This window comes from Mya arenaria, chromosome 12, assembly GCF_026914265.1.
Source record: "Mya arenaria isolate MELC-2E11 chromosome 12, ASM2691426v1".
Classification (NCBI taxonomy): domain Eukaryota; kingdom Metazoa; phylum Mollusca; class Bivalvia; order Myida; family Myidae; genus Mya; species Mya arenaria.
Genome location: NC_069133.1, coordinates 32,565,793 through 32,786,748, shown reverse-complemented (window position 1 = coordinate 32,786,748; position 220,956 = coordinate 32,565,793). Strand labels below are relative to the sequence as shown.

At 35.7% G+C, this 220,956-nt stretch overlaps 5 protein-coding genes across 12 annotated transcripts; 2 read left to right on the top strand and 3 right to left on the bottom strand.

The window, feature by feature from the left end:
* Nucleotides 1–2,331: 2,331 nt before the first annotated feature.
* On the bottom strand, nt 2,332–45,024 carry LOC128211356 (scavenger receptor cysteine-rich type 1 protein M130-like). Of its 4 annotated transcripts, XM_052916051.1 has the most exons (39): nt 44,968–45,024; nt 44,617–44,704; nt 41,729–41,797; nt 31,225–31,266; nt 30,903–31,062; nt 30,597–30,757; nt 30,186–30,359; nt 29,898–30,036; nt 29,429–29,571; nt 28,400–28,556; nt 27,816–28,018; nt 25,711–25,854; nt 25,114–25,260; nt 23,567–23,713; nt 22,320–22,460; nt 21,721–21,874; nt 21,286–21,440; nt 19,534–19,696; nt 18,332–18,495; nt 17,788–17,940; nt 17,537–17,693; nt 17,088–17,254; nt 15,764–15,931; nt 15,409–15,565; nt 14,889–15,052; nt 14,225–14,392; nt 13,920–14,087; nt 13,217–13,387; nt 12,914–13,081; nt 8,349–8,510; nt 7,896–8,066; nt 7,531–7,707; nt 7,246–7,368; nt 6,773–6,894; nt 5,381–5,707; nt 4,781–5,039; nt 3,644–3,945; nt 3,078–3,291; nt 2,332–2,568 (listed from the first exon to the last, which is right to left on the bottom strand). In XM_052916051.1, exons 3-39 carry the CDS (start codon nt 41,772–41,774, stop codon nt 2,465–2,467), a joined length of 6,042 nt encoding a protein of 2,013 aa, XP_052772011.1. In that variant the 5' UTR covers nt 41,775–41,797; nt 44,617–44,704; nt 44,968–45,024; the 3' UTR covers nt 2,332–2,464. The 4 variants fall into 4 exon arrangements, with proteins under 4 accessions (XP_052772011.1, XP_052772010.1, XP_052772012.1 ...); XM_052916050.1 differs by lacking the exons at nt 44,617–44,704; nt 44,968–45,024 and adding an exon at nt 43,502–43,639; XM_052916052.1 differs by lacking the exons at nt 2,332–2,568; nt 3,078–3,291; nt 3,644–3,945; ... (2 more) ...; nt 44,617–44,704; nt 44,968–45,024 and adding an exon at nt 43,502–43,639 and having other exon boundaries at nt 5,554–5,707.
* Nucleotides 45,025–61,300: 16,276 nt separating this feature from the next.
* Nucleotides 61,301–62,996, top strand: LOC128210613 (putative mediator of RNA polymerase II transcription subunit 26). Its single transcript, XM_052914964.1, has 2 exons — nt 61,301–61,357; nt 61,917–62,996. Exons 1-2 carry the CDS (start codon nt 61,301–61,303, stop codon nt 62,994–62,996), a joined length of 1,137 nt encoding a protein of 378 aa, XP_052770924.1.
* Nucleotides 62,997–63,028: 32 nt separating this feature from the next.
* On the top strand, nt 63,029–74,709 carry LOC128210612 (neuronal acetylcholine receptor subunit alpha-5-like). Its single transcript, XM_052914963.1, has 5 exons — nt 63,029–63,760; nt 69,626–69,749; nt 72,708–72,832; nt 73,478–73,606; nt 73,909–74,709. The coding sequence occupies exons 1-5, from the start codon at nt 63,029–63,031 to the stop codon at nt 74,707–74,709; spliced, it is 1,911 nt and encodes a 636-aa protein (XP_052770923.1).
* Nucleotides 74,710–77,273: 2,564 nt separating this feature from the next.
* On the bottom strand, nt 77,274–130,138 carry LOC128212019 (cGMP-specific 3',5'-cyclic phosphodiesterase-like). Its single transcript, XM_052917236.1, has 20 exons — nt 129,382–130,138; nt 128,611–128,769; nt 122,327–122,416; nt 120,024–120,164; nt 109,697–109,762; nt 109,105–109,169; nt 108,572–108,686; nt 106,800–106,943; nt 93,873–94,016; nt 93,573–93,719; nt 85,682–85,789; nt 84,962–85,071; nt 84,534–84,621; nt 84,126–84,226; nt 83,766–83,843; nt 83,204–83,342; nt 82,436–82,519; nt 79,500–79,596; nt 78,592–78,698; nt 77,274–77,598 (listed from the first exon to the last, which is right to left on the bottom strand). Exons 1-20 carry the CDS (start codon nt 129,955–129,957, stop codon nt 77,524–77,526), a joined length of 2,634 nt encoding a protein of 877 aa, XP_052773196.1. The 5' UTR covers nt 129,958–130,138; the 3' UTR covers nt 77,274–77,523.
* Nucleotides 130,139–144,312: 14,174 nt separating this feature from the next.
* Nucleotides 144,313–184,218, bottom strand: LOC128212304 (cGMP-specific 3',5'-cyclic phosphodiesterase-like). Of its 5 annotated transcripts, none has more exons than XM_052917693.1 (21): nt 183,853–184,215; nt 182,102–182,766; nt 181,444–181,602; nt 177,770–177,859; nt 169,929–170,069; nt 165,785–165,850; nt 165,273–165,337; nt 164,681–164,795; nt 162,005–162,148; nt 158,847–158,990; nt 158,240–158,386; nt 157,549–157,656; nt 157,159–157,268; nt 156,951–157,038; nt 155,582–155,682; nt 154,952–155,029; nt 154,602–154,740; nt 153,339–153,422; nt 146,913–147,009; nt 145,704–145,810; nt 144,313–144,846 (listed from the first exon to the last, which is right to left on the bottom strand). In XM_052917693.1, the coding sequence occupies exons 2-21, from the start codon at nt 182,675–182,677 to the stop codon at nt 144,772–144,774; spliced, it is 2,634 nt and encodes an 877-aa protein (XP_052773653.1). In that variant the 5' UTR covers nt 182,678–182,766; nt 183,853–184,215; the 3' UTR covers nt 144,313–144,771. The 5 variants fall into 5 exon arrangements, 2 of the variants coding, with proteins under 2 accessions (XP_052773653.1, XP_052773654.1); XR_008257424.1 differs by having other exon boundaries at nt 144,807–144,846; nt 145,704–145,832; nt 183,853–184,216; XR_008257423.1 differs by having other exon boundaries at nt 144,828–144,846; nt 146,903–147,009; nt 183,853–184,216.
* Between the last annotated feature and the right edge of the window lie 36,738 nt (nt 184,219–220,956).

Genomic DNA, 220,956 nt, shown 5'->3' with positions numbered 1-220,956 from the left:
GAATATACATTCAAATATTTCGCATTTGTAATATTTACCATCATATCCAGTATGGCATGTACATTCGTTGTTTCGTAAATTTATATTTCGGGTTTCAGATCGAATGACCGCAGTACAATTACCATGTCCGCTGCAACCTGTACAAAGTAGGACAGAAATAACGTACTCTATCGATGTTCGACCGCCCTGGTTCACGGCTTGGTATCTGTATAATTAGATTGCAATGGATATAGCAGTAGTTGATGTTGCTACTTATTATTAGACACATAAATAAATCAAAACTCCTAATGAGAAATATATAACAATAAGAAAAATAAAGTACTATTAAGAAAATATTACACTGTGTTTAAACTTATTGCATCATCCTATATGATATTTAGAACAATTTTATTGCATTGCAAGACGTAAATGTTGTTACTATATTGTTTATTTTAAACGATTGTTATTATAGGAAGTTAAAGAAAATATTGAGCTGTGTTTAAACATTTTGGATTGCCTTATGTGATATAAGGAAATATTGAATTTCTAAAGATAAAAAATGTTGTTTTTATGTGGCACATTTTAAACGAGTGTATTATTATAAAATATTGCACTAAAAAGAGTTTAAATCATATTGCACTGTCATTGTGTAAGGAATTATTGCAAGGCTTCTAAATCAATCAATCAACATGATTATATGGCTGTAATCCTTAAACATTACGGTCATTGGTCGTCGCAGGGACGGTTCTTTGCTATAGTTCTTTTTCATAAATTGTTCTTCATTATCAGTACCGGAAAGGTAATCATGCATAACATATTTTAATAGTACAATATGAAGATATTAACAAAAATGATAGAAGATCAAGCTCAAACAGTTACGTACGCGATCAATGTCCGGTTAAAAACATAAAAAATCGCGCGATACAGCTCATTATTACCTTAAAGCAGATGTCATATTCCCAGACTGTGTGTATGTAATGGTAGACCGATTTCTGTCAAATGCTGCATCGAAAGTCTCATTCCCTAAGAACTTAATATCAAGGTCTTCATCCAATGTTAATTCACAGGAAACAGTTTGCCCTACGGTTGTGTTGACAACTCCACATCCCTCAACAATAGGCATGACTTCCTCTGTTAAAAGGAATTACGCCAATTATCATAGAATGAAGTTATTTGATTTAAAGAATTGCATTTCAAAAGTTTGTTTGTACCTATTTCCTTTTGGTCTTGGTCGACCACGTTCTTTTTATTTCCTGTGTCTAGCGCCAACTCGGGATTTAAGGTCGCCGCAAAGTCGAAAATGCACTCTGGACTGGATGTTTCTCCACAAGCCTCAATCGCCAAGGACATTGTTATGTTGTTGATTTCGAATAGAAACCGGGGAACATAGGATGCATTGTTAAAGTCAGAATGGCCTTTTCCGTCTTCATAGAAAAACTCCGTTGAATCTTCAGTTAAGGCCCCTGCAGCAGACAATATTTTTATAACGAAAGGCTGTTATATTGACAGCATGCCAGAATGATAAATAACACGGTAAAAAAATATCAATAACAATATACGCCTTACAATTTTGGCCATAGTTGAAGATTTCCCTTTCGTTCGAAGACGGGTTAAGTATTGTCCCGTTTGGAAACATTAAATCGTTGAAAGGGTCTCCGTCAAAATTTCCCAAAAGACCCCGTGTATTGTTAGCAAATCTAGAAGGCACAATCGTACTCAACGATAACATTTGTACACCCAAACCTATGTCTAACAAAATTCCTGAAAAGAAGAGAATAGTTAATCATTAAGGGATATAGTAATTTTGCACCTTAAGACAGAAAAAAATGTCATCTTTATTTGTATCCGTATTATGAATAAGTATGTACTCGAGAACGGGAAAATTATTCGTACCCCACTACAATTCTTTATAACACTAAACATGGCGATATTCTTAACATGCTATTAAACCTTTGTTTATTTTTATATGTCCATTTAAAACAATGTGAAGCGATAACTTCTGTTTCATTTTTATTATTATTATTTAACCTTTGAATAATTCAAGTTGGAATCACCCAAAATGTAAGTAGTATATACTCGTACCGCTTTCTTTAAAGGTTACTCTAAGGGAATTATTGTTTTCAGAAATACTCAGTGTAGATGAATCGAATTCAAAGTTGTCTTGTGCAGCCGTGTACTGTGTCGTAAGATCGATCTGATTTCCGAATATTACGAAACCTGAAAGTTTTTTTTCAAACAATTCACATTTGTATAACTTCAATCGATTTCATAATTAAAAGTCAAACATTTTGACGCACATTCTTATACACGTTTAAGTTACTCTCATCTGTTAGTAAATTTGAATACCGTTTTTTTCTGAATTAAGTTCAACGTGCATGGAGGCATTAACACGGTCTGTTGCGGCAAATGCGCTAAAAAAGGTAGCGTCCGACAGATTTCCATCAAATTTCACTGCTCGTTGCGTTCTTGCTTGGAGAGTAAACCATTAGTCGTCGGTTTCAATCAAAAGCAAGGTATATTCTCCGAGGCCATTAAAAGTGAAATTAAATCTATCCAGAGTGCTGATGTGAGGATCTCCCCAGAAATTTCCTACAATGACAAAATGTATGTAGGTACAATCTTCTACAATGATATTATAGGATACAGTACATAAATACACATAACAACTTTGTAAACATGCCATCCCGCAATTTGCTCCAGACTCGTCATTAGATTTAATTCAAAATCATGTTATTACAAATTACAGGTTTTCATAATAAAGCATTTTATTGGAACTCAATTAATTTGAAGGCAATATACAAAACAGTTGAACCTAGCTAAACATGTCAAGTAATGTAAGCTTTAACCAAGATCCTATTTAAATGCACAGCGATCAAGGTAAAGAAAGCACAAAACAAGAGACACAGTGCTACCAGACAACATTTGTTACATGCATATAAGAATATCTTCATTGGTATTGGAAAGGGTACCGCCTGAGCACCGTTAGTCTAAACTAAGTCAGAACTCCCTTGGGTGTTTAACAAACTTTTCATCCAAACTATAAAAACCCACATGAAGCGGAATTGAATGTTCAATATTTAGCAATGTCCCAGGAGTACCTTGTCTGTATGGCGACCGTGAATAGCACGTTCCTACCGGATGCAGTTGATAATACAGGTCACAGAACTCCGATTTTGTGCAACATTTGTCTTTCATTAATGTGTCGTACAAATAGTGATTTTGTGGTGAAAAGGCAGGATGATTATGGTAAAACCCTCCAGAGTCCGGTCGTATTTGAACAAACTGCCATGTGCTGCGTTTGTAACAACATGACTGCAACGAACAGGTTTAAACAAAATATGTTTTTATTAATATTCAACGGTATCTTAACGCTGATTTCACGCTGACGTAAATTTTAAGTATGATAAGGAATCATTAATCCCCAGTGGTTTGTAAATTCGTGCGGTAAAACGTTGAGCTACGAATAGTATATAAAGAAAATAAATTTTAGTCCGTCAACTATATGGGGGAGTGACATCAGAACTCTTAATAACAATACATGTACGGACCGTAAATGGTCTATCGTCTAATTGTGAACAAACAACATGTCAATGTGATAGGCCTATATTCTCGTACATCTACTATTCTGGTTACCATAATTAACTTTGAACCGTGTAGTGCATACCTTGCCATAAGGGTCAAAATACGGTCTATGCCACATATCAACACAAATTATGTCATTATCATCTACGTCGGTATTGCTCTGCCACCATGGCCATCTGAGACTTCGTCGTATCCTCCAGAACCATGGATCAAATCGGGCTAGAGTCAAGTCACACGGACATGGAGGCATAGCGCTTGCCATTATATGATGATAGTTGTCTTTGTTCTCTACGTGTTGGTTGTACCAAAGAATACAGTCGAGAGCGTCGTGAGTTTGCCAGTCTCCAGGAATAGTTAGCGGTTTCATAAGCATTCCGTCTACCGCTGAAATTTATGAAGCACGTGTAAACTAATGTACAAGGTAGTTCACCCCTTCGAACCATTTTAAAACCTGCACAATAAAGTATTTTATAAATTGGTATTGTATTCTCTATTTGATAAACATGTTGCCAAGAAACATGCTTATTTATTTTCTTACGGAAACGATCCTTACAATAGCAAATGGGCGTGTGAATGGCAGAGATATTGGCGCTTTTACTTTTGTTGGTTTAAATTGGTCAAGTGTAATAGATTACTGCTTTCTAACATTGAATATACATGGAACAAAGAATTGTACAGACAAAAGCTTAATTGAATTTAAAGTAGAACTGCCATCGAATGATTAGTAACAGAGCGTAAAATAACCGCAATAAACCTGTTCAAAGAGACAATTCAGATTTTGACATTGTTTATTTAATTTTATCAAAGGTATCGATAATCTATACTATCTGCGTTTCACTATTTTCTCGTAAACCTTACTCTTATTATGTATATCGGTCTACTTCTAGTGGTTTGGTGTTTTGTTCGATGATGTGTGTACACACGAACATAAGTCATTCCACACTACTTTGAAAATATACATTTAATATAATTCTAAAGAAAATGATACAATGATTCTAGCGAAAAGTGTTTATAAAAGAATCGATAGAAAATAATCGGGCAAACAAAATTAAGCAAATGTTAAAAGGATGATTGGTTTTAGCAAAATATCCAATCGATGTTTTAATTGATGTAATTATTTTAATACAGATGTATTGTGTTCTTGTTATTGTATATTTACGTGTTTAAAATGGACATATTCAAGTGAAAATTCCAAATGAGTATCGTATTACCAAATTACCCAAATATCCATTGTTTTGTATAAATATGATTGATTTTGATTTTATATCCATCCGAAGGGCGTCTTTCTTGTATGACTTTGATTGTGGACTGACACGGCCCTCATCCGAGTAGCCTATCCAAACTGCGACAGGTTGGTTGGTATCGCCATACGATCTATTTATAGGTACAGTTTGCCACTGCATGAGATCTTTAGGGTAGATATTTATGAAATATGTAGATAAACCATCGGAAACGAGCACGAGTTGAAAGGATGAAATCTGAATATAAAAATTATAATTTTTACGTGTAAAAATTAGTATACACTAGGTAACATCATAGCTGTTGGTTTGTTTACAACTGAACCAAATCATTAGATAATTTAAGGTTATTATTAACATAATAATCGACAATAAACATGAAGATTATCCGAATTTATTATCGGGAATTATGCTCACGTTACATCTAGCGAACTGCGAGTAATAATTACCATCGTGATGCCGTCGAGTTATATTTTGACACGTAAGGCATTGAAGATAAATAATTATGTTAGAGGTAAACAATGATTATGAAGACATTGTTTCATTGTTTACATATACTTAGGTATTAAAAGTAGACACACCGACGTATCAATGAATGTTTTCTGCTTTGGAACCATTCGTTTCCAATAAGTAACGAGCAAAAACTTTGGCTCAAAAGTTGCAATTCCCTCAAATGTCCTTATTATATCTTTCGCCCTTTCAATGTCACTTAACTGAAGTTCGCTATAAGGAAAATCGTTGAGAACGTCTGTTTTTCTAAATGTGACTGATTCCGATTTGTTAAAATCCATTTCAGCAAAATAAGGGGCAATAACTGAAAAATCAGCAAGTTCATCTGTTTTCTTTTTCTTCGGTGGAACAGGATTGTTATAAGCTTTATCAAAACTAATGAGTCCACTGGAACAAACCTAAAATTAATAATATGATCACGTTATAGTAACAATACATTGTATTGTATATATGTTATTTGATACACTAACATTTTATGCAAAAATCAAGCAATACGGACTTCTTTTCTCTGCGGTAAGGATGGAATTGCGTGGTTTATGTCATTATCGGGGTATGAACGCAGCATACCAGCCCATATCCCTGATGTTGACATCAATCACGCAATTCATTACTTATATTTGCACCAATAGTTCATTATTTATTTCCAAATTTTGTTAAAAAAATATGAATTTTTATAGAAGAATATCCTTCAATAATTCTTTCACACCCATTCTGTTAAAAGAACAACCCGACTGTAACCTGAAATTGAGGATGACTTTCATTGTGTTATAAAATGTAATTGTTTCGATGACCTACGTTCAATTTTTATTAAAAAGTATTTTTTATGTAAAACCCAGCATGTTTAAATTTACTTAACTAGTTAGTAGTAATAACAAAACAACTATTGTAAATTTACGTAAATTTTTGGTACAGGCAAATAATAGAAGAAACCTAATCAATGATATTGTTTAAGTCGTAACCGTACAATCACTGTTGTAACCACTAATCATCTGCATTTCCATAATGTATCTAAATAACTAGATAAACAGCTCCTTATATCTATTATTATCAATATTGTTATACGTGAACATTCTCCATATTTCTTGAGCTATTCTTGAAATGTTATTGATATTGGCTACCCTGTAACGATGATCACACGCATGAATATTTTGTTTAATTGTTTATATTTGTATGACGAGATGCTTTGTTGCATAAGTCGAAATAATCTTTTGTTCTGTTCTGTTCCTGAAACAGTTTGTCATATGATGTCATTACTACTCGTTCATCGGATGATGATTGCCCAACGGTCGTTCATTTAAGGAATGGTAGTTGAGGTGTGAATATAAGTAAATGGACTTATGAAAAAAAAAAATATTGTCGTTATGTGTCTGTGTTCCCGAGTTTTAACTCCCATATGTAAAGACTCATTTTAGAACTGCTATAATATTGTATGAGAATAATGACATAACAATGACTATTCTTACGAATAAGCTGTGTCGCATCCTTTTAAAGACGGGAATTCCTGGAGAAAATGTAATGGCAGAACTGCACGTGGTTGAAACCAAAACGTTTTCCGGTTCATTAGAATCAAATGGGAACATTGGCACTGTTTCGTAAAGATACGACAAATTACGATTCTTACATTTCATGATAATCAGTGCAAAATATATATACTGAGTGTGATATTTTAGTTTTAAATGTTGCCGAATTATGCATAAACACGAAAGAAAGAAAAGAAACGTAATTCCTCATTGAGTGGAACATAGTCTTGTATACTTTGTACAGAAGTACCTGACAGAACACCAACATTTTGAAATTAGAAATGAATTAGTTAAATATTTTTTTTTTTTATAAATTTCAAGAAACATTACTAAGTATTATCACTCATTGAAGGCGAAAATGTCTGAAAATAAGTTACTTTAATATTTGGATATTTTAAAAATGTAAAACTACGAACTTCTATCGCATGCATCAATTCGTTCATCATATATGCCCGTTTGGCATGAGCATGCACCATCTACACAATATGCGTTTGGTGTAAGGCAATATTTGACGTCTTCACACGGGCCGCCAATTGGAGCTAAAAGAACATGTTAACATAAGTAACTTATTTGCACATCCATGTAGAGATATTACGTACTGCAATCTCTGTTGAGATTTTCACCGTCAATAAATCACATTCCTACGAGAAGAATAAGAAAGAATAATATAACAATAAAGTTTGCAAAACATAAATCATTACATTTAGGTACACATTCAGGTGGATCTGCATTCCAACTTCCGCTTATTCTACAAACGATGAAAGATTCGCCGGAAAGAATGAATCCATCGTTGCACTGGAAACTCAAAGTTGCACCATATGTAAATGCCACTGGGACAATCAAAGCACCATTTGTTGGATGGTCGATCTCGCCACAATCTTAAATCAATCAAACTAGATCAACAGTTTTAAACACATTATTAACATTGCACAAAATACGCTCATGTGTTGTGAAGTGACTATGCTAACCAGTCAAACCCAGCTAAATTAATCTTGGGATTCTTTGAAATATATTGATCACCTCATTTGCTTTAAAATGTGTGACATAAACAGTTTAAACAATTTACCTATGATCGTGCAATTTGGATAATCGCTCCAATTCCTGCCATCCAAACATGTTACGCGCGCGTCACCGTTAAGTTCGTAGCCCGTGCTACAACTGATCTCTGCGCTGTCACCAAAAAGGGTACCCTCATTTAAATCCACAATTCCATCTTCAACAGTAAGCATTCCGCAATCTGTTTAAATGGTTAATAGTGACATTTGTATTCATTTTATTATCTAACACTGGTCCAGAAATAGAAGGAAGTAACGGGAAAAACGAAAAACAACAACAATTATATTCCAAAATATCATTTACAGAACGCTATATGATAATACAATTATAAACGAGTTATACCTAGGAAGCTAAAAAGTGTAACTTTGATCTTAACGTTTGATTCATAGTCTTGTTAAGTAAAGCTCTGTCAGCTACGGTTAATGTTCTTCTTCATAGATTCCAACAATTACATGTCACGTACCCTGTCTTATGCATCTGACTGATTCATTCCAACCTTGGACATCGCAGACAACGACACTTGGTCCTAGTAGGTCGTGACCTTCGTCACACATAACTGTAGCGCTACTTCCAGTAGTTGTGTTCCCCATATATTGACCATTTGCTTTAACTGGTGGACCGCAATCTGCAGTTACACATTTGTGTTTGAAAAACAAAGCAGAAATCGTTGTTAATATGATCTATGCAGATACATTAAAGCATACCTAAATTTGATATGATTTGAATGCAATGCGCAATAACGTTTGGTTCTCTAAATCAATTTTGTCAAATGGATTATAAAAATTGAAGTAAAAGAGTGAAATTCGGAGTATTTGTATTCACGTATTTCAAACAATCTTATTTTAATGACCTAAGGATTGTTATATTCTGAATCTCTATGTTTGGAAACATTCGCTTAATGTGCATTTATTTATTTCATGGTGGATATATATCGTTAACATGACTTAATAAATATGTGCAGTATTAAAGTGACACTCTTATTCAAAATCAATACATACACATGTAAACAAACATATCCTTTGAGTGATACACTCTCAACTACTTACTAAATAATGCATTTGTGGAAAATATCAATTACTATTTACAATATTATAAATGTGTATTTAATAGCTGAAAACACAAAAGTATTAAACGATTTACTATGGCCTCATAAGGTAGAAAACCCGTGTTTTCTGCAGATTTCTCGTCAATTAAACTCAGTATCCTTCATAAAAAACATATTTTCGACATTTGTTCAACCATTGGGTTATATCAAAACTTTTGTATTAAATGTGTTACATCTTATTTTGAAGTAATAGTGCATCTTTAAATCATTCCGTAAAAAAAGTTATTCCACGTAAAAAGTAACATGAGAATAATACATATGTTGATTCAAGTAAAACACAAGATTATGGGCATAGTTACGACGATGGTATGAAATGTAGTATAAACATTATCAGCTAAAGTAATGGATGCGAAAATGCATATTGCACATAACGTAAACTTAGCTTGAATTACAACAATTTATTACATACAGTCTTGATAACTGGATGAAATTGTTACAAAACAAACGGTCGAATTTTTCTTAGCTAAGTCTGACACGAATTATTGACCAGATGTCATTTTAAATCACTATAACAACTTTCACATATTGCAGTTGTAAAACAACCAAGCAGATGCAACATATTCGCTTTTGTCACAGAAATCGTTTTACAAATTAAACATACGGAATGCAATAAAGATGGCTTATCTAGCCACAAGTAAGCAATAAAGTGCAAAAGCTTTATGTCTGAGCAATTTGTTTATTAAGTGTTTGGAACAAGCGAAAATTCCTATCGTTTGATACATTATCGCTTTTGATTCTAGAGCCATAAAATAAATTCTGTCTGTATAACGGTTTTTTGGACAGTGCATTTCCAGTTCGACATCGAACGTGTTAGAATAAGCAAGAAGAAATCGTTTAGGCCATCTTGTTACCGGTATTTTCTTTTTACCAAAGCGCATATATCAGATATAAAGCAATGCATTGCCTTTCTTCTTTGACGATTAGGACTTTTTTTATATCTATAAATTATGAATACCTGTCGCGTCAAATTATCGGACGACAGCATCATTATCGTTTGAGAAAAGATAAATTGCAGATCACGACTAGGCTTATGTTCCATTGACGATGTCTAGATCCGATGCATTTAGGCTATTCTAAAATTCGCTTCCATACAAAATAGTTGAAATAATTTTTTTTTAGAAATAAGCTTACAGAAGTTAGCTGACTAAGACCTTCGTCATGTGATCCTTAACCTATCGAAACCTTGAATGAGTTTTTGCCTTATCGGAACCGTTCTCCAAGCGTATAGGAGCCCCGCATCTCATAACCTTGAATGAGTTTTTGCCTTACCGGCACCGTTCTCCCAAGCGTATGGGAGCCCCGCATCTCATAACCTTGAATGAGGTTTTGCCTTATCGGAACCGTTCTCCAAGCGTATGGGAGCCCCACATCTCATAACCTTGAATGAGGTTTTGCCTTATCGGAACCGTTCTCCAAGCGTATGGGAGCCCCACATCTCATAACCTTGAATGAGGTTTTGCCTTATCGGAACCGTTCTCCAAGCGTATGGGAGCCCCGCATCTCATAACCTTGAATGAGTTTTTGCCTTACCGGCACCGTTCTCCCAAGCGTATGGGAGCCCCACATCTCATAACCTTGAATGAGTTTTTGCCTCTCATCTCATCTTATGTTTAGAGATGACTAATAATCTGAATTTTCCCACCAAATGTTACTAATAAAAATTGTGACATGCGCACAAGCAACAATACTTTGCGTTATCTTGAACGATACCACGCTTATGTTGAAGACTAGAGGGCGGCATAGCATCAAGTGTAATAACGTCTGCAAGGAAGAATTCCCTGCAGCTATTGTACCACTTTTTGTGCCAACCCAGATGTTTCTAATTAAGTTGATTAATCGATTAAGTAGGTCGCTAAGTTGCACTAAATTAAAGATACCTAACAATATGCCCCCTTCACGGACAGATCTACGTACATGCATGGAACCGGGGGTTGACCGAGATCACCAATCATAATTATATTGTATGTTTTTGTGACCAATTAGTAGCCCTTTATATAGCTTCCCTTTAATTCCAAGATAGTCTTATTTCAAACATATGAGGAGCCGTGCCACACAACTTCAAAGGCGCCGTTCATATCTTATTTATCGACAAAGACTTTACTTCCACTGTCGAGATAATGCGTTATGACTTCTTGTCGTTCTAAGGCTGCACTTATACAATTCCTTTGTAAATGTTTGTTGTTGTTTGTTTGGAATTACATTTCATCAAATCATTGAAAAAAGAAAGAAAATCGGCCTGTAACTACAAGGACTTAGCCGTTGTTTGTCATTGCCTTTGTAATAAGAATGATGTCACGAAATTTCCATGGAGTGGGATACTGTTCATAGCATACAATATTATTACACAGGACCTGAAGGGCCATACAATATTATTACACAGGACCTGAAGGGCCATACAATATTATTACACAGAACCTGAAGGGCCATACAATATTATTACACAGGACCTGAAGGGCCATACAATATTATTACACAGGACCTGAAGGGCCATACAATATTATTACACAGGACCTGAAGGGCCATACAATATTATTACACAGGACCTGAAGGGCCATACAATATTATTACACAGAACCTGAAGGGCCATACAAATTGGTCGGACACCGTATAAAATGTGTTTATTTAACACAAAGTCTGGACTGGGCGCATTCGACGTTTTAATATATTTTATATATTAACTTACACTTATTTCATGTTCTTAGTTTTCTTAAAATATAACATCTGATACATATTCACGATTATTAAGATTAATATTTAAAATAATTTTCATTTACTCCTCGCTCAAACTCTCAGAGCGGTTCATTATAGCCACCTATAAATACCGACCTGTAAAAACTAGCGAAACCATCCTCAATTGCCTCACCCTTGTACATGTACACCGTAAACCTTGAAGTTAAAGGGAGCTTTTGTTTTCCAACTTTCTTAGAAGGTGTTGGAATAGCTTGCCATCGGTTTCAGCCTCAGTATCGATTTTATCAACAACGTTATTAACATACGTTTTCGGAGAACCTACGCTGGGTAGCTCTGAAAATGGATTTCGCTTCATTGTTTGGGTTGCGTGGACGCCCATTTCGCATCCATTGTAATCATTTGCGTTTAGCAGTTAAATATAATTGTTTTCAACTTGCCATTAAGTCTTTGGTTTAAACGTTGGTTTGTATTTTTGGTATATATTTGTCGCACGTTGATACTGTTACATGGCCTCATTTAATGCGCCAACGTCTTGAATTTGAAATAACTTTTATGTTCTAAACATCCCCGTAGGTTACCGACGAGTCAATATTTCCCAAACATTGCTGGACAATGAACTCGGTTGCATCGTTATTTAGTTGAGACTGCGATCGTTGCTATTTGTATGCATTAAGTTTAAGGTTTCTGTACAAATAAGATTGCCCTTTTATTGTGACATAGGCAGTAATGTTGATTTTTGATACCTGATGCCGACATATAATGTTGGTATTATATAGAAGGGCATTGCTTTTTGATTACAAATATCTGTATTATGATGAAAATTATAGTTTACATAAAGTTATTGCAGTTTGTGTTTTTGTTCTGAATTTTAATTTGAATTTCACGTAAAACGACGCTTTTTACAATCTAACAAGGCCAAGAGAGCTATCTGTATTCTTATGTTTCGAATGATACGCAAATGATACATTCACATTGTACAGGAGTGATTGAAAAATGGTAGACACGGTTGATAAGAAACTCAATAGAGTTAATAATAAGCATAGGTTAATATTACCCATCAATGTTAAAGAAATATAATTAAAACTAAACAGTATGCTTTAACAACATACACCAACATGTTACGGATACAACACAGATATAAAAACCATCTACATCCGACTGACCACGTTTTAAATTACATCTGAAGTAGTGACTTGTTATACCTGCGATGACAAAGTTAGAATTATAATGACCTGAAGTATCACAGAGGGGTCTGTCACTCCAAGTTCCATTCGCCCGACAAACAATGACTGCATTCCCGGTAACATTCAGACCGTCATCACAGGTTATCAACACTTCAGTACCATAGGAAGTTTTAGTGTCGTTTCTATGCCCTCGGTAAGGTGTAGGGTCACTACAGTCTGCGAAGAAAATCATGGTTAATAACCAACACGATTAAAAGCTGGATCGGATTGAAAATGGACATTAACGAGCAAGTCACTTATATGAAGTGTATAGTGAACTTATTTCGAGTTGTTTTTAAACACGATGTTTACTTCGTATTTCACAAAATGGTGTTTCGCTCCAGGCGCCCGATGCAAGGCACTCGACTGGCGTTGCACCCAATGGCAAGTATCCGTCAAAGCAACTAACGAGAGATATTTTCCCAAAAGTTGTGCTGTTGGAATTATCTACATCTGCATTTTCGACATACAGTTCACCACAATCTACAACAAAGGCAATAATAGTATATCATTTTACACACTCACACAAACATATCTACATATACACGAATCCGTATACATAATTTGTAGACTTGTATAGGCGTAAGAAAAATAGATACCATGTCGCAAAATACTGAGCGAACATCTGGATATCATTAACTGTTTGGAATATAGCTTATTTCGCTTTCAAATGTCAGCGCGTACACAGCTTAAACATAATACCAATGACGTCATTCTCGGAACGTCTGCTTGTACGCAAGAATTTAGCACGGTTAAAATCAAACACCAATTATCGTTGTTGTAATGAGTTTTAGCATACACAGTTTGTTGCAGCAGAATATCCTATGTATGCCATCTCTTGAACACCGATTGTTTACATTTTAACTCGTATCGGCGCAACTAGAGAACATATTTATTCTCTCTATGTTTACAAAATTATCTCCAATTTCATTTGCGTTAAATTAGTGTATCAAAGGGTTTAAACATACATAGTCCTTTATATATTGTTTATATGACTAATGTACGCTAAACTTACCGACAATATTGCATGTTGTATTGTCAGACCAACTGCGATTTTCTTGGCATGATATTATCGAATCTCCAGAAATATTGTATCCTTCGTCACATATTACTTCAAAAACGGTACCCAGAGTAAAATCTGTACCATTGATGTAACCATCCGCCGGCAATGGGTTACCACAATCTTGATGAATAACGAGACAAAAAAGGGTTAGAACGGTTTTTCATATTAAAACTAATTAGAATTTCGACACATATCCATCATCATCTACATGCAACATGTTTAAATATTTGGTAACCTTATATTTATTTTTGCCCTACCAATAAGTCGGCACTCCGGTCTTGCGCTCCAAGTTGCATCACTTTGGCAGGTAATGAATCGTTCTCCCTGTAGAAAATATCCATACTCGCAAACGACCTCTACAACAGATTCGAATTTGAAAACTGTGCCATTTATCGAATCGTTCATCGGTCTTGGGTCATCACATTCTGAAAAAAGTATGATAAATAGGATATGTTAAGAGTCGTCGTACACTACAATTTTTTATTCAGCGGGTTCAGGAATTTTCTGAATAAGCGTGCCGTTAATGAGCCTCACGTATCTTGGATTATGCCGGCTAACATTGATTTCACCAGGTTGCTTCAATTAACACATTTATGATCCATCAATTTTATCAATGGATACTGACATATATTTTTAGATACAAGCTAGTAAGTTACGTGGGATTATTTTTGATATAAATAGCTATTGGCTCGATTATAAAATGTCTACTATATAGGCTGCTATGAGTCAAGTTCAACTCCGTTTCAAAGGTTGAAACCTAAGCGTGTGCCCTTTCTGAGAGGCCCAATAAAACATTGAATATCTTCTGACAATGAATTTATTTGTATTTGTTTGTTTTCTTTTTCATATTAGAAATGTCCAGTATATAAATGAACGAATAGTTAGTTACATTACATAGTACGCTGTTTAACTACATATTACCTGTACATTTCACTGCCACATCATGCAGGTGAGTACAATCATCATAGGTCACGTAAGTACAGTTGTTAATATGAGTGTCAGATTGACCACATGAAAGATCGTCGACAAAGATAGGTCCAGTCCCCTGTCCATAAGTATCAACTCCATAAACCGCCTGGGCAGGACTATATAAGATGTTTATAACAATATGAATCTAATCTTGAAAACTTGGCCTCAAAACAGCATGAAAAAACATCTTTAAAGTATACACATTGCCATCTTTGTTTGACAAAGTATATTCATCGACAGTTATGGTAAGTGAAAATATGGCAACACCATTGAGCGAATTATATTTTTATGCATGACCGAGTGATAATCTATGTTTCCGACAATATCAAATATATATTTTATACAATATCTTATTCAAAATTATATTATCAGTTACATCCGCCTATAGTAGATTTAACTGTGGTCTTGCCTCGTCAATGCCGCTTTCATCGTATCTCGTTTGGAAATAAAAGTATGACTAGAAGGTACTCACGGAAAGCCAATCATGTGACATATAACGTTTGCTTCAGCCAAGCCAAATCCATTTTCGCAAATCGTACCCCAAGTGTCAAAGACCTTAAGTTCCACTCTGCCATCTCGTTCTGACTGTCCGTTTGACAAACGCATATCTTGTATCTCAAGAGGCGAACCTTTGAAAACATGTTTTAGCGATGCACATGTACTTCATTGCTGAATTATTTTAACATTCTCAGATCTTAATATTACTATTGTTATCAAACCTCGGTCAGTAATTGAACAAGGAATACACATAATTACATATACAATTCATAAGCTAAGCGGCTTTTCTGTGTATTTAGCTATAGCCAAATAACGACAGCAAAACGTACTATACTGTTGACATTCTCCTTCTGTTATCCACGTCTTTGTTTTCTGATCACAGGTCATTTTTAAAGTACCTAAGTATGTTTTATAATACGAACAGTCAGCATTCAACGATGAGTCATTGTAGGTAAAGTAGTCGTACCCCCAGTGTGAAATAGAAGGCTGTCCGCATTCTACAACATAATCAAAAGTATATATAGGACAGGTAGGTGTTCTCTGATTAAAATCGAATAAAATTTAATTTATTGCCTTAGAAATAAATTTATTTATGATACTTTCAGGGGACATAACGCATTACGTAGTAAATTATTAGTACCGAGTTTACAATTTTGATAGTATTATTTAACCATCTCATCTTGCGGATAACACAACGCAATAATTTCACAGATAACTTATGCCAACCTGAATTACGCAGTATTTTCATAAGCTTTTTTATCGTCCATGATTGACCACATTGGCACTCTCTTATAGCGCTTGAGTTGAGGTTGGGGTTTCTAATGGCGTTTTATTTACCTCCAACTTTGTTTCGGCCATGTATATTGTTCGTTTGTAACGATATACGTCATTTAATGTGAATAAATGACATTTTTCAATTTCCATCCTGGTTTGTCAATTACTCGAAACAAATGAACTCAACTCATACTTTTAAGAGAGTACTCATAAAATTTAATTTATTGCCTTAGAAATAAATTTATTTATGATACTTTCAGGGGACATAACGCATTACGTAGTAAATTATTAGTACCGAGTTTACAATTTTGATAGTATTATTTAACCATCTCATCTTGCGGATAACACAACGCAATAATTTCACAGATAACTTATGCCAACCTGAATTACGCAGTATTTTCATAAGCTTTTTTATCCCACCCTACCTCACCCAATCTATAGGCCAGTGCGTTTTACTTAATATACCTAATAAGGTCCTTTCCATTTTCGCTTAAACGCCATGCCTGTTTGTGTTGATATTCTTTTTCTATTATCTTTTTACTTTCTGCTATAATGTTATCTTACATTTGCTATACTGTTATCTAACCATTTGTCTTACATAATGCATTCTGTATTATTTGATATGTTTTATTGGAAACTTTGTTTCGGCCATGTATATTGTTCGTTTGTAACGATATACGTCATTTAATGTGAATAAATGACATTTTTCAATTTCCATCCTGGTTTGTCAATTACTCGAAACAAATGAACTCAACTCATACTTTTAAGAGAGTACTCATAAAGAACATTTATATACCAAATGCAAGCAAGTCATTCAAACGTAAGACTGTAAAACCTCTGTCTAAAATTGAGATAGTTAAAAAAAACGGCATATCTTACCACTACACACGATTCCAACATCTCTTGAATGGTCACAAACTCCCAGCGAATGATATTGACAATGTTCAAGCAAATAAGAAGCGGAGTCACAAAACAATCTTTGAATATATATTGGACCAGCACCTTCACCATATTTTGCTCCAGTAAAAACATATATAGGTCCCCAGCTGTATTAATCAGTAGGAAGAATAACATTTCTATTACCGAAATATGCAAAATGTGTCAGAAATAAGTGTATATAGATAAAAGTATATTAACGATATACCCCCGTTAAAAGTTTTGATATTTTATGACCAAAAAGTAAATAACAATATAGTGCGATGGATGACTTCTCAAAGTAATATATTTGGACAGGATTAACTTGTGTAAGTCATATCAATGAGATAGCTAACCGCTTTCTAGTTTTAAGTTGTACTACAGTTGTAATGTATAATGTAAACATACAGTACCTGGAATTTATTGTTCGGCAAATAGTTTCTGCATCATTAAGATCAAACAAACTGTCACAAATAGTACCGTATGTTCCATTAACTTCAATCTCAACTCGACCTTCATATTCATTGACTCCATCAACAAGACGGACCGACGTTATGTTAAGCGGGGGCCCTTAAATGTGACAACATATCACATAGTTGTACAATAAACATGATTGCAATATTAACTTAATGATTGACTTAAATTAAGGTTGGACATTACTTACCATGAAAGTCACACATGCCCAATTTCGACCAACTTCCATTTATGCACTCAACAACAGGATCTTTCGTATAGTAGTCGTAAGAGCACGTTATCGTTGCCAGCGTGCCGTTCTCAGAATAAGAGGCGGTTCCATGTTCGTTGACTGGTCCGCATTCTTTGAAATTTAGTCAATTATCTAGACTACTTGTATAGAGAACTACAGAGGCATGCAAAATAACCCAAATCTTAAAACAAATACACACATCTACGTACAGGGCTTTATCCCAATTACTTGAAACAAAATCGAACCCCTTGTTTATGATATGGAATCATTGCTGTACATTATATATATACTATATATTTCTAGGTACAGAGATAGATAACCGTTAGTTGAAACAAAATCTAACCCCTTGTTTATGACTTCAAATCAGTGCTGTACAGTATGAGTACAACATGTTCATATATTTAGGTACCGGGGTGTATTCCAATTACTTTAAACTACTTGTTAATTATATCAAATATGTGCTGTGCATTATATCGTTATATCAAATATCAGTAACAGTTACCTGAACAAAGCAACGAAACGGTGTCAGTAGAATAGCAATACTTAAGCGGTGTGTAATAACTGCAGTCCTTGATGTGATTATGATAAGAGCTGCAACCCATGTGATCAAACATCACAGGACCATTGCCTGGACCATGTTTCGATCCCGTAAAATATTTCAGCAGACTAAAAGTTTTGGAAAACTGTGACTTTCTTATTCGACATCGCATTACATGTAAAAAATGAGTAAAACTAAAAAATGTACAATAAGCAGTCACAAGACCCTAAATTAGACCTATAATTATATATCCCATAATTACACAAATATCCGTTTAATAAAATCCCAGTGTATAAATTTAGGTGTATTTAACAGTCTTGATATAGCGTTGACCATATTTATTAACGAAATATTTATGTCGGCACTCAAAGCTGAGACGAAACAAACCAAATGAAATATATTTCATCTACACAAATGTCTTGCTGAAGAAACGCCTTGTTTTAGAGTAAATGACCTAAAATAAACGCATACGTCAAATAGTTGATAAGATCTACTCGAAGATAAAAAAAAATATATTTTCAAGTGAAGTAACCTTCTCCACAACCACCGTTTACATGTTGGTAAACACGGCATAGCAAATCCAATCGTTCGTATTTTGATAAAAACTCTACTCAATCAAGTAAAAAAAACTTTAAACAAAAGTGTCACTGTTGGGATGTACTCAAAGCGATAACTGTTTTTTTTTTAACTTGTTCGTACGTCAAGATATATGACGCCATACTATTAATAAAGCGGATGCATAGCTAAATAAATTTAGCTGAGATTGACAATGACTTTTGTCTGCAATTTTGGAGTCTGTATATTTAGAAAATAAACCGACTGTCAATATTGATAAAAAATATTTTATCACGAATCTGCTAAACTTGATTTGGAGTGATTATAAGAGAAATATCGAATGTTAGGATTAATGTTATGCAAGGTAAGTGTTGAATAAACATCAAGTTTATCATGCCCGGCCTGAAAATAAAAAAAAGCATTTGTCAAGGACCGTGCTTTTTATTTTCTAAGACGGGTGTGATGAACTTGATGTGTATTGAACACTTACCTAGTATTCTCTTTTTATCAACTTTTTGGTACAGTTTACAAAATCTTTGGAAGAAAATGACAGATTTTAACGTTGACGGAATGCCTGTACCAGGGTTCCTAATAGTATACGCTATACTTACGACATGTTCATCATACGGCATAATGTGTTCCCATCATTAAAGTCAAAATAGTGATGGCAAACTGATCCCCAAACACCGTTTTCCTCCAGTTCTACCCGACCATCATATTGGCTGGTGCCATCGGCGAGCCGCACTCCAGTTATATTCAGAGGGCGTCTGTATTCTACAATATAAGATTCGTTAAGTTTACTACTATTTTAACTTTATGGATATCATAGTTTTGTTCGATTGTGTGGCGAACAAGATTCTTTAACCTTTAGATCTACGACAGAAATATGTAATGTCATCATGGCTGGTAGAGAATGGACTTGCAGAAATCGTCAAGATATTGAAATTATTTTATGAAGTTGTGCATGTAATAAACATATGATACTGAAACAAATGAAAATCATATTCGTCATAAATTTAACTTCCATCGCATACTGAATGGTTGTACACTATTTCTTCGTACATTACTTTTATTTCTAATGCAAATCAAACCGTCCACATACATATCGTGTTGCACATACTACCAAGGATGTGATCATCCAAAACTAGGATGCCTTACCTGGATATTCTATTAAATATAAGTGTCGTAAACATGTTATAATTTGGTAACCGTTGTGGTTTTCCCCTTATTTTTAGAAGGCGTCTGTTCTAACGTCAGTGGCAATTATTGGTTGATATACTTTAAAATAACAAAACGGTGGACACTACAGAGACGAGTCCAACAGCTGAAAACTTAACCATGAGCTTGACGAGATAAACAGCGCTACAATACAACATATTATGCAGATTACTTAAAGCACCGACAACAAATTAGCCTAGCCCGTAAGAAATAAATAAATTTTAAATGTTAAATTATTTAATTATTATATATTATACACTTGTGCCGACGATCGATTATAATCGACAGTTGATAGGAAAGGCCTACGTCGGCGACAATCACTGTATCTGTTTGCCTTATATACATATGATGAGCAAAGATAATTTAATCGATTAATAATCGATCATTAATCAGTTTCATAAACCGAGTATCGATAGTAATTTTTCTGTCCGATTATTCCCAACACTATTATACACAGAGGAGCATATAATTCATTCAATACTGCTTTATTTGTACATTGTTATGATTTGGGCGACTGTAATTATTAGCATCATTTCGCTTACAATGCAAATCATACATACTGTAGAATTTGATGATATTTGCTTGTTTCAGTGTAAGATCGCAATATATTTCACCGAATGAGCACCAAGACCAATATCACGAGTGGCGTTTTTGTGAGTTTAAATATGTTGCGTTATAACAAATAAACTAGCAATTTATTATGCCTATAACTGTAAAACATAACAGTTTTAAGAAGTTTTTCGGAAAAGTACGCCAAATTATACGCGAATTTGACGTTATTTCTTCGAAAATGACGTCGTTATAATTTTGTCCCAGGACTGAACGCGCTGACGTTTGATTTTGACAAGAAAGCTGGCTAAATTTTTAAAACGATAAATATTAAAATGATATTTTCAATGTTTGAAATCATGTTTACTTCACTGATAAATCTCCATTAAACACCGGAACGCATTTAATGAATATTACATGATTCATATTTCCGATGTAAATACTAAAGGAAAGAGCAGCTGCTTGAAACATTTTTTGATACTTTAATTAAGCTCACGCTCACGTTCAAAAAATTATATCTATTCATATGAACATTCGTATATAAAAACCTGAAACATGACACATTTTTTCAACTGTATCCTATTAGTAACGCTTACTGGAACAAATCACACCGGCGTCCAATGAATGTGAACATGTGTGCTCCACATCTACAGTGCACTGGGACAAATCTGTTTCACTTCCCTGACAGTAGAGATTTTCAAAATGAATTGGACCTGATCCAGCACCAAATCGGGTCGTTTCCTCTTGCCGACTGCGAATGCACATTTAGCGAATATATGCGAATATCAGTTTAAACAACTGCATTGCCATGCACATTTTGAATTAAACAATTATTTCTTTGTTTAATAGTTTGATAAAGGCCCTTTAAGCTGAAACGTTCATAAATGTTAAACATTTTTGAAAGTTATGATTTTAAACGATGTAAACATACTTAATTTTGGCATTTTGTTCAATATAGATTTGAATCAATTTAGAATACCTTGTTCTAGTTTTACATATTCCAAATCATACTGAGCAGAAAGAGACCTTACCTGGCACCTAGCATTCTGCAGATCACAACAGAATTTTGATATCGGTAGTTGTTTCTACAAATAGTGCCCCAAGTACCGTTGTACAATACTTCGATTCGTCCGTCGTAGAGGCCTACTCCGTCAACTAGGCGAACGTCTTGTAGTACATTAGGACCTTCAGATGAGTTTGATACTTTATATTTTACGCACGTTCGACTCATCCTTTTATCAAGGAGTTCAATAATAAATTCAATAATATTCCAGAATGGTTTAATTATCTAATTACAAATTGTCCATTTTATATTGCGATCATGCCTTTCTTGACTTTCACGGGTTTCCTCATAATTGTCTTTTTTAAATGTGATTTTATTTGTAATGACGGATGTGAATACATTTTCTACCGTAGTCGTGGGCAATCTCAGCATTTATAAATAAATATATGTTTATGCATTTTTAGACTGTTGCTTTGGTTTATGATGTTAAATGTCTGTTAAGACAAAACCTTAAGTCTCTTAACAGGGTAGTTGTTTAATTGTTCGCTTCTGCGCTTGTATTATTCATTGCATTATTGTATTTTACATTCTAAAACAAAATCCACACATGTCAAACTATCTACTAACAGTTTTCATCAGACGTCCAAGATCCATTGCTAAGACACGTGTTTTCCATGTAAATGCCTGCATAACACCAAAGTGTGGCAGTCATTGTTGTGGTGTTGAACGAATGTATATTGCCGTTTGGACTCTTAAGGTCAGGACAACCTGAATAATTAAGATCATTTACTATATGATAGGTTGCGTTGATTACTTACTACGTTTCAAGGGTGAATCCGATGAAAAACATTTGATACAATGAAATTTAAAAATTTCACGCACAAGCGGGTTTGTCTTGCCTATAGTGCGGCAAAATAACAGACGGATTCATTAAATTAATAATCGAACTATTTGTGTGGAACGTCAGTGGCTATAATCTCAAAATGTAGCCTACATTATGCTCAAGATAGTAACACATAGGGTATATAAGGATACGGTACTACAGGCAAAATGCAGTAAAATTGCGTGATATATCAATATATATATAGTCATTATAATTTATCATAACGTATAACAAATGAGCCGCATCGAGCGATTGCGAGCCTTCGGACATTCATTGTCTTTTATCAAATGTTTAGATATTTGAATTAAATGGCATTTCAGGAAGCAATACTGAAAATATCGTGATGATATTACTTATATTGTCAAAGATACGTATTTACAAGTAAGACCATGTATTCCGCATTTAGAAAGTTACATTTGACGTCAATACATAACTTCCTTACGAAAGCACATAATTGGAATGACGTGCAAAATTTAAGTACCAATATTACAATTAGCTTATGATCTTAGGTGTTTTCCTGAGACGGACTCTTTATGAAACATAGATAAAGAAACATTTTGTTTTTAATCCATTGGGCCGTTTTAAGCATGGATTCTGAATGCAGTCAAAATAAATAGGGACAAAATACGTGGTTTCTTTGGAAACAAGAGTACATTTATGGTCATAAATCGTCAAAATTTGATGCGCCAATGGCCATCATTTAAAAGAAAGAAGTTCAGAAGAAATGAATATACATAGAAATATCATTATTATTTGCATTTTTTTATGATTATATTTTTTTGTAATAATTATGTCCGAACGCCCATATTCGCGCGATGCTGCTCAAATAGTCTTTATCATAAAATTGAGCTTCTTTGTCAATTTGTCTTTGCTAATCACATACACAAACGATGAGATAAAATATGTATATATTGCATTTCTCAATGTGCAATAAATTTTCAAGAATATTTACTGTTTTGAACTACTATGATCATTATGAAATTCAGCTTACATATTTCGTCTGACGTCCATGTTCCATTTTGATGGCATGTATATTCTATATTATAGCCTGGGTCACAAAGCACTGTTGATCTGAATGTGGTTGAGTTAAAGGAAATGTGGCGTCCATTACTGACTCTGTTGTTCAAACTGCTACAGCCTAGATTAAAAAAACACAATCGCTGTAATTGCACAATGACTGTACATAACAATACATACAGACGCTTACAAAAGCTTAAGGTATGTAATTTATATCCAACACATTCTATAGTGCCATTAAACGTCTAGGATGTACTTGAATTTGTTAATTAAATGTACATGATGTACGGCACTGCGTTATCTAAAATTTCTTTAATAGCAAACAGGTCAATCTTTAATATTCATAATTTATCTAAATCATGTTTCGACCACCTTGGCCATCACCAGGTAAAATAAATATTAAGGAAATTATGCTATGGAAAGAAGGGGAGTAACGTCATACAATATCAACGGCTATATCTCAAACTATAGCCTACATTATGCGCAAGATTTTGTCATAAATTATATATAAGGGAATAATAATACAGCAAATATGCAGTTCAAATGCAAGTAAGTCCTTGATTATTACATAAGCAAACACATATGGTGCGGTAAAAAGATTGCAGCAATTCTACAGTACCAGTTATTATTAGGAATTATTAATCAACTATTACGTATTTGGCGAGATACAGAGACAATTGCGGTACCAATACCAGACAATTGAAGACAATATATGCCAGAACTCGGCCAATATCAACAAAACTCGTCTAATATGAGTTTCCTCCGTTTTGATTGGCTTAAAAACTCGCCTAATAGAGGATTTGAGAAATGGGCCATTTTCATTGCTGTCGAAACTCGCCTAATATGAGAAATATGCCGGAAATTATTTTTAAAGGTAGCCATTTTGTTTTTAGTTTTCTGACTGTTTTGAAAAGTTTGTGCTTCTTATAAACCTATTTGGAATACTTGAACCTATTGAATGATTGAACCACCTTGTACGGTTTGATATTACAGTTGTATTTAACCCGTTTGTGGATTTTACGACTATTACGATTTTGTACACCGACAAAATGGACGACGAAGGTGAAACACGTTTGGCAAATGATTTACGAATTTAAGACGAAAAGACATGCTTCCTTACAATGTACAGTGCTTTTTTCATAAGTATGTGCAATGTTTCTCTAAGGATGCATGTCAAAATCAGCAAAGTCAAGTCTAGAAAAGCAGACACCGTGAATGAATAAGGGATAAATACGGCTTCACTGTGAACTTAAAGGTAAGTTATAAGAATGTTTTTAACCAAAATGGTAATAGTTAATTAATAAAATACTTATTAAGTAGGTGATTTCATATTGGCCCAGTTATTTGTCCTCGGTCAGCTGTATTTGCCTTCGCCCTTTTGGGCTCAGGCAAATACAGCTAACCTCGGACAAATAACTAGGCCAATATGAAATCACCTAATTAATAACATTATATTATTTCTGTTGTGTCCACAATATATATATAGATTTTAATATTTTACAGTTATCAAATTGAGCCTACATATTTTCTCTGACGTCCATGTTCCATTTTGGTGGCATGTATATTCTATATTATAGCCTGGGTCACAAAGCACTGTTGATCTCAATGTGGCTGAGTTGAAGGAAATTTGGTGTCCATTGCCAACTCTTGATATCAGACTCTTGCAGCCTAAAATAAAGGACAAAAACTCTATATTTTCACAATAACAGTAAATAACAAATACACACAGACGCTTTCAGAAACAAATTTGATAGTACTTGTACTTTGTTTAATTTATGTTCAAACGAGGTTTTAGTTGATTAATAACATAGTGTTTAGTGGACACATTGCACTGCTTAGCTTACAATGAGTTTTAAACAACTGTAACGGTCCGCTGTAGGCGGCGGATGTGCGTTCATAGAATAACATTCCGTTAAATACGGAAGTACGTTCATAGTATGTTAACTTGGTTGGTAATATGCAAATTAGCAAAGCCCGGGTTCTGTGTTGATTGAGATTTTACTGTATATAAAGACCAGCGGACCCCTTCAGAGTCGAGCATGCTTTTCTCTGAAGGGATTTGTTTGGCTTGTTTGACGTTACACAACCATGAAGTAAAACATATGTTGAAAGACTTACATATCACTGTATTTGGTACCCATGATCCGTTTGAAAGGCACGTGTAACTGACTGTGTATCCGGGATTGCACAGCACAGTTAATTCCATAGCTGTGTTGTCGAAGCTTTTGATTTGCCCATCTGTTGTACTTATCAAGCCACAATCTGTAAGAAACATGGAATGACAAAACTGTTTTCTAGGATGGATTCATAAAATGATCAACGTTGGCAAAACTCCAGCACAGTTTACCAAAACGGATTTTCACATATCTTTTTTCACCTGAACATGCAAAATAACTTTATTAATACATGTATTAAGCTAACTGTGCTGGAAGGTATGGACTGTAAATGACATTCATTTGTTAAAGATGCATGACGAACAAAATTTAAACGGACGAAGATTCTTTCAAATGATGGAATTAGGAACCAAAATGAGATAAATGGATCATTATCGAGTAATAAAAAATACATTTTTTGAAAAAGAATTGATATAACATTCATTTCTTAATTAATCCTTGAGGAGAAAGAATTTAGTAACAGCACTACGTTTTTCGAATCAAAATATTGCTTATCGCCGTCAAATCCACTTTGCTCTATAGGTCATCAAACATATATGACGATCATTTAATTTTCGAACGCCCTTGTTAACCGGTCTTTATTAAATGCTTTCTGGTGGTTTACTGTATAGAGATTTATCAGTGAAAATTAAAATGTTTTTTTCACTGTTTCAACTTGAGGTGAAATATGTTGCGATCTTCGTTGGTATAATATTGAATAATAACACAACTGTTAAAAATCAGAATATTGTATTGTCGACATATTTACAAATGTAGTTATGCATTTATACTGGAATATGAAAATAGATCTCGTATTTTTGAGACGTTTTGGCAAGGCCATTGATATTAAAGCACCAATTTCGTAACGATATCCCGAACAGTGACCTGTACTTAAAATAGTGCATGGTAATGTACCTTGAAGCGTTTTCTATTTGCGAGTTTACCTGTACATATGAGTTGCACGGTATTGATTTGGCGGCGTGCAACGTAACTGTACCAGATGATAAAATTGCAAGAGAAAAAGAAAATTGTCAAAAACTTATATATAATTGACGTCGTTGTGCGCAACGCGTATATTACTACATGTAACTGATGTTTCTCATCGCTTACGAATCATTTGTCTTTTGCAATTTCTGTAAATGTTTCCAATTCAAGATTTATTGGCGTATGTCTACACAGAAAGAAAAAGAAACGTCGGTATACTTATCGACACTCATCGCGTGACTTTCACATGCTATATTTACACACAACATGGCTTCCTAAAAGGACGGACATTGTATGGAAGCGAAGCGCGTGTGTTTACTACGTGAAAAATAACGTCAGCCGGCACCTTTTTGCTTCGAATGATGACTCAAAACTAAGAAAACTTTTCTTTTCCTTCATCATTTTAAATGAACCAAAGGGCAGTCTATGCCACTTAAAAAATCGCCTTCGTTTTATTACCGGGGTTCGATTAGGTAATTAGTTTCCTCAAACAATCCGACAAACCTGTAACCAAAATAATGTTTTGACAGTTCTACTTCAGGCGGTGGTTTTGTGAAAAGAGTTTTCGAAGTGTTTTAAGAAAATAAACTCACAATCAAACCCAGGTAAAAGACCGAAAAGGGGTTTTGTAAGCGTCGTAGACTGCGCTATGTTTCATTTGAAATAGTGAATAAATAGTAATGTTATCTTTGTTTAAAGCCTTCATTCGAAGAAAAGTATTGCCTTCCAACGGAGCTTTATGACGTAACTTATCACGTGGTATACACTGAAACGGTTAAGAAACAACGTAGACACGCAACCCGAGATATTAACACCGCTGATAGAAACTGTAAATGTGTGAGTGAATTATAAGGTGCTCGGAATAACCAATCCGCGCTTTTTTAAAACGGGGAAACTCAGCTGAGACAGCGTGTGAGACGACATGATTGTTGCGTATAGTCTTAAATCATGTGAAATTATGTGTAATCGGCCACATGCTAGATCGTATTGATCGTATATATATATAATACGGTGCCCGAAAGCTATCGGCGGTAAGCAATTTTACTTTCGATGTTGGACTTTTTATCTAGAAAATGTTGTGTATACCTGTACATATGAGTGACACGGAATCGCTTTGATAGCAGTCATGTGTGTACGTATAGTAGGACCAATAGTAACCACGATAATAATACGGTGCCCCGTAACTACATTCGTTGGTAGTATTCTCCGTTCCCCGACAACCCAAATAATTAAGCAAAGCTGGTCCTGATCCGTTTCCATAAAAGTTCCCAAGGAGATAAGCGGTTGTTCTATAAATAATATTAAAATGGCAAAAGCGTTAAATACCACAATCATTACAGATATTTTAATATGATAATGACGTATACACTAATTCGTATTTATAGAGTTTGATACATTTTTTTAATAAATCTCACTTTAGATTAATCCCAGCTCTGTCTGCGCAAATGTGTGTTTATATCACATTTAATGGGTACAATGGGGAAGTGCTAAATTGACAGCATATGGAAACCAAACCTGCATTGCTCGCTCATGATAATTTCACTAAAATACTAAATCTGTCTGTTTTTGGGAATCTGTTTTTAAACTTGCCCGCGTGTGGGGATTGAGAAAATAGACAAAAAGTACCCGTTTTTGAAATCACAACTGTTAGTGTGTATGTATGTAGCTACCTTGCTCCTAACATAGAGCACAGAACCTTTGCATCGTTGATGTCGAATGAATTCTCACACACTTTGCCCCAGTGCCCATCTACGAAGAGCTCAACTTTGCCTGCGTTTTCTCCTGGCCCGTCAGCAAGGCGTATGTTTGTGATATTCAGTGGGCGCACTGAAACAGTCCTTTCGTATTTAAAGACAATTATAAAGAAAACAATTCTGGTTGGTTTTTTTGCATAAATTCCATGAGCAACTGAATTTCATTTTGAAGGAGATATTGATAAAAAATATAAGTTTAATACAATTCAGCAATGTTATTAGGAAATACCATAATTATAATTTAGGAAAATTCATAAACAGTATGTATGTTTGGTATTTTGCAACAAGCATCATTTTTAATAGTGTTTATCTTCCTTAGTTGAAAGTACCAATCACGTGCCCTGCACGTGTATAAGTTTATCATATATGTTTCAAAGTATGTTAAACTAAAAATAATCTATTTGTTTTAAAAAGGTACGGTTTTAATCTTTTGAAACATTTCAGACTGTTGCTTTGTTCATTTTGGAGTATAAAAGGTCTGCCTACGCCCATTGACTGCATTATGGCTTGAGCTCTTCCCCATGAGGTGTTGAAGAGTAATTTGTAATCCTAAAGGCGACAATGCGCTCTAATCAGGGGGTGATGTTTACAGACGAATATACATTTTAGATCCGAAATAGTGGTTATGTCACAACATTGAATGACATAGAAAACGTTACAACACCGAAAAGAGAGAAGAAATAAAGAGGAGCCAGCCCTCGTAACATGGAGGCCAGCCGGACTCATGCATGTCACCCTGCTTCTGTGATAATCCCCAAGGATCAGACCTTTTTGGGAGAAGATATGATTTCGGATTGTATTCCATTTATTCAAATGTATAATACTCTTTAGCAATGATATGATTATATGCAATCAAAACTATTAGTTGATAAACTGTTCTGCGGAGCTCAATGTACTAGCGTTTATTACAACCCCGATAGCGATACTGACAAACGTTTACCGTACCTTCGCAAGCAACGTAGTTCTTGTAAGTACATGAAGCAAATGTATTGTAACTGCAGTTGTTTATTCCGCTGTCAAATCTCTCGCAAATCAATCCATCGAGAAATGGCGGTGTGGTTGAATATTTCGGACCGTAGCTTCGAACGCTAACCAACAAAATTTATATTGTGAAATAAATGCGAAACAAATTTCCAATAATACATGTATTTAAGAAGCAACAGGGAAAAGCCCATCGGCATAACTGTTGTTAAAACAATATACACATAATGTATCATAGAAAGACGGCCATTATTCCATCAAAGTTAGAATATCATCTTATTATAAATCTACTTAACTCCTAAATAAATTTAAATACGACGAGTTTCCATTCATTTTGTCAGGCCTCTTAGGGATGTATTATTTGTTTTTTTTAAAATAATTATACAATAATATGACATATATCAGTGTTGATATTAAATCTTGAATTACTTACGTAGCCCCTATTGCATTGCAAACCACTCTAGCTAAAGTGTATTCGTTGTCGCATGTGGATCCCCATGTATCTCCTACGAGCACTTCCACAATACCATCGTATAAACCTAATCCATCCGTAAACCGAATGTCGGTAATATCTGTTTAAAGATATTTCTTATCAATTGACCGGCATACACATTTGCCCTTTGTTAAAGAATGTGGACAGAATCTTAACGATAACTAGTCCTTTAAAGAACAATTCATAATGACAAAATGAATTAATGATGAAGCAAATGTTTTCGCATACCTAAATGTCGGCACGAATTGTTGCGGGGATACCAGACACCGTCTGTAGCACATATATACGCAAACTCGTACTCGGACGTTCCGTTGCCACACAGTCCGTGATACACTTGCACGTTGTTGACCACCGAGATATTTTGGAATTCCCCAAAATAAAAATCTTCACTACTTGGACAGGCTTTTCGAAACAGAATAAGAACTAACACTTATTATATTTGACGGTTATATCGGTATTCTGTCGACATAAGTTATGGAATTGAATCGTCACTTTAATCATTTTCGTTACTTAAAAACGTTATTGTAATGCATTAATGCTTTTGCAGAATGTAAATTGTACAAGTCAGGCATGTAAAAGCGGCACGCGAAAGCTTTCATTCAGCTCTATCTGAAGCACAAAAGACTCAACAACTATTACCAGAACAAACAATGGCCACGTCCTGGTTATGCAAACATTGTTCACCCGTTATGCTGTAGCAGTCGTCTATGGACAACTCCGTTCCAGAACAACGAAGCCGATCGTAGAATATTGGACCCTGTCCTTGCCCGTACCGTCCGTCCTTTATCACCTGTAGTGCTCTGCAAAAAAAAAATGCTTTCGTGTGCATAACGAGATATGTTATTCGATTTAAAAATAGTTTCAAATGCACTCCATTAAAAACGTAATGCTTAGCATAAAACGCTCTACTTCTTATATATTACACATAACTTTGAATATACGTACGTCAAATTACTCGACAACATACGGCAGATGACTTGGGCGTCTTTAATGTCAAAGTTACTGTTACAAACTGTACCCCACACGCCATTTATTTGTCGTTCCACTCGACCATCAAGGACACCGTTGCCGTCCGCTAGACGGATGTCTAGATCCCCGAAATCCCCTGAAATGGGAGAATAAGACATTTATGTGTTCGTTACAAATAGTTTATCAAAATTAGCTCTAATATTCTCCCTTCGTACGGCAAATCAGTTTAAATACATACAAAGACTTAAAACATTGCTTCAATTATTATCAGAGTAGACACATGCATCTGAACACTTACATTGGGGTTGGCTCTTGGCTGACGAAATCGAAAGAAATATCCCTGCAAAGATACACAATTGAAACCAATGTCAAACAAATAAGCAACAGAAAACTAACGTTAGGATACACGACATAATATTCAAGATAAATTAGTTATAATCATTGACTAGTGAGTCATTGAATGATGACACTGCCCAGTGTTCGAAACCATTTATTGAAACAAACCGTCAACAATATATATATATTGTTTCCTGTTTGAATTCGCGATTAAATGAAGTTTGCTGATAAAAACTAGGAACCAATCCGGAAACAATCGAATTGATGAACGTTAATGGGATTCATTATTATAAGCAATAAATTTGAAATTTGAAATGTATTATGCTTATCCCATCGCAGTCAGGGACATTGGATACTATCCATGATCATCTATGTACAGGTCATATAATAAATTTCTTGGCGAGATTTTAAGGACAAACACAATATATGAGGGTGTCCTCACCCTTTTAGTTCGCAGGTTTCTGGTTCATTTTGGCGGTAGTCCGGATGTTAAGGTTAAATACGCCGGCTTCTTTAAATAGGCTAAACTTGATTTTGATTCCATAATGATACAGGCAGTAGTAGTAGTAGTAGTAGTAGTAGTAGTAGTAGTAGTAGGTAGTAGTAGGTAGTAGTAGTAGTAGTAGTAGTAGTAGTAGTAGTAGTAGTAGTAGTAGTAGTAGGTAGTAGTAGTAGTAGTAGTAGTAGTAGTAGTAGTAGTAGTAGTAGTAGTAGTAGAAGTAGTAGTAACAGTAGTAGGATTATAAGTAGCAGCAGCAGCAGCAGCAGCAGCAGCAGCAGCGGTTGCATCAGTAACAGTGGTAGTAGTAGGGGTAGTGGTAGCAGTAGTAGTAGCAGTAGCAGTAGTAGTACCAGTAGTAGTGGTAGTGGAAGTGGTAGTGGTAGCAGCAGTAGTAGTAGTAGTGGTGGTGGTGGTAGTAGTAGTAGTAGTAGTAGTAGTAGTAGTAGTAGTAGTAGTAGTAGTAGTAGTAGTAGTAGTAGTAGTAGTAGTAGTAGTAGTAGTAGTAGTAGTAGTAGTAGTAGCAGCAGCAGCAGCAGTAGCAGTAGCACTAGCAGAAGCAGTAGCAGTAGCAGTGGTAGTAGTAGTACCACTAGCACTAGCACTAGCACTTGCTGTAGCAGTGGTAGTGGTAGCAGTAGTGGTAGTGGTAGCAGTAGTAGTAGCAGTAGCAGTAGCAGTAGCAGTGGCACTGGCAGTGGTAGTGGTAGTGGTAGTAGTAGTGGTAGTGGTAGTTGTAGCAGTAGTAGTAGCAGTAGCAGTAGCAGTGGTAGTGGTAGTGGTTGTGGTAGCAGTAGCAGAAGTAGTAGCAGTAGCAGTAGTAGTAGTAGCAGTAGCAGTAGCAGTAGCAGAAGCAATAGCAGTAGCAGTAGCAGTAACAGTGGTAGTGGTAGAAGTAGTGGTAGTTGTATTAGCAGTAGTAATACTAGTGGTCAAAATCATTGAACCTTGGTTCAAGAACTTGAATGCTTCTTGAACGTAAATTGCTAGCACACAAAACCGGTTTACGATGGGTGGGGCAGAGGTCGAATGGAAACAAGTTAGGAAGGACAAGCGAAGAAGAGCGAACACAGGTAGTGTGGACGATACTACCGATTCGGAGGCGTTCAACAAGCTGTCCACTGACGCAAAATTAACGGCTATTTTCCAGAAAATACTGAAAATGGAGTCAATGCAGGGGACGTTGAGACACTCAAGTTTAAGGTCACGGATAACACCAACCGAATCAGTGACAACGAATCAAAGACCTCAGATAATAAAGACAACATAAACCAGGTAACTTACAGAGTATTGCAAATTGACTGGAAATCTAGGCAACGAAACATTATTATTTTCAATCTTGACGAAAAAGACAATGAAAACCCCTATGAATCAGTGGAAATTTTTCTAGAGTCCACATTGTCACAAGAGCCTAATAACTTCACCATCACAAATGCAGAAAGATTAGGCAGCAAGGACCCACCTAAACACTTGGTTAACCGTCGTCCCCAGAACAGACCCAGAAATAGGCCACTCAAAATTACAGTTTCATCTGTATATGAAGCGGACGAACTGATGGGGCGTGGCTTCCTCCTAAAGGGTACAGGAATAGCTATGGACCGCGATTACCCACCGGAAATCTCGTAGAAACGTAGGGAAATTTGGCCCATATATAAGGACATTCGAAAGCGTTATGGTAAGGAAGTCCAATTTAAATTTCCAGCAATGATCGTCCACAACGGCGAGGTCACAGTAAACGGCTTCCCAGGTTGGTCAGACAGCTTTAAACAACTCCCGACGAAACCCACATATTTTTCTAAATATATCACCATGCGTCAATCGAGTCTGGCACCAACTTGGCCAGGGCAGGCAACCTCCAACCCTAATCATGGCCCCACGTCTCCCCAAACTTATGCACAAGCACTTACCAGTACTTCGCCGAGGGGACACCAGGAGTCGTCGCCGGAAACAAGACCACAGCACAGTGCACCAAATTCACCCTCAATCATCAGCGGCACCGTTCCGTTTAGAGAACCACTACCAGTTGCATCAAGTGCAAGTCATCAAAACCAATATGTGTCATTACCAGTGTCAAACCGTGTCCAAGTCACTCCAAGTATGCCACAAAATATTAATAAATCCAAAATCCAAAGTGTAAAATCACAAAGCGTCCAACAAAAAGCTCCTGTCAACAGTGCTCAGAGTAAACAACCAGCACGTGGTCGTCCGAGAAGCAGGTCAACTGTGCCTACTTAACCCCGTGGAAGAAGCTCGACAGCCTCGTTATCTCGTGCTACAGCTAAAAATAGCTCCCAAAAAAACCCATCTACCTAATGATGACGCTATAAATAGTCAAATAGGGCAGCGATTATAGGACAGGTGTGGAAAAGAGAGTGTGAATAGTTGTGATTTTATAAATATTGGCTATCTTAATGTATGTGGAGTGAAAAGAAAATCAGAATACCCAGAATTTATCGAATTAGTTAATAATTATGACATTCTTTGTTTAGGTGAAACCAAATTGGATCAAAATGATACTATATTTGTTAATAAGTAATAACTATACTTTTATATCGTTTGCAAGAAAGCAAAAAGTAAGACGCAAAAGTGGTTGTATTGCGATTTTGATTAAAGATTCTATAGCACAATATGTAACAATCATTGAATCAGAATCTGAATACATATTTTGGTTTAATATTGATAAATCTGTACTAGGTTCTCGATTTGAGGAACATGTATTTGTGGGAGCTATGTACATTCCACCTGAAAGCTCGCCTTATTTTTCACATGAAATTTTCGACCTTATGGAAAATCAAATTAGTAACTTTTCATTGAATAAGAAATACATCTTACTCATTGGAGATACTAATGGTAGGACAGCGTGCCTAGACGATTATTTAATGGTTGATGATTTTCTAGCAAACTATTTTCATTTTGATTACGAGACATTGAGTTTTTTCAACGCATTTTCTCAATATAAACATAAAAGTTTAACACAAAAAAGAAAATCAAAAGATACGAGAACGAACAATATAGGACATAGACTATTAAACATATGTAAAAACAATAATATAATCATACTAAACGGAAGGTTCTCATCAGATAAAAACGTTGGTGAATACACCTTTAAAAGTCTGTCTGTGATTGACTACTGTATTTCAAGCATTTTGTTGCTAGAAAATTTTTCTAACTTTGAAATTAAAGACCCTGACAACTTATTGTCAGATGGCCACTCACTTTTAAGTGTCTCTTTGGCAGTAAGCTCACGTCTAAAAACTAATAGTACGATACACGAACCTGAGTCAGAGCACAGCCTTAAAACATGCCCTAAATGGCAAACTGATAAAAAGGAGATGTTTTGTAACCAAATTAATCAAGAGCACTTAGCTGTTCTTATACAAATGGTTGAATCAATGAACTTTCAAACAGGAAAAAATGAATTAAATGTAGTAGTTGACGAAATCAGTAGCTCATTCATTAATAGTTTTAAAAAGGTGTTTACAAAATGCAAAACCCACTATAACGTCAATAATAATAATAATAATAAACCTTGGTTTGGTCCAGAATGTCATAAAACAAGATGTACATATAATTTGGCTAAATCGAAATATAAAGGAAGCCGGTCTTTGCGCAATAAACTTTCCTTAAGAAATGCTAGTCACGCTTATAAAAGTACGATGAATAAATTTATAAGTAAGCATAAAGAAATAACAGCGCGTAAACTTCGTAATTTAAAAACTCACAAACCCAAAGAGTACTGGTCGTACCTTAACAGAGTGAATAAAAAACTCGCAGTGCTCTACCCCCCTTATCAGATATGTATAACCATTTCAAAAATCTGAATGATAGTAGCAATCAAGAAGTTTTCGAGTTGCCTCCCTTAGACCGCACAAGAAATAATGACATACTAAATCGGCCGTTCTCCCGTTGTGAAATTGAAAAATGTATTAACAATTTGAATAACGGAAAATGCCCGTCTCAATTTGATTGCATCCTTAACGAACACATTAAAGCTACGTGCTCATCACTTATGCCAATTTATGTAAAATTATTTAATATTATCTTGGAGACCGGTCATATACCCGAAGTTTGGACAGCGGGTATTATTCGGCCCATTTATAAAAATAAAGGAAGCCCGCAAGATTGTAAATATTACAGACCAATAACAATTCTAAGTCATCTTGGAAAATTAATCACATCGCTGTTAAATAATAGATTAAATAAATATTTGGAAGAAAATTATATACTAGAAGAAAATCAAGCCGGTTTTAGAGCAAAATATGCAACGACTGATCATATTTTTGTTTTGTATAAACTTATAGATCTACTACGTGCTAGAAAGAAAAAAATATACTGCTGTTATGTCGATTTTTCCTCTGCATTTGACAATATTAACAGAGTTTATTTGTGGAGAAAACTACTCCAGTATGGCATATCAGGCAAATTCATTCGTATGATATACAACTTGTACAGCGATATCAAATCCTGTGTTTCCGGTGATAATAACATACTATCACCATTCTTTGAAAGTAAAAAGGGGGTCCGACAAGGTGAAAATTTGTCACCGGTTATGTCCGCAATTTTTCTGAATGATTTAGCATCCTACCTTCTTAATCTGGACAATACAGGAGTCGAAATAAGTGTACGCAACGAACAAAATTTGGTTACCTATTTAAAAATACTCGCCCTACTTTACGCTGACGATACAGCGCTACTTAGCGAAACTGAAACAGATTTGCAAAAAATGATTGATGATTTTGATAATTATTGCAGTACTTTTGATTTAAAGGTCAATATCGATAAAACAAAGGTAGTTGTTTTTGGCACTAATAGGCCGACTCGCTATAATTTCAAAATAGGAGAAAATATAATAGAAACGGTTACTAAATATAAATACCTAGGAGTATTCTTCTCAAGCTCGGGAAGTTTTCTTAACGCAAAAAAACATTTAGTTGAACAGGCCAAAAAGGCAATGCACTTACTATATAAACGTATTTACAATCTAGATATACCGACAGACTTACAATTACAATTATTTGACCATACAATATTGCCAATACTAGTATACTCTGCTGAGGTATGGGGCTATGAAAACCTAAAAATTATTGAGCAAGTTCATCTTAGTTTTCTCAGAAAAATAACAAAAACTAAAATGAGCACGTCTGCTTATATGCTGTATGGTGAAACTGGACGATACCCATTAGAAATTACCATAAAATGTAAAATTATAAAATTCTGGATATCCATTCTTCGAGGTAAACAAACTAAATTATCACATATTTGCTATAAGTCTATGCAAAATGATAATTCCAGATCTTTTAAATGGACAGATCACATCAAATCAATTTTAGATAATACTGGGTTTTCCAATGTATGGTTAGAACAATCTACAAATATAAACCCTAATTTACATAAATGTGTTAAACAAGTCCTTATCGACCAGTTTAAACAAGATTGGCACTCTGTAATGAATAATTCTTCTAAAGGCAAAAACTACTCACTGTTCAAGGAAACCCTCGAATTAGAAAAATACTTTTTAAATCTTGCTCCTAATTTGAAACTCTTTATGAGTAAATTCCGTATGGCGAACCACAAATTCCCGATAGAAATAGGAAGGTATAATAATGTTGACTACGCAGAAAGATACTGTCATATTTGTAGGTCAGACCTTGGTGATGAATACCACTTCTTACTAGTTTGCCCATCCTTTTCGAATGTCAGAAGAAAATACCTACCAACCTATTATTTCAATAGGCCAAATACAATCAAATACAAGGAACTGTTAACTTGCACAAATGTTAAACTATTGACAAGAGTAGCCTTATTTGTGAAACATTTAATACGCAACGCATGTCAGCCAGTGTAATTTCTCTAGGTTTTTGTTAAATTAAATTAATTATACTGAGTTCCCCAATAACGTTTGTAATTTATTTATACGATATGCTTGTCCAAGGCACAGACTTTGAAATCTGGCACTATATTGAATATCCCTTTTATCCCTCATATTTTGTAAATATATTTAAAATAACTGTCTCCCTCTTTTCCATGATAAGATATAAATTCGATACATGTATGACCATGAAAAAAACACAAAACCATTTTATTCCCGCCACTCGAGACAAAGCCTCTCTTCTTCGTATTAGTATAATTAAGCTTCTATTGACACTGCTGACTAAACTTATTTGTCCTCATGTTGTCATGTATGTATGACCCGAGTGTAATAAAGATATTTGTTGCTAAAAATCGGCGTAAAGAATTTCAATTTTAAGAATTTTGAATGCTACTACTTTTTGTTCTTAAATAGGTCATTTAATGTTATTGCACTGTTCTTGAACTGTTTTTAAAACTTCGGCAGGTGTATCGTGCCGTGCTTACCAATCTATTTTTGTGTCGCGAGGTTGGTGGCATAACTGATTTAATGTAAACAATAACCAAACAAACCCTGATTAAATATGATCTATGGTCGTACGAAATTCAAGCAGTATTAAGGTTTTTTGTCATTTTATACTTAATGGTATTCCGGATTCTAGGTCAAGATTAAGTGGTAGTCTAATTCCGGTCCAAAATTAAACAGTAGTCCCGTGCATAGAAAGTGTACAACTATAGTGCAGAAAAAGTATGGCAGTAAATTCAATCAATACAAAATGTTGCTTATAAGAACAAACAATCGTATAAAACATTTTTCATCTTTTAACCGTCACATTACCTGGTCTCAGACAGTCAATGGCATGGAAATCGACGAACAAATCACAATGGAATTCTCAAATTAGTCAATTATTCGAATGCATTTAAGTGAATACAATTTTTTTATGACCGCAAGTGAAATAGAATACGATCTCGCATTGTAATTATCTATTTTTAAATGTATGCGTTTCCGGCGCTTTATTTATTTCTCTTCCCGCTTGAGACACTCTTGGTAGTTAAATCAAATATTTTCAATTTTAAACAAATACTTGACACAGTTAATAGCTTAATAGTACAGTTGACATTGTACACACACATTGTTTCAAGTTTCAACGACAGCAATCAGTTTTGATTCTGCTAATCGTATTTCTGAAACTTGTTTTTGATAACAGAGGATTATAAAGGCGGTGGAGTTATGCATGACTGAACTTGTTCATAACTATACTTTATTACAAGCAAAGTTACTTACCTTGTCATGAAATAACTCATGACTGATCCTAGATATCCATAATACACATGCTACTTTTATAAAGAAACATTTTACTAAAGAAATTCGTTCCCGCAAAATGGATTATAGTTTCCACCAGTCGGATTATCACGGCACTTCAGGGCGATTATGGCAAAATTGCCGGACGACGACGAGAACGTGCCCTATTACGTCATCTTTACGATATAACTATGGCCAACGGATACCTAGTAGCCAAATAAATTACGCAAACAAAGCTTATAAAGGGATTTAAACGGCACTAACGGTGCAGAGGAAGTGAATAACACCTTCCGTGTTTCCGTAACGAGTACTGCCGGAAACCATAGCGGATGTTTACATTCGGTGAAGGTCTAAAAGCAGTGAGACAAGGAAATGTTTGTTGAAACGTTTTGTTTTACCTTTTCTGCTTAGAAATGCTAATTATTCCAGCGAAATGGCGAGGGCCATTCAAGCCCAGAGTCTTATGAAACTGACCCGTTATAGGCTTGATGGACCCTATGTGTTCACATATTTGAATGAACGTCAAAATCAGCCGAAGTAAAAACAAGAAATACTTGAAGAATGGAAATGTCGCCGTCTTATTCCAAAAACACGTGAAAAAGGTTTGCAACTAAATTTCAAATTACTCGTTATTTCTAATAGCTTGGGCTAAAGCCCTCAGGTAATTATTCTTCCCACTGGGGCAATTATCAGCCCAACGGCATGGTTTACCATGTATAATTCTATAATTAATAAGTGATTTCAAGGTAATATTCAAAAAATAACAAATAAGGTTTAGTATTATAAGTTTTTTCAAACATCTTTGCATGGTCACTTTCGTGAATCAATATATTTAAAATGAAAATAAGCTCCAATAAGGTAAGGTAGATATTAGAATGTTTTTAATCAAAATGTCTTAATCATTCAACCATACTATATTTGTTTTTGCTGCACAAACAAAATGACCCAAAGATGTATATTTACTGCAAGTACTGACGTAGTTCTTCTCAAGCCATAATGAAAATGATCAAATGTTATCATTTCCATTTCAGCCAGAGAGAAATGGTCGAGTTATCTATCATTCACCAAAACGTTCAACTCTTTCGCCATATGCACGAAATAAAACATTGCATAATACTTGGTATCTTCTAACGCAATTAACTTTGGACAGTATGCACTTAATTTAGCTCTTATTATAGAAATCTAATAAAACTCTATCTATTCATCTTTTTAACTATATGGGATGGATATCATTACAAAGCCCATATAAATAGCACAATGGCTTGATATATGAAGCTTTCATACATTTCGAAACTTTTCATTTTGAATAATCTACCTCCCATGTAAGAAAATCCCCAATAAAACGGAGACGCTGAACACTTTTTCATATACCGGTAAAGCAGATTGGAATTGTACATAGTACACACAAGACATGCTTCTTTCTTGAATATATTTAATTATTTGTTCAAACATCTTGTACATTTTCAAACATTGGTAATTTAATTGTTTTGAATACTTTAAAGGGGCAATATCGGTTTTCATATGCAATTAATAGAAATAAAGACATTAGTCAGTTTGTAAACCGGAAGTTTAGGCTTGGCTGAATCCCCTAAAATAGTGTTCGAATGGGCTGTTCCTTAATGCGAGATTTTACTGTGAGTAGTTAATCTGAATGACTGATGGAGTAGGATCGAGTCAGTTTGTTGTGTGTAGATGGCTATTGGTAATCTGATGGTCAACATGGTTAGGGATCTTCTATCAATCAAGGGACTAGATACCAGAAAATGCGAACCAACGTAGACACAGAGCTCGAAAGATCAACTTCAATGATGAAATTGATCGATTGAAACATTCGAAGGGTTAACTCTTCTGAAAATGACAGCGTTGTTAAAATGCTTATTGACAATTTAGTCTGTGAAACGGTCAAATGACTTGCAAGGTGCTCAGAAAAAAAACATTCCGCACTTCTGTTAAACTTGGAAACCATTATGAGCTAATTTTAAATGGGAGAACTGAGCTGAGACAATGACATTGACGTTGCGTTTATTCTTCAAACTAGCTCACACTGACAATTTTAGCCTTGCTTAAGGAACTGTAATTGCCATGTGTGGGAGTATCTGGTGTGTAGTCATTTCAAGGCGTGTAACAAAATACCATTGTCAGATTGCCACAATCATTGCAACAATTGTACAAAAGGCGTTGGTATAGACTATATGACCGGGTCGCATGTGACTGTCGTTTTACTGTTTGGTGCAATAATGATGATGGTCTTTAGAAAAGTGAGTTTTAAATGCAGCAATTTATAATATAAGAGTAGAAAGGTGAAATAGACTTAGTTAAGTTGGGCATATATTTTTGCAAGTTTGTGAACTTGTAGTTTAAATCTGTTGACCAGAGGAAGTGTAGAAAAGACTCGCCGTGTTAGTTTGAACGTTTTAGAAAACTCGGGAGATGTTAAATAAGCTTATTTATAGTTGATCAGTTAGGTGATTCAGATTTGAAAGAACACACATATTTGGAAATGATTTAAACTCTTTCCATTAGTAAGATATACAAGTATTGTTAGAAAAAAATCATTCGTAATTACGTTTATAATTTTATGAGTTAATAATTGTTTTCAAATACAATAATTTGATTAATCATTTTATAAATTTTAGTCAAGGAAGTGCAGAAAAAAATGTAAATATGTTAGCAGTTTGTTTTATGAAATACCGCTCGGTTTGTGGTGGTTTTGGTGGTGGTGGTAGTAGAAGTAGTAGTAGTAGTAGTATATTTTTAAGGGGGAGAGGCGGTAAAACACTCTGATACAGTTAGAAAGGAAGTACGAAGTCTACTCACAAAACACTGCTCGTGCAATGGCGACCCAAACTGGCTTCGGTTTCATCTTCTCAAATCATAATCAAGGATCTGTAAAGTTAAACATCACTATCATATTCATTTCTTGAACGTTTAACTAGAATATATATACTGATGTCGAAGTATCTCCAATAGGGCTACAGTATGATAGGCATTCTCCGTTCTTAGGCAAAAAGCTCGTGTTTCCAGTAACCTGACCGACCCTAGTTTTTCGCCAAGAAAAAGGTCCCGGGAGTGCGTCTCCTTTGCGGTACGGAGAATAAACACTCATTCCTGATCTGTATTACCAATACGCTTGGTCAACAAATTGGCGGCGTCCATACTCTAAGTGGACTTGAAAAAATGCCTTCATTACGCAGGCATGAATGCCTTATATAATTAAAAAAACAACAGAACTAAACGCAGTATGGAGAACATTCAACCCTGTCCCTGCTCCGATAATAAACAAAGGAAGTAACATGTCATGTATGTATAGTGTTTCCGAACGAAATGTTATGGTTTCAGACATTCAATTCAACGTTGTGTTTCGGACTTTTTTGTCAATAATGAAAAGCTTGAATATGAGACAATTGAGCCGATACAACAGAATTTTTCATTTTACTGTCATATGAAAATGAAACTGTGTTTACTACTGCGTAGAAAAGTATTATGCGCGTGTTGGTTAAAAACTGAAAAATAAATCCCGCCTACCGACTCTATTTTATCATCAGGTAATCGCAAACACAGTTATTTATTATTGGCCTTATTGGTATGTACTACAGTCGAAGCTCGTTATGTCGAGTTCTGTTATCTCGATGTTCTGGTTTTGTCGTTATCTCCATGAGTTGCCCGTGGTCCCAATGACTTCGGCATAAGAGTTTTGACGGTATTTGTTATCACATTGTTCAATTGTAAGTATTGCGTAAGAAATAATGAATATAATTTATGCTTTCAAACACGTTATTTTCTTAAATTGATATCGTAGAATTATAATACGATTCCATTGCACGTTAATATCGTGACTCGTCTTCGATATGCACATAGCATTATTCTTTTATATTTAACTCATATACTCTTTGATATTCAATTTAAGCAGATTCACAAAATATTTATCCTGCCCTTTTTACATAACGAGTTCTCCTTAACAAATTATAATACGCTTTTTTTTATCGAATACCCCTTCTACTAGTTATCAAACGTATTCGTTGTCAGTAGGAATACACTTCAGCCAAAGACAGACAATTTTGCGTTTAAAAATAATATGTTTGTTCCCGGTTTTATGCCCCCCCCCCCCCCAATTTAAAAATAAATTAAAATAGGATATACTTTTACTGGGCAAATTCTTTCTTGAGATTTTCCTGTTACCAAAAGCTATAAATTATATGCTTAAGAACAAATATGTGTTCGGTATTAGCATCACTGGTATTGTTAAAAGCCAAAAACATTCCATTTTAACTGTTTAGAAGCAAAAAAAGACACAAGCAAATGATACAAAATATTTCTCAAGGCAATAGAATGATTTACGGTCGGGGCAAAAAAATAAAGTATGTCGAGAAACCGGGTTCAAACATTTTCGAATCGATAATGCTATTTACTCTTTTATTATATTATTGCAAATGCATGAACGGAATTAATTGCGATTGATTATAAAAAACACTCCAGAATCCGGAACACAAAACAGCTATGATTAATTAAGACCGTGTCGTAAAACTATTTAGTTTTAAGTTTCGAATATAAACACACAACAAAAAGCGTATCCTTTCAAATACAAATTACCAAATAATTCCAGTATTGTCTCCCGAGTTCTATACATTTAGTGTGATTGTTTGCTAGTTACGAATAACTAAACTATTTATGTTTCACTTATAAATGCACTTATGCGTCTGTCAAAACAGTTTTCCTTTCTCAATGGAGAACTATCCTATTTCATAAAATTATATAGTGTACAGTTTTATGGCACGTCAAATTTATATTATGTTAAGACTAATAAGAGTGATATATCATTTTGAAGGTGTTCAGTTCATTTAAAACTTATAACTTGATGAAGTTTGCGCGATGTTACGCGAGGTGTTTCGCATAGACAAACCAAAACATATATACCCTAGACCATCATATACCCTAGACCATCATATACCCTAGACCATCATATACCCTAGACCATCATATACCCTAGACCACCATATACCCTAGACCACCATATACCCTAGACCATCATATACCCTAGACCATCATATACCCTAGACCACCATATACCCTAGACCATCATATACCCTAGACCATCATATACCCTAGACCATCATATACCCTAGACCACCATATACCCTAGACCATCATATACCCTAGACCATCATATACCCTAGACCATCATATACCCTAGACCATCATATACCCTAGACCATCATATACCCTAGACCATCATATACCCTAGACCATCATATACCCTAGACCATCATATACCCTAGACCACCATATACCCTAGACCACCATATACCCTAGACCATCATATACCCTAGACCATCATATACCCTAGACCATCATATACCCTAGACCACCATATACCCTAGACCATCATATACCCTAGACCATCATATACCCTAGACCATCATATACCCTAGACCACCATATACCCTAGACCATCATATACCCTAGACCACCATATACCCTAGACCACCATATACCCTAGACCATCATATACCCTAGACCATCATATACCCTAGACCATCATAAACCCTAGACCATCATTCCTTAGTTACTCTGGGTTAACATTGCAAACATATTTTTTATCGAATATTTAAGTTTCAGTAGCTCACCTGTATCGCCTTAATGAATAAACATGTGTATAAAAAAGTCATTTGATATCGTTAATTCCTCTCTAAACATTATCTACTTACCTATTCAATTACGAGTTCTTTATACATGACGTAGACGTATAATGGTTGTTCTTTTCCCCAACACTAGTATAGTAACTGGAACCTGAAGCTAAGAATTATTTTGTTAATACCTGAAATGGTGACATTTGCCAAGGTATTCATTAATTTGCGAAACACAAAATCCCCTACTGTCAGAACATCCAATCAGAACGTTCGGCAGTATTTTGTGTAATACAATCACTTCCTAGTAGCAAATTTATCCTCGTTTTACTACTTACGTTTTGCATAACCATTAATCTTCTTTGCATGCAAAACCCTGAAATTTATACAAATTGAATACGTATATATAGTTGTAATGACATAAATACTCACGTCTGAATTTCAGTATCATATGTTCGGCAGGCCTTTTAAATAGGCTCTCACTTTCGAGGTTTCGAAGTTAATTATACTTGCAGTCCCGATGTCCCGATTTCCAACGATAAAGCGTGCGGGCGTTTATCTTGATAAATCGTAAGAATACGTCCCAAATGTTATCCTTTTAAACGAGCCTTGACGATAAACATGCGGTGACAATATTGGTAGTTGTACAACGACGGAAGTTCGAATATAAACTATTTGTGTATGACAAAGGCAGATTCCTTACGATTGATCAACTATAATAGGTTACAATCCTCAATAGTTCAGTGTAGTCGATCGTGACTCTTATTGTATGACGATTCAGTACAAAGGTACAGGGGGCGGTATCTCGAAAACCTAAGGTTTCGTAAGTTAAAGTAACATTAACGATGGCATAATGAGAAAGGTACGAGATGTATAAAGTGGTATCTGAAAACCAACCTTACTGCGCTCGCAAGGAATCGTAATTAACGATCGTAACTTCTATTATCTGGGGTTTTCACTTCGTGCAGTGACGTCATTTTCCCGCCTCGTAGACTGATCTTCGCTTTACAAAAAGGTTGTTACTTGCACGAAGTGTTAATATTAAACGGATTTAGGATGGATAAAGGGATCAAAAGTGCCAGAAGACCGATTTTTTCTTACTTAGTCGTGCGCACGACTAATCAGTCCAACGCATATGTACCAGATTTCCACTTTTCCCCAAAATTTCTTATGCAGTGGCCAGTGATGGGCATTTAATTATAATAACAAGGCTTGTCATGAGCTGCTGATAGTATCATCCCGGAATGTTTTATGATCCTATCAAGTTTCAAGATTACAGACATTAGAAGAAAATGAATATTGCTAGAAATAACGAAGACTGAGATTTTCAATTTGGTTTAAGGAGATATTTTTTTACCTCAACACATTATAACAATTTTGTAACAAAGGTTACAATAATTTTGATTGAATAAGTAATTGGTTGATATCACTTATGACTCATAATGAAAATATAAACACAATTATGTACACTTATGCTGAAATATGTGTTTTTTTTTCAAAGACCTTGAAGAAGTATCTGAAAATAAATGTCCAGGTGCGTAGTAGGGGTTTGACATTAACGGAAGAAAGATAAATAGATAAATACCCTTGTCACGGGATTCCTTAAAAATAAGAAATAATTGTTTAGCCCACGCTTTTAATTAACAACTACAACAAGCCAGTCAAGTTGTAATACTTTGTGCAATTGGACTGTCTGAGAACAGTTCATTTAGTGTTCAATGAATTTCAGGAAACTGCATTGTGAATTTTCAAGAGGTAATGACCAATGCAAACTTTAATATATCTAAAAAATCATCCATTACACATGATCTTAATAAATAAATACATTATTAAAACATTTCCGAATTATTATTATTATTCATTCCATGAATTCAAAAACGTGTCATATTGGCAATATAATATTGTATATTTCTTCACAAAAATGATTGTTTCAGCCAGAATTTGTAATTTTAAAGGGCAGGGTGCTAGGACAGAAAGGGCACTTCTGATACGCGTTGAATGATCCTTATGGACACTTGCATCGGCCAATGTTCAATGATACCTTTCAATACTAATAGATTGTTATGAATACCAAAGGTGTTATCTTTCATTTAGTGTCAAAATTATGTTTAATTATTAATTTATACTTTCTGAAAATTTTCTCTGTGAAGCAACAGGGTACAACAGGTGTAGTAAAAAGACAGTAGGGTGTTGAAAAAGGGCAGTAGGATGCCTGCTATTTTAGGCTTAGCTGGAGCACTTATCTGATCAACATGTTTCACAGTTTGTAACATCGTCAAAAAATGCATCCTTCCTATCAACATTCTTCCATAATTGTAAAACTTAAGAGTGACATTGACCTTTGAGCAAAATATACGATGCTTGAGCACGACAAGTCTTTGAGCATCTTATTTAAACCGCCTCCCCCCTTTCCGTGCATAAGAAACAGACTGGAAAGAAAAAGAAGACAAAGGGCTCTTCTTCTTTCTAGTTAAGAAATGTATTTACTTTTAAAAAATAAATTGTATATTATGAAAAACTGCATCTAAAGAAATTAACTTGACCCTTCAGAAATCCACTTCACAGCCCAAGATAAGATCAAAGAGGGCAATTAGTGATGGCTAGGCTTTCAGCTGAAGTTAATGGGAGATTAACAGTTATAAGTGATTTACTAGTTGATAAGCCCTTGCTGAATCTCAGTCGCACTCTGGTACATATGCGTAGGACTGTAATTTTGTCATGGGTACGAGTTCCTAAATCGTGCGCACGAGTTATTATGTCGTGCGCATGAGTTACTAAATCGGACGCACGAGATACTTAGTCGTGCACACGACATAATTAGGCAATCAGAATTAGCGTATCGTGGGCGTGTTGAAAGAAGTGAATTGATTGACTGATTATGTCGTGCGCACGACTTAGTTACTTGTGCGCACGACTTAGTTATCTTGTGTGCACGACTATGTATCTCATGCGTACGACTTACTATCTCGTGCGCATGGCTAAGTGTGTCGTGCGCACGCGATAAATATAAAAAACATCGCATGTCACCTCTGTTCCACCCTACTTTGCCGCCGTACTTATTCCTTATATATTTGCAAAGTTATTTTCCCCGATTACTGTTAATATTAGACGTGACGTCATTCGCGAAGAATAAAAATAATAAACTTGAACTCGGGCAGCCCTGTTTCAGGCCAGTGCCAGATTCGAACCAGACTGATCTTGACTGTTTGTATCTAACACAACATTTGACCGCAGAAAACATCGCCTTAAGTGAAAGTACTATTTTAGAGCTTACATTTTCTTGTATGAGCTTTGTCCAAAGCTTAATTCTATCGATTTTGTCATATGCCTTTTCATAATCAACAAAAATGCAATACAGTTTTTTACCACCATTAAGGGTTTTAGCAATGATAGAGAATAGCACGAATATACAATCAATAGTCGATTTTCCTTTCTGAAAACCAAATTGTGAATCGCTTATTTTTCATTGTTAATTGCCCATTTAGTCAGCCTATTTAATAATATCTGAGAATACACCTTACTTAATATATTACTTAACGTAATGCCTCTATATTTTTTAGATTCACTAGCGTTACCACCTTTAAATATTGGTGTTATTATACCTTCTCCCCATGACTGCGGGTATTCTGCGCTATTAAACATTCTGTTATACAATTTGAGCAAATATGGGGAAGTAATTTCAAATGAATTCTTAAAAATTTCCGCAATTAACATATCGTTGCCGGGACTTTTCCCGCTTTTTTGAGAAAATATAGCATTCTTGAGTTCCGATTCCGATAAACATATAAAGAAGATAAATGGTTTTTAAAAGAATACTGTTTCATTGGAGTTCGCAGTAGCTACGTGTTTCTCAATTCTTTCATACCGTTATTTACTTTCAATTGATCAGAGACTTTATTTTACATGCAGACCGTAGTTAAAAGGTTATCCCACTTTGCTAAACAGTCTATTCCAGCATGGATAGGCCATAGGACACTTTATGTTTTTGTACATTCTTTCACATGGTATCATGGAAGTTGTTGTGGCAGAATTACGCGGCTTACGCATTAAGGGAATGTAAATAATTACTAACCTTCTGAAACGCGTAAACATGTGCCAGCCACCAGCCATGACCATTATGCATTGAGGTAATAATGGGAATGGCATTGGGAGGATACATATTTCTGACTCTATAATTATACGATGCTAGTAGATACTATTGGCAACATCCTACCTGGAACCAGAAATGTGTACTCGCAAGTTTAGCCAAGATTTACATAGCGCCATTCCCAAAAATCACATTGCTATGTACAATGCCAAACGGCGCATGCACAGCTTCTGCAAAAGTTACATTTCAAAGATAGGGGGTGCATTTTGGCCCATAATATTTTCACTTACCATCTATCTGCAGATGGCGTCCATTTAACAGTCGATGGCAATTTGATGAGTGATTCAACCAGAATTTGGCAACTTGTATCAGGAACACGCTTGGTTAAACTCACTTTGCCTGAAATATATCCATATCCGAACTGCTTAGTGGACTAATGCTTATCATATTGAAAGTTACAATCTCGTATCAAGGAGGCGGGGCTCCACTTGTTTTGCCGCTCTTTGGGGAGTTCAGTTCAGATTATCTTCAGCAGAACTTTTTTTTAACAAAATCTTAGGCAAATTTATTATTGCTCACTTCATTTGCTTAAGAATGAAAACTTTATATCGATATTTGATGCTGATTTGAATACTTGCTAACCTGAACTAAATTGTACTAAATTACTGCAATAAGTGATTGCAGTGCAATAATTGCTTGGTTATTTTGTATTTATTTTTTTATATATTTTGCTTATTAACCCTGAGGCGTTGGGGTAGGTCAAGGTGAAAGTTCCGCAGGTGACCAGTTGGCCATTTATCGGGTCAGCATTTTCGGACCATTTTTGCAAAAATTATTTTGGGTCAAGTGGGCTCAAAATTGATATTTTGTGTTGTGGGTCCAAAAACGTTGTGATGTGGCCATTTGGGCCCAGAAATGTATATACGTGAAAGGGAGTCTCGTCTTATAGTTTAAACCATTTTAATGTTATAAACAAAAATAAATATAATGAAATGGACAGTTAAAATTATTTTCTTTGTTTAATGTGTCAGCGTTTTTCAAAACAACATCTGAAACCCAGCGTCAAGTCAGGTCTAAGAAACCATCGCGATCTGGACTCAATGTGTAACATGAGGTATAAAGTAAAGAAAGCGTTGCCTAATGTCAAGATTAAATTAGTTTTGGTCAACTTTGTTGATAATCACATATTAATTGGTTATTTGCTGTTCCAGGATTTCCCAATGTCATCGGACTAGTGGATGGGTCACATTATCTAAATCAATGCCCCTCATGAGTATGAGGAAGCTTTTGTCAATCGTAAGGGTATCACTGCAACAGCGTGCAGGTGAGAACTCATTTATAAATACAAACAAAACTGTAAGAACTGTCATTCATTCCATTTTAAACACAATGAATGAAACAAACATTTGAGAGAAAAAAATCCAATCAAAACATTGTATTTATGAGCTGATTTTATCGCAACATAATAATTAATATAATTACGTCACATTTTTGTTCTACCATCATGATGATTATTTTTCGATAAAAGAGTGCTGATGTGTTTTGCGATGTGTGGTGGTATATATTGTCCGAGAACATGTATGAAGTAAAACTGTTTGTAAACATGTGTATAATCAAAGCACTGAAAGTGCTGATGGACGGTGACATTGTTCGGTCTGCTGCAAGTATAGAACTAAGTCCTTTCTCTTATAAACACAGAAAATCATCGAGACCTAATCTTGAATATAGGAGCATAATATGAACACTCTTAGGTGAGGACAATTAGACAATGCTTCAAACCAAATATCTAAGCTTGATATTTATTTTCCAAACATATTCATTTAATTTCATTTTAATGCTGTAGCTTTGAAAAGTTGATGAAAAGGTCACCCGGCAATATTATCGTTACTGTTTGTTTGCAGAACTACATCCTGGTAAACAATTTCATTCCAGTTGCATAACAAATACTCCAAAAGGACACAAACAAGATAACCGAACATAAACAGATGTTTTCAAAACAGTACACATGGTCCAAAGTTCAATGTTGTACTCAAAAATAAAAAGTAGGCGTTAGTTAAAGCAACTGTGCACAAGATGATCAATTTGCAAGAAAAAGAATTGTCGAAAACTGACATAAACTTGGTATGATTGTGTACAATGCATTGAATCTTACTAACTGAAGTACCACATAGTTTACAATTTATTTTAGCTAAGCAATTATTTCGTATTTTTTCATTAAAAACATTACTGGGTATGTCTAGGTATATAGCTTAAATATACCACCCATTTTGAGTAAGCCTTCGTAGCACAGTGGATACAACACTGGACAGCTATTTTTTATTTATTTTTACATTTTGGTCCCTTCTCTATAATTATGAATCAAAGCTTAACACATTCTATTAAATAATTGTCCTGAGTTTCGTTACAGGAAAAAAAACGGTGCCAAACTGGTGTACAGTCCCTTTAAAGTAATCCGAGAACAACAATGATGAATTGTTTTCCAAACATAGCAACAGTTTATTGCAGTGGCCACAAACATAAAAAAGTAAGTGAAAATGTCACAATCATGGTTAGCCAAACACAACATTTATAATTATTTTTAAAGCAGTACATTTTTACCAATCTGTAAACATATGAAAGAGGGTCAAAAGGTCACAGTAAAGGAGATCTGAGGACAACATTGATAATTGTTTTGCAAAACTTACTGAACTTTCGTTGCAGTACCTTAGAATAAAAAATATGGTTAAACGGTAATTATCAAGGTTATCCAAGTACTATATTGATATATGTTTTAGAAGTTATACACATGGTCTAAAAATCTTTGCTGTTGCTTCAAAAATAGAATGTATATAAAAAAAATCATATTCTATGTCATCAAAGCACAACATTGCTTTTTGTTTTGAAAACTGTACTAAAAAACTTTCATTGTAGTAGCTTAAAAATAGGAAAGTATGTCGAAAGGACAACGTTATGCAAGCACGATTTTGATTTTCGAATAAATGGTCTTAATTTCATGGCTGAAGCTTCAAATTTAAATGTGTCTCAAAAGGTCACAGTCTACGTCATCAAAACACAATATTAAATTTTGTTTTCAAAACTGTCTAAAATGCTATAGATCAATAGATAATATAGATAATTAGGTCAAAAAGGTCCACGTCAGCGTCATCCGAGAACGACATATATAAATATATGTTTGTTTTCATAACAGTACAGATGTCAAATTTTCATTGGTTTAGCTTTAAAAAACATATTCAACAACTTCAGGAAATGTGTAAATAAGTTAGCCTTTGTCGAGCTTACTAACATATTTCCTTGACGAGTTGTGTAATACAGTCTTTTATGTGATGACGAGTCTTAGTATCTTTTTATCAAAATATTCTTTAAGTAAAGACAGCAAAAACAAACAACCTGTTTTACTTCTCTAGTAAAAAACAGGATACCATAAAAGCGATGCTTTTCTCTGCACTACATGCATGCATTGCAAAAATGTTGTATTAGGAAATATTTCAAACCAAAGAATCATGCGATCATTCTCATACTGTTTGTAAGAAAAATACATATAAATGTGATATCAAGTACAGCAGAAGGAATAACAACAAAAAAATGAACTCTTTCTTTTTAATTGTGACATCATAATGGTCACCGGTAAGATGAAGTCATAGATTACTATGTGTTCATGACGTCATTTCCTATTTAAACCAATATAGTACCCCATTCAGTACCCAACGTGATTGAAAGTTTTTATCATGAGATAAGATAAATATCACATTTTCCTCTTAAGAATTGGTTGGAAATTAAATTTTACCTTCTTTTTCACAATGAATACAAAATGACAAATTGTCATTTAAAAAAAATATTCTTGCCAATGAATTTGTTTAAAAACATGTGGAAGGATGCTATAAGTTCCATGGTCAGTAGGTAACCCGATATGGGATATTCAATGTAAAGGAAACCATATTGCGGTGGAGTGAAGCTCGAACCTAAATATGGATTCTTGCCCTCACATATATCCAATACTATGTCACCTACTAATCATGTAATGTAAGTATAACGTTGACAACCTAATATAAATTTGGAAAATGGAAAAATGTGGTGTCACCGCGTGACCTGTCCTTGACTAACAGCGGTGTTTCATAAATATTGTAGTCGTGATTTTTTTTTTTACCAATAGAAATAGACCAATGTTATATTGATATCCCAATGTGTATTTAGGAGAGAACAAATATGTGATGGCTGTATTTAACTGGATATAAAGTATACAAGTAAATAAAAAAAATCTTTATGACAAAACATTATTAAGAATGGGTGGAGTGATTGCTGATAACGAGCCCTTCTTAATCATTAAGGTAGTTACTTTAGGTCATTTAACTGACTTAGAATACAACCTCATTGTCTAATTCATTGTCGACGTCAAATCTTATGCAAGGATTGTGCATCAGATGAGTGACAGTAGGCTGAGGAAAAACCAAACGTGAAGAATGAAATTGTTAATGATTAAGGATAGCACTTCATTTATGCCTATCTGAAATTTCATTTGCTTAATTGTCGGTTTATTCTATTTTTGTTGTTAAAGCTGCACTCTCACAGATTGAAAGTATTGACAACTTCTTTATTTTTTGTCTTGGAACGAGCCATTTCTTTTGCGAAATTCCATGGAAACCAGTAATATAAGACTGCTGACAAAAATCAGATCATAGATTCTTATACTTAAGTTCAAAAATTGATGTTTAATGCATTTTTTCTTTAACAGTTAGTATCAGTTTAAGCCATTAAACATCAAATTTTGAACGTACATATAAAAATCTAAGATCTGATATTTTGTCAGATATCTTATAGCATTGGTTTGCACATATTTACTCAATAATTCGCTCTTTCCTAAACAAAAAATAAAAGAAGCAGTTAAGATAGTCAATCTGTGAGAGTGCAGCTTTAAGGGCTCATTATTTCTTAGTCTTAACAAATTGATGTTCAAATTTAGATTCTTCTTATCCGTAAACATCTATTAAAACAAGTTTTTTAAAAATAGGGTGTTTTGAAAATATCAAAAATGAATTAAGGAAAAGAATTTCATATTTGTCAGGTTTGAACTGCCATTTCCAAATGCTTTATCCTTTGGAACAGCCACAAGTCCAAGATATACGCATTACCACAAAATTAACCAAGCACAATTTTCATCACAATTCACACACTGCACAAGCATGTCAAAACATGGCCATGTTAAAATCGCAAAATTTCCTTCTGATTGAAAAAAATATCACAGGCTGTAAGACTGAATTACTGAAACTCCTTTTCTATAATTGTTCATGCTGTCTTCAGAAACAAATTGAAATAACGAATAAGGGTAATGTAACATTCTCCCAAAAGGGGAAGTGCATTCATAGTATGCGGATGTCCTGGATTAAATATGCAAATTAACATACCAGGTCTCTGTTTGGAGGGAGATCATATATATATAAAAGGGTTATGTATGATTTTCTCTGAAGGGATCTGTTGGCCTTGAACATTTCAGTAATATGGCTTGTTTTTATTGATCTTTTTTAGACATACATGTCTGATGCTTGATAGGCATACCAATGAGAATAATTTGCCACAATTGCAACAGAACAATGTTTACTTAATTAATTGCCAAAAAATGTCAAAATCCTGTCTACATTCTAATTTTTTGATTTTTTTTTCATTGAATAAGACCTTTTTGGGCTATTTAAACACTGTAAATATACGTAAAGCTATATACATGTATACAATATTGATATCCCCAGCATGCACAATTAAGTTATGTATTATCTTTTACCATTGTTAATTTTAACATACAAGAAAATACTGTAATTTACACTTACCTGAAAAATGTGTAGTCAATGATAGAGAATAATAAGTGGCAGACTTCAAATCAAGGCATTTAAGGCTCACCAGGGGCTTAGCACCGTCTTGATAATACAGCCGGGCTAGCTCCGTGTCCTAATGCCTCATTTATAGAAACTTTATCTTGTTGAAAAGTTTAATATTTGGCTAGTCCAAATAAACAGCAACTTCAGAGTCTTTGACAAGTTTTGTTTTGGAGATTCATCATGTCCACATCCAACTTTTTCTCCTAGCCAAGAATGACATTTCAAGCACTAAGTTTATTTAGTTCAAATAATTGTACATTGAATGATTTTTTACCATTTTTGATATGGCACGTCACGTAGTGAACACGTCTATAATTTTCGACTTGATGTATATTGAGCTTCAAGATGACGCGCATCAGCTAGATAGTTCCAAAATGGCAATGCTATGTTGACAGAAGATGATCGGAATAAGTGTTAAATGAAACATTTGTGTAATTATTCACACTTGTGTGATTAAACAATGATATTGGCTCAAGATAAATGATGTGAAACTTTTGTTTTTCTATTTTGCAATGCAGTGTTTAATATTGAAGTGTTACAGTTGAAGAAAATATTTTACTATGGTATGAATCAGAACAACATGGCATAAAGGGAACAGAATTATGCACTGGTCAGTCAATTGTAACTACGCCCCCCCCCCCCCCAGAGCTGGGAAATAGCGGGGACTTTGACTTTCAGTACAGCCAACACCGGCTAAATTCCATGCCATGCGGGGACGAACAGTTGGTAAAATCCCCGCCAAGGTCCCTGCACCCCGGGGACCCTAGTTAAGGCCAATTACCCGCTATATTTTAAGCAGACAAAACCACCGCATTCACCCCGCAAAGCGGGGCACCTGGGGTGGCCGTGGTTACAATTGACTGGTGCATTATTATCACAATTTTAAAGAAATACCCTACTGTACTGTAATATATGTGTAGCGATCTGCTGTAGGCGGCGGATGTGCGTTCATAGTGTAACGGTCCGCTGTAGGCGGCGGATGTGCGTTCATAATAACATTCCATTATAAACGGAAGTTCGTTCATACCGTATGTAAACTTGGTAGTATATATGCGGCAATTTAGCAAAGCCCGGGCTATGTGAGAATAGAGGAAATAGTGTATATAAAGACCAGTGAATCCCTCCAGGGTCGAGCATGCTTTTCCCTGAAGGGATCCGTTGGTGTTTGTTTGACGTTGCACGTTACATAAAATTATGTTTAATGCAGAAAGATGACAACTGTGACGCAGAATGCAAGTTGTTTCGAGTTATTATCATTATTTTTCACATCAATATTTGCAATAATTATTAACATCTACCAATGGCACGAAGCAAAACGACGTTATTGTTTTGGATTTTCACTAAGTTCGTATTTCCGTGTTTTACAGCAACTTACTTTTAGTAGTGGGTGACCTTTCACCAGATGTATTTCAGTCATTAATTGTATTGCGTTAAATTCAGCCAATATGACCACAAGGTGGTGATGTTATTCAATTAATTATTTTTAATTCTCCTTTTTAGCACTAACAATCCATTGTAAAACTCTAGTTTGATGCCTTAAAAATCTCATTTGACATCGGAAATTCCACGGACATGTGTTGATTCGTTCGCCATCTTGGATAAACCGGGTCATTTTGGGTCATGTCATTAACATTATATTTTGATGATTCTACTTAAAGAATATACAGTATGATATATATTTTAAAATATTTCGATAGTTCAAAGTATTGAATTAATTCTGTTTAGCAACAATGTACTTCAGTATTCAGTTCGATACATTTACGGATTTATTTTTCATGTCAGCTGATCATTCGGAGCTCCTCGGCCAATTTTTCGATAAAATGGCCGAGGACTTCCGAATGCAGTTTGGTATTAAGGTGGAACTATTTCCATGTAGAGGTCGATATTGGCGAAATGATTTATCAATATAAATATTTGATTTCAGTACCAATTGTCAATAAATTATACATGACCTACTTTTCTCACTATTCGCCCAGATATTTTAGAAAAAACTATGTAACAGCCAATTTAAATCAGCTGTATATTCAAAACAATGATACGAACTATTTACTGACATTGGTACGAGCTGATTAGGGCGTGCTTTGGCTGGTAGTTGGATCGGCCGATGTGCCTACTTCGATTGATTGTTTTACTGTTTTGATTTTTTATTGTGTCATATATGGTTTTGATTGTGTCTAGCAATATTCTGTTAATATGCTGCGGGATGCCCGTTAAGGAATTTTCAAAGATGAACTTTTACTCCCAACTAAGATTGAATAGATATCGAATACTGCTGAAAAAATGGTATTTTTATCTATAGTAGATCACAGTAAATATTTTAGTACTCACCAATCATTTAAATCAATAATAATAATAATAATAATAATAATAATAATAATAATAATAATAATAATAATAATAATAAACACCTTCTATGAACTATACCATTCTGCGGAGATAAAAAGGAAAATGTCATTTACGTTAATTACTACTACATCAATGTTCAATGATGTCTTTTTGTACCGCTGATAAGTGTCATTAAAAATATTTGGTGAGAACACATTATAGGCCTAATGCTTCAGTTATAATTCGTTTTAGTATAGCATGTATATAATTGAATAATGTAAAATACTGCAATCTGATGATTGATATAACTGTTAAATACAAAATGTTTGAAGTAAACTAAGGCTGTAATTTTAGACTCCCAGTTAATGCCATGCATATATGATAATGCAAGTCATTACAGCTTGATAAATTACTTAAAATACTTTGAATTAGACGGAAGTATAACACCCTGGATTTGTTTTATTCCCTTTAACGCTAAATTGGCTTAAAATATATTTGCTGTTTTCCATCCTTTGAATGTATTGTTTTTCAATTGCTATGATTTCTAATCGAGATTTGGAATGCTTTGGGAATATTTTGTAGTGTAATGCAGTGTAATGCTTCCATCATAGAAATATTAATAAGCGACATAAGCAAGTTGTTATGAATTAACCGATAATTATACGAAAGTATTAATTTTGAAAAACATATTTGTGTAACGGGATTTACCTGTCATCTCAGTGTTGTGAAAATTATTTGATATGAATTATTGCTTACCTAAATAAAACCACACAATGTAAGAAAACGACCCACTCTGAGAAATGTATTGACAGCTGTTTGGCACTTTCGATGATTATTAACTTAATTGTGTTTATTAAATAATTACTGCAGGGGTAAAGCGATGATTTGACAAACTTAAAAAGTAAACACACATTTGAGCAAATATTTCGTAAGAATCCGTCATTTAAATTAATATTAGTTAAGTAGCATAACACCTTTTACTCCGTGTGCCTCTTTGACAGCGTGTTTACAATAGTCCATGCAACACGTCGAAACAAAAGAAAACCCTTGAACACTAATACTGTGTTGTCAATGGATGTGGCATAATCTCAGTCAATTAAACTATGCGTTTTTGGTCAAAAATATTTCATTTAATCATTGAGAAATCTATAAAACTTAATTTGATTTATTACTAAATATGGTAGATCCTAGAGGCAAGACCATGATTGTTTTGTAGATCCTAGTGGTAGAACCATGATTGTTCTGTAGATCCTAGAGGCCAGACCATGATTGTTCGGTAGATCCTAGAGGCCAGACCATGATTGTTTTGTAGATCCTAGTGGCAGAACCATGACTGTTCTTTAGATCCTAGAGGCCAGACCATGACTGTTTTGTAGATCCTAGAGGCCAGACCATGATTGTTCTGTAGATCCTAGAGGCCAGACCATGATTGTTCTGTAGATCCTAGAGGCCAGACCATGATTGTTCTTTAGATCCTAGAGGCCAGTCAATGATTGTTTTGTAGATCCTAGAGGCCAGACTATGATTGTTCTGTAGATCCTAGGGGCCAGTCCATGATTGTTCTGTAGATCCTAGAGGCCAGTCAATGATTGTTCTGTAGATCCTAGGGGCCAGTCCATGATTGTTCTGTAGATCCTAGAGGCCAGTCAATGATTGTTCTGTAGATCCTAGAGGCCAGACTATGATTGTTTTGTAGATCCTAAAGGCCAGACAATGATTGTTTTGTAGATCCTAGGGACCAGTCCATGATTGTTCTGTAGATCCTAGAGGCCAGTCAATGATTGTTTTGTAGATCCTAGGGGCCAGTCCATGATTGTTCTGTAGATCCTAGAGGCCAGTCAATGATTGTTCTGTAGATCCTAGAGGCCAGACTATGATTGTTTTGTAGATCCTAGAGGCAAGTCCATGATTGTTCTGTAGATCCTAGAGGCCAGACCCTTATTGTTTTGTAGATCCTGGAGGCCAGACTATGATTGTTTTGAAGATCTTAGAGGCCGGACCATTATTGATTTGTAGATCCTAGAGGCCAGAACATTATTGTTTTGTAGATCATGTAGGCCAGTCCATGATTGTTCTGTAGATCCTAGAGGCCAGACCATTATTGTTTTGTAGATCATGGAGGCCCGTCCATGATTGTTCTGTAGATCATGGAGGCCAGTCCATGATTGTTCTGTAGATCCTAGAGGCCAGACCATTATTGTTTTGTAGATCCTAGAGGCCAGAACATTATTGTTTTGTAGATCATGTAGGCCAGTCCATGATTGTTCTGTAGATCCTAGAGGCCAGACCATTATTGTTTTGTAGATCATGGAGGCCCGTCCATGATCGTTCTGTAGATCATGGAGGCCAGTCCATGATTGTTCTGTAGATCCTAGAGGCCAGACCATGATTGTTTTGTAGATCCTAGAGGCCAGTCCATGATTGTTCTGTAGATCCTAGAGGCCAGACTATGATTGTTTTGTAGATCCTAGAGGCAAGTCAATGATTGTTCTGTAGATCCTAGAGGCCAGACCCTTATTGTTTTGTAGATCCTTGAGGCCAGACTATGATTGTTTTGAAGATCCTAGAGGCCAGACTATGATTGTTCTGTAGATCCTAGAGGCCAGACCATTATTGATTTGTAGATCCTAGAGGCCAGAACATTATTGTTTTGTAGATCATGTAGGCCAGTCCATGATTGTTATGTAGATCCTAGAGGCCAGACCATTATTGTTTTGTAGATCATGGAGGCCCGTCCATGATTGTTCTGTAGATCCTAGAGGCCAGAACATTATTGTTTTGTAGATCATGGAGGCCAGTCCATGATTGTTCTGTAGATCCTAGAGGCCAGACCATTATTGTTTTGTAGATCATGGAGGCCCGTCCATGATTGTTCTGTAGATCCTAGAGGCCAGTCCATGATTGTTCTGTAGATCCTAGAGGCCAGACCATTATTGTTTTGTAGATCCTAGAGGCCAGTCCATGATTGTTCTGTAGATCCTAGAGGCCAGTCCATGATTGTTCTGTAGATCCTAGGGGCCAGTCCATGATTGTTCTGTAGATCCTAGAGGCCAGACTATGATTGTTTTGTAGATCCTAGAGGCCAGTCCATGATTGTTCCGTAGATCCTAGAGGTCGGACCATGATTGTTCTATAGATCCTAGAGGCCGAACCATAATTGTTTTGTCGATCTTAGTGGCCGGACCAAGATTGTTTTGTAGATCCTAGTGGCCGAACCATGATTGTTCTGTAGATCCTAGAGGCCGAACCATAATTGTTTTGTCGATCTAATTGGCCGAACCAAGATTGTTTTGTAGATCCTAGAGGCCGAACCATGATTGTTTTGTAGATCCTAGTGGCCGAACCAAGATTGTTTTGTAGATCCTAGTGGTCGAACCATGATTGTTTGGTAGATCCTAGTGGCCGAACCATGATTGTTCTGTAGATCCTAGAGGCCGAACCATAATTGTTTTGTCGATCTTAGTGGCCCGACCAAGATTGTTTTGTCGATCCTAGTGGCCGAACCATGATTGTTTTGTAGATCCTAGTGGCCGAACCATGGTTGTTCTGTAGATCCTAGAGAGAGGCAAAACCCTGATGGTTATAACGTTTTGTTCGGTTTTGTGTCTCGTTAAGGTTTTAGTGTGTTTTTGCTGTTATTTTTTTATTCTTGTGTTGAAATAGTGTCTCCATTTTGCATCGTATAATTGACAGAGAAAACATGCTAAAACATACGAAAACTACAGTAATCATTTTATTTTGCAACAAAGTATAATAGCGTTTTAAAATCTATAAAAAATGAGTGTGAATTTAAACTAAACGAATAAAAATAGCGAATGTAGATTTCAATTGCCAATACATGTATTTCGGACATCATCTCTCTTGCTCATATGATGCTATGCTCTTAGCGGAACACTTTTGATAAAAAGAAAACAACTCGCTTTAACATAACACAGCTCAGAGTTGAAAATTTAACTTTTAATTGCGTGATTATTAACTGTTGACTTTATATAATAATATAAGATGAGTATCTACAATTGAATCGTTCTAAACTTTTATCAAACCAATTGAAATGGCTCTGGGGTGGCTTAGTACTACAAAAAATATAATTATTTAATTAAAATATTATCAGTTTTGAGTTTTAAACGTTGACACATTTGATCCACTTAATCCACAACCATGTAAACACAAACCAACCACTTGATTAATGTTAGCTTATTAAGTTACACTTAGCCATCCAAGGTTATCAGTAGAAGCCTAACAGGCAGCCTAAAGATTTACCAACATCATAAAACCCATTTCTGGCTGACGAATAACATTCATTTTTCTGCATACTTTCATAATGGCAACGACACAACTAGCTCTTATAGCATTATTAACATATACAGCTGCCATATATGCAGTAAACGTTTGTTATGTTTCACAAGTTCATGAAAGCGTGCAAGATTGCCAGTTAAGCAGTTGGTTTCCTTGGCACTGCTCGGCGTGTGGAAATAACTATTATGCGAAAATGAAGCGTCATAGAGCGGTATGCTGCGGCGGCTCAGAGCGTCTGGAACCGTGTTTGGTGAGGTGTAACCTAACGGCAAAAACTACCGAGGAGGATATATACTGTGGAATTGTGTGTCAAAATCTGTCTCCAACAACAACAACAACAACGACAGTAAAATCCAATGTACTGAACACGAGTAGACGCTCGACAACAGCCCAAAGAATAACGCCAGTTACTGTAATAGTAATGCCGGCGACAACGCAAACACATTCAACACGTTCAGCAGCAACACCAACAACCACTGCAACAATAACTGCTATATCAACGCCTCGTTTAACATCTGCTCAACCAACAGTAACAAAAGAAAAAGCAACAGTGCCGACAAACCAAAGACTTTCAACAGGATTAACAACGGAACCAATAATAACAGATACTGTGAAAAAGAAAACGTCGACCACCCGAATTCTTACAGCTTCTGCACCACCACCAACAACAAAAGTAACAACAACGACCAAGAAAACAATCACAGCTAATTTGGAAATGACAACGACCACGCAAACACTTTCAACAGCTGCACCACTAAAAACAACAAAAGGAGCAACACCAGTGCCGACCACACACACACTTTCAACAGCTGCACCAATACAAACAACAGAAGGAGCAACACCAGTGCCGATCACGCAAACACTTTCTACAGCTGCACCACTACAAACAACATCAGTGCCGACCACGCACACACTTTCAAAAGCAGCACCGCTACAAACAACAAAAGGAGCAACACCAGTGCCGACCACGCACACACTTTCTACAGTTGCACCACTACAAACAACAAAAGGAGCAACACCAGTGCCGACCACGCACACACTTTCTACAAATGAACCACTACAAAAAACAAAAGGAGCAACACCAGTGCCGACCGCGCAAACACTTTCTACAGCTGCACCGCTACAAACAACAAAAGGAGCAGCACCAGTGCCGACCACGCAAACACTTTCAACAGCTGCACCGCTACAAACAACAAAAGGAGCAGCACCAATGCCGACCACGCACACACTTTCAACAGCTGCACCACTACAAACAACAAAAGGAGCAACACCAGTGCCGACTGCGCAAACACTTTCTACAGCTGCACCACTACAAACAACAAAAGGAGCAACACCGGTGCCGACCACGCACTCACTTTCTACAGCTGCACCACTACAAACAACAAAAGGAGCAACAGCAGTGCCGACCACGCAAACACTTTCAACAGCTGCACCACTACAGACAACAAAAGGAGCAACACCAGTGCCGACCACGCACACACTTTCAACAGCTGCACCACTACAAACAACAAAAGGAGCAACAGCAGTGCCGACCACGCAAACAGTTCCAACAGCTGCACCGCTACAAACAACAAAAGGAGCAGCACCAGTGCCGACCACGCAAACACTTTCAACAGCTGCACCACTACAAACAACAAAAGGAGCAACACCAGTGCCGACCACGCAAACACTTTCAACAGCTGCACTACTACAAACAACAAGAGGAGCAACAGCAGTGCCGACCACGCAAACAGTTTCAACAGCTGCACCACTACAAAACACAAAAGGAGCAACAGCAGTGCCGACCACGCAAACAGTTTCAACAGCTGCACCACTACAAACAGCAAAAGGAGCAACTCCAGTGCCGACCACGCACACACTTTCAACAGCTGCACCACTACAAACAATAAAAGGAGCAACACCACCAGTGCCGACCACGCAAATGCTTTCAACAGCTGCACCACTACCAACAACAAAAGGAGCAACAGCAGTGCCGACCACGCAAACAGTTTCAACAGCTGCACCACTACAAACAACAAAAGGAGCAGCACCAGTGCCGACCACGCAAACAGTTTCAACAGCTGCACCACTACAAACAACAAAAGGAGCAACAGCAGTGCCGACCACGCAAACAGTTTCAACAGCTGAACTACTACAAACAACAAAAGGAGCAACACCATTGCCGACCACGCAAACAGTTTCAACAGCTGCACCACTACCAACAACAAAAGGAGCAACAGCATTGCCGACCACGCAAACAGTTTCAACAGCTGAACTACTGCAAACGACAAAAGGAGCAACACTAGTGCCGACCACGCACACACATTCAACAGCTGCACCACTACAAACAACAAAAGGAGCAACACCACCAGTGCCGACCACGCAAATGCTTTCAACAGCTGCACCACTACCAACAACAAAAGTTATAACACAAGTGCCGACCATGCAAACACTTTCAACAGCTGCACCACTACAAACAACAAAAGTAGCAACACCAGTGCCGACCACGCACAACCTTTCAACAGCTGCACCACTACCAACAAGAACATTAATAACACAAGTGCCGACCACGCAAACACTTTCAACAGCTGCACCACTACCAACAACAAAAGTAGCAACACCAGTGCCGACCACGCAAACACTTTCAACAGCTGCACCACTACCAACTACGAATGTAAAAAACCCGGCGCTGACCGAGAAAAATCTTTTAACAGTGGTACCAACTATCACAGCTTCTTTAAAAACAATTATGCTGCCCACGCAAATACTTTCATCAAATGTACCAACTATACCACCTGCTATAGAAACAACAGCGCAAACAACACACAAACATTCAACAACTGCATCAAACACGTCTTTGCCAACATCAAACAGCCCCGCAATTTCACATAATACTCGGCGGTCAACAAGTCATGCGTCTAAACTTTCACTTTCAACATCAAATAGTATTGGTACTACGCCCTTTAGCAACGTACCTACTCTGAATATTTTTAGAAAATTGACAAATGTATCCAGTGGTTATACAAATGACATAGTTTCTTCGCAAGAAGCCAACGGTATTGGCAATAGACTGACCGTTCAAGGCACCAGTCGCTGTAATGAAGCCCAGTGGTGTTATGTTGGCTTTTGGAAATTACGAGGGGATCCAGATACATCATGTAAGACTTCGTATTCATTTATATTTTGCGTAATAATATCTATCATTTTAATGAGAATTTTGTTCAGTGATAGTTTAAAAAGAAAGGGAAAGGTTTATAACACATTACTTCCTTAATATACAATTAACCTATGCAATACGTACTCATATATCAACTCCAAGACCTAGATTTACTCGATTTGATATATTTCAACATTTTGACAACATAAATCGATTTATTTAGCATTTGTGTTATCATTTTTGTTTAGCATATAGCAAAATTATTTATAAGCCACTGAAAAAGCCTTTTATATCCCGTACCTATGTTCCAGACTTTGAAAGGTCTATGTCTGTATGATTCATGAAAATAGAACACGCCTAAAGCAGGTGCTAGGAGGTCTGACAATATTGCAGTTATCGTTTTATACATGTCGATAAACAGTCTCAAGCAGAAAAAGACTCATACTTTGGAATATATTTTGTTTTTTGTGCCTCAGCAGGACCAGTCATAATGCATTTATTTCTTAAAAAAGCAATGTTGCATTACACGTATCCTACGTTTCTCCCTTTGTAGTAATCGCTTAAACTCATTTTTTTTCAGTCAATACGTGCACCAAAATCATCCTAAGTGTCTTCTCGGTGCTACTTTTGGTCATTTTCATACTGATCTTCTTTGTCGTTCGTCTGAAAAAAGAAGCCCCTGTTGGAACGAAAGTCAATGGTATTGTCAATCACCTAGGCGTGCAAATTGATAACAGCCTCATCCGAAACGCTTCGAAGCAGCCACTTTATGGCTACAACCGAAATTCGCCAAATCAGTCACTTGATTTCAACAAATGTTTTCGGGATCGCTTTGACCTTGGGAGTAACAGAGGTAAAATGTATAATAAGGGGATAAGGAACAGCTACAATTCGCCAATGTCAACACCGAAGGTTTCACCAAGAGTTGTCGCAGTTGAATCAATGGATAACATTAGTATAACACAGAACAGTTGTAGATCACTGCTTCTTGCTAAAAGCAACGCTGCACATCACAATTTAACACATTGCTAAACACAAAAATAGAACCAGATACATTTTTGCTCGGAGCATTTTTGAAGGAAATTTCATATCAGCAAATAAAAATTGTGTTTTTCTTCCCTTCTATTAAACTTGAAAGTGCACACCTAAATATTCAGTAGAAATACGGCGATTTCAAAAAGTTAAACGCCTTAGGGAAAAATACCTTTCTGTATCCATTGGCGTATTGTGAGCAGTATTAAGTGTGTAAGATACTTTTGAGAAAAGTATATTGGCGTACTTGTTATGTTCCTAGACAACTGTGTAAAACTTGAGCGTGCTTATAAAACATGTGTTTTTTCTGTATTTGAAGTGTATAGGTTTTTATTTTTCAAAAATATATATACTATGAGCCTCAACAATGTGATGGAACCATCCAGATTTGGTCACTTTGTCCAATTCGTTGACCAACGGTTTATTAAATGATATACGCATCAGTAGTTTATGTTACTTTTGTCAAGTAACAGATCAGCCTATTCCATGAATGGTTTCCAACATAAAATATGGCAATGCGAGGCAAGAAGTAGTGCGAACCCCTGTAGTATTGAAAATAATGTGGATTTGAAGTAACGTCTGTGAAAATTGGATAAACACATTAAAATGAATGTTTACTGTTATAATGATATGTGTCTTAATGTTTTTAATTAGACTAGTTGCTTACTACCTGCAAGGATATTCTAGCTTTTAATCATCATTCTGTTATAAATATCATAAAAGGTGTACTGAGTTATTTAAATATAACTTACACGTTATTTTAAATGCAAAATACACTTTAACGGAATTATTATGAATTTAACTGTATGATATCAAGTCATGCAAGTATAGTAATGGTTAGGCACAGTCCATTATATTTACACATCGACTTCCATTCCTAAAATGAACTGCCTTTCGGCAATTGCGTTTATCAATCGATGAACGCAACATCTTCGGATATGTTCGGATCGCAATTCATCCCATAACAATATACATGGAACTTATTGATCTTGTTATTGTTTGTATTGAGTCAGCAGGTTCCGTTAATTATAAATCGACATTTTAGAAAGTGTTTATTTATCATATTTTAAATGTATTGTTACCATAACTGTTTCAATTTTACGTTTTAAAGTGATTTCAAATGGTTGATCTTTTCCCACGTTATTGTGACGTCATTTGAAAAAATGTTTCCGGTTACAGTCCGGTCGTTCTATTAACAAAACGGGTAAGAAAGGATTACAGAAAGGTTTTCTTAAATGAAATGAAGTATTCTTTTAACAATTATTGAATGAAATAATAAACTATTGGTGTAAATATAAGTAATGAACTGCGGGGTTCATGTCATTATATTATATGAACGCAATTGGGCTAGTCAAAGTACGCGTTGAGTTCTTCGGACTCCACACACTTTGACCATCCCAGTTGCGTTCATACTCCGATAATCAACCCCGCAATTAATTCCTTAAGTAATCAACATGCTCGTTCAAGTAATGAGGTAGAAATGCTCATTTTTTATCAACTAATCTTGTCGTGTTATCATAGCTTTGGTGATACCGTAAACAATAGCTATAATTTGAAAACGGTCCGGATATCAAGAAGTAAATATGTTATAGGGTACAGTGCCCACGTGTGTAACAAGGCTCGTTATTCTGGATTCTCTGGATTAATCAAAAGTTGCGATCCCCGTTCGTTCCAATTTCGTTATCACTTTCCATGCAATAATGATTCCACGAACATGTTCTAAATAACAATAGTTTGATTTTTGTGTAACCATTGTTATCTATTTACGTTGTATGTATTTTTTCTGTGTTTCGACTTGATGCTTCTGCATTTAATTATTATATTTGTTATATTTTCGGACACTAGAGCTGTCTTCGTAATTTTCCCTCATTAATTCGATAACTGAACTATGTATAAAGGTTCTGGAACACAGCCACTGCCTTCGCCACTTCTGGAAAATGCAGTCCACACTCACTCCATCGTTAAGTACAGCAGAAATGCAGTCCCTTGGAAACTTTAGAAAAGGGACGAAACTTATGTGGCAATAAACCTTGCCCAATACCTCTGCATGCCCTTTCTGATATGAATTTAATCGATATTACTTTTGACTCTTTCTTTTTTTGCTATTGCCTTTATCATATTCAATAATAAAACAAATTATAAATAAATTTTTGTATTTTATGCAATACAATATGATAACATCAAAGTCCTTGGTTTTAAGCCTGTATGCCCAAAATATGAAAATGTATCATTTATTTCTGCTATTTTTTCTGTATCTTAGACCTCACATTAACTGAATTTCTTAAATATTCGAAAATGGCATACGTTTTGATATGCTTGGAATAGAAAAAAAAACATATGTCAATTAAACAGAAAAAGAGAAAATTCATTATCTGATTTTCTGTTGTTTAGGAAAATTCAAAAGTGATAGAAATATCTCTTTTGCACAGGCAAACTCAGTGCTTTAAAAGATTTTCTCTATAATATAGAAACATTCCGTGCTGTGGACTTATCGAAGTATATATGTTCAGTAACACAACACACTAAAGCCACAATACAAGCATTTCTTCGGGAGTCCTTTCGCAGTCATTTCTGCGAAAAATTGAAGACATATTGGAGACATGCATTTCTAGCCTCGAATTTATCTGATAGCACCTGGAAACGTACATGTGTTGTATTTACTCTGGTTTTGTTTGACAAGTTGACGGAAGTAATTATACATGTTGGAATGTCTACTTTATAATAGCTTCGTTTCATACCAGCATTTACAGGTTAATTATATCGGTCTCCGGCATAAACAGGTTGTAAATGCAGTAGCAGTTAACTACATCTGATAGCATACTGTCTTCGAATCGTAAATTTGAAATATCAAAATGACTTTAGAGGAGAATCAATTGCTACTTTTGGAATATGCTTTTAGCATTCATAGGGTTTTGAAACACCGATAGCTGTTTTTGCACCGCACAAAACGACAGAAAATAATAACAGTAATTGCGGTCCCAAGACTGCAATATCATAATGGAACAAAATATTACCATGTTATCATGGTAACACAATTATTTACTTTTTTACAAAGCTTTTCAAACTCTTTTGCTCACCATTTTCGTTTTGGAAAAAAAATCTTATACGTTTAGAAAAATAAAAAAATCTTTTTCAATACTAACTTAGTTTCCAAATGTAACGTATCTCATCGGATGTACATGCATTTTATGCTAATTATTATCTTTATATTCGTAGCCCTTTTATTGAAATTGTTATGAATGATTAATATCGATTTTGATAATAAATTGAATTACCCATATAGGTTTCATTTTGTTGCCATAGTTATACTTTACGACACGATAATAACTACTGTCAAGTGCGCATACGCAAACTATTGGTAGCAATTCAATAGTTTATATGTATTTTGTATAAATAAAGTTATGGTTGTCATTAAGTAATCTGGTTTGTTTTCTTTGTTACTTGATACTATTCAATAGCATTTATTTGTTTTACGCAATTACGATTCCATTAATAGGGCTATACAAATATTTGTTTGATGTAAATGCCCTGAGAGTGATGGCATAACACCTCTTATATTCCAGCGAAATAACTCGAACCCTATAAACAAATACTTACCATTTTAAGTATCATGTTCGACCTTTATTTTAGTTGTGTCACACGTTATAATACTGAAGTCCAGTTTTTCAAAACCTAAAAACAAGTTCAGCGGCTTTATTGAGTGGGGTTATTTATCCGCTTCAACATGAAAGACAGTTAAAATTTAATTGACATGCAAATGTTAAATTTTTCAAGATTTCGAAATATGATCGAATACGTCAATACATTTTACATTTCTAAAAGCAATCAAATAATACATACATGAAATAAAGCTAAACGACAAATATGAAATAAAACAATATTTTCTTAGTTGTTAAATCTGTTCAAATGTGAGCAAACAAAAATCTGAATTTCTATTCGATTATATATGTTACGGGATTAGAAGGTGACCCGATACGTGATATACAGGGTAAAGGAAACATATCGGTTTAGAGCGAAACGTTCAATTCCATAACGTTTCATTACGTCGACAACCTGTATTCATTCGTCAATTTATGGGAAATGTTTCATTAATTCATCGGAATTGGAAAAAGACACCATTTTCGTACGATATAAAGATAAGTGGCCCAATATGGACAACTATGGGGTCATCACGTGACCAGTATTGGACCTTTCATGTTTGGAGTGTGATATATGTCTGTTCGTCTGAAGCTAAAGTGTTTACTGTGTTAATAACCACATTCAGTAATGGAATAGTTACACACAAAAATGGAACGACTGATTTTAATACTGTTTATTTTGAGCGAAACCTTTTTCAATATACATGCTCAGAGTGGAACAGATGTCAATGCTGTATTGACGAAACTCTTTGTAACTGACGGTTATAACAAGAAGATCCGTCCGATAAAGAACCAGTCACTTCCGGTTGATATACCGACGGAATTTGTGCTCAATAGTGAGTCATCTTGTTTTATAAATACTATGTTTATTGTACAGCATTACCCGATGCAGTGTATGAAATAAAACGTTTATCATGAACATGATATGCTATTATGTAATGCCAGGAAGGAAACCGTTAGTTATGTCCGTGAAAAAAAGAAAAATATTCATTTTCATTCATATTCATTTTAAACGTATAGACAAAAACATATTTCAACAACTAATAAAAATACCTTAAAAAAGAAAACATTTTTTGAAAAAGGGGGAAAATCTTCGTTCGGTCTTGTGACTTGACTTAAAATAGGTGAATAAATTCCCAGCTTGTAAAATCATTTATATATTTCTGTTGTATCTGCTATACAGTTTAAAAATAGTTTATGATAGTTTACGGTCTAGTTTAAAAAAGATAAACATGATAATGTGTCACCTTACATTTTTATAGCTTATAAAATCCTTAAAAATAACCTTATTTTTGTAAAAAGGGGTGAAGCTTAGTTTGATTTATTCATAATATCTAATCGTTCATATCAATGCATTTCACTTCAAATATTAACTCAAAATTCAGTTAACAAGATGAGTGTAATTTAAACTAAAATGTGTGCAGATAAAAAGACCACGAAGTGGGCGGAGACGCTCATCTTAAAATGTTAAAGTGAAAGTTCTCAACTATTGTATCATAACATCTAAACAAGCTTTGTGGACAATTTGATGTCAATCAAAAATAATTGTTTACTATTTCTTCCCAAATGCGTTTGTACTTAGAAAGTGTGCACATATGATGACTAATACATGCTGAGTCATTTATTTACTGATTTGGTTATCATGTTACTCTAGATACAACATTAATCAAGAATGTTCAGCACTGTAAAAGAGAATAGTCGTAGTCGAAAAACATCTTTACTAACTACAGTTCAGAAAGATAATTTAACTGGCATACATATACCAAATTAAATATAAACAGTTTTATACTTCTCCACTATATTTTGAAAAACATGCTGATACGTATAAATTTAGAATGGTTTTCAAAACTTTGCGACTGATTCCATTCATTAAGGTTCTAACATGGTCATTCAATGCAGGCTTGAATTCTTCACAACCTTTTTCATGCCTGAAAGAAATAAAACAGACTTTGGAGTGATCACCAGCAGAACTTTAGACTTAATTTCGTCAGATGAGTTGTTTCAGATGAACTAAAATTCACTTGTTAATCTCATCTAAGACCTCTTTTAGGCGGAGAAAGTAAATCTGTCATAGGATAGGTAAGTTGTTGAAAAGCCAAATTTTGACCATTCCGAGAAGAGCCAGTCTTCATCAATTATGACGCTTTGGGAAAATATGTTCAAACAGAGTTGTATACGTATTCCTAAACACGACCCTAAGCCGTATAACCTCAGTTTTGTCAACATTTACTTCTTATGTACCTGGCATAATTATATATATATATATATATATATATATATATATATATATATATATATATATATATATATATATATATATATATATATACCAAGGTTAAATGACCATGATTATGACACAATATGAAGGTCACATCTTATTAAGGAATACAGTGATTCTAATATATAAAAATTAAAGATTAAAGCGCTTATGGTCAAGATAAAACTTCAAATGTCCATCTCATTTAGAATAAAAAGAAGAAGAATCTGAAAAGGGCGACCACCCAATGTATTGTCCCGAAATCACCCGGAAATACTGTTTCGCTTATGTCCCTGTAAGGTCAACAAGTGTTAACAAGACCTTTATGCATTTGTTTTGAGCTGGTATCAAAGTAGATATTTCTCGGTGCTGCAAATCATGCCACTCTCGTCAGTAGGTAGGAAAACCTAACCAGACAAAACTTAAAGCCCGTAACAACAAATTCCTGCATCTATTGAGCCTTTGGGTAGGATCATAATAGACGGTGTTGGCTCTTTACTTAGAAATAAGTCAGGTTCTAAATACCTTTCGTCAATTATTTGTGGTTCAACACGCTTCCCTTGAGATAATTCTTTAAGAAATATTAAAACTTAGACCGTTGTCAAGGTTCTTGTGAAATTTTGCACATGTGGTCGTCCGAAATCAGTCCAGATCAGGGGTAAAACTTTAAATCGGACATTTACACACGTCATGCACTGGCTATTGACGAACAATATAGGACTTTATCGTAATAACATGCCAGTCAAGGTTCATTGGAAAGATTCCAACAGAAGTTGAAAAATATGAGACGGTTATACTGTTTTGACATTGAGAAAGAATCAGACGTAAGCATAATTCTGGTATAATTTACAGAAAGGGAATCTGTAAAAGAGCCTCTTGGTTTCATCCATCTGAGTTAGTTGTTGACCATACAATTCATTGACCATTCAAATCTCTAAAAGAGAATTTCCTGTGGAGTTATGAAACTTAGTTAATGTGCTTCTGTCTGAATACTTTTTTCCCTAATGTTTTCATTGTATTTTTTTAAAACTAAATTGCAAGATCAAATCTGAAAATGTCATATAGCAAGATAAATGAAAGGTATGATGAGAATGCTAAAGAAACCCGATTTTGTCCTTGAGATAATGTTCTTGCTCTACCGCCTATACCTTGCAACCAATTACTGGCGAGATGTAATGGTTTGCTATGTATAGGTATAGCTCAATACACTGTATTGATATATATCCAACGCAAACTTTTTAGCTTGAAATATTGCAAAATAAAAGACAATTCACGTTGGGTTTTAATCAAAACTATTCATAAAATTAAGATGTGTTTCGATTATATAATTAACTATTAGTTATCAGTTAGTAATTTTCTCTTAATAATACTAAAATTAAATTAGGTTTCAACTTTCCTTGTCTCAAAATCTAGCAATATGTTTAACAGACCTACCCGAATATTAGCTAATTTGTGGATTGAAAATATTTAAAGGAATATATCAACATTGAATACATATAATCCTGGTATTAATATTAGCATGCTCGACAATTTCCAGACATCATAGAGTTTGACGAGCAGAACGAAGCACTGAAGACGGCTGGATACTTATTTCTATACTGGAAGGACGAATATCTGGCATGGAACCCTTCGGACTTCGGAGGCGTCGAAATTATCTTTGTGGTAACAATTAAGCGAATTTCTGATTAAAAGATAAGAATGATAAATAATTACTCGTCTGAAAACAAAGGGCGACATGCAGCGCTTGAGTTTTTTCTTAGCTTGTGCTTAAAAACTTCAAAAACTTTCACCATGAACTCTAGTTACGGGGCACAATTGTGCATAGCCTCCAGACCGGATGGACCGATATCAGATCGTGACAATACATACAATCCTAATTTCTGCTATCTTATATCCCCTGTCTACTGGAAACGACTCTTAGCGCTGACAATACATATAATCCGATCTTTCTGCTACCTCATAGCCCCTCTCTACTTGACACTCATAAACAGACGCTCATATATTCTGTTATTTTAACCCATGAGCATCCAAAGCATACACTGCACTATTTTTCTAAATAAATAATTTCTATTTTCATTAAATTGAACACTATCACCAACAGTACGATAGAAACTACAGGGATAATCCCAGTATTAATCAACAAAGACACTAACGAAAGAGATAAACAACACTGTTTAACATGAGTGGTTTGAATATTATTTTATCTTTTTTTCTAGAAGTTTCTTTCTGTTAATCGAACCACATATATTGTGTGCGCCAACTTAATTAGTGAATGTAAGGAATCATTGTGGACACACTATTTTGCAGCCTCAAGACGACATTTGGAAACCGGATGTAACTCTGGCAAATTCGTTCAAGACCTTCACTGGGCTTGGTTCATCTTTCCTGAACGTTCGTCTTTTGTTCGATGGCACGATATTTTGGTACCCATTTCAGGTAATCATTTAGAAATAAGCATGCATTTCATTTGGCATACTTTAAATTTACCCGCGTTTCTAGAGATATAAGCATACAAGCACCTTCTTCTATTTCAAATGTCGCATCAAATATTTGCTCGCACCTCTTTATTGAAAATAATGTTCATTAACTCTCAATGTGTTTTGTAGTGTTAGTTTAATAAATTAGCTTCATTGTTAAATACATATCAAGGATACACCCATACATTAAACAAACCATTCGGTAAGATAATAGAAGCTTAAAATGTATTGTAATAATAATCATTAACTTACTTTCTATAGGTCCTGGAATCGACATGTTCAGTGGATATTACGTATTTCCCATTTGATATCCAAAGTTGTGATCTTAAATTTACTGCATGGAGTTATGAAAAAGACGACGTAGACCTCAACCTCGGATCCAATGGAATATCTTTAAAAGATTATACTCCAAACAATCAATGGGATGTCGTCAGTACCTCTAGCAACGAAATCAATACTGGCGAATCTGCAGTCAACTTTACCATTAAGATGAAGAGAAAACCAAACTTCTACATCTTGAACATTGTTGCACCAGTTATTTTGTTGTCACTGCTGAATGCTTTTACCTTCGTTCTACCAGTTGCATCGGGTGAAAGGGCCGGTTACTCCGTAACTGTATTTCTGTCGCTTGCGGTGTTTTTGACCATTGTTGCCTCAGAAATGCCGAATAATTCTGAAAACACCTCGATCTTTTCAGTATATTTGATGACGATGACAACCTTTAGCACCCTGATCGTGATGCTAACACTGGTTGAAGTACGTCTCTCCATCCGAACCATTCCCGATCAACCTATAAACAAGTTCTATCAAGTGCTGTACAAGCTCTCGCTGCTCCTTCAGTGCAACGGTTGCAGGACACGTGACAAAGTCGTCCCTTTACAGAACAAAGATGAAAACCCAAAAGATGATACTGATGTTGATGAAAATGTTTACGATTTACCAGCCAACTGGCATGATGTGTTAGATTCAATTGATTTTCTTCTGTTTTGGTTCTTCGTAATTGTCACAGTTATTGTCACAACCGCGTGCATGCTTGCAGCCAGGAATGGTGGCATTAAGTGAATTTGTCGCATAAGATTTCAGTGTTTTGTTTTATTATTCATAATATTTTATTATCGAATTCAAGACAGAAACGTGAAATGTTATTTGTGGGCAATACCCTAACTACCCATCCCAGGTTTCATCAAATACTAAAGCAAAACCAACGTTACCGTTTTACATCCTAGCATGGTTAGAAATCGTATATGTTTTACTCTATTGAAAACGTATTCTCATATAAATGATCTACTGGTCAATCGTGTGAAAACAGTTTTGGGGCAAAAAATGTATACAGTATTAACTCGAAATGTTTTAAGTACTTTTCAAGTTTTTTTATACGTATTAAATGTCCTGATAAATCATACATTATTTGCTAAATTAATCTAGGCTAATCAAAATATAACGCTAAAATGACGCTTTCAATATTAAAATAAGCTTTTTCAACAGCGACAACATTAATGACGACACCTGTGTAATGAGCGTAACGTACATTTTAGAGCAATAAAACGCGTTCTTTATTTAAGCAGTATGTTTGGAACACTCCTGATAATACAAAACCAAACATTATCAGAGGTATCTTATATATATTGCAATCATAGGAATATGATATTTAATAGAAACATATTGATATGGAGCAAGTGTCCGTTGTATACTATCATTTGGTCCAAAAACAATGTCAGTTTCGAAATACAGGTGTAAAGACAAGGTCAGTTTCGAAATACAGGTGTAAAAACAATGTCAGTTTCGAAATACAGGCGTAAAAACAATGTCAGTTTCGAAATACAGGCTTAAAAACAATGTCAGTTTCGAAATACAGGCGTAAAAACAATGTCAGTTTCGAAATACAGGTGTAAAAACAATGTCAGTTTCGAAATACAGGTGTTTAAACAATATCAGTTTCGAAATACAGGTGTAAAAACAATGTCAGTTTCGAAATACAGGTGTAAAAACAATGTCAGTTTCGAAATACAGGTGTAAAAAGCGCAAATGTCAAGTTAACTCACGCATTTTATTTTTCAGAAAAAAGGTAATTATATTACGATGTTTTTAATACATAAAGATATCTTTATTTCTTGCTTTCAAAGAAGATTTATAAATCATGATTGCAATATGTATTAAATCTCATTTTAGATGTTCTTATTGTTCTAGAACAGCTTCGCAAGCATAACGCGGATAATTTAACGCATGGAGGTACATCGGTGTGGAAGGATAATGCTATGCGCATGACAAATGAAACAAACTTACCATTACTCAGTTTCGGACAACGAGTGCTTGTATTCGATATTAGTCTTAAATGGATCTAAGAACCATGAAGCTAATCGGATTACTTGATATTATTTACTGACCAATAGTGAATGCAGTCAATGATGTATGGCCATAAGATCTACTTTAGTCGAATATTGAATACCAATCTAGGCCTGTCTCCACAGTTTCAATTGTATTACAATTCAAACTAGACCTCAATCTATATGTTGTTCAGGACCTGTATATCGACCATCCCTCAAAGTAATTCCAAACAAGTATCAGAACTAATTTTTAAACTATGGACGCGTTAAGTCAACTTCCAACTGTCCACTGTATGTTATCAATGTTATGTTATTTAACATGTATACAAAAAAACTATGAAATTTCAAAGTAGTATAGGGAGCTTCATAATTAGGACAACATGTAAGTGATATCAAAGGTTAAAGAATAACACTAGTTGGAAATGGTTCGAACTTAAATATGTAGTAAGAAGTTGTTAGAAAGAATCATTAGTAACTACGTACATTGATGATTTTATAAGTTAAGTATAAGTGTCGTTGAGAATTAACTGCTGCTTCTGGAACAGTAATATGCCAGATATTTTCTAATGCTATTTTCAAATTACGTGTGTTATAAACCCTAAAACTAAATATCGGTCAAAACAGTAGCGGCCGGGCGAACGAACAAACTGAATTATACTTACAATTAGCACAAAATCTCGCCGAAGTTCACTTGATGCTACGTCTACACCACATTAAGAGGGTCAGAAAACAAATAATAAACACGATACACATACTCCATGTTTATTTCCACAGTTTAAGTAAAATCAAAACAAAGGCATATCACCAAAAAAGGCATCTTATAGCATGTTACTGATGTTACAGATACCCCAATACCAAGGCTCAAATCTAGACAAAATATCACTGCAGGCCGTTTTTACACGTATACACAGACATAATCAAACACTGATTGAAACAATGTTTTAAATATGTAAGCGTTTTATTCAAAACGTGATCATCGAGTAGAAAACAATAAACATATCAATCAATACACACTATGACATTCTTGTAAACAGAGATCAAGACGAACCTGTTTTGTGTGAGCAACACATGTTTCCACTGCCGACAAATCGTGAAATATTTGCACCCATTGTAGTTATACATTTTTTATATGTACGATATATATATATATATATATATATATATATATATATATATATATATATATATATATATATATATATATATATATATATATCAAATAGAACATTTACAAGATTGCTTATTACAGAAATAAATAATGTGTACATTTATGTATTTCGTAGCACTGGTGTCGATTACTGACGAAAACCATCAGAATCATGCAAATCGCAACATCAGTAAAGGTATACAATTTTTAGAATTTGTCAATTGTTACTTTTATCGACAACAGTATTTTTTCACTATGTATACTTGAACACATACTTGTCGAAGACTGACAACAGCGATACACTAATAGGACTCAATTTAAAACAGCGAGCGCAAGTTTTTTTTCATTATCACCATATTTACTATTTAATATTTAAATTAGCAGGAACGTTCAGGCGATGTTAAGTTACAAAAGAGTGCATGTCTTAGATCTGGCCGCTTTGTCTGTTCTTGCTCTTTTTGTGGATGCATTTTGCGAATCCTGTAATGAAAAAAGGAATTAATTGAAGAAACTATTTAAGATATTTCGTTGTACAGTTATTATTTCGAATTCTTTTACAAAATATATGTACATTATAATACTACCGTTGATTTGAAATATATTTCTCATAGGTCCCTTTCAAAAAAAGAGAGTTACGTACGATTTGAGCCTTGAGTCAGGTTTTTAGTCTGTTCGTTAACATGGGCTAAGGTATTCTCGAGATAACACTTTCTTTAAACGAAATGGATGTATAATAGGATATTCTGTCAGATAGTAATAGGGAAAAATCTAATGATTGAATATGTAGCTTCTCCCGTGGTTGTGTCTCGTTTTAAAATAATGACAATAAACCAAAACATTAAACTCGAACTTGTCTTGAAACCCGATTTTGTGACAAAGTGGGTCAATCAACTCAAAATCAAAAGGAAACGGTTAATATGTGCAAATCATTCAGCGTACTCTTTATAATAGTTTCGGCCTAAAGCCCTTTCTCAAATTACTAACAAAAAGTATGATATATAGTTTCCGAATTGACAGTGTAGCCATGTGAAACATGTAGATCAGAAATGCTCTCTTGTTTAGTATTTTGAAAAAAAAACGCCAATAGGTCAAGACGTTAATAAAGTGTACGCCATTTGTATGCAAGAAATTCTAGCTTCTTATAATATCTTTCTTGATTGAAAACGTTCCACTCGAACTTTAACACTTTTGCTTCCCAGTCCAGGAACCGTTGGTATTTTAATTGAAACCATGCTTTTCATTGAAACCAAATTTACTGTAAAGATAGATATGAAATCTAGAAAACGTACAAAAATGCTTGCGCTTATCTCATGGAACCGAAATATATGTGGTTTAAATGTATATTGAAGTCAGGGTTTCTTCCAAGTAAAGCTTGGTGTGAAATGGTGCATATTGGTGTATTTCTTTTTTTTCCCATTTTGACAGTAGGAAAACAATAACTTATTAAGTGACTAGAAGACTGATTGGTCTGACCTTGAGTCTTTTGGCCGTTACATCTTTGTTGTTGCTGCTCCTCTCTGAGTGCAAGCTATTGTCAGTCTTGGACGCGTACAGGCGAGCTCTCATCTCCTCCGTTTTACCTTTACAAATAACATAATTGACACTGCAATCAATTTATTTAAAAACATATTGCCGTTGTCAGAACTTATTTTGTGTTCAGTCGTTTTGAAGCATAATAAGTGTTCCGTTTCCAATACATTATATTTTAATTATTTAAATTTTAGAACAATAATTATACGAATGTATGTCCTGTCTTTAAAAAACTGATAGCATGCATTCTGTTTTAATTGAACAATGGAATAATAAAAATTAATGCAATGTTCTGGTACGATTATTACTTTCGTTTTTAGATTTGTAACAACATTACGCTCAATCACCATTATAAATAGTGTTATCATCATTGTTACTCGGGATGTTTTAGCTATTATCTTAGAAAATAGACGACTTAAGATGTTAAGAAATTTCAAATAAACTTTAATATCATCATTATCATCATGAATCAAAAACTCCTTCAGAACAGTGGACAATGGCCACTTAACACACACTTAAAAACACACCACCCGTTTACGTCAGTCCGACTCACTTGCTGTCTGATCAACTTGTTGTGTAACCAACTTGCTATCTGACCTCCTTGCTGTTTGACTATCTTGCTGTCTGACCATCTTGCGGCCTGACTCACATGCTGTCTGGCCAACTTACTGTCTGACCAAATTGCTCTATGATCACTCCTTTATACCATATTCAATCTTCTATTCCGCGATATTGCATTTATGTTCAGCTATATGTAAACGGTCTCAGTCAATAATTTCTATTGTTTCTTTGCTTTTATTTAAGAACATTTAATCCCACACATGTATATACATATCGTTACTTCAAAACACCTTGAATATGCAGCTCAGCCAGTTCCTGCCACTGTTGGCGGTTTCTTGTCAAACCCGTTTGCAATGGCTTCAGCCCCTCGTTCACCAACACAAGCATCTGTACAAACGACACAAACACAATGCATGCCACAAAACAACAACACATTTCTAGCTGTGCAAGCAGAATACCTTACAATAGTATTTATGCTTTGTATAAGGTGATTAGTTGGTAAAACTGGTGTTGAGTTTGTAAATAATCGATTCTCCATTGCTGTTAGTTCTAAAGACAGACGTCAACGAATCAAATGTGAAACTGTTATAAAAGTAAATATGAATTCGATGAACACAGATGTATATGTATAATCAATAGTATATATATTAGCCACGAAAACCTTCCAAACGAGGGGGAATCTAGCTTATCACCGTCAAATGTATATCAGAAAGACTGTATCCTGAAAGGTTACTAAAATGTGCAAGAATCGTGGTAAAAACGCATGTACACGTGAAGAAGCGTGAATTGGATCCTAACTCATCATAAGCTATATCAGTTCTCTTAAATGTCAAAATATTGAGTAAAAAACAAATCATCGTTTGTTTGCCTACATTACGGCCAGTTGAATAATATCGCAGCATTTTTTCTGAAGTATTATAGTATTATATTATATTTAAAGGTTCTTATATACTCTGGTAGTAAACAGTAGAATTCTGAGAAATGTTGAGTTTACCACCTTCTGCAAGAGCGTATGAAAACAGGTTTTGTTAAAGTATGTGTGCGTTTAGAATTTGTATTACGGACATGAATGCATCTTGTTTACATTATATGTATATTTATCATATACAACCCAAAAAACACGTAATTAAATGGGCTGCATGTTCTGGTTTGATGATATGTCCCAGATAAAGTCTGACCGTGTTACTATAACTACATTTGACCACAGCTTTATTTCAGGACTCTTAACAGCTTTGTCAGTAATCAACCTTCATTAGAAAGTGCGCTAAACTCTAAAACTGCTAAATGGTAATGACTCAGTAGTGTTGCTCTCCCGTATACTAGTTAACATTAATTGTTTTAAGTAGCGTCCCAACGTCAGACGTACACAGTGATAGGATCATGAATTTTAATATACATGTATTTGATTGATGACCGTAGGAATTTCAGCGAACTCTTCTTTTATAATGCATTATAATGGTTTCATGACCGAAGGAGGTATAATAATGGTGCCATGTCGGTAAGAAGTACACAATGATACATTTATAGTACGTATAATGAATAACATCATGTCCTTAGGGAGTGCACATTGTTACTCTTGTATAATGTATACTTCTGCTTTAATGAACACCGTGTTACATTCATATAATCTATAACAATGATGTGATGACCGAAATACAAAGTGCTAAGCTAATATAATGTATAAACATGGTGTGATGATCGAGTGAAATACAGAGTGCTAAGCTTAAAAAATGTATAAAAATGGTGTGATAATCGTGAGAAATACAATGTAACGCTTGTATGCAAATGTCTGATGACCGTAGAAAGTACACAGTGCTACACATGTAATATATAATAATTATGTGATGATCAAAGTACAATACGCTACTATAATATAACAATGTACAAATATGATATAATGACTATTGGAAGTACACAGTATGACTTATATGATCATTTTGAATAAGGTTTAAAGTGATTATGGGGCTAAAGGTCTTACATGTACTAGCATGCTTGCCTACTATCACCAGGCAGAAAAAAGCCGACAAGAGAAAAAACATGACAACGAGTGCGGTACACGCTTACAAGAATGCCAAAGCCAAGGAGGATCGCATTTATTCCAATGAGAAAGTTTATGAACCCGCTGGTTCAGAGATTGTAGGGGAATCACTTCGGGCGGCGAGGTCATTCCAATTTTTACGATTCTTCAGGCATCCCTCGTACATTGGACTTAGAGTAGGAAACAGCCCAGAGAACATCTTTGGATCAAAATATAATTAAAGAACTATAAGTTTGGAGCTCACAAAGACTGCTTAAATGGGTCGAAATATAATGAGAAAACTCTAAGTCATCAGACAGAAACATTAAGAAACGAATTAAGTTTACAATCGAGGTCAACAGATTTAACCTACCCAACCATTATTGTATTATTGTACTTATCAGGTTGAACCTTAGAACTTTTAGTTCATTCGCAATCCAATTAGTCACTGACTACTTTAATTTTGTGTACCTTATGGTTTCATAAAAATGACAACAATATATCAAATCGTATTTATGAACATTAAGGCACAACTTAATGGTTCCGATAGATTTTGTTATGGCAGTAAGGATGTTGTAATATTGCATTTTGTGATACTATTAAAGTTCCAAAAATATCATTAGAAAGTAACACGATTTTAAAAGTTTGGTACACATATTCTAATGACTTTTTCTGATGCCCTATATCAAGTCGAATTTGGCTCGTTAACACGTATTCGCTGAAACAGCGAAACTGTAGAGACAGGTGCAATATCATACCGAAAACGAGACGTGATACATAAGAAAGCGTCATGTCGTGATATATTTGTTGTTTTATGCCTCCTTTCATTTATCTCATGGTTAAACGCACTGTTTCTCTTTACGACCAACGGAATTATACCATTTTTGTTCCGCAAATGACATCACCATTGTTTTACTGCATAGAATATAACACGAATCAACAGTTGAATTATTTCGGAATAGTTCCTTGAGGAAAAACAGTAGCTATAGATATATTAGTATCGAAAAAAAAATAAGCATAAAGGCCGCACTTGATACACAGCATCAGAAACCAAGTACCACCTTACGGATTATTAAGTACGACTGATTGTTTGTTCATGGTTGGATTTGGAATAAAATGACAGGCATATACTTTAACCGTTTTGTTGTACCAGAAACAATCCAATCAATTGATAAGCCATGTATTGCTAATTGTAACAAGAATAATTACCTCATAAACTGGTGTACAAATGTCATCTATGAATCCAACCTGCATCTTCGGCAACTCGTCTTTCTTGTCACGGTCCATCATAGCCTGAACAAAGATATCCGTATGTGTATCAAAATATCAAAATATTCCGTTTTATGTAATAATTATGAGGGTCCAATTGAGTAAACAGTTTATAATTGCTATGCCTCATTAGCAAACCATTTATTGCTATTAATAAATTTGTGCAGTGATCTTTACGCTGTGTTTAATTTGATCGATCAATAAAAATACTTGCTTAATTTTCTCTTTTTTCGATAACGTATCTGACCCCTAGAGCTCATTTTTGCTGATGAGTTGTTTGAATTTTATAACACGAAACGTCATTGACAACCGAATGCAAATATAAAGCAACTGGAATTCACCCAGTACTAGCTTAATGACATCATGAACATATCACGGGTTGAAAACTCGAGAATTTTAAGCCCCATTAAACAAAGGGGTTGAATTGACAACTCAATGTGGCTACACTAACTGAACACAACCTAAACATATTAACACAAAAACTACTGCAGGTCATGACAGGTAGAAGTACAAGCACTCCATTTAATATTTGTTTTGCTTAGATTGGTCCTCAATTTAGAGAAACTTATTAACGAATAACCGAAACAAAACCTTACAACTTTTGATAGTTAGGTATTATCCATGAAGAGAAAGTTAACATATTTCAGTTATTTTACGCCATAAATCATATAACTCGCAGAATACAACTAGTTGTAAAGGACAACTTACAATAGGTGTTTCACCAAGTTGCGATTTCTCTACATCTCCTTGCTCAAAGAACTCGTTGGCCACCAGCTGAGCGACCTCACGTTGTACTTCCCAGGGTTTGGTGATAGCGGCGACATCGCAGGCCGTCATCATCATAGCTCTGTGGTTATAAAACATGGGATATTCTTGATATATAATGAAGCACTTAGTGGGTTTGGATGTATTTCAAAATGCTACGCTATATTAGAAATACTGTGTTTACAAATATATAAGTAATACTCATGAAGACCAGTTTCAATATGGCCTATTTATAAGAAAGGGCTTTAGCGAATAAAATAACCGAAAATCGCATTCAACAACCAACAAGTTTGCAGTCGAGTAGCGTATAACTATACTTAAGCACCTCGGATAAATGTTTAGTACAAAACCAGAGTTCAGTAAACGGTAAAAGTCGCTCAAGTTAATTAACTGTTTTATTTCTCTGATACAAGCAGCGCGTTTCTGCAAACAGGGAACTACATGGCAATAGTTAGCCGCAAACACCTGTAGTTTGCCTTAACTGAACTCAGGCCCGAAAACTCACGTGAGAAGTTGCCTATCATCCTGGTTCTGGAAATCTGTTTTCCCGCTGTCCACTATGTTTTTAAATTCTCCACGTTTTCTAAAGAAAAAAGGAAATCACTGGCTAAAATTCTCTTTTGCTGGAGTCCCATGTGAACGCGTTGCTTTCCGCATTTTCAGTCCACCTCCGCGGGCGCATTTATTATGTGAAAATGCGAACCGTTTAGATATGTAACGTCCATTCACATGCATTAAACAATTAACAACATTAATTACTTTTTATGAAATATTATGAGTCTCAAACAGAAACATATTTAAGTTAATTGGCGTAAAAGACATGTTCTTAACATTTCTACCAGATATGTAAGCACCAAAATCATACCTAAAATACAGGGCTAGATCGGTTGACAATATACAGAATTCCAACAATTTAATTGCTTCCCGATACTGATCTGGTTCCAAAGACTGGAAAATGTTATTGCCCTGAAATAATACGGCATGTATTATGTAATGTTCGCCAAGAATATGTTCGGCGGTATTTATATTTGCGAAGCGTTTACGTACGTTATAAGGTCTGAGCTGTTCGTAGACGACTGCAAATAAAAATCATGTTGTGCATATAATTTTTAATTATGAGCCATTAATAACATGAACTGATCTAAATTACTTGATTTTCATGTGAATTTAACACAAAGCCAATATTTCAGTTGAGTAAAGGTTAAAACAGTTTCTAAGGACCCCAAATTTGACATTTAAATGGTAAATGTTATAACTACAATCCATTATTTACCTCGCTGTTTAATATCATAATGCTGTGGTCGAAGTGGTGATGTTCCATCGTAGATGTGCCGTAAAGCATTGCCAATGGTGATACAACTCTGAAAGATAGACTTATACATAGAGAACACGTCTTTTAACAAAACCTCTAGAAAAAAAACACATACTCAATGGTATAGAGAACACATTTTTAAACGAATTCTAGAAAAAAACACTTTAGAAATATATAAGAAACAAATTAATCAATATTACATTTTTAGCTTAGTTTTTAACTAAATCAAATTCTTGTTATTAAAGTCGTTGATGTTGAAGTTGAAATGATGTTTGAAATTATTAACTTCAAAAATATGGAATTATGACGATTTAAGATTTTTTTCAGGTGAGTAAATGCTTGAATATTCACTTCAGGTGCTTTCAAATACGGGGTTGGAGCACACGTACTTTGTCTGGAATGCATTGTTCGTCCCCCGGTGATCGAGATCGTGACATAAACAGGCAACAAGCTTCGCAAATACCTCCAGATCCGTGAACATGTTCAGCAGGTTGCCAGTCTGAAGTGGAAGCAGCAGGATAAAGTGATTTATAACTAAAATTAAACCATTTAAGTAAAGTGAGTATATGAACACAATTAACAGAATGTGTTTCACATTTAGTAGAGCATATGTGTATGTAGATTGTGTAAATATATCATGTGTGTTTCTATGTTTTCGATAATCTTAGTCCGTGATGTACGTGTCCTAACTTGGTTCTGAAATAAAATAAACCGATGTTACGATATAAAGATATTAAACAATACTCGTTTGTTTGTGTTTGTTATTTTTAACCAAAGTCACTTGCAAGTTAAAGTACATACTACGAGTGGATTCTATTCCTATTTCAAACACACCATTCGCAATAAACAAGTATATTTATTAAGTGAAAATTTTGCCTCAAAAATATTAAAAGAAGATCAACTACTCAGTATGGAAATATAAATACAGCAATAGCATTTATCGATCATTTCACAATATAATGGGAAATAATGTTAAGTACCAATTCAGTCATACTATTAATGAATAGTTTCCCCGTAACTAAATTTAACACGCTGGGGACTCGTTGTGTAGAAAATAAATGTGTATTAATTAAACTCAAGTATCAATCAACTATCATTCTAGAACTTACAAATAGCATAGTGAACATGCTTTGGGTGACATTGAACGCATGTCGCCAGTTGTGGTAGGCCACTGGGCGGTAGTTCTTCTTAACACTCAACGTCCAACGACAGATTACCTACCGATAGAGGTAAAGCGTTAGCTATCTTATTTTCGATGTTGCGAGACGAAGCATTAAGTATTCAAATTTTGGATTTTGAGAGACGAGACATATTATCATATGGTATTCGATAGGCGAATATATTCATTTCTCCCACCACAGATAAGTAGATCCAATAATTTAACCATGCGAGAAATTCTTATCTTGCCCACGGGCGAAGATTAAATGACCTTACGCTCGGGTCGGAATGAACCTTTCTTACACTCTCGGCCATGGAAGATACTTATAATTTTAGCTTTTGACAAAGAAGCATTATACATTCGTTTTGCCAAGAAATTATTCGTGGTTTGTAACATCCGTCGTTCGTTGCTTCCCTTTGTTTTGGTAATGCCGATGGTTATACACTTATATATTTCATAATGACTTGTGGGTAATTCAAGTGATTTAAGTAGTCTCTTTGATTAAAAATAGATAGGAGAAATATAAATAACATCTTTAAAGCAGGATCAATACGGCGTTTCAGTTAAACCGTTGATTGATTTCATCATCATTTTAGACGCTTATTGAACGTCAGATTTTATAGGAAAGTCAGTGTTTTAAAAAAGAGAAAACAATAATCCAGGAAACCTAATTATCAGAAAGTTTGGTAATGTTTTTAGTTTTGGAAATATGATTTCATTAATCTTTGTTAGTCGAGTTATTTAAGGGTCTAATGGTTATTTAACAAATATAGAAATCATTTGCCAGTTTGTTAACCGGATGATAGATGATTCTCTTCGGATAGTGTTAAAAAAGGGCTCTTACTCAGATATATAAGACGGGATTTTACTAAGTGTAGCAGGTATGGCGGATATTTGGTCTATTGGTGACACACTAAACAATCAATGAAGGGATCGCAATTTCGACTCCCCACCGAACCACTAAAATACTAAATGTCTTCCAGGAGGGATATGTTATACACTGATGCACGTTAGTGAACCACGTAGCTTTAGCCAGGATTACATCTTGTCTCAGCACTACACTCAAAACACCTAATATGACTAACAATTTTATCGCAGCTTTCGCTGAGGCTTAAGGGCTGGTGAAAAGATACCACTGCTGTTAACTAGACTAGGTCGCAGTGATGCTTCATGTCGTTTAACTGTTGTATTACTGTTTGGTGCAGTTATGATGAGGGTCATCAGAAATAAGTGTTTGAAACGAAGCATTTAATGATATTAGACTGAAAGTTGAACTAGAGGGCCATGATGGCCCTCTATCACTCACCTGTAACACGGTCTAAACATATTTGCGCTCTCTGGTCTAGTTTTTGACCCAAGATGATCCATATTCGAACTTGAGCTAGAAATCATCGAGACAAATTTCAAGGATATTTGGGATGTAAAATTTGACCTCTAGAGTGTTAACAAGGTTTTTCCATATTTGGGCTATGTGACATAGTTTTTTACCCCAGATGACCCATATTCGAACTTGAGCTAGAAATCAACAAAAAAACTTTCTGACAAATTTACAGGATGTTTTGACTGAAACAAAAGCCTCTAGAGTGTTAACAAGATATTTCTATTTCGGGGTCATGTGGCCTAGTTTTTCATCCCAGATGACCCATATTCGAACTCGTCCGAGTAATTACTGGTATAGACATCATGACCAAGTTTCGTGGCAATCGAGGCAAAATGTGACCACTAGAGTGTTAACAAACTAAGTGTGGATGGACAACGGACGACAGACGACGGACGACGGACATTCATCGATCCTAATTGCTCACCCGCAGCTTACAGGCTAAGGTGAGCTTAAAAGATGTAGTTACGATAGACCCATACAGTTTTTTGGACTAGGGCACTTGTGGCCTAGTTCATAGCCATAAACGCGATACCAGCATTCTCAAGCCGCATCTGGGGGTTCACTGACGTAATGTATTCATACGCTGTATTTTGATTGGATTGCGGTTAGCGAATTTGAATAATCAAAGTAGTACCAGAACTGATTACAATGAAAACATCCAATAAAAATAGTTCTCCTAACAATTCAAGCTAACTGTATGTTCTTTTAATGAAGCACAATAAATTCATACGTAGCGAGTGAGTTAATCGGGTTAACTACATGAATGTTCTTGCATACGGTCAGATTATATGCAATAAGAAAATGAACATATTGGAAAAGTACGCATCGAATTTTTTCCGTTCAAGGCTCTGTATTGATAGACTGGTACCCTCTTTCTTTTTTATCCGAAATGAAACCAGTATCAGCTAACCGCGGTGCCCGTCGCGCATTCGAAATGTCTTGTGAATTCATACGTAAAGCGAATAAAGCGTGCGGTCTAAGTAGAAAACAATCAGGAAAGTTGGTTTAAAAAAGTATTGTTATCCTTTCTATAGAATGGTGGTATTCCGAAGTCGGTCCCTGTTCTTTTTTTCGACATAAATTGCATGTTTCCGTGATATTTTCTTTTCGATACAAAGTTTTTTTAACTAATCATCGCATGCCACTTCGCACTTTTTTAAATACAACATGATTTTTGGTATTTATTGTTCAAATACTATTAATGTTAACTAAAAACCATATGCCGCGTACCTGTATAACTTTATATTTTTTAGGAAAAGTAAATCAGGGTACCAGTCTACTTATTGACCTCAAAATGTACTCTGATCAGAGCGTCCGAATGATTCAGACATGTATGTTATCACTACTTGCGGATGCTGATGATGTGAATTTCATAGTGTTTTATTGAGGAAATTAAGCCGACATTGAATGATTACTACCATCTAACGGATTTATTTTCATCTTACCGTGGGTAGCATTTTTAATTTAACACGTAAATTTTCAAGCAATACAAGTTCGTTTGAAAAAATCATGTAATTTCAATTTCGCAAAATGGAGATAAAAATGGAGATAAAAAATATCAAATATGCGCATACTTATTTATAAAGTTTCATTCTAAATGAGGCCAAATGTATGAATATGTGCATGATTGAAGGTGATTGTTTACCTATGTGCATAAAAAAGTCTTGGAGCCACTCTCAGTGTAAGTACATAATTACTTTATACATTTTGTTCAATGATATGGTGATAAGCAATCGCCATTGTTAAAACAATCTTGCATGCTCAATTTTGATTTCCTCTCTTATAATGCACCAGTCAATTGTTACCACGGCCCCCTCGGGGATATACCGATGGGAAAAGAGCTGTGTTTTTACCTTTCAGGTGTCCTCGTAGCTATTATATAAAAGAACTTCAGCGAACATATTATATATTACTTTCTTGGACGTGTTGTAAACATCAAAAAAATAAATATCAACATTAAAGTTATGGAAGCCAGAACTAGTGTCCTCGCAATGCCGGATGATTGCGGTGGTTTTGTCTTCCCTCAAAATATATCAGGGAATTGCTCTTACCTTAGATCCCCTGGGTGCGTGGACGTTATTCACGGGATTTTACCACCAGTTCGTTATCCCAGGGCAGGGATTTTACCGGGGATTGGCTGGTGTTACTCGGCTTCGTTCATTTTTCTAAACTTTCTCTCAGTAATGAGGAATAAATTTCATTCACTTCAGTTGTTTTCTAAGTTTATGAAAATAAGAACAATTGAAACAATTCATTAACTACTGTTGATCAGTGCAGATTGTGGGAGATCATGGTTGATTTCAATGAACCACCAATAAGCCCTGCCAAAATTGGATACTGATTGGTCAGTCAGGTGCTTTTGGTAGGCATTATTAGCATGAATGTTCATTTTAACCATCATTTATGAATGTTTACAAAATCATTGAATATTGAAATAACAAGCAAACTGTTAGTTTGAATGATGAAAGCCATGAAATATCCCTTGGGGGGGGGCGTGGTTACAATTGACTGGTGCATACTTTACAAGTTCTTTTTCTGAAGACGCTTTGTGGTCACTTTTTGTTTTCTAGCAAGAATGAAAATCAAAAATGTATTCCAAAAGAGACCAGTTTTTCAGCTTGTGTAAATAAGTAAATAATGAGAAAATTGTTAAGTAAAACTATTTATTGTTTATCAGGAAAATGTTGAAATCTAAAGTTTAGGCCTATAGTGATCATGCTTGATTGCTATGTTATTGGCACTTATTGCAATATGTTTTATTCATTGCAATATTTATGTAAAACATTTATGTAATTATTATGTTGACTTAAGTTTGAAGATAAGAACTAATGGTATAGGTGATGTGAGAATGATCTTGTAAGTCTTTAAAACCACTTTTGGCATTGTGAGTTTTTTTGCTCCAGTCTTGTTCAGTTTAGCTTTTAAAGATTTTCAAAGTATCTGCAAAACAAGTCCAGCTGTCTAGAAAGACTATGTCAAACCCTGACCAGATATAGTTTCTTGTCTTTTCAAATTACCAACTTGGCAATGGTTTTATCATAACATAGGATATTGGTTTTAAAGAACATGTTAGTGTTTTTGTATGTGGAATGAAATATCATAAGTGGCACTAAATTGAACATAATTTATAGTTCTCATTGATATTACACATAGCCCCAAGTACATGTTGATCTAAGATTTAAGGCTTGGATGGAGTCAGGGCAAGAAAAATGCATGTTAATACATTGTACTCTCCAACGCAAGAACTGTTTATTCAAGTAAATAAAGCAATCCCCATACCAAGGAACTGCAGTATTGCTTAACCAGCTTAATTGACATTATGAGTTGGAGTTCAAATTGCTGCAATTAAAGGCACATCTAGTTTACAGAATTATTCAAACTCTGATTTAGCAACCTTAATATAGTTATATGAACTACTTTTGCGAAATGAAAGTTTTTTTAGATTTACAAGGATGGGTGAAAAGTATTTGCCAAATGTACTGCAACACCTGATACCTGTTGCCTAGGAATCCAACAAATTCTTGGCACTTCAAATGTTACAGTACTATTCAATTTGGAGTGCCTGAAAAGAAAGCTTTTTGATTCTACATTCAACATCTTCTTTCTGTATGACATATTGGACCAGGAGAATCATGAACCTACAACCTTTTGCATCTATTGAGGTAGGGAGCGTTCAGGACAGTGACAGAGGACAATACAAGAATGGCCAACTGCTGCATTTATTGAGTTATCTAATGCATACAAATTAAGACGGAGAAAATAATTCTTAATTTTTCCAAACTAATTCCTTAAGCAACTTGTATGTAGTTGTCTTTTACAATGATTGTTCAAAGTTACAATGGCCCTGTGGGTTAAAGATGATCTGTCCACGGGGTAACATGTTTTGTACATCATAGGGTTATAAGTACTGCATTTTGATCCAGGAGGTTGTATTCAACTCAAGTAGATTTTTGCAGATTTGGATTTCACAAGGCACAAGCCGAGTAAAATCAAAATCTACAAAAAAACTACCAGAATCAAATATGACATTCGGCCATATCCGGATCAAAACGCAGTACTTATAACCCTTTTATTATATACATTACTGATTAGATCACTTATAAGCCACATCTTTGCATAATAAACTTCATTTTAAGGACGCACTCATTGCTTTAATGACGTCAATTTAATATTGCGCAACATACTTGTTATGACGTGTCGTCACAAGAGTGGTATATATGGCCATATTGCACTGGAGCGGAATATGGGTTAAAGTATTTTGTGATATGTATTGCATGTGGATTGATGATGGGTATATAATAAAGAATACAATTATGTTTGGTATTCCATTCTCACTAGCAGTGTGATTAAATGCTGACACCATGTTATAAAATTTGATGGTCAAAGTATTTAAAATACATTTCAATATTTCATACTTTAAAAAACGATATTCATCTCATCTTAGTCTACTCAACTTGCTTTGCTATGTACAAAAGTCTGCAGCAGTAATATGAATAGCATTAGACAGAAGGCAGTGCTTAGTATTTATCAACAGCACCAAGTTATCATGGTAACATGTTATGTGAATTGAATACCAAGCACAAATTAAGAGGGAGAAAACAATTCTTCACTTTTTAAATAAAAACTACTTCCTAATAGCATTGTGTAGTCTGACAATGTAGATGTATTTTACAAAGATTGTTCAAAGTACGACCCTGTTGTTAAAAGCTCCCCTGAAAAAGAGGTGACAGGTTTTCTATATAGTATATAATTACATCATTGAAAATCTTCTCTGAAACTGCAAATAACAGACCTTTGATATAAAAGGATTTGATCAAATTAAAGAGGTATGTGTGCCAACCACGTAAATTAATTTGTACATGTCTGATTGAACGACTTTGAGAAATTCAAAAGAACTATGACTTTATCTGATTTAACGTTTTAGCCCCCCCCCCCCCCACACACCCCTCACTCTACGCACACTTAACTAGATTTTTCAAATTTCCTTTGCAGCTTGCAAGCAGTTTTAGTCTAAAGTTTAAGCTAGCCCATCAAACAGTGACCCCTTGTGATGTGAGCCGATTTTGTCAATGCTTAGAACATGGTTGTCAACATTCCCCTAAATGAAGCCCTAGTCCATCAGTGCTTTCAGCACTTTGATTGAGTTATGTGAACTTGTAATTAAGTTCGGTTTAGAAACGTTATTACCAAATGCTGAGTAAAGGATGTGGTCCAGGATACCTTCTCTATATTTAAGATTGGGAATGATACCTCAGGCTGATGAATTGTTTAAGTCTGATGCAAATAACTGATAGTTGTTTTACTTTGAATGATAGCTTTTCACATACTAGTATAAAACAACCATACATTTCCTTAAACTTCAGTACAAAACCTGTTGATTTAAACAATAAAATGGTATGTCGAGTGTCTCACTTTGAAGTTAGTAACCATTAATTTTTCACGGAATCCATGTTCCATCAGAACGGAAGTAAGCGTATTTTATCTCTGAGATATTCATGATTTTTTTTCTTTCTAATGCAGGCATTGCACTGAATTCCAAAAATAAAAACTATAAATTATTTGCATTACTAAGACTTACACAAAATAACAGTCTGAAGTAGCATTCTCAATTTTAAATATAGAGGGTATAAAAACTATAAATTATGTGCATTACTAAGACTTTAACAAAATATTAGTCTGAAGTAGCTTCCTCAATCGTCAATATAAAGAGTGCATCTCTTACTACATACGGGTACTTTGCATTTAGTTATTACGTATCAAAGTACGACCCTTTTTAGAAGAAGTCTTAATCAATGTTCTATATACAGACAATATCATTAAAAAGAAATTAGACGATTATTTGTTGAACACTCTCTTAGAAAATACATTTCTAGCCTAATGATGCATCATTGGCAGTAAGGTGAACGATATCGTATAGTGTTTCTGATGTAACTAAAAACGTCTTTATACGAGTCATTAGGCATTATATCTTTAGAAAAAATGACGGCATTATTTTAGGTGACAAAAAGGTTAACACTGACAAATTGATAATTATACCTTTTCAAAAAGAACTTCTCAAAAGACAACGCGTACCAAGGACATAATTTCTACGCTGTTTAACTCGGGCAAAATTCGACCGTTGTTAAATCCGGAGATATAAACATTCTTATACACAAGCGTATTATGTCATCTGTACTAAGCTCTGTTTGAATATCTTGAACGTTTCTGATGTATGACACCGGTTAAAGTCGTTATACAACGATGTCGACGACGACGACGAAGACGACAATGACATAAAGGCCGTAATAATACATCCACTTCTTTCTTCGAAAAATAAACGAGTCTCATTGAAAAATAACAGGGATTTCTGTATTTTAGGGAGGTGTAAAATATTTGTCGACGATGGAATTTCGAATAAAGATATGAATGTTCTCGGAATAATTATGAAAAACGGTATTGCTACAGTATATGTATTACTTACATCAATTGGTATCCTGAACTTGGCCACTAGTCCGGACTCCTTGAACATACAGATGACCGACTGTAGTGTCTGATCGTCCGAGAGGATGAGATCATTGAAGTCGTAGGAGTACAGATTGAGCTCTTGTCCAGATGGTATATCCGTTTTCTAAAATGTTTTAAATGTATATCCAAATTGATTTATATCGCAACAAAACTGTACTTTTAGAAATAAAGAGTTAAAATATGAGCATATGGCTAAATGACGTAAGTTAGGAAGACGGAATGGCAGAAGAAAATGGAGAAAACAGTTTCACTTTACCGCTAATCGTTCTGTTTCCTCCTGTCCTGCAGTCGCATGAAATGACAGAACTTCCAACGCCACCGTCTGTTTCGCCATCAGTCTGCATGCATTCTCGTACATCTGGCAGTTGTGGATGCCAAGACCAGTGAAAATGGAAAATGCCTGAAAGAGGTGAAACGTGTAAGGTATTATATGACGACTTGCTTACAACGATGTACACACTCCTGTCTATTCTGAATTTATATTTATATACATTGTCAAAATTCAACTGTGGATAGATGGAAGCTTATAAGGAGTGTAAACATAATCAAGTTAATAACATGTTATTACCTTGATACCATGGCTAATATGGTGTCTTCGTTACAATAGCGTTTATTTACTACGACATACGTTAAAATAAAATAATACGTTGTGTTTTTTATCCTTGCAAAAAGGAGTTCTACTTCCTCTGCCAATGATATGGTGCCATGACATGATAACAAAACTTACATTGCGTTTTTGTTGTTTAACCGCGGTAAATGTAAGGTGGTGACGAATAATGAAACGGAAAACTCAAATTGAGCAGCAAAATATGCAATATGGCTGTTAAAAGTTTGTCATGCCAGTTTTTTTGTCTTATAAAGTCTTTAATGGAATACATCTATTGGAATAATTTAGTTATACTCATATTCAAGTATTGCTCATGGTTGCATTATTGACCAATTTTTATGCTAATTGCAATTTTAAATCAGACGCGAAATCTCATGCATAGCATTTAGACAGGACTGTTTCATACTCTATTTCTATGCAAAGCCTCTATTGATTGTTTTTGAAAGAGAAATAGCGTGACTTGAAAATACATCAATAATGTATTCTTCTCATTTGATCATTTTCATAGTTTCAGAATACAATCCTACCGTATAACTTCATACATAAAATGAATTCGTTAAGATTTAAGTGAATTGTTTAGAAAAAAGATAGTACAACGTTTAACTTAACGAGTGCATTTGGCATCGATAGCATCAGTGTGTCTTTTATTGCAACCAATACATTATTATAATACTTAAATGAAATAAACATCGCTGTTTTTAGAGATGTTACCCAATAGTGTCGCACACATTTAGCGCTTACTTGAACTCAATGACAGAAGCCTTCACAGTAGATGTGGCATCTCTGTCTTTGCAGAAAGCTTAGCAAAGCAACATACAAGTAGTTACAGAAACCATACCGGTGTCCCTGTTATCAATGAGAACGCGTTATAACTATACATCAGATCTACAATACCAATGCCAGAGCGGGTTTTAAAGACAGTTCTGCAATAAAACATATACATCTACCTTCGATGATGTCGGCAATGCTGTCACCTTAGGTAAGTTAATTGTAGATTCATTGTGTAAACTCGCATAGCTGCCAATTAAATAGCTGTATTATATCGATGTCTTCATCGCTGTATAGAAGAGTGAGTTTGAAAGAAATAATGTAAATGGTTACTTAGATTACTGTTATGTTGCCTTCGCTCTCGTTGAAAGGAGTGCCATTGAGTTTGTTTATAAGCTGGGTGACCGCCGTGATTGTTACCTCTATTATGTTGGCATCGCTCACGTAGAAGGGAGTGCCATTCAGTTTGTTATAAGCATTGTTACCGCGGTGATAGTTACCTCTATTATGTTGGCATCGCTTTCATTGAAGGGAGTGCCATTTAGTTTGTTATAAGCGTGGTTGCCGCGGTGATAGTTACCTCTATTATGTTGGCATCGCTCTCACTGAAGGGAGTGCCATTTAGTTTGTTATAAGCGTGGTTGCCGCGGTGATAGCTACCTCTATTATGTTGTCATCGCTCTCATTGAAGGGAGTGCCATTTAGTTTGTTTATAAGCTGGGTGACCGCAGTGATAGTTACCTCTATTTTGTTGGCATCGCTCTCGCTGAAGGGAGTGCCATTTAGTTTGTTTATAAGCTGGGTGACCGCCGTGATAGTTACCTCTATTATGTTGGCATCGCTCTCGTTGAAGGGATGGCCATTTAGTTTGTTTATAAGCTGGGTGATCGCGGTGATAGTTACCTCTATTATGTTGGCATCGCTCTCATTGAAGGGAGAGCCATTTTGTTTGTTTATAAGATGGGTGACCGCGGTGATAGTTACCTCTATTATGTTGGCATCGCTCTCGCTGAAGGGAGTGCCATTTAGTTTGTTTATAAGCTGGGTGACCTCCGTGATAGTTACCTCTATTATGTTGGCATCGCTCTCGTTGAAGGGAGAGCCATTTTGTTTGTTTATAAGCTGGGTGATCGCGATAATAGTTACCTCTATTATGTTGGCATCGCTCTCATTGAAGGGAGAGCCATTTTGTTTGTTTATAAGATGGGTGACTGCGGTGATAGTTACCTCTATTATGTTGGCATCGCTCTCATTGAAGGGAGAGCCATTTTGTTTGTTCATAAAATGGGTGATCGCGGTGATAGTTACCTCTATTATGTTGGCATAGCTCTCATTGAAGGGAGAGCCATTTTGTTTGTTTATAAGATGGGTGACCGCGGTGATAGTTACCTCTATTATAATGGCATCGCTCTCATTGAAGGGAGAGCCATTTTGTTTGTTTATAAGATGGGTGACCGCGGTGATAGTTACCTCTATTATGTTGGCATCGCTCTCGTTGAAGGGAGTGCCATTTAGTTTGTTATAAGCGTGGTTGCCGCGGTGATAGTTACCTCTATTATGTTGGCATTGCTCTCATTGAAGGGAGTGCCATTTAGTTTGTTTATAAGGTGAGTGACCGCGGTGATAGTTTCCTCTATTATGTTGGCATCGCTCTCGCTGAAGGGAGGGCCATTAAGTTTGTTTATAAGCTGGGTGACCGCGGTGACAGTTACCTCTATTATGTTGGCATCGTTCTCGTTGAAGGGAGTGCAATTTAGTTTGTTATAAGCGTGGTTGCCGCGGTGATAGTTACCTCTATTATGTTGTCATCGCTCTCGTTGAAGGGAGTGCCATTTAGTTTGTTATAAGCGTGGTTGCCGCGGTTATAGTTACCTCTATTATGTTGTCATCGCTCTCGTTGAAGGGAGTGCCATTTAGTTTGTTTATAAGCTGGGTGATTGCGGTGATAGTTACCTCTTTTATGTTGGCATTGCTCTCGTTGAAAGGAGTTCCATTTAGTTTGTTTATAAGCTGGGTGACCGCGGTGATAGTTACCTATATTATGTTGGTTTCGCTCTCGTTGAAGGGAGAGCCATTTAGTTTGTTTATAAGCTGGGTGACCGCGGTGATAGTTACCTATATTATGTTAGCTTCGCTCTCGTTGAAGGGAGTGCCATTTAGTTTGTTAATAAGCTGGGTGACAGCGGTGATAGTTACCTCTATTATGTTGGCATCGCTCTCGCTGAAGGGAGTGCCATTTAGTGTGTTTATGGGCTGGGTGACCGCGGTGATAGTTACCTCTATTATGTTGGCTTCGATCTCGTTGAAGGGAGTGCCATTTAGTTTGTTTATAAGCTGGGTGACCGCCGTGATTGTTACCTCTATTATGTTGGCATCGTTCTCGTTGAAGGGAGTGCCATTTAGTTTGTTTATAAGATGGGTGACCGCGGTGACAGTTACCTCTAATATGTTGGCATCGCTCTCGTTGAAGACAGGGACATTAAGTTTGTTTATAAGATGGGTGACCGCGGTGATAGTTACCTATATTATGTTGGCATCGCTCTCATTAAAGGGAGAGCCATTTTGTTTGTTTATAAGCTGGGTGACCGCGGTGATTGTTACCTATATTATGTTGGCATCGCTCTCATTGAAGGGAAAGCCATTTTGTTTGTTTATAAGATGGGTGACCGCGGTGATAGTTACCTCTATTATGTTGGCATCGCTCTCGTTGAAGGGAGTGCTATTTAGTTTGTTTATGAGCTGGGTGACCGCAGTGATAGTTACCTCTATTATGTTGGCTTCGTTCTCGTTGAAGGGAGTGCCATTTAGTTTGTTTTAAGCGTGGTTGCCGCGGTGATAGTTACCTCTATTATGTTGGCATCCCTCTCGCTGAAGGGAGTGCCATTTAGTTTGTTTATAAGCTGGGTGACCGCCGTGATAGTTACCTCTATTATGTTGGCATCGCTCTCGTTGAAGGGAGTGCCATTTAGTTTGTTATAAGCGTGGTTGCCGCGGTGATAGTTACCTCTATTATGTTGGCATCGCTCTCGCTGAAGGGAGTGCCATTTAGTTTGTTATAAGCGTGGTTGCCGCGGTGATAGTTACCTTTATTATGTTGGCATCGCTCTCGCTGAAGGGAGTGCCATTTAGTTTGTTTATAAGCGTGGTTGCCGAGGTGATAGTTACATCTATTATGTTGGCATCGCTCTCGTTGAAGGGTGTGCCATTTAGTTTGTTTATAAGCGTGGTTGCCGCGGTGATAGTTACCTCTATTATATTGGCATCGCTCTCGCTGAAGGGAGTGTCATTTAGTTTGTTTATATGCGTAGTTGCCGCGGTGATAGTTACCTCTATTATGTTGGCATCGCTGTCGTTGAAGGGAGTGCCATTTAGTTTGTTTATAAGCGTGGTTGCCGTGGTGATTGTTACCTCTATTATATTGGCATCGCTCTCTCTGAAGGGAGTGCCATTTAGTTTGTTTATAAGCTGGGTGATTGCGGTGTTAGTTACCTCTATTATGTTGGCTTCGCTCTCGTTGAAGGGAGTGCCATTTAGTTTGTTATAAGCGTGGTTGCCGTGGTGATAGTTACCTCTATTATATTGGCATCGCTCTCATTGAAGGGAGTGCCATTTAGTTTGTTTATAAGCTGGGTGACCGCGGTGATAGTTACCTCTATTATGTTGGCATCGCTCTCATTGAAGGGAGAGCCATTTGGTTTGTTTATAAGCGTGGTTGCCGCGGTGATAGTTACCTCTATTATGTTTGCTTCGCTCTCGTTGAAGGGAGTGCCATTTAGTTTGTTTATAAGCTGGGTGACCGCGGTGATAGTTACCTATATTATGTTGGCATCGCTCTCATTGAAGGGAGTGCCATTTAGTTTGTTTATAAGCGTGGTTGCCGCGGTGATAGTTACCTCTATTATATTGGCATCGCTCTCATTGAAGGGAGTGTCATTTAGTTTGTTTATAAGCTGGGTGACCGCGGTGATAGTTTCCTCTATTATGTTGGCATCGCTCTCGTTGAAGGGAGTGCCATTAAGTTTGTTATAAGCGTGGTTTCCACGGTGATAGAAACCTATATTATGTTGGCTTCGCTCTCGTTGAAGGGAGTGCCATTTAGTTTGTTATAAGCAGGGTTGCCGCGGTGATAGTTACTTCTATTATGTTGGCATTGCTCTCATTGAAGGGAGTGCCATTTAGTTTGTTTATAAGATGGGTGACCGCGGTGATAGTTACCTCTATTATAATGGCATCGCTCTCATTGAAGGGAGAGCCATTTTGTTGGTTTATAAGATGGGTGACCGCGGTGATAGTTACCTCTATTATGTTGGCATCGCTCTCGTTGAAGGGAGTGCCATTTAGTTTGTTATAAGCGTGGTTGCCGCGGTGATAGTTACCTCTATTATGTTGGCATTGCTCTCATTGAAGGGAGTGCCATTTAGTTTGTTTATAAGGTGGGTGACCGCGGTGATAGTTTCCTCTATTATGTTGGCATCGCTCTCGCTGAAGGGAGGGCCATTAAGTTTGTTTATAAGCTGGGTGATTGCGGTGATAGTTACCTCTATTATGTTGGCTTCGCTCTCGTTGAAGGGAGTGCCATTTAGTTTGTTATAAGCGTGGTTGCCGCGGTGATAGTTACCTCTATTATATTGGAATCGCTCTCGTTGAAGAGAGGGCCATGAAGTTTGTTTATAAGATGGGTGACCGCGGTGATAGTTACCTATATTATGTTGGCATCGCTCTCATTAAAGGGAGAGCCATTTTGTTTGTTTATAAGCTGGGTGACCGCGGTGATAGTTACCTATATTATAATGGCATCGCTCTCATTGAAGGGAGAGCCATTTTGTTTGTTTATAAGATGGGTGACCGCGGTGATAGTTACCTCTATTATGTTGGCATCGCTCTCGTTGAAGGGAGTGCCATTTAGTTTGTTATAAGCGTGGTTGCCGCGGTGATAGTTACCTCTATTATGTTGGCATTGCTCTCATTGAAGGGAGTGCCATTTAGTTTGTTTATAAGGTGGGTGACCGCGGTGATAGTTACCTCTATTATGTTGGCATCGCTCTCGTTGAAGGGAGTGCCATTTAGTTTGTTTATAAGCGTGGTTGCCGCGGTGATAGTTACCTCTATTATATTGGCATCGCTCTCGCTGAAGGGAGTGTCATTTAGTTTGTTTATATGCGTAGTTGCCGCGGTGATAGTTACCTCTATTATGTTGGCATCGCTCTCGTTGAAGGGAGTGCCATTAAGTTTGTTTATAAGCGTGGTTGCCGTGGTGATAGTTACCTCTATTATATTGGCATCGCTCTCGCTGAAGGGAGTGCCATTTAGTTTGTTTATAAGCTGGGTGATTGCGGTGATAGTTACCTCTATTATGTTGGCTTCGCTCTCGTTGAAGGGAGTGCCATTTAGTTTGTTATCAGCGTGGTTGCCGCGGTGATAGTTACCTCTATTATATTGGCATCGCTCTCATTGAAGGGAGTGCCATTTAGTTTGTTTATAAGCTGGGTGACCGCGGTGATAGTTACCTCTATTATGTTGGCATCGCTCTCATTGAAGGGAGAGCCATTTAGTTTGTTTATAAGCGTGGTTGCCGCGGTGATAGTTACCTCTATTATGTTGGCTTCGCTCTCGTTGAAGGGAGTGCCATTTAGTTTGTTTATAAGCGTGGTTGCCGCGGTGATAGTTACCTCTATTATGTTGGCATCGCCCTCATTGAAGGGAGTGCCATTTAGTTTGTTTATAAGCTGGGTGACCGCGGTAATAGTTACCTCTATTATGTTGGCTTCGCTCTCGTTGAAGGGAGTGCCATTTAGTTTGTTTATAAGCTGGGTGACCGCGGTGATAGTTACCTCTATTATGTTGGCATCGCTCTCGTTGAAGGGAGTGCCATTTAGTTTGTTTATGAGCTGGGTGACCGCAGTGATAGTTACTTCTATTATGTTGGCATCGCTCTCGTTGAAGGGAGTGCCATTTAGTTTGTTATAAGCGTGGTTGCCGCGGTGATAGATACCTCTATTATGTTGGCTTCGCTCTCGTTGAAGGGAGTGCCATTTAGTTTGTTATCAGCGTGGTTGCCGCGGTGATAGTTACCTCTATTATATTGGCATCGCTCTCATTGAAGGGAGAGCCATTTAGTTTGTTTATAAGCTGGGTGACCGCGGTGATAGTTACCTCTATTATGTTGGCTTCGATCTCGTTGAAGGAAGTGCCATTTAGTTTGTTTATAAGCTGGCTGACCGCAGTGATAGTTACCTCTATTATGTTGGCATCGCTCTCATTGAAGGGAGAGCCATTTAGTTTGTTTATAAGATGGGTGACCGCGGTGATAGTTTCCTCTATTATGTTGGCATCGCTCTCGTTGAAGGGAGTGCCATTTAGTTTGTTTATGAGCTGGGTGACCGCGGTGATAGTTACCTCTATTATGTTGGCATTGCTCTCGTTGAAGGGAGTGCCATTTAGTTTGTTTATGAGCTGGGTGACCGCGGTGAGAGTTACCTCTATTATGTTGGCATTGCTCTCATTGAAGGGAGTGCCATTTAGTTTGTTTATAAGCTGGGTGATTGCGGTGATAGTTACCTCTTTTATGTTGGCATCGCTCTCGTTAAAGGGAGTGCCATTTAGTTTGTTTATAAGCGTGGTTGCCGCGGTGATAGTTACCTCTATTATATTGGCATCGCTCTCATTGAAGGGAGTGTCATTTAGTTTGTTTATAAGCTGGGTGACCGCGGTGATAGTTACCTCTATTATGTTGGCATTGCTCTCGCTGAAGGGAGTGTCATTTAGTTTGTTTATATGCGTAGTTGCCGCGGTGATAGTTACCTATATTATGTTGGCATCGCTCACGTTGAAGGGGGTGCCATTTAGTTTGTTATAAGCAGGGTTGCCGCGGTGATAGTTACTTCTATTATGTTGGCATTGCTCTCATTGAAGGGAGTGCCATTTAGTTTGTTTATAAGATGGGTGACCTCGGTGATAGTTACCTCTATTATAATGGCATCGCTCTCATTGAAGGGAGAGCCATTTTGTTTGTTTATAAGATGGGTGACCGCGGTGATAGTTACCTCTATTATGTTGGCATCGCTCTCGTTGAAGGGAGTGCCATTTAGTTTGTTATAAGCGTTGTTCTCGCGGTGATAGTTACCTCTATTATGTTGGCATTGCTCTCATTGAAGGGAGTGCCATTTAGTTTGTTTATAAGGTGGGTGACCGCGGTGAAAGTTTCCTCTATTATGTTGGCATCGCTCTCGCTGAAGGGAGGGCCATTAAGTTTGTTTATAAGCTGGGTGATTGCGGTGATAGTTACCTCTATTATGTTGGCTTCGCTCTCGTTGAAGGGAGTGCCATTTAGTTTGTTATAAGCGTGGTTGCCGCGGTGATAGTTACCTCTATTATATTGGCATCGCTCTCATTGAAGGGAGTGCCTTTTAGTTTGTTTATAAGCTGGGTGACCGCGGTGATAGTTACCTCTATTATGTTGGTTTCGCTCTCGTTGAAGGGAGTGCCATTTAGTTTGTTTATAAGCTGGGTGACCGCGGTGATAGTTACCTCTATTGTGTTAGCTTCGCTCTCGTTGAAGGGAGTGCCATTTAGTTTGTTAATAAGCTGGGTGACCGCGGTGATAGTTACCTCTATTATGTTGGCATCGCTCTCGCTGAAGGGAGTGTCATTTAGTTTGTTTATAAGCTGGGTGACCGCGGTGATAGTTACCTCTATTATGTTGGCTTCGCTCTCGTTGAAGGGAGTGCCATTTAGTTTGTTTATAAGCTGGGTGACCGCCGTGATTGTTACCTCTATTATGTTGGCATCGTTCTCGTTGAAGGGAGAGCCATTATATTAAGTTTGTTTATAAGATGGGTGACCGCGGTGACAGTTACCTCTATTATGTTGGCATCGCTCTTGTTGAAGGGAGGGCCATTAAGTTTGTTTATAAGATGGGTGACCGCGGTGATAGTTACCTATATTATGTTGGCATCGCTCTCACTGAAGGGAGAGGCATTTTGTTTGTTTATAAGCTGGGTGACCGCGGTGATAGTTACCTATATTATGTTGGCATCGCTCTCATTCAAGGGAAAGCCATTTTGTTTGTTTATAAGATGGGTGACCGCGGTGATAGTTACCTCTATTATGTTGGCATCGCTCACATTGAAGGGAGTGCTATTTAGTTTGTTTATGAACTGGGTGACCGCTGTGATAGTTACCTCTATTATGTTGGCTTCGCTCTCGTTGAAGGGAGTGCCATTTAGTTTGTTATAAGCGTGGTTGCCGCGGTGATAGTTACCTCTATTATGTTGACATCGCTCTCGCTGAAGGGAGTGACATTTAGTTTGTTTATAAGCTGAGTGACCGCGGTGATAGTTACCTCTGTTATGTTGGCATCGCTCTCGTTGAAGGGAGTGCCATTTAGTTTGTTATAAGCGTGGTTGCCGCGGTGATAGTTACCTCTATTATGTTGGCATCGCTCTCGCTGAAGGGAGTGCCATTTAGTTTGTTATAAGCGTGGTTGCCGCGGTGATAGTTACCTCTATTATGTTGGCATCGCTCTCGCTGAACGGAGTGCCATTTAGTTTGTTTAAAAGCATTGTTGCCGCGGTGATAGTTACCTCTATTATGTTGGCATCGCTATCGTTGAAGGGAGTGCCATTTAGTTTGTTTATAAGCGTGGTTGCCGCGGTGATAGTTACCTCTATTATATTGGCATCGCTCTCGCTGAAGGGAGTGTCATTTAGTTTGTTTATATGCGTAGTTGCCGCGGTGATAGTTACCTCTATTATATTGGCATCGCTCTCGCTGAAGGGAGTGCCATTTAGTTTGTTTATAAGCTGGGTGATTGCGGTGATAGTTACCTCTATTATGTTGGCTTCGCTCTCGTTGAAGGGAGTGCCATTTAGTTTGTTATAAGCGTGGTTGCCGCGGTGATAGTTACCTCTATTATATTGACATCGCTCTCATTGAAGGGAGTACCATTTAGTTTGTTTATAAGCTGGGTGACCGCGGTGATAGTTACCTCTATTATGTTGTCATCGCTCTCGCTGAAGGGAGTGCCATTTAGATTGTTTATAAGCTGGGTGACCGGAGTGATAGTTACCTCTATTATGTTGGCTTCGCTCTCGTTGAAGGGAGTGCCATTTAGTTTGTTTATAAGCTGGGTGACCGCAGTGATATTTACCCCTATTATGTTGGCTTCGCTCTCGTTGAAGGGAGTGCCATTTAGTTTGTTTATAAGATGGGTGACCGCGGTGATAGTTACCTCTATTATATTTGCATCGCTCTCATTGAAGGGAGAGCCATTTAGTTTGTTTATAAGCGTGGTTGCCGCGGTGATAGTTACCTCTATTATGTTGGCTTCGCTCTCGTTGAAGGGAGTGCCATTTAGTTTGTTTATAAGCGTGGTTGCCGCGTTGATAGTTACCTCTATTATGTTGGCATCGCCCTCATTGAAGGGAGTGCCATTTAGTTTGTTTATGAGCTGGGTGACCGCGGTGATAGTTACTTCTATTATGTTGGCATCGCTCTCGTTGAAGGGAGTGCCATTTAGTTTGTTATAAGCGTGGTTGCCGCGGTGATAGATACCTCTATTATGTTGGCTTCGCTCTCGTTGAAGGGAGTGCCATTTAGTTTGTTATAAGCGTGGTTGCCGCGGTGATAGTTACCTCTATTATATTGGCATCGCTCTCATTGAAGGGAGTGCCATTTAGTTTGTTTATAAGGTGGGTGACCGCGGGGATAGTTACCTCTATTATGTTGGCTTCGATCTCGTTGAAGGAAGTGCCATTTAGTTTGTTTATAAGCTGGCTGACCGCAGTAATAGTTACCTCTATTATGTTGGCATCGCTCTCATTGAAGGGAGAGCCATTTAGTTTGTTTATAAGCTGGGTGACCGCGATGATTGTTTCCTCTATTATGTTGGCATCGCTCTCGCTGAAGGGAGTGCCATTTAGTTTGTTTATAAGCTGGGTGACCGCGGGGATAGTTACCTCTATTATGTTGGCATCGCTCTCGTTAAAGGGAGTGCCATTTAGTTTGTTTATAAGCTGGGTGACCGCCGTGATAGTTACCTCTATTATGTTGGCATCGCTCTCGTTGAAGGGAGTGCCATTTAGTTTGTTTATGAGCTGGGTGACCGCGGTGATAGTTACCTCTATTTTGTTGGCATCGTTCTCGTTAAAGGGAGTGCCATTTAGTGTGTTATAAGCGGGGTTGCCGCGGCGATAGTTTCCTCTATTATGTTGGCATCGCTCTCGTTGAAGGGAGTGCCATTTAGTTTGTTTATAAGCGTGGTTGCCGCGGTGATAGTTACCTCTATTAGGTTGGCATTGCTCTCATTGAAGGGAGTGCCATTTAGTTTGTTTATAAGCTGGGTGACCGCGGTGATTGTTTCCTCTATTATGTTGGCATCGCTCTCGCTGAAGGGAGTGCCATTTAGTTTGTTTATAAGCTGGGTGACCGCGGGGATAGTTACCTCTATTATGTTGGCATCGCTCTCGTTAAAGGGAGTGCCATTTAGTTTGTTTATAAGCTGGGTGACCGCCGTGATAGTTACCTCTATTATGTTGGCATCGCTCTCGTTGAAGGGAGTGCCATTTAGTTTGTTTATGAGCTGGGTGACCGCGGTGATAGTTACCTCTATTTTGTTGGCATCGTTCTCGTTAAAGGGAGTGCCATTTAGTGTGTTATAAGCGGGGTTGCCGCGGTGATAGTTACCTCTATTATGTTGGCATTGCTCTCATTGAAGGGAGTGCCATTTAGTTTGTTTATGAGCTGGGTGACCGCGGTGATCGTTACCTCTATTATGTTGGCATCGCTCTCGTTGAAGGGAGTGCCATTTAGTTTGTTTATGAGCTGGGTGACCGCGGTGATAGTTACCTCTATTATGTTGGCATTGCTCTCGTTGAAGGGAGTGCCATTTAGTTTGTTTATGAGCTGGGTGACCGCGGTGATAGTTACCTCTATTATGTTGGCATTGCTCTCATTGAAGGGAGTGCCATTTAGTTTGTTTATAAGCTGGGTGATTGCGGTGATAGTTACCTCTATTATGTTGGCATCGCTCTCGTTAATGGGAGTGCCATTTAGTTTGTTATAAGCGTGGTTGCCGCAGTGATAGTTACCTCTATTATGTTGGCATTGCTCTCGTTGAAGGGAGTGCCATTTAGTTTGTTATAAGCGTGGTTGCCGCGGTGATAGTTACCTCTATTATGTTGGCATTGCTGTCATTGAAGGGAGTGCCATTTAGTTTGTTATAAGCGTGGTTGCCGCGGTGATAGTTACCTCTATTATGTTGGCATTGCTCTCGTTGAAGGGAGTGCCATTTAGTTTGTTATAAGCGTGGTTGCCGCGGTGATAGTTACCTCTATTATGTTGGCATCGCTCTCGTTGAAGGGAGTGCCATTTAGTTTGTTATAAGCGTGGTTGCCGCGGTAATAGTTACCTCTATTATGCTGGCATTGCTCTCGTTGAAGGGAGTGCCATTTAGTTTGTTATAAGCGTGGTTGCCGCGGTGATAGTTTCCTCTATTATGTTGGCATCGCTCTCGTTGAAGGGAGTGCCATTTAGTTTGTTATAAGCGTGGTTGCCGCGGTGATAGTTTTCTCTATTATGTTGGCATCGCTTTCATTGAAGGGAGTGCCATTTTATTTGTTATAAGCGTGGTTGCCGCGGTGATAGTTACCTCTATTATGTTGGCATTGCTCTCGCTGTAGGGAGTGCCATTTAGTTTTTTTATAAGCTGGGTGACCGCCGTGATTGTTACCTCTATTATGTTGGCATCGCTCTCGTTGAAGGGAGTGCCATTTAGTTTGTTTATAAGCTGGGTGCCGCCGTGATTGTTACCTCTATTATGTTGGCATCGCTCTCGTTGAAGGGAGTGCCATTTAGTTTGTTTATTAGCTGGGTGACCGCGGTGATCTTTCTCTCACTGTTATACACGGGCATACACAACATGCTTCTCGTTACGAAACCGGACTCGTCAACAAACTGAAAATGAATTATAATCCGCTATATGCATGAATTATGTGATCTCATTTACTGATTCTAAAATGTCAAATGTAAAGTCAGAATCTTCCGTTACAATAGAATATAACCATTCGAATGGTTATGGCATTAGACTTAAACAATACACTAAATGTACACCTTGTTTTAACAATGGCATGTACGTATATACCGTGTGTATTTCCTGTTGGACGATGCAAAAAAAATCACAATACTAATCGCCTTTTTTCATGTTTCTCTTTTTATCATATTTTTTCATAATGTCTGATCATAACGAACAAATTTCTTTGAAATAAACTTAAACATGCGTTTGAAAACGTTATATGGCGACCAAACGATTTTACACTATTGAATGTCTGTCAACATGAGTTACACAACCGCGTTTCAAGATACGCATTTTGCTCCCGTAAACGTCAGAATACTAGATTCATGTAAGTTTGATGATGTTTGCATAATATTGTAAGAATGTCTCGAGCGACATATATGAAAGCCAGATACTGTGAAATATAATGTAAGTACCGACATTAATGCCGACAGAATACATTTTATTTCTTGGTAATTGAATAAGACGTAGAATATATTCAGCAGGAAGGCCACTAAGGTTAATATGTGAAATATTACATGAAGTATAACATTCTGTCATGTTAGCTGAATTATTTAATGGTGAATTCAAACGCGAAACAAATGAAGACCATGCGGTATTATTTAAATATTCCATTTACAACTTTAGCTAGAATGGGTTTCTGGTAGGATAGTAATGCGTTTATGTAATGACACTATGTTTACGAAGAATGGTGCAGGTTACTATGCACTGAAGCTCCAGTACAAATATGATCAACGTTCAAATAAACTGAAACAAATAGGCAACATTGAAACTTAAAACAATTGATTCCAATTCAAAGTCAAAAACAATTATTCCAGGAGCAATTCCCAGTGAGATCGATTTAATTACAGAAAGAATTTTTCATTTTTAGCATTTATTTTGCGAATTGACATGAAACTGATGCAAATATTGTTGATATAAACTAACAAGCCGGTTGTCCGGCTAGCGCAGAGGTCAGTGCATTCGCTTCTCACCTAGGCGACCTGGGTTCGCTTACCGGCCTCGGCGGTGTGAGTTTGGTTTGTGGTCACCAAGCCGGACAAGAGAGTTTCCTCTAGTCACTCTAGTTCCCCGCATCACGATACCAAACTCTCGTGTGAAATCGTGCCAAAGAGAGTGATTGCTTTAATGTTATGATAACATTCGTAAAACAAATAAGTTTAAACTAAAATATGACGTCATATTTTCTGCTTATGTCATATTTGACATAAGACATATTTGTACAATTTTTGTTGCGCAGTTTATTTGTGGCATCTTTCCGACATAACGATTGTCATGTCACACAACGTTAACCAACACCTAAATTCAACTTTAATTAAATTTAGATCTTCAAAGCAGCAAGCAAACGTTTATGCGAACATGGTTAAGTGACATAATGTGCATTTTCGAAATACCAACGACAAAGGACAACATTCGATAATAATTAATCAGTTCCTGACACCATGGCTTAGCGGCAATGTCGACATTCCTCTACATCATTCAGAACAGCTCGATACACTTAAATACTTACCGGCCCTGGTCCAAAGCGCCCGTCCTTTTCAACGTTGGCGATACAGAGATGCTCCTCGTGAAACGCGACAAATCGAGCTATCTCTGCATTCTGTGACTCCGTTAGCTTATTTGCTCTTGCAAAGTAAATAAAACAAAAACATTATTATATCTATGATGAGGTATCCAAACAAGCACATGTCCCCTATTAACATAAATCGATGAATTAACAAAGAGCAAAGAGTAGTTTGGTTGACGGTAGCTTTATATAGCACAACTTTGAAATAAACATACCGCTCTTTGTTTATATACAGATAAATGTTTAAATAACATTTTTAGCCACATTGTTCATTGTTTAAGTGGTCTATAAATGTGTATACTTCCTATTTGTTTCTTACGCCACTGACCCACTAAATACTTTGAAATTAGATACAGCCAATAATTGATTTTACTTTCTTTATCAACACGTCATAAAAAAGGGCGTTTGGCTCCACTGAAAATGTCCAATATGATTATTAAGTATCAAATTATCCCTCATCATCTCCTACATATTACCTTTGAATGCGTATAATTCCTCCATCTTTGGCATATAGATCAAAGACTTTCGTAAACTGGATGACCTGTAATGATTATGAATTTTATTTTAAACATGGACGATTTAGGACTTAAGGAGATGAAACGTATGGCTAGTAAGAAGATAGTTCGAACTACATATTCAAACAATTCGTCGGAAAATTGAGTTTCTAGAATCTCAACGATGTAGCATTGTTTTCAATTTTGTTCGATAAACTTGAAGTGTCATTTTGTAAAAAAAATTGAACTAAACGTAGCGATAAAGTAATCTTAATGCATTTTTCGATTAGTATAACATGTATATTTGCCCAGAACTTCTACGCTCAACATGTGTCATTAAATTGTTTCGTTAGTCTTTACTACTTGTCTAGTTTGTTTAAGTTGTGAGGATAGTTACATAGATATAACGCTAAACGAAGAAACGATTTGGTGTGATCTTATTTTAACGATACTTTTAAATCAATAAGAAATATGGCGGTAAATTCAACCTACGTTCAGAGATACAAACCGGCAATGAAGTTAAGCTAGAACCTACATAGGTCAGCAATGTTCTTTATTGATATCAAAGTCTTACGTTCGGTGTCATTGACTGTGGTTTGTTGTAAGAGCTAGACGCGTGACCAATGCGTTTTCGCTCCTTCTGAAAAAAAAATCATCAATTATAAGTCAATTATAATTATGAATGCCTTTTTATTTTGGCATTATTTTGATAAACCTTACAAAAACATCATAGTTGTTTTTTACGTTGCAGATATTTTCCTAAAATGAATAAACACACAGAAAAAGGGTTAGTGACATTGCGTTTTATGTTAAAATTATGTTTTAAAAAATGCGGCAGTACCATGGTAAACACACACATTGAATAGTTAAACAATGATTTTTTTTCGACCAAGAGAGAGCAGGCACGTTTGATCAAAGCATTAAAGTCCATACTTTCTAAAATTTATTCTCATAGCGGTATGAACACGTAACACGTCTATAACTTTTCAGACGGATGCATATTGATACAAAAAGAAAGAAATAACGCCCTTTGACAACCTATTCATTATATGTCTAAATAAAGAACTTCTCAAGATAGGTAACAACATTTTTTGCTAATAATCAATGCATTTATTGCCAAAGGGGCAAAAAAACAACAACATAAAACAACATTTTCCGGGCAAAAATCACTGCGTCTTGATATTTTCCCGAGAATATTCAGGAACATAATAGTATTGGATAGAACATAATTTATTTCAATTTGACAACAGAGCAATCCTAAGCGTTTCGATTTCTCGTTTTTGTACAATTGAACAATGCTTCTCTTCAGTTTCAGTTTAACATTGCTATTTAACAGGATAGGACAATAATGGCTCATTCCCAACTGTATGGTGTCAATTTTCAAACCCACATAACGAAAGGAAGAATCTAAACAATTAAGCTTTATCAGTTTTACTACACTCAAGCATATAACAGTCTACATAATTTGAATAAGGTTTGTTTTACCAATTTTGTAAAGTATTTAAAATTGTATTCCAATGATTAATCTATATCAAGTATATATTAAAGCTAGACAGATAAAAATTTAACGAGTGTCGCCCTTAATAGTATTATTACAAAAACAGATAATTCCGCAACGCAATAAATCTCAGTCCGAAACGTATATACACTATTTTCCCACACACTTTTCTGACTGGTCTAAATAACATTGTCGCCAATTACATAAAAAGATATTTGAAGCATAACTTCGTACATCTAAAACTATATTTGTAACAACAATAGGGAGAACTAAATGTATCAGAGACAAGGGATACAGACAGATTTAACAACTGGATACTAAAAATAGAACATTTCTAAGATTGTTTCTACAACGATCAAGACAGAATGTTCTCAGCGATCAATGTTTACAACGGTTGTATTATTACCAATAGGTTTTGATTAAATTTGCTAAGTAAAACTGATGCAAATGATCCATTTAAGAGCGTTCGAAGCCTTTAGCATCGGTGTCCATGATTCTGCAAGGGCATTCGTGTGAGTGGTATAGATTGTGTCGGTTTCGTGTGTTCGATTTGTCTGCATTCCAAACGAACGAGTTAGTTATTAATCATATTTAACTTTGCTATTCAAAAATGTTTTATTGTAAACTTTATGTTTAGTGCGTTTAAAACCATAAGTGGCAGTTCCAGTAAGAGACGATGGAAAAATAAACGTTTCAATATAAGTGTATCAAAACCATTGTTTTCGCAATCTCTGACTAATACTATCCTCTATGTTCCAAATCAAACGGAAAAAATATTTAACATTTAAATACGTTGATATTTTATATTTGTTTAAAATCGAATGTATACGACATTATACACTAAGAATTCTCGTTGAATAGACTCAGCCCAAGGGTGATGCTAAACAAGCTTTACATCACTTGAGAGGAAAATCTAGTGGTCTTGTCCAACTACTGTGTTGTTTCTGTACATACACCACACGATTACATCGTACGGACAATAAGACAAAACAATGGATATGTGTTTGTGTTTCGAAACCATTTTAGCAAACATGCCAATCAGCTTCAGTAGGCACTTTACTACACATAAAATGTTCACTATGCCAGTATGTGTTACGTATAGGATAGATAACGAGTTGCCGTTTGATATGGAGCGTAGCGAGTTGATAATTCCATATCAAACGGCTACTCGTGATCTATCCGACATAGAAAACAGAAAGTGTATTGCTTGTTTCTCAGTCCGATACCATACATTTGTATGAGAACAATGTCAGGAAAGCACAGGAAACAAACATTTCTGTAGTATTAAGAACATCCTTGTAACATAAGTAGGTGCACGATTTGCACGAGATTTACCAGTTGAAATATCCGACAGAAAAACAGTTGTGTGTGAGATTTCTCAAAGACTTTTGCAGGCCTATGATTGGCCGGCTGGGGGTAGCCGTTGTCTAAAATTGTGTAAGCATGTCTTTATGTAAAGATTATCATAACAAACCTCAATTGTTAATTGTATTGTAAAGCCATTCCTCTTTTACTTTGCAAATGATATGGTCAATTTGTAATGTGAATTTATTTTGTTTTACATACGATGCCATTTGACGATTTAAAAAGCACTCCATGATTTGTAACTTTTGCTTGTGTTTAAACGAACATTTTGAACATTTTAGGGTTAAAGTATTCATAATAAGAACGTGTCTGTTTTACAGAAAGCAGAACCCTTGTCATTAAGCATAAATACTCTTCAATTTGAAACCATTTTGTATCAAATAGAAAGGAGTACATTTAAGATTTATCCGATGTTAGTGAAATGTTTTGTTAATAGTTCTCATAGTTCAAAGCAATGGAACATAAATTCATTTTGTTTACGCATTCACGAATTGGTAAATTCTGAGGTAAATATTAGCATTGAAAGTAAGAACAAATGTAACCATCGCTACAAAACACCTCAAACCATCAGTTCAAGTAGAAGGAGCCATTGGCTGAATATTCCCCCTTATCTTAGCTGAGTATCTGACTTTCATGTTACTCACGGAATTTAATGCCATTTAAATTGATTACTTAATATTCCATTCGCGGCTTTATCAAATTAGATCACGGCAGAAATCCATCAATTCATTTATCTATATAATTAAACGGTATGCATAGCATTCAAGTCCCAATGCAAGATTTCCATAGAGACTAATGCAATAACATTGACATTTGTGAATTCGAGAGCCATGCTAAACAAACACAAGCAATCTGTGATTTGTTTTGATCTTAATGTACATCGAAAAAGTAACTAAAATGTAGTAACAAATCATGTTGAATTTAAGTCAAAACGTCATTATCTCAGTAGCAATTGAAAATGCCACTATCTAAGTAGCAATAGAAAACGTCACTATCTAAGTAGCTATTGAAAACGTCACTTTCTTAGTAGTAATTGATAGCGTCTTTATCTCAGTAGTAATTGATACCGTCATTATCTTAGTAGAAATTGAAAACGTCACTTTCTCAGTAGTATTTGATAGCGTCTTTATCTCAGTAGTAATTGAAAACGTCACTATCTAAGTAGCAATTGAAAACGTCACTTTCTCAGTAGTATTTGATACCGTCATTATCTTAGTAGCAATTGAAAACGTCACTATCTAAGTAGCAATTGAAAACGTCACTTTCTCAGTAGTATTTGATACCGTCATTATCTTAGTAGCAATTGAAAACGTCACTATCTAAGTAGCTATTGAAAACGTCACTTTCTCAGTAGTATTTGATACCGTCATTATCTTAGTAGCAATTGAAAACGTCACTATCTAAGTAGCAATTGAAAACGTCACTTTCTCAGTAGTATTTGATACCGACATTATCTCAGTAGCAATTGAAAACGTCACTATCTAAGTAGCAATTGAAAACGTCACTTTCTCAGTAGTATTTGATACCGTCATTATCTTAGTAGAAATTGAAAACGTCACTTTCTCAGTAGTATTTGATAGCGTCTTTATCTCAGTAGTAATTGAAAACGTCACTATCTAAGTAGCAATTGAAAACGTCACTTTCTCAGTAGTATTTGATACCGTCATTATCTTAGTAGCAATTGAAAACGTCACTATCTAAGTAGCAATTGAAAACGTCACTTTCTCAGTAGTATTTGATACCGTCATTATCTTAGTAGCAATTGAAAACGTCACTATCTAAGTAGCAATTGAAAACGTCACTTTCTCAGTAGTATTTGATACCGTCTTTATCTCAGTAGTAATTGAAAAAAACGTCACTATCTAAGTAGCTATTGAAAACGTCACTTTCTTAGTAGTAATTGATAGCGTCTTTATCTCAGTAGCAATTGAAAACGTCACTATCTAAGTAGCTATTGAAAACGTCACTTTCTTAGTAGTAATTGATAGCGTCTTTATCTCAGTAGTATTTGATACCGTCATTATCTTAGAAGCAATTGAAAATGTCACTATCTAAGTAGCAATTGAAAACGTCACTTTCTCAGTATTAATTGATACCGTCATTATCTTAGTAGCAATTGAAAACGTCACTATCTAAGTAGCTATTGAAAACGTCACTTTCTCAGTAGTATTTGATACCGTCTTTATCTCAGTAGTAATTGAAAAAAACGTCACTATCTAAGTAGCTATTGAAAACGTCACTTTCTTAGTAGTAATTGATAGCGTCTTTATCTCAGTAGTAATTGATACCGTCATTATCTTATTAGCAATTGAAAACGTCACTATCTAAGTAGCTATTGAAAACGTCACTTTCTTAGTAGTTATTGATACCGTCTTTATCTCAGTAGTAATTGAAAACGTCACTATCTAAGTAGCAATTGAAAACGTCACTTTCTCAGTAGTATTTGATACCGTCATTATCTCAGTAGTAATTGAAAACGTCACTATCTAAGTAGCTATTGAAAACGTCACTTTCTCAGTAGTATTTGATACCGTCTTTATCTCAGTAGTAATTGAAAAAAACGTCACTATCTAAGTAGCTATTGAAAACGTCACTTTCCCAGTAGTATTTGATACCGTCATTATCTCAGTAGTAATTGAAAAAAACGTCACTATCTAAGTAGCAATTGAAAACGTCACTTTCTCAGTAGTATTTGATAGCGTCTTTATCTCAGTAGTAATTGAAAACGTCACTATCTAAGTAGTAATTGAAAACGTCACTTTCTCAGTAGTATTTGATACCGTCATTATCTCAGTAGTAATTGAAAACGTCACTATCTAAGTAGCTATTGAAAACGTCACTTTCTCAGTAGTATTTGATACCGTCTTCATCTCAGTAGCAATTGAAAACGTCACTATCTAAGTAGCAATTGAAAACGTCACTTTCTCAGTAGTATTTGATAGCGTCTTTATCTCAGTAGTAATTGAAAACGTCACTATCTAAGTAGCAATTGAAAACGTCACTTTCTCAGTAGTATTTGATACCGTCATTATCTCAGTAGTAATTGAAAACGTCACTATCTAAGTAGCTATTGAAAACGTCACTTTCTCAGTAGTATTTGATACCGTCATTATCTTATTAGCAATTGAAAACGTCACTATCTAAGTAGCTATTGAAAACGTCACTTTCTCAGTAGTATTTGATACCGTCTTTATCTCAGTAGTAATTGAAAAAAAACGTCACTATCTCAGTAGTAATTGAAAACGCCACTTTCTCAGTAGTATTTGATACCGTCTTTATCTCAGTAGTAATTAAAAACGTCACTATCTAAGTAGCAATTGAAAACGTCACTTTCTCAGTAGTATTTGATACCGTCTTTATCTCAGTAGTAATTGAAAACGTCACTATCTAAGTAGCTATTGAAAACGTCACTTTCTCAGTAGTATTTGATAGCGTCTTCATCTCAGTAGCAATTGAAAACGTCACTATCTAAGTAGCAATTGAAAACGTCACTTTCTCAGTAGTATTTGATACCGTCTTCATCTCAGTAGCAATTGAAAACGTCACTATCTAAGTAGCAATTGAAAACGTCACTTTCTCAGTAGTATTTGATAGCGTCTTTATCTCAGTAGCAATTGAAAACGTCACTATCTAAGTAGCAATTGAAAACGTCACTTTCTCAGTAGTATTTGATAGCGTCTTCTTCTCAGTAGCAATTGAAAACGTCACTATCTAAGTAGCAATTGAAAACGTCACTTTCTCAGTAGTATTTGATAGCGTCTTTATCTCAGTAGCAATTGAAAACGTCACTATCTAAGTAGCAATTGAAAACGTCACTTTCTCAGTAGTATTTGATAGCGTCTTCATCTCAGTAGTAATTGAAAACGTCACTATCTAAGTAGCTATTGGAAACGTCACTTTCTCAGTAGTATTTGATAGCGTCTTCATCTCAGTAGTAATTGAAAACGTCACTATGTAAGTAGCTATTGAAAACGTCACTTTCTCAGTAGTATTTGATACCGTTTTTACCTTAGTAGCAATTGAAAACGTCACTTTCTCAGTAGTATTTGATACCGTCTTTATCTCAGTAGTAATTGATACCGTCATTATCTCAGTAGTAATTGATACCGTCATTATCTCAGTAGTAATTGATACCGTCATTATCTCAGTAGTAATTGATACCGTCTTTATCTCAGTAGTAATTGATACCGTCATTATCTCAGTAGTAATTGATACCGTCATTATCTCAGTAGTAATTGATACCGTCACTTTCTCAGTAGTATTTGATACCGTCTTTATCTCAGTAGTATTTGATACCGTCTTTATCTCAGTAGTAACTGATACCGTCATTATCTCAGTAGTAATTGATACCGTCATTATCTCAGTAGTAATTCATACCGTCATTATCTTAGTAGCAATTGAAAACGTCACTTTCTCAGTAGTATTTGATAGCGTCTTCATCTCAGTAGCAATTGAAAACGTCACTATCTAAGTAGCAATTGAAAACGTCACTTTCTCAGTAGTATTTGATACCATCTTTATCTCAGTAGTAATTGAAAAAAACGTCACTATCTAAGTAGCTATTGAAAACGTCACTTTCTTAGTAGTAATTGATAGCGTCTTTATCTCAGTAGTAATTGAAAACGTCACTGTCTAAGTAGCTATTGAAAACGTCACTTTCTTAGTAGTAATTGATAGCGTCTTTATCTCAGCAGTATTTGATACCGTCATTATCTTAGTAGCAATTGAAAATGTCACTATCTAAGTAGCAATTGAAAACGTCACTTTCTCAGTAGTATTTGATACCGTCATTATCTTAGTAACAATTAAAACGTCACTATCTAAGTAGCTATTGAAAACGTCACTTTCTCAGTAGTATTTGATACCGTCTTTATCTCAGTAGTAATTGAAAAAAACGTCACTATCTAAGTAGCTATTGAAAACGTCACTTTCTTAGTAGTAATTGATAGCGTCTTTATCTCAGTAGTAATTGATACCGTAATTATCTTAGTAGCAATTGAAAACGTCACTATCTAAGTAGCTATTGAAAACGTCACTTTCTTAGTAGTTATTGATACCGTCTTTATCTCAGTAGTAATTGAAAACGTCACTATCTAAGTAGCAATTGAAAACGTCACTTTCTCAGTAGTATTTGATACCGTCATTATCTCAGTAGTAATTGAAAACGTCACTATCTAAGTAGCTATTGAAAACGTCACTTTCTCAGTAGTATTTGATACCGTCTTTATCTCAGTAGTAATTGAAAAAAACGTCACTATCTAAGTAGCTATTAAAAACGTCACTTTCCCAGTAGTATTTGATACCGTCATTATCTCAGTAGTAATTGAAAAAAACGTCACTATCTAAGTAGCAATTAAAAACGTCACTTTCTCAGTAGTATTTGATACCGTCTTTATCTCAGTAGTAATTGAAAAAAACGTCACTATCTAAGTAGCTATTAAAAACGTCACTTTCCCAGTAGTATTTGATACCGTCATTATCTCAGTAGTAATTGAAAAAACGTCACTATCTAAGTAGCAATTGAAAACGTCACTTTCCCAGTTGTATTTGATACCGTCATTATCTCAGTAGTAATTGAAAACGTCACTATCTAAGTAGCTATTGAAAACGTCACTTTCTCAGTAGTATTTGATACCGTCTTTATCTCAGTAGTAATTGAAAAAAACGTCACTATCTAAGTAGCAATTGAAAACGTCACTATCTAAGTAGCAATTGAAAACGTCATTTTCTCAGTAGTATTTGATAGCGTCTTTATCTCAGTAGTAATTGAAAACGTCACTATCTAAGTAGCAATTGAAAACGTCACTTTCTCAGTAGTATTTGATACCGTCATTATCTCAGTAGTAATTGAAAACGTCACTATCTAAGTAGCTATTGAAAACGTCACTTTCTCAGTAGTATTTGATACCGTCATTATCTTAGTAGCAATTGAAAACGTCACTATCTATGTAGCTATTGAAAACGTCACTTTCTCAGTAGTATTTGATACCGTCTTTATCTCAGTAGTAATTGAAAAAAACGTCACTATCTAAGTAGCTATTGAAAACGTCACTTTCTCAGTAGTATTTGATAGCGTCTTTATCTCAGTAGTAATTGAAAACGTCACTATCTAAGTAGCAATTGAAAACGTCACTTTCTCAGTAGTATTTGATACCGTCTTTATCTCAGTAGTAATTGAAAACGTCACTATCTAAGTAGCAATTGAAAACGTCACTTTCTCAGTAGTATTTGATAGCGTCTTCATCTCAGTAGCAATTGAAAACGTCACTATCTAAGTAGCAATTGAAAACGTCACTTTCTCAGTAGTATTTGATAGCGTCTTTATCTCAGTAGCAATTGAAAACGTCACTATCTAAGTAGCAATTGAAAACGTCACTTTCTCAGTAGTATTTGATACCGTCTTCATCTCAGTAGCAATTGAAAACGTCACTATCTAAGTAGCAATTGAAAACGTCACTTTCTCAGTAGTATTTGATAGCGTCTTTATCTCAGTAGCAATTGAAAACGTCACTATCTAAGTAGCAATTGAAAACGTCACTTTCTCAGTAGTATTTGATAGCGTCTTCATCTCAGTAGTAATTGAAATCGTCACTATCTAAGTAGCTATTGAAAACGTCACTTTCTCAGTAGTATTTGATAGCGTCTTCATCTCAGTAGCAATTGAAAACGTCACTATCTAAGTAGCAATTGAAAACGTCACTTTCTCAGTAGTATTTGATAGCGTCTTTATCTCAGTAGCAATTGAAAACGTCACTATCTAAGTAGCAATTGAAAACGTCACTTTCTCAGTAGTATTTGATAGCGTCTTCATCTCAGTAGTAATTGAAAACGTCACTATCTAAGTAGCTATTGAAAACGTCACTTTCTCAGTAGTATTTGATAGCGTCTTCATCTCAGTAGTAATTGAAAACGTCACTATCTAAGTAGCAATTGAAAACGTCACTTTCTCAGTAGTATTTGATAGCGTCTTTATCTCAGTAGTAATTGAAAACGTTACTATCTAAGTAGCTATTGAAAACGTCACTTTCTCAGTAGTATTTGATACCGTCTTTATCATAGTAGCAATTGAAAACGTCACTTTCTCAGTAGTATTTGATACCGTCTTTATCTCAGTAGTAATTGATACCGTCATTATCTCAGTAGTAATTGATACCGTCATTATCTCAGTAGTAATTGATACCGTCTTTATCTCAGTAGTAATTGATACCGTCATTATCTCAGTAGTAATTGATACCGTCATTATCTCAGTAGTAATTGATACCGTCACTTTCTCAGTAGTATTTGATACCGTCTTTATCTCAGTAGTATTTGATACCGTCTTTATCTCAGTAGTTATTGATACCGTCATTATCTCAGTAGTAATTGATACCGTCATTATCTCAGTAGTAATTGATACCGTCATTATCTCAGTAGTAATTGAAAACGTCACTTTCTCAGTAGTATTTGATACCGTCATTATCTTAGTAGCAATTGAAAACGTCACTTTCTCAGTAGTATTTGATAGCGTCTTCATCTCAGTAGCAATTGAAAACGTCACTATCTAAGTAGCTATTGAAAACGTCACTTTTTCAGTAGTAATTTATACCGTCTTTATCTCAGTAGTAATTGAAAACGTCACTATCTAAGTAGCTATTGAAAACGTCACTTTCTCAGTAGTATTTGATACCGTCATTATCTTAGTAGCAATTGAAAACGTCACTATCTAAGTAGCAATTGAAAACGTCACTTTCTCAGTAGTATTTGATAGCGTCTTTATCTCAGTAGTAATTGATAACGTCATTATCTCAGTAGCAATTTTAAACGTCATTATCTCAGTAGCAATTTTAAACGTCACCATCGCAGTAACAAATTTATGTTCACAATCTCGGAAATAGAAATGTAAAAGCCACAAGCTTAGATAACAATTAAAATAATCACAGTCTCATCAGTATATATAAACACGTGTACGATTTATTGTAACTTTTCAGTAGAATGGTTGTATAAAACACTAGCTATTTTTGTTTTAAATTGACAAAAGAAATCAAGGTGAAATACTAACTAATTCCAGGGTGTCATCAACGAGGTACACAGAGCACCGTTCACACTGCAGAAGGTCCTGGGCATCCAGCATAATCTTCTCTATCAACTTCTCCAGGTTTTGTTGTTCCACAAATACGCCTCGAGCCAGGTTCAGGAGAAGCTGCAAGTTAGTACATTTGATTGACATTATGAATCATAGACCAGTATACCTGTGAGAGTAAACAAGTGCATAGTTATCAAAGCCATGCTTAACATGTGCGTTCTGTCTCACTCGATATACAGTCGAAACTCGTTGGCTCGATATCTCATGGCTAGATATCCTCGTTGGCTCGAACCAAATTAAAAGGACCGATTTTTATTTACTCTTTGTTCATATAAATTTCGATCGGATGGCTCGATATCTTGAGGGTCGATATTTCTCTACGCTCGAAGTCGTTTTCGCGGTCCCAAACAAGAATTTCACGCTTTGATTTGTTTGCTTGGGTCGATGTCATTTTCGCGGGTTCAGTTAAGAATATCACACCTTGATTTGTTTGATTGGCTTCATTTAGCACAAGGCGCTAATCGATTAAAATTGCTTGACTGATATAATTATTATCGAATTCAAATGGTTTAACAGTTTGAATAAACATGCCATCACTTTAAGTTCTGTCTCTTATTGTTATCCATCCCTAAATTACTATGCATTTTGATATAACTTTTAAGCTATGTTTATGTTACCCACTGTTTACAATTGCTTGTTTTCGCATAAATGTATTTGTATTATAAATAAAAAAATAAAATGATATTTTTTAATAATCGAATAAGTCATATTACGAAATTTAGGGTGCGTAACTATGCCCAATAAATACTCTTCATTCTCTTGCGGAGATAGCGTAGCCAATAACAAACGAGGTAAATAAGACTTTATGTAACAAATGAAAAAATAACATTTTGTTAGCAATCCCGCTTGGCTCGATAATCTCGAGGCTCGAAGTACTTTGGCTGGTCCATAGAATATCGAGCCATCGAGTTTCGACTGTATGTATGAAGTTTAATTTGAGTGTATTTATGTTAGTTTTAGTTAAGGCCAACGTAAAAGCTTGTAAACACCGAATACAACGCCGAAGATGTTGCATCCTGTGTATGATAATATCACAACTAGTTTATTCCAGGAAACACAGTAGCTGAAATGAGAGTGATGGGTTTTCCTAAAGATTTACAATATTAATAATTTTGCGGTAACATTAAAAATAAACACAAACTAGTCCTAGATGTTTTTCTTCGTGTGTGTACATGTATCGACATAATACTGCTGTTAGACATGGCATTCCTGTACAATAAATTAGAAATAACGACTTCATTAAACATTTCTGACCTTCCGATAACATTGAATTTGTCCTGTAATGACGAGTAAAGACAAAAGACTCTTAGTGTTGCAGACGCATAATTTAAGGCCTTAAAACAGACATCTGAAACAGCTGCACATTGGTCATGCTGATTGTATGATACCGCAGAACATGAGGCATTGTCCTGGGACTGGGTAATTGCGTAAAAACGGGTGATAACACGTATATCTCATGTTATTTAATCTAATTATATTTATATCGTTTTAAGCCATAGCGATAGTTATAAAAGGAATTTCAGTTAGACACATAAATCTGAAGCCCACCATATTTCTATAATTCATTTTTTGCTGTATGACAAGTTTATTTCCTTGTAATGTACGCGCATTTTAGGCAAATGCCTCTAAATGTTTTCTATATAATTATGTATCATTTCACCACAATTTAGGCAGTCGCATTATCTGTAACCTTATTGTAGCTTTCTCCCTAAAACACATTTTATACTGTTGTGCATTGGTGCCGATTCAGGAGAACATAAGGTGTCCATGGACTCAATTATTGTACATAAAGGCCAGAAATAGATAACATTGCGTCATGTTCATCTTCTTCATTGTCGTCATTGCTTCTATTTATGTCTCCTTAGGGAACATTTATTGATGTGATCTCCATGAAAATCTATAATATGGCATTCCTTTGCCTATTTGAAAGGATCAAAACAGACATACATTTATGTTTTCATTTGTTGATAGTTTATCAAACATATTTCTGCTTTAATCGTTTGACTATTCTCTACCATAACTAATTCAGTTTCTGACTTAACACCAAGTGTAACTGTGGAATGAAATACGCCTTGCAGTTAAATATCAATATATGAGTGTGTCTGACTTAAAGTCAAGTGTTTCTGTTTCACGAAAAATGCCTTGAAGACGTATAGCTCCGCGTGTTTCTTCCACACTTGACATTTCACCAGAGATAGTGAAAACGCAGTTCTAATTACCTTATTTCGCTTGTATTCTTGAACAGACATCTCAAACAGCTGCGCATTCGTGATGCCGATTCCACAGAACATGAGATATTTTCGGAAAACCTGAAAAGATAGCAAGACGCAGTCATGAAAAACGCTAGAATCTATTAAGCGACATTATTTTATATCGCCTTTGGGGCCTTGTGGTATTATTTTCACGCGATCTTTGAGGGTAGATAGGAAATAGAAGAAAAGGTGCGATATCAAGAACATACGTTAGGTAAAACCAATAGGAAAGAAATAGAAATCCACACTCAACCTAATCTAAACATACGTTAGGTAAATGGTCAGAAAACAAAACCACTTTTAGTGTGAATATAGACAGATAATGTGAGCTGCACCGATCGACCTTGGGCCTTCGGACTTGTATTGTTTTTGAATGTATTTAAAAAAAGACACAAAAATATCTTTAAAAAAAATGTGTAAGATACGTGTTAACAAAAAATACGATGCATTGCGCATTTTAAAATTTTATTTGACGTCACACACATGAACAGCAGACATGTGTTTCAGATTTGTACAATGTACATCGTCTTCATATACATTACAATTGTTTTAATATATAATGTCAACGTGCATTGTTGGCTATTTTCAATTTTTATAAAACAACTATTTTTAACAAAAAATTGGAGGCTGAACTTAACATCTTTCATCATTCATTAAATTATTTCTGATAACAAGAGCTTCTTTAATAAATAATGCTTGTTGAATTCATTCATTCCTGTCATTTGATTTCATTAATATTATTGTATAAATTTGTACACAGAAGGGTGCATGTATTAACAACATTTTAGATATCTCTTTCTAACAACGGAGTAACAAGGTCATATACAAATAATATACACATGACATTAATTCGAAATGACAGGCGTCATTACTGTATCAATATTCCATCTAACTTAATGTTACTTGTTTTTCTAACATTATTAATGGATCATATTTTTGCATTTCTAAACAATCGGGATTTTCTTTATAGACACGGTGAATGCAGTCAAACGATGAAATCCATGGTTGCTATGGAAACATGAGAAAAGGAAAATTGTGCCAACGACAATCCTTTTTTAAAAAAGAAATTTGGAAGCAATTCAAGTGCTTTGAAAATTCATTATTTTCGGCATTCTGTATCACTGATTATTACATTCGTAGTGATTATGTCTTAAGGCTAGAAGCCGGGCAATGTGGCACATACGACAAACAAAACAGGAAGAGAAAGATATACACAAACGAATGTCGAATTCAACTTTCAACTTTTCAACTTTCATTTTCAAATGCTAAGTTCCGCATTATACGGAAAACAAAAGCAGACATTTTATACAAATACAATGTTCATATCACGTAATACAATGTTATATACAAACAAACACTTTAGTGTTATAGAGAATCATAAAAATACACACATATACATAAGTAAGCTTTTTAGAAATAATAATGCCGCGCATAGATGTAGCATCGGCACATGCAAGTATGCAAAATATAAACATGTTTATTAAATATAAATGTGACATACATTGCGGTACCATCGACATATTGGACTAAAAAATAAAAATCAGAAATTTATAGAATGTATACGTGTAAGAAGCTACAAAAATGAGTTGTTTAACGCATATTATGAAACAGGATTTATACAAACAGCTATGTTTCAGGTTATATAACAATGATTTAACAAATATATACAATGCTATTTACAACTGTTTGCAGTGTGTACATATCATATGTTGACATATTAGTGAAAGAAATAAAAATAAATAATGCTCAAATAAATCAATTATCATATTGACTAGTTACTTTCATTGTTATGGTTAGTGATTGTTTGCTTTATGAAAAACTAATACAAATTATAGGTGTGAGTACAAGGATTTAAAGGTGCTTTTAATCAATAGTTTATGATGTATTGATCTTTTTTTTCTTTTCTTTTTTTTCTTTTTTTTCTTTTTTTTTCTATTCCAAAATGAATTCGTTTCTAACTTTGATTTTTCATTGAAAAGTAATTTATTATTTTATTACAAAAGATACTTAGTTTACGAATGTCCTCCTTGTTTTCGTTGTTAAACAGTTCTCTTAATTTCTGAGTATTAGGTCTGTTATAATAATATCTATTAAGATATTTGTGCCTCTCATTTGAAAAAGTATTACATTTGAACAAATAGTGAAACTCATCCCCAGTTAATCATCACAGTTAACACATTTTCTTTCATTTATGACAGTGCTATTCCATCTACCCGTTTCTATAGGTAGTCTATGATTTCTGGTTATAAAGGACAATAATAATTTAGTTAAATTTGATGATAAATCATTTATATAATTACTTTGTGCAAAATTAACTTTTACAATTTTGTAGAAGTTCGATGCTGAGGTTCTGTCAATATCAGAGTGCCATTGTTGAATAAAACAGTCATTTATTTTTTGGTGCATAGACTTTATAAGCCATTTACTATTACTAAAACTGTGGCTATACCATATACCCGAGTAACCGTTATTGCAAAGTATATTTTTAACATTTTCGAACCACGGTGATTTAACACGTCTTTGTGAAACAAGTTCATTAAGTAATACATACAATTTTGAGTTTAGTTTCATTACTTGACCGTTTTCTTTGTTGTCAATCATTCGAGCCCAGTAAGATACAATTCTCGTTTTTATGTCTACTGATAGCGGCTGGATGCCGATTTCTCCGTATACCATATAGTTTGGTGTATATTTTTTTAAGTTGAAAATATATTTGTAAAATTTCAGTTGAACCCTTTCTAAGACATCAATATTTCCAAAACCCCAAATTTCACATCCATATAATAAAATGGGTTTTACACATTTCTCCAAAAGATCAATTTGAATATCAAATGGTAGTGTGAGTTTTTTTTATTTTTCTAAGTAGCGAAAACATGGCCTTTCAGCTTCTGGATAGATACAATGACAGTCTAAGGAAAAGAATTGTTAACACGAAACCTTTTCTTTAAAATAAACATGATCTAACTGGATTGAACCGCAAAATATCTGGAAGGCGAAAAAACGATGTTGAAATAAACTTGGTAAAATAATGAGCAAAGAGAAGGGAATTGAATACCTTCTTAAGTATTCAATCAGCTTATTCAAAAAGCAATCAAGGGATATGACACTTGCTACAAGTAACTCCATAACCCTGACCCTTGGTAATTCCTATTTCTTATTATTTCTGAAATAGCTTTGACATGGATTGTAAACGTTTGTGACCCATTATAACTAAATGCCTAGTGACTGTATGTGGCTCAGTGTGGACTCTCAAAATTAAGTTAAAAAAAATGATTCTATAGGTTAATATTTTGTTTAATTCTAAGTAATTTAATTGATTAATAGGGATTATACTTTGAATTACGTGCAAATCATGATTTCAGAAAAAAACACGAATTTCTCAGAGATTAATTTATTTTCTGGTGGATTAGCATTTACGGCCAATGCCTTGCAGACTATTTCTTAAATCAAATTGACTTGAACTGAATTTCTGAATTTGTTCGAAATGTATGGTTGTCATTTACGTGAAACGTTAGAAATTGCATTTTACCATTGTAGAGATTGAAGATTTTTATATTAAAAACTCGGACAAGAAACCGGCAAACAATATACTCCTAAAAATGAGCGAGATGAAATCACAGTGAAAATATGGGAATTGAAGGCCGAAACTTACAGGAGAAAATCAAAGCGCTAAAAACGTTGAAAGGCTTTTAGCCTGCTACGTTTTTTTCGGAGTTGTCATATAATTGATGTAATTGTTAAACAAATTAACATAAATATCTTAAGAAAGTATTTGCATGCTCATGAATTCCTTCGCAAACACTTTTAGATTTTTCTGCTGAAACTCAATTTAATCAAAACCATCGAATGTCAGTTACTTAAAATACTCATTTAATATGGGGAATACCAAAATAATTATGAAGTAAAAAGTAATACTCAATTGTTTATGAAAACTTATCTAGAACTTTGGTTTTATAAACAATGCACTGCCACAGATTAAAATTTTGGGCATTTTTAGTAAAATCTACTCTTCACTTCAAACATGACTGGGTCGTATCTAATAACTATCACGGTATGCCCGCTGGGCTAAATGTACCCAACAAAGTGCATTGTACATGTATTTCTACAATGACACGATTCTCGCGTAAAATTCTCCTGGATCGAGTCACCCACACACCATGTATTCCCTCCATGTTTTGATGTATCTTAATATTGCCCTTAACCTATACCTCGTGGAACAAATTAATATATTATATGAGTGGTTTATAAATATGCATATGTAACATGCTCAATACTCTAGGCTAAAATTACTGATACAAACTTAGGAATCTTCACACACTCTCCGTTCCATTCGGCATTACTTGACTATACTCACAAATCGAAGCAAGCTGAAAGCTTGACAACGCTTTAAATGCTTTGATTTTAATTGTAAATTTGTATAAAATGCATTACGAGTGGTTAAAGACTGATAGTATATACTTAGACAAATGGATGGTTTGAAGAAACACAGTCGCGTTACCAGCCTGAAAGCAATTCACAATGCAGTGACAAAAATCAGTAAGTGTATAGAAGTCAAACCATATTCTTGAAAAAATGTCAGATAACCTTGGTTATCTTTGACATTTTATTTTAAAACTAGTCCATTGAAGACATTTGAGAATATCCTTCGGAATCACCAACACATACTATGTAAATGGCAACCGCAATAGATTCGAACTGTACTTTGAAATCAATGATTTGAATAAGACCGTTAACACAATCCATATAGGACCGGCATACCCGATATAACGAGTATAATATATATAATGGTTTTTAAATTTAGTATATACTCAAGAACCAGCAAGTCATATTGAATGACCCAGAATAACTACACTTGGGACAAATGAGACTTAATTCCTCTTTCAAAAATGAGAAAACCATCGATGTCCAAATTATATACGGGTCATAAGTGAGCAACTGATTTGTCATTTTTGATAACATTTTTCATCATTTCCTGGTAGCCTTCAGAACAACATTTGGATGTCAAACTACCCTGTTAAGGCTGGTGGAAGACTGGAAAAAAGCCCTTGATGAGAACAAATATCTAGGCGCAGTTCTAATTGACATCTCGAAAGCATTGGACTGCCTGCCCCATGATCTCATTTAAGATAAGTTTAATGCATACGGTCTCTCAGCCCCAGCATGCAAACTTATGCACAGCTATCTTACTATTGCGCGTAAATATATATGTATTTGTATTGATATTTATTAAAACTTACACACATGTTGACATCTAAATACGTTACAAATTACCAAAGAAGAGAAACAAATATGTTTATTAGCAAATAGATTCCGATTTAATCTAGACGCTTTGGGATAAAGCGCTAACAGAACTATCAACGAGGGAGACGGCGGAACAAATACGCTTAATGCCTCAATCAATGGTGGACAGGAACGTTGATTTCCCATGATCATAAATTCTGCAGACATACAAGACAATAATAGTATCATCATTATGAACTGAGTATCACAAACATATTACGATCTTTTGCAATACATATTTTTGAACATGCATATAAAACTTAGAATTAAGTGTGATGTTAAGCAAATAAAATTCCTATTTATGAGATGTGGATGACATCCTGTCCTGTAGTACAGACATTCAATCTGTCAACGAATACAATACTAGAGTGATCATTCGGCATTGAATCTACAACTATATTTAAAGGGTTTTGTGCAAGTTGTCTTGATAATTATCTTATACCATCTCCTTATCAAAGTTGATGGACTTAATATACGAACACACGTGCGTTTTAAGGTTATTAGTGATAGCACGTCTGTAGTGTGTGATACTGTTATTATGTACGCCGTGTAATTCATAACCATGTACCAACATTAAATGTTTATAAGAAATAAAAGTCATAAACAATTATGTGCTGTCGTGTTTTGCCATCAATCAATGGTGATTGGTAAGATCTAGCACCAATAAATTGATATCTGAAAGGTGTTTATTTTATTATAAGAAAGTTCTGTGATGATGTCCATTGATTTCAGCCATGTCATTATCACAGGCAATTGATTTTCTCTGGCGCTTTATAAACAAGAATTAGCCCAACATGAGTCTTATTAAGTGTAAAGTGATATTTGTAGTACCAATGATGAGGCAATATTTCAATTAACAGAATACGACGTTGTACATTTTACACAATACGTCATAAATATAATCACACCAGTAAGCTTCTTATTCTTAAATTTTCAAACAACTATATCAAAATATTAATATTTAAGATTACCTCTACATCCTGGTACTCAAAGACATGATTGCCTGTGATTTTGTTGATGATTTGAGCGACCCCTATCACCTCCGACTCGTGGTTGAGAATCGGCATGCACAGAATACTGTGAGTTCTGAACCCTGTCCTTGCATCCACTGATTTGTTGAATCGGGGATCCTGTAACACATTCATGGAAAGCTTGTTAGCGTTTATAAACCAGTTGCTTTTTTCTGTTTTGCAGTGGAATTTTACTCTACATCAAAACTAAACAAGAAGAAAAGAACGAATTATTAACGCAAAATTCCTCACAAATTCAATTGCAACATATTATGTAGCTTATTCCATCAGCTAAATATACATGCTTAATCTTACATAACATTCGAACATACCTTATTATGATACCAGGTAAGAGCATTTTGTTGCAGACAACCTTATATGTCGCAAAATAAACAAGAAACACAAAACCACCTTCGAAAATAAGTTCTTGGAACATTTGCGATGCAATAAAACTGTGGATGACCGCACTAAGCATTAACCAATTTCTTTTTCAGCCGTTGGATAGAAATAACTAAACTTCCATCGAAGTCGGAGTTTTCGGACTTGTTATATTTATGGTAGCATGTTTACTTGATCTCAAATTAAAGGTATAAACGGTTTTTATAACATTCAAGACAACAATCCTAAAACCCACTTTACACCCAGCTTAAAACCTTGCACAAATCCAAAAAGCATATACATTTTAAAGAAAATTCATTGACATATTTATAATTCTAAAGAATTTTTACGAACCTCATATGCTTCGGTTATATTAATGGTTTCTTTGGTTCGAGCAACATGCCCTGCAATACCACAACCAAATGGAACTTTGATTTCATTATCCTCTGAATGCAAAGATTCTTCAAGGGTTGAATTCTCTGTCACATTAAACAGTTTTGACACAAGGTACCGGTTATTCTTTGAACCTCTGACAAGAAACAAGCTTCCTCTATCACTGCCCGTTAAAACACTTACATTCCTTAAAATCTTGTGACATAAAACGTTCACATCCAGTTCACTTGCAATGTCTCTGATCAGCTCCATGAACATTTCACATTCATTCATAGCCAAAAGCTTGTCCCGTGTTACAAGGGACCTATTCCCTTTCCAGGCCATACCATCAACATAATTCTTAAACATGGCTGATGTGATGGAGTTGCGGGATACTGTTCTAAATTGTGGTTTGTCCATTACATCCATGTTTTTAATTTTGTAAATGAGCTCAGGTGTTCCGTGTTTCTTGATCCAGTTTTCAAGAAAGTCAGCGTTGGATAGAAGATAATTATCCACGTCCTCTTCTCGCAATATAGGTGGTGATTCGGATTCCATTATTATTGTCAAAACAAGTCAAACCTAGTAGATAAGTTGATCAAAATATTCAATGATACAAAGTGAATATGCTATTTTGCTGAGTCCCTGAAATGAGAGTACTGCGTATTTTACTCAAAAGTCAGAGTCAAAAGTCATTCAAATCAGAAATAGTATGATACTACCAATAGATTAGCTTAAGACTAACCAGAGCATATATAACGCATGGTATACAAATAGCAATACATTTAACGTTTCTAAACGTTCGAACATTAGTTCCTTAAATAATTATATGCATGTCCAATTAACTAATATTGTCTACATCAAAATACAACATGCGATCGAATCGTATGACAATAACAGCCTATTCATTTATATTTTTCCAATATTTGTAACAGTAGTTGAATAACTGTCATAAAGAAAACAGTATTATTAACGACACATCAGTTAATTGCAATGTAAGTATCATCCATAAATACCTATTTAAAGTAAGTATATCCATTCACTTAAAAGTTTCACCCTACATCCCTGTAAATTAGGACACATGCGAGATAAACAAAGCATCGTGTGAGCCTACAAGCCACATGCTAGCTGGTTATTAGTACGTATTGGAGAGGATAGTAAGCGTACTTTAAATTTTCGATATTACAGCAGCATTACTTCGAAATGTCGACAATACAATATGGCTTAAGAAACGGACAATGTAATCCATAGTCAGGTAGCTATGTTTGTACCTAACAGGCGGAGGCAAGATAAAAAGGAGATCACGTGCAACAGAAACGAATGCCTCATAGTTATGTGATTGGCAACATGCAGTTTGCACATCCGAAATTTCATTACGTAGTCGAACATTCCCTTACTGCAGTAAATGGTATATTAGAATAAGATAATCACATCGACTAAAAGGCAAGATGATTTTCGAAATAAAATGTATTATACTTAAACTGGCTTTTTCAATGTCTGTACACACATTAATAAAGCATAATATATTATATATAACATAACACTTTTTAAATATATATGTACCACTATTTACCATATCACCATGTAAAATTGTATTTTAATAAGTACGCAATGACGAAATATTTTAACTTCAACTTATTTCAAAAGCATAACGGTGTAAAAAAAATGCACTGCAAGTCAATTGCAGATTCAACAAATGTTTAAATAACGTTTGTTTTTGACATCTTCAAAGAGACATAATGAATGGCTAAAGACGTTAATGTGAGGTTAAAATGAAATGAATATAAATATTTGAATCATGTTGCTTATGGCAATGTGGTGAATGTTTAGGTGTGTACATCATTTCGTATCAGTACTCCAAGTAAACATTCGGACCAAATTAATCTAAGGTTTGTTTATCTAGGCTTTGACCTGAAATTCAGATGAAAAATATCAGGTCAGATTTCTTTGCAGCCTTATTCATTCACATCCGGATATGCAAATGGATATATAAAATATGCTTTGTTTGTTTATATTTGAATGTTCAACCGTGCTTTAGACGGTGAAGTGTTACTATTTAGATTAGTTAATTGGTTCAGTTAAGTCTGTCTGGCTTACATTAAAGTAACTACCTTTAGGTTTGAGAAAATAATTTAAAAAAAAAACTAAATTTCAAATATATTTCACGCATTTGCTTTATAATAATAAAAGTATCTTTGATAAATATTTGAACAAAAAATTGAAAACCTCATTTGCTAAAGCTTTAAAAAGTTCGAACACCAGTATGTTTACCATTCAGATCTTGATAAGCCGAATGGAATCATCAAGAAGAGCGTTGCATCATGGCTCTTGCTTTTTTCATAAATAAACGCATGGTTCACTAAGAATACAATGATTTTAGTGTATTACGCTTAAATGGTGTATATGCAATACGTAATTTGTTAGTGATGTTTATGGGCTTTTTCTGTGTAGATTCCATTGATTTTAAAGATAACAAATATCATTTAAAAATGACGAGAAATAATTTACAACCTGTTGAACCGTTTCTTCTGTTAATGAAGTGAGTATTGATTTGCAAGCATCGCACGTCCTGTTCGTGAAATATTATGGTTCCACCAGCCCGCCTTGCTAATGAGAGACTGCGCCAACAAATTGACGTGAATAAATGATAACAATGATTCAGTGAAACCATTGAATTGCTGTTTGCCATAACGATTAATGAGAAACGCACAAAGGCATGTTGGCACATTGATTGGAGTTTTAGCACTGTGATGTTTTGATATAACATACAAGCTTAGACCTAAACTAATACGTATGCATTAAAATATATTTATTAAAATAATCCGATGACCAATTACAAAAGTCCGTCTTTTCAACGATCGTACCATAGTAATACAAAACTTGAAACTACAGGCGCAAACTGAGCAGCCAAAGGTTTACCAGTATGCTTGTCTAGAGTCATAATGAGCCAAGCACACACTAGTCGAGTCACACAGCGACTCCATTTATAGAGTGCACGCACTACAATGAAAGAAAAACGTTCTCTGGACATAAAAGGGTAGTAGGTTATGATATCTCAACCTATCAATTGTGACAATGTTCATCACCGTTAGATTTCTACCAAGGGGAAAAGCAATGTTTATTTCAAACGTACCAACATTACTGGTCACTTAGAGGTATGGGTGATAAATACTAATAATTCAATTTAGTTAAATAAAATATGTTTGACAGTTGTTGGGTGTACAGAACAAATATGATTGTTTGGACACACGGGCATATGGTCGGAATGAAAACCCCGAAACCGGAATTTTACAAAATCAACGTACGCATAGGCCCAACAACGGTATATTTTTTAAGTATGACCATTGCATTTGAATGGCTGCCATGCTGTTGAATGAACATGTATGTTGATTGATAACGAAACGGTTATGCCATATCATCACTATTTTACCTAAATTCCGAAAGTTTAACCAAACAACTCATATGCTTATGAATGCGTGCATGAAAAGGTCCGGTACAAGTATGTTTATGTTAAAAAAGAACGAAACAAATGAACTCAACAAATCCGTTTCTCTTCAGGTAGCATATTCAGCTTAGACGAGTTAATTTGTTTTTGTTCAGGAATTACAAACATAATCATATGTTAAATAAGGCCTCTTGAACACTTTTTATTACCAAATCAACCGAAATTCGTCGACAAAACCATTGCTTTCTTCTTAAATATAAATTGAGTTCCCCTGAAACAAAGCAAAAACTATTAAAATTTTGACATTCTCCATCAAACAATATTTTTCTTGCTTTATAAAGTATCATAATAATGTCCCCACTGGCGCATTCGATAAGCTTGTATACTACCGTCCAAGAGGTACATAGTTTGAATCCATATATGCCTACATTACATATCCTTTTCGTTCATTCCATTTCTAATCGGTTTATAGTTGATAACATCATTTATTTTATTTAATTGTTACTCCAAAAAAGTGTTTTAGATGCGTGTCTGTGTATTGCATCTTGGAGAAGTCGAAACTGTTGCATCGGTTGATTGTCTGTGTATGACCACATCACATCCTCGAAGAGTCAACACTCTTGCTGCGCACGTCACATCCTTGAAGAGTCGAAACTGTTCCATCGGTTGAATGTCTGTACATGACCACATCACATCCTCGAAGAGTCAACACTCTTGCTGCGTATGCGTGTCTGTGTTTGACCACACCACACCCTCGAAGAGTTAACACCGTTGTTTCCGATGGTTGTCTGTGCATGACCACATCACATCCTCGAAGAGTCAACACTCTTGCTGCGTATGCGTGTCTGTGTTTGACCACACCACACCCTCGAAGAGTTAACACCGTTGTTTCCGATGGTTGTCTGTGCATGACTGCATCACATCTTGACGGAGTAAACAGTGCTGTTACGGATGGGTTTACCCTTTCACAGGCATGTTTTTGTATCGCCACTGACTGTAAGTGCAGTCCTTTACACTTTTCTAGCCTTAAATTGATGTTGGCTTAGAATTTAAAACGCTGTTAGATATAAATTTAAATATTAACCGTTAACATGCAAAACTTAACGATACTTTAATGTACATGTCAGTTGTGTTTTATAAACATAGAAATTGGCGTACTACTCGGGTTGTTAATCCGTGTGTCATCAAACGAGATAACATTACGCAAACTTTATCCTGTGTATACTATTACTTTATTTAACTTTTTTTAATATATAAACACAATTACCATTGAACTAAGTTATAAAATGTGTTTTTTATAAAACAAATGACACTGCGTAGCTAGAACATATCTGTTTACTGCTATATGTATTGATGAAACATCACTTTCAATTACTTAAGCGTAAGTTCCTTCCTGCTGTAGCGAATTGATACCACTATTACTGTTTTTCAATCCAAATGAACTAAAAGTATTGAAAGAATTTTGGATGGCACATACAGTATCGCTAATACTCTAGAATAGAGGGGTATATTTTGTTAAGATAATCATATTACCTATCGCATAGCAAACAATTTCTTAAACAGTGCAGTGTTTTATTAAGCATTGTACTGCGAAATAATGTTCCTTAAACATCCGTTGGTATTGCAGTAAACGTATTCATCGACTTTCATGAGGCGTACACTAAAGCGCAGTAACACGATATCCTGGTGAAAGTCAGAAATCGGCATTACTACACTGATGCAGTTAAAGCGAAGCACACCTCTCAAAACACTGACGACAGTTTTCAAACAGAGAGGGTATCTTGTATCGGGGTATTATCCTGAATACCAGAAAAGCAAAGATAACACTTGTGAAACTTTACATGCAAAGAGCGGATCTTATCCTGCAGTATTATCATTAATACTGGAAAAGCTAAAATAATAAAAAAGGAACAATCATGTAAAACCCCAGTCAAACTTGGGCCGCGTTCCCACGGCGTTCATGAACAATTAAAAACGCCGATCTGCGCGAAGTGGAATCGCAACCATCGCAGTGGCATCACAGGTAAACGTGGTGGGACCGCATAGAACGCCAAGCGACGGTGCGCACTTTGAACATGCCCAAACAAACGCCGTCACTCAGCGTTCTGATAAGAACGCAGTAGGATCGCCGTGAGGGCGCGATAGCAGAGCAGTTATGTCACCTACAACGCCACAGAATCGCCGTAAGCGCGCACAGAGGTCGCTGTGCGAACGCAATCTTTATCGGTAGCGCTTGCCCGACGATCGCTCGTCTTTCTATGAAATGATACTGCGTCTCTATCGTGCTTATACGGCGCGTATAGAGTTTAACGGTAATGAGTTTTATTTTACGTACTCTTACAACGATTGTACGGAGCCGCTTGGGCGATCATTGCGCTCGCAATGCGCTTCTACCGCGTTAATTGCCTATATGCAGGACCAGTAGATCCAGGATGATGCAGAGACTTTTGATCTCATTCTGAGTTGACGTTGCAGCATGGTCTTAAATTGTCAGAGAGCAAATGGAAGAATGGATAACTGATGGAGATATCGATTGTGTAGGCAGTGCAAAATAAAACGCCGACATGACGTGAGAGCGCCATGAGAGCGCAGACAATCGCCAACTAGAACTCTGTTGAACCGCAGTCGAACGCCATGGAATTCCGTAGAAACGCCAAGGTTTCCGTGAGAACGCCGTGACATCGACAAAATATCTTTTTTTTTCAGCGATCTTACGGACCTCTGGGAAATTTAACAAGCCCGCAATCGCAATGACAACGCGGCTAGGTGTGACAGGGGCTTAACATAATTCATCGGGCACATACAATTTCAGGTGCTACTTTGAATTGAGTTTATTGTAAAATATAATTATTAAGCCTGTCCGTGCTTGTAAATGCAGCTGTTAAGACAATCAAACGTAACAAGATCTATTAACCAGTTGCCTGGTTAAACGAAACATTCATAGAATATATTTATATTTTGGGCTTACATTTGTGTGTTGTATATGCTATTTTAAACAGTGCTTTTTTCCAAAAACCTGGACTAAAAAAGTTGTTATAACTTAACAATTCAAGACGCCATATGGTCATGACATAATCAAATGCGTCTTTACAGCGATCCAGTAGCATTTTTGTAACAAGGAATAAAATCGACACTTCCTTCTATTTTTATCTTACCTGAACAATATATTCAAAAACTATAAATTGATTTGAAATCATGAATATTTCGGATCAAACAAACTCTGAAAAACTATTCTTATCCAAAAAATAAATAAAACTAACGTTAATAACGCTTAATAACTTTAAAATGATAACCAACATACCAAACTCGCATAGAGCACGATACGTGAGATACAAACAAATGCAAATCATACATATTGATATTACCAAAACTGTTCGTAATATGTATTGGCAACTCGTTAGCAATACTCCAGCAATCACAGACAACTTTGATCGGGATTTGTCATCTGCGCATTTGAAACCTTTTACATGTGTGTTATCAAAACCGTAATTCTAACTCCGTGTATAAACGACGACTAAAAGTCAAAGTTACGGCAACCTCAACCCGAGTCACTGAAATACACGAATGCCTCAGCGAAGCTGGTGCAGATCTTAACCATGTTGATAATGTTGTCCAAGATAACGTTCATATCTAGAGTGCTGTATCAGTGAGTAGCGTTTATATTAATACTGTGCGGTTCAGCAGGTACTTTTGATATTGGGTTTTTGTATAATAGAAATAATAAGAATACAAATAGAACACTATTAAACATGGTTCCATACAAGAAATAATGAGTAGCGATCTCTTTTCTGTAGAACCGTTATTGACATTTTATAGTACTATTCGCAAAGAACACCTATATTTTAAAGGCTTGAAATAACTTAGTTGTACCTCAGCAGAGTGCAATAGACGCTCTGGAATTACCTGAAAACTAGGGCCTACGATGTTCCTTGTAACTCCGAGATTATGTTTTGTACACGAATAACATTTCATTATTGCCTTTATACTGTTCTTTCATTCGGGCTAACACTAATCTCAACATAAGCAATTTTATTCATGAGGAATTTAATAGCCACTCTGGGATAAATTCAAATAAGATCTTTTATGGTTTTATACGTCCAACTATAATTCAACTACCTGGCATTAAAACATGTCATTAAATTTGAATATTGGATTTTTGAAGTATTGGCGAGGGTAATTTTACTCGCCATTAAACTTAATCATATAATTTATTGTAAGCATTGAACAAATCCTCAAGACATTTTAAATGTTTGTTTATATCTTCAATGTATATTATATGTTTCGTCGTTGCATGCATAAAAAGGCATCAGATGACTTTTTCTTCTATAAAATCCTTCAGTTTAACAGTAAACCAATTTTATATCAATTCGCCCAATGCAGTTGTCAATTCAAAATTAAAGTAATAAAATTTTCTAGAGAAGAAGGACACTGTAAATGTTCATACTTAAGTACGAAAACATTAGTTTCTATAATTCATAAAAACGTCTTTCCTACTATAGTGTCATTTTTAAACAGACAAAAGGAAAGAAAAGGGAATAATATAACTTATGCTTTCCTTACTACATTTTATTAAAACTGAATTGAAAGAGCAAAAGCTACACCGATGCGTTTAAAGAAATACGCATAGTCCTTGCGTATGCTCAAAAGTGTAGGCTACGATAGTTGTTAAACGCAGCCTGATATGTGTGACATACAATGTATCGACATACTTGTTTTCAACACTGTGTTTTATCAGGAATAAGCGTTTAAGACAGTCTGATTCACATGCGCAGTTTCTACAAGCAGAAAAAGAACCTTTCTATGCGAGAATATTTTAGACATAATACTAGCCGACATAAATCCAGTTACATAACTTCATGACAGTCTTACACGAGACACGTGTAATTGAGACGAGTACAGTTACGTTCCATTTAATGAAAAAAAATCCGAGTAAATTGAATTACGCCAAGTCATGCAACCTAAATTGTGATACGTTGGCTATCATCTTACGAGATTGATCAATTATAATGACCAGCTTTTATCAGTTAGTTTCATATTAACTGCTATTTCACGTAAATGACACATCCCTTTCTGCAGTTCATGATTGGCTTTTTTTAAAACGTGTGTTCCTTCTATCTCGACAGTGTTAGCTATATTTGCTGTCTATGAAGCTTCTTGCAAACACTGATGTAGGTATTTACCAAAGATAAGGAACCACATCTATAGAGAAAATTTTGAACAATTGAAAATAGTGAGATATTGCTCATTGAACTGAATTTTCTGAACAAAATAATTCTTTTTAAGATCGTACTTGACTTAAGCATCGGATTCAGCAGCACCTTAACAGCTTCAACGACTAGTGTAGAGCTATTTCTGACATGTATTAAGTTATCATACACTTTTTCCAAGCTAGATCGATAATATACAAGCCTTCAAGTACAAGAATTTATAGAGACACGAATATCAGCTCAGCATGCCTAGTCAACAGTCGGAAGTTGTTTGTAAGAGATGATCAAAATGATGTAGAACTTAATTATTTAAGTTCCATTATGTTTTATAGATGTTAGCTCATTTTTAGTATGTATATCCAAATGACTTCTCTTATCCTTCTTTACATATTTACCCCCCCCCCCCCCCCCTCTAAAATGCATTTATTGCAATAACAAAATGCAACAAATTTAAAAAAACCGGAAGTTACTTTTAGTGTAATCTAAATTTACCGCGAACAACCTCATATCGCAATTTGCATATCACGGGACGTTCGGAATACCAAAAATTCTATGTTGCTTTAAATACAAATAATTTCCCCATTATTGCATGCAACTGAAAACACTTATTTTATTCCTTTTTTACTCCTTTATATCGAAATTGCAGAGAAATTACAGTTATGATAAAAACATATGTTTGTTTCAGCGGGGTGCGAACCAACGCCGGCAAAATCAAGGAAAAGAGACCGTAAGAAATCAACACCTGAACCTCTAGACCACCAGAACAATCCATCATTTCTAACATAAAAACAGATATTAATTGATTATGATGATATTTACAATATTGATATTAATAGATTTATAACAGTTTTCAAATTTGAATACATTATGCGTTGCAATAATATTGGTATGATACTTAAGAAAAAGGCACACATATGAATAGAAATGTTAAGACTAGTCTCGAATATGAAAGTCATTTAGAATTATATCCCAAAGTTTAATATTTTTCTTTATTAGACTACGACTCTCTGTGCACCCACTCAATCAGATTGGTTTCAATTTAATTTGAACATTTTAAGTATTTTCTACTTATTTCTCAAGTCCTTTCCGGCAACTGCTCAGGTATTGTTTGCAAAGTGCTATGCTCCGCCCACTTATCTACCTCAATAGCATATAGTGAGTCAGTGATCCAATTTGGAATTTCGTTAGTATTTCCCAGACATTTCTTTTTACTAAAGTATCGTGCGGACCTCGATATTTATGAGACATTATATGAGACTCTATTAAAATTATATGCTCACCTTTTTCTCTAATTATTTAATCCTTAGTTTCACTGTGGCTTAAAATAACCATTCGCGAGATTATATTTTGACAAATATAATCACCTCAGTAGTTAATTGGATGACTAAATGACAACCAGCGTCGTGTTAATTCTTAATTACTTTTACAATGTTCAAGTAGCATCACGTGCAAGCAAACGTCCATTCACACGTTCACGCAATACTTCAAGCACAAATACACAAGCACACCATCACTTTTTCATCGAAGAACAAGCTCACCTTCACGTATACGTATATTTACAAACTCACGTACACACACGTATACACACACACGCATGCACGCACGCACTCATACATACACGCACACACGCACGCACGCATGTACATATACACATACACCTTCACGTATACGTATACTTACAAGCACACTACACATACAATCACACGCACAGGTACAAATACAATCAAACACACACGTACACATACAATCACACGCACAGGTACAAATACAATCACACGTACATGTACACATACAATCACACGCACACGTACACATACAATCACACGCACAGGTACACATACATTCACACGCACACGTACACATACAATCACACGCACACGTACACATACAATCACACGCACAGGTACACATACATTCACACGCACACTACACATACAATCACACGCACAGGTACACATACAATCACACGCACATGTACACATACAGTCACACGCACAGGTACACATACAATCACACGCACACGTACACATACAATCACACGCACAGGTACACATACATTCACACGCACACGTACACATACAATCACACGCACAGGTACACATACATTCACACGCACACGTACACATACAATCACACGCACAGGTACACATACAATCACACGCACATGTACACATACAATCACACGCACAGGTACACATACATTCACACGCACATGTACACATACATTCACACGCACACGTACACATACAATCACACGCACACTACACATACAATCACACGCACAGGTACAAATACAATCACACGCACACGTACACATACAATCACACGCACACGTACACATACAATCACACGCACACGTACACATACAATCACACGCACAAGTACACATACAATCACACGCACACGTACACATACAATCACACGCACAGGTACACATACAATCACACGCACATGTACACATACAATCACACGCACACGTACACATACAATCACACGCACACTACACATACAATCACACGCACAGGTACAAATACAATCACACGCACACGTACACATACAATCACACGCACACGTACACATACAATCACACGCACAGGAACACATACAATCACACGCACACGTACACATACAATCACACGCACACGTACACATACAATCACACGCACACGTACACATACATTCACACGCACACGTACACATACAATCACACGCACACGTACACATACAATCACACGCACAGGTACAAATACAATCACACGCACATGTACAAATACAATCACACGCACATGTACACATACAATCACACGTACACGTACACATACAATCACACGCACAGGTACACATACAATCACACGCACACGTACACATACAATCACACGCACACGTACACATACAATCACACGCACACGTACACATACATTCACACGCACACGTACACATACATTCACACGCACACGTTCACATACATTCACACGCACACGTACACATACAATCACACGCACATGTACAAATACAATCACACGCACACGTACACATACAATCACACGCACACGTACACATACATTCACACGCACACGTACACATACAGTCACACGCACACGTACACATACAATCACACGCACATGTACAAATACAATCACACGTACACGTACACATACAATCACACGCACACGTACACATACAATCACACGCACATGTACAAATACAATCACACGCACATGTACACATACAATCACACGCACACGTACACATACAATCACACGCACACGTACACATACATTCACACGCACACGTACACATACAATCACACGCACACGTACACATACAATCACACGCACATGTACAAATACAATCACACGCACACGTACACATACAATCACACGCACACGTACACATACAATCACACGGACATGTACAAATACAATCACACGCACACGTACACATACATTCACACGCACACGTACACATACAATCACACGCACACGTACACATACAATCACACGCACACGTACACATACAATCACACGCACAGGTACAAATACAATCACACGCACACGTACACATACAATCACACGCACACGCACACATACAATCACACGCACAGGTACAAATACAATCACACGCACACGTACACATACAATCACACGCACATGTACAAATACAATCACACGCACACGTACACATACAATCACACGCACACGTACACATACATTCACACGCACATGTACACATACAATCACACGTACACGTACAAATACATTCACACGCACACGTACACATACAATCACACGCACATGTACAAATACAATCACACGCACACGTACACATACAATCACACGCACACGTACACATACATTCACACGCACACGTACACATACAATCACACGCACACGTACACATACAATCACACGCACACGTACACATACAATCACACGCACACGTACACATACAATCACACGCACACGTACACATACATTCACACGCACATGTACAAATACAATCACACGCATACGTACACATACAATCACACGCACAGGTACAAATACAATCACACGCACACGTACACATACAATCACACGCACATGTACAAATACAATCACACGCACACGTACACATACAATCACACGCACACGTACACATACATTCACACGCACACGTACACATACAATCACACGCACACGTACACATACAATCACACGCACACGTACACATACAATCACACGCACATGTACAAATACAATCACACGCACATGTACACATACAATCACACGCACACGTACACATACAATCACACGCACACGTACACATACATTCACACGCACACGTACACATACAATCACACGCACACGTACACATACAATCACACGCACACGTACACATACAATCACACGCACATGTACAAATACAATCACACGTACACGTACACATACAATCACACGCACACGTACACATACAATCACACGCACATGTACAAATACAATCACACGCACATGTACACATACAATCACACGCACACGTACACATACAATCACACGCACACGTACACATACAATCACACGCACACGTACACATACAATCACACGCACACGTACACATACATTCACACGCACACGTACACATACAATCACACGCACACGTACACATACAATCACACGCACATGTACAAATACAATCACACGTACACGTACACATACAATCACACGCACACGTACACATACAATCACACGGACATGTACAAATACAATCACACGCACACGTACACATACATTCACACGCACACGTACACATACAATCACACGCACACGTACACATACAATCACACGCACACGTACACATACAATCACACGCACAGGTACAAATACAATCACACGCACACGTACACATACAATCACACGCACACGCACACATACAATCACACGCACAGGTACAAATACAATCACACGCACACGTACACATACAATCACACGCACATGTACAAATACAATCACACGCACACGTACACATACAATCACACGCACACGTACACATACATTCACACGCACATGTACACATACAATCACACGTACACGTACAAATACAAACACACGCACACGTACACATACAATCACACGGACATGTACAAATACAATCACACGCACACGTACACATACAATCACACGCACACGTACACATACATTCACACGCACATGTACACATACATTCACACGCACACGTACACATACATTCACACGCACACGTACACATACAATTACACGGACATTTACAAATACAATCACACGCACACGTACAAATACAATCACACGCACACGTACACATACTATCACACGCACATGTACAAATACAATCACACGCACACGTACACATACAATCACACGCACATGTACAAATACAATCACACGCACACGTACACATACAATCACACGCACACGTCACATACATTCACACGCACATGTACACATACAATCGCACGTACACGTACAAATACAATCACACGCACACGTACACATACAATCACACGGACATGTAAAAATACAATCACACGCACACGTACACATACAATCACACGCACACGTACACATACATTCACACGCACATGTACACATACATTCACACGCACATGTACAAATACAATCACACGCACATGTACAAATACAATCACACGCACACGTACACATACATTCACACGCACACGTACACATACAATCACACGTACACGTACACATACAATCACACACACACGTACACATACAATCACACGCACACGTACACATACAATCACACGCACACGTACACATACAATCACACGTACACGTACACATACAATCACACGCACACGTACACATACATTCACACGCACATGTACACATACAATCACACGTACACATACAATCACACACACACATACACATACAATCACACGCACACGTACACATACAATCACACGCACACGCACACGTACAAGCACACCTTCACGTTTACACAAACTTAGAAGCACACTTACAAGCGCACTTACACGTACATGCACAAGTAAACGTAAACGCTGTTACATAACCCCTCTAATATATATATTTCACCAATTTGTCTTTAATGAAGTAACACCCCAGTTCAGTAGCATTTAACCTTTTAGATATGGTTATTTTTTTATAATTTATACATCTACTTAGATATGCTCAAATCAACACGAACCATCTCTGTAAAAAGGACTGGCCGTTAAGAAACATATACACAAATAAAAACAACAAACATTTAGTACTTTGCAAATATCAGTTAATCGAGATTTTATTTTTCGCATTATCACTTTATTAAAAAATGAAACATTAAGTAAGAAAACAACAACAAATACATCATGACAAACTTTGACATTCTTGTAAACAGATATCAACAGAAAACACTTCTGTTTATGCGAACTACAAATGTTATCACTGTAAGAACAACTGCTGTTGTGCATAAATGTCTGTATGAAATACGAAAATCTCTTATCTGTCCCTCCTGTTTTATAAACATACATATGCAGCTGCATATCAGTAATACCATTTCATAATTCTTTCAACGGTTCATTGAGTATAAACAACAGCCTTTTTCCTTTACTAATTTAGTCAAAGACTGACAACGGCCATAACAAAATATGACACAATAATTATTAACAGCGAGCGTTAAGTTATATCACAGATACTTCGTTAAATGATCTTAAATCAGCAGGAACTTTTGGGCGAGGTTAGGTTACAAAAGAGTGCATGTCTTTGATCTGGCCGCTTCGTGGTTTCTTGCTCTTTTTGTTGATGCATTTTTTGAATCCTGCAAAAAGAAAGACATTTATCGAAGAATTGAGTAATTTCGCTGCTTAGTATATATCTTGACAAGTGGGCCCATGTTAACCGACAAGTACTATTCTAGTCTCAGACTCTATATCTAAAAGGACCGTTACACTAAAAGAAAAATAAGTAGTTTTAAGCCTAAAGTGTCAACTCAGACTCGCAACTGTTCGTAAACATGGACCCGAAACGAAAGGGATATTTATATCCGGATGTTTTGTCAGTTTGCAGTAAAGATTGCTCTAATGATAAAAAACCCTGGGTTGAGTCTTGAACGTATCTTGAACCTGGTTTTGTAACAAAGTCTTTCTTTGAATTGACCCAAAAACAAACTTATAAGGAAAATGAAGAGAACACTTTTGGACCTTCAAAAGGTATGAAAAGAAATCCAAATCTTTAAGTTTACTTATTATAACATCGTTTACGCCTAAATGCTACAAAACAATCGGAGAAATTCTGGTCTACATCTTTCGACTGTAATTTGTTGCTCTGTGAGATCGTAGCATGTAGATCAAATCTAGCAGTTTGGTAATTGAATCTGATGCCCCTTGAAACTAAACACATTCGTGAACCGATTCGGCATTGTAAATTTAGTATATAGCATTTTTACATCATCTATTAAAAGAAAGATATTGAAGCTAGGCATTGAGTTCCAAAGACCTTACCATATAAGTAAATTAAACTCCTAGTTTACCAGAGAGTGACAACAAAGGTCAACTCGTTCTGGCAACAATTTTAACTGTCTCGTCTGAAGGTGATGTCATGACAATAAATATCAGTCAGCCTATAAAACGATACTATAGTGATGCTAATTACGACTAGAAGACTGATTGCTCTGACCTTGAGTCTTTTGGCCGTTATATCTTTGTTGTTGCTGCTCCTCTCTGAGTGTATGCTATTGTCAGTCTTGGACGCGTACAGGCGAGCCCTCATCTCCTCCGTTTTACCTTTACAATAGGAATCAGTGACCTTGCAATAATTTAATTTAAAATGAAAATGTATTTTATTTTAAAAGGACGTCTTCACATTATTATTTGTGTATTCAAATGCGTTTCCCCTTTTTGCAGTATATCACATTATATATTCTAAAAAGTGCAAATTCATGCATTGATTGATTTTCTACGTCTGCAAAATCCATTAGTTTAGAAATGTTGTCTTTTGAACGATAAACTACATTGGAATTGGCAAAGTTTTAAGACCATACTTCGATGTATTGACTATTAGATTAATCAATGAAGACTAATGATGTCCAGAATTTACAACTCGCAAACACCTTTCTGATCTTTCACTATACCATCATCATCATTATAATTGCTACGTATATATATATATATATATATATATATATATATATATATATATATATATATATATATATATATATATATAAAAGACAAACGAGTACGATTTGTACCGTACGAAATATAGAAAAGAGAACTTAAATTTGAAAAAAAAAAATGTAAAATATTCGAAAACAATGTCTAAACAAAAAATATACAAATAATTCTAATACTTAATGCATAGTAAGTCTGTGATAAATAGTGCTACGTTAAAATATAGTCTTATTCCAACAATTAAGAATACAAAACAAAAACAAAACAAAGATTAACACAACGACGACAGTCAAAATGACAAAACAAACTACAAGTCAAAATGCTTGGCATGATGATGAACCAGGCACTGTATTGTGTTATATTGTTTACTTAGCTATCAGAGTTTTACGCTAAATTTGTTCTTGTTTAAATACGTGAAATAAGGGTCAAAGGACTCGCACCTTCACACGAGGTGATCGATGCTCTCAATAAATATGCCAGGCACTAGCATTTCATGGTGATCATTATTGTGTACCAAGTATCAACACGGGACTACCCAGCCTGACCAACTGACCTTGTGATGAATCCTTTATATCACGTTCAAACTTCAATTCGTTTATAGCTTACTAACCGATCTCTCAGTAAACCGCCCCAATCAGCATTTTCAAGTTTAGCTTTGCTTTTGTTCAAAAACATTAAATCCCACACATATATATCAATGGTTACTTTCAAACACCTTCCTTATGGAGCAGAGCCAGTTCCTGCCACCGCTGGCGGTTTCTCGTCAAACCCGTGTGCAATGGTTTCAGACCCTCGTTCACCGATACTAGCATCTGTACAAAGAACACAAAACACAATGCATGCAACAAAACAACAGCTAGTTTGAAACTGCGCAAGCAGAATGCCTCACAATATTATTCATGGTACGTGTAATGTGATAGGCATGTCATACTTGTTTATAGTTTGTAAATATTTTAACAATCTTTACTACGTTAGTTTGTGATTTGTGATATTGCATAATGTCTAACGAATTCAATGTAAATCAATGAAAAAAACTATATATAAATGCATAAAGGTGTAGTAATATTATCAATACTATATAAACTAGCCACCCAAGGTACCAAAGAGGAGCAGAGCGAGCTGGCCACCGCCATATATGTGCAAAGTACCATTAGGTTACTAAAATGTGAAAAACTCTAGCTGAAACCGCAGTGATACGAGCAGAACTGTAAAAAAGTATACTGTAACGCCAATGGGTGAAAAGTCACGCAGTTGTATGGCAATTTAATCGAAAACGCAAAGCAAAAGTGCTTAAATGGATTGCCAAAATGTGAACTCTAAAGAAGATCGCTTTGTTTTTGTAGCTGTGAATTGTTTTGATATTTATTATGTTTTTAGAGCAATTTGAAGGTTTTTAGGAAAACCTGAAAGGTTTGTATAAATATGCCATACACAACACATAAAATGCACTATATATTCTGTTGTGAGGATCCGTCCAATAGTTAAGTATGAACGTTTTCCAATTACCTAATTGGCCAATGGATATAATTAAGTATTTTAACAGCTTCGTCAGTAATGAATAAAAAATGTGTTCTTAAACTCTAGTCTTCAAGGGAAATGTCTACGTAGGTCCCCTACCTAGAAATACGGTACAACATACATTATTGGTGTGGAACCTGACGTAAGGTTCGCTGTGATGTTCATATGATTTAAAACAGTGATACGTTTATATTATCTATAATAACGTTTTGATTAACATAGGAAGTTCAAAGTGCAATGCGTATATTACGTATAAAATATGTGTGATGACCGTAGAAATAACAAAGTCCTACGCAGTATGTATAGTAATGGTGTGGTGGCAGGGAGAAGGACACGGTGTTACGCTTGCATTATGTATAGAAATGGTGTGGTGGCTGGGAGAAGGACACGGTGCTACGCTTGCATTATGTATAGTAATGGTGTGGTGGCCGGTAGAAGGACACGGTGTTACGCTTGCATTATGTATAGTAATGGTGTGGTGGCTGGGAGAAGGACACGGTGTTACGCTTGTATTATGTATAGTAATGGTGTGGTGGCCGGTAGAAGGACGCGGTGTTACGCTTGCATTATGTATAGTAATGGTGTGGTGGCTGGGAGAAGGACACGGTGTTACGCTTGCATTATGTATAGTAATGGTGTGGTGGCCGGTATAAGGACACGGTGTTACGCTTGTATTATGTATAGTAATGGTGTGGTGGCTGGGAGAAGGACATGGTGTTACGCTTGCATTATGTATAGAAATGGTGTGGTGGCCGGTATAAGGACACGGTGTTATGCTTGCATTATGTATAGTAATGGTGTGGTGGCCGGTATAAGGACACGGTGTTACGCTTGCATTATGTATAGTAATGGCGTGGTGGCCGGGAGAAGGACACGGTGTTACGCTTGCATTATGTATAGTAATGGTGTGGTGGCCGGTATAATGACACAGTGTTACGCTTGCATTATGTATAGTAATGGTGTGGTGGCTGGGAGAAGGACACGGTGTTACGCTTGCATTATGTATAGTAATGGTGTGGTGGCCGGTATAAGGACATTGTGTTACGCTTGCATTATGTATAGTAATGGTGTGGTGGCCGGGAGAAGAACGCGGTGTTACGCTTGCATTATGTATAGTAATGGTGTGGTGGCCGGGAGAAGGACACGGTGTTACGCTTGCATTATGTATAGTAATGGTGTGGTGGCTGGGAGAAGGACACGGTGTTACGCTTGCATTATGTAAAGTAATGGTGTGGTGGCCGGTAGAAGAACACGGTGTTACGCTTGCATTATGTATAGTAATGGTGTGGTGGCTGGGAGAAGAACACGGTGTTAAGCTTGCATTATGTATAGTTATGGTGTGGTGGTCTGGAGAAGGACACGGTGTTACGCTTGCATTATGTATAGAAATGGTGTGGTGGCCGGTATAAGGACACGGTGTTATGCTTGCATTATGTATAGTAATGGTGTGGTGGCCGGTATAAGGACACGGTGTTACGCTTGCATTATGTATAGTAATGGCGTGGTGGCCGGGAGAAGGACACGGTGTTACGCTTGCATTATGTATAGTAATGGTGTGGTGGCCGGTATAATGACACAGTGTTACGCTTGCATTATGTATAGTAATGGTGTGGTGGCTGGGAGAAGGACACGGTGTTACGCTTGCATTATGTATAGTAATGGTGTGGTGGCCGGTATAAGGACATTGTGTTACGCTTGCATTATGTATAGTAATGGTGTGGTGGCTGAGAGAATGACACGGTAATACGCTTGCATTATATATAGTAATGGTGTGGTGGCCGGTAGAAGGACACGGTGTTACGCTTGCATTATGTATAGTAATGGTGTGGTGGCTGGGAGAAGGACACGGTGTTACGCTTGCATTATGTATAGTAATGGTGTGGTGGCCGGTAGAAGGAAACGGTCTTACACTTGCATTATGTATAGTAATGGTGTGGTGGCCGGTAGAAGGGCACGGTGTTACGCTTGCATTATGTATAGTAATGGTGTTGTGGCCGGTATAAGGACACGGTGTTACGCTTGCATTATGTATAGTAATGGTGTGGTGGCCGGGAGAAGAACGCGGTGTTACGCTTGCATTATGTATAGTAATGGTGTGGTGGCCGGGAGAAGGACACGGTGTTACGCTTGCATTATGTATAGTAATGGTGTGGTGGCTGGGAGAAGGACACGGTGTTACGCTTGCATTATGTAAAGTAATGGTGTGGTGGCCGGTAGAAGAACACGGTGTTACGCTTGCATTATGTATAGTAATGGTGTGGTGGCTGGGAGAAGGACACGGTGTTACGCTTGCATTATGTATAGTAATGGTGTGGTGGTCTGGAGAAGGACACGGTGTTACGCTTGCATTATGTATAGTAATGGTGTGGTGGCCTGGAGAAGGACACGGTGTTACGCTTGCATTATGTATAGTAATGGTGTGGTGGCCTGTAGAAGGACACGGTGTTACGCTTGCATTATGTATAGTAATGGTGTGGTGGCCGGTAGAAGGACGCGGCATTACACTTGCATTATGTATAGTAATGGTGTGGTGGCCGGGAGAAGGACACGGTGTTACGCTTGCATTATGTATAGTAATGGTGTGGTGGCAGGGAGAAGGACACGGTGTTACGCTTGCATTATGTATGGTAATGGTGTGGTGGCAGGGAGAAGGACGCGGTGTTACGCTTGCATTATGTATAGTAATGGTGTGGTGGCCTGGAGAAGGACACGGTGTTACGCTTGCATTATGTATAGTAATGGTGTGGTGGCCTGGAGAAGGACACGGTGTTACGCTTGCATTATGTATAGTAATGGTGTGGTGGCCGGGAGAAGGAAACGGTGTAACGCTTGCATTATGTATAGTAATGGTGTGGTGGCCGGTAGAAGGACACGGTGTTACGCTTGCATTATGTATAGTAATGGTGTGGTGGCCGGTAGAAGGACGCGGCATTACGCTTGCATTATGTATAGTAATGGTGTGGTGGCCGGGAGAAGGACACGGTGTTACGCTTGCATTATGTATAGAAATGGTGTGGTGGCAGGGAGAAGGACACGGTGTTACGCTTGCATTATGTATAGTAATGGTGTGGTGGCAGGGAGAAGAACGCGGTGTTACGCTTGCATTATGTATAGTAATGGTGTGGTGGCTGGGAGAAGGACACGGTGCTACGCTTGCATTATGTATAGTAATGGTGTGGTGGCAGGGAGAAGGACACGGTGCTACGCTTGCATTATGTATAGTAATGGTGTGGTGGCCGGGAGATGGACACGGTGTTACGCTTGCATTATGTATAGTAATGGTGTGGTGGCCGGGAGAAGGACACGGTGCTACGCTTGCATTATGTATAGTAATGGTGTGGTGGCTGGGAGAAGGACACGGTGCTAAGCTTGTAGAATAGTAATGGTGTGATAGCCGTGTGAAGTAGGCTTATATAACGTATAATATAATAATAATGGTTTGATGACCGTAGAAATTACAGAGTGCAACACTTATACAATGTTTAATAATGTTTTGATGAGGCACACGGTGTTCCGCGTCTTATAATGTAGAATATTGGTGTTGAATAAGGTTTAAGGTGAACATGGGGATAAAGGTCTTACATCTACTAGCATGCTTGCCTACTTTGCTCGGGGAAGCGAAACGTACAAGAGAAAACATAACAACAATTGCGGTACACGCTTACAAGAATGCCAAAGCCAACAAGGGTCACATCTATTCCAATGAGAAAGTTATGAACCCGTTGGTTCTGAGATGGGTGAATCACTTCGTGCGGCGAGCTCATTCCAATTTTTACGATTTTCCAGGCATCCCTCGTACATTGGACTAAGAGTAGGAAACAGCCCAGAGAACATCTTTGGATCAAAATATAATTAAAAAGCTGTTAGTAGAACTCATAAAGACTGTGTAAATGGGTCTGGGTTTAATGAGCGCATTACAAGCGAAGAGACAAAAATGTATAATAAAGTACGTAATGTGTAAGCTCGTCTCTGGCTCAAACATCATTGATATTATACCATTGTACTTATTAGGCAGAAAACTCAGGCATTTAAATCATTTAGAATGTTATTACTAATTGACTGTTCTTATTACATTTGTGAACAGACCATTTTATGGTTTTATAGAAATGACAATGTATCAAGAGCATTGAGGCACAACTAATTGTTCTGATAGATTCTGCTATGACAATAAGAATGTTGGACAATGCATTATGAGTCTTGTTAGCAATACAAACATCTATCGAAGGTAAGATAACTTCAAACTATTGTACCATATAATTTGAAAAGTTATATTTCTAGATCTATATGTAATATTATAGTAGGTCGCACGTCCTCTGTCACGTCAAGTTTGGTGCCTAAACATGTATCCATTTAGATCGCGGTAGCGGTCAAGACGGATGCATGAATATACCGCGAACGAGACGTGAGAAAAGTGTCATATTGTGGTATTTTTGTCATATTCCTCTTTTGATACATTTTACTTTTAAAGCACTATTATTAGATTTGACTTACGAAACTGCAATCAGCATTTACACGATATTTTAATCCAGAATGACGTGAAAATGAGTTATTGAATTTTCTTGAATATAACACATATCAGCAGTTAAATGCTTTTACAATTATATTTCTTAAAGTTATGAAATACCGTCTTAAAAATAAGTGGTGTATTCGTGCGAAAAAACTTAAATAATAATAAAAATTGTGAAATGGAAGCACGACGGTCTGTTTTTTTCACTGTTAGAAAAGAAAAATGAAAGCCATACAATTGTATAATAAATATGGAATATTTTGCTATTTCGATTGATGTGTTGGGTCGTTTCAATTCCAGTGCGATGTAACATTACATAAGTTTATACGAGAAGGGATACATTCCACAGATCTACCGACAAACGAAGTATTTTTTTATTTCGTTAAGGACCTGTATCAGTGTGTGTATACCACGTGTTAAATTGCGTCATAAATGCTACGTCGGAAAGCAATATTTCGCCTCAATTAAAGGCTTTAAAAAAAGATAACATCACTATTTTTTCACCATTGTAATGAAACTTAGCGCAGTCTACGCCGCTGACGGAACCTCGCATTCGGTCTTTTACCAGAGTTTGATTGAGAGTTTAGTTTCTTAAAACACTTCGACAAACCTTTTCACAATACGGCCGTCTGACGGAGCACTGTTAAAACATTTTTTTGGGAAACAGGTTTGTGAAAGTGTTTGATGAAACTAATCACCGTATCAAACTTCGGTAATAAAACAAAGACGGGGCTATTTAAGCGACGTACACTGCCCTTTGTTTTATTTAAAATGGTGTAGTAAAAGAAAAGTTATCTTTATTTAAAGTCTTATTTTTAAGCTTTATGAAGTTAAATGTTGCCTTCCGACGACGCATAGATGACGCAATTTATCGCGTGGTATACATACACTGTGTTGATAAAATTGATATGCGCAACATGCCGAGCATACTGCTCTACTGTGCGATTCGGAATCAGAAAACACAGTGTTTAATGTATTTTTTTTTCCGGTTTCAATATTTTATGATTAAAATCATGCAATATGTTGGATGGGAAATTGTCTGAAATTATTTCTGAACCTGAAACGATCCAATCAATAGATTAAACATATATTGCTAACAGTAAGAAGAACACGAACCTCATAAACTGGTGTACAAATGGAATCTATGAATCCAACCTGCATCTTAGGCAACTCGTCTTTCTTGTCACGGTCCATCATAGCCTGAACAAAGATGTATGTGTATCAAAATATAAATGTGTACTTTCTTGCGTTTTATTTATATGTGATTGTGACATTTTCAGCGGAAATGGGTCATGTGGAGGAACACGTGGCCCTTATATTTTTGTATCTTATAAACAAGCAAATGGTAGCTGTGTTAAAATATATAAGATTATGACAAGACGGTTTTCTGACGTCTTTTATCACGTCGAGTTCGGTGTGTTAACGCGTATGCATGTTTATACACCGAAAGAGACATTTGGTACAGGTTGTCAGAAAAGCGTGCTATCGTAATATTCGATGTCTCCATCGAGTATGCCCACATATCAACACACTGCTTTCAGTTCAAACCAACGGAACAGCAATTAGATCTTACACGACATTTTCCGGAATTTCCATGTCAGAAATGACGTTATAAATCAATCGAATCAATGATTTAGTGTTATATAAGACGTTTCTGAAAAACTATGCTTCTAAATAGTAAGTTTATTTTGTTTAAAACTTGAAAAACGTCAGTCTCCAAAAGGAAACACTCAAAACATGCTACTATGCGTATACGAGTTTGGAAGACGATAGTTGCTGATACGGATTTTCAATAGGTGTGCTGTATTTTCACTGATGAATATGGAAAAGGAAATTGATCGGCATAATTATATTAAATTTGGATATCGATCTCTGTTTGAAGTACATACAGTGTGATAATTTCGATTTATATAGCAAAACACTTGGTTTTTTTTGTTTTACTCCGTAACGTAACGAACCCCATTTTCTCTGAAAAGATCATTATAATAAAGTCGTGTTACCTGCATCAGACAAAGCGTTATTGCATCAGGATCATATCAATGGTTGAAAACGAAAATATTAAAGCCACATAAAACGAAAAGGATGATTTGACAACTCGATATGGCCGCAAGAAATCAGCACAATCTTAGTAAATCGACAAGCAATGCTGCAGGTCATGCCAGGTATAACAAGCTGTCCGTCTTACATTTGTATATGGCTTAGATTGGTCCTAAATTGAGAAAGACTTATAAATGAATAACAGAAACAGTACAAATTTAGACAGTTCAGTTAAATTGTCATGGAAGAAAAGGTTAACACATTATTAGCAATTTACTTCCTATTCAGGTATCCATATACGACCCGCAGCATGAATATACTAAGTTGTAACGCACAACTTACAATAGGTGTTTCACCGAGTTGCGTTTTCTCTGCATCTCCTTGCTCAAAGAACTCGTTGGCCACCAGCTGAGCGACCTCACGTTGTACTTCCCAGGGTTTGGTGATAGCGGCGACATCGCAGGCCGTCATCATCATAGCTCTGTAGTTATGAAGACAGTGTGTAAGGGATATGCATGATGCGCTAGGTGAGGTTAGGCTTCAATTTAAATTACTACGCCATGATAGAAATACTAGAGGTAATTGATCGTTAAATAGAAGGAATGTCTTTGTGGGATTGTTGCTATAGAACCTATCATTAAAAAAGCATTTGTGCGATTGTATTATGATTCCGAATAACACATTCAACTTACGAGAGAAGTCGTTTATCGTCCTGGTTTTGGAAATCTGTTCTCCCGCTGTCCACTACCTTTTTAAAATCTCCACGTTTTCTAAAAAATATGGAAGTTTAATTATCACTAAATATGTCTCTAGTCTAATGGTGGTTTTCCATATGAACTCAATCCGCACCAGCAATCAACATGGGCAGATACAAATGAGAAAAATCAAACCGGTAGTACCAAGAAGTAAAACATACACGCATTGGAACATTTAAACCTATCTCTGATCAAGACTACACATTTTATCAAATATATTAACACATTTGTGACAGCGTACGTGTACGTGAAAAGCAATCGTGGCTATTGAAAAAACATTACTGTTTTACTATAATTTTTATATTTCTTTTAACGAACACATTTTAATTCGGATGCGGAAACCTGGTGCATACTATGGACGCATATTGCGTACACAATGAATATCGGGCTTGATAAATTGTTGCAAGATGCAATCGATACTCTTACTTGGTCCTAATCATTTTTCTCCTGAATGACATATACACTTTGTTTTACATTAGTATCAAACAGGAACATTTATTTATTCAGCTGTATTAAAAATATCACATCCGTTATGTTTTACCAAATCTGTAATCAATAAAGTCATACCTAAAATATAGTGCTAGATCGGTCGACAATATACAGAATTCCAGCAATTTGATCACTTCCCGATACTGCTCAGGTTCCAAAGACTGGAAAATGTTATTGCCCTGAAATGATACGGCTTGTATATTATATAAATTAATCATAACACATATATAATATGGATTTAATTTTAACTAAAGTCGCCGGGATAAAATACTGATGAATTTCGTTCTACTTGCTTTCAGCGTATCAAAATACGACAAAATTCATTTGTCAAATGGAAAATGCATAACGTTTTGTAACTAATTCCGATTACAACATAACATGAAACATGTTTCAATTGTTCAGCAGTCTGCAATGGATGGGTTGTGATATTGGACAGCATAATAAAGTTTAATGTGTTAAGGTCGCAACATCCGATTTCCCAAGCCATGTTTTATGACAGCTTAATGATAGGATGATGATGAGAGCCTTAAATGAGAATGTATGGGTCCATTACGGTAGTTGCTATTGAATTACATCATAGAGCAGATTCCATCACTCACTGTCTAAAATTCTCTGCCATAGCAGAAATCAATGACAGATTACATCTTTCTCCAACGAAGAATGAATCACGTGTCTGACAAAAATTTCTTAAGGTCTGCGGCAGTATCGATTTTTGAGAAGCATTAATTTAACGAAATACGATTCCAGCTTTTCCAAGACAATCACATATCAAAAATAATTGTATGTCAGTAGACCTCATCATTAACCGCAAATTGGAAGACCCTTGTAGAAAGCCTATAATCTTGTATACAGATAATATAAGAGGTTGATAAAAGCAGAAACATCAGATAACGCAGATAAATTTGTTATGTCCCGTACCAATTTGTAAAGGATCGAGCTAGTTAAACGGGAATATGCACCGTGATTATACAATATTTAACCCTTTATAACGCTTTTTTTCGCGTTATATTTACAGCAAACACAAATACCAGCAATCAATGATCATTATCTAAATAAAATGACGTCGGAGCAAAACAATTATAAAGTAAGTGCTTATATTAAAAACTATGTTCTTTCATGTTTCTAAACATTGAGCCAGTCATCGATGTATAAAGTTCATTTTAAGAAAATAATAGGATGTTTGCAGTGTTCAAAGACAAACACCTGTGCCAGTAAGGTGATAAGGTATAGAAACTATTGCAGTTTGTTCAGAAATAAAAATACATGAAATCAATTCTTTGCGGGCAGTCATCACTTGAATAAACCTCTGGTTGTTTTCTTTTTGTATCGAACATAAAGCAGTATCAAATTTGAAACGAAATGATGAGAAACGTTCGAACGGATTTAAGATTTTATATGGTCAACGATATTGCACCCATTATTGAAATGGATAGATGAAGTGAAATACCTCGCTGTTTAATATCATGATGCTGTGGTCAAAGTGGTGATGTTCCATCGTAGATGTGCCGTACAGCATTGCCAAGGGTGATACAACTCTGAAATATTCAAATGCATAGAAATCACGCATCTAATTATTGACGATTTAAGATATGTTTTCAAATGATTAAAAAATTGAATATTATGAACTTTAAAATACGGGGTTGGAGCACACGTACTTTGTCTGGAATGCATTGTTCGTCCCCCGGTGATCGAGATCGTGACATAAACAGGCAACAAGCTTCGCAAATACCTCCAGATCCGTGAACATGTTCAGCAGGTTGCCAGTCTGAAGTAATGATCGCACGTTAACATAGTTTATAATGTGGTTGAATCATAAAATATTTCAGTAAATGAGACAGTAAATTAGATTTCTAAATTAAAGTGCCACCTTTCTCTTGGCATAAGTCTTCAACCTGCTGTTTCGTGCGAAAATCAGAAAGTTTCCGTTAGGAACCCATATGCTAATGACAAAAATATAGGATGTATTTTACAATAAATACGAAACACGAGTATGATTGTGTTAGATTTCTTTCGCAACCCATAATAAGAATCATTCGAGATCTTACAAATAACATAGTGAACATGGTTTGGGTGACGTTGAACGCATGTCGCCAGTTGTGGTATGTGACAGGGCGGTAGTTCTTCTTAACACTCAGCGTCCAACGACAGATTACCTGTAGGTAAGACGAAAAGCGTTAGCTATACATATTCTGTGCTTTGAGAAAGAGGAGAAACATTATTTATTCATATTTTGTGATTTGAGGAGAAAAGGCTTTAGATATACATATTATGGTTTTAGAGGTGACGCGTGATGTCCAGATATCCAAACGATGTCTTAATTACCTTCATAAGGTTACAATCGAAAATTTAGTATCTACTTTGGACGATAAATTTTAGAACTTTGTAACATGGTGACCCAACAAGACCAAGGTATCATTTAAAGAATGAAGAAAACCCAGCGTTTTGTACTTAAAATACTTTAAATCAATTCATTGAACTTCCTAATTCAGTCAGAATAAAAAAAGGTAACAAGTTTAATAAGTACATAAATTATTTGAGGTCATTTACTTTACATATTGATTGATTATCATGAAGCAATGACCTTTTAGTTGTTTTCCAAAGTATAATGGTCAACACGCATCAACATTTATCATTATTGTTAGTGGAGCTATTGGTGAGTCCGATTCTTTATTAAAATGACGTGTATCAAAATTGCAAAAAAAAACAAACAACGGCAATAGTACATGGATTCCTTACATCAATGGGAATCTTGAATTTGGCCACAAGTCCTGACTCCTTGAACATACATATGACCGACTGAAGTGTCTGATCGTCCGAGAGAATGAGATCATTGAAGTCGTAAGAGTACAGCTTGAGCTCTTGTCCTGATGGAAAATCCGTTTTCTAAAATGTTTCAAGTAATTTTGCAAATAGTTTATTTAGGTCTGATTTTAAAATGTACAGATTGTTTTAGGTTATGTAACTAATGGCTTCAATGTTCAGTGTATACTGACGGTAATTATAAAGGATATCACTTATCGTAAGTGTCTCAATTGAAGACAATAGGACACCATTATACGTTAAATAGAAACACATAGAAAATGCATGTACTCGTCTTGCTTTTGATTTCCTTTTCTGGCTGTATTGTTTTGGTCATAATATTTTGCGACTTGTTGGATAATAACAGTTTAATTGGATTATAAATACGTATACACAACGTAAAATCTCCAACAAACATTTTTTTTACTGAAAGTAACCAGCATTGATTCACCAAACGCACATCCATGCAGTCAGTGTTATTAAGAGTATAATGCCATAAGATAGAAAAAGAGCAGTTAAAACAAGATAAGTCATTTCATCACACCGCTAGTCGTTCTGTTTCCTCCTGTCCTGCAGTCGCATGAAATGACAGAACGTCTAACGCCACCGTCTGTTTTGCCATCAGTCTGCATGCATTCTCGTACATCTGGCAGTTGTGGATGCCAAGACCAGTGAAAATGGAAAATGCCTGAAAGAGGTGAAACATGAAAGCGTTTTATTAAATCGAAAGACTTTGAAGATTGCCAGTAATATGTTGCGAACGAGGACAAATGCTAGATATGACCTGTAAACAGGTTTTGCAGTGAAAGTTATGAAGCGATATTTTCGTTTTTATTTCGACAAAACACTCCTGTCTGTAACAAACTTGTATTTGTTCTGCAGTGCAAAACAACGTTGGATAGATGAATGCTTATTAGGAATGTAAACAAAATCAAGTTTAGAACACAATGTTACCAAGTTATTAATGTCATTAAGATGTCCCCATTACAATATCGTTAAGTAACTTCGACCTACGCCTTATGCCAAAGATAACTCAATCACGCAAAGTTGCGAATGTCTTTTCCTCTTTGCAATTTATATCGTACCGTGGCATAAAAACAAAACATCAATAGCATTTTGCTGTTAAATGTGGATAATTCACAATCTGGATACTAACATGACACGGGGCACTCCTACTGATTAGCAAATTATTCAATTATGTAAATGTGAGGCATTGTATCAAGGTACAGCCATAACTGGCTTTTTGTTTAAAATGTAATGTACTGTTAATCAAATATCTCTTTTGGAATAATTCACTCATAATCCTATTCCGATGTTTGTCATATTTGCTTAAATAAAACATTTGTATGCAAAGTGCACTTTTAAATCTGCTGCGAATCTCCTGTAGAACATTATCCCAGAAATATTCCTGACCCGGCATGAAAATACTCTACATCTTTCCAACAAAGCGATTATATTGCGTTATTCTCTTAAAATAAGAAATGGCATTTTGAAGAGAAATATTTACGAGTAGTTTGCAGGAGAAAGAGAACTTAAAACGCACAACACTAGTAGCAATGCATCGATGGCATTGGTGTTATGTATAAAACATCAATAAAGTTGGAATCGCTGACATATGTTTGAAATGCTGAGAAAGGCCAACTCCAATAAAACTTAATACAGAATCCTGGATATATTTGAATAGAGAATATTTCATTGTTTATTTTTTATGGAAGATGTTGAAGGAAGCTGAATATACATCAACAAATATATAATTGTCAAATAGTACTGCGCACACTTCTATAGCACTGGAAAAAAAGCGTTTTAAGGAAGCTTTGCAAAGCTACAAACCATTAGAGATCTCTGCGATGTCAAATGGTGTCAATAGTTCGTACAGAAGTAATTCGGAGACGACGAGTGAAATGTTCATTCTTACAGTAATAATGTTAGTGTTAACACATAATGGCATTGACTGTTAAAGTGAATTGGCAACACAATGCGTTTTTTCCGAATGGGCTTACTCACAAAAACTTAAATGAATTTGAAAGGAAGGTTGATAATACAATGAAAACCACACAGGCAAACCCAGTATTCAAAAAATTAAATCCAATCCCTGTATTTAGAGGCACAAGGCAAAAACTAAAACCACACAGAACCACAGACAAAAAATCAAACAAATACCACACTCACGCGTACAATCGACCTAAACATACCACACGAACATCAAAATAGCTTTACCAATAAATGATGGAATTACCGCTCTGAAACTGTCAGTGAAACTCGAGATGAAAAACGAGTCTTCTTGGGGCTTAAACTAGTTTATTCGACCATAACCTTACACTTTAAATGACATGTATACATAATTTCAGAACTTTATATATAAGCAACATCAGAGCTAGCCTCAAGACACTGATAGAACATATAACTTGATATTGCAATTCAAGTACATGTTCTCATCGAATAGATTCAGACATCACGTGCGAGCTAATGATTCAATCCCAATCAAGTGCAAGCTCTTAAACAGTATCGTTAGTCCATTCAAACACAGCCATCTGACACAGCTTACTTTAGAAAGGTTAAAGAGTATGGCTGTCTTTATGAAAGTATCATTGAACAAAACAGCAGGAAATAACAATAAAGGAATAATAAAACAAAAACAAATGAATCATCGTCGTCAAGCCTGAAGTTGATAGGAATACGACTGGAACAGAAAGCATATGTATAAAAATGGTTTAAGCATGGCTGGCCGTAATACGACTCTCATGCCAGTTATCACAAAACGTTCCGGCTCTGCCATATATTAACCTCTGTGGAAACTATACAGTTACCGACATTCTCTTGGCATCGCTATCGTCGGAGCTAGGAGTCGTCATTGAGCTTGTTTATAAGCGTGGTGACAGCGGTGATAGTTACCTCTAGTATGTTGGCATCGCTCTCGTTGAAGGGAGTGCCATTTAGTTTGTTTATAAGGTGGGTGACCGCATTGATAGTTACCTCTATAATGTTGACATCGCTCTCGTTGAAGGGAGTGCCATTAAGTTTGTTTATAAGCTGGGTGACCGCGGTGATAGTTACCTCTAGTATGTTGGCATCGCTCTCGTTGAAGGGAGAGCCATTTAGTTTGTTTATAAGGTGGGTGACCGCAGTGATAGTTACCTCTATAATGTTGGCATCGCTCTCGTTGAAGGGAGTGCCATTTAGTGTGTTTATAAGCTGGGTGACCGCGGTGATAGTTACCTCTATTATGTTGGCATCGCTCTCATTGAATGGGGTGCCATTTAGTTTATTTAAAAGCTGGGTGACCGCGGTGATAGTTTCCTCTATTATGTTGGCATCGCTCTCGTTGAAGGGAGTGCCATTAAGTTTGTTTATAAGCTGGGTGACCGTGGTGATAGTTTCCTCTATGATGTTGGCATCGCTCTCGTTGAAGGGAGTGCCATTATGTTTGTTTATAAGCTGGGTGACCGCGGTGATAGATACCTGTATTATGTTGGCATCGCTCTCATTGAATGGGGTGCCATTTAGTTTGTTTATAAGCTGGGTGACCGCGGTGATAGTTTCCTCTATTATGTTGGCATCGCTCTCGTTGAAGGGAGTGCCATTAAGTTTGTTAATAAGCTGGGTGACCGCAGTGATAGTTACCTCTATAATGTTGGCATCGCTCTCGCTGAAGGGAGTGCCATTTAGTTTGTTTATAAGCTGGGTGACCGCGGTGATAGTTACCTCTATTATGTTGGCATCGCTCTCGTTGAAGGGAGTGCCATTTAGTTTGTTTATAAGCTGGGTGACCGCGGTGATCTTTCTCTCACTGTTGTACACAGGCATACACAACATGCTTCTCGTCACAAATCCTGTCTCGTCGCCAAACTGTAAAGTATTTTTAAGGAGTTATTTATTGTGTTTCGCATGTGTTTTATAACCTTAAATCTGAGTGTGAAATGATATGTTTACGAGAAAAACTGAACAGTGTTGATTATTCGACTCTTTCAAATTTACTCTGTAAACTAGATTCAACAATAGTAGTCAGACATAGAGAAATTGCCTCACCCATTAAACTTGCCATGTATGTTAGACGCCTCTTCTTAAATATATATGCATTGTTTCAATGTATCTCTTTTTAATCATTTTAATGATTTATGTTTTCATGTCATACATGAGACTTACTATCAACATGAATTGCATAACAACCTTTCCCAAAATGCAATTTGATCACGTAAGCGACAGAAGATTCATGTAGATTGATATTGTTTTCCAAGTATTCCAGACAGCATTTTAAGGGCAATAAAAGTGGATAAAATCGAAAGCAATGACATGTTTAGAGGCTAGAGCTTAATCCATGAAAATGGGAGATATAACAGTTTGTGAAGAAATTGCTTTGAATATTTCAAATAAAATCTATCTCTTTTTTATCATATTCATTTTTATGTTGTCTTTTGATACAGAAATTCTTTGAAATAAACTTTGACATTTGAAAACTTGAATCTTTAGGAGATGAACGCTTTAACACTTGAGTCAGGCTGTTGATATAAATGACATAACCAAGTTTTGCGCTTTAAACCCGTTAACATCAGACAACCCGATATTGATGTTGAATTCCGAGTTTTCCAGACAACATTTTTAGGGCAATAAAGGTCGATAAATTCGATAACAATTACTTTGTTTAGATGATTCATCATAATCCAAGTATGACGTTAGTCGAAGTTTATGAGATATATATTTTTTTAAAAACCGTATGGAATAGTTCCATTAAAATGTCCACGGATGTATCATAAACTGTAAGAAGGTCCCGAGCGATTGGAATGAAAGCCAGATACTGTGGAACATTTTGTTGGTACAGACATTAATTAACTTTTATCTCTTGATAATTGAGTAAGACGTGGAAATTACTCCGCAGGGAAGCCACTGAGTAGTTAATATGTCAAATTCTTCACATGTAACTTTTATTCCTTAAAAGTGACCTTTAACGCGAGAAGAATAAGGCCCATGTGGTGTTATTTGAATATTCAAACGATCTAAAGCTAGAATGGGTTGCTGGTAGGATTGTTATTAGTACTTATAATGAGACTTTGGGCGTTATTGTTGATACCAAACCAGTTTCAGTTTTGGTGTCAATGGTTTCAGCAGTTTCGAACTCGGTTTTGATTATTTTGCTTGAAGTAACAAATGAATGCTTTTGTAAACAGTTTAAACAACATAACATGGTGGAGCTACTGCATGTAGCCATTATTTCTAATTATAAATATAACCTTTATCATTTAGCTGTTTTGCCCATTGTAAGGCATTGCTATCAAAAGGATTGAGTTTCAACAAAGGTGGTTGATCACTTTCCGCCATGTTGGTTTCAAAGTAAACTAGTTTTCGGATGGAACGAACCGATGAAACCGCCTCCGGTAGGGGTTTCGATAGTTTCGAAAACCGGTTTCGGTTTTCGTTAAAAAAAACACACGATAAAACTGGTTTTGGTTTTATTTGAAATGCACAGGTCGTGAAACAGATATAAAACCAAAACCAGTTTATAACCAACAAAAACGTCCTTTATTTGCACCTGATGGCATGTTCACGCTAATAAAGTGGTCACCATACAATGAACTTACAGGGTGCATTGTAAATGTACTAGCATTAATACAACTGAAATAAATTGTCAACTCTAAAAATTATCGGAAATAATGGTTCAAGGTGTGATCGGATAAAGATAGAATTAAGTTTTTATCACACTCAAGTATATTTTTTATTTCGGTTTACATTGAAAATGGACCTGAAACCGATGAAAATAATGTGGAAATATGTTCATGATTGTTGACTTATAAATAAGAAACAAAACATTACATGGTTTAGCAGTGCCCGACGATCAATGTAGTTTTGAAGAAGTGATACAACTCGTAAATAAAGCATTGATATATTTTTTTCGAACGGCCAGTTTATATATCGTCAGATATGCACGACCGACCGGTTTCATTTCATTACACAAATTCACAGGATCTTTGAACGTTTTGCAATCTTAAAGTTGATTATTGAAAGCGTCTGATTTGGTGTCATGTCAAATTTGTTCCTTATTATAATACTGAAGACCCGATTTATGTTTAGTGTACAATTGACTTCAATATATTCGTAGTTATAGGAAACTATGGCATTATAATGTTCTTCTTATATCAAAATACATGTACTATAAAACCTATATCTACTTGGTGTGTCGCGTTTCAGATCACATTGTTCGATATAAGAAATAAAATTTGTCGTTACCAACAGCAAGCACTCTTTTATGCAACCATTTGTTTAAGACTTATGTTCAAGTTAACGACGCAAAAGGACACAATTCCAAACGTATCAGTTCCAAGCCCCTACTTCATGCAATAGTCGACATTTCTTTGCACCATTCAGAACAGCTCAATTCACACTTACCGGCCCTGGTCCAAAGCGCCCGTCTTTTTCAACGTTGGCGATACAGAGATGCTCCTCATGAAACGCTACAAATCGAGCTATCTCTGCATTCTGTGACTCCGTAAGCTTATTTGCACTGATAAAATAAATCAAATACATGTTTATGATATATATATATATATATATATATATATATATATATATATATATATATATATATATATATATATATATATATATATATATGTGTGTGTGTGTGTGTGTGTGTGTGTGTGTGTGTGTGTGTGTGTGTGTGTGTGTGTGCGTGAGTGTGTGTGTGGGGGGGGCTTTTGAGCAGACATCTGTTCCTTTTAATTCTCAATTGAATGTTATAGGTAAATCACTTTTTAATGTTTAAATAATATTGTTTATTGTTAACGTGGTCTTAAAATGTATTTGTCACCTACATGTATCTCTATAGAAGGCCACTATCATTTGAAATTTGAAATACAGTCATTCATTATTCTGTTATCATTGTTTGGCTAATAAAGAGCTTTCTGTACGCACTTTTTGTACTGACATTTCTTTCATTCAAATCAAGTAGAACATGTCCTATTTTATCCTACATGTGTACCTTTGTATGCGTATCATTCCTCCATCTTTGGCATACAGGTCAAAAACCTTGGTAAATTGGATGGCCTGAAAACAATTGGATTTTATTTTAAAAAGGGTATTAGGGACTTCAACGAGATGAAATGTATGATAATATCAAATATTACATTTCTATCAGAAATATTTGATGAACTTCATTCGTAAGATGCACATTATTGTAATTGTCCGTACTCGTATAGTAATGTTATTTCCAGTACTACAGAATCATAATACAATGTATGTGTCGTGAATTTCGTGTGTCAGCTGATGTTTGCTTTTCTTCAATTATTTTTAATGGTCGCTACATGGGATTTCAATTTTAAATTCTAAATTGAGTTGGCATTAAATGAATTAATTAGTACGACTTTCCATTAACGATACCTGGTAGTATTTCAATAAAAAAGCGGCTGTGCTCAGAAAGAGAGAAATCGGAAATGACATAAAGCTGATATCTACATAGGTCAGCATAGGGGTCTATCGATTTCAAAGTCTTACGTTTGGTGTCCTTGTCTGTGGTATTGTATTATAGCTAGGTGTGTAATCTGTTGGTTTCCGCTCCTTCTGAAAAATAATCATAAGTTTGTGGATTACTGCAACTCCTTGAAAATTATACGGATATACATTCGCATTCGTTGAATTTGATTTTTTTGTAATATAAATAGACACACAGCAAAGAGAGCCGTTTATGTCACAGTTCTATTTCAGAGTACAATGGTATAAACAGTAAGTTATTAAATCATATCGACGAATTGCATTTTTTAGATAAAATTATTTTTCTGAAGTGCATATATATTTTTTAATTATTTTGTTTGAACTGTTCTAAAGCAAAAACAATCATATTTTCAATGTATAAAACTTTCAACAGAAAAAAGACAATAAGAAATGAAGGAATAAAGTGACAAAGAAAAGTATCTTCCAGCTACCATATTTACTCTTATTTAGAACATTTTCGTTCCACTCTTCGAGACATTCCAAAGAGATATCTGGGGCTTCGTCAAATATAGCTTATTTCATGTTAATGCAGAGTAATCGACAAACACTATCATGTAAGGTCGTTGTAAGGACTAGAATGAAAATACAATAAATGATGGGCTTTTAAATAAATATCGTGCACTTAATAAAACTTTAATGGGAGAGCCTAAGTGCACAATGAGAGTGCTTGACGTCATTTTACACTTCATTTTGTTGTAGCTGCAATATCATCAACGCTATCCCTTCTAATTAATCATACAATATGGAAAACATCAGCTTGTTTAAAATCAAACGAAAATTCTTTCTAAGGTAAACACACATTCATATCAATTGAACACAACTACGGTTAATACTATTGACATTGATATTACAACATTGAATAGCCTATGTTTAACGTCAATGTTATTGCCTGTATGATGACAGTGGTCGATGTTACTACAAGTGGTATGACATATCGCCATAAAACACATTAAATGTCAATGATGTTGACATGGAATACGTTTTGTCAGATAATTCAGCGAGTAACACCATCGACAAAGTGACAAATCGTCATCGAACACAAGTTGTATTGAAATCAACATCGCTATGACATGTCATTATAGAACATAAATAACGCCCATACAGGACATTGACATTGGCATGAACGTTTGAAATAGCACACGGTTAAAGTTGATTTCAACAGCACTGATGTGACACTATTTTGCGACGCGCGTTATTATTACAGTTTACATTGATATGAGAGATAAGATAGACTAGAACTATAATATCATCGTTTAAGTACGCATGCACAATTTGAAACGTATTTGCTATGTTTATTCTTCTTAATATACTGTATATCTATGACTGGTGCACGTTTGCTCAAAGAATTAAGGCCTAGACTTTCTCAACTCCTATTCTCATAACGGTGCGAACACATCCCTCATTTATGCTCTTCACAATGGCAGCATATTGATTCAAACAAAGAAAGTAACAATCTTCCCATTATCTGTCTGAAAGAAGATTTTTCAAGAGTTGAAGAGAACATTATTGGCTTACATTCAATGCATGTGTTTCCATGGAGGCATGGAAAAGATGAAAACCCTTATCAACGTAAATAAAACACTGCCGTCTTCACGATTTTCCGAGAATGTTCTTTTCAGGGAAAAAATGAACAAGTAAAAGAGAAAAAAACAATGCCTTCTTTATTTTTATTTGACAACAGGTCACTGCTTTGTCGATTTCTCATAAGTGTATAAACGGAGTTTTGTTTTCTTTTCAGTTCAACATTGCCAGTTATCAGGATTAGACAGTAAGGACTCATTCCCAACATAACTGTATTGTGTCACTTTTCAAAGGCACAAAATGAGAGAAAGAATCTTTACAATGTATCTTTATCTACTAACTGAAACATACAATATTCTACAAATTTCGAATAAGGTCGACCATGACATTTCTGCAAATTATTCGAAATTGTATTCCAAATGTTCACTGCTATTAAAATCTGAAAGCTTGACAATTGATATTTCTTGCCTTAATATTATTTTCTTTATAAACAGAAGGTAATTCCGCCACGCAAAGCATCTAAATTAAAACAATATTTTACTATTTCATTTTCCAACGCACATTGTATGCTTGGTCTAACAAAGGACATTTAACTGCAGTGAATGATAAAGATCATTTTAAATAACGTGTTGAATGTCACCAATAGTAAAAGAAAATTGAAGCATAATTGTTTCTTTTTTAAAAACAAACAAACAACTTTAGCCGACAATTCTTTTCTACTAACACTGGGGAGAAGAACCAAGTGTCTCAGGTATATAAGAGGCAGCCTATACAGATATAAAAGACAACTAACGTATTCATCACCTTATCTAAGCTAAGGAGTTTTTATGAGTGTTTCTACAAAGATCGAGACAGAAAGTTCTACGCGATGAATGTTTACAACGGCAATACTTTTACCGAGAGGCTTTAATTGAATTTACACATCAACATGGACACCCACTATTGCAGTGAATTGTATATATATATGTACGAGTAACGCCACATGTTTTATTCATAGCGTATATATGTATGTTAGTTGAATTAAAAATGGTATATTCGATAAACGGATGAAAAGAATCCAGTTACGATGACATCGTTTAACAGCAGGACCCATAATTCCACAAAGACATTGATGTGAAATATACGGCAGGGCCCATGATTCCATAAAGACATTGATGTGAAATATACGACAGGGCCCATGATTCCACAAAGACATTGATGTGAAATATACGGCAGGACCCATAACTCCATAAAGGCATTGATGTGAAATATCTGTAGTCTTGCCAATAAACAGGATTAATGTCCACATGTTCCAGTTTTCTTGCTGAGCATGTGAGTCTGTACTGCCATTAAATGTTCCAGTCTTGGAGTTGTCAATTGTTTTAAATAGTGTTACTCTTTAATGTTATATTAGAAAGGTTGGATATAATTATATAAATTAAGGACTATTTCTAACCATCTCAGACTGATTCGTATGTTTCAAACCAAACGGATATTAGACTGTATTATTCAATAGGATGCCATTGCAATACTTTGGTTTAAAATCAAATGCATTTGACCTATTACAACAAGAATTCTCATCAAATAGACGTAGCCCAAGGCGAGGGTAAACAAGTTTAACACCCAAATAGAGAAATAGTCTACTCGTCTAGTCTTGTTCAACTACTGTGTTGTTTCTCTACAGACAGCACTCTGTTACCTCGTACGGATAATACGGCACAACAAGGGACGTGTGTTTATGTTTCAGAACCATTTCAGCAAACATGCCATTCAGCTTCAAAGCACCTGACTACATATAAAATGTTTTGTTTTATATTCAATTACACTATTGAAAGCACTTCCCTTTGTAAAGACGATAATATAATTACACATTTGCTTATGTTATTACACTGCCTGTTTCCTAGTACATTTCGGATTATCATGAATAATTAGTATTGTGAAACCATATGTTTTACTACATGTGACGCCATCCGACGATTATAATATTGTTGATATGTTCGTTTTGTCACTTGTTTAAACAATCTTTCTAAACGAACATTGTTCTTTATTTTATATAAACCTATGCTGTGCCTTTCCGTCTTATTCTATTTTGTCGTGCCCCAACAGTTCAGAGCTGCTGATCAGTATCCCCGCCTTGATTTCAATCATAGAGTCTAATGCATTGAAATAGATTACTAAATACAGACTGTGCTGCTTTATTTAAATAAATAACGGCAGAAATCCATTAATTCATTTATCATTCCAATGGAAATCAAATGGCATTTATGGGATTCAATTTCCAATGCAGATTTTCTCCCGATTTTTAACAAAAGAATAAGCCTTAATAGATGAGGTTTTCGATAAATAACTACGTGGGCCCAAATATCCGATTACATTTGCGTCTGCACACAAATCGTATGCTTTTATTTGTGTTGATCCTGAAATTCAAATGAGTTTAACATAAAAATGCACTAAAATCAATGGGCTTCCTTTGTGCATTTATTATGTGTAAAACTATAGTGCCCAACCCTTTTAAAAATAATCATATCAATAACACTTTCAACGAGTATGAGACAGATTGAACCTGCTCATAAATGCAATGCCAGAATCACTAAAATAGCTGTAAGGTTATAAAATCGAAAAAATAAACCAAGGCCTAAATACTTACTGATTCCAGGGTGTCATCCACGAGATACACAGAGCAGCGTTCACACTGCAGAAGGTCCTGGGCATCCAGCATGATCTTCTCTATCAACTTCTCCAGGTTTTGTTGTTCCACAAATACGCCTCGAGCCAGGTTCAGTAGCAGCTACAAGTTAGTACAGTTCATGTATATATCTATGAACCGATAAGAGTAGACAAAAGGGGAGCGTCGTCTGTTTATTTTTGCAGTCAAAAAGGCATCATTCGATATTTATTAATGCCTGGGCATTGGACCTAGTTATACACATGCAGCATGTACACTATTTCAATATCTTGAACGCGTCTTGAGTTTGTGCAAGCCGACGACGCCGCCGCCGACATTGACACAGTTGCTATGACACTACCTCCACTTGTTTCGTTCGAAAAACGGACGACTTTAGAATGCGATTATAGGTTTGAGATATTTTCCCAAATTTCCTTTAAACACGCCTCAACCTTGGTTTAACAGGAGTTTGGGTACAAAGACATTTGCCATACAGACATTATATCTTAGATGTGTGTTGTTCTTAAAACACGTCGCGGCATTGGTTTCGAAAATACTTAAAGGGGCAACAAGGGGAGTGGCTTATTGTAAATTCCCTCAGCTATGTACCTGTCTGTTAAACTCACGTGTTCTATCTTTAGCACACACAAGAGAAATGTAAACAAATTGGGCTGATCAGAGCAGACGATGTATTTCCCCACACTACAATCTTCTATATGAAATAAAGATGACCAAGTCAACTTTAACAGATGTTTTCTTTGAAATGATCGTTTTCTAATTCCTGACTGGCATTTTGTTATTTCGACTAAAACAAATTTCTGTATGGGACATCCCTCTCAAATGTTTAGAATCAACATTCTCATTCCAGACCAAAATAGCAAGGTTTGTTCTAAGTCTGGAATCCATAACTAATTATTCTGTCAACATACAATAATAATGCTTTATTGAATGCATCCACAACCCTAGTACAAATTAACCTTATTGTAAACGAGTTCAGCAAGGAAACAATTTAGATAGTGTTGACACTTTTAATTGGTAATTAAATGTCACTGGCTGGAATCTGGTTTTTGTATTAATAACTGGAAACCAAATGCACATTTTGAGTCAAAAAGGAGGGAACTCAAACACAGTTATACATGAACATTTGCAAGACATGGAACTAGGTACTGCTTTCCTTTAAAATAATAACTTTGGGCAGAATATGAAGACTCAAAATATGGATCAAAATAATCAGGACAAAGATATATATATATAGTTTACATGACTGAAGAACAATAGGAGATATTCACTTTACCTGGCTGGGATATAAACATTTGTAATGATGACCAAGCTTTTGATAGAAAGGCGAAGAAGCAACTAACATTTAAGCAATGAGGTTCATAATTATTTTTTTTTAAACGACCAATATGAAAATAATGTTACATATTTAAACCTGGGAAAAATTCACCAGACTTATTAATTACGTAACGCTTCAAAAGAAAAAGTGTTAATATCATAGAAAAAAATAGACTAAAATGTAGCATATGAAGCTGATGATATCTATCAATAATTTTGGGATATGCAGGTGGAATAAAATCTTACCAAGGTTTGTTCACTTTTGTCACTACAGTATTTGATAGTGAGGAATGTCGTCTTCTACAAGCAAGCTGCTAGGGATGTAAACACCAGCACGTGGTAATGTTTACAACAGAGAGTTCATAACCCCCAGAACACCAATTAGCCACTCCCCCGGCAAATTCATATTTTCAATCTGACAGTTGGATTTTTTTCTCAAAGTCATGTTTCTAGTAATGTTTCAAAAACAAATTAAGGATTTTTATTTGTGTAACATTCTTTCTACATGCCTGCAAAGTTCCATGTCTCAACTCTTTGTAAGCATTGCATAAATTTGGAAAAAGTGTCCCTGATGTGAAACATGCATAAAATTATACAAAAGCTTGCCCCAGCGCCACCTGGAGGTTTATAGAGTCCTGTTGCCCCTTTAAGTAGAGAATGAAAGCGAAGGGCAGACTGTCTACTAAATGCATCCATCGTAATCTCCTCTGTCATTTCTTCACCCATTGTTGATCTTCATGCAAATCGACTTCATAAGTGGTATTATCAGACAGAACTGGTGAAAATCATTGTATATAGTTATAAATATTCAAAATAATAATACCAGCTAGGTTCAACAAATCTGTAAAATTAAATGCAAGTCTGTTCGAATTGTAAATATGCGGCCTTCTTATGTTATTATGTTTCCTGACATGGGTTCATTTGTATTTGGATTACAGAATGAACAAGTTGATGAACGAACAAGAAGTGCCGGTATAAAAAGTATGCATTTTAGTAAATTATGCATATGTAAAATCTATTCATTGCCTTAGTTATACAGTAATAATACAGGTTGAAATATAAGAGTCTGCAGCTGACGATGGTCTTTATATATATTATGTATCTGCATGTATAAACTGTGCAGAAAGAGTAGGTTATGAATACACACATACGCGTATTAGCCTATAGTCGACAGCAGCTAAAAAGAACACTTAACCTAATATATAATTATTCCTCTTAGACGCTTTCCCTAGTGTGTGTACATGTGCCGAGATAATGCTGTTATCTTTGCAGACCCTAGCAAAACATGAACATGACATTCCTTTTCAATAACAAGGAACTAATGGTTTCCATAAACAATTCATTTTCTGACCTATGGCAGAGAATGTTCCCTGTAATGACGCGCGCTTCAGAGACAAATGGCTCTAAGTGTTTCTAGGCACATTATTTATGACCGTATTTCGCTTGTATTCCTGGATAGACGTATGAAACGGAATTGCTCGTATTTTGGACCAAAATAAGATTTCCCGATTATGCAATTGGAAACACTTCTTTATCGTTATTTTCCTCTATGATATCGAAATTGTATAAAAAAATCAGTTTTAGCATAAACAAATCATTTAAGGTTTAGTTGGGTGCAAACCCGCGCCGTTAAAGTCAAGAAAAAAACTAGAAATCCGACGCGTAAACCACAAGGCCATCAGGAAATTAATTAAAGCGTGGGGAAGAATGTTGACCTCTTAATAATACATTGATATCATCACGTGATAATGTCAATCGACCAATCACGCAGTAACAGAATGAAGTGAGAAATTGCGTTGGTAACGCTAATGAAAAATGTGGTCTTCAAAGACGATAGTTCAGCAAATATCAACATTTGCAGAAAGGTACCAGCTTTTGGTATCTTACTTTAGACACTCCTAATGATTTGCCACACTTTATTTCGTCATACAATAAAGTGCACTTTACAAAAACATGATCGAGTACCATTAAACAGCTGCGCATTGGTAAAGCCGATTCGTGTGTGAACATGGCGTCGGTTTTCGTGTTGAGAGGGTCAACAATGACCACACGTATTTCTGATTTATTTCATTATACACTCCTACACACAGGGTACAGAAAATAGAAGAATCAGCTCTCTATGTGCTTAACAAATATTTCCCTCCTTCAGCCAGTGTTAGCTTCCTGAATGGAAATGGTCTGTTGTTATTTTATTTCCTTAGGGAACGTTACAGATATTAACTTTTGAGAGAAGAGTTACTCACGTCATATATGAATATACTTTTAATCTTATAAGTGTTTCGTGTTTTATGTAGTTTATCAAAAGCAATTAATTGTTATAATGATACAGTGTATCCTTTCATCGATTTGTGTATCCAGACAATTATGTTCTTATCTTTTGAAGCAATACGGTAGCGATAGTTTGAGGTGGCATTTCATTTCAATTACATTAAATAATAGCACCTAATAAATAATTTATTCCTGGCTTTATGGAAATTACATTTTGCAATCGAACACAAATACCGTGTTTCTATACGTGATATTTCATCACATTTGACGCAGGCCAATAATTTATTAACTAAAATTAAATATCGTTTTGATTCCTGACATAGACATTTCAAGATGTTGTGAATCGGTGATGTTGATTCCATAGGACACGAGGTACTGTCAATGCACTCACCTACAAGAGGTTCTGTCAATGCACTCACCTACACGAGGTACTGTCAATACACTCACCTACAAGAGGTACTGTCAATGCACTCACCTGAACGAGGTATTGTCAATGCACTCACCTAAAAGAGGTACTGTCAATGCACTCACCTACACGAGGTACTGTCAATGCACTCACCTACAAGAGGTACGGTCAATGCACTCACCTACACGAGGTACTGTCAATGCACTCACCTACAAGAGGTACTAACAATGCACTCACCTAAAAGAGGTACTGTCAATGCACTCACCTACACGAGGTATTGTCAATGCACTCACCTACAAGAGGTACTGTCACTGCACTAACCTACACGAGATTCAGTCAATGCACCCACCTACACGAGGTACTGTCAATGCACTCACCTACACGAGGTACTCTCAATGCACTCACCTACAAGAGGTACTGTCAATGCACTCACCTACAAGAGGTACTGTCAATGCACTCAGCTACAAGAGGTACTGTCAATGCACTCACCTACAAGATGTACTGTCAATGCACTCACCTACACGAGGTACTGTCAATGCACTCACCTACACGAGGTACAGTCAATGCACTCACCTACACGAGGAACTGTCAATGCACTTACCTACACGAGGTACTGTCAATGCACTCACCTACACGAGGTACTGTCAATGCACTCACCTACACGAGGTACTGTCAATGCACTCACCTACAAGAGGTACTGTCAATGCACTCACCTACAAGGGGTTCTGTCAGTGCACTCACCTAAAAGAGGTACTGTCAATGCACTCACCTACACGAGGTACTATCAATGCACTAACCTACAAGAGGTTCTGTCAATGCACTCACCTGAACGAGGTACTGTAAATGCACCCACCTACACGAGGTACTGTCAATGCACTCACCTACACGAGGTACTCTCAATGCACTCACCTACAAGAGGTGCTATCAATGCACTCACCTACAAGAGGTACTGCCAATGCACTCACCTACAAGAGGTACTGTAAATGCACTCACCTACACGAGGTACAGTCAATGCACTCACCTACACGAGGTTCTGTCAATGCACTCACCTACATGAGGTACAGTCAATGCACTCACCTACACGAGGAACTGTCAATGCACTTACCTACACGAGGTACTGTCAATGCACTCACCTACAAGAGGTACTGTCAATGCACTCACCTACACGAGGTACTGTCAATGCACTCACCTACAGGAGGTACTGTCAATGCACTCACCTACAAGAGGTACTCTCAATGCACTAACCAACAAGAGGTACTGTCAATGCACTCACCTACACGAGGTACTGTCATTGCACTCACCTACACGAGGTACTGTCAATGCACTCACCTACACGAGGTACTGTCAATGCACTCACCTACAAGAGGTACTGTCAATGTACTCACCTACAGGAGGTACTGTCAATGCACTCACCTACAAGAGGTACTCTCAATGCACTAACCAACAAGAGGTACTGTCAATGCACTCACCTACACGAGGTACTGTCATTGCACTCACCTACACGAGGTACTGTCAATGCACTCACCTACACGAGGTACTGTCAATGCACTCACCTACAAGAGGTACTGTCAATGTACTCACCTACAAGGGGTTCTGTCAATGCACTCACCTACAAGAGGTTCTGTCAATGCACTCACTTACAAGAGGTACTGTCAATGCACTCACCTACAAGAGGTACTGTCAATGCACTCACATACAAGAGGTACTGTCAATGCACTCACCTACAAGAGGTACTGTCAATGCACTCACCTACACGAGGTACTGTCAATGCACTTACCTACAAGAGGTACTGTCAATGCACTCACTTACACGAGGTTCTGTCAATGCACTCACCTACAAGAGGTACTGTCAATGCACTCACCTACACGAGGTTCTGTCAATGCACTCACCTACACGAGGTACTGTCAATGCACTCACCTACACGAGGTACTGTCAATGCACTCACCTACACGAGGTACTCTCAATGCACTCACCTACACGAGGTTCTGTCAATTCACTCACCTACACGAGGTACTGTCAATGCACTCACATACAAGAGATACTGTCAATGTACTCACCTACAAGAGGTACTGTCAATGCACTCACCTACACGAGGTACTGTCAATGCACTCACCTACACGAGGTACTGTCAATGCACTCACCTACAAGAGGTACTGTCAATGCACTCACCTACAAGAGGTACTGTCAATGCACTCACCTACACGAGGTACAGTCAATGCACTCACCTACACGAGGTTCTGTCAATGCACTCACCTACACGAGGTACAGTCAATGCACTCACCTACACGAGGAACTGTCAATGCACTTACCTACACGAGGTACTGTCAATGCACTCACCTACAAGAGGTACTGTCAATGCACTCACCTACACGAGGTACTGTCAATGCACTCACCTACAGGAGGTACTGTCAATGCACTCACCTACAAGAGGTACTCTCAATGCACTAACCAACAAGAGGTACCGTCAATGCACTCACCTACACGAGGTACTGTCAAAGCACTCACCTACACGAGGTACTGTCAATGCACTTACCTACAATAGGTTCTGTCAATGCACTCACCTACACGAGGAACTGTCAATGCACTTACCTACACGAGGTACTGTCAATGCACTCACCTACAAGAGGTACTGTCAATGCACTCACCTACACGAGGTACTGTCAATGCACTCACCTACAGGAGGTACTGTCAATGCACTCACCTACAAGAGGTACTCTCAATGCACTAACCAACAAGAGGTACCGTCAATGCACTCACCTACACGAGGTACTGTCAAAGCACTCACCTACACGAGGTACTGTCAATGCACTCACCTACAATAGGTTCTGTCAATGCACTCACCTACAAGAGGTACTGTCAATGCACTTACCTACAAGGGGTTCTGTCAATGCACTCACCTACAAGAGGTTCTGTCAATGCACTCACTTACAAGAGGTACTGTCAATGCACTCACCTACAAGAGGTACTGTCAATGCACTCACATACACGAGGTACTATCAATGCACTCACCTACACGAGGTACTGTCAATGCACTCACCTACAAGAGGTACGGTCAATGCACTCACCTACACGAGGTTCTGTCAATGCACTCACCTACACGAGGTACTGTCAATGCACTCACCTACACGAGGTACTGTCAATGCACTCACCTACACGAGGTACTCTCAATGCACTCACCTACACGAGGTTCTGTCAATTCACTCACCTACACGAGGTACTGTCAATGCACTCACATACAAGAGGTACTGTCAATGTACTCACCTACAAGAGGTACTGTCAATGCACTCACCTACAAGAGGTACTGTCAATGCACTCACCTACACGAGGTACTGTCAATGCACTCACCTACAAGAGGTACTGTCAATGCACTCACCTACAAGAGGTACTGTCAATGCACTCACTTATTGCATGAAGTCATAAAGTAGTAAGAGTCTCCAAAACTGCATTGACTGACAAAATGCCTATTATTTTAATGTCGCCTTTCACATTACATTAAAGTGTAAATGAACAATTCCCGTTCCAATGACATTTATATTCCATAAAATTGAGTTTTAATTCATGTTTAAGGCCACAAAAGAAGACAGACGTCTATAATTTTATAAACTGCTAGTACATCAAATGTATTGCTGCTGTTATCGCTTGCTGTAGTAGCAAATCAAACAATTAGAACTGACATTCTTTTTCAATATTGCAGACATTTTCACTACAAGAAATAATTCAGTTTCTAACTCATTTTTCTAAAATGATGTACGCTTTGAATATGAATTGCGTTGAGTGTTTTCACCAGAGTTGGTGTTAAGGCAATACTAATTACCTTATTTCGCTTGTATTCTTGGACAGACATCTCAAACAGCTGCGCATTCGTGATGCCGATTCCACAGAACATGAGATATTTTCGGAAAACCTGAAAAGAAAGCAACACGTAAGTTTATACCTTGTTATGGTACATTTTTTTGGCAAACGCAACGTACATACGATATAAATTTGCAGTGTTACGAGGAAAAAGGGAACAGCAACAAAATTGCAATTTAGTACTGAACATACGTCAGATAAAATAAAAATCATTCAGAAAGAGAAACCACATACTCAAGCTAAATTATCATATAAATCGACATTCAGAAAGCAAAGACCGCACGAATAGTCTGAATAAAGCCAGACAAATCACAGTAAAACAATGGGTTTACAAACGCAAAAAGGCATTTTAAATGTCAGGTATTTTTTTTATAAGAGGAAGATAAAATGAAAGTCAAAGGATGAGAATATTCAACACGAAACGCTGTCTGTGAAATAATCATTGGACAAGATAATGCGGGGCTGACTCCCGTTTCATCTGGAAATCAATTCTTGAAATAAACTAGGTAGAATAATAATCAAAGGGTAGAGGAAGATAAAACGTTAGACTCAAACTGTCCATTGACACCAATGGCTTGAGTAAAACTGTTAACACAACCCACATACCGGACCGGCATAAGCGATATCACTAGACTAAGTATATAATAATGCTCAAGAACCAGCGGGTCAAATAACATGATCTTGCGGAACAGAAAAGAGATAATAACTGCACTTGGGACGAATCAGACTGAATGCCTCTTTCATAATCGTAACAAAGTTGAGAATGGTTTTAAAAAAACAATATATCCTAATCCGCATAAAACAAGGTTTCATAGTCTATATAAAAAGTTGTAAGAAACCTTTGACAAGTGTACAATAACAAGTTTGTCTGAGAACATAATAGTATTTATAAAATTTAGTAATCTTAGTTTAGTATATTAACATAGTTGATTGCATACCATTAGGACTGCATGTACCAAAATTAAGAGTGAATGTTTTTTACGTTCAGTTGAAAAATTTAAATTAAGCATTTTCGTAGTGTATTTTGAAACTTTACACCGAATGGTGACTCTTACACATATTTATAATAGAGAAGAGAAAACATAATTGGAATTGGTTGGAATATTAATTCCTTAAGAATATGCAATATCTGTCACAAGAAGTCATATTATATCGGATCTGTCACATGTTGTTATATAGGATCTGTTACGAGTTGTCATATTATATAGGATCTGTCACATGTTGTTATATAGGATCTGTTACGAGTTGTCATATTATATAGGATCTGTCACATGTTGTTATATAGGATCTGTTACGAGTTGTCATATTATATAGGATCTGTTACATGTTGTTATATAGGATCTGTTACGAGTTGTCATATTATATAGGATCTGTCACATGTTGTCATATTATATAGGATCTATTACATGTTGTTATATAGGATCTGTTACGAGTTGTCATATTATATAGGATCTGTCACATGTTGTTATATAGGATCTGTCACATGTTGTCATATTATATAGGATCTATTACATGTTGTTATATAGGATCTGTTACGAGTTGTCATATTATATAGGATCTGTCACATGTTGTTATATAGGATCTGTTACGAGTTGTTATATTATAAAGGATCTGTCACATGTTGTTATATAGGATCTGTTACGAGTTGTCATATTATATAGGACCTGTCACAGTTGTCATATTATATAGGACCTGTCACAGTTGTCATATTATATAGGACCTGTCACAAGTTGTCATATTATATAGGATCTGTCACGAGTTGTCATATCAGATAGGATCTGTCACAAGTTGTCATATTATATAGGATCTGTCACAAGTTGTCATATTATATAGGATCTGTCACGAGTTGTCATATTATAAAGGACCTGTCACAAGTTGTCATATCATATAGGATCTGTCACGAGTTGTCATATTATATAGGATCTCTCAGAAGTTGTAATCATAAATCGTAAGTGACAAGTCAAATTCGAAAGAAAAAAAAACATTGAAATTTGTTGAAGTTCAATAATTTATTAAAACATCTGTATCCAAAGATGCAGTTGATATGCATCGCTCAAATATAAGAAAATCCCGCATTATAACAACTACATCGTATTTTTATAACTATTCTAAATTATTATTGAGAAAATAATTGAAAAAAATATTCGGTTACCATGGCAACCATTTTTGAAATAGGCGTTTTGGAGTTAAATTTTAATATACAATAAATGCCATCTAACGCGTTCACTAATACATTATTATTTAATTGATATCCTGAATCCTTCCTGTTCCTGGTTTGTGTATTTGACATTCCTGAATATGTCAGAATAAATGAAAATTGTTCACCAAGTACCATAGTTCATTGGCGATTGTCAAAGAAAAAAAAAGAAATGTACATTAGGTTGACATTAGCATCTAATATAAACCAATGCATATCTAAAAGTTAAAGTTCCAGTGTAATTAACTATAATTTAACATTTAAAATAGCGCATAATGGTTTCCCTGTTTAATGAATACAGAGAATTATACCGAGGCTATTTTTAAACTTACTGGGTTTTTACGTGGTAGACAATCCTAGTAAATTATGATTAAAAATGCGCATAGATTTCGAAAGATACATTTGTCAAAAAATCCAATGCCCTTACACAACGATGTCACTTTAAAGTCTTTTTTGACATTTTTCTTTTTTTCTTGCAAATGTATCATCAGGTGACTAGCCCCTAACATTTGTTTGAACCAAATAACATATGAATAAAACATTTTTTGCAATTATGAGTATTTATACTTTTTATAACATGCATATCAAGCCAATATGTGTTAGTTAACAAAACAATTTATGACATGTTCAAGATTAATGTAAAACTATTCTTAGCACAATTATTTGTGAGATATCAAACTCATAACATACACAACCATGTTTGCAATCATTATTCTATTGTTATTTATGAGAAGTTAAAGACATTTACAATACCATCCTTTCCTATTATAATAATAACTGTATCATATGTGTTGGGTTTCATAAAAATTTGTCACTAAATATTTTAATACATTTTCAGGATTTATTAGCAGGTATTCTTAACTGTTTAAGTATACTATCTCCTAATTAAAATGATGGACTATTGTATTTGTGTAATAATTGATATCATGTTTTTATCGCTCGGTATTGCTGCAATGAATGGATCTGTAATATGCGTTACTGTTTTGATATAGAATTCATATACCAACACGTAATCTTTACAAGAAATAACTGCCATATCCGAATATGTTATGTTGCTTTATTTGCATCGTTTGGCCATCAATCAATGGTACTTCAAGAGATGATGCCCAAATGAATGGGTATCTAAAAGGTGTTGATTTTATTATAAGCATAGAAAGGTCTGTGATGATGTGCATTGATTTCAGCTATGTCATACTTGCAGGCAATTGATTTTATCGGGCGCTTTATAAACTAGATGAAGCCTAACAAGAAGCCTATGAAATGTGAATTGCTATTTGTACTACCATAAATGCTCCCTGAAAATGCTGGGGAAATATTTCATTTAAATCTTACGTGTTAATTGATAATCACAGCTTAAAAACTATGATATAAATTAAACCGCAACATTGTGCGTCTTACTGTTAAAGATTTGACCAAGAAATATTCATATTTTAGATTACCTCCACATCCTGGTCTTCAAAGACATGATTGCCGGTGATTTTGTTGATGATTTGAGCGACCCCTATCACCTCCGACTCGTGGTTGAGTATCGGCATGCACAGAATACTGTGAGTTCTGTACCCGGTCCTTGCATCCACTGATTTGTTGAAGCGAGGATCCTGTAACACATTTATGGAATGTTGGTAAGCGTTGATAAAACCTTAGATTGCAGTTCTTATTTTATTTTAATTGGAAAATTGAAAGAAGAAACCAATGATCCTATGGTCCGTGGCAAATATCATGATATGTATTAAAAATACGAATAAGATCAGTTAATGTATTAAATGAGTCATTGTCGTCCACAATATATTGAAATTTCTTGAGAGTTATTGTTTCCGATTTACATATCGTTACCGACTCCGCCGATCATGTCTATGAAAATAAGGCGTCTTATTTCTTGGAAAAGAGACAATTAAAACGGGTTGTGCTTCATAAATAATGGAGGGTTGGAAAAAATCACTAATTCTATCTCATCAGAATGGGAAACCTTCAAAACAATTATTCTTAAATGCCTGTCATTCGCACAGATGGGGGTTTACTAATAACACAATCGAACTGCAGATTCATTTTAAAGCAAATTCATTTCCATATTTATAATTTAATGGAATTCATACGAACCTCATATGCTTCTGTTATATTAATGGTTTCTTTGGTCCGAGCAACATGCCCTGCAATGCCACAACCAAATGGAACTTTGATTTCATTATCCTCTGAATGCAGAGATTCTTCAAGGGTTGAATTTTCTGTCACATCAAACAGTTTTGAAACAAGGTACCGGTTATGCTTTGACCCCCTCACAAGAAACATACTCCCTCTATCGCTACCCGTAAGAACACTCACATTCCTTAAAATCTTGTGACATAAAACGTTCACATCAAGTTCACTTGCAATGTCTCTGATCAGCTCCATGAACATTTCAGATTCATTCATAGCTAACAGCTTGTCCCTTGTAACTAGGGACTTTTTCCGTTTCCTTACCATGCCGTCGACATAGTTCTTAAACATGTTTGATGTGATTGAGTTGCGGGACGCAGTGCTGAATTGTGGTTTGTCCATAACGTCCATGTTTTTTATTTTGTAAATGAGTTCAGGTGTCCCATGTTTCTTGATCCAGTTTTCCAGGAACTCAGTATTGTAAAGTAGATACTTTTCTACGTCTTCTTCCCGCAACTGCGGGGGTGATTCAGGCTCCATTATTGGTATCAACAAGTGTTACCCTCGGTGATTAGCGTTGCAAAAAGATAGTCAATGATGCAAAGTGCATACCCTTTTATCCTGTGTCCCTGAAAAAGTACATGTACTTATAAGCCCTGGCAGTGCAAAATAGAATTAAATTTGATTATATATTGTTTGCAAAAGCCTACTCTCAGCTAAGAATGTCCAATGACTGTATGATATATGAATGCGATGAGGTAGGTATACGATGAACAAATGAGCTGGCCATATTACTTAAACATTTGTAACGATGACATATAGCGAGGCCGGGGTATTATTCTATATTGATTTTTAATTGATCTAAGAACGATGTAGCTAATCGGATTAGTTGTTATTTAAAACTGACCAATAGAGTGAATGAAGTCCGTCATTTATGACCATAAGATTTACTTAAGTTGAATATTGCATACCACCCCTGGCTACCTCATTTATACTCTTAATCACTCGAAAGAGTATTTGATATGTTTAAAAATAATATAACTTTTGAGTTATATAATTATTGCAGTTTGATAAAGGATAGTATTATTTTAATTGATCTCGTGGGTAACAATCTTGTTTGTATTATTTGTTTCGCTATTGTGTGCTCATATTCTTTCAATACACTTACAATGATTTAAAATGAATATCTGGTCAGCAGGCATTCTGATTTCAGATATCAAACTCTCTTAATTTTCAGTTCATAGCAAAATGGATTTGCTTTGGAATGAAGGAAAGAAACCGTTCCGTAAGTTATCAAATATCCATCGGTACGACTTTGGTCTACAATATACATTTACATCTAGACTCTCGTTTTACATTTTCTAAATATAGTTGTTTCAATTATCTGAAGGATGTATGAATCGATTCAGTTCGCAAGTACTAGCAGATTTCATTAACAGTTTAGCTCATGACCAACATACATGTATAACGCGTAGCATACGAATACCATTATCATTTTCGAAACATAAGCGTCACAAAATCAATGATATACAATAACTGTCTATTAAAATACACAAATACCAAATGCATGCGTATTGTGTGATAATTACCGTACATACGAATATACAAGTATCTATACAATCAGTTGAAATCAACGAGCAATAAGAGAGAATTATTAAGGGCACATCAATTAATTGCAATGAAAGTAATAGTAAAGTAAACTAAATCAAAAATACCTATTTAAAGTAAGCATATCCATCCACTTAACAGTTTCATCCTGCATCCCTGTAAATTAGGCCACATACGATATGAACAAGGCACAGATATCGTGTGAGCCTGCTAGCCGCATGCTAGCTGGTTTATAGTATGTATTGAGGAGGACATTCAGCGGACTTTAAATGATCGATAATCCAGCCTTATTATTGCCGAACGCTGACCAGATAATGTGGCTACAGAATCTGACAGTTTAATCCATAGTCCGGTAGCTATGTTTGTTACCATCAGACAGAGGCTAGATAAACTACAACCAGGAGATCAGGTGTAACTTAAACGAATAGCTGATAGTGATGTTATTGGCAAAATGCAATATCCACATCCGCTACTGCCTTCCATAGGTGAGTATTCCCTTACTGTGGTAAATTGTATATTGAGAATAAGCCAATCACAATTGCAATAAATACTTGAAAGCAACACGACTTTCTAAATAAAGTGTAACTGTAGTATACGTATACTAGGTGTAGTATACAAAATGGTTTTCTTTCACGGTCTGTTAACAATAATATTGGTATAATAATATTATTATATCACGCTTTTTGAAAAAAACGAATGCATCGATATGCAGACATCTTAAATCACGAAATTTCGAAATGAATTACGATAAGTACGCGAGGACGAACTATTATAACTTCCACTTACTTCATACGCACGATGATGTTGAACTATAGGTACATCATCAAACATCTGAATAGGTTTTGTTTTGCCACTTAGAGAGAGAGAGAGAGAGTGAAGCCACTTGGACGGTTCACGATATTAAAGTAAGGTTTAAATGCCATGCATGTAAATATCTGGATCGTGTTTGCTTATGGCAATGTGATGGATGTTTAGAATTTTACAATTCATATCAGTACTCCGAGTAAACATGCGGACCACATTAACCTATGGTTTGTTTATCTAGGCCTTCTACTGGCCATTGGATGAAAAGAATACATGAACCTTTAAGGCAGTGTGTTTTCGTAACACTCAAATATTAACATTTATAATTGACTTCCGAAATACATTTACGATTTCTTTACAACCTACGTCATTCGCATCCGGTTTCTCAAATTGATTCACATTTTTTTACATTGCTACTTTAGATTAAGCTGTGAATTGTTACTATTGAGATAAGTTGATTGTCTCAGCTTAGTTCGGCTTACAGTTTAGTAACTACCTTGTCGGTTTCAGACCTATGTTAGAAAACAGTACATTTCAAATATAATAGTTAACAAACACTTTAGAATAACATTACTATTATGTGAAAAAGTTTTCGTATTAACAGTTTCAAATTGTTTTAAGTGTTAAAGGTTTTAATCTGATAAAAACCAGTTCGTTTACATTTACAAGTTGAGTCGCCCAAGACAATCAACCAGAAGAGTATTGACCTTGATATTATCACAAGAGTGAGTTGATATGTACTTGACCATAAGTATGTATTAACTACAATGACAAACACTTTAGAGTAGAATACTGGAGTTGTGTATATACAACACGTAATGAATGATTAAAACAAAGCTGTAGCCTATAGACAAACATTTTCACCGAGTACCTTCGTTTGACTTATATATCGTCAATCATAAAACATTTGCATAATTATATAATGTTTACCAAAGAACTTGGTTATATTCTCTAGACTAGTCCATATCAAAAAGTGTCATGGTGCCAATTATATAATCATCATTTGTGATTAATAGTTTGATGTATATACGGTATGTTGTCAAACTTGATTTAAGGTGCTTGATAAGCATTGCTCCGTTTGCATTTCAAGAACACTTTGATTCAATATCACGCAATATTATGCAATATCACGCAATATTATGCAATATCATGCAATATCACGCAATATTATGCAATATCACGCAATATTATGCAATATTATGCAATATCACGCAATATTAGGCAATATCACGCAATATTATGCAATTTCACGCAATATTATGCAATTTTATGCAATATCACGCACTATCATGCAATATCACGCACTATCATGCAATATCACGCACTATCGTGTAATATCACGCACTATCATGCAATATCAAGCAATATCAAGCAATATCACGCACTATCATGCAATATCACGCAATATCACGCAATATCATGCAATATTATGCAATATCACGCAATATTATGCAATATCATGCAATATCACGCACTATCATGCAATATCACGCACTTTCATGCAATATCACGCAATATTATGCAATATCAGGCGACTGAGCTTGTCATTGTTGTTCGTTTTGATTTATTAAACACTTCTTATTCATAAATAACAGAGATAAATCATAAACAACATATACCGGACAGGTTGTGTCAATGTTTCGTCAGATCATTAATGTGATTATTGATTTACACCGCACGTCTGTGAAATGTCATTGGTACCATTAGACTGGCATGCTAACGGGCTGCGTTTTATGAAAAAAAGTTCAATTCGTGGTGTCAATATGAACTAATCTTCAGTACAATCAATCTTAAACGATGGAAGCAATTTCACAAACTTTACAATCAATCTTAAACGATGGAAGCAATTTCACAAACTTTTTGAAAAAGACCGCCAAACTGACAACCTGCCGACCGACCGACCGATCAACCGTATGATGACTAATATAACCACCCTACAAACTTTGTTTGCGTGGCTGTACTGAGGAATAAAGTTAAATTATACTAACATCCCTTTCCACTTTTGTTTTGTGGCGAAACATTTCAGTAGGCAAATAAATATTAATCTTACCAGAAAATCCAAGATAATTTTGGCAAACATAATTGAACAACAGAATTAAGTAAGACACATTGTTCCAGACATACAGCGGAGACGTCAATTGTGCACAATCTTGTAATTGTGTAAAGACTGAGAAAACAGTGATTCTATTTATGACGCCAAAAAAAAACAGGATATATGTTATAGATCTATTAAATCTGAACGTACAAAAAGAGGCTGACATTGGGAATGAAATTCACACTTGTTCGTACTTAAGTTAATGCCTATACAATACTTTAATATCTGCCAACATATGAACCAAGTTTCATTGAATAATTTGGAACGTTTTTGCACTTCAACGACACCGACGATATGACAATACCTCGACTACTTTACATTTTCTTCGTGTCCCCTCTTTTACTGAAATTTAAACCATTTGTTATATTAAGTTATTATTATTATTATTATTATTATTATTATTATTATTATTATTATTATTATATAAAACTTTGCAAGGTGTTACAGTCTCTGATGTCAGATGGGAGGGCATTCCATAACTTAGCTGATGCTGACTGGAAACTTCTGTCACCATAACGCGCCGTCCGACGTTTAGGCACAACTAACGTCAATGACTTATTTTTCGACCTCAGATTTCTGGATGCTCTGTTTATTTCTAACATGTCCACAATGTACGCAGGCGATTGGTCATGGAGCGCTTTAAATGTGTGTGTTAGAATTTTGTACTCTACTCTGCATTGCACAGGGAGCCAATGTAGTTCCTGTAGCATGGGGGTTATATGGTCGTACCTTGCTGTCCTCGTAACAATTCTAGCTGCCGTATTTTGAACAGTTTGTAGTTTGTTTAATATCTGCTTTGGAACACCGTACATGAGAGCATTGCAGTGCAAGTTTGTAGGGATAAGGTGAAACGATATTGATTGGATTGAATAATTAGTTAAAAAAACATCCTGCTGTTTATTATGCTTATTTCTCGACCATTGTGACACTAAAAGTTCAGTCTTAAACTTATGAGGGGGTGGGGTGGATTTAGAGCCCTCACGCGATCTGGTGTACATGCGAACATGGTGGCTCGCGCGCAAGATCTTGGGCCATGCCTATTGTATTTTGTTAAGCGTCATCGAAACATTTACAGCTTTAGAATGTCTTCGGTTTTTCAAAACTAAATTCAACAGAGACATGGTTTATAGGGCCTTTTCATCAGAATCAGGGACTGCATATACATTATATGGAAAACAGACCTGCGACTGATTCGGATGATTGTCAAACGTGACTTCTGTTATCATTGTTGCAAAGAAAATACTATTTTATGTTTCATGTTGATAGATTAGAAGGTTTTAAAACCAAATCACGACGTTAATAAAAAGTATGAATAAGAATAAAGTTCCGTTTGAAATTTTAAAAATGAAAACACGGAACAGCTATTAAAATTGTATGCATTATGCACCAGTCAATTGTAACCACGCCCCCCCCCCCCAGGTCCGGGGGTATACCGGGGATAGCCGGGAAAATGGGCCGTGTTTTTACCTTTCTGGTGGCCCCGCAGTGCCGGGTGAATGTGGTTGTTTTGGCTTCGCGCAAAATATGGCGGGGAATGTGCCTTACCTAGGTTCCCTTGGGTGCGGTGATATTTGGCGGGGATTTTACCATCAGTTCGTCCCCGTAGGGCGGGGATTTTACCCGGGGTTGACTGGACCGAAATTTAAAGTCCCCGCTATCCCCCGGACCTGGGGGGGGGGGCGTAGTTACAATTGACTGGTGCATTAGCAATTTTTAGGGAGATGTAAACCAAAAGAACATACGGGCGATCGTTTTATCAGACGCGAGTTTTGTATCCGCAGTCTGACCTCTTTGAATAAATAGTTTAAATTATTGGATTAAATAACAAATACTTTCTCAAAGATTTCAGATCTTTTGTGACGCGACCAGCGGTCTTACGAACTTAATGGCTTTTCTTATTTATAACAATAACACGTTGAAATGTGTGGTTTATTAAACGTATCTGAGTCCATAAAGTTAGTTTATATAAGAATAAATGCCTTTGTTGATACGAATGTTTAATTTCACAGTAAATGTTGAAAGCGAAATTTGCATCTGTTCAATGATTGAACCTTCATCTTGATCGATGACGATTGTATATTAACCTCGCTCTCGACAAATTATATTTCAGCTTGATCCCAAAAGCCTTATCACAAGCACGCACGGTGAAAATCCATGCCTTAAAGCCATTTGGAGCTGTGATTTCTTAAGTGCGAGAATCTATGTAGTGGGTAAAGATTGTTTGTATTTGCTTACGAACATAAAAGGTTTGAGGTGACTCAGTCGCATAACCATTTTTTCGTGTTAGTTCATCATAACAAACTTGAAGCTTTAAGTGGTCTATAATATAATGTGTAAACTATCCACTAAGTGTGCCATCCACTGTTTATATCTATTGCTTCACCTGATTAAAAGCAATAACGACTGACTGTTGATTAACTGCTGTAAAATTGAGAAAACAATGCCTTCTTTTTTAACAAAATATATCGTTGACCACTAATAAAAGGAATATTCAAATGATCAACATTAAACATGATATATTTTTCTTATGAAATAATAAACGTCTTGGCAAACATTTAGCAAACAATGTCAGTACTGATCTGGAAACATTTGATCATTCATGGTAAGTCCATGAATTGCGCAGGCTTTAAAACCATATTTCATTTCTATATTAACAGAATTCAATACTGAAGGTATTAACAAAAAAGAGCTGGAAGCTCGAGTTTCACAATGTTTCAAGTAGCCCCGATAGTAGAATTTAGTCCGCATATTCAAAAGGCCATGTTTCATATCTTTGAAATCAAAACACCTTTTATAGTAGGTCAATCTAACGATTTAAAACAAATGATTAGCATTGCGTTATCATCATTATGTTTTAAAACGATTGGTTATCATTTCGTCATAAGCATTATATTGTGCTTGCATTAGGGACAGGAAATTAATTAATCCAAAGTTGTTAAATGATTGATGAGAGAGTCGCTTTAATAACTACATTAAGCAAAATTAAAACAAATAAAATCTTCAATGGTTTTATACCTCAAACTTCCATCGCGATAACTGGCTATAAAACGTGTTATTAAACGCACCCACTGTTTGATCAGAAAAAAACGCTTTTGGATTATAGTACAAATGTAGTTTAAAGTTTCCTCGAGGGTTATTTTATACCACATTTAAATACATCATAATACTTCATGCGCGTATTGCTAGAATCCCGAAAGTAAGTTCAATATTTGCTTATTTTCTCAAAGTATATAATTATAAGTTTTGTCATTGCATGCCTCAGAGTTTGTTTATTTTAATTTTGAATAAGTCCATGAAGAGTAAACTAATTTGATCCCATTTCAAGCGGCAGTTGTCAATGCAAAATCAAAATATTTCTATTTTAAATTCTGATAATGTACAACGAAGACATCATTAGTTTTTCAGTATGCATAAGTTATATGTTACGGTATTCATACTTAAATATCAGTTTTCAAATAGACATAAGGAAAAAAGCGTGACAATTTGAATTCACCAAAACTGTAAAAAATGCAGACACTCCTACCTTGCGAAGCGTTTAGCCAGCACGCTGTATATTCCGTGAATATCCACAAACGTGTCGGCTGCGATACTTGTTAAACGCAGGCTGATATATACGACATGCAAGATGTCGATTCAACTTGTTTTCACCCCTGTGTTCTATCGAGAATAATCTTTATAGACAGTACGATACAGTGGAGCAGCTTTTGTGAGCAAATAAAGAACATTCCTCTGAGAGAATCAACTAGACACAAGAAAAGCCGACACTAAATCAGTTACATAACTTGATGACAGTCTTACAAAAGACACGTCTCCTATGAGACAGGGAACCGACGTCAGTAATGTTCCATTCAATAACAAAACGCTTAAGTTTACCAGGTATAGATTACAATTAATCAATTTACTCAATTAGAATAAATGGGCAATCATGTTACACTACTAATTAAACGTTGTAACTTTTCTCTCAAAATCGTCCAATTTCAACGGCTATTTTACGTTTGAATGAATATCGTTTTCTACAGCTCTGTGTCGGAATTTAATTAAGACAATTAATTACTAACATTAAATTGTGTGCATCTCAGAATACGTGTATTACTTCGATCACGAGAGTGTCGACTCGGGTGTGCTATTTGTGAATCTGAACTTCTTTACAACACTGATAGCTATTTAAACAGATAAGAACCATGTCCCAGGAGATGTACTTTAACAATGGGAAATGTGAGATATTGACTTATAACACAAAATCCAAAAATACATCTTTTTATTCCACACAGAAATAATAAATCAATTTTGACTTCAGTTAACAGTTCGCGAAATTCGACTGAATTAAGGGAGTCACTCAAATTCGTATGGTTACAATAGAGCAACGCGTGGTAGTCGTTGTATAACCCTCTCCCATCCAAAAGCGTTTTTACCAAAACAATCAACATTTCGAAAAAAGTAACTGATTGAGAAAAGGAGCCAAACAAATATGGTAATTTTCTGAAGAAGAGTTCCACTCGGTTTTTATTTTACTTCTATTCTGTTTATTTTGCACACGCACTGCAGAGAAAGTAACTTTTTTCAACCTTCAGTGTTATCTCACTCCAAACAGTTTATCTATCGCTTCAATGGGGGTCAATACGAATCGTAGTTTATCAAACTAATACTTCTCTGTCTACCGTACTTTCAAATAATTTCCACTTACTTACAGTGTTCGAATTTAGCACTCGCACACGCGCAAAATGCGAGCCAAATTTGAAAAATACGAGTTGAATTTAAAGACACTCGCAAAAATTTGCGAGTTTAAAATTTGCAGAAAATATGCAATCCTCGAAATAGATATGAACATGGTCGGTGATTAATTCCTGCACAGCAGATATAAAACTTATATATAATTTTAGAAATGCCTTCTTTCGTTTTCCGATAATATCACAGAAACTGATGACGTAGTTTAACGTTATGCGCACAGGCAGGTACGCTTACTATGTGGCAGGTACTCGTTACTATGTGTTTTTGTAGACTGGTCTTTCGTTTCCATTTTTGGCGGCGGTATCTAGCGATAATCGTATCGAGACACAGTCTGTGTAATGATGACAAGCAAAAAGATAAGGTTTTTTTACGCGTGTTGATATAAAATCGCCGACGGCTGATGGCAATGATCAATTAGGTCCAAAAAAAGAAGCCAAAATGAAAAAATCCGTCCGTTAAAACTGTTTGGATGTGGAAGAGGGAGTTGAACCTTAAATTGACTCTTAACACAGATGACGAAAGGAACATTTTCAAAATATTTTGCACAGACCAACACTGTCCTGATCAGATTTCCTCAGCACATACTGTCAGTGTTACATATATGATGATATCGTTTAATGTACAATTGCATGATAATTCATTAAAACAATTACACTATACCTTAAATCATTGTGTCCATACTGTATATACTTTTTCCTAGCAAATACAAAGATTTGCCTTAAAAAAATGCCAGTGAGTGTCTGGTTTTTCGAGTTGAAATTTAAGCACTCGCAAATATTTGCGAGTATCAAAAAAAGTTAAATTCGAACCCTGACTTACTCTCAAAAAATGCATATCTACAAATTTAAAGTATTGTTGCTGTATCCTAAAAAAGCGTGGTTATGCAAAAAAAATCCATCACCGAAACATTATTTTGCGAAGATAATAAACGTCTACACTCTAACAGAAACTCTGCAACACATTTAGCTAACTACGAGTATTTCCCCAATAGCGTGATGTTTCCTTTTTTATTCTCCAAGTTGTCATTCAACGATTTCTGCTACTCTTTAAGCGACATGCAATGTCTTGACATAATTCTGTCATTCGCTACATCTTGCAATCACGCATAAACAGCGTGCTTTGAACTTGGAAGCAGCTTTTCAAGCAAATATAATGTAGAAGGATGCATTTGAAGTCTTCCAATACAGGACAACTTGATAGCAGAGATATAAGACATTTCTCTTCCCGACAGAATCATGTCAATTTCGATTTGTGTAATTATGCTGCAGCATGTCGAGGGGTGAAAGCGAAAAGGTTCTATCTGCTTCTTTATTTAATGTCACTTAGAACCTTTTCGCTTTCACCCCTCGATGTGGTTACAGCTGGTATGACAATTTAACAATACTTACACTTAAATGTTGATTAATGTGTATTAACAAAACCGTCATGTGAAGACGAATCGGGTTTGATTTAAGCACCGGATTGAGTAGAACCTTCGGTATTTGTTACAGACGTACTTTCAACACACAATTTCCATCTAATATATTTTATGGAACCCACTTTCACCATATTCACCATTTTATATAGCACGAACGAGAATGTATCTGGAATGAACACCCGGCAATGCTTACAGTTTCCGAAAAGGAAATGAACAACGTAGTTTCTCAATCCATCTGAAAGAGTAATACGGATCTTCGGGAAATGGTTGCAAGTTTTTATCTCAAATATATCTGCTTAGAAATAATATGTGTGTACTTTGATAAAAAGTTTGTGTTGGAGTGTTCTGGAAAAAGTTCGTAAATAGCACTTTTTTTACATTTTATATAGTATAGTTACTAGCATGCTTCATAGCAGCATGTAAAACAACTTACCAAATTTTGACAAATAACAGAATTACAAAAGGCACTTAAGATATTAAATGGCATAAGTAATTATGACTATTTTCACGCATCGTTCTCTCATTCATGTATTAACTATGAGAGTCGTAAATTGATTTCATTTTTACACATAAAATAAGCTGTTATTTTTGTAAGGTTCGACACTTTGGGCACAGCTAGTGTGTTCAGACACTGCTTAAACTAAAAGACATATTTGCAGAACCGAAGACGCCATATCATATGCACACATATTTTGGTTCGGCCCGACATCACATGGTGTTATATATAACTATAGGCCTTTGTACAACAGCTTACATGATTTCATATTGCTTTGACTCCGAAATATAATTGCTAACAATGTTAATGTCTTCCATTATAGTGCTTGGATTCGGCACACTAGAAGAATATTGTATGAAGAAGAAAAAACAGATATTATTTTATGAACAGTTTCTGTTAGCACACACAAAGTCACTCCGATATTTATTTCTGTACCACCAAAGCTATTTTGTCGCACTTTCATTTAAAACAATCATACTTGTCTTCAAAGTATATTCTTAAAATTAAGTTGACATAATTATTATTGCGTATTATGGCTATTACAGTATATATTTACACTACATGTAGTTAAAAAGAGTTTCTACTTTAAACATGTTTTAGGGTGAGTGTACACATTTATGCTCCAACTAAGAATATCGTACATATCTAGAAAGTTTTTCCTTAATATATAAAGTCTGTACATGTAAGTGAATAGAGGTTTCATCTTTTTATCAAATATCGCATAATGTCACTTAAATCTGTCGCTGTCATTCCTGGTTTTACTTATCACTTTCAAATGTCCTTCGTAATTGCGAGTTGTTTGTAACAGATAAAGATAATACCGTTCATTTTAGTTTATCGGTATGAACTATTCACTTTGTAATATCTTAACGAAGTAGGTTTTTACTAACTAGTTATACATTACGGTAAAGCAGTGTGGAAATGCCACGTGGTTTGTGACATTACATTAGGTAATTTAAAAAAGCAAAATACATCTCGCTTCAGATAGGAAATCACTGTAATTTTCTTTTCTTACAAATAATAGCCAAGGATAAGGAAAAAATATACACTTTACTCGGTTCCTGGGCAATATGTTAAGCAATTTATATTTTCATAAAAAAACGTGGGCAAATGTCATGTTTGCCTATCAAACAGACGTTCCGGCATGCATGTTTTATCCACATGGTATATAAAATCCTACAATTGCTGCTCAGTTGTAACAGAAGTATAAAACGCAATTGGTTATAGCAAAAGTTTGAGAATCACAATGGCCAACTATTCCGCACTGTCATTTGGGAAAGGAACATTTTAACAAGCTAGTAATTAGTCAAATTTTACGAAGAACACGAGTGTTATCGGAAGCAATACTTTCTAGTTGAAACAAAATCTGAACACAGTGGTTAAAAATACACATTTCTAAACGTTTGCGTTGCATTGTTCATTTAATCGATCAAATGTCTGTGTTTTTACATCAGGCCAACATCTACTTGAATATACAGGTCAAGAACAACTACGGTACATTGTTGTATTTAGTTTAAGCATATTAAGTTTTCAACGATTGTGAAACAAGTTATCACTATAATGTTATTAATTGAGTGATTTCATATTGGACGAGTTATTTGTCCGAGGTAAGCTGTGTTTGCCTGAGCCCGAAAGGGCGAATACAGGTGACCGAGGACAAACACCTCGGCCAATATGAAATCACCTAATTAAAAAGTATTTTATTTATCAACTATTACCATTTTGGTTTAAACATTGAAGTAGTCTTTATCCCTTATTCAATCATGCTATCTGCTTTTCTTAACTTGACTTGGCTGTTTTTGACATGCACCCATAAAGTGACATTGCGCATACTTGTGAATAAAGCACTGTACTGTGTAAGAATGCATGTCTTTACGTTTTAATTTCGTAAATCGTTTGCCTCCATTTTGTCGGTGTAAAAAATCATAATACATGTAGTCGTAAAATCCACCAATGGGTTAAATATAACTGTAGTATCAAACCATATTAATCACTCTCTTTGCCACGATTTGACGCGAGAGTGTGGTCGTGTTGAGGGGGAAACTGGAGAACCCGGAGAAAACCCACTTGTCCGGCTTGGTGACCACATATCAAACTCCACATGCGCCAAGTGAATCGACCCGGGTCGCCTAGGTGAGAAGCGAGTGCGCTAACCACTGCGCTAACCGGACAACAACTGTTCTGATTATTCTGAATTAAAGGGTAGTGGGACTTTAAAGTTTTCCAAGTGCAAGTCATTTCACACAGCTTACTAGATGCTCAAACATAATACACAATAAGCAGCTATTATACATGATTTTCTTTTTCACATGAGCGCGCTGTGGCGTGTGGCTTCAAAAGTGTAAGATCGATTTTCGCATGACTGGAAACACGGTTTTCAAGAAAATACGTAGATTAGTTAGTACTCAGACTGGATATTGGTCAGGGAAAGAACTTACCCATGGGCTTCTTTTATTTCCTAAAATTTCCAGCTACTGGTAACCTTTTAATAGAAGCATAATTCCTTTCATTCGGAACTCCTCGGTCAATTTCCATCGTTAACAACCTCGGATGTATGCCGGTACATCAGTAGAAGTAGTTCGCAAGTTTTGAATTATATCATTAACTAAATTTAGTGTTTTAGCTTGTATTCTTATATCTAATGTTAAATTGATTGCCAGTGAAGTTTATTATTGCAAACATAATAAATATTCCTTAGAGTTAAATTAAGTATAACTGCCAAATTGAAATGACTACGCGATCTATTTGCAGCGTAGTTAAAGTGTACGTATTTCTCACATTGTAAACCGTTCATATACATCAGATGTTGTTTTCGATAGAAAATGGCTGAGGAGTTCCGAATGTATTTCTTTATATCGGGCAAAGTGAACAAAGCGCGACCGATTAATATTTGATAATCATAGTCGCAGATTTTATTATACATGTATGATCAAGTTCGCTTATAGCTTTCATTTCAAGCAAAATCAATGTTTAATATCACATTTGGATGGAACATTCGCATGGCGACGGCTCGTTCAATGAACTTAAAACTGGCATAAAAAGTTCACTGATCTTGTTGTAAATGATACATGGAATATATACGATCAAATTACTAGATTAAAAAAATGAGGACACTACCGGTTGATTTCCCAACAGAGATTTATCAATTACGAACTGTTGTCATGCTAGATACTTTTCGAAGTATGTATTGTATCATCTACTACACCGTCTAATAGACAGGTTATTTTTTTATGCAATTATATACCAATGTTTACCTTAACGCAAAATCAAAAGTTAACATGTTATAGTTAGATGACATGAACTAAAATCTCAATGATTAAGAATGTGCGGACTGAGCGAAGTGAACGAGCCCATCTAACTGACTTAGAACACAACTTCAGTGGCTTGCATATTGTCAACGCAAACTCGGACGCAGGGTGTGTGTTTCGGAAGAATGGCAGTGACCGGACTATTAACACCCTTGAAAGTGGAAATTCTTAATGAGTAAGTCTAGTACTTAATAGTTTCAATAGTTATCTGAAATTTCATAGGTAATTAATGTAGGTTGTATTCTATTCAGTGTTACGTACGGTCTTCATCACATGGCACTAGATTACATACCAGTACATAAAGGCTTCTTCCCATCGTTATTATTCTTGAAGAAGAATGCTTTGTAATTTGAAACAACTTGTTAAACATGTTACATTAAACTATGACTTGGTTGAAAATTGACCCCCTGAGTAATTTTCCAACGTTTAAAATTGACCCTAAGACATTTCAACATTGAAGTTTGATCAAGACAGTCGTTGGAATGAACATTACATTTCGATCAGTAAAGGGGTCATTCAAGGGTTAATAAAATTTAAAACAAACGCCATACGTACATCGATCGTAAAAAAACAGCGACGCCAACAATCTGGCTTACTTCTGAACACGCAATACCGAACCCGAACTCGAACTTTCTTGACCGAGATGTAGTGCATAGAAATCCTACGACCTGACCTGGGATTTACAGAATTCATCACCGTAAAATAGACACCACTGAATCTTTCGTAGATATAGTACCAATATGACCTCGATTTGAGCGGGGGATGGAACCAGCGAGTTATAGCATGTTCCGTTACCAATCCACCACGAATTCAATCTATTGACGACGTGTGTCTGTTAAACTAATACAAGTGTTTCAAAATATATACAAAACGCCTGTTTCTACATTGGCGAAAGTTTTGGAGTGCATTCGCTTTGTACACCTCGGTGTGTATGTGTTCCGAAAATATCCCCCAGAGATTCATATCTTGTTTCATGGGGACATAAAGTCCGAACCAGCTCGTTTTGAAGACAGTATTAGAACTTTGCTTTCTGCTACAAAGAGTAATGTTTAAAAAGTGCATTTCTATCTTTTCAGCTACAGCAAAATACAAACAAAAATCAAATAGCGCTACCCTTATCTTTGAAAGTCTATTCGGAAAAAGGTACACACAGTTACCAAACTTTTCTGAGCAGAGATTAGGGGCAATATTAAATGTTGTTAACAAAGTTATCCTAAGACATACATCAATGGTTCAGTCTATTGCCCCATTTATTTTATTTTATTTATTTTTTTTGGGGCGGGGTTCTGTTTTTTATTGCCCAAATGTTCATTCATACAAACATTTATAAATGACATATATATGTATACCATTTAATACAAACCGTTATACATGTACTAAATAATATCAATGTGAACAAATAAATATTGATCTAACTCTTTGTTTGAAAACTCCTATTAGCGTTTGGGACTTGTTTTCTAAAAAAAAAGGTAGACAAAAAAAAAAAAAAAATGGGAGAGGTGGTGTGTATTTGATGTTTCGGAATAGTGTTCCTAACATAAATGTTAAATTTAAAAATGAAAAAAAAAAACACCTACTAACTTTAAAAAAACCTACTTGCTTTAAAAAATGGATCTTATAATGTACAGTTCTTTGGTGGATATTTCATTCAAATGCGCTTTACAATACTACTATATACTGGAGCTGTTTTACTAAGATAATAAGTGTTCTAATTGTTGCCATCGTCTATTATAGGTGTTGATTTTATTTTTCATTGTTGCTATTGTTTTCTCCATTTTTAGTCGTTTCTTGAGATATTGGACAAACATGGCACATGTTGGTATCTTTCCTTCACATTTTGATTTAAAAATGAAATATTTTCCTAGAAGTATCATAAAATTTATTTGATAACCAAATTTTTTTTCTTTGTTTGGCATTAAATCCCAAAAGCTTATGGTTTTATATGATAGTTCTCTAAAGCTCACTTCATTGAAAGAATTTGTTATGAATGTTCAAAATTCACCCCAAAACGTCTGCGAAATATGACATTCCCGAAACATATGGATGTTTGAGTCGATGTTCATTACACAAAAATCACATAACCTTGATGCAACAATATTGTACGTGTAAAGCTTATCATTGTTTGGAAGGATATTCATTATGTATTTATATTGGAATTCCCGAAGTTTCGTATCTATTGTATGTTTGAGCGCCTGTGTGTACACATTTTTTCATTGTATAGAGTTAAGATCAAATTGAGATTCCCAGTTTTCTTCTCGAGTTCTATTTTCAGGTTTAAGTTGTATAATAAAATTCTTGTAGACTATTTTACTAATTTTTGTATTTTCCTCCATTTTATCTACAAAGTAAGTTGGTGTGTTATATGATATGCCTTCATTTTTCAACCGAGTTTTCCAGTCATCAGGAATACTGCTGATTAAAGCATGGTATTTCAAAAAATCATGTGTACCAAGATCATTTAGTCTCGATAAGTCGTTTAAGTCATAAAAAGTATTTTTTCTGTAGTCATACAAATGTTCGACATATTTTAGACCCCTATTATGCCATTCTTTGTAAAAAAAATGTTTTATTATTAGAGAGTTTTATTTTGCTGTTGTTCCATATAATTTCTTTTGCTACGATCGCAGTATCCGTCTTATATGTAAACGATGCCTATGATTGTATGACTTCTATAAGAAAAACAGATTTTAATTTAAGATTTTGAGTGCTTTTTGGATCCAAACAACTTTTAAAATTAGATCTTCTCCAAACTGTTTGGTCATTTGCATATATAATTTAACCCATATAGATTGTTTGTTTAAAACAATTCTTTTTACCCAGCTTGCTTTAATTGCTTTGACAAAAATAGATATATTGAGCATTTTTAAACCACCATTTTCATATTCTTGAATTATTTGATTTCTTGATATTTTATCGGGTTTTCCATTCCATAAGAATTTGTACATTTTGTTTTGTATCATTTTTAAACATGTTTCAGATGGTGTTTCCAATACAGTTAGTGGGAACAGAAGTTTTGGGAACGCAAACGTTTTGATTACAGTGATTTTGCCAAGTAACGAAAGATTCCATTTTTTCCATTTTTCAAGACATGCCTCAAATTCTAAAATCTTATCAGTGAAGTTTACTTTTTCCATCTCAACTGTGCCGTTGGTAAATGTAATGCCTAGCGCAGATGTTTGGGTGATTTGCCAATTATATTTCTTACAAAACGGTATGTCAGCGTATTTAAGTGGACCTAATCGTAAAACTGCACATTTAGCTTTATTTAATGTTAACCCTGAAACTTCCAAATTTGTTTAGACTAATCATAAGTTCTTCGAAAGATTTTTGTGTTCCATCCATAAGGAAACTGGCATCATCAGCAAATAAGGTTTGTTTCAGTTCTGTATTATGTACATTTATACCTTTAATATTTTTGTTTGTATTGATTTCAACAGCAAGCGCTTCTATACAGATAAGGAATAAGTACGGAGATAATGGGCATCCTTGGGGTACACCTTTTTTAATGTTGAAAAAGTCAGAAAGATAACCGTTGTTGGTAACACAAGCCATCGCATTTTTATAAAATAATCGAACCCATTTAATTATATTTTCACTGAAATTAAATTTTCTAAGACATTCAAACATAAATTTGTGATCTAAGCTGTCGAATGCTTTGTTAAAGTCTGAAAAAATATGAAGCCATTTATATCATTTTCATTTAGAAAATTAATAGCTTCTTGTAGAATACGGACATTTTCCCCAATATATCTTCCTTTTATAAATCCTGTTTGTTCAGTACCGATTATATTATTTAGCAGGGGTTTTATCCTATTAGCAATTGCTTTTGAAGCTATTTTGTAGTCAATGTTTAATAAGGAAATAGGTCTCCAGTTATTGATGTTACTTGTGTCCTTGTCTTTTTTTGGAAGAAGTGTTATGACGCTTTGTTTTTGTAGCTGAGTAAGATTGTCGTTGTCTAATGAGTGAGTCTTTTAGATAAGTTTTTATTTCATTCCAAAACATTTTGTAAAATTCTGCAGTCAGACCGTCAGACCCTGGGCTTTTATCAAGTTTCATATCTTTAAGAGCATTATAGCATTCAGTTTCTGATAAATGTTCGGGATGCATCTTTTCTTTAGTAATAGTGTGTGTAATGTTTGTCAAAAATCGTGAATTAATAGATTCTTCTATATTTTCGTCCTGTCTGTATAAAGATTCATAATACGACTTTACATACTCTAATATTTTATGTTTATCAGTTTCAATATTTTCATCAATATTTAATTGTGTGATTGTTTTATGCTGTGCACGTTTCTTTTCTAAATTAGCGAAATATTTTGTGTTCTTTTCAAAACCTTCTATCCATTCTGCTTTAGACCGTAGTTATATACCTTTTATTTTTTCTTCATTAATTTTATCGAGTTTTTCTTTTTCTTGATTAAGTTTATCCAGTATTTCAGCGTGGTTCGATTCCAGAAGTTCTTGTTCAATTTTAGTAATGTTTTTCAAAATTTCTTTTTCATGTTTTATTGTTGTTTTCTTTTTATTGCTTGAATAGATTCATCACGGATGCGGCCTTTAATTATTTCCCATAGGGTATTTGGGTTTGATTCTCTATTAAATTTTACGATCTCTGTTATACATCGCTTGATTTGATTTTGAAAATTGTTATCTGCAAGGATTGAGTTATTAAATTTAAAATATCCTAGACCTCGGTTATTTTCATTTAAATTAACTTGTATGCTTACTAGTGAGTGGTCAGATTTAAAACCGGGTTTTATTTTGCATGCGATAACTTTATTGAAGAGTTCATTTGATGCCAAAAAGTAATCAAGTCTACAAAAAATTGTTGGTTGCTATTAGAGTGCCATGTGTACCTCCGTTTGTCTTTATTTTTGACGCGCCATATATCACACATATCATAACTTTCTAGTATCATGTTAAGCTGTCTCCTGCAATTTTTATGCATTGTTATGTTACCGTTAAGTTTATCTACTTTAGGGTCTAACACAGTATTAAAATCACCACCTATTAAAAGAGTTTTATCCTTGTAGAGGTCAATATGTTCTTCTAAAGTTTGTATCAATTCTAAATCATCTGAATTCGGACCATAGACATTAATAACTATTATACTCATATCATTTATTTTGATATTTAGAAGCTGTAATCGGCCTGGTATTATTTCTTTATATTCTTCAACTGTGTAATTGATGTTTGTATTTAGGAAAATTCCCACGCCCTTACTATTTGTACTGTCTCCACTAAGAAAGCACTGGCTTTCCCAAGGTTTCTTCCAGTCATCAACACTATTTACTGTATGTGAATGTATTTCTTGTAGCAAGCATATTGAAAAGTTATTTGTTTTTAACCAGCTTAGAACTTCTTCGCGCTTAGATCGAGAACCTATGCCATTAACATTAATAGTACATACATCTACAGGCATGGTTGTTATAACTGGTATTCATGTTCACAATTTTCTCTTTTATACGAAGTATACTTACGAATGAAACCCACTTAACAATGCAAAATAAACTGTGCTGATTATAATATTCAAAAAGTAAAGACCAAAAAGTATTAATGCTACCTATATAGAAAGTCAAGTACAAAACACACTCCTTTAGACGTAGATTGCAAACGAATGAAAACCACTTAGTACTACAAAAAATACTGTGATGACTAAAATTGATATTAAGTGAAAAACAAAAGAAAAAGCACAGAAAATGTACTTATGTAGATAGGGAATGTGGTGAAATGAATTGCCATTATCATTCTTCTTGAATATGCACACCTTATATATGAATATTTTACATTTAATGCATGTATTATTTCTAAACGCTATAAGCCTTAACGTATTCATAGCAAAAATTATAATGAACAACATGCATACAAACATAAAGAGAATTACACGTATTTAACTACTAGTTTAACATCTTAAGAGGGCAGTGTAGTACTAAAACATATATTGTACAAAGGAAAAAGAAAGAAAAAAAAAAGTTTCACTTGTAACTACAAATGGTATATTTTTATATATTGAATGTTTTATCGCATCATGGCAATGCATATAGTAATATATCTTTTTATCAAAACATGATACATTTTGCAAAACATTGAGGCTTATTTAATAATTACTTCCGTAGATACGCATATTTTGGTCGAAAAACATGAATGCATGCTCGAAAAACACCAAAACTGCATGTAGGGAGATATATTGGACTTTAACTTTAAAGTCTGCGTTAAGCCTCAAAATTATTGTCCAGCATTGTAATTATTCTTAAATTTCAAGAATAAAATACTGAAATTGTATATGTTTGTGTCGGTCACTTATGATATTTTTAAATAATGTAAGGCTATCAAAAATACATGTATGTCTTTAAACAATGTCTATGAGTTTTAAAATGTATGTGTATTATAATACCAACTTCTAAATGTACATAAAAAAAACAAATTATAACTATGTTTGTTTGAAAATAGTGTAATGAAAGGCTATCAAAAATACATGTTTTTAAACAATTTTTAGGAGTTTTAAAAAGTATGTGTAATATAATACCAACTTATAAATGTATTTAAAAACAACATTATAACTATGTTTGTTTGACATAAGTGCATGCATTTTTCATTGACATTTAACACTTAATACATATTGTATTAAACGATTATTGGTAGTGCATATGTAACTGTATATCAAAGGCAAAGTATGCTGTATATTATAGTTTCTAGGTACAATATGAAGTATAGCACTACAGCATGAAACACCAATCACAATACATAGCCAAATAGATATAATATCTTAGACAAAACTTCTGAGACAGATATGCTAAATTTTATCAAATGAGAGCTATTATAACTATACCCCTCACTAGATTGAAGGTGTGTGTAAACATAATGTGTGTGCTATATATTTATGATATTAAATAAGTGTTTATGTAAAAAGATAAAAAATACACCTATTTAAATGTGTATAGTACAGGAAACTTAAGGTATTATTGGTTTAGCCTAAGTATCAATTCAATAAACCTTCACAGGTAGTCCGGATTATCAGTATATACTACCACACTGTTAAAGCTTTATACATGTAAATGATCAATAGGAGTATAGTATAGTGGACATTCAATACACTGCATAAAAAGAAACTGCCCTGGAGTAAGTCTTTAACGTACAAAATGTAAGTGAGTGCTGTCTGTACTTCCGGTGCGGCTTGTTCGTGCGACGACTGGCCACAGCATGTCGAGCCAATAAGCATAGTTGTCATATCTCACGACCTGAATTCGCTCAGTATCATTCCGGAAGAGAATCTTTCCCCCGATGGCCCATGCGTCCTGTACTATAGCTGGCAGTTTCTTCTTAACACACATTAAGACTTGAAGATTTAATTGTGTTAAGTCTTCATTTATGAATACGCCACTGCCTTTTAATGCTCTTCTGTTTTTCAAAATAGAAGTTTTTTTATACCTGGAGACGAATTTAACAATTATGTCTCTTCACTGGCTTTTCCTGCTAGGCAGTCTATGAGCATAATCCACTTCGTATGGTTTAAGGTTGTAGATTTTTTTATCATTTAAAAACTCAATAACCTTTCCAAGTGTTTCTTCGGCTGTTTCTCGTGGGTTTAGATCGGGTAGCCCATGTAATTTAACATTGTTAAGGCGGCTATATTGCTCGCTATCGTTTTCAAACCGTTTGCGATGTTCTTGTTTAACTTCAATTTCATGCTCAAGTTTTTCATTGCATAATGTTTGTTCATTTAGTTTTATGTCTAAATTTTTGATATTTTCTTTTAACTTGTCATTTTCTTGTTCTTTATCAAAAAGCTTGCCCTCTAAGATTTCTATTCTTTTTATCACCGATTGTAAGAGGTCTTCCTTCATCTCTGTAAGAAGATCTTTAATTGTACTTTTAATAGAACCGTCACCTTTTGTTACAACTGTTTCCTGTTTCTCCTTAATTTTCTTCATAGCACTGACCCGTTCTAGTTTTGCATTTATTTGTTTCATTTGTTTTACCATGTCCGTAATGTCATTGCCGTTTGAACTGCATTCATGTTTCGAATCATTGCTATTTGTATTAACGTTCTCCTGTTTTTTAGACTGTTTTCTTTTTTTGGCTTTTCTTTAACATTCGGTGTTTGTTCATTACTAACTTAACTCTGTTATAACTCTATCTCACTACCACTCGAGTTTTCACTACGTTTTCGTTTCAGTTCTGTTTCAGTTTTGTTGGTTTCCCCACTATCTTGGATGTTAATATTTTTGGAGGCCTTTTTTTTGATAAGTATATTTGTTTACCTGAATGGCGTGACCGCTTTATATTACAAAGTCATAATTTTGGACAAACCCTTGCATACTCTTCAAGAAGTGATAACATAACATTAATAGTTATATATAATCTAAACTTGCGTTTGCTCTCATAAATGGGTTTCACTATCGGTCAGTGATAGTAAACAAAAATGTTGATATAATTATATTAATACTATCAATTATTTTATTCAAATAAACAAGCATCACAAATCTTTAATCTGCTAGCAATTTATATAGTAAGATACGATTGTCCATATACCACTAAGTGTAATACAAATGTTTCTCATTCGTCAATGCTGACGTCACAACAAATATTATTACCCGATGTTTAAAGGACGTAAGTAAACAAAAAATGCGTCATTAAATCGTTATTTGCTATGCTATTAAGCGTCTTTTTATGATCTAAACCATCCATATATATTTATTTATTTAAGTTTTTATAGTACTGGAGTATTATTAAAAAAAACGAAATTAAACGCAATACTTATAAGCCGATTTTATCCAAAATAATTGTAACCCATTCCAAAAAAACACAAGGACATTTCAAAGATTTTGAGCCTATAGTGATTCACTAATGGCACAGGTTAAGAGCTATACAAAGCTAGAATTATAAACGTTCATTTTTCTTAGAGTTATACGCCCAAATTCTATTGAGATATCTGGCATTTAAATATATTACTGAATGCATTCATCCTAGTCATTGATTTTGGATGTTTCTGTGAGGGATATATTTAATAGGTCAATAAAAGTCCTCATAAAAAATCCATGTGTGTATGGCATGAAAGCTCTGAACATTTTTATCGTCTAAGAGAGAAAAATATAATTTAAGAGGAGAGTTTTATTGCCCTCGGGAAAAATACATTTCCATTTTCGCATGTACAAGATATGTTAAGCAAACTAATTTGGTTCGTGTTCAAGCTGTAAACTATTTAAGGAACACTATATTTGAAAGATTAGAAAAATGATAAGAGTATTTCATATTAAAATTAACGACTGTTGACGAAAACTATTAAACGAATACTGTGAGCATCTTCCATGGCCTCTGTGTAAGAAAGGATTATCCAAACCCTCGCGTCGGGTGTTTTGTAGAAACGAATCAGAAGATCCAGCGCGAGGGCAAGATAGGGATTTCCTGCATGGCCAAATACTTGCATCTACTTATCTGGGGTGGGAGAAAGCATTCTGAACTCCTCGGCCTTTTTTATCGAAAACAACCTCGGATGTATGCCAGTCGAAGTACTTCGATTTTTTTTTAATTATATCATTTATTAAGTTTAGTGTTTTAGAGTTGTATTTATTGTTCTAAGTTTAAATTGATTGCCAGTGAAGTGAATAATTGCAAACAACATTACAATTCCCAAGAGTTAAGTCATATACTTTAACTGTTAAATAAAATTACTTCGCGATCTACTTGCAGCGGACTTAAACCTGCCACTTTTTGAGTATGTAAACCGTCCAAATACATCCGAGGTTGTTTTCGTTAAAAATGGCCGAGGAGCTCTGAATGGGGAGAAAGTTGTATTTTTGCGTTCTTCTAGACATAAACTCCCATGTCAGATCGGTGTAATAAAAATCGAAGTTTTAAGCCATGGTATAACTATATACTAGACAACATAGTACAAGACAGTTTCTTCACACACTACCCTCGTGATTAAAAGTATTCACTAGAGCTGAATAACTCTAGTGTTGTGTGCAGTCACTTTACCGCAAATGTCGCCACAAACGCCTAGCGTGCAATGTAACGCCGCATAGTAGCATCGCCGCATAAACGTGTTGTTTTTCGTTTATGCGGTGATTTTTAACGCATAAACAGGGCGACCACATTTATGTGACGCTCAACGCATAAAGCAGAAATTGCGTACATGGGGCGCAACTGTGCCTTTTTGCCACATAAGGCCTAAAAAAATGTCTGTTTCGGGTAACCCGACCCTACCTATAAAAATGCGCCGACCCTAACTATTTTTTTCCGTTTCTGAGCAAAAAAATATTCGTTAGCGAATAGAGAGTTACAAAGGGCGGATAAATGCGAATTGGACGATCAGAATTATTGTTTATATGATAAAACAAAGTTAAACAATGACAGTAATGTAGGTAAGACTGCCATGTGCAAGGAAACACTCTGAACTTACGACAGATTTTGAAAAAAAAATAGAAAAAAATCCCTACCTACCCTACCTAAATATTTTGAGAAGGTTACCCTAAACAAACAATATTTTTTTTTGGCCTAAAGAGGATAAACTAAACCATTTATTATAAAGCTAAAAAATTGTAATATTTCAAAAAAAACGATGGTGATGATGATGATGTCCGTCCGTCCGTTCGTCCGTCCCGAAATCTTGTGACATGGGAGTCTCCAGAGTCACTTACATTTATTCATTGGTGTATGAATGATGGTGGTTGTGGTTGCGATTGTGGAGATGATGGTGATGATTGAGATGATGTTGTTGTTGATTATAATGATGATTAAGATTAGGGCGTAGCATATTACTGTCATTTTGGAAAAATAAGGAAATGATGATAATGATGATGTTGTTGATGATGATGATGATGATGATGATGATGATGATGATGATGATGATGATGATGATGATGATGATGATGATGGTTGTGATTGTGGTAATGATGATGGTGGTTGCGATGATGTTGTTGATTATGATGTTGATTAAGATTAGGGCGTAGCATATTACTGTTTTTCTTTTGAAGAAAAAACGGGAAAAGTGTGCAGGCAAATTGGTCAAATTTAAGGTAATATTTTAAAAGTTGAGCCAGAATTGAAAGTTGAAAATAAATTATTACCCCCCTTGAAGTGTTCAAATCTCCTTTTTCATGGTTACAAATGACTAGTGCATAAAAACACAATCAATGAAAGAAAGACGTCCATGATGACCCTATATCAGTCATCTGAGTCCTCTTGTTCACGTGCCCAAAACTAATGTTGTGTTGAAAATTTTGGAAACAATATCATTTTCAAAAGTTTTCCTTTTGTTGCCCTGGTAACAAGAGATATACGCTGATGACCCACCCAGACGTGAATAAATTTCACAATCGCACAATTACCAGTGGTTCTTGACATTGAATTAATTCTTAGCTCATCTGAGCACGAAGAGCACATGTTGAGCTGTGAGGATTGTTGGATTTCTGTTGTTTGTCCGTCGTTAACAATTGACTTTTCTAGAAACGTTTGAAATGACGTTGAAAGTGCGCATTGTCAAGGGTACATGCCCGTCAGTCTGACAAAAAGCGAGAATATATGTTACATCATACAACGATTCAATTTTCTGATTGTCCAAAATGACGGTGTTGTGCGTTGTCGTAACATATATTGTCGCCATTAGTCGGACCGAACGTCATTTCAAACGTTTTCGCAGAAAGATCAATTGGTTTGGTTCACATTATAACCGATCTTACTAAATCTTTGTCAGAATTTACGTCTCAAAAAGTCTAGTTCAAAGCTTGGTTAAGTGGACACAAAAACCTTAGTCCGATCTTGATGAAACTTTATCAACCACTAGTGTACTGGTACATTTGAACATTTGTATATGTTTTAATTGTTGTTTTTTTATGCGGCGAAAGTGGGCCTTTTTGCCACTTAAGAAATTCATGTTTATGCGTTGAAAATCACCGCATAAACGTGGTCGATTTCGTTTATGCAGCGATGCTGTTATGCGGCGTTTTAGTGCAAGACGATACTGTTGCATTTCCACGGATGAACCATTTAAAAGGATTTTTCAAAAAGATCAAGGAATGTAATGGATGGAGTGATTTTCGTCAAGTCCTATATCAGAATGGCAACACAGCAGGCGGAGCTTGACCGTGCAATAAGAAGTTTGCGTAACTCCTTAACGCAGGCCCCTTCTTTAACAATGGCAAATACCATACACAACAGTTACGTAATATTTCTTTAGATCACACAATTAAAAAAAAACATAACAGAAAAACATAATATATGCTCAGATAAAAAAATTACCAAACACAAAAGAAGTAAATTACTTTTTTACATTGAGGTTTTAACTAGAAATCTACGTCATTATACATATCATAATTCTATAAACAGCGCCGAGCATTTATCCCGCCATCTACGTCATCATTCAGTACATATATACAGCACCGATCATTTATCTCGCCATCTACGTCATCTTTAGTACATACATACAGCACCGAGCACTCATCTCGCCCTCTACGTCATCATTTAGTACATATATACAGCACCAACCATTTATCTCGCCCTTTACGTCATCATTCAGTACATATTTACAGCGCCGAACATTCATCTCGCCCTCAACGTCATCATTCACTACATAATTTATATACAGCACCGAACATTCATCTCGCCCTCCACGTCATCATTTACTACCTATATACAGATCCGAGCATTTATCTCGCCCTTTACGTCATCATTCAGTACATATATACAGCACCGAGCAGTCATCTCGCCCTCTAAGTCATCATTCAGTACATATATACAGCACCGAGCAGTCATCTCGCCATCTACGTCATGATTCAGTACATATATACAGCACCGAGCATTTATCTCGCCATCTGCGTCATGATTCAGTACATATATACAGCACCGAGCATTTATCTCGCCATCTGCGTCATGATTCAGTACATATATACAGCACAGAGCATTTATCTCGCCATCTGCGTCATGATTCAGTACATATATACAGTACCGAGCATTCACCTCGCCATCTGCGTCATGAGTCAGTACATATATACAGCACCGAGCATTCATATCGCCATCTACGTCATCATTCAGTACATAATTTATATATAGCACCGAGCAGTCATCTCGCCCTCTACGTCATCATTCAGTACATATATACAGCACCGAGTATTCATCTCGTCATCTACGTCATCATTCAGTACATATATATATAAAGCACCGAGCATTCATCTCGCCCTCTACGTCATCTTTAGTACATACATACAGCGTCGAGTATTTATCTCGCCATTTACGTCATCATTCAGTACACATATACAGCACAGAGCATTCATCTCGCCATCGTCTCATCATTCAGTATAAATTAACAGCACCGAGCATTTATCTCGCCCTCTACGTCATCATTTAGTACATATATACAGCACCAACCATTTATCTCGCCCTCTACGTCATCATTTAGTACATATATACAGCACCAACCATTTATCTCGCCCTCTACGTCATCATTCAGTACATATATACAGCACCGAGTATTTTATCTCGCCCTCTACGTCACCATTCAGTACATATATAAAGCGTCGAGTATTTATCTCGCCATCTACGTCATACTGTATTTTTATCCTCATAAATTTAAAGATACACATCCTCTGACACATGTGAAACATTCAAACAACGTACAATAGCTCGACAAACTATTGGAAAACTAAAGATATTGCTTTATCGTATCTACCATGACAGTGTCTAAGAAGCTTGCTTTCCGGGGAACTATATTTCATGCTGACAAATAATTATGCCGCGCGGCAATTCCTCGAAAAACGGAAAATTTAGGATGCTTCCAGACCAATCTCATTAAAATCAGATCCCCAATACACGCTTCACGACGTTACGCTATGTAATTACGTACATAACGTAATGAAATGGAGTGAACGTCACGATATGATTTTAATGAGATTGCTTCCAGACAAACAATATCATGCCCGATGTGGTTTGTAATACAAATACCTCACAAAACATAGTTTAGCTTAGTTCAAGTCAAACCCAAGTACATGTTGGAGTCCAATTTGGGCGATCTGCAGAAAAAAGAACGGGCTACCTCGGCCAGAGATACGATTGCGCTATTTTCTGGAGATCGTCAAAATTGGGCTCTAACATATCTTGTGTTTGTTTGTGTAATCGTGAGAATCGATTTGATATGTACAATTAATAACCAGAAATTTGAAAAATCCTCGATTGTCATTTTTTAAAATTGTTTGCGTTTTCTTGTATTATGCACTCTACTGTACAACTGAATCTCTGTGTGTTTGTATGTGTGTTATATTATCACCATATAGGTATTTGTACGCCGGTTTCTGCTAATAAAATTTGAACTTTGTAATTGGTCCACCCAAAACTGCAAACACCAAGATTATGCTACATTTTACTTTTGGCACTAGTTAAGCTAGTCAGCTATGGTGAGAAAAACCATACTGAACTCTACTATATGAAACTCTTTTGGTTAGCATTCGTCAAAATCTATCTACGTCAAATTATTGAAAAGAAGCCTTATGGTCAACAATTATGTTAAGTAAATTAAATTAAAATCCACCTTTGAATGACCAAGTCATAGCTCATGTGACCCATGCTCCAAGGGAATCTGGAAATCCTACAACCGTTAATGGTAAACTACTGAAAATGTACAAATAACTGGATGACGTGGTTATTAAATCAAAGCACTGAAAGTGCTGATGGACGGTGACATTGTTCGGTCTGCTGCAAGTATAGCACTAAGTTCTTTCTCTTATAAACACAGAAAATCATCGGGACTTAATCTTGAATATAGGAGCATAATTTGAACACTCTTAGGTGAAGACAATTAGACAATGCTTCAAACCAAATATCTAAGCTTGATATTTATTTTCCAAACATATTCGTTTTAATGCTGTAGCTTTGAAAGTTGATGAAAAGGTCACCCGGCAATATCATCGTTAATGTTTATTTGCAGAACTACATCATGGTCAAAATTCCATTCCAATTGCATAACAAATACGCCAAAAGGACACAATCAAGATAACCGAAGCATAACATTAACAGATGTTTTCAAAACAGTACATATGGTTCAAAGTTCAATGTTGTACTCAAAATTAAAAACGTAGGCCTTAGTTGAAGCAACTGTGCACAAGATGATCAATTTGCAATAATTTTTTTGTCGAAAACTGATATAAACTTGGTGTTAATGTGTACAATGCATTGAATCTTACTAACTGAAGTACCACATAGTTTACAATTTATTTTAGCTAAGCAGTTATTTCGTATTTCGTACCTAGGTATATAGCTTAAATACACCACCCATTTGGAGTAAGCCTTCGTAGCACACTGGATACAACACTGGACTGCTATTTTTTTACGTTGTGGTCCTTTCTCTATAATTATGATTCAAAGCTTAACACATTCTATTAAATAATTGTCGTTGCGTTACAGGAAAAACATTTTTTGGTGCCAATCTGGTGTACAGTCCCTTTAGAGTAACCCGAGAACAACAATGATGAATTGTTTTCCAAACATAGCAACATTTTATTGCAGAGTCAACAAAAATAAAGAAGTAAGTGAAAATGTCACAATCATGGTTAGCCAAACACAACATTTATAATTATTTTTAAAGCAGTACATTTTGTCCAATCTGTAAACATATAAGTAAGCCTTTGTCGAGCTTACTAACATATTTGTTTGACGAGTTGTATAATACAGTCTATTATATGATGACGAGTCTTGGTATCTTTTTATCAAAATATTCTTTAAGTAAAGACAGCAAAAACAACCAACCTGTTTTACTTCTCTAGTTAAAAAACAGGATACCATAAAAGCGATGCTATTCTCTGCACTAAATGCATGCATTGCAAAAATGTTGTATTAGGAAATATTTCAAACCAAAGAATCATGCGATCATTCTCATACTGTTTGTAAGAAGAATACATATAAAGGTGATATCAAGTACAGCAGAAGGAATAACAACACAAAACTGAAATCTTTCTTTTTAATTGTGACATCATAATGGTCAACAGTAAGATGCAGTCATAGATTACTATGTGTTCATGACGTCGTTTCCTATTTAAACCAATATAGTACCCCATTCAGTACACAACGTGATTGAACGTTTTTATCAGGAGATAAGATAAATATCACATTTTCCTCTTAAGAATTGGTTGGAAATTTAATTTTACCTTTTTTCATCACAATGAATACAAAATGACAAATTGCCATTTGAAAAAAACTATTCTTGCCATTCTTGATTTTCTAAAAACATGTGGAAGGATACTATAAGTTCCATGGTCAGTAGGTAACCCGATATGGGATATTCAATGTAAAGGAAACTATAATGCGGTGGAGTGAAGCTCGAACCTAAATATGGATTCAGTTTAAGCCATTAAACATCAATTTTTGAACGTAAATATGAAAATCTAAGATCTGATATTTTGTCAGATATCTTATTATTGGTTTGCACATATTTACGCAATAATTCGCTCTTTCCAAAACAAAAAATAAAAGAAGCTGTTAAAATAGTCAATCTGTGAGAGTGCAGCTTTAAGGGCTCATTATTTCTTAGTCTTAGCAAATTGACGTTCAAATTTAGATTCTTCTTATCCATAAACATCTATTAAAACAAGTTTTTCAAAAATAGGGTGTTTTGAAAATATCAAAATTGAATTAAGGAAAAGAATTTCATATTTGTCAGGTTTGAACTGACATTTCAAAATGCTTTATCCTTTGGAACAGGCCATGCGGTAACTAAGAAATATGTCAAGTCCAAGATATACGCATTACCACAAAATTAACCAAGCACAATTTTGATCACGATAAACACTGTGCAAGCATGTCAAAACATGGCCATGTTAAAATTGCAAAATTTCCTTCTGATTGAAAAAAAAATCACAGGCTGTCAGACTGAATTACTGACACTCCTTTTCTATAATAGTTCATGCTGTCTTCAGAAATAAATTGAAATAACAAATAAGGGTAATGTAACATTCTGCCAAAGGGGGAGGTGCATTCATAGTATGGGGATGTCCTGGATTAAATATGTAGATTAACATACCAGGTCTCTGTTTGGAGGGAGAATATATGTATAAAAGAGTTATGCATGATTTTCTCTGAAGGGATCTGTTGGCCTTGAACATTTCAGTAGGCTTGTTTTTATTGATCTTTTTCAGACATACATATTTGATGCCTGATAGGCATACCAATGAGAATAATTTGCCCAAAATTGCAACAGAACAATTTCAGGGGCGTAGCCAGCGTTACGCACTGACGCACATGCGTAACATCAATTTGAAAAATGAAAAAAATGGCCAAACATGGAATCAAAGTCGAGGGCTAAGCTATGTTTTGACATCAGAATAAAACCTTAAAGGGAAGATCAGCTATAGAAAGCATTGTTTCTCTGTGCTAGATAGCTAACAGAGCCTTAAAAATCACCTGGTAACTACAGGCGTCGGCCTCGAACCTATAAACTCCGACAAATACAAATCAATGCTAAACATGTTTAAACCCCTACGGTTATAGGGATTCCCCATCCCATAGCCTCTCACATTTGTGCGTAATATTCAGTACAGCCTGTAATTGCCAAAAAAATGTCAAAATCCTGTCTACATTCTAGTATTTCTTCTTTTTTTTTCATTGAATAAGACCTTTTTGGGCTATTTAAACACTGTAAATATCCGCAAAGCTACATACATGTATACAATATTGATATCCCCGGCATGCACAATTAAGTTATGCATTATTTTTTACCATTGTTAATTTTAACATACAAGAAAATACTGTAATTTACACTTACCCGAAAAATGTGAAGTCAATGATAGAGAATAATAAGTGGCAGATTTCAAGTCAAGGCATTTAAGGCTCACCAGGGGCTTAGCACCGTCCAGATAATACAGCCGGGCTAGCTCCGTGTCCTAATGCCAGTATCATTTATAGTAACTTTATCTTGTTGAAAAGTTTCATATTTGACTAGTCCAAATAAACAGCAACTTCAGAGTCTTTGACAAATTTTGTTTTGGCGATTATTCATGTCCACATCCAACTTTTTCTCCTAGCCAAGAATGACATTTCAAGCACTAAGTTTATTTAGTTCAAATCATTGTACAATGAATGATTTTTTTACCATTTTTGATATGGCACGTCACGTAGTGAACACGTCTATAGATAATTTTCGACTTGATGTATATTGAGCTTCAAGATGACGCGCATCAGCTAGATAGTTCCAAAATGGCAATACTATGTTGACAGAAGCTGATCGGAATAAGTGTTTAATGAAACACTTGTGTAATTATACACACTTGTGTGATTAAACAATGATATTGGCTCAAGATAAATTATGTGAAACTTTTGTGTTTCTATTTTGCAATGCAGTGTTTAATATTGAAGTGTTACAGTTGAAGAAAATATTTTACTATGGTATGAATCAGATCAACATGGCATAAAGGGAACCAAATTATGCAAAAAATTATCGAAAAAATAGCCGAGGAGTTCCGAATGCAGTTTGATATTAAGGCAGTGGAACTATTTACATGTAGAGGTCGATATTGGCGAAATGATTTATCAATATAAATATTTGATTTGAGTACCAATTGTCAATAAATTATACATGACCTACTTCCCTTACTATTCGCCCAGATATTTTAGAAAAAAAAATATGCAACAGCCAATTAAAATCAGCTGTGTATTCAAAACAATGATACGAACTATTTACTGCCATTTTCGGAGTGCTTTGGCTGTAAGTTGGATCGGCTGATGTGCCTACTTAGGACGGGCCCTGAGGGGCACCGTCCAAAAAGGAGTTCCCACGCACACTTTATTTCGCAACCTCTGTATTAGATACAGTGTATAAATGTAAAATAAGAGTTTAATTTGACGATCTACAGTAAATGGTGCGAGCGCAGCTAGGTCGCAGGTATTCGCACTTTGTTGACCCATACCCCCGCCCTTTGTGTAGTTAAGTGGTATTTTCGCGCAAAAGTTAAAACGACTAGGCGTGAGTTTGGCAGTTAAGGGTGTCGTTTTATGGATGCAGTTGAAGCTTACGTTATGAACCCGAATAGATGTGTAATCAGGTATCAAATCGTATTCACATACATTCAGTGCACAATTAAAATATGTATGTGACAATATTCAAATACAATCTCATTTACGCTTCTACTTTTCAAATGGTCCATATAATTTACAACCAATCAAAGAAATTTAGTTCAATCTTTTGTTGATCATCATGATAAAAAACTTAACGATGTCATCCCAGTAAAGTTCTTGCAAACATACCTCGGTAATTCTAATACATGTAATCAAAATATCAACAATTTGTTATTTTTAAGCTAAAAGTGTTACATTGTATATTCAGTCGCGACATTTTACCATTGCCAGATACTCATTTAATGAACACATTGGCGCTTTAACTTTCGCGACAAATTACCAATACCACACAAAGGGCGGAGCTAGTGGGTCAACTTAGTGAGTACACCAAATAAGTTAGCGTTCATTTTGGCGATTCACTGAAAATAGTGCGTGCTTTCTCGGCCGGCGGCTTCGTTGGGCAAGATTTTAGTTTCTACAGATCGCCAAAATGAATGAAGATATTCATAATAAATATCTCTTTTGCTGTTCGACGTCATTTTCCGGTATTGATGCGGCCCGTCTGCTCGTCGTCCATAACGTGGGGCGTCGATTTTAACACTGAACTACATTTGTGTGTACATTTAAGAACTTCCACAGTGTTATACCGGGATAGATGAAGGCCGTCTCGTATGAAATAGTTTATAACTGTCCGTCCGTTCCCGATCACGAACGACATGTTGACGGTGACTGCTTCAGATATCGTAGCGTTTAACACTTACTAAACAATGCCGTTAATGCGCGCAACACCCACATCCAGTCTTGGAACAACAGTGCACAAAACTGCATATCCTTTTATAAGAAGCGCTACCTAGAGCGCTTCATGTAATGCAAAATCGCGGACGAGCGCTCACACTTCATAATTGCACACAAATGAGAACCAATCATTAAGCGACTCACCACTCGTGTAATATGAACTGGATCCTTCAGTGGTTCATTACAGGCACCTGTTTAGAGCTCTACAAAGTTACATTTATATAATGGTTAATCTGCTTCGTTTTATACACCTTAATTTTAGTAAGAAAGCTGGTATTTGAATATAAAAATTATTATGGAATATTTTCATCGTTTGGATAGACATCGATTTCGGAAGTTTCTGCGAGGGGCATATTTATAATGTCATCAAAATTCATCAGAACATGTCTGGTGCAAATGGCATTTATAAAAGCTCTGAACATTCTAATAGGAAACGATTGAATTCGATAATTACATTGCTTCAAGAAATAAACATTTCCATTTTTACATGTGCACGGTCTAGCAAGTATGTATTACACCGACAGAAGATAAATCACATATTTATCAGAAGTAGTTAATTTAAGGAATGAATTGCGGGATTGATGTCATTATATGGGTACGAACGGTCCGTGTATATACAGTCTTTTCATTTTTCGTTTTTTACAATTGAAAGTAAAAAAACGAAAAAGGAACATACAAATCCTTTTTCGTTTTTCTGGCGATTGAATAGTAAACCAATATTGATATGCTTTTTCCTTTTCCGTGTTTAAATATAACCACGGAATACAAAACGAGGAAACTAGTTATTAAGACCGATTTTTTGTTTTTCGTTTTACAAAGTGTAAAACGAGAAACAAAAAAACAAGCTACCCAGTACATACCGTTTTTTTTTTTTTTTCGTTGTTTATGATTGAAAGTTAAAAACGAAAAAGGAACATTCAAATCATTTTTCGTTTTTCTACTTACTGAATAGAAAACCAAAACTGATAGGCTTTTTCCTTTCTATAATTTCAATTTTACACACATATATCAAGACAAGAAATTGATTCATTAATATCGTTTATCGATTTATGTTTTACAAAGCACAAAACGAAAAACGAAAAAACGAGTGGCGCTGCAATTTCCTGGTTCACATGAACTTGATGACGTCACCATATATGTTAACGCCTACTAAAATACATAAGGGGCGAGATTTACAGATGCCTTTCAAGAATCCGACGTGAAGTTAACACAGATTTATTTCTGATGTGAGTATTTATACCCCCGACAAACGAAGTTTGAAGGGGGTATATTGGAGTCACCCTGTGGTCGGCCGGTTTGTCGGTTTGTCGGTCGGTCAATTGCAATTTACCTTGTCCGGAGCATAACTTAAATACTACTGGATGGAATTGGATTAAACTTCATACAATGGTAGAGTATAATGAGAGGAAGTGCAGTGTACAATAACAATAACTCTATTCTTGCTTATTACTGAGTTATTGCCCTTTGTTACTTTTTTGTCCGGAGTATAACTTGAAAAGTACTGGATGGGATTCATTGGAACTTCATACAATGGTAAAGCACAATGAGAGGAAGTGCAGTGTTTAAGAACCATAACTCTACTAGCTAATTACTGAGTTATTGCCCTTAATTTGTGTTTGTTTTGCTGTCAAATTTCTTTCCAGACATTAACTTGCAAACTACGAGATGGAAATTATTGAAACTTCATACAATGGTAAAGCACAATGAGAGGAAGTGCAGTGCACAAGAACCATTACTCTATTTAAGCTAATTGCAGAGTTATGGCCTTTAATACTTGTTTCTTGTCCCGAGCATAACTTGAAAACTATTGGATGTAATTTAATAAAGCTTCATACAGTGATAGATCATATTGAGAGGAAGTGCAGTGTACAGGAACCGCAATTCTATTTCAGCTAATTACAGAGTTACTGCCATTTGTTACTTTTTCTTGTCCGGAGCATAACTTGAAAACTATTGGAACGAATTTAATAAAACTTCATACAGTGATAGATCATAATGAGAGGGAGTGCAATATACAAAAACCGCAATTCTATTTCAGCCAATTACAGAGTAATTGCCCTTTGTTACTTTTTTCTTGTCCGGAGCATAATTTGTAAACTATTGGATGAAATTTAATAAAGCTTCATGCAGTGATAGATCATAATGAGAGGGAGTGCAGTGTATAGGAACCGCAATTCTATTTCAGCTATTTACAGAGTTACTGCCCTTTTTACATTTTTCTTGTCCGGAGCATAACTTGAAAACTATTAGATGGAATTTAATAAAACTTCATACAGTGATAGATCATAATGAGAGGAAGTGCAGGGTACAGGTACTGCAATTCTATTTCAGCCAATTACAGAGTTATGGCCCTTTGTTACTTTTTTCCGGAGCATAACTTGAAAACCATTCAATGGAATTTAGTAAAACGTCATACAGTGATAGATCATGATGAGAGGAAGTGCAGTGTACAGGAACCGCAATTCTATTTCAGCCAATTACAGAGTTATTGCCCTTTGTTACTTTTTTCTTGTCCGGAGCATAACTTGAAAAAAAGTAACTTAACTCATTTATAGATGGTCATAGGCAATCGTATATTCTGTGCTTTAGAACATCATATATATCAGTATTAACATCTCAGTATTAGCATCACTGATATTGTTTAAAGCCTTTTTTCTAACTTTTAAAAACATGATCAAAAAATGAATAACTGCCGAAAATCCATAAAATAAAGTTGTCATTTATAGGTTGGCTTTCCAAATAGTTGACTGCAATTTCATATCAGGGCGGCGTTCGTGGGTATTAATCACCTTCAGTGATAGCTCTGGTTTTATCAAATATATTGTAATATTTTGTACCTGCAGCATGATTTAATAATGTACCGAGCATTGGAATACATGCCTTGTTACAATTCGGCTAACATGTAGTTCTGAAGTTCTGTTAGACAGTGACCTTATGAAGTTGCTGACAGGTTAAGTAGGATACATTTTTATAAACGTCTGTTGACGCGGACTCGTTATTCTTATACTTCACTGCAAACGCAAGACATGTCGGACAATCTTGACGCATATGTATTGACCTAAAACAGATCATAGATAAATGCCTCTTCAAAAGAACTAGAGCAAGGAAATGAAAGTGGCTTGACAATGTTTCATGCATTGTATGTACTACTAAATATAATCATGATTGTAGTTTTATTTTGACATGACGCTATATCAAAAGATGTTGTCAAAGTTATGTCGACTTGTCCATTTTTGAAGCAGATATATCGACTTCATACTTGTTGTCGACAAACTAGTTCAACATGCTTAGTCGACTCAATTACTCTTAACTTATCATGACATATTTGAACCAGTAAATACTCTTCCATAAATACTCGACATTTAGGTCAATCTTTAATAAGGTAATATAAATGAAGATAACACAATATGAAATCCATAGAAGAGAAACAATGAAATATGTTCTGATAAACATTGCCAAAGAGACACATTTTAGCCATCTAAGTCAGTATCCAACGCACAATGCACAACGCGGAGCATCTATCAAGTCATCACCGTCATTATCCAGTGTATATGCACAGCGCCGAGGTTTTGTCTAGCCGCCTTTGTCATTATCCAGTAAATATGCAATGCGTGATAGTTTTTTCAAGACATCTACGTCATAATTCAGTTCATATGCACAGCGCCGGGTTTCTTTCTAGCCATCCAAGTCATTATTCAATTGATATGTACAGCTTGGAGATTTTTTTATCCAGGCATCTTCGACATTATTGAGTTACTATGTAAGATGCCGAGCTTATACTAAACAATCAACGTCGTTTTTCTGTTTATATGCACAGCAACGAGTTGTTAAAGGGACTTTACACCAGATTGGCACCAAAAAAAAAAGTTCTTTTCTGAAACGAATCTCATGACAATTACTTAATAAATTGTTTTACTCTTTGATATCATAATTGTAAAAAAAAACATACCAAAATGTAAAAAAAAAATCGAGTCGGAGACCGGGTTCGAACCGGTGTCGCCAAAATTGTAGTTTAGTGCTGTATCCATTGTGCTACGAAGATTTACTCTAACCGGTTGGAATATTTAGGCTATATACCTAACATGGTCATATCAAATGATAACATCGACTAGCCAATCACGCATAAGGAATGAATTCTACTAGGTAGACATACAAAAAAAATGCAAAAAATTAATTAATTGTAAACTATGTATTACTTCAGTTAGTAAGTTCCAATGCATTGTACACATCGATACCAAGTTTATGTCAGTTTTCGACAATTTTTGTTCGCTGTGTTATCATACGGAGTACAGTCTCTTTAACTATTCATTTACTTCATACTCCATTTTATATAAACATGACCGAGCATTTTTACCATCTACGTCATAATCCAGTTTATATGCTCCAACACCGAGCTTCATGTAGTCGTCAACGTCATTGTCCAGTTTATATTCACGGCGCAAAACTTTTATCTAGCCATCAACGTGATCATCAATTTTATATGCTCAACGGGGACATTTTAGCAACTCTCCTACGTCATTAGTCAGTCTC

Excerpts from the sequence above, each read along its gene's own strand:
- LOC128211356 (XM_052916051.1), bottom strand. The coding sequence starts at position 41,774 with ATGAAACCGAAGCCAGTTTGGGTCGCCATTGCACGAGCAGTGTTTT. Across the intron at positions 29,572-29,897 it reads TGCAATGCAATAGGGGCTAC|CGTTCGAAGCTACGGTCCGA; the intron begins GTAAGTAATTCA and ends TTTGTTGGTTAG. Across the intron at positions 6,895-7,245 it reads AATTGATGCATGCGATAGAA|TGCCAATGTTCCCATTTGAT; the intron begins GTTCGTAGTTTT and ends TTTACGAAACAG.
- LOC128210613 (XM_052914964.1), top strand. The coding sequence starts at position 61,301 with ATGAAGCGTCATAGAGCGGTATGCTGCGGCGGCTCAGAGCGTCTGGAA. Across the intron at positions 61,358-61,916 it reads AGCGTCTGGAACCGTGTTTG|CTGCACCAATACAAACAACA; the intron begins GTGAGGTGTAAC and ends CACTTTCAACAG.
- LOC128210612 (XM_052914963.1), top strand. The coding sequence starts at position 63,029 with ATGCTTTCAACAGCTGCACCACTACCAACAACAAAAGGAGCAACAGCA. Across the intron at positions 63,761-69,625 it reads CACCACTACCAACTACGAAT|AGTGGAACAGATGTCAATGC; the intron begins GTAAAAAACCCG and ends ATACATGCTCAG. Across the intron at positions 69,750-72,707 it reads GACGGAATTTGTGCTCAATA|ACATCATAGAGTTTGACGAG; the intron begins GTGAGTCATCTT and ends GACAATTTCCAG.
- LOC128212019 (XM_052917236.1), bottom strand. The coding sequence starts at position 129,957 with ATGGAATCCGAATCACCACCTATATTGCGAGAAGAGGACGTGGATAAT. Across the intron at positions 109,763-120,023 it reads TTGATGACACCCTGGAATTA|AAGGAGCGAAAACGCATTGG; the intron begins GTTAGTATTTCA and ends TTTTTTTTTCAG. Across the intron at positions 84,622-84,961 it reads AACAATGCATTCCAGACAAA|AGTTGTATCACCATTGGCAA; the intron begins GTACGTGTGCTC and ends TCTATCTTTCAG.
- LOC128212304 (XM_052917693.1), bottom strand. The coding sequence starts at position 182,677 with ATGGAGCCTGAATCACCCCCGCAGTTGCGGGAAGAAGACGTAGAAAAG. Across the intron at positions 165,851-169,928 it reads TGGATGACACCCTGGAATCA|AAGGAGCGGAAACCAACAGA; the intron begins GTAAGTATTTAG and ends ATTATTTTTCAG. Across the intron at positions 165,338-165,784 it reads CACAGACAAGGACACCAAAC|GCCATCCAATTTACCAAGGT; the intron begins GTAAGACTTTGA and ends AATTGTTTTCAG.